The sequence below is a fragment of the Mesoplodon mirus genome, assembly GCF_964341445.2.
Source record: "Mesoplodon mirus genome assembly, chromosome: 18".
Taxonomy (NCBI): Eukaryota; Metazoa; Chordata; class Mammalia; order Artiodactyla; family Ziphiidae; genus Mesoplodon; species Mesoplodon mirus.
The window spans coordinates 41,808,565-42,058,889 of record NC_138994.1 but is presented as its reverse complement, the minus strand read 5'-3'; the positions used below and the strand labels follow the sequence as shown (position 1 = coordinate 42,058,889).

The 250,325-nt window shown below is 41.5% G+C and overlaps 1 long non-coding RNA gene and 2 pseudogenes across 3 annotated transcripts; 2 read left to right on the top strand and 1 right to left on the bottom strand.

Moving 5' to 3' along the window:
- Positions 1–8,773: 8,773 nt before the first annotated feature.
- On the top strand, positions 8,774–14,652 carry LOC309793431 (uncharacterized protein C3orf38 homolog; annotated as a pseudogene). The gene is made up of 3 exons: positions 8,774–8,922; positions 9,894–9,897; positions 13,614–14,652. The product of its transcript is annotated as an uncharacterized protein C3orf38 homolog (transcript).
- Positions 14,653–29,083: 14,431 nt separating this feature from the next.
- Positions 29,084–200,322, bottom strand: LOC309793971. The gene is made up of 3 exons (XR_014291963.1): positions 199,539–200,322; positions 30,880–30,985; positions 29,084–29,171 (listed from the first exon to the last, which is right to left on the bottom strand). It is a non-coding gene; the product is annotated as an uncharacterized lncRNA (long non-coding RNA).
- A 36,737-nt stretch (positions 200,323–237,059) lies between these two features.
- On the top strand, positions 237,060–237,660 carry LOC309793719 (small ribosomal subunit protein eS27-like; annotated as a pseudogene). Its single transcript has one exon. The product of its transcript is annotated as a small ribosomal subunit protein eS27-like (transcript).
- The last annotated feature ends 12,665 nt before the right edge of the window (positions 237,661–250,325 follow it).

Sequence of the window (250,325 nt, the reverse complement as noted above, 5' to 3'; positions counted from 1 at the left end):
GGGCCCGCGCCGAGCCGTCCGACCCTCTTGGTGCGCGCCCGGCCGCTCCGGCGGCTCTCGGGCCCCACCTGGGAGCGGCGTGGCCGAGCCGGTCTGCGCGGGACCTGTCAGCAGCCGTGGCCACTGCGCTCGCCGCCTCCCGGGCCGTCGCTGCCGCCACACGTGGGGCTCCGAGGGCAGCAAACTTGGAGGTGACGTCAACGGCCAGGGCCGGACCGGCCCCCGGACGAGCGCAGCGGGGAGGGCGGGGTGCGACGGGGAAAAGGTGGCGCGGACCCCGAGGCGGCCGCCCAATGACATCGGAGAGGGCGGGGGCGACAGGGGCGACGCCCCTTCCCCACTCCGCCCACCCCTCCCCGCCAACCCCAGCCGGCGGCCTCGCCCCCTCGGAGCGCTGCCGGGTCTACGGCGGCTCCTGGGGCGTCTGACTGACAGCCAGGGTGGCCGGATCCCCGGGGGCCTGACTTCCACCCAGCCAGCCGCTCGCTGGATCAGGGGTTCCCAAACCTCTGCGACGCCGCTCTGCCCTTCGCAGCCCAGACCCCTCCGAGGGCCCTGGTTCCCTCCCTCCGGAGTCGCTACATCCTTCCCCCGCTCCGCCCCGCCCCCCGCCACCTCCGCGAACCTTTAGAAGTTTTGTTGGCGGAGGTTCCCGGGACCAAGCCGCACGCCACGCCCCCATTTGTCCTGTACGAACTGAATTCCTCCGCTGCGGCTTCGCCTTCCACCTACTCTGCTGTCCACTGCCGGCTCCGGAGCAAAGCCTTTTCTCCCCGCAGCAGCTTTTGTTGTTTTTTGTTTTTTCATTTGATTGTTTTCCTTTGTATTCGTTTAGGATGATCAGAGTTCCCCAGGACGTGGAAAGGAGCAACCTCTTAGGAAATGAGCCAATAAATAAGGGGAGAAATGAAGATTAAAAAAATTGTATCAGCTACAATTCCAAATCCATATGCCCAGTTTTTGAGGAAGGGCTTTTTTTAGTGTTGCTTGCACTAGTGTGTGTGTGTGTGTGTGTGTGTGTGTGCGCGCGCGCGCGCGCGCACGCGCGCTCTCCACGCTAAAAGAGTTATATGTGCTTTCCTAAGCGGTTTCCTCTTTCTCTTGCCTCCCCTGACCCTATATCCTCTCCCTGCGCTCCTCGGAGAGCAGGTCAGGAAGGGATACAAATCGCCTTGCTGTTTAATGGAGGGAGGTGGCCCGTGGAACCTGCATGAGGTGGTTTTTAATTCCAGTCCGATTTGTTCCTGATTTCTTGGCTTCCTCGCCTCGGCAGGATGCCCCGCAATGTGGGTGGTAGCCTGACCTCCTCGTACCCACCCTTGCAAGCTGCGCAGGCTGCTTTCGGGGCGCACTGCGGGTGCTGACCAGGGCTGGCAGCGGCAGCAGAGCTAGGGTTGCAGGAAACTCACAGGGGAAACTTCTGCTTCCTGTGCTCTATCTGACGTGGAATTGAAGTCCTTTTTAACCTTCCAAAGGGGACCTGGTGGTTCTGACTCGGTGCCTGGGTGGAATCGCTGTGTTTGTGCCGGTTGGATAAATACCCAGGACTGGACGTGGTTTTCTGTTTATGAAGTGCCAGTCCCAACCTATTCTGTAAACTAGTGAAGAGCTTGTTAGGTTCCACTGCCATAAAGCAATGGGCTTTTTACAAGGATGAACAGTAAGTCCTGCCAAGCTTTAATGCCTCTTTGTGTCCTAAAATTGGACATCAACAATCTAGTTGAGGTTTAATACTAACTTGAGCTTTAATATATTCTAGTTTGTCTCTTAGTATTTCAGTTTGACTTGCAAAAGTGAGACCAAAAAAAAAAAAAGGCAGTTTTAAAGTTATTCTGAAAGTATATGCAATCCCATAAATGTTTACAAACATGCTTGGGTTTTCCCATCTGGAAAATGGTGGTGGCCAAGTTCCCTTCTAGCTCCAACATGGTAGGATATTATGCGTTTTGCTTTCACATTCCCAGCACAGGTATTTCCTTTATGTGGGTATTAAACACCCACACTATGTAGGAGACAGGGTTCTAAGGACCACTCACACCATATCTAGCTCTAGGGCAGCTCTGTGCATTAGAAATAAAATATAAGCCATGAACACAAGCCTCATAGGTCATTTAAAATGTCTAGTAGCCACCTTAACAATGGTAAAAAGCAGGTGAAATTAATTTCACTAATATAGCCAACATACCTAAAAATGTGATTTTACCATGTAGTCAATATAAAAATTACTGAGGTCATTTATGTTCTTTCTTTTCATACCAAGTCTTCAAAATCCAGTATGTGTTTTACACTTTCAGCACTGCTTTATAGGGACGAGCCACATGTCAAATGTTCAGTAACCACAAGAGCTAGTGGCTTCCATGTTGGACGGCACGAATGAGGATGTTGTTTTTGGTGAGAGGAGTGTCTGGTGTTGATGTGCATGGATTCATGAATGGTTCTCCTCAAAGAATTTTGGGTGCTTCACTGGACCTTTCATACTGCCACGCTTCCCCCAGAAGACTGACAAATCTCGGAAACAATGCTATGGCGCGCCACTGCCCCATTCCTTGTTTTAGGAGCATATGATCTTAATGAGACAAAACATACACACACTCTTTAGAAATGCAAAATCACATTGTGTTCAACTGAACACAGGTGTGCTGCCCACTCACCAGATTCACATCCAGCTCCAGGATGTGCCCTGTCCCTTTCTGTCCCAAAGCACATGGTGTTTCGACCTAGAATGTACACCCTCTTCATCCCTCAGATGTCAGCTGTACTCATCTTTAAGGATGCCTTCCCTCTGCATCCCCTGTCCCTGGTTTGATCATGTCTCCTGGTACAGATTCTCAAAGTTCCTGGCAGTTTCCTTACAGACTTGATGAGGGTTTGCAATGTTACAGGTGTGTGGTTATGTCTGTGTTTCCCCGTTAGAGGCTGTACTCCAAGGAGCCGGGAACCACTCCTCAGTAGCACACCTGGAATATCTAGCATATTACTTGGTGCAAGGAGATGCCTGGTGAAGATCTGTTGATGAACTAATGAACCTAGAGGATTGGGGGCTGGGCATCCCAGTCTGAGAGAAGCACCACATAGAAGCCAAGAGACGGGAGGGAGCATAGTGCAGTGTAAACCGCTTGTGTTTCAGTGTGAACCAAGTGTGGGCTGGCCTGGGGAAGGCACTGGGGGGACTAGAATTAGCACAAAAACAAGACTAGAGAAGAAAGCAGGAGTCTTGATAATTAGCTAGAAATAAGGAAGGAGATTTGGTGGAGGTGCTGGATTTCAACATGGGTCTTAAGGAATTGACTGGGGTGGGGGGACATGATATTTTAGGTCACAAGGAATAAGCACTAAGGTGTCTGCTGCAAGACACAGACAATAAATGTTGAGTAATGCCCTGTGACCAAATCTTCATTTATACTTATTGTAGACCTAAGGAAGTGTTTCAGTGCTCTCTCTTTTAACTTAAGAGACAAAAATGTTAGGGTCTGCGATCTTCAGACTTCAAATTCAAGTGGCTGATTTCTTGTGCTCAGTCCAGGAATAGTGAAGGTAACATTTTAGAAAATTACTCTGCGAGCTGAATGCTGGATTGGTTAGAAAAGCTTGGATGTAGACAACCCAGTGGAGAGTCCAGAGTTAGATATAAGCCATGAAATCATAAAATCCCAAACTGTAACATTAGCAGAGGGTACAAATAGAGAAAATCTAAAATATCTTACAAAGAAACATAAAATCTGTGATAGGGCAAATGTCGCAGATGAAAGAAAACTCAGAAGCCATTCCAAGTATCGCCACTGAATGGGTCCTTCTCCAGTTGGCCTGGTGTGTGTTTGCTAGTCAGTTTTTTCATCTACCTTTGCAGTTGGGCATGCTGGTGAATACTCTAAATTGACTTGGGGACCCACGAGTAGGACTGGAGAAATGGAGCTGAGTAGGTAGCAGTCAAATGGCCAAGTGGGAGTTGAAGATGGATCAAGTCACTATCAGAACTGAAGATACAGCGTTGGACACAAGACCGTTCTCACCAAAGGATGAAGCAGACTTGACAAGAGGTCCCAGTGACTATTTTGATCACTATGATCCTTACTCATCTCATGTGGGGGGCAATGTGGTTTTCTCAATCTCAGGTGACATGTTGATTAATATGTATTAATGGCTATCCTGTGAGTCATTAAGAGTTCCAATAAAATAGAAAGATCACCAAGAATTCCCAAAGTAAGTGGAATTTAAGAAGGACCTTGTAGAAGAAGGAGTAAGAGTTTTGCAGACGGAGATGAGCATGGTGGTAGTTCCAGACCGAGAAACAAAATAAACAGAATTATTACAAGACAATATTAAAAAGTGTTCTTACAACCATTGGTGACCAATATTAGTCTTTGTAGTTTCGACAAGAAAGGATGATGAGGGAGAGAGACTAGTGATATCCCCTGAAGGCCAGACATTGTGCTGGGTGCTGGAGCTGCTCCTACTAGGTCTTACTCTGAGTGGATGCTCAAGTCTTTGCTTGCCATTTCTAATGTTGGAAGAGGCCAGAGTTTCCCCAGATATAGCCCTAATCCTGGTAAGTGTTCCATAGCAAAGTATTCTGTGATAGAATAAATTTGAAAGACTACCCTCTCTTGGGCATTCCTGATAAACTTTAGCATGTTACAGTCTCTGAAATGACTTTTCAGTAAAGATACCAGTTAAATTTTGCTTAATCCAATGTTTTCCAAGGCTTTTGGACCATGGACTCCCATTACCCATGCCCTATCCAGTAATATTCCTTGTTCTCAGGAACATGTATCAAGAAATGTAATCCTAAACTTTACAAAGGCTTGCTGTTGTCAGGAACCTCAAAGGACAAATGTTTTCTGAATGTACAGGGGCCTCAACTACAAATAGTGAGGGTTTGGTTTACTTTGAGACCAGGTGGGGGACATTTCACCAAGTATCTGGACTTTTCTTTGTTCTATTATTTCTCCCGGGACCCACCTCCCCCGAGGGACAGGGCTTTAACTAAGGTCTTGACAAATGGTAATTTTCATGAATTACTGATTTAGCGAAAAATAACTGGAAAGCTTGATAATCACACAGAGATTTTCTCATGTGTCTTGCTTCTGTCCTGAGTCAATTCTTTCCAATTCTGTGACATATGAAAGAAATGGGTGCAGGTTTTGAAATACACCTTATTAAGAAGTGAATTAGCATGCAAAAGGATCAAGGGACATTTTCAGCAGACTGACCACTCATTTCTCAAAATCTCCAGGCTACAATATAAGTTAAGCAGGAAGAAATAAGAACTGTTAGTTAAAAAGCAGGACCTATCTAAATAAATAATAGAGCGCTAAAAGTTGATTCAAGAAGGGTTATACGGTTATTTTTTATTTATTCTCAGTTTCTCTTCTGAGAGGATGCTGAGTCCATAATTTTTTCTTTGGTTTATTATAATATTGGTATTTCTTTTGTTTAAAAGATATCACATACTTTTTATGGTAGTAGACCAAAACTGAGTTAATATTTTAGGTGAACTTTAGAATGATGTGGGGCATAAATAATAGACCTGAAGGATAAGGGGAGTCAGAGTGAGTGTCCTTGGTTCTCCACCTCTAGAGGAGATTTTTAAACTTTCCTTACATCATAGGAGAAGGAGGTATGAGTCGGAGGGAAAGCAGGTGAGCGACAGCCTGGTGCTTCCTATCTGTCCCCCTCCCAAGGCAGGAGCTGGAGGAGAGACATCGACCCCCTAAGTGAGCCAAGGGAATCTGAGAGCAAAGGAGCCTTGTGCCTCAGTCCCCAGGGAGGACCCAGGGAAGCGGCGAGCCTCAAAGAGATACCCCACCTCAGAGCAGCTTGAGAGCAGAAGAGGAGAAGGGCTGTGGATTCCTTAGCACCAGCAACAACTCCCTAGGGGCCCCTCAAGACTCCAGAGGCACGGAAGAAGAATCAATCAGCTGAGACGGAGCAGGGTCCGGAGAAGCCTGGGGATCAGGAACAAGGCATGATGCAACCATGATAGGCGTGGGCTGGTGACCAAGGACAGGAAGGACAAAGTACAGCTCATCAGATGCCCAGTGGGTGGGTAACAATGGCCAAAACCCAGATTCCCTATGATATCTTGGCATCTCTAAGACCAAACCAGAGATATGGAGTGAGAGCAGAAGGACTGGGGGCAGGAGGAGGGAGGGGGAGACCCTGAGGGTCCCCAGAATGTACTGAGATTACATTTCTGCCATTGTGGAAAACAGGCGCTAAAAAAGGAAATCCAGTTCAGTTTTCAGAAGCATGAGACAGTTACTTTGTGCACACCTGATTTCCAGTTTGAGATTTTTGTGCTAATTATACTCTCTGAAGTAGGTATAGACCCCCTAGGCTTAGTTAACTCATCAGAACATATAAGGCATGCCTTGACACACCCATGCATAGCACCTCTTTCAACAAATGTTTTTATTTTCCTTTTTAGTTCTGATTATTATTTCTACACAATCATATAGCTTTTCCAGACATATTAAGCAACTGAGTGCAAGACTGCAAGACTCATTACTGCGGATATTTTTCTGCATGTTGACTTGGTCATTTTATCCATCTGATCGCCCCTTCTCTTTAGCATTCTGCCCTTCAACTGCGGGCATAATATTAGCTGGGGCTGCAAAGATAATGCTTATCTTTACTAATTAAATACTAAAAGCCCAAGCTCACCTCTGAGCTTTTTACAGCTTAGCCTCTGACACGGCTCTTGCTCTTTTAAAGGATTTGGACTAATTCAAATCCCAGACTATATAGGAATGTGATTTTTATAGACCCATTTGCCCAGGAAAAAAATAACGTTTTTAGACATGGATATATATTGATTTTAAAAAATAGTTCCTTCTCTGTATATGATTAGGTCTCTTTTTTTCCTTTATAAACAGGGGAATTCAATCCAGTGTACTAAACATCTCAAAAGATTATGAATGAGACCAGGGAAAGTTACCAAGAAAGGGATATTCTGAGTACATTTCTTACCTAAACAATTTCTCTATGTGTTGTAAGGTAACCATTCAACGTTTCCCCACCCCCACCCCAAATGATGAACTAGTTTACCTAATACCTATGCTTTCCTTGCTGACTTGAAATGACATGTTTCTCTTATATTTAGCTTAAAACGTACTTGAATCTGTCCTGGGACATTTTATTTTGTTCTATTCATCTGTTACTTTCAGGACCACACTATCATTATAGTACTTACTATGTATGTACTATCACTTTAAGACTCCAAACCCTAAACTACCATTCCAAAGTGTCTTGACTATTCTCACACTTTATTTTCCTAGAAATTTAAGTTTATTAGATCAATTACCCCAAAAAATATGCTGTTTATATTTTTACTGGACTTTAATTTCATTTACTGATTTCTTGAGGTATATATAATATAATACAATATAATCCCTTCCAAGAACACGGTATGCCTTATTCTATATCATCACCATTATTCTGTTCTATTGAATTATATTGCATGACCACAGGAAGAATTTTTCATTGTCTTCATAAAATTCCTGCATCTTTTGTTATGGTTATTCCTGTATGAGTTAAATGTATGATTGTTTTGTAAATGAATCTTTCCGCAAGATATTTCTCATGATTTTTCCTTGATATATAAGCAAGTTATTACCTTTTCCACATATATTCAATAACTGGCACCCATAATGGATACTCTTACTTACTAGTTTCAATGTTTTTCAGTTAGACAATTATTTAATCTCTAGTTGACAAGAATTTTAAATCCTCTTTCCAAAAAGTCTAACTCATTTATTTTTCTTGCCACATTGCATTGGCTAGAACTATAAAAATAATGCAAAAATGATGATAAAATATCGGATGTCCTTCTTCTGTTTATGTTATTTATGGAATAATTCTGAATTTGACCTTTAAGTATGACATTTGTTCTTTTTTCCACTATGGAGTCTTCATCTTATTAAAGAATTAGCTAACTTCATTTCTAATATAAAAATACACTTTAATTATAAGTGAGATTTTGTTTAAGGCCTTTTACAGATACTGAGATACCTGTTCTTTTTGGTTTGTTTTCTGTGATGTAATATATTATGTTACGTCAATTTGTGTTAATGTTGAAGTGTACTCATATTCACCTCCTTGGTAATGTTGTATTGTTATTATTATTTTATTTTGCCATTGTATGTGTTTTGCTAAGATTTTATTTGGGATGCTTGTATCTATATTCATTCAAAAGGCTAAACTTTTATTGTATTCAATTTTGGTCAGGTGTTTTTATTATGATTAAGCTGGCTTTCTAAAAGGACACGAGAAATTCTACATTTTTTCCGTGCTCTGCAAGAGTATAAATAATTTATATGAGAGTAATATAAAAATTATCCATAAAGCAATTCAGATCTGGAGCCCTAATGGGGAAGGATATTCATCAATAATTTTTAAAAATCATGGTTGTTATATTCAGATTTTCTAACATTTCTTGAGTCAGTAATTATTCCTTAAAATCATTCATGAGAATTTAGATCAATATAGTAAAGTGAGCATGATCATTACCTTATGGGGAGGAAAATAAAGGAAAAAGTGTAACAAGTGTAACAAGTAGACCAGAAATGTTGCAGAATGCATGAAAGCAAGACAGAAGAATAGATTCAGGGAACCAAGTGCTACCCAACATGCTGTAGGGCAGTGGTCTCCAACCTTTTTGGCACCAGGGACTGGTTTTGTGGAAGACAATTTTTCCACCAACCGGTGGGTGGGGGGGTGGGGGGGCGGTGGCGGGCAGAGGGGAGTGGCTGGGGGGGGCAGCGGTTGGGAGGAGATGGGTTCAGGCGGTAATGGGAGCGATGGGGAGCCGCAGATGAAGCTTCATTTGCATGGCCTAGGGCAGGGGTTGGGGACCCCTGCTGTAGGAGACGCTGTCGCAGAGATGAGCGTGGTCCCATGTAGTCTCAATGCCATAGTCAACAGGTGGGTATGAAAAGTGGAGGAGTAGTTCCTCAGGGTGATGAAATGGGAAGCAGTGCTCAACCTCCTCCCTCTGCCCCTCCAGCTTGCAGTGTGGCCAGGCAGTGGGAAGCCCTCAGAGGTTCTGGTTCACAAGGGGCCAGCCCACCCCACCCGGTAACCCTATCGGTGACCAAACTACATAGAAAAGCATAGGCAGAGAAACAGAGGGTCTTACGAGACTTGCAAAATATGAATTCACTGTTTTTATAGGTTACAAAATAGTCAAACATCAGTAATAACATTTGGTTAACCTGCTTTGAACCACCAGGAAAGATCAATACTTAATTGCATTAAAAGAAGGAACAATATCCACAGGTAAAATTGCAAAGACAAGAAGCAAAAACACTTTTCAATAAGTAAAATTAATATTGTCAGTGATGATCAAGAGACCACTGCATTCACAGAAAAGAATCAACTCTACTTCTGCCTTAAGACTGAAATTTCTTCACAGAAAATCTCTTTGCCAATACCTAAAGAAATGAGTAAAAATTAAGAAACAAGCTACCTCTCTCCCATTACAAAATGTATCAGGAAAGAAGGAAGGAAGGGAGGGAGGGAGGAAAGAAAAAGAGAGGAGACCTAATCCAATTTGAGCAGAGCTGGGGATAAACTTGATTCTGCTCCTATGTCTGTTTCAATCCCTAGAAACCATTCTAGGTGAAGAGACATAAACCTGAGAAATTTTACTAATATTCCCAAGTCTGGAGAGATGAAAACTGAGGAGGGAGCTTTATCTTTTGACTCTTCTGATCAATAAGTAATAGAAATTACTGCTGGGGAGCAGTGAAAGCATGAGATATATTGCTGGGTGGTCTCATCCAACTGCCAGAGTAAAAACACTGATGATAGAAAAGATTTTCAAGAATAAGCAAAAATAAAAATAAAAAAATCTAAAAGAGTAATGCAAAAAGTATATTGGTGTTGACTTTTAGGAAGGTGAGTTTCCACTCTCTATCAAACTAGAAATGATAAATCCTTCCAGAAATTTATGCTAAAGAAATACTTGCACTTGTGCCCAAAGATGCAGAGATGCTCAATTTCCATGTTGTTGATAAAAGCAAAGTTACTAACATCCTAAATGTCCAACAGAGACGTGGTTAAGTAATTTAAAAGGCTACCTTCCCAAGGAACATGCTGAAGCTGTAAAATTGGATGAGGTAGATCCACATGTCAACACTAGATTTACCATCAACTCATTTGCTTAAGTGAAAAAGGAAGTTCCAGAGCAGCATGGATAATATTATCTCACACGCAGATTTTCCCATATGACACCAAAGACATAAATACACACATATGTATAGGCCTCAGTGGGGGAAAACAATGAACACTCAACTCTTTTTTTTTTTTTTTTTTGCGGTACGCGGGCCTCTCACTGTTGTGGCCTCTCCCGTTGCGGAGCAACAGGTTCCAGACACGCAGGCTCAGCAGCCATGGCTCACGGGCCCAGCCGCTCCGCAGCACGTGGGATCTTCCCGGACCGGGGCACGAGCCCGTGTCCCCTGCATCGGCAGGCGGACTCTCAACCACTGCGCCGCCAGGGAAGCCCAACACTCAACTCTTGATGTTGGTTATCTTTAAGAAGAGGAGTTCAAGAGATATGGAAAAGGGGATTTCTTGGTTTTGCTGTACTTAATTGTTTGATTTCTTTCTATGACAATATGCTCGTGTTTCACTTGTATAATATTTGCTTAATAAACATAAAACATGCTAAAATCTTTCTATTCATCAGTGTTCAAATTGTGTACAGTATTCAATTATGATTTTTAAAATATTGTATCTGTTTACTTCATGATTCTAATTCTTATTTAGTACACTTGTGTTTTAGCCTCCCCTATATTTTTTTAATTAAGCTTGCCAGAGTTATGTACGTTTATTTATTTTGTTCAAAAACAAAAAACTGAGAAGTAAAACTACCATTTTCTATTTTCTGATTCATTGATTTTTGCTGTAAGTTTCCTTAGATGCATTTTATTGCTCTGTTCTGGAATCTTGAGCAAGAATAGAGATCATATTTTATTTATTTTCATTTTTTGGTTGTTCAGTGATGGAAGTTTTTAGGGTTATAGATTTTATCTAAGTAGAACTTTGTCTACATCCCAAAGCTTTTCTATGTGCTGTTTGTATCGAGCTAATGCTTACTTGCTATGGGTTGGGCATTGTGTTATGAACCTCATATACAAGGTAGAAACACTCTGTCTCATTTTACATGGGCGAGCCAAAACATCTCTTTGGGGAGTGAGCACTCCCTCATTCTTAGCCCATGTGGCCTGGGAAGCATGGATCCAGCCTGATTTACAGGCGTGGGCACAAAAGCCAGAACTTGGCCATGGTGATTTGTTCACAACCATGCCAATGACCCAAACCCAGTTAATTAAAACCTTTCATGAGACTTTTACTAAGTCTTAGAAAAAAAATACACTATCACAGAATCTTTAGCTACAAAACAAAATGAAAACAAGTGTCTTTGCCTCCTTGTGGATAGAGTCTGCCTGAGACTGAAAACAAACACAAGGGTGTGAAACTGTACTGTCTAAGAGCAGGAGAGTGAATTTATCCAGAAATGTAGCACAGCAGCCCACTTGGCACTTGTGGCCATGAACTTAAAGTACAACAAATCAGCACAGTTGTATTGTCTTGAGTCATGTGCAGTTTGTTGCATGGGTCCAGGCTGAAATACATCAAGATTAGGGACGAATCAAGGTGGAGTGTGTCAAACAAATACTCTGAAGTCAAAGAAGAAAACGGAGTTAAGGGAGGGATTGTATGAAAACCATAGAACCTAAGCTGAGTGGGAGAAAAGGGAAGGTGTGAGTGTGTATCAAACAGTGAGAAATGGTAAAACCAGTGGATCTGAGGTGAGTGACTAGAGAAATAAGATGTGATGTTACAAGGCTTTTGGAGATAGTGCAATTACTGGTCATGATAAGACCTAAGGCAGTACTTTTAAAACTGTTTTTGACCTTGACCTAGAGTAAAAAATACATTTTTTATCACAACCCAATACACATATACATACATGCATCTCTACCTGCAACTCTCTCCATATATTTTATTTATTTATTTATTTGTTTATTGGCATTGGTTCATATGATCATAGAGGCTGGCAAGTCCAAAATACTAGCTTTATGCTAGATGTTTTATCTGTATCAAGTCTAAACCTTACAGCTCTCCTACAGGATCTTAGATGCTGGGCCAGGCTCAGAAAGCTGAACAGGTGTCAGCAGGGATGCACTGCCGATCTGCCTGGCTGTGATCTTTCCACTCCACTGCACTTGCAGTGATCTGGGGGCCAACGGTGTGCCCCAGAAGGCTTGTTAGCAAATGTTTTCTATCAATTTGGCCAACACACATGACTTCACAGGATAGCAAGCATTTGCCACCAGCCCCGCTGGTCCTTTTGTAGAACTAACCTTGCCAGGTGTACCTCTAGCATCCTTGGATCAAGTACCAATTATAACTGAAGTGCAATGTCATTAGTCACACAATTTTGAGCAGCTGCAGTTTAACTTCATTAAATTTACATCACCAAACTGACATAATGAAGGATTGCTGACAGAAGGAAAATAGGTATAAATCACACCTTCATGTACATTTGAATCATGGTGGAGTCACATCTAATACTCAACCACTAAGTGTAGACACTAGTAATTCAGTAAAATTTATCATTAAAAGATCCTTGGAATTTATACACAGATGAATTTCTGATCATATACCCATTACAGAAATAAACTGGGATACATCAGATCAAACCTAACATCCCCATTTTACAGACAAGGGACTGAGGGATTATATGAAAGAGTAACTAACATTTATATTGTGCTGAGTTCTGGAGTTGAAATATCTGGGTTTAACCCTGACTCCACCATCTGTCAGCTGCCTGATCTTGGACAAGTTACCTCATCTCTCCTAGCTTCAGTTTCCTTTTCTGTGCCATGGAGATAACAGTAATGTGATTGTCTATCATGACTGAGTTGATGTGAGCAATAAATGAATTAATACATATAAAAGGCTTTACAGAGTGCCTGACTCATAGAAAGTGCTCAAAAAATGGTAAATATGTAATTGCTATTATTCCCTTTTACTTATTTTTAGACATGACAATGGGAACATCTTGCAGCCAAACTTATGGGATGGGTGCTTTATATCTTGTTTTCGAGGGTATCTCCACAGCAGGAATAAAGGACTTTAAAACATGTAATTCTCTTTGAGGAAATAGTGGTTTCTTACCGGAGAAAACTGGAAGATTGTGAGCTCCATGACAGTGAAAATAAATCTGCCTTGAACACATTTCGCCAGCACATGGTGGGTGTTCAGCAGGTCTTTTCCGACTGATATACTAACTAACCATCTAGTTAGAACAGAAGGCAGGCACTCGAAAAGCTCATTAACAATAAAAGGAAGAAAATAAGTGCCCATCAAAGAAACAGAATTTGGCCAAAGGAATGCCAAAATGGAATTTATAATGTTCATGGATCTAATGAAAATGTATAATTGAACTGATATTTAATGATACAAACGACATGCAGTCAAATGCAAACTGTGCAATAAAGATCACGCAGGATTAGGGTATCTGTTGCCAAGGTGCCAGCCTGGTGGGCCTAAGGGGGCGACGTTATTGGCATCCTCTCCCCCCCTTTCTGGGGGTTGAGAAGTTGGGGCTCAGCTACCCAGAGATGGAGGGCTGTCGTAACCTGCTCGGCCTATTGGACAACGACGAACGAGATCATGGCCCTATGCGACACCATCACCAACTGCCTGGTGCAGCCTGAGGACCACCAAGATGCCATTTGTGCAATATTAGTGTACAGTCAAAGTGCAGAAGAACTTTTGAGGTGCAAAAAAGTCCACCAAGAAATCATATTTAAGTACTTGCAACACAGGTGGTTATTATACCTCCAGCTACTGAAAAACACAATCTTATTCAGCATGTGAAGGATTACTAGAAAAAGCAGTCAAAACTGAAATTGAAGGAAATGCCAGAGCCAGTTAAGACAGAGGACATGAGACTCTTTGAACAGCAGGAGAAAGAAGATAAAAAAGCTGAAAAGTTTGATTTTCGTTGATTAGGTGAAGAATTCTGTCACTGGTTCTTTGAACTTCTTAATTCTCAGAATGCTATTCTGGGACCACGTCAAGAAGAATGGGGGCCACAGCACTTCTGGCATGATGTCAAGCTTAGGTTCTATTACAACATATCTGAAACAAAATGTGATAGACTACCATGGAGCAGAAATTGTGAGCCTTCGTCTGCTGTCACTAGTGAATGAAGAATATATTTTTCTCAGTCCCAACCTAAATTCCCATGGACTGAAATGCACTTCTTCTCCCCATGGTCTCATTATGGTTGGAGTTTGCTGGGACCGTCCACCAAGGGAACACCTGTTTGGGCATTTTTGAACAGATTTTTGGACTCATCCACTGCCCTTTTGTGGAGAATACTGGGAAAATCAAATTTATCAACCTGAGAATTATTGGAGAGAGTTCCCTTGCTCCTGGGACATTAATGACACCAGCTATTACACTTGAACCAAGTGATCTAGAAGCCTTTTATAATGTAAACACTTTATGTGGTCCAGTGAAATACGACTCAATGTAAGGCAGGCACTGGACAGTGGGATTGGAGACCAAACTTTATCTAGTGGAAAGGAGACACTGTTGAACAAAAGAGAATTAATTTTTCCTAGCCCTTGAAGCACTGAGTACTACGTCAGTCTGAAAAATCTTGTATACAGAAATTCTTCCAGATACTACAATAGTAATGTTTAAGTGATTTCAGATTCGGGGATTGACATATTTTAGCTGAAATGTCTTTCTTGACTACAGGTTAACATATTATGTGAACACTTGCCTCCTTCTACTTGAGTTGCAGCAAATGTTCTGAAAGCTTCATGCAATTCATCAAATAAATCCCACTTTAAACATTGTAAAAAAAAATGATCATGCAGGATTAGAAATTCAGAAAAGAAGTTGCTCACTGAAGGCTGAAAGAATCAGAAGCCTGAGGAGAGGATTCCTTTTTTTAACGCTTAGAGTTTGGGTAGGTGGAAGGAAAGGAGAGAACTTCCAGGCAAGGGGAACGGCATGAGTCACAGCATCGAGGTGGCAATAAACGTGGGCTGAGATGATGAAATGAACCGGGAAGAAATGACGACTCTTTTTAAAGGTGTGGCGCGTGGTACCTTGGCCGAGTTGCCCACAGTAGCCCGTGCAGTTTGCGACACCGTTTTTTGAGATCTTCCTTGCGTTCAGGAAAGAGGAGGCCTCTTTATCTATATATGGATGCTTGGGGTCACCTAAACAGGTGCCTCATCACAGCCTCTAATTTGGATGAGCCCAGTAGCCCTACGAGAAATAACTGGACCTCACCCATAGGTAGGGCTATTTACAAATACGTTTGAGAATTTTGGAAAGGGTGTGCATGTGCATGTGTGTGTGTTATCTAGTTTACAGGTATGGAAAAGAGGGTGGTTAGTGACAGAAGCAACGACAACTCAGGGACAGGGCAGTCACGAGGTGATGGCCCTGACATCAGTGTCACGTTGTGATCAAATTAGCCCCTTCTCAGGGTCTCTCTGGGTGGCAAAACTGAAAAGAGCTGTTTCACCAGGATCCCAAGCTGCACTCCTGGCGGTGAGCCGAATCTGAAGGGACTTAATCACCCAGTGTCCCTGTGGCCGTCCTCCTACACAGGGAGCCACCTACAGGAGAGAGAACCGAGTACCAGGTTCCAGGAGACAAGTAGCCAAGGACTCCAGGTAATGGCAGTAAAGTGAAACAAGCCTGCCAAGTTGTTAAAGGTCGAAGGTGGTCCCCGAAACACCTGAACGGCAAAGGTGGACCGCATCACCAGAGAAGGGCAGAAGGCATGCAGCTCGGGTTACACGTGAGACCCCAGCTCACACCAGAACTGTCACAAACACACTCTTTGGGGCAATGCGACCCAGTTTTCTGCTGGCCAGACTCACCTGGGACCCTTGTTAGTGTGCTAGAACCCCTGCCTGCCCTCACTACTAAATAAGGATATCTAGTGGAGGGCCCAGAAAGTTCTCTGAATAACAAACATTGACCCCGAGGGAAGGCGTTATTCTCACCACTGAGGAAGTCTGGACAACTCTAATTTCAGAGACTTCTTGAAAGGTGCGAACGTGGAAGGTGGCAGCCTGGTCACTTAGCCCATAGAGGCTACTGATATGGCAGAACTGCTAAAGTGAGTGACGCTAGCTGGTAGCACGGAGAGGACATCTGGGTGACAGGTGTAAACAACTTCGAGTTGGCATGCTTTGCCGATGTCGGCCTGTGTCTGTGGCATGCATTAAATAGGCCACAAATCCTGGGCAAGAGGGACAGTCCACCATCAGCAAATGTATCATAAGTCTTCCTCCATAAGAATTTTCCTGATGACAGTGTAGGAAACAAATCTAGATATTCCACTGAATCAATGCTGTCATTAACAGATTTACAATGTAATCAATAATATAGGCACTTTAGTCAAATGAACCACATAGGAATAACAGTATTAAATGCCTGACAGCTTTAGAAGTTATTTATCTTTCCCTCGCTCTATAAATCTATATGTATTTTTCTATCAATAGAGAAAAAAGGAAATGCATATAGAAATACAGACATATTCCTTTGAACAACTACTAGCTTCCCCTTAAACTTATCTCAATTTTCAAACGGCATGCTAACTATAAAATAAAGTGTGCCATAAGTTTGTCAAGCACATCTTTAGGAGCTGGAATAAAGTTTCCATGCCCCAGAAGATAAAGCTTTTGCACAAGACAGAGAGAAAAAGACTCATGGGAGCTTACTGGGGAGAACCTTCTATGCCTTTCTGCCCTTGCATCCTATAAATATTGTCTACTTTGCAAGTTGGAGGTATCTCACCACTTTAATATTAATTTGCATTTCCTGTCTTATATTGATTTGGCTGGAGTTTGCATAAGCTGTGGTGCTTTGCCCACCAAGAGAGAAAGTCATTCAAGTAAACTTTCCTTTCTTTCTGGAATTCACCCCAGTCCCCTCCTTTTCTCTCTCCCCCTTCACCTTCACCCCTCTCTCAGCCCAGCTCTGCCCTTCCCTTTTAAAAAAGTTGCATTAGTTCTTTACAAGTGAGCAAGAACAGAACCAAATGTTTCACATCTGCTCTCCGAGTTCACGGATTAGCATGAGAATGAGTGGCCAGTGTTTCAATGATGCACAGTCCAGTGGATGAGAATGGGGGCTCAAGCCCGCTATCAGAGGGCTCTCTGGCTCCTGCCAGATGTCCTAGGCCCAGGACACAAAAGCAGTGAACCCAGGGCTTTAACAAATCACCTTTCTCTGGGGCTAATCACTCAAGAAAAGGTTTTGTTGTGGGTTTGGAGAGGGTCAGGTTGGTCTTTCTCCAGTGATCTGTAGCTTTGCCCAGCCCCTCCAAGCCTTCACCCCGGGGGCTTTCTAAAGAGACCCCTTATTTCTCTCCCCCAAATGCAGGGCTCTGAGGGCAAAAGCTGCATGCCAGGGTCTCCCGAAGGCTCAAGGGCTGCAGGGGGCTCATTAATCAACGGTGGCAACGTCGCTGGTCTGGCACTCACTCTCCCTGTCTGCACAATAAAGACTTTAGCAAGAATAAAATGGCTCAATGGGCATGTACAAGGTCAGGCCTAGTGGCAAGATGGTTCCTGTGTGATTACAGTCGGAGGAATCCTGCACCTCCTGGACGGAAGGCCCATAAACTGGAAAGCGGTGGTTCTCAAAGTGTGGTCCCTGGACTAGCATCATCAGCATCACCTGGGAACTTGCCAGGAATGCAGATTCTCCACTCTACCCTGACATCCTGAGCAGAAACTCTGGGGTGGGCTCAGTAATGTGTTTTTTAACACACCTGCCAGGGGATTGTCATCTCTAGAAAGTCCCCTTAGTTCCAAAGAAAAGAAACTCTAGGAAAATTTTTAGTTTTTTACAGTAATTTTACACCCGTACCCCTTTTTATGCTTATCTTAGAAAGATAGGGTGACCAACCATCCTGATTTGTCCGAGACTGTGGGGTTTCCCAGGAAGTGGGACTTTCAATTCTAAAACTGAGAAAGTCCCCGGGAAAACTGGGACAAGTTGGTCACCCTATCTGAGGAGCAGGGCCAGTCTGATTATTCCCGGACTGACCTGCATTCCTTTCCACCTGTCTGTTGCTGCCCTGCTGCTCCATCACCTTCTGGGTTGGAGGGGACAAGGAAAAAGAGATTAGCCAGAGAGCCATCAGCCAAAGGAGAGAGTTCTCATAATGCAAGAACAACAGAGGGCTCAAAAAACAACGAAAGGAAACCAGCAACTAGGCAGAGGCCATGGATCTTGTATGAAAAATGTCTCCTTTGACAAATAAGTGCTGCCTTTAGAGAAAAGGCTCGGAAGCTTCTTCCTGCACTCAGGATGACAGGGTATATATTCTTGGTCACCTTTCCATAATCTTAGCAGAAAAATCATTAAACCAGTTAATTCTTTATACTCCCCATTATACATTCTATATATTTCAGTTAGGATGATGTCCTATTTCATCCTGATTTATCTCCTCTGCTGCTCTTTAGGAAGTTATGTATCTGGACCCCGAGGTTAAAGGTGAGATTTAAACCAGAGATGGAATTTGAGGGAGCTCCCTGCACTCAAGAGTGTATATGGAAAGGGAAGAGCTGCCTTTGAAAGTCAGGGATCTGTTAATTGATGGGATGCCAGACACAGGTGGAAGGAAGGATTACAGGTGGTCACTCTGGACTGGAGGGGGTACTTATGGGATAGGTATGCAAAGGTCACAGCACCGCCATGCTACTTGACCTAGAAGTCTTACACCACAGGAAGTGATGTGATCCAGCAGCTGTGCAGGGCCAGAGAGGTAGTATTTGGTCCCTAAGATAAGAAGAAAAGGTCTGGTAGTGACGGTGAGGAATATGCTCATTTGCAAAGATGGCAATGCATTATCAAACTCCTGATCAAATTTGGGAATGTTTCGTTTAAAAATTATAGAAAAAAAGAGAAAGGGAAAAATTAAAGTGCAGTAAAAGGGGCATAGGTTTTGGAGCTCAACAACGTCGAGTTCAAATCTTGCCCTTTTACTTACTTATTATGGGACCTTGGGCAAGTTACTTAAGCCTCCTTTTACTAGAAATCTGGACAAATAACATCTGTCTCCAAAGGGTTCTTTGAGGATTAAATAAGGTAATAACATCCTTTGCAGGGTACCTGGTACACAGCAGGTGCTCCATAAATGCCGAGGAGCAATGTGATATAGTAGCAAGTGTTTGGATTTTTGCTTCAATAGAGACTTAGGTTCCAACTTCTAACTCTGACCCTTTTGAGTATGCGTCTTTAGTCATTTAAGCTCCATCTGTGAAATTAACTGTGTTTGTCTCTGAGAATGCTTTAAGGATGAAATGCGCTTTCATACACAAAGTGCTCAGCACTTGGCTGCGTGTCACCCCCCCCTTCCCCAAACTGTGTTAACCAAACCCTTCTCGGAATTCCCACATAGCTCTCTTAAACTCCTCCCGACCCCCGTGCATGGTCATTGGGTACCTTCCACGCTTCTCCTCTCTAAGTTCTCCGTGTGCATCTGTGTGTCTCTAGCACCTGGCAATGAACACTGAGATGAATTGAGCCTTAGAGAATGGACATCTGGTAACTACGAGGACCAGTTTAAACTGACCCCTGGATCTGGGAAAAGCAGGTGGGAGAATGCCTACAGGTTCACTGATTTCTCTGGGGCAGAGCCTGGGCACCAAGGGGTGAGGGGCAGGGCTTGGACTCAGGACTTTGCCCCCTGTGAATGCTCCTCCTACAGGCAGGTCCTCTTTTTTTTTTTTTAATTGAAGTACAGTTGATTTACTATGTTGTGTTAATTTCTGCTGTACAGCAAAGTGATTCAGTTATACATATATATATATTCTTTTTCATATTCTTTTCCATCATGGTTTATCACAGGGTATTGAATATAGTTCAATACTGTATACTGAATACAGTAGGACCTTGTTGTTTATCCATTCTATATATAATAGTTTGCATCTCCTAACCCCAAACTCCCAATCCATTCCTCCCCCCTCCCCCTCCCCCTTGGCAACCACAAGTCTGTTCTCTCTGCCTGTGAGTCCACTTCTGTTTCATAGATAAGTTTTTGTGTCATATTTTAGATTCCACATATAAGTGGAATATCATATGGTATTTGTCTTCCTCTTTCTGACTTACTTTTTTTTTAATTAATTTATTTAATTTATTTATTTTTGGCTGCGCTGACTTCCTCTAGTTGCAGCGAGCAGGGGCTTCACTTCATTGCGGTGCACGGGCTTCTCACTGCGGTGGCTTCTCTTATTGCAGAGCACAGGCTCTAGGTGCGCAGGCTTCAGTAGTTGTGGCACGTGGGCTCAGTAGTTGTGGCTCTGGGGCTCTAGAGCACAGGCTCAGTAGTTGTGGCGCACGGGCTTAGTTGCTCCGAAGCATGGGGGATCTTCCCGGACAAGGGCTCGAACCCGTGTCCCCTGCATTGGCAGGTGGATTCTTAACCAGTGCACCACCAGGGAAGCCCCTGACTTACTTCACTTAGTATGATAACCTCTAGTCCCATCCACATTGCTGCAAATGGCATGATTTCATTCTTTTATGGCTGAGTAATATTCCATTGTGTCTATGTACCACATCTTCTTTACCCTTTCATCTGTGGATGGACATTTAGGTTGTTTCCATGTCTGGGCTGTTGTGAATAGTGCTGCTCTGAACATAGGGGTGCATGGATCTTTTTGAACTACAGTTTTGTCTGGATCTATGCCCAGGGGTGGGATTGCTGGATCACATGGTAGCTCTATCTTTAGCTTCTTGAGGCACCTCCATGCTGTTTCCCACAGTGGCTGCACCGACTTACGTAGGCAGGCCTGCTTCTTGCTGCCCCGACTGCTGTGACCCTCCTGGGCTCTGAGGGTCTGGGAACCATGTCAGGTGGAGTCCAGGTTGGACTTCACCAGACCTCTGGTTGGGTTTTGTTTCTGTGCTTCTGCTCTCCAGGCAGTGAGCAGCCCGCAAAAGAATCCTGGAGTTGGAGTCGGCCTTTGGGTCAGACCTCCAGGCTCCACCGCTTCAGGTTGCATAAACCTGGGCAAGAACTGTGGCCCCATCACCATCCAGGGGGCACTCACCAGGCCCAGCCCTCCCGGGTGGTCTTCCCTGCACCTAGTGAGGCAGGCAGGAGGCAAGACCCAGGTGTGGGATCAGACCCAGATGTGACTTGGAGATCACTAAGCTGCCTGATGTCACCGGCTGGCTGGCAGCCCACTTAGGACTCTGGGAAGCCTCTCTGATTCAGGCTGCCCTACTACACAGCCTCCTCCAAACCCGCCTCTTCACCCCCAGTTCCTTCCTCTGCAAAATGAAGGAGTTCGATGCAAGGAGCTCTAGAAGGGTGAGCCCAGGACAGACCATCTAGTCCTAGGACTCTCCACCTCCTTAGCTCTGACTGGTGGAGGCTGCTGGGGGTAAGACCACACGCTGCGAGCTAGTCAGGCAGCCTTAGGATCCCATGTGACCTTGGGTAGGCACGTCCACAGGCCTCAGCCTCCTCAGAGAAATGGAGATAATGATACAAACAGTTACAACGTCCTAGGTTTCTGGTGACATCTGCAAGGAGTCAATATATGTGAGCCACGTGGAGCTACACCAAGCACTGAGGGCCACCACGTGTTAGCCGAGGTCCCCTTGTCACGGAGTGGATCCACCTCGCAGTGATTTCAGTGGGGGGCCTGGAAAACAAGGACTGGCTTTAAGCCCAACTCTGGGGCTCTGTCTCCTGTATCTGCTTGATCCCCCGCTTCCAGCCTGGCTCACCCATTGTGGTCAGAGTGGACCCCCCCGCCTGCTGATGATAACTAACATTTCCTGCTTTTGCTATGTGCGTACCCTTTAATACATCCTTCATAGTGCACACAACAGATGCAGTGCGAGGATGAGGAAACGGAGGCACAAGGATGCTGAGTAAGTTGCCCGTGGTGGTGAGTAAGTGGCCAAGTCTGATGTGAGACCCTGGAGGTAGGGCAAGCAGGGGTTTTGCCGAGCAAACTTTCTAGAAGGCATTGATGGAAGGGGAGGCCACTTGACCTTGAGCTGGTTTTCCAGCAGAGTCCCTGCTCCCCAGGGCTGCTTGCAGCGCCTTTGTCCTGGAAGAAGAGAAAGGCAAGGGGTGGACTGAAGGCTGACCTCTCAGCAGCTGTTGCTTCATAACAATTTCCACTGGTTTATAAATCATAAGCGGAAGTTGATGTGTTTGTAACCCCAGCAGGGTCATCTGTGGGCTTGTCCCTGGCTCTGCCTCGGGTTTGGGATGATGCTGGCGAGCTCATGTGAAGCCTCTTTGGCTCGCTGGGTCCATTTCCAGTGCAGAGTGGACCAAGCAGCATCGCTGAGGGAGACAAAACCAGGCTCCTTGTTGTGTTTTTGTTGCAGTGTTGCAAGCAGATGGCAGCATGAGTCCTGGTGTGACCCAGTTCAGTGGAGCAAGTACCACCACCAGATCACCAGGGGCTCCCTCTGCACTGGAAATCAGGGCAAAAAGCAGCCCAGGGCCCCAGTCAGCTGAATAAGGGAGGCCCCATCACCCATCTAATTGCCCCCAAGCACAGGACCAAGAGGAGGTGGAACAAAAGGCAGGCTCCTTGCAGAATGAGCCCCGAAGAAGAGCAGCCCAGGCTGACTTCCACTGGCCTCTAAACCTTGAACCGGGATTCAAGTGCTATTTAGCACTGGTGAATTGGGACTTGAAGCAGAATTAATTGCCTCCAAATTGTATCTTTCCTCCCAGCCATCCATCAGTTGTTCTGGCAGAAGGATAATGACACTTCAGGAAATACAGCCGCAGAATCGAGCCTTGTTCATCGCATCCCTGGAATGAGTTCAAAAAAGTAAAAACTTTCCAATAATATATTTTCCCCCAGGGTGAGAGTGAATAGGTCACCATTCCTTTCTCTTAAAAGAAAAGCATATTTGTTTGTTTTCAAATAATGAAATTTTGGAACCTTTCGGATTTTACGGTAGAGGGCTGTTTTTGTTTTAAATTGTAGTAAAAGTGTCTGATCTTTATTTCTGGGGTGGTTTGTTTTACCCAAGGTGCATCTCCTTCCTGGTGAATCTTACTGCCCAGAGAGAGGGAACTGGACATGACTGAGGTCAAGATGGTGCTGCGACATGGTTCCCCTTCAAGAGTCTTTTCAGTCATTTTGGGAAATTGGTGCTGATGTCAAAGATGAAAGCCAGATCCAGTAGAGACTGAGAGTGACACTGATGAAGCCACTGGCTCCGTTACAGAAAGGGTGATGCCCACATCATTTTAAATCCTTTTGAAGGCATTTAGTGTTCAGAAGTAGTAGGAAGATGTCAATGAGGAATTTAATGCCTATATTCCAACCAGCGCCGGACTAGAAGCTGAAATACCCCAGGATCAGTGACGCCCCAGCTGCAGATCAAGAGGGGCTGAGAGGATCTAACCAGTAGTGCGTGTGTTATATATGTATGAGTTCTGCTGTGGCCAGGTCCAGTGGAACAAGTACCAGCATCAGCTGATAGTGAAGAAATATAATTTAAAAGTTGTTTTTTATTTCAGGGCATGTTGTATTTGTAAACAGAAAATAATACTAATTCGTGTCATTGTTTAAATCAGGGCCCCCAAATCAACTGTCCACGGAGGAGACAAGTGATGTGAACAAGTGAAGCAGTGGAGGACAGAAAGCAAGTTAATCCAACTCAAGCCTGTCGTTGCCAAGTCACAATGCACACCCAGTATTGCCATATATATTCACTTTTCAGGAGACCCTGGAAGCTCTGGTTTCTTCAATGTGAAACTTTTTTTAAAAATTGGCTTAATTGTTAAAACACATATACCTACGATCCCATCTATGGGCCTCATCCAGCCCACAGGCTTCCAGTTTGAAACCTCTGGTCTAAATCAATGCTTTTGCCTGAAGAAAAGATGAAGCAAGTGCTTCGCTGATATTCACAGTCTCATTACTGGTGCCTGGAGCCAGTGGAAACAGGGGGAGCAAGGGGGAGCTAACACGGGCTGCTTGGAAGGAATTAAATCCCTTTTCAAAATTGGTCCTAAACCCGCAAGCCCTGAAGTGTCACCCTAATGTCAATATTTTTTCTCCTCCCCTCTGTTCTCCACACCTGCCCTGCCCCTCCTGCCACCAAGCTTATGTTGTTTTAATGTCTGGCTGGTTGGCTGTTCATAATTCAATAGAGGAAATGAATAAGAAACACATAAGTCTTCTTCTTACTTGTCGAGTCAACAGTAAAGCAGTCTCACAGCTGAAACCCCTGTGGGTTCTTTAGATTAGGATTGACATATATACACTACCATGTGTAAAATGGATAGCTAGTGGGAACCTGCTGTATAGCACAGGGAGCTCAGCTTGGTGCTCTGTGATGACCTAGATGGGTGGGATTGGGGGCTGAGGTGGGAGGGAGGTCCAAGGGGGAGGGGATATAGGTATACATATGGCTGATTCACTTCATTGTACAGCAGAAACTAACATAACATTGTAAAGCAACTATACTCCAATGAAACAAGAAAACAAAGAAAAAAAAATAGGCCTTGGGTTTTCCAGGAAGCTGTGAGATGTGGGAAGGGTCTGTGAACAGGAGGGCAGGAGTCCTGGGATCAAATCCCGGCCCTGCCACTAACTAGGTGTATGCCCCAGGTGAGTCTCATGTGCTTCCTCAGCAATGATGGGGAGACTCTGGTTGGGCTATGATGTCCAAGGCTTCTCCCAGTTCTGACCAATCGTCTGCGATATTTACTCTTCTTGTCTTTTCTTTCTTTGGATGGAGGGCAGAGGCTGAACTTGAGCACAAATTGAATTCACCTGAGCTTGGTATCAGACTGGGTGTAAAGAGGAGAACACGCAATTGAGTAAAAGCCTAAAATCCCATAACTAAAATTACAGTGAGATACTATCTTGAGGTATTATTCCATGTTTGCACACTTTCTCCTTTATTTTCTTTTTTCCCCTTCCTCCAAGTTACGTAAGTAGCTGGTTCTGCCTTCATTGCTACTAGCAAAGGATTCAATAGAACATTCTAGAAAAAAATGATAATGTCTTCATATTCTTGGAGAAGGCAGAGGTTTCTTAAACAGGATATTAAAAATAACGGTAAAAGAAGATTTTCTAAAAATAAATTAAAGTTATTTATAAATGGATAAATTGGACTTCATTAAATTTAAGCACTTTCATTCATTAAAATATTCTGTTAAGAGAGTAAAAGACAAGCCACAGACTGGGACAAAATATTTGCAATGCACATAACCAGTTAAGGACCTGTATCCAAAATATGTGAGCAACTCCTACAAATAGATAGTTTTAAAAAGAAAGAAAACCCAGTTGAAAAGTGAGCAGGATACTTAAATGTGCACTGCACAAAAGGGACTATCCAAATGGCAATAAATATATTAATATGTGCTCTACATCACGTTCATCAGGGGAATGCAAACTGAAACCACAGCAGGATCTTACTATATGCCCACCTGAATGAATAAAATTGAGAAGATTGAAAATATCAAGTGCTGCTGAGGATGCATAACAATCAGAACTCTAACGCATTGTGGGTGTGTGTGTAAATCGGTACTACCACCGTGGAAAAAGATGTTTGGCAAGATCTTCTCAGGCTGAGCACACACCTAAACTATGTTCCAGAAATTCTACTCCTGCAATGGTGGTCCAAAAGCAGTTCTACTCCATTACAGACGGATGCCTGTGTCCCCAAAGACATACACAGAACTTATCATAGTGACTTTACTGTTAGCCCCAAATTGGAAACAGTCTGATGGATAAATAAAGTATAGCTGATTCAAACAATGGGCTAGTACATAGCATTAAGAAAGAACTGCTGATGCAAGCAGCAACATGGATGAATCTCACAGACTTTTGCGTGTAAAAAAAGAGAAAACACACAAGAGTTCATACAATATCATTCCATTTAACTAACAGCAAAGGAAACCATTGACAAAACGAAAAGACAACCTACAGGATGGGAGAAGATTTTTGCGTATGATATGATTAATAAGGGCTTCATATCCAACATATATAAAGAGCTCACACAACTGAATGTCAAAAAAACAAACAACCTGATTAAAAAATGGGCAAGAGAACTGAATAGCCATTCTTCCAAAGAAGAAATACAGATGGCCAACAGGCACATGAAAAGATGCTTATCATCACTAATCACCAGGGAAATGCAAATCAAAACCACAATGAGATATCACCTCACACCTGTCAGGTAGCTATCATCAAAAAGAACACAAATAACAAACTTTGGAGAGGGTGTGGAGAAAAGGGCATCCTAGTGTACTGTTGGTGGGGATATAAATTGGTGCAGCTACTGTGGAAAACAGTATGGAGTATGGAGATTCCTCAAAAAACTAAAAATAGAACTACCTACCATATGACCCAGCAATTCCACTCCTGGATATATATCCGGAAAAAAACCACACTAATTCAAAAAGTTACATGCATCCCAATGTCCATAGCAACCAAAGTGTCCATTAACAGATGAATGGATAAAGAAGATGTGGTGTATATATACAATGTAATACCACTCAGTCATAAAAAAAGAAGGAAATTTTGCCATTTGCAGCAACATGGATGGACTTGGAGGACATTATGCTAAGTGAAGTAAGTCAGACAGAGGAAGACAAATACTGTATGATATCACATATATGTGGAATCTAAAGAATACAATAAACTAGTGAATATAGCGAAAAAGAAGCAGACTCACAGATATAGAAAACAAACTAGTGGTTACCAGTGGGGAGAGGGAAAGGGGAAGGGGAAACATAGAGGTAGGGAAAAAATAGTGTACGTTAATTATATCTCAATAAAACTGGAATAAAAGAACAAGCAAAACTGACTTTTAGTGATAGAAGTCAGAGTAGGGACTGCCTTTGAGAGGGGTCATTGATTGGGAGGGGCACACAGGAGCCTTCTGTGTTGTAAATGCACTGTTTTGATCTGGACAGTGAATACACGGGTGTAGAAGTTTATTGAGCTGTACAGTTAAGATTTATGCACTTTACCTAGAAGTCTCTCTGGCTTTTGTGTTTGAAAAACATAAGAAGTGGCTTTAAAGCCCCATATTCAAGGACACTTTTAAAAATTACTGTTGGCTGGATCTTCTCCAGATCAAATCAGAACCTATGGGAAGGGGATGGGGGTGGAGCATCAATTTTGATGGAGTAGTAATGGCTGTTGGAATATTACACACACGCACATGCACACACACTCCTCAGGTAATTATAATTAACAGCCAGCATTGAAAACCAATGCCTAAGGGGAATTTCGAGTAATTGTAAGTAAGAGAAAGAATTCTGGCGCAATAGACAATCATGTTTTTTAGAAGCAGCAGGAAATGGGAGCCCTTCCTACAAGTCCTGCAGTAGCCTGAAAAGAGATGCCTCTGGGCACGAGGAGGAGAGAATAGTAGGGCAGCTCACACAGGACCCAGATAGGAAGTGGCGCGAAGCTGTGCCCTGAGCAGGAGCCAGGCTCCAAGGCGGCCCCTAATGACACATGCTTCCTGGCATCCATACTGTTGTGTGATTCAGAGATGCCCCATGTGACCAACAGGAGAGGTGGCAGGGACAGGGAGTCATTTCCGAGACTAGTCATCACAGACATTACAACTTCCGCCTTCACTCTTTTGTAACTAGTTGTCATGCTGTGAAGATGCTCAAGCCGCCCCGTGGAGGGGCCCACGTGGATAGGAGCTGAGGCTCCTTCATCCATAATACCCCATCCGCCTACTCCTCTGTCCTGTGCTTCTGAAACCAAGCAAGACCCTGTGGGGCTCCTGGGCACAAAAGCCTTTCTGTGTCCCCCCTTTCTTGTTTATAGGAAATAGGCTTCATTCAGCCTCCATGACCTTCCCTAAGTTCCAAAGGGCAGGTTCAAACAGTTGCTAATCAGGGAAGTGGGGATGCAGAGACAAGGGAGGAGCAATCAAGAAACAATGGTGCAGCCTTGGGGCAGCGTCCTGGTTCCCCCTCAAGGGATACACATAACAGTATATTTGAGCTGCTTTGCAGATACTGAAATCCCCACCAGGTGAGAGAAGTTAACTGTATGCTGCCCACAAGCAGTAGACCCCGGACTGGTTGGAAGCAGAAGGTTGATGATGCTCACTCCCACTTACCTCCCCACCAACCCATCAGAACAATGTCCACGAGCTGATCACGCCCTCCTCTTTGAACCATTCCTATAAAACTCCTCACTACCCCCTCCAGATTGGCACACACAGTTTTGAGGGCATTAGCGCACCGTGACCCCCCCTAGCCTGGCAAAGCAATAAAGCTATTCTTTTCTACTTCACTCAAAACTCTGTCTCCAAGATTCAGTTCGGTACCCGTGTACAGAAGTCGCGTTTCAGCTACAGTTCTGCTGTTCTTTGTGGGTATTGATGTGCCCATTAGCACATCCAGAGGTACATGCAGAGAGCTTTGATGAGCAGACAGAGCTCTGTGACTTATAACCATCACAGAGCAGGTATCACAGTGAACTGTCAGAAAGAAGAATGGTTCAAATCAGGCTATTACCTTCTACCATTTTTTACTACCCATTTGGCATGATTTATGTTATGGAGAGCTCTTAAGATGACACTCAAGAGATCTTGTCTAGATAAGTGATGCAGAAATCACAAAATGAAAGAATTTCCCCCCAAAGAACCATGATTCCAAAATCAACCAACGGAACTCGATCATTTAGTTACACAAATTATTCCTTCTTTTTAAAAAATGTTTCATATATTCTGCATGTGAAAAGTCTATTTCCTTATGCTCAGTTCATTTAAAAATGTAAATAGAAATATATATTAATATTATGTGTTAAAAATAAATATGTTAGCAGTGCTGCATGGTATATTTGGACTTATAGCCCTTATGAAGCAGGCATAGGTTTTTGAATCACCATTATCAGTTACTGACTATCCTTAAACTGGAAATTCTTATTTACTGAAATGCTTTCTGTTTTAGCTTGTGCTATCATAAAAAAAATACCTTCAACCAGGTGGCTTAAGTAACAGAAGTTAATTTCTTACAGTTCTGGAGGCTGGAAGTCCAGGATCAAGGTGCCACCATGATTCAGTTTCTGATGAAATTTCTCTTCTTGGCTTGAAGATGGTTGCCTTCGTGCTGTGTCCTCAAATGGCCTTCCCTTCACCTGTGCAAGTGTGTGGAGAAAGAAAGAGAGCTCCAATCTTGCTTCCTCTTCTTATAAAGACAATAACCCTATCAGATCACGGTCCTACACTTATGATCTTCTTTAACCTTAATTAATTTCAGAAAGGCCCTAGCTGGAAACACCATAACCCTGGGGGGTTAAGACTTATGAATTTGGTGGGAGGACACAATTCAGTCCATAGCACCTTCTACTAACAAATGATCTGGGTAGGAAAAGCTTTTAAAATACTAACATGCAAGCTATCTATGGAAACCTCTTCTCCATGGTGGTTGTTTGCATGATTCTCTTGTCAAAAATATAAACAATGAGGTTTTTTTTCCCTTAAACCTATATCGCATGAATGAAGTAATTCCCACACTACTCCCATCAAATTAATAATGTCATTTTAAGGCCAAACTCAACATGATGTAAAAAAAAATACACTGAGATATATGGAAAGGAATGCATTTAGAGTTATTTAAAATGTGTTTTCACGTGTAAACTCTCACATATTGAGGAACTGACTATTCAGGGTGTTGTTCCAAACTGATGGTGAATAAACTTTTAAGAATTTGTAAGTTATACTTTGTTCAAAACACAGCACAAGATAGAAATTTGTGTAATCAATGCTTCTGCTGGTCCCTAGAGAAATACAATAAAACTGATTTTTTTTTTAAACAAAGGGAATTTCTAAAAGCCTCAGAAAAGAGAAGACAAAGTTTCCTTCAGTAAATTGGAAGAGAAAGCAGAGAAGTGAGGACAGATAATAGGGCCTGCGTTGTAGGCTTTGGAGGCTTTCTGTGCAATGAGGATCATCACCCGGTCTCTTTAGTACATTCGGATTTTACCTTATGACCGGAGGAAGGCAAAGGGATGAACTGTCTAGGAACCAGGTGCTGAATTCAAGCAATTAATTTTTGTGTGTATGCATTAAAATATATACAACATAAAATTTACCATTTTTAGTGTATAATTAATTCAGTGGCATGAATTGTTTTACCATCACCACCCTCCATCTCCGGAACTTCTTCATCATCCCAAACAGAAACAGCCCAAACAGTAGCCGTGAAACCATAATCCCCACTCTCCCATCCCCCATCCCCTGGTCATCTCTATTCTGCTATTTCTATTAATTTGGCTATTTTGGTATCTCATATAAATGCAATTATACAGTATTTATCTTCTTGTGACTAGCTGATTTCACTTAGCATGTTTTCGAGGTTCATCCATGCCATAGCATATATCAGAATTTTTTTCCTTTTTAAGGCTGGATTATATTCCATTGTATGTGTGGACCACATTTTGTTTATCCATCCATTGTTGATGGACACTTGGGTTGCTTCCACCCTTTGGCTGTTGTGAATAGTGCTGCTGCGAACATGGGTGCACCTGTGTCTCTGCCTTCACTACTTTTGAGTACACCCTCAAGTGGAATTGGTGCATCACATGGTCGTTTAAAGTTTAATTTTCTGAAGAATCACTGTACTGTTTTCCACAGCAGCTGCACCATTTTGCATTCCTCCTAATGATGCATAAGAGTAAAATCTTATAATACACTTTTATTATTCTTTCTTTAAACAGTCATTGGTCCTTTAAATACATATATCTCTTTATATATAACTTTAAATAAAGTATATACATATACTATTTATGTGGACTATATAACTATGACTATTAAATGCTGTTTCATATTTGCATACATACTTACCCTCTCTGGTCCTTTTCAAGTCTCTTTTCCAGCAACTCAGGCTTCCATCTCGTGGTGTTTTCTTTCTCCCTTTCTTTCTTCCTTTAGCATTTCTTGTGGTACAGATCTACTGGGGATAAATTTTCTCAGGTTCAGATTTTCTGAAAGAGTATTTCCTCTTCATGTTTGATGAATATTTTTTCTGGGCAAAAAATTCTAAGATACTTCCTTTTTTTTCTGACCTCCATTGCTTCTTCAGATGAAATATTAGCTACTACATTTTATTGTTTTCCCGTTTCTAATGTTCCACTTTTCTCTGGATGCTTTTAAGATTCCCCCACTGTGTGTGTGTGTGTGCGTGTGCATGCGTGCGCCTCTCTATCTCTGTTTCTTAGCAGTTTAGCCATGATGTACCTACATGTATATTTATCCTGAACATGGTTTGCTGGACTTTTTGAATCTGTAGGTTAATGTGTTTGGGGAAGGCTTTCATTTGTGTTCAGATGCTTAAAAAGTTCTTAGCATTCGCTGCTTACAGAGGACCAACCCAATTTGCCATCCCAAATGAACTATCGGAAATAGTGGGGATAAAAGGGTTTGCTCTGCAGAGCATCTGAGCTGTAGAGCCTCACTGTGACTCCATCCGACCCTTCTCTCTCTGGAGCCCTCCTGGCCCACTACTGGAATATCCCAGTCTTAATTAGCAGTGGGGTGTCCTGGAAAGGAGCTACATTTGTATTTGATGTCTGAAAGCTGCTAATTATGTGACCCTTTGCAAGTGACTTAAATTTTCTGAGCCTCAGGTCTATCACATGGGCCCCTATCTAGCAATACTGTAGCCAAAATTGAGATCGTATATAGAAAAGACGAGCACGGTGTTTTGAGGCATGCTTAGACCGTGCAGTCTCCTTCTGTTCAAAGCAAATATACTCAGGGTTTCTTCACCCCGTGACCAAAACTGGTCTCCGCTGATTCTCACTGATTTCTCTGCTCAAAATTTTCTTACCACTAAGCTCATTCCCACTTAAAATCTCACTTGACTCCCAAGGCCATCCCAGACTGCTTCCTTGACCCTGCAGTTCCCAAGGGGCACTTCTCTGAATCTGGCCTTCACATGCCCGGCCTCTTTCCCGTCTGGGTCCACTGAGCCATGTCTTCTTATATCCTAGGATGGTTTCCCTTGATCCAGGTACTCAGCAAACCTTCATTTGACAGGTTTCACAAGACTTTCCAAGACTGTGAAAGCCTCTTTATTTACAACTAAAATTTTAGACTCCTCAGCAAATATGTCAGCATGCCTAATGGGTGAATGAGTTGCACTTGGAATTCCACATGTTTTTTGATGAAGAATCACTTTATTTTTTCTAAAGCTCTGTGGCCTGCCTCAAATGCTCTTGTAGACTCTCCTGAGTGTCATTATGGGGGGATTCCAGACTATCTGACCCCATGTTGCATTTTCAAGTCCTTGCACACATGCAACACATATTTGTTGAATAAACAAATGAGAGAGGATGGGAAGAAAGGCATCACCTAGCCTCCCCTCCACACTCAGTAACCTCAAAATCCTTGGCAACTTAAAGCAGCAATAAAATCTGCCAAGTCGGGAATTTCTTCCTAGCACCAGATCTCATACCAAACTTAGATGTCAATCAGAGGATAACACGGATGGCTGTTATAGTCATAAAAATGCCTGAGGATGCCACACACATGCCTCCCCAGGTCATATAATTTTTTAGAGCCTGGATTCTCTTATAAAAGTCACATTCTTCCATGTATTAATGCAGTGATATAGCCATTTTTGCATTTTCATGCTTGCTTATTTGTATTCTCATGTCCTTTTTACATCGATTTTATATTCATCTGTACTATAAGATATACCAGATACACACCAGATAATTATGCATTATATTTTGATTATAGAGATCCAGAGTGTGGGTAAAACTGAGCACTATACCAGTAGATCAATAATCTGCCCTCGAGTCCTGTGTCCGCCAGTAGCTTACTTTACGTCCCCGGGGAGGGGTTCTTAGCTCCTACTCCTGTGTAAGCTGAGGGGATGTGAGCTCAAACCAGAGGCCCCACTGCAGCTCCAGGACTCTCTGTCCACAGCTCTGCTGGCTAGCTCATTACTATACACACATCTCAGGACACACTACGCTCTATAATGCGTCACTTTCACTTTGCACTGACGCTGTCGTTAATACTGCCAATACCTGTGGCATTTCAGGCACCCTGAGAATGAGCACTTCCTTCTGAAGGTCAGAGACCATGTGGGTCACCGTCACCCCGTCTCTGGACCATCTGTCTGCTGACGATACAATACTAATATCCACACTCGGTGGAAATTAAGGATCCAAAAGAGGCAATGTCAAAATAACTCATATAATCCAAATCTGATCCTACAGAGAGCAGCTGGCTGGGGGAAGCTGAGGGAGGAGAAGACCTTCGGCCTATACGCATGATGGGATTGTCCCTTTGATGGTGGAGCGAGCAGTTTCTTGAAGTGTGATTTAAGAAGGTAAAGGGACACAGGCAAAGTGTGGGGGGATTTCTCTGAATTCTGGACAATCCTGGGTGTGAAGGAGGCAGTGGCCACCTAAGAAGGAAGCAAGCACAGCCTTTCCTTAGTCTCATGGCGATAATGACATGGCAAGGAGAAAACCCTGGAGACTTTTGTCTGGATAACACATAAGGATGTAGGGCCCAGGCACAATGCAGTTACCGATCCCAGGAAAAGTGGTACAGTTCTCAGAGGGCCTTACTCTTTTGTCCTCACAAATCAGAACAGGTCACGGTGAGCCCTCCTATAGGAACTGCAGGACATGTAAATTTCTTTTTTTTTTTTTTGGCTGCACCGCGAGGCATGTGGGCTCTTAGTTCCCTGACCAGGGATCGAACCCACACCCCCTGCATTGGAAGTGTGGAGTCTTAACCACTGGACCGCCAGGGAAGTCCCAGGACATGTAAACTTCTGAATTAGGGCTTTGACTTTGAAAGCAATATGAGCTGCATTTTAAATTTTTTACGTATTTTGAAGTTGTTTAGAGTTAAATTATTCTCTGTGAGGTGAAAAAAAAAAAAAGAGTGGAATTCTCTCCAGTTCTTCTTCTTTTCTCTAGTCCTCACTTGCCATCTCGACCTGAACACTCATGCCATTTCAGACTTAGTTTCTGTTGTTAGCTCCTTCACCTATTGCTGGAATTTGGGCTGTTCATATCCTGAAGATAAAACCTTTGGCATCCAAGGTGGGAGGGGGGGGAGAGGGACAGATCAGGAAGTTGGGGTTAGCAGATGCACACTAGTGAACAGAGGATGGATAGACAACAAGGTCCTACTGTAGAGCACAGGGAGCTATATTCAATCTCCTGTGATAAACCATAGTGGAAAAGAGAATATGAAAAAGAATATATGTATCTGAATCACTTTTCTGTACAGCAGAAATGAACACAAGCTTGTAAATCAACTATACTTCAATAAAATTAAAAAAAAAAAAAGGCCAGGCATTCCAAGTGTTGACCCCACATTCATGTTGTAGAAGCAACGTTTCCTTAAAAAACAAAACAAAACAAAGCAAAACCACGAACAACAAAAAACCTTTGGCATGAATTGGTAGTTTCCAGGCAGCACTTAAAGCAAGGATCCCTGCCAAGAGGCCTGGACCTGGCAAGACAGTTGATAGAAAGAAAACCTAGATCATGGGAGACAAGGCTGGCATATGGAGGCTCTAGGGGAGGCTGCAAGAGCTCAGACCTACACCATTTCTAAGGGTACCGTGGAGATCAGGATAATAAGCTCTAGGAGATGGGCTAGTTTGGGTCATTCCTTCCTTAGGAGGTTGACCAGGATTTGGAATAATGAGAGAACGTGTTAAACCAGCTCTGCTACTATAGAAAGAGTTGACTTAGTGAACCAGACCTAAAAGGCAAATATCCCGATGGACCAAAGACATAACAGCTACCTTGAGCATAACACATCTTCGTGAACTTGGAATTGACGATGATGATATAACATCTTGATCTTCCAGGAAGGTCTAGGAATAAAAAATTATTAGATTCTAGTCCTGGTTCTGAAACTTGAGGTCAATCACTTCCCCACAGTGATGGCGTTTATTTGTAAAGTTGTTTCCCGGGATGAACGTTTATTGACAAAAGATAGTCCTAGTTGAAAGGTTCCAACTAGAGATAGAGGATTTTGACGAACACACAAGTCTAGCTTCTCTGCGTGGAGCTGATCTCAGGGCTTGCTGTGCTGGAGCTCCCTCCTTATCCCATGGCCACAAGCCTCATGACACTGGCTTCTGTCCTTTTTCCTTGCTCCTACTTCCAAAGGGCTCCACCTCTGTAGGGTGGAGAAGGTTTAGAGACCCTTGTTACCATCTCAGTAAGATTTCCTGAGTGTATGAACATGGAAAACAGAAAACCAGGTTTTCAGGACACCCACAAAACTGGGCATCCTTTACAGTATTTTCTGGGGAAGAATTTTCATTCCCTTAAGAATTAATGTCTATTGTTGAAACCCTAACACACTTTTCTTCCACTGAATGGTTCCACTTTTCTGGGAAGATGTCTGCCAGTAATTTCCCCACTAAGTTAGATCTAGAATAGCCAATATTTGGAATTTTCTTGAACTTATTTATGGACATTAGATTTGGAGGATTTCTTGAAAAATGTTTTTTTTAAAAAGCCCAGTCAATTGGAAGTCAGTGTGTCCAGCTCTGTTGCTACAGATGTGGGGGGATTTTGAGCCAGTGACTTGACTTCTTTGGGGACTCAGTTTATACATTTGTAAAATGAGAGTGTTGACCTAAAATAACACTTGAGGTTTCCCAGCTCTAGTGTTCAATGCTTCTATGTTTTCAGTATTTATTGATGTTTTAAATAATGTTACTTCATTCCCAGAGGCCCCTGGATCTGCCATACCTCTCTCCAGATTCCTCCACAGATAAATAGTTCCAGGTGGAATTCATTTAGATTTATTATTATTATTTTAATAGCTACCATATATCCAGTGCTTACTATGTGCAGAATATATATTATCTGACATAATCCATGTGTAACCCAAATACTAGGCTTACCTTCCTCCATATTTTGGGAAAGGGGAATTTGTCTTAAAACTGTTTCTTGCTCCTACTGGCAGCTGCTTCTCTGGGCTGCATCCTCCCTGCCGCTGCTCTAGGTTACCTCTTGGACAATACTCCCTGTGCTGCGAGCCACTACCTGAAACCCTGACACTGTGATCTTCCTTCAGGTGATCCTGCTGTTGCTGTGCTGGCATCAGGGGATTGGGAAATATGGAGTGGTACTTCCCTTCCCTTTTGTAACTCTTAATTCCTCCATCCCAACCATACATGTCTTTGTGGGGTTTGTGTTTTTGTTTTGTTTTGTTTTGTTTTTTGGCCATGAGGCTTGCAGGGTCTTAGTTCCCTGACCAGGCATTGAACCCAGGCCCCGGTAGTGAAAGCACCGAGTCCTAACCACTGGATCACCAGGGAATTCCCGATTCTTTGTGTTTATAACAGATGTTATTATATTATAGAGTTGAAGATAACTACTCCTATCCAACAGAGAAAACAATAATGCATAGCGGGATGTGAAATATGATTGTGTCCAGAGCCCCAAATAAGACAATGAATGAAGACAGATGGATGCATGGATGGATGGATGGGTGGGTGGATGACGACAGGAAGCTCTTCACCATATCCTTTAGGAAGTAGCTCTCAGTTCATATTCTTGTTCTCTGTCTCCAGAGCCTGCCTTCCTTCCCTCTGAGAGAGGTACATTCTTTTATTCTTATTTCAAACCTCTACTTGTCTTTCAGAACCCACACCTGCAGTCCACAAGGGTTGATCTTAGCTTAGATTTCATCACCTTCCTCCTCCAGGGCAAACCATAGGTCATACCAACCACAGCAATGTATTTCCCAAAAGTCTGAGTTACTAAGCAGAGAATCACATCACAGGTTGTTTCATCCGAGCAGTTCAGTTATGAGTCTCCAAAACACATTAGACAAGTTCAGGGTGAGTTTTGACCCTTTAAGTCCCTTCTTATTCAAACCTCTCCTCTCACGTGAGGTCTAGGTAAGCTTCCCCATTCTTTTTTTGTTTTGGCCGTGCCATGAAGCATGTGGGATCTTAGTTCCCCGACCAGGGATTGAGCCCATGTCCCCTGCAGTGGAGGCGTGGAGTCTTAACCACCGGACCGCCAGGGAAGTCCCAAGCCTTCCCCATTCTTCCTACAGTTTTCTTAACTATAAGACTGAAGATTTACACACACCTTCCAACATAAACAAACACTAATTTTTTTATAGAACATATAGTGTATAGAAAATATGAAACCCTTTTTTTCCTAAATGCAGCATAATCTGCACAGACTCCTTGGCCCACCATAGAGGTGGTGCTGGACATTATTCCAATAGCAGTTCTTCATTGTCTTTTTGGCAATCATGCCCAGAAGAGATGGGTGTGAACAAAATAGTGCTTACTTTCTGTTTCTTCAAACCACAAAACCATCTATATCAAGTAGTTGCTTGCAAGTACACAAATACTCTAAATAATGAAAATACAGGGAGTAGCAGCCTGTAGATATCATTGAGGCCATGATGGTTAATTGTACTGTTCAACTCTTCTATATCCTTTACTGTTACTCTTCCATTATTGAGAGAAAAATGTTAAGCTAAGCATGAGTTAAAACTGATGTCCCCAACTCTAATCCATTACCGCATTAATCATTCCAATCTCCTCTCCTTGTTAATAAGTAATCTCCCACTTCAACAGTGAAAACTTGGCTCCCACCATCAGCCATCAATTTACTTAACTGTTCAATTCCAGGATTCATGCACGATTTTTTTCAGAATCATTAACTCATACTGCTGTAGGAATAACTTTATCAACTAGAGTACAGTTCAACATACAATTCATTTTGCCTTTAGTCTTGTAGATTTCATTCATATCAAAAGTCATTAATCTTGGGATATGATCCTTCTTTTTTTTGAATTTTTGAATTTTATTTTATTTATTTTTTTATACATCAGGTTCTTATTAGTTATCCATTTTATACATATTAGTATATATATGTCAATCCCAATCTCCCGATTCGTGATCCTTATTTCTAACGTGTGGCCCTTTTCAAATTTCACTAAAAAGCTCATGGTATTCACCAGTTCCCTCTACTTGGCAGGAATTCAACTCCGAACTCTCCTTCCAACACCAGACAGTTGCTAAAATATCTACCAAGTTATTTATTTAGCTTTCTAACTGCTACTCTCTGATGGGTTCCTTGGGGTTATTGTCCTGAATAGGAATAGTTTAGAAGTCGGTGAGGGGAATTTTTGTTTTAATTGGGGTATAGCTGTTTTACAGTGTTGTGTTAGTCTCTACGGTACAGTGAAGTGGAACTCCCTGTGCTATACAGCAGGTTCTCATTAGTTATCTATTTTATACATACTAGCATATATACGTCAATCCCAGCCTCCCAATTCATCCCACCACCTCCCCTCCCTTTGGTGTCCATACGTTTGTTCTCTACATCTGTGTCGCTATTTCTGCCTTGCAAGCCGGTTCATCTGTACCATTTTTCTAGATTCCACACATACGCGTTAATACACGATATTTGTTTTTCTCTTTCTGACTTACTTCACTCTGTATGACAGACTCTAGGTCCATCCACATCTCTACAAATGACCCCGTTTCATTGCTTTTTATGGCTGAGTAATATTCCATTGTATATATGTTCGGTGAGGGGAATTTTTAGGCAAATGTTAGGGCTCCTGGCTCTGTATCTCTCATCTTTAGAGACTTCCCCTTCCATTTACAAGAGCTGTGTCAGCCCTGAACTCTGGATTCTGTTTTTTGTTGTTGATGTTTGTTTGTTTTCCAGTTCAGTTACATTACCATTTTCTCCTTGTATTCTATTTCTGTGTGCAGATGAGAAGTGGGAAGTGCCCTTAGGAGAAAGAGCATCTTGATATAAGCTCACTTAGTTTTCTTCTCCACTTTCACATTCCATTTCCCTTCCAGTTTCTGCCATCTTTGGAACCCTTTCACACAGTTTATGCTTATATTTTGTACAACATTTATCATTGTTATTGGCGGGAGGTCAGTCTCATAAAATAGTTCTTAAACAGAGCAGGTAGGGTATTTATTCCAGTGAGATCATATAGGTTGGCACGAACTACCTGATAAATATGCCCCCATCTAAGTTGTGGGTCTCTTCTTGGTAGATTCAGAAACCTGATTATGTCAGGAGGATCTGTTTATATTAACCAATCACAAGACTAACATGTAAAATCAGAAAGCCATTTTATTAATTTCCAAAGATAAATAAGACTTGGACCAGAATCCTCATAGCTGCATGACCAGCAACTTTCCTTTCCTGTAGGCAAACCCAAAAGGAAGTCAAATTACAACTACGTATTTGTTTGTTGAGCATGAAATCAGAAAAAGAGAAGCAGGTTGGGTGTTTGATGGAGTCAAGCTAATATAGCCTCAGGTGTATATCCCCACAAAATGGAAAACCTGGCGATGGACCAAGCCTCCTCCAAATTCATTAACTGAGTTTCTTCTTTTTCTCTGACAGCTCTTGTTTATCTCTGTGTCCCTCTTTTTTCTGGATTTCCATGGCTGATCTGTACCTTTATCCAAGGACACTGTTCTTTATTAAGAACGTCAATAACATTAACACGACTCATATTGTACTGGTCTAAACACTAGTCTACCACCTTTTTCTTGTGACTTTTCATAATTCTACTTGAGTCCTGTATTTATTCATTAAAAGTTTAACTCTAAGAGAAAATCTTATTTCGTCAAAGTTAAAATCGTAGAGAAGATGTCCCAAACAGGGACTACAGTATCTACCTCTTTGAGTTTAAAGATACAATGGGATAACATAGGTAATGCTTCTGCACCTACTTGATATGCATTAAAGAATTCTTTTGTTTCCTTCCCCTTATTTAATGAAAACAGGTGTTGAAGAAAACACATCGATTTTTTTTCTTGTATGTTCCCCACATGAAAATCATTTTCTTACATTTTTGCTGCAGAAAAACAAGGGTCCTGAAAGCATTTTTCAATCACAAGCCTGGATGGAGATTTAAAGGCAAAACAAAACAAAAACATTAAGGCTTTCAATGACCAATTCTCCTTCACAAGACACTGGTAAATCAGAACCTGACTCCCCCAAATAAATATCAGTATTGGAACATCGTGTGTCCCGATTTCCATCAGTCAGGAAGAGATCTAAGCCAAGAGTCTCGGGCTTTATCTTGGTGGTGAATTCAGAGACAGCGATGCCATCCCCATCAGCAGCAGAGTTAAATTATATGTATGATAATTAGATACACTGTAACACATCTCTGTTTTCATCCCTTGATATTTATCGTAAGAGTTAACTGTCTGCTATGTGGAAAACACTAAGGTGATATCTCTAACTGTTATTTCATGTAATCCTCACAGCTCCAATAGCTAGGGTTTGTTCTCATTTCCAAATAAGGAAACTGGTACAGAGTGGACTCCACATAAGTGTTTGAATGAACGTGTGTGAGCAGGCTTAGTGACTTGCTCAAAATCACGGGTCCAGCAAGCACCAGGGTTGGAATGTAAACCACCCACGTCTAGTTCTAAGGCCTGCGTTCTTTCTAACACCTCACGATTCCTCTTAATAACATAGTTCATCCTAGTCAAGGCTTGTGGAGATCACAATTAAAGAAACGATTCTGATAGTGAAGATGTGGAGACCTGGAACAGAGTCAGAAAGATGTATTTGGAAAGACAAAAGTTTCGGGGGCTGCCCGTCGAAGACAAAAGCCAAATCTCATTGATCCTACTCCTGTACCAGCAGAGATACATTGTCATGAACCTGTGTCATTTCCAAATGAATGCAATTACTATTTATACCAAGAAAAGTTTTCCTTTTTTTAGAAAAGTATTTTGTTAAATGGAAAGAGCATGGCAGAGGGAGTCGGGAATCCTTGAGAGAGTCAGAGAGCCCTCTTGGCCTCGGTTTCCTCATCAATCAAAGAAGGGCATCAGCCCAGATGATCTTTAGAGTCTAAGAGTTCAAGGTGCCTCGCCTCAGTCACATCCATTCTTTTCTCCTGACCCACTTTCCCAGCTGCATGCTCGTGGAACAGATTGACAACAGCAATCACAGAGTCAAATTCCCATTTAAAACACAAGTCTTGTTATTTTGGTACCAATTACAAGGTTATGGATCCTGCTTAAAGGTGTTTAATATGCTGTAATGTTTAGACACACTTGGCTCCAACATTTATGGGAGCTGTTTGTAGCAACAAGCAGCATGCTCTCACTCTCTAAGTATGCAAGACTGCTGTAAAAACAGTACAGATGGGCCGGAAAGAAAGAGTCTCCAACGAGCTACAAAGGAGGATAGCAAGTGTTTCTGGCTGCGCTGCGGGTTTACCTACTGACTAATCTCTCATCACCCACAGCCTGCTTTTATAGGTGTGTATTTTGTTGTTGCTTCTTACTTTGTTTCAATGCCTGATGTAGAGTATTTGTAAAAAGTGGTATGAGGGATTTTTACGGCCTTGTACGGCCATGTTGTGCTAGGAGTCATATATTGTTTTAATGAGACCATAGTTCTGAGACTGTGTTCCCTGTTTATCCCTTCTCACCACATCAAGGTGACAGGTGGCTACTTCTCAGGTGATGTGAAAGTGTCCAAAAATGTGAGGTGATGCAATAATAACAGGAAATAGCATGGTTGTCTTTAAGCCCCAAAACTGTAGTTGTGTTTGAGTCCTAGAGGGATTGTATGTCTGAGGTAAATCCAGTATATCTCCATTTTAAAAACTCTATTCAAATATGCTTTTAAAACTGAGAAGGAAGTGAAATGTATAATCCATTTAAGAACCAGATTCCTGGCTGAAACCAAGTTTTACAACTTGGGGTTGGGGGAGCCTTCACAAAGAAATCCCTCTCAGCACTCATTAGCTCATGAGCACGGGCCATGCCAAAATAACCTTTTCCATGTTGAAAACAGGCAGCCATGTGCATGCTTCTATAATCTTTCTCGAAAAAAAAAAAAAAAGAGAAAAACCTCACTGACTTTGCTGCAGAGCCTTGAATTGAAGGTACCATGTTGATGAAGGAGCAGCTGAACTTGAAGGAATTCGTTTAACAAAGTGAAACATATAAAGTGGCAAAAAGTTATGGGAGGTGAGAAAGATTCAAGGAAGCAGAATAATTTAGGAAAAGTCAGCCTTAACAAACAGCGTTCTACATTTTGAGCATCCTTGCAGGGAAGGTGCCTACACTGGGATGCAAAGCAAAACAAGATATGACCTCCATCCTGAAGAAGTTTCCCTCTAGAGCAAGTGTCAGCAGACTATAGCCAGTGGGGCCAAATGCCCTGTTTTTGTACTGCCAGTGAACTAAAAATGGGTTTTCCTATTTTAAAACGTTAAAAGCAACTAAGAAAAATAAAATACAAGAGTTAAAATGAAAAAGAGCATGCCAAACCACCAGTGACCCACAAACTCTAAAATATTTACTATTGGTCTTTTACAGAGAAAGTTTCCATGGGGAAAGTCAGATCATTGAATTACAATCAAAATCACAAGGGCTAGGGTGGGGTAAATGTGTGGTTTGCCAGGTCCAACAGAGAGGTGTGTAACACAGGTTTGAGAAATCAGTGCAGACTTCTAGGAGAAAGTGGCAACTCCCCTGGGATCTACAGAATGGGTAGAAATTAGATAAAGATACTGGAGTGATGATTGAACATTCAAAGCAGAAGGAACACCATGGTGTAGGAATGGAAAGAAGTTGTGTTGCAGAAACTTAGGTGGAAAGTGAGTCGGAAGAGATAAGGCTGGTTACCCAGGTGTAAACGGGGGTTGTCCCCCTTCCCAGGTCCAGATTGTTTCTACCGTAAGTCCAGCCTGTTCTTTGAGGGCTTAACCCCTACTCACAGACTGGTAGCTATCAATAGGGGAGCACCAAAGGCAGCAAAACAGCTGACCTCGAGGAGGGGTCTGTAGATTTGGGTGGAGTGTGCCCTCCAGGCTGGGACAGCCCTCCTGCGGCAGGTGCTCTCCATGTACTAGTCCACCACCCCGGCTGCAAGCCTGCCAAAGTCCTGCATCATCATGGGTCTCATTTCCCACCACCTCCCAAACTCAAAACCTCAACTATCCTCCTGGGGACCCAAGAACCTCTCCTTTTAACCTCCCAAAACACAGATTTCTGATAAAACCCTGTTTTGTGGACAAAGGAGCTCCCCACTGCATTGTTTATCATCAGCCAGATGAAGCTTGGACTTCTGAGATGCCGTTGGAAATACTTAAAAGGTGAACACACTTGGAAGATTTATAGCAAATTCACATTCCATCGTGGCTGACTTCATTGTTCAAGAAAATGTGACTTGTTTTCTATAATTCAACTGGACATGTGATTCCCGGCCCAGTTTGCCAATTTATGGTAGCCATTTACAAGGAAACTAAGGCATTTCTGGAACTATGTGAGGTCACTTTTTTTTTTTGGCTTTGTTGGGTCTTTGTTGCTGCACGTGGGCTTTCTCTGGTTGTGGCGAGAGGGGGCTACTCTTGGTTGTGGTGCGCGGGCTTCTCATTGCAGTGGCTTCTCTTGTTGCGGAGCACAGGCTCTACTAGCACGGGCTTCAGTAGTTGTGGCTTGCAGGCTCAGTAGTTGTGGCTTGCGGGCTCTAGAGCACAGGCTCAGTAGTTGTGGCTCAAGGGCTCAGTTGCTCTGCAGCATGTGGGATCTTCCCGGACCAGGGCTCGAATCCGTGTGCCCTGCGTTGGCAGGCGGATTCTTAACCACTGCGCCACCAGGGAAGCCCCCACATGAGGTCACTTTATGAATTAACTGTGGTCAATTCTGTATTTAACATGCTCGACTGAGATCCCTCTGCCTCCACTCTTCCCGGGGACGATGATCTAAGTTCTGAGGGCTTCCAGAGCGTGAGAAAGGAGACAAGCTCGCGGTCATCAGCATTCATCAGCCGGCCTCTGCTGAGACGTCCAACCCTCGTTCCTCTTTGATTATTGCTACTTATTCCTGCACATCCATGGCTGAACTAGCATATTCCTCGCTTCATCCTGAAATCCAGTCCAGGAAGGTCTCTCTCTTCCTGACCACAAAGGCCTGCCCTCAGCCAGTTCTGAGCCACATTTAGGACACAAAAATGTTTACTGTCCTCCTTGGTCTCACAGGAATGTCTCAGGCCCACTCTGCCTAGAGACATCTGACTAGGATTTTTTGTTTCTTTTTTTAATTGAGGTACAATTTCCATAACATAAATTTAACCATTGACCATTTTAAAGAGTACAGATTCAGTGGCATTTAATACATGTTTGAGGTTGTGCAACCATCACCTCTGTCTAGTTCCAAGACATTTTTCTCTCCCCAAAAGGAAACCAGATACCTAAGAGGCAGTCACTCCCCATTCCCCCTCCCCTAGTCCCTTGCAAGCCCCAATCTTCATTCTGTCTCTACAAATTAAACTTCTCGGTATGTTTCCTATAAATGGAATCATGCATATGATACTTTGTGTCTGGCTTTGTTCACTCAGCACGGGGTGTTAGAGGTTCATCTACCTTGTAGCAGGTTATCAATAATTTATTCCTTTTTAATGGATGAATACTATGTAATTGTATGGATATACTCTATTTCATTTGACTGACATTTGTGTTGTTTCCATCTTTTGGCTATTATGAATTGTGTTGCTATGAACACTCATGTACATGCATTTGTTTGAGCACCAGTTTTCAATTCTTTGGGGTGTACACCAAGGAGGGGAATTGCTGGGTTGTACGCTAACCCTATGTTTAACTTTTTGAAGAACTGCTAAACTGTTTTCCACTTCAGTGTTCAAGAAAATGTGACTTGTTTTCTATAATTCAACTGGACATGTGACTCCCAGCCCAGTCTGCCAATTTAGGGTAGCCATTTGCAAGGAAACTAAGGCATTTCTGGTAATGACTAGAAATCAGAAAAAAAGAAGAAAAAAAAAAAAAAGGACTGGTTGGTGGAAAGACCTGGAGTTCAGTTTTATATATTTGGTTTAATGTTCAAGGGAGACAAGAATTTGAAGATGTTTGTAGAGAGTGTTTGAAGTGATATATTGTAGAACCTAAAATGAAAGAAAGTGAAAATGCAAAGGGTAAATATTTAGGAAAAAACTAGAAAATTCAAAGAACTAAATGAGACTGAAAAACGTTGTAGACTTTTACTGCCAGGATTAGATTGGAACCAGTCCTCTTCTGCGGACAACCAGAAAAGCTGGATAAAATTAAAGAAAAAATTCTGCTTGAAATCAATGGAGAGATGACAAGAGAGTGAAGCATTGTTGGGCCAGGGTTACAGTAGGATGAACTCAGAATTTGGAGCCACTTTTCACCTGAGGATGTTTGTTGACTCCCAAGAAGGCAACTCAGAGGCTGAGTCGCTAGGCAGTGGTTTTGACAGCCTTGTGGGACTAAGGAGACAGAAAGTGGCATTCCAGGCCTGCCAAAATGGTCTTACTACTGAAGCCCTTCATTTTGGTTTAGATCCAAATTGGCTTTATCCATAGAGGAGGCATGAGCCAGAAATAGACAAGCCCTCTCAAGAGCTTCTCCACAACTTCATGTCAGTCCTTGAAACTAGACCAGGGTAATCCATGATTGACAGCACTCCCCGTCAGCTGGCAAACACAATTCTTCAGAAGAAGATAACATCATCCAATGCCTCATATTACTTCTACAAACTATTTTGCAAATGCAACACCCAGTGCACACACATGTATACATGCACAAACAAGCACAAAAGGAAACAAGGCTACTTGTTAAAGGTATTTTATTTTCCATTGATTAAGAAAATATTGTACAGTTGGTTCAAGACAGCAAAGTAGAAGGACGTGCTCTCACTCCCTCTTGCGAGAGCACCAGAATCACAACTAACTGCTGAACAATCATTGACAGGAAGACACTGGAACTCACCAAAAAAGATACCCCACATCCAAAGACAAAGGAGAAGCCACAGTGAGACGGTAGGAGGGGCACAATCACAACAAAATCAAATCCCATAACTGCTGGGTGGGTGGCTCACAAACTGGAGAACACTTATACCACAGAAGTCCACCCACTGGAGTGAAGGTTCTGAGCCCCACGTCAGGCTTCCCAACTTGGGGGTCCGGCAACAGGACGAGGAATTCCTAGAGAATCAGACTTTGAAGGCTACCGGGATTTGGCTGCAGGACTTCAACAGGACTGGGGGAAACAGAGACTCCACTCTTGGAGGGCATACACGAAGTACTGTGCAAATTGGGACCCAGGGGAAGGAGCAGTGACCCCACAGGAGACTGAGCCAGACCTACCTGCTAGTGTTGGAGGGTCTCCTGCAGAGGCAGGGGGTGGCTATGGATGACCATGATGACAAGGACACTGGCATCAGGAGTTCTGGGAAGTACTCCTGGGCGTGAGCCCTCCCAAAGTCCGCCATTAGCCCCACCAAAGAGCCAGGTAGGTTCCATTGCTGGGTCACCTCCAGCCAAACAAGCAACAGGGAGGGAACCCAGCCCCACCCATCAGCAGTCAAGCGGATTAAAGTTTTCTGAGCTCTGCCCACCAGAGCAACAGCCAACTCTACCCACCACCAGTCCCTCCCATCAGGAAACTTGCACAAGCCTCTTAGATAGCCTCATCCACCAGAGGGCAGACAGCAGAAAGAAGAACTATAATCCTGCAGCCTGTGGAACAAAAACCACATTCACAGAAAGGTAGACAAGATGAAAAGGCAGAGGGCTATGTAGCAGATGAAGGAACAAGATAAAACCCCAGGAAAACAACTAAATGAAATGGAGATAGGCAAGCTTCCAGAAAAATAATTCAGAATAATGATGGTAAAGGTGATCCAGGACCTTGGAAAAAGAATGGAGGCAAAGATCAAGAAGATGCAAGGAATGTTTAACAAAGACCTAGAAGAATTAAAGAACAAACAAACAGAGATGAACAATACAATAACTGAAATGAAAAATACACTAGAAGGAATCAATAGCAGAATAACTGAGGCAGAAGAACAGATAAGTGACCTGGAAGACACAATGGTGGGATTCACTGCCAGGGAAAAGAATAAAGAAAAAAGAATGAAAAGAAATGCAGACAGCCTAAGAGACCTCTGGGACAACATTAAACACACCAATGTTCACATTAGAGGGGTCCCTGAAGGATAAGAGAGAAAGTTCCCGAGAAAATATTTGAAGAGATTATAGTAAAAAACTTCCCTAACACGGGAAAGGAAACAGCCACCCAAGTCCAGGAACAGCACAGAGTCCCAGGCAGGATAAACTCAAGGAGAAACACGCTGAGACACACAGTAATCAAACTGACAAAAATTAAAGACAAAGAAAAATTACTGAAAGCAATGAGGGAAAAATAACAATTAACATACAAGGGAACTCCCATAACGTTAACAGCTGATTTCTCAGCAGAAACTCTACAAGCCAGAAGGGAGTGGCATGATATATTAAAAGTGATGAAAGGGAAGAACCTACAACCAAGATTACTCTACCCAGCAAGAATCTCATTCAGATTCAAGGGAGAAATCAAAAGCTTTACAGACAAGCAAAAGCTGAGAGAGTTCAGCACCACCAAACCAGCTCTACAACAAATGCTAAAGGAACTTCTCTAAGTGGGAAACACAAGAGGAGAAAAGGACCTACAAAAACAAACCCATAACAATTAATAAAATGGTAATAGGAACATACATATTGATAATTACCTTAAACGTGAATGGATTAAATGCTCCAACCAAAAGGCACAGGCTCACTGAATGGATACAAAAACAACACCCATATATATGCTGTCTACAAGAGACTCACTTCAGACTGAGGGACACATTCAGACTGAAAGTGAGGGGATGGAAAAAGATATTCCATGAAAATGGAAATCAAAAGAAAGCTGGAGTAGCAATACTCATATCAGATAAAATAGACTTCAAAATAAAGAATGTTACAAGAGACAAGGAAGAACACTACATAATGATCAAAAAGAAGATATAACAATTATAAATATATATGCACCCAACACAGGAGCACCTCAATACATAAGGCAACTGCTAACAGCTGTAAAAGAGGAAATTGACAGGAACACAATAATAGTGGGGGACCTTAACACCTCACTTACACCAATGGACAGATCATCAAAACAGAAAATTAATAAGGAAACACAAGCTTTAAATGACACAACAGACCAGATAGATTTAATTGATATTTATAGGACATTCCATCCAAAAGCAGCAGATTACACTTGCTTCTCAAGTGCACATGGAACATTCTCCAGGATAGATCACATCTTGGGTCACAAATCAAGCCTCAGTAAATTTAAGAAAATTGAAATCATATCAAGCATCTTTTCTGACCACAGCACTATGAGATTACAAATCAATTACAGGGAGAAAAACGTAAAAAACAAAAACACATGGAGGTTAAACAACACGCTACTAAATAACCAAGAGATCACTGAAGAAATCAAGAGGAAATCAAAAAACACCTAGAGACAAATGACAATGAAAACACGACGATCCAGAACCTATGGGATGCAGGAAAAGCAGTTCTAAGAGGGAAGTTTATAGCAATACAAGCCTACCTCAAGAAACAAGAAAAATCTCAAATAAACAATCTAACCTTACACCTAAAGGAACTAGAGAAAGAAGAACAAACAAAACCCAAAGTTAGCAGAAGGAAAGAAATCATAAAGATCAGAGCAGAAATAAGTGAAATAGATACAAAGAAAACAATAGCAAAGATCAATAAAACTAAAAGCTGGTTCTTTGAGAAGTTAAACAAAATTCATAAACCATTAGCCAGACTCATCAAGAAAAAGAGGGAGAGGACTCAAATCAGTAAAATTAGAAATGAAAAATGAGAAGTTACAATGGACACCACAGAAATACAAAGCATCCTAAGAGTCTACTACAAGCAACTCTATGCCAATAAAATGAACAACCTGGAAGAAATGGACAAATTCTTAGAAAGGTATAACCTTCCAAGACTGAACCAGGAAAAAATAGAAAATATGAACAGACCAATCACAAGTAATGAAATTAAAACTGTGATTAAAAATCTTCCAACAAACAAAAGTCCATGACCAGATGGCTTCACAGGTGGATTCGATCAAACATTTAGAGAAGAGCTAACACCCATCCTTCTCAAACTCTTCCAAAAACTTGTGGAGGAAGGAACACTCCCAAACTCATTGTATGAGGCCATCATCACCCTGATACCAAAACCAGACAAAGATACCACAAAAAAAGAAAATTACAGACCAATATCCTGGATGAATATAGATGCAAAACTCCTCAACTAAATACTAGCAAACAGAATCCAACAACACATTAAAAGGATCATACACCATGATCAAGTGGGATTTATCTCAGGGATTCAAGGATTCTTCAATATACATAAATCAATCAATGTGATACACCATATTAACAAATTGAAGAAGAAAAACCATATGATGATCTCAGTAGATGCAGAAAAAGCTTTTGACAAAATCCAACACCGTTTATGATAAAAACTCTACAGAAAGTGGGCATTTAGGGAACCTACCTCAACATAATAAAGGCCATATATGACAAACCCACAGCAAACATCATTCTCAATGGTGAAAAACTGAAAGCATTTCCTGTAAGATCAGGAATAAGACAAGGATGTGCACTCTTGCCACTATTATTCAACATAGTTTTGGAACTCCTAGCCATGGCAATCAGAGAAGAAAAAGAAATAAAAGGAATACAAATTGGAAAAGAAGAAGTAAAACTGTCACTGTTTGTAGATGGCATGATACTATATGTAGAGAATCCTAAAAATGCTACCAGAAAACTACTAGAGCGAATCAATGAATTTGGCAAAGTTGCAGGATACAAAATTAACACACAGAAATCTCTTGCATTCCTATATACTAATGATGAAAAATCTGAAAGAGAAATTAAGGAAACACTCCCATTTACCATTGCAACAAAGAGAATAAAACACCTAGGAATAAACCTACCTAGGGAGACAAAAGACCTGTACTCAGAGAACTATAAGACACTGATGAAAGAAATTAAAGATGATACAAATAGATGGAGAGATATACCATGTTCTTGGATTGGAAGAATTAACATTGTGAAAATGACTATACTACACAAAGCAACCTACAGATTCAATGCAGTCCCTAGAAAATTACCAATGGCATTTTTTACAGAACTAGAACAAAAATCTTAAAATTTGTATGGAGACACAAAAGACCCCGAATAGCCAAAGCAGTCTTGCAGGAAAAAAGTGGAGCTGGAGGAATCAGACTCACTGACTTCAGACTATACTACAAAGCCACAGTAATCAAGACAATATGGTACTGGCACAAAAACAGAAATATAGATACATGGAACAGGATAGAAAGGCCAGAGATAAACCCACACACCTATGGTCAACTAATCTATGACAAAGGAGGCAAGGATATACAACGGAGAAAAGACAGTCTCTTCAATAAGTGGTGCTGGGAAAACTGGAGTGCTACATGTAAAAGAATGAGATTAGAACACTCCCTAACACCATACACAAAAATAAACTCAAAATCGATTACAGACCTAAATGTAAGACTGGACACTATAAAAGTCTTAGAGGAAAACATAGGAAGAACACTCATTGACATAAATCACAGCAAGATCTTTTTTGATCCACCTCCTAGAGTAATGGAAATAAAAAAAAAAAAAAAAAACAAATGTGACCGAGTGAAACTTCAAAGCTTTTGCATCGCAAAGGAAACCATAAAGAAGACAAAAAGACAACCCTCAGAACAGGAGAAAATATTTGCAAATGAATCAACTGACAAAGGATTAATCTCCAAAATATATAAACAGTTCACGCAACTCAGTATTAAAAAAACAAACAACCCAGTCAATAAATGGGCAGAAGACCAAAAAAGACATTTCTCCAAAGAAGACATACAGATGGCCAAGAAGCACATGAAAAGCTGCTCAACATCACTAATTATTAGAGAAATGAGAATCAAAACTACAATGAGGTATCACCTCACACCAGTCAGAATGGGCATCATCAGAAAATCTACAAACAACAAATGCTGGAGAGGGTGTGGAGAAAAGGGAACCCTCTTGCACTATTGGTGGGAATGTAAATTGATACAGCCACTATGGAGAACAGTATGGAGGTTCCTTAAAAAACTAAAAATAGGGGCTTCCCTGGTGGCGCAGTGGTTGAGAGTCCGCCTGCCGATGCAGGGGACACAGGTTCGTGCCCCGATCCCGGAAGATCCCACATGCCGCGGAGCGGCTGGGCCCGCGAGCCATGGCCGCGGAGCCTGTGTGTCCGGAGCCTGTGCTCCGCAACGGGAGAGGCCGCAACGGTGAGAGGCCCGCGTACAGCAAAAAAAAAAAAAAAAAAAAACTAAAAATAGAATTACCATATGACCCAGCAATCCCACTCCTGGGCATATACCCAGAGAAAACCATAATTCAAAAAGACACATGCACCCCAATGTTCATTGCAACACTCTTTACAATAGCCAGGTCAAGGAACCACCCTAAATGCCCATCGACAGACAAATGGATAAAGAAGATGTGGTACATATATACAATGGAATACTACTCAGCCATAAAAAAGGAACGAAATTGGGTTATTTGTAGAGACGTGGATGGATCTAGAGACTGTCATACAGAGTGAAGTAAGTCAGAAAGAGGAAAACAAATATTGTGTATTAACGCATATATGTGGAACCTGGAAAAATGGTACAGATGAACCGGTTTGCAGAGCAGAAATAAAGACACAGATTTAGAGAACGTATGGACACCAAGGGGGGGGACGTGGCGGGGGGTTGATGCTGGTGTGATAAATTGGGAGATCGGGATTGACATATATACACTAATATGTATAAAATGGATATCTAATAAGAACCTGCTATATAAAAAAATAAATTAAATTCAAAAATTCAAAAAAAGAAAATATTGTAAATATTGTGTGTGTTTGTGTGTGTATACACACACAATGCTAGGATACTATTCTGGGATACTTGTACTATATATACTATGCTAAGATACTATTCTGGAATAGTGGTAATTTCTGTTTCTTGATCAGCATTCTGGTTACATATGTGTGTTCACTTCGTGAAAATTCAAGAAAAAATAACATTACTTGTTGACAATAAAAATTCAAAGAGTGCATAATGGGCATATGGTAAAAAGTATATCTCTTCAGTCCTCCTTTTCTTCACAAGAGGCAAATACTGTTACCAGTTTTTAGATATTTTTACAGATATTATTTATATAGACATTATATGTGCATGTACAAATGCAGATATATGAATGTAGCTGTATAATGAAAGGGTCAAATGCTATACACATTTTTTTGTAATATAAAATACATACAGAAAAGTATAAAAATTGTAAGTGTATAATAAGTGTATAATTCTGATGAACACATCCATGAGAATATAAACAACATCCCTTCATGTTTAAACCTCCCAATATACACCCAAAAAAAACAACAACAAAATCCTGGGATTCTAATTGGGATTGCATCTAATTCTTACATCAATTTGGGGAGAATTGATGTATCTGATATATTCACAATAGTGTGCCTTCTAATCCATGAACATAGTACACCCTCCCTTTAGTTTCAACTTAATTTATTTCAGCAATGTTATATATAGCATTGTCCAGTAGAAATACAATGCAAACCACAAACGCAACTGACTGAACTAGCCACATTTCAAGGGTTCAATAGATATATGTGATAAGTGACTACTGTATTGGACAGTGTGGTTCTACAGTTCTCAGCATAGAGAAAATTATACATATATGGTAGATTGACTCCAAGATGGTTCATGTCTTTTTGACACTCTTGTAAATTATATCAGAACTTTTCTTCTATTTTTTACTTGTTTGTTGATGACATATAGAAATAGACTAGATTTTTGTATATTGCCCTTGTATCTAGTAATTTGATAAATTTGCTTATTAATTTCAATAGTTTGTAGATTATTTCTTCTATTATAAGCACTTTATCATGGCAGTTCATCTCTCTTTTTATTTAAACATGTTTCCAGTTTATATGATGTTAGACTAACCATACCCTTTTTCAGTGGGATGAGAAGTTATGGTCTCAGGGATTCTGGTGCAAAATGGCCCCCAAGTTGTTTCTTAAGAAGAATGACATTTCTCTGGATTGGGTTGTGCCCTTAAAAATGTGGAATATGTTAACTCAGCATTTTCCAATTGTATGATCATGGATTTTGTCTTCTCCCCTATATGAAATATTTTTTCCTATAATCTTGCCCTTATTTTATAATTTAAAAGCAAATTTCCAATAAACATTTTTGGGAAAGCTGTGGGAAATACAACAGTATTACCCATTAGAAATTAAGACCATAAGCTCACAGTCATTTATCAAGGCACATGCTTTTTTTTTTGTTTTTGCTTTTGGACACGCCACATGGCTCGCAGGGATCTTAGTTCCCTGACCACAGATGGAACCCTGGGCCTGGCAGTGAAAGCGCCAAAATCTAACCACTGGACCGCCAGGGAATTCCCAAGGCACATGCTTTTGAATAGCTTCTTCCACCAACGTGTTGAAGTGAGATAAGCAAGTCCAAGTCTTATCTTCATAAGTCATATCCTTTGTAATTAATGGTAAAAATTGTTGTCTTATTTATTCGATATCATTGGGCAGGAAGACACTGTACATAAGTCAGCTTTCCAGACAATTAAAGTGTACTGCTTTGTACAAGTTTTTTTTTAATTACACTTTTATAAAATATTTTTAATGCATTACATAATTTTAGAATGCCCTTGACAGACCATATTAAACTTCATTTGACCTTTTATTGATGATTCATGTCACTCTTATGAATTACAATAATTGTTCTGTGCTGTAAATCAGGTTTGCTCTCAGGGGAAATTGGAATGTATAAACCTGTTTATTCTTTTGTTAAATTAATGCAGGCTGCTGTTATTTTTTTAATTCTTGTTTCCAGATTGTTTTTTAAAATCATAATGTCTTGTTTTAAACTGGTCAAAACCACATCTTCTTACTTCTATCCCATGTCCATCCCAGTACCTTCAAAAATACTCTCTGAGTCAAGAAAGAACAGGAAGGTAGAAAGTTAATGGTGGGGATAATCTAGAGATCTAGGAATGGTGCTTTTCTAATTTCTAGCTTCCATTTCAGGCCTAGAAATTGAGATGGTTAAAATAAAAAGGTGACTCAGTGATATGCAAAGGGGCATAAAAGGGGTCTAAGATCAGGCTTCATAAGTGCTCTAAGAAAAGACCAAGAGCTCTCCCTCCAGAGTGCTGTGATGGCTATTTTGGATACACTGAAGCTGTGCTAACCCATCATATGCCAGCTAGTTGAGGCTGCTGGACATTTGTCATCTAAATAGTGAGTTGTCACTCTATTTCCAAGATGAATGGACACATTACGGAATAAAAACTATAGCTAAAATGGAATTTATTAATTGGCCCATGTCAAACTGGATTTCCTTAGCACAAGACCTATAAGCAGAATCTATAATTGCAATTTCAGTTCCACCAATTACTTTGGACACGTCATTTCATTTCTGTCATACAGACTATACGCTTTAACAGGGTAACATTTTGAAAGGTTTGCAGATATTTGCACTATTATTTCCATCTTTTACTTTCTCCCATTTCAAGTAAATCTGCCATTATGTGTTTATTCTCAGAGAAGGCATATAAGAGAAGCAACCGAACAAATAAGAATTTCCTGCAGTAACAGTGTTTCAAAACACACATGTTCTTAAAGGAATAGAAAGGATTTGTGATAAGGACAAGATATTTAGGAGAAAATCTCATAGTCTTTCCTGTTTCCCCCCTCCTTTCAAATTAGAAAATGATGCCCTGGATTTTGAGGTGAGGCATGAGGGAAGGACACTGGGAGCTCCCAACCACAGAGACATATGGAAGTCCCAGTTAAAGTTAACCAAACTCAAGGAAGGAGGCGAAATATCAAACAGGTGTGTGGCGTACAAGGGCAGAGCAGGGGAGCCACAGCAGGACATCAGGGTCGCAGGGGAGAGTGAAGGTAGACTGTGCCTAAGGAGCCTCACAGTGATCTTCTACCCCAGCAGGGGGCCTGGGATCAGAGTGGATCTTGCTCACCCCCGACTTGCATGGAGATGCCAGAGAGGAGATGAAGGACCAGAGACAATCTCCAGACATCTGGTGATGGACACCAGACAGGGAGCTGGTCATCTGAGAGGAAGCCATGGTGCCAAGCCCACAAACTTTAACTCATTTAATCCTCATTTTAAAAAAACAGAAAATAGATGTTGTTACTGTTATCTCTATTTTATAGAGAAGGAAACTGCAGCTTAGAGAAAGTAAATAATTTATCAAAAGCCATGCAGTGATGGAGACAGGGTTTGAGTCCAAATCTGCCTGCATTCAGAAACAATACTCTCGAAGCAAGCTGCAATGCCTTAGACATTTGACTTTTGATCCTGAACCCCTGTATAGCATGCATTATTGCACACTTTAGCTTCTTCGTTATATATGGCAAAAATACTAATCATCTGTACAATCTAAGAAACCTGTATTAAGTAACTTTCTTGAAAGAGAATAAAATTCATCTAATGCCTTTAGAGTACTATTATGTAAACCATGTGATAGACTTGGTTTTATGGTTTCTTAATTATTACTGTCTCTGCTAATAAATGCCTACTTTATAAAACCGTAAGTGGAATCTGCTAGCCCATACAGCTGTAAACATTTCACTAAAGCCTTTCCCATACATCACACCATACTCCAGACCATCTCCTCACCAACAGCAGAATCACACACGAGTTAATTAGGATGAGAGATGACTGTAACGTATAAACTTAATACAACAGTGGCTTAAACAAGATAAAAATTTTGTTTTCACATAAAAGCCCAGAGGTATGTAACTCAGGGATGGGAGGGCAGCCCTGTTTCACAAAGTCCTCAGGGACCCAGGCTGCTTTCCAGGCAACAGATGCATGGAGGAAAAAAGACAAAGGTACCAACTGATTGTTTCCTAAAGAGGCTCTCAGAAACTGAGTGTCACATGACACTTCAAGTTTTGTCCTGTTGGCTAGAATTTGGCCACACGAACACACCTAGCTTCAAGCTAAGCTGGGAAGTATACTCTATTCTGGGCAGTCATTGGCTTAGCCAGAAATTTTATTGTTATGGAAAAAAAGAGGAAAACAAATATTGGAGGAGAGCTCACAGTCTTTGGTATCACACACTACTGTGTGCACCCATCCCACCTCAAACCCTGGTCCCCACCCCCATGAGTCTGCTTCCCTAAGGAATTAGCGATCTGTGGCCTGAATCTTTAAAACTGATTCCATAAGAACTGCTCAGTCCTCACCTGATCTCAGTGTCTGTCTCTGTCTTAGATATTGCTTAATTAATCATGTAATAGGAAACAAGATATAAGGATTAGACTGTGCAGCTAAAGAATGAACATTATGTGTGTATATATACACACACATAATGTTTATGTCCATCTATATCATATGTTCATGTAATGTCTATATATTATATAACCTTGTATATAATATATAAATGCCTATACATTATATATCTATATAGGTATCTATACTTTATTTAAATTCTTGAGATTGTTAATATATAGCATAACACATTGAATTATTCCAGGTAGGTATGTATGTAGTTTAATGAATTATCATAAAATGAACACCCATGTACCCATCACCCAAATCAAGAAATAGAACAGTGCCAGCCCTAGGAGCTCCCACTTGCCCCCTTACCCATAAGACCCCTCTCCTCCATAGAGATAACCTTAAAGGTAACCACAAATCTGACTTTTATGATAACCATTAAAATGTGATATTTTGCGATAGAAGACTTGGATCCTAATCCCATTTTTGTGTGATCCTGAGCAAACTACTTCCAGGGAATCTTCCAGGTATGTACATATGGAGTTGGAATTTTTCATTTTACATAATATATATATATATATATATATTTTTTTTTTTTTTTTTTTTTTTTTTTTTTTGCGGTACGCGGGCCTCTCACTGTTGCGGCCTCTCCCGTTGCGGAGCACAGGCTCCGGACGTGCAGGCTCAGCGGCCATGGCTCACGGGCCCAGCCGCTCCGCCGCATGTGGGATCTTCCCAGACCGGGGCACGAACCCATGTCCCCTGCATCGGCAGGCGGACTCTCAACCACTGCGCCACCAGGGAAGCCCAATAATGTTACTCTTAAGTGATGATTTTTTTTTTTTTTAATGCTCAATGCTCCAGAAAGAGATCATCTGACTTCTAAGGGTTTTTTGAGATCTGCTAACTTAACTAAATTCCTGGTGTCAAAGCTCCATTAAAGTGGTCAGGCAGAAAAGATACCTGGTTTGTTGCACTAGGTAATTAAACTGTGTCAAGAGCATACTTGGCTCAATGAAGTAGTGTCAATGCTTTTTACCTCTTACCCTGAAGAAACTAACTTTAATTGCTGTCTTCTCAGAATAACTTGGAATTTTCAACAAAGAACTTTCTGCAGAGAAGGCTTTATGATTTTAAGAACCAGAGTCAGAATGCTACCAATAATAATGAATACGGGCTGATATTTTGTGTGAGCATAGTAAAGGGGGAGAGACAGGGAGAAAAGAAGGTTTCAGGAAGAGGTAAGTATGGAAATCAGTAGAAAGGGAGGCAAAGAAAAGGAGATGGAGGATGAAAGAAGAAACTTGATGGGAAATAGAGAGATGGAAAGGGGGTTTCCTACACCTAGAAACGAATTCGTTAATGGTAACAATGCTAGTACACAGGGCTCACCTCTGGACAATGGCAAGCGGAGTAAACAACCTCTTTCATGATTGTCCCGTGAACTGTCATCAGCAGTTATTCCCTGAGAAGGCTCTTAAAACCTCCTCATTTACGACGGAACCATCACACAGTTGACTTTACCTGGTACAAATCCAATTCTCTCTGCCCACTGACACATACACACTACTATATATAAAACAGATAACTAATAAGGACCTACCATATAGCACAGGGAACTCTACTCAATACTCTGTAATGGCCTAGATGGGAAAAGAATCTAAAAAAGAATGGATATATGTATATGTATATCTGATTCACTTTGCTGTACACCTGAAACTAACACAACATTGTAAATCAACTATACTACAATAAAAATTTTAAAAAGAGGAAGAGAAGAAGAAACTATGGTTTCGAGAGGGGGATGATTGCACCCACATTCCACCCAGAAAGCTATGTCCAGAAGCCAGGGTGAGGCGGGAACTGTCCTCTCTGGGTGAGCATCTCACCACCAGGAGTGGGAACCCGGTGCTTAAAGGTGCAGATTTGTATGCATCAAAAGCTTCTTTTGCAAAGGGTTCTCTACTGAAGAACTAACACTCCATTCCAGAACAGATGGAGGAGACCGGCTGTGCTGGGCTTACCATATCGCCACGTGGGTCTCCATCATGCACCTTCCTATAGAATTTTCAAGGACAATTTGCATACGTACTTACTTCAGACTTAACTTTTGTTTAAGGTAGGACATCACTGTTTTATTGAAATGAACACCTACTGTGTCTGGAATTTTGAAACTTTCTGCAAAATAAAACAACCTAGAGTTATAGAATTTAACATTTGGAATGGCTTTTTGGGTTCCATAAATGCTATCTATGTCATCTGCCTTACCCAAGGGTAGCCAAACCTTTGCTCTAAGCTTGAATATGAAAGACATTAGGAAGTGTTTACATTTCTTTTTGTCTCTGTGCCATTGGTTTTTAAAATAAAAATTTCAGTAAAGATTTATATGTTAAATTACCATTTGAGGCACATTTTCATGTTTTTCACTTCATTGTACCCTTGAATAGAAGTAGAGCTGATACTGGTCAAGGTTAAAGGTCCTATGGCACCATGGTACTGGAGAATGTGGCTTTTAATTTGATGAGCAGAGATCCTAAAGGAGCTGTCATCCTACTGGAGGTGTCTCTTTTTAACTTTGTTACTGAAGTTTTGTCTTTGTTATTTTTTACCCACACTGTTTGTCACTGCTTAGTTACTTGTTTGGGATGCTTCTATATTGGGATCTTACTCTTTGGAAAGTCTGTTATACTATTGTTGTAAGATGAAACTAGGGTAACTCCCCCTGGGTAGGTGTTCTTTCCCTTAGAATAATAAAAATAGCAATAATAATAGCAACAAAACAACAGTGAATATAATTATTAAAGTGTTTGTCATGTATCAGGCCTCATGCTAAATGCCTTATATACATTTATTTAATACTCACAATAATTCCTTAAAGCAAGTCTTTTCTCCACATTTTACAGAAAGAGAAACTGAGAATTAGAGAAAGGAAGTAATTAATGTTGCCAAAGCCATAGAAATTGGGTCCAGGATCCCCAAAGAGAAGCCTTCCCTGTTAGTCGCTGCCTCCTGTGAGTTCTCGTGGCATCTTGTACAACATGCTGCTCTGTAATAACTCTGCATGTCATTGGACTTATAGATTATGAACTCCATAAATCAGAAGCCAAGAGTTTTCATCATTACTACCTCATGACTTATTGCAGCCTCTGGCATACAGTAAGTACTCAATAAATATGCATCCAATGTTTACGTGAATGATTCAAGGAGCACTTTACTAACAGTATGGAATTGACTGTGTAGGAAAGGTGCTTTCTGACCCCCATCCTTTTTTCTTTATTTCCTCCCATTTGCTCATCTCTGTTGGGATAGCTGAACCTGCCCAGACTCATCCTTTCTAGAAACAATCTACTTGGCCTGGTCATGAATACTCTCTCTGTGGTATTTTGCAACAGCAGACATGGAACTGAAGCCGGTGTAAGCAAGGACTCTACGAAGGTGACACAATTCCACCTGACTCCTCCTTGAGACAGACACCCGGTGTCAGGGGCAGAAGCCACATTGCATCTACTTCAGGGTCTTTGAGACTAGACACTGTAAGACAGCTGGGGTCCATAGCTTCTTCACAGAATCCTTGGACTGGCAATAACCCAAAACAACCCAAATCCCAGGGGCTTCGGCTGAAACAATCTGCAAGGGGAAGGTAATACTCCAAATAGTTTTCAGTTAGTTCTGGTTTCCATTTATCTTTCTTTCTTGGCAGGTAGGGCAAGGGTGAGAGGAAAATGGGACAGGTGGAGAGTGGAATTTGATTGAATTACCTGCCAGGACTTCAGAAACCCACACAAAAGAAACTCACAACTCAACTTGGCATCTCTTTAGGAACCGTTCCTGAAAGGATGCTGATGGAGATGCTGCTTCTCCGGAAAGCATTAGGCTGCTCTCAGATAACTCACATCAGGAGAAGAATGTTTTTTTTCTTGCTGAAGGTGTAAAGAGCCTGCTGAGATCGAGAAGCAGATAGGAGACTTTCCCCAGCCTACCCTCAGCCTGTTGGCATTATTTACACCTTTGCTTCCCATGTCACTGAACAACTATGCCACCAGTGTACTGTCCTCGGAAGGTTTGGATTCACAGTTCCCATGCAATATTTATTCCTCTCCTTTTTTTTTTTTTCTTTTTTTTTTATTAGTTTCTGCTTTATAACAAAGTGAATCAGTCATACATATACATCTGTTCCCACATCCCTTCCCTCATGCATCTCCCTCCCTCCCACCCTCCCCATCCCACCCCTCCAGGCGGTCACAAAGCACCGAGCTGATCTCCCTGTGCTCTGCAGCTGCTTCCCACTATCTATCTACCTTACGTTTGGTAGTGTATATATGTCCATGCCTCTCTTTCGCTTTGTCACAGCTTACCCTTCCCCTCCCCATATCCTCAAGTCCATTCTCAAGTAGGTCTGTGTCTTTATTCCCGTTTTACCCCTAGGTTCTTCATGACATTTTTTTTTTAATTCCGTATATATGTGTTAGCATACGGTATTTGTCTTTCTCTTTCTGACTTACTTCACTCTGTATGACAGACTCTAGGTCTATCCACCTCATTACAAATAGCTCAGTTTCATTTCTTTTTATGGCTGAGTAATATTCCATTGTATATACGTGCCACATCTTCTTTATCCATTCATCCGATGATGGACACTTAGGTTGTTTCCATCTCCGGGCTATTGTGAATAGAGCTGCAATGAATATTTTGGTACATGTCTCTTTTTGAATTATGGTTTTCTCAGGGTATATGCCCAGTAGTGGGATTGCTGGGTCATATGGTAGTTCTATTTGTAGTTTTTTAAGGAACCTCCATACCGTCTCCATAGTGGCTGTACCAATTCACATTCCCACCAGCAGTGCAAGAGTGTTCCCTTTTCTCCACACCCTCTCCAGCATTTATTGTTTCTAGATTTCTTGATGATGGCCATTCTGACTGGTGTGAGATGATATCTCATTGTAGTTTTGATTTGCATTTCTCTAATGATTAATGATGTTGAGCATTCTTTCATGTGTTTGTTGGCAGTCTGTATATCTTCTTTGGAGAAATGCCTATTTAAGTCTTCTGGCCATTTTTGGATTGGGTTGTTTGTTTTTTTGCTATTGAGCTGCATGAGCTCTTTATAAATTTTGGAGATTAATTCTTTGTCAGTTGCTTCATTGGCAAATATTTTCTCCCATTCTGAGGGTTGTCTTTTGGTCTTGTTTATGGTTTCCTTTGCTGTGCAAAAGCTTTGAAGTTTCATTAGGTCCCATTTGTTTATCTGTGTTTTTATTTCCATTTCTATAGGAGGTGGGTCCAAAAGGATCTTGCTGTGATTTATGTCATAGAGTGTTCTACCTATGTTTTCCTCTAAGAGTTTGATAGTTTTTGGCCTTACATTTAAGTCTTTAATCCATTTTGAGCTTATTTTTGTGTATGGTGTTAGGGAATGATCTAATCTCAAACTTTTACATGTCCCTGTCCAGTTTTCCCAGCACCACTTATTGAAGAGGCTGTCCTTTCTCCACTGTACATTCCTGCCTCCTTTATCAAAGATAAGTTGGCCATATGTGCGTGGGTTTATCTCTGGGCTTTCTATCCTGATCCACTGATCTATCTTTCTGTTTTTATGCCAGTACCACACTGTCTTAATTACTGTAGCTTTGTAGTATAGTCTGAAGTCAGGGAGCCTGATTCCTCCAGCTCCGTTTTTCGTTCTCAAGATTGCTTTGGCTATTCGGGGTCTTTTGTTTTTCCAAACAAATTGTGAAATTTTTTGTTCTAGTTCTGTGAAAAATGCCAGTGGTAGTTTGATAGGGATTGCATTGAATCTGTAGATTGCTTTGGGTAGTAGAGTCATTTTCACAATATTGATTCTTCCAATCCAGGAGCATGGTATATCTCTCCATCTATTTGTATCATCTTTAATTTCTTTCATCAGTGTCTTATAATTTTCTGCATACAGGTCTTTTGTCTCCTTAGGTAGGTTTATTCCTAGATATTTTATTCTTTTTGTTGCAATGGTAAATGGGAGTGTTTTCTTGATTTCATTTTCAGATTTTTCATCATTAGTGTACAGGAATGCCAGAGATTTCTGTACATTAATTTTGTATCCTGCTACTTTACCAAATTCATTGATTAGCTCTAGTAGTTTTCTGGTAGCATCTTTCGGATTCTCTATGTATAGTATCATGTCATCTGCAAACAATGACAGCTTTACTTCTTCTTTTCCAATTTGGATTCCTTTTATTTCCTTTTCTTCTCTGATTGCTGTGGCTAAAACTTCCAAAACTATGTTGAATAAAAGTGGTGAGAGTGGGCAACCTTGTCTTGTTCCTGATCTTAGTGGAAATGGTTTCAGTTTTTCACCATTGAGGACAATGTTGGCTGTGGGTTTGTCATATATGGCCTTTATTATGTTGAGGAAAGATCCCTCTATGCCTACTTTCTGCAGGGTTTTTATCATAAATGGGTGTTGAATTTTGTCGAAAGCTTTCTCTGCATCTATTGAGATGATCATATGGTTTTTCTCCTTCAACTTGTTAATATGGTGTATCACGTTGATTGATTTGCGTATATTGAAGAATCCTTGCATTCCTGGAATAAACCCCACTTGATCATGGTGTATGATCCTTTTAATGTGCTGTTGGATTCTGTTTGCTAGTATTTTGTTGAGGATTTTTGCATCTATGTTCATCAGTGATATTGGCCTGTAGTTTTCTTTCTTTGTGACATCCTTGCCTGGTTTTGGTATCAAGGTGATGGTGGCCTCGTAGAATGAGTTTGGGAGTGTTCCTCCCTCTGCTATATTTGGAAGAGTTTGAGAAGGATAGGTGTTAGCTCTTCTCTAAATGCTTGATAGAATTCACCTGTGAAGCCATCTGGTCCTGGGCTTTTGTTTGTTGGAAGATTTTTTATCACAGTTTCAATTTCAGTGCTTGTGATTGGTCTGTTCATATTTTCTATTTCTTCCTGATTCAGTCTTGGCAGGTTGTGCGTTTCTAAGAATTTGTCCATTTCTTCCAGGTTGTCCATTTTATTGGCATAGAGTTGCTTATAGTAATCTCTCATGATCTTTTGTATTTCTGCAGTGTCAGTTGTTACTTCTCCTTTTTCATTTCTAATTCTATTGATTTGAGTCTTCTCCCTTCTTTTCTTGATGAGTCTGGCTAATGGTTTGTCAATTTTGTTTATCTTCTCAAAGAACCAGCTTTTAGTTTTATTGATCTTTGCTATCGTTTCCTTCATTTCTTTTTCATTTATTTCTGATCTGATCTTTATGATTTCTTTCCTTCTGCTAGCTTTGGGGGGTTTTTGTTCTTCTTTCTCTAATTGCTTTAGGTGCAGGGTCAGGGTGTTTACTCGAAATGTTTCTTGTTTCTTAAGGTGAGATTGTATTGCTATAAATTTCCCCCTTAGAACTGCTTTTACTGCATCCCATAGGTTTTGGGTCGTCGTGTCTCCATTGTCATTTGTTTCTAGGTATTTTTTAATTTCCTCTTTGATTTCTTCAGTGATCACTTCGTTATGAAGTAGTGTATTGTTTAGCCTCCATGTGTTTGTATTTTTTACAGATCTTTTCCTGTAATTGATGTCTAGTCTCATAGCATTGTGGTCGGAAAAGATACTTGATACAATTTCAATTTTCTTAAATTTACCAAGGCTTGATTTGTGACCCAAGATATGATCTATCCTGGAGAATGTTCCATGAGCACTTGAGAAAAATGTGTATTCTGTTGTTTTTGGATGGAATGTCCTATAAATATCAACTAAGTCCATCTTGTTTAATGTATCATTTAAAGCTTGTGTTTCCTTATTTATTTTCATTTTGGATGATCTGTCCATTGGTGAAAGTGGGGTGTTAAAGTCCCCTACTATGAGTGTGTTACTGTCGATTTCTCCTTTTATGGCTGTTAGTATTTGCCTTATGTATTGAGGTGCTCCTATGTTTGGTGCATAAATATTTACAATTGTTATATCTTCTTCTTGGATCGATCCCTTTATTATTATGTAGTGTCCTTCTTTGTCTCTTCTAATAGTCTTTATTTTAAAGTCTATTTTGTCTGATATAAGAATTGCTACTCCAGCTTTCTTTTGATTTCCATTTGCATGGAATATCTTTTTCCATCCCCTTACTTTCAATCTGTATGTGTCTCTAGGTCTGAAGTGGGTCTCTTGTAGACAGCATATATATGGGTCTTGTTTTTGTATCCATTCAGCCACTCTGTGTCTTTTGGTGGGAGCATTTAGTCCATTTACATTTAAGGTAATTATTGATATGTATGTTCCTATTCCCATTTCCTTAATTGCTTTGGGTTCGTTATTGTAGGTATATTCCTTCTGTTGTGCTTCTTGCCTAGAGGAGTTCCTCTCCTCTCTTTAACATTGAACTTTCTTATCTCTGCCACTGATGATTTGTTACCATTCCCCCGTTCCATTTGATATTTATGAGCACACTTTCTACATCATTTAGTGGCGGAGGCCATTCTCTACTGCATAAAATATACAGATATCACTTACAAAAGAATATTTCACAGTTATTTCAATAAGATTAGAGCTTCAAAACAGGTCAGTTTATTTCTTCCATCTTCTGGAATCTTGGAGCATTTATTACTTCTAACACACACCTGACATTTATTCATTCAATCGTCCATCCACCACCCATTAATTTGCAGATCTTTATGGAGCAACTGCACCAGGACTGGCAGGGAAAGCCAAGTCCATATCTCAGCCATAACATTGTCATTTGTGGTACCAGCCAGCACCTGCACATCTCACACATCCTGCTACAGTGGAAATTTTTGAGTCAATGACTGGGCCTCTTTGTATCACTATGTGTATCTCAGTACTGGGAACACTGTAGACACACAACAAATTTTTCTAAAAAATCGATCCTGACTTCCCCCAATCTTTTCACATCCTGGATAAAGATGGGTCATAGTATCAGTGGCTAATCCAAATAACTGCACTGTTTCTTGGACCCAGCTTCAGAATCAAGACCTCCAGCCTTCTATCCTCCATGTTTTTCTGAGAGTCTCCAGGAAATGTCTCACAGGACCTCAAAAAAGAAGTTCTGTTTCCGCTGTTCTGCTGGACCCTGTAGCTCCCACCAGAATATTGCTCATAGTCTACCGTCTATCACCTGATGCCTCCTGGCTCTCTTCCTATGTTCTCGCCAGGCTCCAGAGACCCTCCCTGCCTCCCCCGTGCCCACCAAGTGACAATGCTACCCTACAGCCCTCACGATCCCAATGCTGTGTGTGGGCTCTGCAGGCCATTTGAGGGATCACAGAGTCTTATTTCCTTCCTACTGCATCTAGTAAAGCAGCTCTTTTTCAGTTAAACACAGGCGGCATGAGTGGAGTCCAGAACAAGTTCGAGATAACATCCACTACATTGTTCTCATAACTATCATTTCTCTCTGACGATTATAGTTTGATATTCTTTTCCATCGGTTTTCTTAAACATTCCTAGATATGTCTGAATCCCTGAATGAGCACAAGTTGTGGCTCAGACTTTAATCCATGTTATATTTTGCAATTTCTTATTATAAACGTAATACATATTCACTGTAGAAGAAAATAAAAGAACATAAAAATCACTTGTAATCTCGCCACCCAGACAACATTTTGGCCTATGTTCTTTTAGTCTTTCTTCCTATTCATTTCATATCAACTAGAGGAAAATGATATTGATCAAAATTCCTCTTATGTTTGTTTAGAGATATACTTTGAGGATAAGACCCCATTAGGAGGCTTAGTAGCAAAAGGTCTCTGTTATTGCTCAGAGAAAAATACACAGTTAGAGCTTCCCTGGGGAAAAACTGGGAAGAAGAATAAAATATGGTGTGGCTGGGAACCATTCTGGAATGGCAGAATAGTAGCAGGAGCAAACTGAGAGTTTAGATAGAGGCTGTTGAATCATGGGCTACGTGCAGGAGACTGTGATCTTCATTAGTGTGAAGTGATCTTAGAGAAAAACAAAAGAGATGCAGAATCCAACAGAATGTCATTGAAATATATATAAGAATTTTAACCAAGCCAGACAGAAAGGCTATGAAACAAAACTCAAAATAAACATCAAGCAGGAGATAAATGACTTGAATCATCCCATCAGGTGCTAAAGCAACCTAGGTTTGTGAAGGATGGTGGAGAAGAAGGTGGTGGCAAGGGCAGGAGACACTCTAAAATCAAACAGAAGAATTAGATAACACTGTATCTTGAACCCAAGGACATGGGTTGTGAGATCCCCCAGCACTTAGAGGGAATGAACTTGCAAAAAGGCTAACTAGTGATGAGTGTTTTGGAAACCCCTGGATTTCACATCCTGGCTTGACCTCTCTGACCTGCATGCAGTCTCAGGCCATTGATATGGCAACCCTGACTATTGTTGTACAGTTTCCTTAGTGGGTGTGTCTTAACAGTCTGGAAAGTGAGAGAGAAGGGATAAATCAGTTCCATGATATGCACTGGATTTAGGAATAATCTGTACGTATGTGATACTTCAAGTATTTCTAAGAGAGACTGGCATATTTATTCATCTGACAAAAATCTCGTGATCCCAATTTAAATCCCACAACTGAGTAATTTATTTTAGACATGTAATATTTGGTTGAAAGATATAAAAGGATTTCACTACATTTGTGTACAAAATTGGAAGATTTCAGAAAAGATTTTCTGTAGTTATGTTTAATTTATTGGATTTGCTGTACTGGGGAAGTTTTGCTTGTTAGAGGCATTGATTAAATTAGGAAGTTGATGTTGAATGTTCACTTATTGTGAGTGACAATGAATATGAGCCACACCTACCCTAATGTGTGTTATTGTCTCCAGCAATGTTCAGCTGCTCAACTGAAGACATGTAATTGGTTAGATTTTCTAAGGTTATGGTTTTGCCAAGGAATTAAAATGAGAAGAAGAAAAGAGCTAGAAAATTGAGGGTATTTGTGAGGTAATAATTGTAATAATGTCTCTTAGCTTGATAAGGTATATAAGCAATGGCCAGATCAACAGAAGAAAGGTGCTATTAAAGGGAAAAAACTGTTACAAGGGGGATTGAACAAGTTGCAAGGTATTCCTATAATTAATGGTTTAACATTTACATTTCATTATAAATATTTCAGATATTTTTACAAGTTTGAAAAAAACTAGAAAGTTGAATATATTTAATTTATAAGTGCAGTTTAAAATACTTAATGGAAGTTAACAAACTACTTCATTACATGTTAATCAAAGGCATATTTCAAGATGCTTGTTAAAATTTACTAGGTTTTTATGAAAAGGATAATAAGATTTGTAAGTTGCATTTAAATGTTCAAGGAAAAAAACTGATATTTAAATCTGTCATTATAATTTATTTGTTTATTCAAAAATTTTACTGGGTGTCCTCAATAAATATTCTAAGTGCTGAGGAGAGGGCAGTGACTTGAACTTAAAGAACTTACATTCTATTAGGGTGACAAACATGAACAAACAAATGGTGAAATACGTAGCATGGCCGAAGATGAAAAGTTCAGTGGTGAAAAATAAACCAGGGCAGCGGGATAGGACCTGCTGGGTGGCTAATCTGGGGTGAGGGTGGGGCTTGCTCTTTTTCTATACAGGGTTTTGAGATCACCTCATTGACTGGATAACATTTGAGGAGAGTACTCTAGGAACTGAGGAAAGGAACTGTGCCCATATCCAAGAGAAGAGCTTTTCCAGGCAAAACACCTCTCGGGACTGCAGGCGCTCCAGGCTGGGAGTCCCTCACAAGGGGCCTGTTCGTCGGACAGCCATGCTGATTACAATTAGTGCTCCATATCCGCGAATTCGACATCCACGGATTCAACGAACCACATTTGAATACTGTTTAGAATCCGCGGTTGGTTGAATCTGCAAATTCAGAACCCGTGGGTACAAATGAGGGACTTGAGCATTGGCGGACTTTGGTATCCAAGGGGGTCCTGCAACCAGTACCCCGCGGATACCAAGGGACGACTATACATCCTTAGGTCATGTGCTCATTCAGCACGACCAGAAGGGGACAGAACCAGACTAGGACCCCTATCTACTGCCTTCCAGTTACTAGTCTTGTTCTGGCCCCCCATACACGAAGTCTCCAGATACCTAAGACCTTGGCTCCTTCCAACCTCCTTCCAGTGTAGCTTTTCCTGAAAAACCTGACTCCTATTTCTATTCTTTGCCCTTCTAAAGCAGGTTCTACATTATCCTTACTTTATTATTCTTACATGTGTAAACTCAGCCTCCCAAATGTGTCATAAGCAACCTGCAAAAGGATTAGCTCTTAAGTCGCTAAACATAGAGGACTGGATAGAACTAGCCATTCAGTAACACTTGCAAGAGGATGGGGCTGGTACTACTGAAGGTGCAGGTGGGCCTGAAACTTGCTCTTTGCTTTACTCTAAGACAATCAGGAAGATCCATTCATCGTTTATTCAGTGAATACAAATACTGATACTGGCTATGCATTACTCCAGGCTTTAAAACTGGTTTATCAACAGCTGCATTAAAGGCCAGGTCACTTTGTTACGTAAATTAACTACACACAGAGACTTCCTTCAAGAATGTGCACATATATACAATGGAATATTACTCAGCCATAAAAAGAAACGAAATTGAGTTATTTGTAGTGAGGTGGATGGACCTAGAGTCTGTCATACAGAGTGAAGTAAGTCAGAAAGAGAAAAACAAATACCATATGCTAACACATATATATGGAATCTAAGAAAAAAAATAATAAAGGTCATGAAGAACCTAGGGGTAAGACGGGAATAAAGATGCAGACCTACTTGAGAATGGACTTGAGGATATGGGGTGGGGGGAAGGGTAAGCTGTGACAAAGTGAGAGAGTGGCATGGACATATATACACTACCAAACGTAAAATAGATAGCTAGTGGGAAGCAGCCGCATAGCACAGGGAGATCAGCTCGGTGCTTTGTGACCACCTAGAGGGGTGGGATAGGGAGGGAGATGCAAGAGGGAAGAGATATGGAGATATATGTATATGTATAACTGATTCACTTTGTTATAGAGCAGAAACTAACACACCATTGTAAAGCAATTATACTCCAATAAAGAATGTTAAAAAAAAAAAAAAAAGAATGTTGCTGGCAAAGCATTCCCGAAAACCTGCACAGACTCAACTCTCGCTGTTGCTTCTTTCTGACCACTGCCAACAGCCTCCTGCACTGCTCGGAGTGTTCCATAAGCTCCTCTCGCTCTTGTACTCAGCCACGTGAGGACACATCTAAATACTATTTGTTGCTAGAGAATACTGTTTCCTAGGCCCGACAGCAACAATTTTTTCGTTTACTGCCCACGATAATTTAACGACCCGAACAATAACTTAGAACTTGTAATTTCGGCAGGCTCCGCGCCCACCTTTGTACCTCAGATGCCCCCAAATCCTCATCAGTTACGGAGCTTTCTCAAATTGCCCTGACCCCATTTTTTTCCCCCTTTAGTTAGAGCTTTTGCAAAATGAAACAAATTGCTTTCTAAAGAGGATACTCGGAGATACAGAAAAGTAAGCAAGATGTGTCGCCACATTATAAATTGAAACGAACGTCAGAGCTCTGGCTGGCATCTCAGTTTGCTGCAGGGACATAATATCCCTTAACAGAAGTGGGAAGTGAGTTCAGAATGACTAACCTTTGCCATGTGTCACTAATGAGGAAGGTCACAGCTGATTGCATCCCCATTAAGTTATGTCATAGCGGCATTCCATGATCATTAACTATATATGTTAAAGGTTGTTTCCCTGTAACTTGGTTTGAAGTTACAGGAGACAAGGTTGCTTCTCTGGGGGGTAATTAAGTAGTATCTAACGATATAAAGTTGCCTGGTACTTGCTCAGTGGATGTTTGTTGAGAAAAATGAAATCAGGAAATGCCCTCTAGATGGAAAAGATGGCAAAAAGGAGCCACTTTCTATTACCCCTTGTTTTGGTTTTCTCCAGCTTTTTCTGGGTGTATACTTGAATTACAATAGCAAGTATTGCCCATTAAGTTATCTGTATACCTTTTTTAAAAATTGAAGTATAGCTGATTGACAATGTTGTGTTAGTTTCAGGTGTACAGCAAAGTGATTCAGTGATATATTCTTTTTCAGATTCTTTTCCCTTATAGGCTATTACAAAGTATTGAGTATAGTTCCCTGTGCTCTACAGTAGTAGGTCCTTTGTTTATCTATTTAATATATAGTAGTGTGAATATGTTGATCCCAAACTCCTAATTTATCCCCACCCCTGTCCTCTTTGGTAACCATGAGTTTGTTTTCTATGTCTGTGAGTCTATGTGACTCTATTTCTGTTCTGTAAATAAGTTCATCTGTATCTTTTTTTTCTAAGATTTCACATATAAGTGATATCAAATGATATTTGTCTTTCTTTGCTTGGCTTACTTCACTTAGTATGACAATCTCTAAGTCCATCCCTGTTGCTGCAAATGGCATTATTTCATTCTTTTTTATGACTGAGTAGTATTCCATTGTATATATAATCTGTACACCTTTTTGGTTGAACCGATCAGAGTAACAAATAACTAGTAACTCAATATATCTAAACATGTACTTTATACTAGAATGTTTTGGGGGAATTAGTGTCCCTTTCTACAGACTAAGCATTTTAAAGTGATTCTTTATAACATTAACTTAATATCACTTTTTTTTAATGGGAAAAGTTGAGATCCCAGGGAGTAGGATATCTGATTAATCTGATTACATGTCTTTTCTGCCCTTTCCCAATGTCAATCCAACTATAAGTGACATTCCTGAGTTTGCAGTTGTTGGACCAGAGGCAGGGTGCTCCTGGAGGGTGTGTGCAGAGTGGGGGCCTCTGCCTCACTGCCCATGTAGGGACAGGGTTTGCTGTATGTGGGTATAGGGAGTTGGCACAAGACAGCACTCCCTGGACTTGAAAAGTATTGGGGGACTGACAGAGGGAAAAGATTTAAATATCAAGGTGTTTGCTAGTAAGAGCATCACCTGAGAAGATCCATATATCCTGTAGTGGGTTGAATGGTGGTCCCCCCAAAATGTCCACATCCGGTTCCTGGACTCTGTGAATGTTGTCTCATTTGAAAAAAGGATCTTTGTAGATATGATCAAATTAAGGATCTTGAGATAAGATCATGCTGGATTACTCAGGTGGCCCTTAAATCCAAAGACAAGAAGAGACTGAAGAAGAGAGTCACAGACACCCAGAGGAGATGGGGCTGTGAAGACAGAGCAGAAACTGGAGTGATGCAGCCACAAGCCAAGAAAACCAAGGAGTATCCACAGCCACCAAAAGCTGGAAAGATTCTCCCCTAGAACCTCCAGAGGATATGAGACCCGGTCAACTCCTTGATTTTGGACTTCTGGCCTCCAGAACTATGAAGAATAAATTTCAGTTTTATTAAGCCACCCAGTTTGTGGGAATTTGTGATGGTGGCCCTAGGAAGCTAATATATATACCCAAGGAGGGCAACCCAAGAGACCTGTGGCCACAGAGGAACTGCAAAGAACTGGCAGGTCTAGCAGGTAAGTTCCTCCCTAAATCCAGACCTCTGCAGCGGAGGAGACTAGGGAATAGAGAGGGTTCTCCTCGGGGCCCAGAGGGAACTGGCAATTTAACAGCTGGTCCACCAGCTGTCCAATGGGGGAGAAACTGATGTTCCTTCTACCACTGTCTGGTCCCCCCAACTCAAGGAACTTTAAGTTCCTTGACGCACTGTGTCCCAAGGGAAATACAGTGATGAATAAGTGTCTTCAATTGAATTCTCTGGAAACAGATGAAGATGGGGGGTTGCATGCAGAAGGTTTATTGGGGAGAGCTCTTGGGAAACACAGCTAGGAGGAAGGAAGGAGGACCTCAAATGGCAGAGAGAAAATCTGATCCTCAGCGTGGTTTCAGCAAATCCTACAGAAGCCTGAAGCTGAAATGGCCGCTCAGAGTTGTCCCAGATGAAGGCAAGGGGGCTGGATCTTCCTTACAACTGTGAGCTATCAGCCATGATTTCCCCTGGTAAGAGGCCATGATTTTGGTGAAAGCAGTTCCTTGCTGTTGCATGTAACTCCATGAAGGACGTAACTGGGAGCTGAAAGAGACATGCCACAAAGGGAAGCTTAAATGTAGTCTGGTCCTGGAAATACTGAGCTGTCTTCTAAACCTGGAAGTTGGTGAGGGAAGGTGGGGTGTGGCATGGAGAAGGAAGTAAAACTAGTCTAAAGTTTCCTGTTTGGGACTAAACAGATACAGACACCACAGGGGAAGTGAGAACCCAGAGGAGTAAATAGTTGGAAGTTTGTTTTCATATAGTGGTAAGTGTGTTAGCTATGGGAAGGTAATAATCAATGGGAAGGAAATGTATAACAGATTTCCAACTGAACAAGGAGAAAAAATTGGAGTGAATATTAATTTGATCAAACAGAGAAAAATGAGAAAAAAGCAAAAAAAAAAGCCCACAATGGATGAAAATAACCAGACGATGTATCAATAAAATAATATGGAAAGAATAATATTAAGTAAATCAGTTGTTAAACTAAAGGTGAAAGAGCTAATTTCTGCTATAAAAAAGGCAGAGATTGTTGAAAGGCGTTAAACACATACCCAAGGCAGTTACATGAAGTTTATGAGAAACACACTGAGTGGGGTATCTTTTATTTGTCCTCACAGATTCACCCTACCCCTTTCTTCACCTTGCAGTCTTCTCTGAGGGGCTGACCTATAGAGACTACATCCCTTATCTCCTGGTTTCCAGTTATTTTTCAGCCAATGTGGAGCACTGAAGGAGAGATCAGAGTGAGATGAGGAGGGCCTGGGCCAGCTGTGTCCCTTGAGGAAAATCTCTGCTTCTTCCAAGGTAACTACTCAATTTTCTCTCCTTCCAAATTCCAGTAACCTGTCTCCCACTCATCCCTTTAGGCCTAGGGGTGTAATAGCTCAGCTTCTACTAGTTCCAGGTAACCATACTATCCTTGTGATACTCTTATACCCACACCTAATAAAGACTGTGCTATCTGTTTTCCTATTTGGAATTGTCCAATTTTAAGTGTGCCATCTATTTTCTGTTGGGGCTTAGCAAATAACTGGTTCCAAAAATGGCCCTAAGAAAGAGGCTCTCAAAATGAGATTCTGGAATTGGGTTGGTCATATATGCAAGAAGTGCAGGAATAACTTCCTTGCTGAATGAAAACAGAAGATGAGTACCCTATGGTCTTCAATAACAGGGTAAAATGCAAAAAGGAGAGGGAGAGGCACTGGGGGAACTCGAGGCTCTGGCAATGGTTTCCTGAGGCAAATAAGAGTAATAAAGGTTATGGAGACCCCAAGCTTCTTCTTAGGCCTTAGAGACTGTACACAGAGAAAAGGAGGATTTGAAAACCATGGATGCACAATTGTGGACAAGCATGGAAAACTAGAAGGTCTCCAGGAGTCTGAAAGGATTGCTTGGTGCCCTGTGGTCCTAGGAGAAAAGTGGCTGAGTGTAGGGGGTTAGAGGTGCAGCACTTACTAAATGCTCAATCTCACCAAGCTTCTTTGGCTCTGGTAAGGACACTAATGGGGGAAACTTAGACCCTGAGACCTAGGATGAGAACATTTGGGCAAACATGGACAAAACTGAAAACAGAACATCCAAATTCCTTTGAACCTCCATGGGGAGAGGCAGTTTCACTCCTGCCCCAGTCTAAGGTAACTAGCCCTTGCCTGCATAAAAGCCTCTCAGTGACTGCACCTGGGGCAGGTACCTCCCAAGATGATGCCTACTCACTCAGGACCCACACCAGGGTGACCAACTTGTCCCCGTTTGCCTGAGACTTTCTTGATTTTTAGCACTGGAAGTCCCATGTGTGAGGAACTCCCTCGATTCCAGGAAAACTGGGACAACTGGTCACCTTACCATATCCAACACCTGTCATTGCTTCAAGGTCCACAGGGTGAGTTAGGGCTCAACACAGCCCACATGCAGAGGCACAAGCTTTGCTCCACGAAAAGACAGTTTATATTCGAAGTCAGTAACTATACCTTGCTAAGGTGTATCAGCTGAAACCTAGGGAATGTGTTGGGGGTGGATTCCAAGGGTGTTAGGCCAATGGGGAAGAAAACTGGATTGGGATCTAATGGAATTCCCCAATACAGATGCTCTCATGCAGATTTTGGGACTTAGTGTGTTAGCTCAAACACCCTGCAAATGCATTAATAGTCTGTTAGGTTGCCTAATGAATCCCCGAACTTAACGAAGATTTTAAAACATCATTGCATTCCTGACATACAGTAGGGAGGTGTCTGGAGGCTTAGCAAAGTGGGTTTGTACATACAACTTGCTCAGCCACCCACCCACAGCCATACCCCTAGGAGGGCCTATAGAAATGTTAGCTATCTCGGGACTTCCCTGGCGGTACAGTGATTAAGGCTCCATGCTGCCAATGCAGGGGGCATGGGTTCGATCCCTGGTCAGGGAACTAAGATCCTGCATGCTGAGTGGTGCAGCCAAAAGATAAAACAACAACAACAACCACACACACACACACACAAATGGAACAAATTGGGAAGAAATATTTGTAACATATATAATAAAAAAATTTTTTAAAGTTAGTTATTTCAAGTTTCCTTGAAGCCTAATTTGTACTGTTTTGACTATTTATAGAGAGCATGTACTTTATAACCAGAACAAAATGTGTCACTAAGTTAATTTTTTAAACAGAATAGATACATGAGTGCAGAAGATCAGAAGAGCCATGTAAAGTATCTCCAACATTGTTGGGTGAGTTTTAAGATGATGTGGTTTTTATAAGTGGCGATTCAAGGATTCCCTGAGAAGAAATGTGGGAGGAATTTATGGAGGTAGTGGAAGAGGTAGAGGAAAGGGAGAGGAGGACAAGATGGCAACAGATGGGATCCAGGTCTGGGAAGATGTTGGGTCGACAGAAGGACACCCCCATGGGAATTACCCAGTTCTAGAAGGAGGGGGATGGTGTGCACAGTGGATACTTTTGACAACCTAAGAATTCACTGACACTGTATCTTTCAATATTTAGGGGAAGGGTGGGAAGAAAAACACATGAAAGAAAAATCTAGAATCTTGTGTTAGAAACACAAAAATCTGGACCAAAGAGAAAGGAGAAAAGCAAGAAAAGGAGGTCCTCAGAGTGAGTCAACCATTTAGCCCTGCGTGTGGTCCAGAAGGAAAGGGACAAATTTAGAAGCCGGTAAAACCGTCAAAAACTTGGTTGAAGCACTGAAAATGAAATGCCCATTGTATCTCTTGGTTGCAGAATTTTCCTGATATTTCTGAGCCTGGAGGATTTAAAGGCTGAGGGAGGACAAGTTCGGTGGAACGTGTAGCAGAAACCACGTCGGTCCACACTGGGGCACTGACAACACAGATGTTTAAAACATCAACAGTTTCCGTTCAAAATGTATTGAGAGGGATGGTCCTGTCAGAAACAAACCTAAGGCTCAGGGCAAAGCGCTCCTAGGAAACTGTTTTCACAAGGCTTGAAAAATTCCAAAGCAAAGACTAACGCTGGGAGACGCAGAGTGCAGAGCCCATGGCCTCGCGACCTGGCTGGGGAGACAGAGAGAAAGGAGAAGAGATCAGAATAGTAAAGAAGCAACTCTAGGAAGGCTTCCATGTGCCCACCACAGGTGTGAGGAATACTCTTCTCAAGAAGAATTGAGAGCTCTGTCACCATCTAGAGTTAAATTCAGCTGAAGATTGAGGCACTGGGAAAAATACTCAAAGGGAAACAGAAATCACAAGGTTTGCACTGTACATGATGGAGCTTTGGGGGGAAAAGGACAGCCCAAGTAAGATACTGTGACTTGAGACTTAGAGAACAAACTTATGGTTACCAGGGAGAAAGGTTTGGGGGGGAGGGATAGTTAGGCAGTTTGGGATTGACACGTACACACTGCTATATTTAAAATAGATAACCAACAAGGACCTACTGTATAGCACTGGGAATTCTGCTCAATATTATATAACAACCTAAATGGGAAAAGAATTTGAAAAAGAAGAGATACATGTATATATGTATAACTGAAAATACACCAGAAGCTAACACAACACTGTTAATCAATGATACTCCAATGTGAAATAAAAAGTTAAAAAAAAAAAAAAGACACTGTCACTCGAACACTGACACCATTGCAAATTTTGGAAGAAAGAAATATCTCTAATATTACCCCCTCAAAAATATAGTACAATACAAATGGCTCAAGGATTACTTGATGGGAGATTTCTCAGAAACTACTCTAAGTTCCCAGGTTTATGGACCGTGACCATCGGCCCAAGAATCTGCCTGGCATCCTGGAGCCCGAGGTCTTAACAATTTTTTTCTTTTCTCTCACATGTTCTCTGTCTATACTCTTTTTCCAATTTATCATTAAGTCTCTGCTGGAACCATGCACTGAGTTTTGGAAACATATTTTTATTATGAGTAGTTGCTGGAGGGCAAGGGGAATTATTGTTTATTTCCCAGAATATTACAGGTGGGCCAGATTCTGGGATACTTTACAAATCCTATCAACCCTCAAACACTATGAAAGTGTAGAACACATCAAAGTGTTTGGGTTGTTTTCCTTTAGATTACTTACTTTTTTTACTCAAGTAGGTGGAAGACGGGCAGTGCTACAACTTGAAAAGTAATCTTGACTTAAACCAGACATTTTTAAAAGGCAGCAGCATGAGAATGAGCAGAATACTAAATTTCAGAGGACAAACACCTCCATTTATTTCTGCGATATTTAATTTGAAATTTCAATTTCTCTTCAGAGAATGAATAATTGGAAGGTGGTCATATTCAAAGTGGGTTTTTTTTTTCCTGCCATTAAATTGTTTGGATATATTTGGTGTCTTTTGGTACCCATTTCATAAACTTCTCAGGCGATGCAGGTTTACTATATTGAACAACATGCCTAAAAAGAATGGGTTCCTTAAGCATGGAATAATCAGCTTTGTGGTCTGTACTGCTTGTTCTCATTTGGTATCATTCAGTTCCACCTTCGGGGTTCACTCACTTTTTATCCGTACATTGTGTTTTCCCTACTATACTCTTTAGGGCAGGAACATAGTTTTTCTGTAACCCTAACAATGAACACAGTGCCGTCCACTAAACAGCAAAACGAGCTCACCCAGCAGGTGAGAGGGAGCCGCTGGGATGCTCAGCGCAAGGCTTGGCACAGAGAGACCCTTCCCCACGGTGGGTCGGACGTGTGTGCTGTCAATGACCAAGCGGACGAGCAGCAGTGACAGTGGGGACAGACAAAGCTGGGAAAACAGCCAAGGGACCAGTCAGCTAGAGACACAGACACACTGTTTGCTTGTGGTGGAACGGTATTCCCAGTCTCTGATGGGGAAAGTTACCTCACTCTTTACACAGCTTCTCTTTTCCATCATTTATTACACAGGAGTCATGGACTTTGGATTTCCCTGCCCTTCCCTGCCATGCTTCACTCACTTGAATGCCAGGGTGAGGCCCCAGCGTTGTGTTCTATCCCTAGACAAATAGAGACCTGGGGGAGGAGGGAGGGGATTTTGGCAGAATTTTACTTAAATATGTGCAGAGTGCTTTATAATATTTTTCTTGGCCCTGCCACTCAGTAGTTACTTTTAAATTTACTTTGTGTGAAACCAGAGAAAACTCACCCTGAATAACCATTTCAGGTGGAGTTTAGGCTCACAGACTTTGGATTACCTGGTCGGCCTGCCCACTGACCCTCGCCAAAACTATTGGTCACACTGCCACCTGTACTTCTGACCCCTTGAATTCTCTCTTTTTTCCTCCCCGCTAAGCATATGCCTAATAAATACGTTACACACACACACACACACACACACACACACACACACAGAGTGTCTATCTCTGAATACAAGGTGATTCTCCATTTTCCCAATGAAATCATGGAAGAAAATAAAATGTTGGTCAATTAAAATGTTAGTGATGTAGATGAAGAAATAAAGCCTCTATGCCTGATAATTAATTAATGAGGGACATATGATATTGAAAAGTACATGCTATATAAAATAATCCTTTAACTTAGAAATAGTGCTTTCACATTCACATAAAATGAAGAATGCTACTCAAACTTATCCCATGCAGCTTTGAAATCAGTATCTTTCTCGTCATTAAACCACTTTCCTTGAGTCATCAAACACAGTTTCCTCCAAACCAGCATCCCTGCTTCCTTTCTGAGATAAAATACTCTTTGAACCTCCATATAAGTATGACCCTGAAATTTCTGTCCCAGGCCACAAGTTCCATTTACATAACCTAAGCAGAGTTTTTTGTTTGTTTGTTTCCCCGTTCACCTTTGAGGGGTTTATGTGTGACTTCTGCCACATATACACTTACTCTCTGACTTTTTAAGATAATATTTAAATAGTTTGATTTTTAAAAAATCTGACAGCCCCACAAAATCTGGATCTCTTTACATTTCTTTGTCTTCTTTTTTTTTTTAATAGATCACGTCAGGTGCCCACTATAAAGATCCAAAATCAGCATCGACTGACGCTGTTTCAGGCGAATGCGTCTTTCCCAAATACTATGTAGTTGTTCAAATTAAAGTAATTGAGAAAGCAGACACAATGTTAGAGAATTTATAAGCATTCAAAAATATCACGACACTATCTTTTCTAACTGATCATTGTTGGGGGGGAAGGAAGAATATGGGCTTTATATACATATATATATATGTAGATTTTGTTTCTTACCTAGAGCCTGAGTTTTAGCTACCACAAGGGAATTAGCTCCTATTTAGTCAGGGCTCCTGGCTTGAAAGACAGAAACTTAACTCAGACCAACAAAACAGAGAGAGAGACCTAGTGGGTCATCATATGAGGGGACAGAGATCAAATGAGTTTGGGACTGACGGAATCTGAGAGCTGGAAGAATGTGGAATTTGCTGCGAGTCCCCCTCACCCTCAGGCAATCTTTTCGTCAACCCAAATTTCTCATCTCTACTTGTCTATGTGTTGGGATCGCTTTCCTCTTCCTCCATGAAGTTCTTCTCACATGGAAAACACAGGGACCAGGCCGCTGCAGCCTGACACCATCCTGAGTTAGCAACTGCAGGCAAAGGAGAAACAAAACTGCTTCTCCTCGTTCTGCACATAAAGTCCAAAAGAGAAGGATCAGAGGTTCCTTGTCCATTTTTTTTATTCTTGACCATGTCTGAGCTAGTGAGTTGTTTTAATTTTCCTGCCCTAGACCATGCATCTGCCCTGAGACCACTGCTGCTGTGTGCCCACCAACTCCTCTAGGAGGAGGGGGTAGGGGCCCCTAAAGGAAGAGGTAGGATGCTTGCTCAGAAAGAGTGCAAAGGGGATTCAGGGCATACCAGAGCCACACTTCATTGCAGACCTTTTATAGTCACTTAATAGTTAACTAATTCTAAGAAAATTTCCTTTAAATAGAATATTCAGAAATTGCTTTATTTTTAAAATAATCGATAAACCACTTGATGCACATTTCTTGCTGTGAGTCTGCATTATAATTGTGTTGACTGAATGCCCAAACTATCGTCGGGAACCAATTTAGAAATATGATTAAATTAATCATATTGTACGTCTGTATCTAAGCTTGCATAGTAGGAAAGATCAAGCAATAAATTCATTCACTTTGCTCCTGTTTAACTATTTTTGCTATCATTATGTGGGATTTCTATTTAATTTTTCTACCGTCCTATTATTCTTTAGTGCCCGTAAGAGAAGTAAAACCTACATGGTCTTAGAATTCAGAGCAGGAACTAAGTCCTCATCAATGTTTTATCAAACCTGTAATCAAAGCTTTGGGTCTTCCTTAAGCTACGGACAGCTACACTTCCCAGTGAAATATAATTCTGTCCCCCCTGCTCTTTGAGAAAAACTTCTAATGGTCTCCTCCATCCACCTTAAACTGCTTTTCCCAGCTGCAGGGGATTAAATAAGTTATGAGATTTTCCTAGCAGTAAACTTTCTGAACAAATAGAACAGCTTTTCATTGTGGTGTTTGGGTATTTTTCAGTGCTTTCACTTTTTTAGTTCTTTTCCATTAGGTTTTAATTTGCAAAATTTTATAAGCAGAATTAACCAGGAGAGTCAGATTTTGATTTACAAAAAGTTTCCAATTAGGAAGACTTAATCAAACAACAGGGCTTTGGCCTTCCCACCTTTTCTTTCCGTGGTTTGCAAGCGGGGATTGGGAAGGGCTCAAAAATCGGAATGAGATTTCACACTTCAACATACGTGACAGTGCTAATGGTGTGAAATGGGTGTAGCGTGAACTCTTATGAGTTCCAAATTCCATTATGATCTGGTCAAATGGGACTTAGGTGAGTGACACTGTTGTATCTGAAAGTTACAAAAGAAAACAATCTTTGCTACAAGTATAAGATCTAAGGAAAACACTGTCTACTGCAAAGTCTTCAGAGAAAAGAGCTGGAGTTTGGAGCTACTTTGAAAATCTTGGGGCGGGGGAAGAGATAAACTAGGAGTTTTGGATTAACATATATACACACTACTGTATATAAAAGAGATAAACAACAAGGACCTACTGTATAGCACAGGGAACTATATTCAATACGTTATAATAGCACACAATGAAAAAGAATCTGAAAAAGAATAGGTATATATATATATATATATATATATATATATATATATATATATATAACTGAATCACTTTGCTGTACACCTAAAACTAACACAATATTGCAAATCAACTATATTTCAATTAAGAAAAAAATAAATAAATATAGTCAAAAATATATAAATAGTTCCTGGAGAAAAAAAACTGCCCAACTGCTGACTCTCTCAGGAAGAGTAAAAGTCCATGTCTCACAATGACTCCAAGATCACATAGGATCTGTTCCCACCTAGAATTGCCAGATTTGTCAAATAACTGTGCCGGGCACCCAGTTACACGTGAATTTCAGATAAACAGCAGATAACCTGTTAGTGTAATAAACTGCACAAGTGTGCCCCGGGTTTTCTCTGGCTGCCCGCCTTCATTTCCACCCCTCCCATTCCCTCCCGTGCTCACTCCGCTCAGGCGCATCTCTGTTTTCCCCAAACACACCGGGCACTACTGCTCCTCACTCTGCCTAGAATTCTGCTCTCCAGGCACCCACAGAGCCAAGCCTGCCAGCAAAGAAAGATAACAGAGAAAAATATGAGATGCCCAGTTATATTTGAATTTCAGATAAACAACAAATACATGCATAGTAAAAACTTATTTGTTGTATATCTGATTTTCAAATATAATTGGACATCTGTATTAGTTTCCTGGGGCTACCATAACAGAAGAGCCACAGTGGGATCTAGAGAGGGCAGGTTGGCCCTCCCCTGTGGGGTGAACTACCTGGGGCCAGTGCCTGCAGGAGGGGCCACGAGAGGTCATCTGATGGGGAAAGTCCCTGATGGCAGACCCTGACCACAGGCTGTTAGGGGCCTCTGCCTGAGCGTGCTTAGGGCTTGAAGGCCAGGCAGGGAGCTGTGGATGGACAGGAGGGAGTTGTGAGGGATGCAGACGTTTCCCAGATGTCGATGCTCTGGTCTGCCTCACTCCGCACCAGGAGGTCCACACCTTGGGCTTCAGTTTATTCTCATGAAACAGTGTCTTGCCTGCTGAGTTGCTGGATGCCGTGTTATCACATCTCACCTGGAGTAAGACCTGAGCCCTCCTCCTCACGCACACCAACACGGCTTTGCTAATTTCTCTGGATTTCACATAACATCTCTGCTTCACCCCATCCGTTAGCTTTTCTTCCTGTCTCAGGTCTGTCTGCCCCCATACATCTGGCATCTTGACATGGACTATCTTCTGGAGAGTTCTTTTGTCTCCAATCAGATAACTGAGCTCAGGAGTGACAAAGAGAGATTCAGTTCTGATTGAGACTAACCTAGTGGGAATAGATTTCATAAAACTGTAGGCGAGAGTTGTATTTCCCCAGCAAATGCAAACACTGTCCATTGCCTCCTGTCCACATTCAAGCGTGGACCATTTGTTTCTTTTAAAGTTTCAAATTATGCTTTTATTTATTTATTTTTTTTTTTGCGGTACGCAGGCCTCTCACTGTTGTGGCCTCTCCCGTTGCGGAGCACGGGCTCCGGAAGCGCAGGTCCAGCGGCCACGGCCCACGGGCCCACAGACCCAGCCGCTCCGCGGCATGTGGGATCTTCCCGGACCGGGGCACGAACCCGTGTCCCCTGCACCGGCAGGAGGACCCTCAACCACTGCGCCACCAGGGAAGCCCCCCATGCTTTTATTTTAATAGATGTTTTGTCGCTTTTCAAAAAGAATTTATATCAGCTCTGTAATCACTTTTGCGGTACATGTCATTTTTCGTAAAAAAAACAAAAATTATTTTTAAAGTCAGAAAATACCAGTGTCTCTTTAATCTCATCCTAGATTTTTCTGCTGTCAGCTGGATCCACTGTAAACAGTGAGGGATGCATTTCTGAAACCCATTCCAGATATCTGAAAGTAGAAGACATGATTCCATATGTAATAATAAAAGCACAATCTAAAGGGTATTATATCACTCTGAACACACAGCTGTTTCCTCCTGACCGAGGGCAAATATTAGGAGAAAGTCAACATATTTACAAACAAGATTTAATAGAGTTTGCCCCCAAACAGGAAAACTACACATTGTTTTGTTTCAAAAGGTTACAAATTCAGTGCCTGAAAAATCCAGCAGGTCTAATACGGTCTGGCTGTGGAAATACTATATTTTTCTCTCACCTAAAATCAACACTAATATTTTAAACTTAATGTTTAAAATTGTTTCCTGTGATATTTATTGTCACTTTGTTAGGCTGGTACTAGATTAAGCATATAACTTCCTAAAGCAAGTTTTCCTTTTAAATTAGCAATTCAGATTTCATGTATGTTATACAGTGACCAATTAAAGAAAATTCCAGAAAAATATTCCAAATTATGTGAAGAGACAGTCCCACTTTATACATGGTACACGGTAAATGATCAAGAAATATTTGTTAAACTAATACAATGAAGGAAATTAAAGTACGGGGTAGTTAGCCACCCAGCCGCCAGAATGCTTTACGATTTGGAGTTAGTCATTTAACTTCTTTGAACATGGGTTATTTCTCTCACAATTGTAAAAATCAAGTGTTGTAAATAAGCAGAAAACGCTGTGAAAACATTATATTGCAAATACAATTAGTGGTTTGTTTTGTTTGCTTGTTTGTCTTGCAGAAACAGATTAATGCTTTCACCTGGGCTAAGGCTGGCCTTGACAACTGCACCTCATCCTGGGCCGTACCACTCAGTGGGAAATGGCCGTTTGAGACAGAGATGCAATTCTGTCCACCAAAGGATCCCTTCTTCTGATGTCAAAACTCCCATTTCAAACAACAACAACAACAACAAACAACAACTCCCATTTCTGTTACCTCCTCATGAGCTTATTCATCTGGATCAAGGCAGGAAGCATGCCCTAACTGCAATCTGTGTGCACCAGAAAAGACAGGCAGCTTTCCGCCTCTTTTCTGCCTCTGAACAGCAAGCTGGAAAGCCCCCGACCTGAGGTCTCTGCGATCACATGAGGCTGAACACACCGTTCCTGTGTTTCCTATTATGAGCATGCTGTGATGGAATGCTGAAACACTTCTCCAGGGCATGTTCAGCCATTCAACCATGCACACACAATTAGCCCCTGCATGACATGCTTCTCACTTTTTTTAAAAAAAATATGCCTTTTCCTATGTATTCAGATTCCATTTTCAGTTCTCAGTGGTGATCTATAAATCCGCATGTAATGTGACTGCAAGCTTTAAAGGATGAATAATAGAAAGAGAAAGGCTGTTGGAAGGTTGGCCGGGAAGAGAGGCACCAAAGGGAACAATGGGGGAGAAAAAGCAGAGATGAGGAGTCACTTTCCCTTGCTGTATCAGTTAGCTACTGCTGAATAACAAACCACCTCAAGACCCAGTGACTTAAAACAGTAAGCATTTAATACTGCTCACTACTCAGTCACCTGGATGGACCTGCTGATTTGTGATTTGCATCAGGCTGATTCAGCTGATCATCAAGGGGCAGGTTTAGGTCATCAAGGGGCAGATTTAGATCATCAAGGGGCAGGTTTAGGATGGCCTCACTCACTTGCTTGTGGTTGGTTTTTGGTTCCTAGGACAATGGGTTGACTGAGCGATGTATCTCCCATGCAGGGTAGCCTGGCTTTATACATATGATGCTGCAGTTCTCTAAGTGAGTAGAAGCACATGAGGCCTCTAGAGGCTTAGGCTGGGGCCTGGCACGCCACCACTTCTGCTGTATGCTACTGGCCAAAGTCACAAGGTCAAGCCAAATTCAAGGGGTGAGGAATAAATTCCACCTCTTCATTGGAGGAGCTCTGAAGTCAAGTTGTATTGGATATGGATTCAGGGAGGGGTGAAGGATTGTTTTCATATCTGCAGTCAATGTGCTATTCTTGCCTTTCATAAAACTTGCAAAGTTTCCACATAGGGATAGACATGATTTTTGTAAAATGCATGAAGCTGGAGGTATGGGTTCCCCTTGTCACTCTTGGATTCCCAAAAGGCACGTGAAGCCGATTGTGGCAGATGACTCTGGGTGATCCTCAAAATATTTTTTTAATAACCAATCTGGTAAAACCTTCTCTCCTTCATGATTAGGCTTAGTGTCCAAATGTCAGGCAGCAGGTATGTTTTGAGTATTCACCTATGTGTCTGACCCTGACCCTGGGGGTATAGCAGTGAACCACACAGATGGAGTTCCTGACTTTGGGCTGACAAGGAGGACAGAACGGAAATGATTACATGTGCTAAGTAAGGCAAAAGGGCCTGCTTTTCCTCCAGTGCCAACCCTTGGCATTTCCCTCGCAAATCATAGACGTACTTTGTTAAAGAATAAAAAATTCAGCAACACTTGTTGAAGATGCTAATGCAGGACCATCACAGTAGGCATAGGGACCACTGCAAAGAGATTCATGGTGGGGGAGAGATTAGGCTCAGCTCCAGAAAGAGCCCAGGCAAGTGGGGATTTATCGCCAAGGAGCAGGGTGGGGGTCAGTGGAGATGGAAAATTACTAAGAGGACACATCAGGGGTCAGGGGAGCTCTGGCTAAATTAACAACAGGACTCTTGCTGAAGGTGGCCAGGGTGATCGGACGTCACCTCGGGGATGTGGAAGATGAGGGACCCGGTCAGTTATCCATGCTGGGGGTGCTGGTCAAACTGACTTTGCAGGGTTCTTGCTAAAGCTGGATTTTACAAAGAAGTGCACAGATAGGCCTAGGAGAAGGTTCAGGAGCCTGACTACAGTTTGGTCAAGCAAAGAATCTCTGTCAACTTGCATTTCCCCAAGTTCTCCCTGTCTTGCATGTCCCCCCTCTGCACTCTAGTACCACCGGGCTCTCTCCCATCACAGCATGGCTTGCACTATCTTGTTACTCCCTGTAACCTCACCACTCTCTCCCAGGAAGTTCTTGAAGGGGCTCTGAATAAGTCACAGTGGCATAAGGATTATTTTGAGCTGAAGACATTTGAGAATCAACAGCTGAAGAAGAGAATTTTTCTGAATTCCCTTTATCTGCCTGACAGGAAACCATCCCCAAAGAGTTCAACTGCCATTGATGGGGTTCAGGTCATACTACCCCAAATATAGCACCTTGGCATACTGAATAGTTTAAGCTGAAGAAGTATGAGATGGGAAAAACAAGACAATAAGCCCCAAATGGAGTCACTTATGCTAAACCCCACATCATCAAACTGAGGCTTGCCTCTCCCAGAAATGGAACCTTAAACCAGGGAATCAGGAATCCCCTGATCAGCATCAGTGAGGTCACCTGCCGGGTGGACCCCTGCATCCCCTAAAGGGAAGTGACCTTGCAGTATCCAACCTGCTTTTCTGCCAAGTACAACTTCCTTGCTCCTGCTCCTTCTGCCTGTAAAAGTCTCTCATTTTGTACAGCTCCTCAGAGCTCCTTCCTATTCGCTAGGTGGGATGGATTGTTGAATAAAGCCAATAAGATCTTTAACCTTTACTCAGTTGAATTTTGTTTTTTAACTGAGAAAACTACAGAAGGAAGACCACCTTGACCTTCTCTCCCATCCCCACCCTTCTCCCCTGAAACAGGTCATACAAAACCCTCATGTGAGAGATGCCCTCCCTACACCCAGAGGAAAGGAACATCCTTATCTCTGAAGACCAAGGGGTGCTGAGAAGAGTTTCTCAAACAAGCCTTTCTTAGTTTCCCCCAGTCTACTACACTTAACTCGTATTTCCATACAACTGCCCACTTTTCATCAAACCTGGCATAAAAATACTCAGGCTTAATTGTTTCTTTGGGTCTTCATTGTCTTACGAAGGCTTCTGTGTCATGTAATACTTACATTAAATAAATGTGTATGCCTTTCTCCTGTTAAGCTGTCTTTGTTGGTTTAACTTTCAAACCAAACCAGGGTCCCTAACATGGCTGAGGAAAATGTTTTCCTCCCTTACAAGTTCTTGAGGCAGGGTTAAAATCTCCAGTGTCTGTTTACAACAGCCAAGACATGGAAGCAACCCAAATGTCCATCGGCAGAGGAATGGATAAAGAGGATGTGGTACATATATACAATGGAATACTACTCAGCCATAAAAAGAATGAAATAAAGCCTTTTGCAGCAACAGGGTGGACCTAGAGGTTATCATACTAAATGAAGGAAGTCAGAAAGAGAAAGACAAATACAGTATGATATCACTTACATGTGGAACCTAAAATAATGACGCAAATGAACCCATTTACAAAACAGAAACAGGCTCACAGACAGAGATAACAAACCTATTGTTACCAAAGGGGAAATGAGGGGGTAAGGGATATATTAGATGTTTAGGATTAGATGTTTAGGATACAAGCTAATATACATAAAACATATAAACAACAAGGTCCTACTGTATAGCACAGGGAACTATATTCAATACCCTATAATAAACTATAATGGAAAAGAATATGAAAAAGAATACATACATGTATAAGTGAATCATCTTGCTGTACACCAGAAACTAGCACAACACTGTCAATCAACTATACTTCGGTAGAAAAATAAATAAATAAGAACTTCCAGTGCCTACAGGAAGGTCGGGGCAGGGTGGGCGGGTTGGGAACTTGAGTGAACAAGGCAGGTAGGGTGTAGGAAAAGTCAGCTGTTCCCCTTAGTTGTCTTGATGTACCCCTCTTTCTATGGAGACAGGGATCCAGGAAAATATTCCTCTACTAGAAGAAAAAGAAAGCAGTTAAAGGGCAATGCTAGTGGTGAGTCACACTGAGGCAGGAGACAGATGGGCCCCCAGGGCAAACGGTTTGAGTTTGTTCCTTGTGGACCGATACTCCGAGACAGAAATAACAGGACAGTTGAGAGAGGAGGCTGGGCCCTGCCCAGATAGAAGATAAGAGACCATATATTCCTCGTTCTTGAAGTCAGGAGACCTCCCCGACTAAACATGCTCAGAAAGGCTCCTTGGAGGTCAAAAGGGGAGTGATGCTAAGTGGCTAAGTCTACCCATAGGCCTCTTTGGTAGAATCCATCTTGGCTAAGAGATGCGCGCGCATGCATGGGAAAATCCTGATATACCAAACACAGACTTTGAACCAGGCAAATCAAAATGATTGGTCAAAGGAAACATGGAAAAAATGCCACATATAAGTGATTTAAACTGCCACAAAGGCGTGGCTCCCTCTCTGAGCCTGCCCGTGTGTCTATCCACACGTACTATACTCTTTTTTTGTCTTAATAAATACTTTGTTTCACTACTTTCCGTCTTTGTGAGAACTCTTTTTCTGCAAAGCCATAGGGCCAGGACCTTGTCACTGACCACTGGTCTAGTGGCTAGGATTTGGTCCTCTCACTGCCACGACCTGACCTCAATCACTGGCCAGGAACTGAAACCCTGCTTCAAGCCGCTGCAGGCTGAGGCCACCCAAGATCAACACAGTCTCAGGAGAGGGAGGCACTGAGAGCCCAGGAGGAATGGGGAACACTGCCCTTTCCAAAGAGGGTGACTGCTCCTAGGACCCCCATCACTACCATGTGGGAAAGCAGGGCCAGTTTTATCACATCTTCCCAGTTTCCAAGATAAGCTGAAAATGTGTATCTTTCTGTAAAATATCTGTTTTTATTTTAAACGTTGGTTTGAGCTTTTTAAGAATCATAATGTTGGGTAAAGAGACCACAACTGTGGCCACATTGAGGCCACGAGCACCAGTTTAAGAACTTCGTTGTTGAGGCTCCATCATAAAGGAGATTATTATCTACAAAGCAGTGTATTTAGAACATTATTTACAATGATTTCAACAATACAAAATTTTCTAGCAGAAATACTAGCCACTTGGGCTTGGCGATCTCTGGCATGTCTACCCATGGGGAAAGGGGTCAGCTTTGAAGTGACTTCACTGGCTGGCTCCATCTGATGCTATAGAGACTGAAAAAGTTGTCCTTGATGTCTTTACTCTGCAAAACCTTCTCCTGGCTGGGCCTTCATTTCGAAAGGAGCCTGGCCTGAATCTTCTTTTTGGTCCCAGCTGGATGTCTGCTAATCATATCCAAAGACATTAGCAGATAGTGGCTTCATGTCTTACATTTCTAAGAGGTATTTAAATTTTAAATGATGATGCAAAGATGTAAATTTCACCTTCTTTCTTTACCATCCTCAGCATTATTAAATGACAGAGCATGTAAGGGAATGAAGGCCCTCGATAGATCATGGGTGATACCATATGGTCTTTGATTTCAAGCAGATCGATTAATTTAATAATAATCTAGCTTTGTTCTAGTTTTGGAGATTATCAGGAAACCCTCCTAGTACTCTTTATGACATCCTAGCATTCTTAAGGAAATAAAGCTAATTAATGGGGGTAAAATATAAAATTTCAAAAGAAGAATAATTTCTTTTTTTCTTTCTTTCCTTTTTTTTTTTAACTAGGAATCCATTTACTGGAAAGATTCTATTTTAATGTTGGCCACACACAGATGAAGTTGATTAGGAAGAGAAGAAATTGTTTGCTTCATTAGGCTTTAATTATAGAGATGAATTATTATGGTTGAAAGGAGGGAGCCAAAAAATTATGGAGATTGAATTCCACTTCAACAAACAACTTCAAATATCTTTCCTGGAGACATAAGCTAGTCATGTTCTTTTTTTTCCCAATTTAATTTGATGTCCGTTGACAAATGATGTTAGAATGTCCCTGGAAAAATCTTAATATCTACTGTGTGTTGCTGGTTATCATTTAAATGATACTTTTTCCCCCTAATTATATTTTCTGATGATGGTGTGGAGATAGATAGGGCTTACTTCTGCTTCAATTTATTTTATGTAATAATGACAGTATGTTACATTCCTGTTTTGCCGTTATCCATGAAGCTAAATTGCATTTATAATAGCTCAAAGGCCTTCAAGGGCTCCCCACTGCACGCAAAGCTGTAAACCGAGTTTGATATTGAAGCACTTGCTGAATCAGATCCAACATAAATATCTAATATTATTATTCAGTATTTTGTTGTAAAGGTATAAAACTTCTGCTGTGGCAAAACTTCTCTTCACCATCGCGTCAATAGGTCTGGTATATTTTGCTTCTGAGATTTTAGTCACATCCCAACTCCGTATTTGCCCTTTTAAATTTTACCTGTCTGAATCCTAACTGTCAAGGCCCTGTTCAAATTATACCCCCTTCCTCTTCTTTCCTGGGCATAGTATTCTGTGTTGATCCTGCTGTCTGATGTATTACATATATGTGATGTATTACATATATGTAATGTATGAAAAACAGTATCTATAACATTCTTCTTTACACCTCTTACGTTATTGGTACCTTTCATTCTGGTCCTTCAACTAGATTTTAAACCCCAAATATACTATATCTCACATTTCTTAATACTTTAAAATAATGGTTCTATCAAAATATCGTGAACAATAATAACACGTATGTGGCAATTGAAAATTTGAAAACTGCATACGTCGACTACAAATTGGCACTTGCCACTGGCACTTGCCATCTACCTCTACCAGGTTAAATCATGTGCTCTGCAGCTGCTGACTTTCAACACCCCCTGAAAGGAGCTCAGGGTGGAGATCAGGAATGAGGCCTCTGTGCTCTGGGAAAAACTGGCAGAACAGGTCTTCAGAGAGTTAAATATTTTCAGGAGTCGATTTTATGAGCCCAGTTCTTGTATCTCCTCATATCTAGAAAAGCACTAAAATCCTTCATGGTGACGACTGCTCCTCGTGACTAGCAGAAACCTGCTGCAAAATAATATGTGCTCGATTGCATGTACTCCCCCTTCACCAAAATCACCTCTATCCTGACCTTCCCCCCTGCCTCTTTGGAGCAGTTTCTCAGAGCTATCTGAGATCCTGTCTCCTGGGCTATAGTCCTCATTTTGCCCCAAATAAAACTTAACTCACAACTGTCACATTGTGCATTTTTTTAAGTCGACACATATTTGAGACTACCAGAGAAGTACTGTGTGTTTTTTACGTGTTACACTATTATGGTGGTTATGGGGTTATGGTTTTTAAAAAGAGTATTTTATTTTTTACAGGAATTTTATAAATGGTTATGCATGAAATAATGTAATGTCTAGGATTTGCATCAGATTAATATGGGAGAGAGATGAAATGTTTGAGGATAATGTCAAAATTGACCAACCATCACTGATAGTTGTTAAATTTGGGTACCTGGGATTCACATACTTATCTATCTATTTTTATCTGTGCTTAAAATTTTCCATTGTGAAAAAGCTTTGAATTTTTCACAAATAAAATTAAAAAATAAAAGTAAAGATCTTAGGGGCAGCATCAGAACACTCGAAGTGGGTACTGTTCTCACCATGGAATGGCCCCTGGGTCTTTGGTAAGTCACGTAGCCTGGCTGACACTTCTATCCATTCTCTCGAGACAGAGAGAACGGTATACACCCGGCCTCAGCCTCTTCCTGCTCTGCAGCTTGGTGAATGTAGGTGCTTAGGAATCAAAGACGGATTTTTGAAAAGTGGAAGATTATATAAACTCTCTAGAGTGATCACTTTAACACCAATGAAGTAGAACCCCTCTTGGGAGTGAAATGAAACACACACAACCTCTACAGGGCAGAAGCAGGAAGAGGTCAGCCGCCAGGAGAGCATCACAGCTGGGGGTGGACGGACAGTCATCAGGCAAAGGGCTTCCAGTCCAGAGTTTGTTTTGAGAGCAGTGATTTGGCGAGAAAATGTCCTCTCTCCCACAAGCAGGAAGCTTTAAAGACCCAGAGGGACTTGGAATTTCAGCCAAAGTTCAGCCCAGGTCAGGTGGGACAAAATCACTCTGGACACAGGGTCCTTTGGAATTGGGGAATCAAAAGAAATATTAGATCAGAGTGGAAAGAGACCAAGCGAAGTAAGTCAGGCAGGTAAAGGCCACTCCAACCCTGGAGTGCATCCAGCATACTGAAGACTGAAAATTTTCCTTTCCATGCCAGGCCATGTCTCTTTGGTGAGCCCTCTGTGGATCCAGAGAATGAAAAAATGTGTCAGCTTCACAACTGTCAAAAGCCCTTCATATCACAGAAGGCAGAGAACACGTTATCTTAAGCCTTGCCGTGCTTAACTAGCCTCTTCAAGAAAGGCCAATTCACACAGATATACTTTAGGGGGGGAAGAAAAAACCAAACAAGAAAAGCACGTAAGCTTCTCTGTGTGGTCAGAGTGGAGGTATTTGGGTTTAAGCACAAATGTAAGACATCTGGAGGGCAATGATGTTCACTATCCTTGCTAATGTGGTTGAATGTTATAGATCACCACAATCTGTTCCTTTAATATGTTAGTGTTACTCCAGAGTGCTACTGAAGCTCAGAATGCTGGATATCATATACTAAGGTTATTGGAAAACAAAGTAAAATAAAATCTATTATTCTAACTTGGGATATGTCAACAGCTAATAGTAGGAAGAATAACTATAATTTGTAGAATACCTGCAATGTGGCAGAAGCCTTCGAAAGATTATCTGTACTATAATCACCTAAATGAAAAGATATTCCCTGGAGAACAGGTGAGGAGATGCCAATGGCAGAGCTGAGATTTCAAAGCACATGACAGATGACACCCCAGGCCCCTTCCGCTATCAGGAGTTTCTCAATCTTGTCTGCACATTAGAATCATCTGGAGAGCTTCAAAGCATGCCCAGGCCCTATTCCTTTGAGATCTGCATTTAATTTGTCTCGGGTGGGGCATGAGTATTTTTATTTTATTTTATGGATTGCCCAGTACAAGTTGAGAGACTTATCTGTCAGCAGGAAGCTGCTTCCTCCTCCTTCTCCTTCCTTGATCTGTAAAATGAGGGGACTGGCCTGGAATCTCTCCAAGGTGAAGAGGCATTTCTGTGGAAAAGCACACAGGCTCCAGAAGCTGCCTGCCAGGATTCAAATCCCCACCCTACCCCGTACTAGCCCTCCGGGTCTCAGTTACCCGCCTACACGACAGGATACAACCAGTGCCTTGTGTACAGTTGCGTTGGGGGTAGAAGTGAGTGAGGGGTTCAGAAGTGTGGTCAGTGCTCATCCCATGTCCGTGCTATTATCAGGGCTTGACCCCCACCTGAACGTGAGTCAGGCTGAGGCCAAGGGCAGAGCACAACCTCACAAAGTTTCTCTCCGTCCTCGACAAGGAGGGCATTTAGGTCCTGACACTCGCTGTCCTCCCAGTTCTCAGTTTACTCTCTCACCTCCTGATTCTCCAGCCCTCACGGATTTGCACGTTTCCTGACGATAGTCTTTGTCCTAAACATTGGTTCAGTATTCTATTGTATTTACTTTTCATCTGTTTTAAATTTTCCATAAAAAGACCTAAAAAATTTTTAACTAAAACAAATTAATAGAATGAGCCTGAAGCTATCTGTCCTATCAAATGCATATACCATCTGGTTTCTAAACTCTTTTCCAGTGGTTTGAGTCTCATGTTTATTATTACGTGTTATTACTGAACAAATCTATTATGAACCCTCATTATAATACTTATTCACCTGGACGTAACCATTTAATCGTTCAATAGTGAGTTGAGGACTTCCGGGTAAGATGGCGGAAGAGTAAGACGCGGAGATCACCTTCCTCCCCACGGATACACCAGAAATACAGCTACACGTGGAACAACTCCTACAGAACACCTACTGAACGCTGGCAGAAGACCCCAGACCTCCCAAAAGGCAAGAAACTGCCCACATACCTGGGTAGGGCAAAGCAGAGAGATTCCCGCACAGAGGAGCGGTGCCGAGCGGCACTCACCAGCCCGAGAGGCTTGTCTGCTCACCCGCCGGGGCAGGCGGCGCTGGAAGCTGAGGCTCGGGCTTCGGTCAGAGCGCAGGGAGAGGACTGGGGCTGGCGGCGAGAACTCAGCCTGAAGGGGGCTAATGTGCCACAGCTAGCCGGCAGGGAGTCCGGGAAAACTCTGGAGCTGCCGAAGAGGCAAGAGACTTTTTCTTCCCTCTTGGTTTCCTGGTGCGCGAGGAGAGGGGATTAAGAGTGCTGCTTAAAGGGGCTCCACAGACGGGCGCGAGTCACGACTGAAAGCGCGGAGCCCAGTGATGGGCGTGGGACGCTGGGGCTGCTGCTGCCGCCGCCAAGAAGCCTGTGTGCGAGCGCAGGTCACTGTCCACACCGCCCTTCCGGGAGCCCGTGCAGCCTGCCACTGCCGGGGTCCCGGGATCCAGGGGCGGCTTCCCTGGGAGAACGCACGGCGCGCCTCGGGCTGGTGCAACGTCACGCCGACCTCTGCCGCTGCAGGCTCGCCCCGCACTCTGTGCCCCTCCCTCCCGCCCGGCCTGAGTGAGCCAGAGTCCCCGAAGAGGCTGCTCCTTTAACCCTGTCCTGTCTGAGCGAAGAACAGACGCCCTCCGGCCACCTACACGCAGAGGCGGGGCCCAATCCAAAGCTGAGACCCAGGAGCTGTGAGAACAAAGAAGAGAAAGGGAAACCTCTCCCAGCAGCCTCAGAAGCAGCGGATTAAAGCTCCACAATCAACTTGATGTACCCTGCATCTGTGGAATACATGAATAGACAACAAATCATCCCAAATTGAGGAGCCAGGAGTCAGTGCTGTGCCTCTGAGGTGGGAGAGCCAACTTCAGGACACTGGTCCACAAGAGACCTCCCAGCTCCACATAATATCAAACGGCGAAAATCTTCCAGAGATCTCCATCTCAACACCAGCACCCAGCTTCACTCAACGACCAGCAAGCTACAGTGCTGGACACCCTATGCCAAACAACTAGCAAGACAGGAACACAACGCCACCCATTAGCAGAGAGGTGGCCTAAAATCATAAAAAGTCTGCAGACACCCCAAAACACACCACCAGACGTGGATCTGCCCACCAGAAAGATCCAGCCTCATCCACCAGAACACAGGCACTAGTCCCCTCCACCAGGAAGCCTACACAACCCACTAAACCAACCTTAGACACTGGGGACAGACACCAAAAACAACGGGAACTACAAACCTGCAGCCTGCAAAAAGGAGACCCCAAACACAGTAAGATAAGCAAAATGAGAAGACAGAAAAACACACAGCAGGAGAAGGAGCAAGATAAAAACCCACCAGACCTAATAAATGAAGAGGTAATAGGCAGTCTACCTGAAAAAGAATTCAGAATAATGATGGTAAAGATGATCCAAGATTCTATTTCCCAGATCCAAAATCTTGGAAATAGAATAGACAAAATGCAAGAAACAGTTAACAAGGACCTAGAAGAACTAAAGATCAATCAAGCATCGATTAAAAACACAATAAATGAAATAAAAAATACTCTAGATGGGATCAATAGCAGAATAACTGAGGCAGAAGAACGGATAAGTGAGGTGGAAGATAAAATAGTGGAAATAACTGCTGCAGAGCAAAATAAAAAAGAATGAAAAGAACAGAGGAAAGTCTCAGAGACCTCTGGGACAACATTAAACGCACCAACATTCGAATTATTGGGGTTCCAGAAGAAGAAGAGAAAAAGAAAGGGACTGAGAAAATATTTGAAGAGATTATAGTTGAAAACTTCCCTAATATGGGAAAGGAAATAGTTAATCAAGTCCAAGAGGCACAGAGAGTGCCATACAGAATAAATCCAAGGAGAAATACGCCAAGACACATATTAATCAAACTGTCAAAAATTAAACACAAAGAAATCATATTAAAAGCAGCAAGGCAAAAAGAACAAATGACACACAAGGGAATCCCCATCAGGATAACAGCTGATCTCTCAGCAGAAACTCTACAAGCCAGAAGGGAGTGGCAGGACATAATTAAAGTGATGAAGGAGAAAAACCTGCAACCAAGATTACTCTACCCAGCAAGGATCTCATTCAGATTTGATGGAGAAATTAAAACGTTTACAGACAAGCAAAAGCTGAGAGAGTTCAGCACCACCAAACCAGCTTTACAACAAATGCTAAAGGAACTTCTCTAGGCAAGAAACACAACAGAAGGAAAAGACCTACCATAACGAACCCAAAACAATTAAGAAAATGGGAATAGGAACATACATATCGATAATTACCTTAAATGTAAATGGACTAAATGCTCCCACCAAAAGACACAGAGTGGCTGAATGGATACAAAAACAAGACCCATATATATGCTGTCTACAAGAGACCCACTTCAGACCTAGCGACACATACAGACTGAAAGTAAGGGGATGGAAAAAGATATTCCATGCAAATGGAAACCAAAAGAAAGCTGGAGTAGCAATTCTCATATCAGACAAAATAGACTTTAAAATAAAGACTACTAGAAGAGACAAAGAAGGACACTACATAATGATCAAGGGATCGATCCAAGAAGAAGATATAACAATTGTAAATATTTATGCACCAAACATAGGAGCACCTCAATACATAAGGCAAATACTAACAGCCATAAAAGGAGAAATCGACAGTAACACAATCATAGTAGGGGACTTTAACACCCCACTTTCACCAATGGACAGATCATCCAAAATGAAAATAAATAAGGAAACACAAGCTTTAAATGATACATTAAACAAAATGGACTTAATTGATATTTATAGGACATTCCATCCAAAAACAACAGAATACACATTTTTCTCAGGTGCTCATGGAACATTCTCCAGGATAGATCATATCTTGGGCCACAAATCAAGCCTTGGTAAATGTAAGAAAATTGAAATTGTATCAAGTATCTTTTCCGACCACAATGCTATGAGACTAGATATCAATTACAGGAAAAGAGCTGTAAAAAATACAAACACATGGAGGCTAAACAATACACTACTTAATAACAAAGTGATCACTGAAGAAATCAAAGAGGAAATTAAAAAATACCTAGAAACAAATGACAATGGAGACACGACGACCCAAAACCTATGGGATGCAGCAAAAGCAGTTCTAAGAGGGAAATTTATAGCAATACAATCCCACCTTAAGAAACAGGAAACATCTCGAATAAACAACCTAACCTTGCACCTAAAGCAATTAGAGAAAGAAGAACAAAAACATCCCAAAGTTAGCAGAAGGAAAGAAATCATAAAGATCAGATCAGAAATAAATGAAAAAGAAATGAAGGAAACAATAGCAAAGATCAATCAAACTAAAAGCTGGTTCTTTGAGAAGATAAACAAAATTGATAAACCGTTAGCCAGACTCATCAAGAAAAGAAGGGAGAAGACTCAAATCAATAGAATTAGAAATGAAAAAGGAGAAGTAACAACTGACACTGTAGAAATACAAAAGATCATGAGAGATTACTACAAGCAACTCTATGCCAATAAAATGGACAACCTGGAAGAAATGGACAAATTCTTAGAAATGCACAACCTGCCAAGACTGAACCAGGAAGAAATAGAAAATATGAACAGACCAATCACAAGCACTGAAATTGAAACTGTGATAAAAAATCTTCCAACAAACAAAAGCCCAGGACCAGATGGCTTCACAGGTGAATTCTATCAAGCATTTAGGGAAGAGCTAACACCTATCCTTCTCAAACTCTTCCAAAATATAGCAGAGGGAGGAACACTCCCAAACTCATTCTACGAGGCCACCATCACCTTGATACCAAAACCAGGCAAGGATGTCACAAAGAAAGAAAACTACAGGCCAATATCACTGATGAACATAGATGCAAAAATCCTCAACAAAATACTAGCAAACAGAATCCAACAGCACATTAAAAGGATCATACACCATGATCAAGTGGGGTTTATTCCAGGAATGCAAGGATTCTTCAATATATGCAAATCAATCAACGTGATACACCATATTAACAAGTTGAAGGAGAAAAACCATATGATCATCTCAATAGATGCAGAGAAAGCTTTCGACAAAATTCAACACCCATTTATGATAAAAACCCTGCAGAAAGTAGGCATAGAGGGATCTTTCCTCAACATAATATAGGCCATATATGACAAACCCACAGCCAGCATCGTCCTCAATGGTGAAAAACTGAAACCATTTCCACTAAGATCAGGAACAAGACAAGGTTGCCCACTCTCACCACTCTTATTCAACCTAGTTTTGGAAGTTTTAGCCACAGCAATCAGAGAAGAAAAGGAAATAAAAGGAATCCAAATCGGAAAAGAAGAAGTAAAGCTGTCACTGTTTGCAGATGACATGATACTATACATAGAGAATCCTAAAGATGCTACCAGAAAACTACTAGAGCTAATCAATGAATTTGGTCAAGTTGCAGGATACAAAATTAATGCACAGAAATCTCTGGCATTCCTATATACTAATGATGAAAAATCTGAAAGGGAAATCAAGGAAACACTCCCATTTACCATTGCAACAAAAAGAATAAAATATCTAGGAATAAACCTACCTAAGGAGACAAAAGACCTGTATGCAGAAAATTATAAGACACTGATGAAAGAAATTACAGATGATACAAATAGATGGAGAGATGTACCATGTTCTTGGATTGGAAGAATCAACATTGTGAAAATGACTCTACTACCCAAAGCAATCTACAGATTCAATGCAATCCCTATCAAACTACCACTGGCATTTTTCACAGAACTAGAGCAAAAAATTTCACAATTTGTATGGAAACACAAAAGACCCCGAATAGCCAAAGCAATCTTGAGAACGAAAAATGGAGCTGGAGGAATCAGGCTCCCTGACTTCAGACTATACTACAAAGCTACAGTAATCAAGACAGTATGGTACTGGCACAAAAACAGAAAGATAGATCAATGGAACAGGATAGAAAGCCCAGAGATAAACCCACGTACATATGGTCACCTTATCTTTGATAAAGGAGGCAGGAATGTACAGTGGAGAAAGGACAGTCTCTTCAATAAGTGGTGCTGGGAAAACTGGATAGGGACATGTAAAAGTATGAGATTAGATCACTCCCTAACACCATACACAAAAATAAGCTCAAAATGGATTAAAGACCTAAATGTAAGGCCAGAAACTATCAAACTCTTAGAGGAAAACATAGGCAGAACACTCTATGACATAAATCACAGCAAGATCCTTTTTGACCCACCTCCTAGAGAAATGGAAATAAAGACAAAAATAAACACATGGGACCTAATCAAACTTAAAAGCTTTTGCACAGCAAAGGAAACCATAAACAAGACCAAAAGACAACCCTCAGAATGGGAGAAAATATTTGCCAATGAAGCAAGTGACAAAGGATTAATCTCCAAAATTTATAAACAGCTCATGCAGCTCAATAGCAAAAAAAAAAACAACCCAATCCAAAAATGGGCAGAAGACCTAAATAGACATTTCTCCACAGAAGATATACAGACTGCCAACAAACACATGAAAGGATGCTCAACATCTTTACTCATTAGAGAAATGCAAATCAAAACTACAATGAGATATCATCTCACACCAGTCAGAATGGCCATCATCAAAAACTCTAGAAACAATAAATGCTGGAGAGGGTGTGGAAAAAAGGGAACACTCTTGCACTGCTGGTGGGAATGTGAACTGGTACAGCCACTATGGAGAACGGTATGGAGGTTCCTCAAAAAACTACAAATAGAACTACCATATGACCCAGCAATCCCACTACTGGGCATATACCCTGAGAAAACCATAATTCAAAAAGAGACATGTACCAAAATGTTCATAGCAGCCCTATTTACAATAGCCCGGAGATGGAAACAACCTAAGTGTCCATCATCGGATGAATGGGTAAAGAAGATGTGGCACATATATAAATGGAATATTACTCAGCCATAAAAAGAAATGAAATTGAGCTATTTGTAATGAGGTGGATGGACCTAGAGTCTGTCATACAGAGTGAAGTAAGTCAGAAAGAGAAAGACAAATACTGTATGCTGACACATATATATGGAATTTAAGAAAAAAAAATGTCATGAAGAACATAGGGGTAAGACAGGAATAAAGACACAGACCTACTAGAGAATGAACTTGAGGATATGGGGAGGGGGAAGGGTAAGCTGTGACAAAGTGAGAGAGTGACATGGACATATATACACTACCAAACGTAAGGTAGATAGCTAGTGGGAAGCAGCCGCATAGCACAGGGAGATCAGCTCAGTGCTTTGTGACCGCCTGGAGTGGTGGGATAGGGAGGGTGGGAGGGAGACTCAAAAGGGAGGGGATATGGGAACATATGTATATGTATAACTGATTAAATTTGTTATAAAGCAAAAAATAAAAAAATTAAAAAAAAATAAAATAAAAAAAAAATTAAAATTAAAATTAAAAAAAAAAATAGTGAGTTGAGGATAACCCATGCAGGGAACTTGTCACCTTTAGCCGCGTTAATACACTATCTGGAGTGTGTGTCTCAAGAATGCAGATGGATAAGCCTGGATGTGTATTTTTTGTGATGTATCACTTTCCCTGTCCTCAGATAGTGATGTCACAGGCATTTGGGGCTAAGGGTCTTGTTATCTACAAGGCTTCCATGGTTCATTGTGCTGCTATCTTCAGGAGTATTATCAGACCCCCTTATCCTTTGAATGCCTTAAAATAACATGCCTCATGAGAGCAGTGGTCCATATTTAGGGTTTAGAGTAACAGCACTGACAGTTCATAGCCCTATAGTATTAGCTCTAAAGGGATGCTGGAGATCTCCTAGGTCAACAACTCATTTTGCAGATATAGAAATGGAGGCACAGAAAGTGGCTGTGTTTGCCCAAAGTCCCACAGCTATTAAGCAGTGCAAAGCATCTCTTTCCTACTTGCAGGTGCCTTTCATGGCTTCAACCGTGATCAAGAAGGGTGTGACCAGAGCAGGAGGAACGAGGCGGGGATAATGGGACCATCGAAGAATTGCGTTCACAAAGTGTGAGTACTGACTGGCTGAGCTTCCAGAGATTTCCTAGACCAGTGGTTCTCAAACTTGAGCGTAAGTCAGAATTACCAGGAGGGCTTGTTAATACTCGGATCCCTGGGCCCTCTCCCCGAAGTTTCTGATTCTGATACTGCTGGAGCCTGAGGATCTGCATTTCTAACAGTGGGGCTGCTCTCTGAGAACCAGAGTCTCAGGTAAGCACGTTGAGCACATTTCCCTGACTCCCAATTATTCCTGATGCTAATGATAATAATTTGGGTGGGTTTTTGTTTTCATTTATTTATTGTTTAATGAAGTGTAGTTGATTTACAATGTTGTGTTAGTTTCAGGTGTACAGCAAAGTGATTCAGTCATACATATATGACTGAATATATATACGTATTTTTTCTTTCAGATTCTCTTCCATATAGGTTATTACAAAATACTGAGTATCATTCCATGTGCTGTACAGTAGGTCTTTGTTGGTGATCTATTTTATATATTGTAATATATATCTGTTAATCCCAAACTCCTAATTTATCCCTCTCCCCCACCTTTCCCCTTTGGTAACTGTAAGTTTTCACGTCTGTAAGTCTGTTTTTGTTTTGTAAATAAGTTCCTTTGTATCATATTTTAGATTTCACATATGTGATAATATACAGTATTTGTCTTTCTCTGAGTTATTTCACTTAGCATAATGCCCTCCAAGCCCACCCATGTTGCTGCAAATGGCATTATTTCATTCTTTTTTATGGCTGAGTAGTATTCCATCATATATATGTACATCTTCTTTATCCATTCCTCTGTCGATGGACATTTAGGTTGCTTCCATGTCTTGGCTATTGTAAATAGTGCTGCAATGAAAATTGGGGTGCATGGATCTTTTCTAATTATGGTTTTCTCCAGATATATGCCCAGGAGTGGGATTGCAGGATCATTATTAATTATGATTAATAGATTCTCAAGTTCAGTGCTCTTCCCAACACACTGCTGGGCTGCCATGCAAGGTGGTTTTAGGGCATTCTCTAATCAGGTTTTCTCCCTCCCTCTTCATTCTGTTTTTCACTATTATCCTTTTCTCTGTATCACTATGGAGGTGTCTATCATGTGTCTAGTTATAAATGGTGCTCTGGTCGGGACTCACCACGTCAGCGTGGTCACCCTATATTATGCATGATGGGTGGTAGTAATCTCAGTGGGGCCATTTCAGCTCTGCGATGTGGTGGGAGAGGTTAGCTATTGTTTGTGTTTACAATCCCTGAGCAAGAGGGGCCATAAGAATGGTTTCACACTCTTTTGGTAAGTTATGTATTCTGTTTAACTCATAAATCCTCAGTTGTGGCTCAAGATTAAAAGCTAGCCAAGGCGAAATGTTACCTAGAAGCATGGCTTACCCACGGTTGTTAGGACGTTAACAAGACTGTTTTCCCTTGGTGACAGCATCCTGACCCCTTTCTCCTATAGGGCAATGACCCAGCTGGAGATGCCACCCTACCTGATATGCCTGTTGATTTTATGTAGCATAAGAAGATCCAGGTTGAAAACCAGAGGCACCTTGCCTTCAACATTATATATGGTAATGCACGTGGGATTGTGTTTCCATTAACAGTGAATCATGTATTTTAATCCTAGCAAGTATTTTATGATGTGTGTCCATAGGAAATATGATGGACACATTCCAGAAGTCGTGAAAAGACCTTTTCTTATTTTTTTCCCCAGTGCTACAGAAATCATTGCAAAAACACATTCACAGTAGATGAGAAAGGCACAAATTCAATCTCCTGGGGAAAAAACATGCTGTATTGATAAGAAAAATGTCAGCTGCTAAGCCATAAATACTTAAGCATCAGAATACCTGGATAATCTGATTTTTCTATAGCACCTTGACTTCTAAATATTCCCTACTGATGAATTTTTTTTCATTGATTCTCTTGTCCTTCAACAAAATTGCACTTTACCAAGACTTTGCACTTGTGTCATCACACTTGAACACACGAGAGACCGCAGGTAAAATGTACTCAGCTGTGGGGTCTGAAATGACAGGCTCCCCGTGACAGCAAGAGGGTTCATTCTCAGAACAGAGGTGCCTCCCAAGCCAGCACTTTCAGTATGTGTCACATCGTACCACTCTGTCATTTTTCAGTCTAATTTTTTCCAGCTGTGAGCCAATCAGATCACTGACACCCCATCCATGTGTATTGCAGCGTTATCTGGGGATTCATTATTTAAGAAGCCATTTCTCCTGTGTGCACGTGTGTGTGTGTGTGCGCACCCAGAGAATAAGTTTCCTCTTGTGCTGTGGGTATGATGTCAGGGGCAGTCTCACTCTCGTCTACAAAGATTTCCTTCTTCTGATGCAGCAATTAGTCGACTATTAATAAAAAGACATTAGGTTATGCTTATTTATTTTTAAGGAATGACATCATTCCCTGCCTTAATGTCTAGCAATGGAGCAATTCACAGGTCTTTCCATTTATGACATCATGGAAGTCAACTGAACTTGGCAATCACCTTGCTGTTTTCACAACAGTGTTGAAAGGGGAGCTGAAAAGAGGGGTTGGTTGCAAGGGTCAGAATAAACATCTATAGGACTGTGTCCTCTTATTTTGTTAAGTGAATTTGTACTTGCAGAGCCCAGTTCAAAGTGCAGACATCCCTACTTTATTCCAGAGCAAAGCAGCAACTCTCAGTCTGAGAGGTCAGAGTAGACTTCGTAATATCCACAATTAGTTGGCCAGCCATCAGGGACCATCCAATAATGAAGGTCGCTAACTGAAAGCCACAAACCTCTAGTTTGTAAGTTACGCCATTACAGGAGCACATTTGCTAAAACACACTCTCAGCTTCAAAGAATTTTGGAAACGGAAAGGACTCAATTTTAGACATGGGGGAATTGAACCCTAAATTACTGGAAAGATTGGTTTTATTTCCACTCTGTGATAATACCTTGTTCTTAAACATGCCACCTCTCTAGACTAAAAGAGATTATCTTCCCAGTGGTGGAGCTTATAACATTACTTGAATTTATCTGTCTCTTTGTACTGATTGAAAAAACAAACAAACAAACAAACAGTTTCTCATTGCTGAAGTACTCAAATCATGAAGGCACTTCTCACACTCAATAACTTTGTACCTGTTATTCAAACTCCAGTAACAGGACTGTTCAAGGCTTTGGTGTGAGTGGACTATTGAAATGGAATCATGTCACCTCCCTGCTTCCCCAAAGACTCCATATTTTACGGTCACAGATTAGTCTTCACCAAAAGGATCAATCTTTTTTTTTTCTTCTACTCTTAGTATGGTCGAGCACAAAGCAGTGACTTTATCAGTAAAGGGTCTGATTATGTCGGTCATTAAGAAGATAATCAGATCTATTGCTTGGTGATGAAACTGCCAAAGGTCTAACTAACTGACTATATAAAGTCATGGCCTTTGACCGGAGCCAGTCAAGGGAAACTTCTTTTTCACAATCACAGCTTCTGCTTATAACCCAGACACTGACCATCGACTTTACCAAAGTGTACATGTCTCTAGAATCAAGACTCAGATTTAAAACTTAGATGGAACTATTTACACAAGATTGCAAATGGATGGGGAGGAAAAAGTTTTTCTCGACACTCTAGGGTCCCCGGTTGAGTCTGAAAGTTAAACTGACAAAGACAGATAAACAGAAGAAAAGCATAAACATTTTACTGAATTTTCACATGTCCATGGTAGCCTCCACAAGAGAATGAAGACCCAAAGAAGTGTCCAGAGCACTTTTATACCCTTTAGACAAAGAAACAATACATCTGTGAAGAATGGACAAGACAAAGGGGGTGAACTAGGGGTAGTAAATGGTGTAGTAAATGGTGAAGAAGTAACTAGAAGGCTACGGCTGAGTTTAACAAGGTTTCTTTACACAGCCTTCTCAGCCCCACATTCCTCACCTCTGGCTATAAGAATGTCTTCTTTCCTCCCAGTACAGGGAAGGGACCTTCCACATGGGAGTTTTATGACCTGTTTCAGGGCAGAAGGGTTAGGGAGAAGGTCACAGTGAGCTTCCTGATTTTCTCAAACTCCTTCGGCTTAAGGTTTTCAATGTACCAAGGTGCAGTGTGTCCTGAACTCCTTCACAAACAATGATGTACCAAGAATATTCCTAGAAGATTGTCCTCCAGCTCAGAAACCTATCCATTTTAAAGGTTTGAACAGCTTTGAGTACTTTGGTTTGTTTTAGGAGATAGAGGAGATGACAATCTACACCAAAATACACTTTTTTTCACACAATATTTCTATTCTTGCTTTAGAGTGATTTTCCCATCCAGAGAAGAGCAAACATCACCTCACACGAAGTAGACCCTTCTGTATTTATGAATGAATATGTCAAGAAAATTCAACTGGATTGTATTACTCAGCCTCAAACCCCAGGCAGAAATTGTGTCTGTAACAAAATATAATTAGTTGGAACAAGACAGTGGAGACCAGGACACAAGCTCTCGACAACCCACCAGCACCACCATATACCTCACTATCGAATCCCAAAGGTTTCTACACTGTAAACTCGGCCAATGACACACTGTGCTATGGACTGAATGTTTCCGTCCCTCCGTAATTCATATGTTGAAACCCAACCCCCAAGGTGATGGCATTAGGAGATGGAGCCTTTGGGAGGTGATGAGGTCGTGCGGGCAGAGCCCCCATGAATGGGATTTGTGCTCTTATAAAAGAGACCCCACAGAGCTCCCTAGCTCCTTCTGCCAGGCAAAGATACAGTAAGTCTGTGACCTGGAAAAGGGCTCCCACCTGACCATGCTGGCAGCCTGATCTTGGACTTCCAGGTTCCAGAACTGTGAGAAATAAGTTTCTGATGTTCATAAGCTACCCAGTTGCATTGTGTTACTGCAGCCGAATGGACCGAGAAACCGGGCATGGTATCATCTGTGGATCCACTAGAACTCTGTTGCTCAAAGAGAGGTCTGAGGAGACCCTGCATCAACATCTCTGAGAGCTTATTAAAGAAACAGAATCTTGGGCTCCAACCAAGATCAACGGAATCAGCATCTGCATTTTAAGAACCTCTGCAGGTGATTCATAGGCAAGTTGAAGTTTGAGAAGTAGTGTTTTAGAGGAGTGATTCTGAAACTTGGACAACTGTTGGAATCATGGAGAGTTTTAGAAAAGACTGGTGCCTGATTCCCATCCCCCAGTATTTAATTTAATTGTTATGAGGGTGCAGCCTGGGCTTTGGGATTCTAACCTGTAGCTGTGTCTTCATTCTCTGCTCTAGGGCAGTGTTTCTCAAGCATCCTTGATAAAAAAACATCTGCATGTACTTGTTAAAAATTAAAATTCTCAAACTTCATCCTGGATTCAGTATTTCATTATCTCCAATGACCAAGTCTTGTAGGCTGTATGTTTACAGGTGGCCCAGAAGATTCTGATCCTCAGAAACCTTTGGCAAATGCTTTAGAGCAGCTTGGGTACATACAGCACAAGAAGGAAGTAATCTCTCTCAAAACAACGTGCTTCTGGGATCTTCTCAGCCAAAGCATTAGTTTATTTGTCCTCATTAGACAGCCACTTGTGAGGCACAGTTATGAATTTATTGTGTTTGGTTCACTAATGGATAGTTTTGACTATCAGCTTCTATATTTTAGAGCAGGATCTTTAAATCCATCATTTATTCATTCGATGAATATTTACGAAAGGCTGTATTTACCAGATAATGTTACAAACACGGAGGATATAATTGCAGAACAAAACCAAGTCCCTACTCGCATGACATTTTTGTTCTAAGGTGGAAACAGATCATGAAAAAATAGTAAACAGAAAATCTTTAGTGATAAGGGCTGTGAAGAAATAAAATGCATGAATGTAATAGAAAGTGGCTTGAGGGTGAACAGCATCTGTTCTAGATAGGTTAGCGGTGAGGTTGAGGTGAGATTCAAACTGAGATTTGAAAGATAAGAACCTCAAAAAATAGCCAAGAAGAGTGTGCTCTGGACAGAGGAAATAGTAAGTACAAAAGGCCTGAGCTGGACCAGGCCCAGCGTGTTCCAAGAACAGGTCAATGTGTCTGTACCATAGTGAATAAACCAATGGTTCAAGGTGAGATTGCAGAAACAGTCATGGAACCACATCCGAAAGGGGTTAGGTTTTATTCTAAGAACAATGGAAAGTCATTAGAAGATTTTCACAGGGAGGTGATATGATTTGGAGGCTCTTTGGAGAAAGGATTGTGGTGGCAAAAGTGGGAACTGGAAGTCTAATTCAGCAGCTGCTGTAGTTGTCGAGGTAAGAGATGACGGTGGCTTGAACTGCAGGAGCAGCTATGGAAAAAAGTGCACCAGTCCCCCTGTGCATGCTCCACTGACATAGTTCTATGATTTGATGTACTTCCCATTTTTTAAAAAAACCTGATTTGTTCCTGCAGTGTTTATGTTTTATTCGTTTAGTAGAAGCCTGTGTTTGTCTTTGCATATCCAGCCCAAAGAAATGAATTCAAGTGTGAGACCAAGGAAGGACTGTCCACTCATTCCTGATAAGCCTTTCACTCTGGTTTAGTTAAAGATTTTCATTCATAAATCTCTGGAGTATTTGCTTTTCCCAATATTTTTTTTTTCTAGCTTTGGTTTTGAAGCCCTTCTAACGCTCTTTGTCAATTGTGCAATGCTTTCCATGTGAGTGGAAGGAGAGCTCATACCATTTTGAGAGGTTAAGTGCCTTTAAATGATTTAAAATGCTGGGAAGATATTTAACTCTATGGCAAGGGGATTTGGAGAGCATGTTATTTCCAGCTGTGGGTTAGATCCATATTTGGAAGGAGAAATTCTTAGCATCAAGAATATCATAGAATACATCCAGGTGTTTTTAAAAACTGCAAAAATATTGCCACTAAGAAGAACCTTTCACTATTCCTTCAAGATGCCATGCTTCTTCCTTAGTGAAAATGGGTACCATGCACTGCACTTCTGAAAGGACTCTTGGAATTGGTCCAGTCAGCTAGGATGAAAAGCGGGCTTTTGAGAACATTAAAAGCAGGAAACTGGAGCAAGAGAATGTGGGCATTTGAAAAGGTGCTAAAGATGAACAGGACTTAACTTTGTAAAGAAAGAAGTCTGGGGTAGGTGGTAGAAAATTCCATTCTGGAAGATGGAGAGTTATAAAGAATGGGTGTTGGGAGTAGGGCTCAAGAAGTAACAAACCATTACATTGACGGTGCTGGGTTAAGAAGAGGGGAAAAAAAAAAGCAAGACTGTCATTATGACTCAAGCAAAATAGTTGCTCTGGGGACCTGCACAAGTTATCGACTCACAAGTGGTTATACTCAGTATTCCTCTAACTGGGTCATTAGAGCACACGCCTGGGTTTTAAGGTTAGCCTCCAGGAGGACAATCCAACAACGCATCCTTTGTGTAGCTTTCAGAGAAAGGACATGGGGTGATGGGCTCATGGACCATTTCAGACTGAAGACCGAATTACGTCTGCTGGGCTGTGATCCAATTAATAGCAAAGCAATTCAACATAATTGACCCCAAAAGAGTTGATTCGGTGACACGTGGATAGAGCTTTGACAGCGTAGCAGTGAGATCAGGGAAGGAAATTAATATGTGATTTAAGTAAATTCAGGCACCTGGTAGTTTAATAGATTTAGACACTTTCATCTTTTGTTATTGGATTGACTCCGGCCCAGTTGGGAGTTACTGAGAAACTGATCGCAATAAACTGGGCTCTGCAACATGCCACTTTGGGGCTCAAAGTTCCTTCCTGGATCACCAAAGGGAAATGATGCCACAAGGGCACTGGCATACACTTGCGTGTTTAACTTGCACAGACCAACCTTGTGTTTCTTCCTAGAAGGGTGGCTGAAAAGCATGATAAATGACAGAAAGTTTTGGAACCAAAGGTAAGACTTAAAAATGTCAGAAAGACCTGGGCTGGAAACAGTGCAAGCAATACACTTTTAATTAAACTAAGAAGTCGGTCACAAGCTGGTTTCCTCTAGATTCTGGTCTTACATTTGATCCGGTATTTTCATGGCTGCTTTACGGACTTGGGCTACTGGCTTAGTTCTACCTTAAAATACCTATTCATCCTTTGGTTTTAGAGTCTGTGCTGTTTTTTGTGCTTTGCCTTCCATTGCTCTGTAGGCATGTAGGTGGTATATGTGTCCTGATGCGATATGTGTGAAAAGAGAGGGTCTAAATTTTTCATTAGCTTTTTAAAATGTAGAAGTAATCCACGAGTATGAAATTTCAAGCACTATGGAAGTAAATGAAGTAAAAAGGAAAAGAATATTTCTAGTTTAAACAGGCATTACCCAATTGCCTTCCAAAAATTCTGTACCAATTTATACTCACACAAACGGTCTATGAGAGGGTCTTTTCTTTTTCTTATCTTTGCCAAGAGTTGGTATAACTGTTTATTGTGTCTGACGCTAAACTTCGGGGTACTGACTATGGATTTGGGGTTGTTTTTGTTTGTTTGTTTTACAAAAGGGGATCACTCGCTGTTCTCCAGACCCACTTGTCTCTTTTCTGTTCCTTCCAAACAGCAAGTTCTCAGGCGGTGCTCAGACTTTCTTGGCCTGGAACACTTCCTCAGGTCTTCCCAACTGTCATTCTCACTGAGACTTAGCTCAAATGAAGCTTCTCCTGGCAGAATTTCCCTCTCCACTGTGTTAAAGGAGAAACCAAATTCACTCTGGCATGACTGTCTATCATATTTCTCTACTTATTTCCCTCAAAGAATGTATCCTAACGTACAATACCCTTTTTGATGTACTTGTTTTCTATCTTTCTCCACCAGCGCCTTGATAGCACAGACTGACCTGTGTGTCTTTCACTGTCCTCTTTCTCCAGCCTGACCCAGTGATCGGCAAATAATAATGATGCCTTTGTTGAATTTATGGATGAATAGTTTCTCCATCTTTTTCTTGGAGGCCACGGATGCAGGGGAGGGAGGGCAATAGATGCGGTATCTAGGATGACTCCTCCTTCATATCCCCCATAAAATCAGTGCACTTCAAAGGAATGAGAGAGAGCTTCTCTCTTCATCGTCTCCTTTTATGATGAAATTGGAAAATGCAATTTCTCATTTTGAAACTCTTGTTTATTTTTCCTATTAGGTTCAATGCATCTTCCAAATTATAATTTGCACCACAGACACAAAGATAATTTACTTGTGTTTAGTGGGAAAGAAGTATATTAATTTATCTGACTTGTGCATTTTTTCTAACTCCTAGGAAAAACATGGGAAGTTTATGGCAACTTGATATGAGAGGGATATTTCATGTTGGTGGTGGTTGTTTTATTTTGCTTTTCCTGATCTCATGCTCACTGTACATTTAGACAATTCTAAAGAGTATAAAGAAGGAAACGTAATCCATACATCACCTTTTATTACTAAAATATACGTTTTGTCTTAAGCCGAATTCCTCTAAAGGCAGATGCTGAGGTAGCATTAGAATGTAAGTCCTTTATTTTGGAAGTAACCTAAGAAAGCAGCTGTAGGAGATAGGAGAAGTAAGGGGGGAGGGAAGGAAGTCCATACAGGCTGTGATAAAGAGCAGGTCACCACCATGAGCAGCTGGGGCTCAGTCCTGCTGGAGGCACCTGTCAGACCAGGTAACAACCCTTTCAGTTGTCCCACCTGAGAGACATTTCCAGTCCATGACTAGACGAGGGCTGCTTCTAGAGGTGTTAGCTCCCCGGCCCCTCACTCCCATCCGCTGAGTCCTGCCCCAAGCACAGGCTGGGCAAGTGACCATGGCCAGAGAAAGCCCTTAGGCAGACACTTACAATATGAAGCCAACATGTGCCAGACAGTGTGTGCCAAGGAGACATGGGCAGGGTACTGCCAGCACCTGTTACACAATCATCAGAGACAAGCTCAGGTGGAGCCATTCTGGCACCAAGTCCTACCCTCCTCCCAAACAGCCAGCGCTGAACAAACAGACTACTCCTGGACACACGAGTTAGAGAAATCAAATTCAAGGCCGAGCATACAAACAAAAATCTCTGTTAGTAGATGGGGCAGGGAGTCAAGGCTTCAGACATGCTTGCCCTGATTGGCTTGGTCTCTTGTCTTCCCACAACCTACCATGAGGAGAACATGCACCCAGGTAGCAGTTGGTCCAAGAGGACTGTGAAGTGGGTCAGACCTGAATCCAAACTGAATTCAGGAGCCCAGCCCAGCTCAAAGTCATTTAAAGTAGAGCCACCCTAGTCTGAAGACCTCTGAACAAGAAAAATAAATGCTCATTATTGTAACTACTGCTTTTCAGAGTTACATGTTACACAGCATTATCACAACTGCAGCCGACAGATGCAGTACTCAAGGGGACAGATTTAATGTAGCAATGAGGACAATAGTTTAAAGAACATTATTACAATCCTCAAGGATGTGGAGTGGATATTACAGAGCATTTAAAAAGGGAGAGAGAATCAGCTAGAGAGCTTGTGAATTATAAATGTTACTGCTAAAATTAAAAGCTCTCTTATATGGACTAAACAGCAGCAGGGAAACAGATAAAGAACAAATTCATTAGTTAACAAACTGTGCCAAAAACTTGATCTGATATTCAACACAAAGAAAAAAAAATTATGAAATAAAAATCAAAACATGATGGATAGATCCAGGAATGGAAGAAAGGGCATATGGAAAGTAGTGATAGAAAAACAAATCCCATAACAAAGAACCCGTCAAATGTTGAGCAGGACTGAATGAAAAAGGGTCATCATCTAGATACACATGGCAAAATTTCATTAGAATAAGAATTTTAGGTGGGGGGGGGCGGAGAGAGAGAGAGAGAGAGATCTACAAGGAACAAAAAATGGATTAATACGAATGCTGTCATCAGCAACATTGGATTTAAAAATTAAACTAAAAAAGGAAAAAGCTTTGGTAAACTAGGAATAGAGGACAAAGCTGTTAACTCACTAAAAGTTATTCCTAGAAACCTTTAGCAACCCACCTACTGAATGGTGACAAACTTCAATTATTCCTCCAGTAGTTTTTGTCAACCTTAATTTTCAATTTCAAATATATGTGTTCGTACTAAACTGATATATATCTATATGAACATTTTGAACGGTTGCATAGTATTTCACTGTATGATGAACATCGTCTAACTTATTTAATCAGCCCCTCTTTAATGGGGATTGTTTGTTTCTAGTCTATAATCTATAAAGTATGCTTCAATGAACATTCTACTTGAAATTTCCCACATCTTCTGTAATGCCGATTGGATATTATCAACATTTTTAATATGGACTAAATTAATGATTGAAAAGTAAATCTTGTGGGTTTTAAAATTTTTTTTCTTTTAAAAACACTGGTGAAGCAAAAGACCATCCTGTGTTCATTCATTCAACAAAGAGCGCCTACAACCCACCAGAGCTGTTCTATGCGCTCAGCACATACACATCACTGAACCAAACAGACACAATGCACTGCCCTCACATGTTCCAAGTATTTCTTCTTTTGTGAGCTACTCATTAATCTACTGAGCAGCTCATCTTTTCCCCATTGCATTTTAGAAACTATCTGTGCATTCAGATTTTTAATTATTTAGTTAAATTATTATTTAATTATTGCCATAATTACAAAACCTTTTTATTTCTGTTTATATTGTAGCTTTTATGGTTCTTTTCTGGCAGCTCAGGCAAGTTTTGATTTTATGTAGGCACATCTTTCAATGTTACCCTATATTTTTCTACCTACTTATCCTAAGATTATAGAAAGAGTTATCCACATTTTCCTCTAATATTTTTTATAGTGATTAAGTTTTAACTTAAAAACGTACCAAATCATATACAAAACAGATCTATTCACTGGCTGGGCCTGACCTGAGAATCACCACGTGTACCATGAATAATGTTGGGTAAACTGCTTGGTTATGAAAGAGTGCTTTTCCCTATTAAGGTGTATATTTTACTCCTGCGTCAGACTCTCCCTGTGTTAAAACATGGAGATGTCAACAGAACGACATCAAACCACCTAAGTCAAAATGCTCTTGGAAGCAGAGTTACTGCCTTTAAAAGAAGGTCTAAAGTCCCTAGAGACTCACTGGCCCTGCCCCACTGAGCTGCAGCTCCCTGAAAATGATACATCCTCCCTGTCGCCCGTGGTGTCACGCCGCCCGCGGGAGCTGGATCTCTACCCCACGCTCACTTGGTTGACTTCTACTCATCCGCCAGACCTCAGCTTCAGTGTCGTCTCCTCCAGGGGAAGCAGGCAGTCAGGTCATGAATATTTACTGGACCTCCCTTCTTTTTTTTTTTTTTTTTTTTTTTTTTTTTTTTTTTTTTTTTTTTCTTTTTGCGGTATGCGGGCCTCTCACTGTTGTGGCCTCTCCCGTTGCGGAGCACAGGCTCCGGATGCGCAGGCCCAGCGGCCATGGCTCACGGGCCCAGCCGCTCCGCGGCATATGGGATCCTCCCAGACCGGGGCACGAACCCGTATCCCCTGCATCGGCAGGCGGACTCTCAACCACTGCGCCACCAGGGAGGCCCCGGACCTCCCTTCTTTGTCCACACTGTTCTCCCCACTTCCCAGCCAAGGCTGGTGAGGCGTCACTCCTACATGTGGCCATATCACCCATCGCACAAAATCACAACAGCCTCGTTCCTGGACTGTAACAACTATAGGTAGTAAGCCCCTTGTCTCCTTCACTAGGGTATCCCCAGCCAGACATATAAATCAACGTGAATACAGACGAAACAGTAAACCAGTAGGAACCAGGAGGAAAGTGTGTGACATTTCATTTCCTGGAAAGTGAACAGAAATGGTGCCCATCCTTCAGAGACCTGTGCTGTAGGTGCATGTGAAAGAACTCTGGCTTTGACGTCAGAGGAACTTGTTTCAGCTCGTGGCCCTGTCGGGTTCTACCTCTGTGACCTTGGACGAATAAACTTTCTCAAATCTGGTTTCCCGTCTATACGCGGCATAAGGCCTATATTCCCCAAATCTCAGGGTAACATTTCTTGAGCTCTTATTCTATGTGCCACACATTGAGATGATTTCATTAATGATATTAAGCTCTTATTCTATGTGCCATACATTGAGATCATTTCATTAATGATATTAAGCTCTTATTCTATGTGCCATACATTGAGATCATTTCATTAATGATATTACCTAGTTTAATCTTCATGCCCTATTGTGGAGATACTATTAATATTATCTTCATCAATAAATTGGAGAATCTAAGGACTTCAAGCCCAGATGAGGAAATTGAAGGGGATCACTTAGGGTAGCAGGAGTACTGGGGGTTATGTACTCAGTCTAAAACGTAGAGAGGTTATGTGATTTGCCCACATTCACACAGAGTGAAAATAGCAGAGCCGGGATTCTGACCCAGGACCGTCACTTAGTCATTGAGAACATCACCTAATCAGTGTTCCAAGGCTTATTCAAGTTGGGACAAGGGAGTTATAAGTGGACGGGCTTTGTAAACTGTCAAGCCAGGGCAAAAACTGGAGATGGGGGGCAACCCACCCGGAGGACAAAGAAAGCAGCTGCAGTATCCGGATGCTTGTTTGCCTTTAGGGAGGAATGTATGCCTGGGATTTCAGATCTGATCCAAGTTCAATGTGTCTGGCCCAAGGTTATTTTTGATTCAAGGCCTCTGTGCCCTGGTTTCTGTCAACACTGAAATAAACACCACTTTGCAATCTGCACCTTTTATTAATGGTGTGACTCACTTAATGAGGGCTTTGCTGACTCACATCAATCTTCCTTTGAGAAGAGGCCCATCATGGAACTGTAGACAGCTGCCAGCCTGGATCCTCTCTGCATCAGCAGCTGGCAGGTCCAGCCACCCTGCAAGCTCCCTGTCCCTCCAGAGGAGGGAAGAAAGCAAAACCTCAAGCCTCAAGGGCAGCCCTAAAACAGACACAAGGTTTAAAGGCTACTTTATTGGCCTTCTCTGGACATTGTTCTTTATTTCTTTATCTTGTTTTCGTTTCAGGCAAACAGCCATGCATGGATTCCCTTAAAACCTAACCATAAAATATTCTCCAAATGGGCAAAGGCACCAATCAAAACTGTGAAAAAAAAAAAGGCTGGAGTAAGGAAAGAATTAAATGAGACGTGGGGGATTTTTCATTGCAAAGTTTCTCTAATTCAGCATCCCAGGCTGACTCATAAAGGGAGAAAATATTCTGCCATGATGACAATGCGTGATTTAGCGTCGTCTGCGTTACAAAAGGGTGGCGGTGTGACGGGGACGGCTTGGTGTCCCCAGAGTTTGGAATGGAATCTGCATTTCTGTCTACATACAATCACACACTGTTCATTTTTAATTCCTTCTCCATCCACTAGTTCTTAGGTCTAGTTATTGCCACCGTCTACACTGAGCTCTTGGAAAGCAGTTGAGGACAAACCCAAGTTAGTTGTGGATTTCTTTTAGAATAACCCAGGCTCCTTGTTTTACACAGAAGAGGGCTCGCCGTGTGGTTCCCTCCCTGCCTTCCCTAGAGTAACAGGTTTAGAGTGGAAGCATCCAGATGAGGATGTACCGTCTTGAGGACTGGCTTCCTTCCCCTTCTCACCACTGCAGTCCTGACTGTTTTAAGGAAGCCTAAAAACAGGGACGAAGTCTTTCTAAGCAACACCATCACGGAGGGTGCTGTTTCTTGTGAGAATCTAAACTAGATACGACGTGAAGGTAGAGGTAAAGACAGCCTGGGTGGCATCGTAGCACATCTTCCTCAGCAGGCAGTTTGGTTCTCCTGAGAAACATGTAGGGGAAAGCCTTGTTGCCCGCTCATCATTTCTGTTGTTTCTGGGCTGGGGGAGTCTGGAAGTGGAGGAAGGCTGAGAGGCTCAAAGGGGATGCTTCCTTTAGAGGATTCTCCTTGGCTACTCTCAGTGGGTGAAATGGCAGGGCTTCCAGTTCAGAGTGGAGGGGGTGTCCACAAAGCAGCCATGTCCAACTCCCGCATGATGGGTGGTGGAATCTGGGAAGAGGTCATGTGACTCCCCACTAAACTGCAGTGATTAGCTCTGTGTGTATGGTGAAATTATGGGCAGTTGGCTTTCCTTTATGCTTTTCTGTATGTTTTAATTGTTCTGTGCTTATTATTTTCATAATAGGAATATACGTTGCTTTAAGTATTAAACTAATAAGAAATATTAAAGAAGGGACAGGTTTAGGTGATTAAGATAATTCATTTTGGAACATGTAGAAAACCTTTATCTTGATTTTAAGAGCTGTATAAAATCTTAAAGAACATTTTAAATCCTTATCTTGGCACCAACAAGCCAAAAAGCTTGGAATTGCCCTAAACCGCACTCTTGCCCTTGTACCTCCAAATCTCCTCAAGCACACATTTAGTCTGTTTACCTTCTCTTAAATCTGATATCCTTCTCTCCATCCCTCATTATATAATGAACTGATTTGGGGTTGGAAATAACTCTTATGTAATGCTTTCTCTTCCTATCACTCCTTAGAAGATGCCTTCTGACTTACATGCTGAAGTTGCTACTGATGGACATTTTATATCTGGTCTCTCACTCCAGTTGTGTCACAGTAGTTGGTCAAATCACAGAGCCACAGAATTTTAGAACTGAAAGGAACACGAAAGTTATCTTGCCCTGTCCTTAAATTTTACCAAAAGAAGAAACTGAAGGTCAGAGATGTAAAGTGACTGCCCAGTATCACAGAGCTACGTCACGGGGAAGCGGTGACCTGACCCTGGGGCTCCCAGGTCCTGAGCCTGTGTGTCTCCGCACAGTTCTCTCCACCTCCAGCTTCAAAACATCCATTCAAAACGGTTATTCTTAGTCGATGCCGGGCCTCCTTTTCTGCCCTTCTGCAGCTCTAACGATAAAGGGGTTTGCAGAATAAAAACCCTGGCAGGGGTATGGGGTACAAACGCTGGCTTTTAGCTGAACTTGCTACGGGGCTGCAGCTGAGCCATAAAGCTGCCCCTTCTTTTAATTCAAATTTGCAAAGTTAAAGTAATAAAGCATAACAGAAGCTTCCTTTGATTTAAGGCTGCTGGGGGAGAGCCTTGAGTTAGATCTGAGCTGTTTATTTAAATCAATGAATGGAACTTCAGCAGAACAGCTAATAAACAACCCTCCACAAGGTCAGGCCAAGCTCCCTGGGACCCGAGGTGTTGGGTCTGAAATCCAGCCAGAGAGACCAAGGCTCACATTGGCCTCACAGAAGTCTCCAGTGGTCTAGGGTCCCCCCTGGGGCCTCGGGTTTGGAATGCCTTCTGAGAAGGCAGGCCAGGGACGATGGCAGGAAGACAAGCTTTATTTTGTCTACCTTAGAAGGAGAGATGGTCAAGGGACACTGCCCCTGGGGAAGCCAGCGCCACCCCCCCAGCACCGAGGCACCCAAGCCGCTTTGCTGAGACCACAGACCTCTCCTCTGTGGAATCCAACTGAAAAATAGTAAGACTTCAGACACAGTCCAGCTGACATTTACACCTGAATTTTTGAAGCCTTTACACTTGATTTATAATTACATTCACATATCGATGTACTAGTAGCAAGCTGCCCTTAGAATGACTCCCAGCCCCATCAGAGAGTTTCCTCCCTGAGGCCTCTGTTTCTGCTGCACCTTCTATGCAGAACCACCTTCCTTCTCCTCTCTTCCCCTCCCCTCCGCCTCCCGTATTTCAAGATTAAGTTCTGAAGCTGCAGCGTTCACGTTTTCTTCTCTTAACAACTCGGGAGAGAGTGAACTTCCTCTCTTCTGCATTCCTGGGGAACTTGGGTGGACCACTGCAATGTGTTTTCTAATCTTATGCAGCTCTGGGTACCATTTTCCTTTCCCTGCACACTCTGCCCATAACAAATGTCCAACAGAAGGATGTGAGATGCGGAGGATGAGAGCGGGTCTCGTGCGGAGAACACGAGGGAGGGCCAGAGCGGGCCCACTGCGGTTCCATTAGCATCCATCACCACTCACAGAGCAGCTGAGGATATTATTTTGTTTCGTGTTTGGCAGGATAGGTGCACCTCAGGGCTTCATTCCACTGTGCTTGCCTTTTAAAACGAGGTGGGAAGCCCTGGCTGAGGTAACAATTGCTCATGACTTTCCCTCGAGGTCTTTTTACTAAAGCAGTTTTACTAATAGGCTGTTTACAGTCATTTCCTTTTCACAGCTGGCCACAGAGTGAAGTGAAAACAAAAGATACCCAGGGGTTTATCAATTTTTCTCCCTTATAAACTGTTAGTGCCTCTCAGCAGGAACGGTTCACAATCCCCAATTTATAACCCCTTTCAGCAGGATTTGTCTGCCCAGAATGACTCACTACATGGAAGGAACTCAGATCCCTCTGGCAGAGGCGGGTGCCCCATGCTGAGCCTGGCAACATCACAGCCGGGTCTGTGACATGGTTGGGGGCGGCAGCTCGCGGACCACTGGAGCCATGTAGGGAGGAACCAGGACACCGTCCCAAATCGGCTTTATGGGAATTCCAAAGAGCAGGGGATTGTTCACCTTGCACGTATTTCTTAAGTTTCTTTTTTTAAATTTTTCCAAGCTAAGACCTCTAGCATGATATTTAGTATACAGGAAGTAGAAGACAGACTGTCAGCTGCACCTTAAGTTCCAAGCCGGAGCAAAGAAAGTGAAAGGGCAGAGGCACAAACAGGAAAGGAAAACACGAGGCAGAAAGCAAAGACAGCAAGTCAGATTTGACCCTGATCAAAAGGGGAAGGTCACAGCCAAACCTCGTCAGGGTGGCATGTGGAATGAACTACCCAGATTAGCCATTACCTCAGCTATGATGAGTGACAGGAAGGAGTCTGTGCAAAGGGGGCTTTTCAGCCTTCACAGGTGTGCTTTGTTAAATAATACAAGACTAAGCTTGTGACTTACTTTAATGATACATTTTTCCATTCATTTAATATTTCATTCACTTATTCATTCATTCATTCATTCAAAATAAGCATCAGCTACAAGCTGGGAAAACAAGAAAACAATCACAGAGCTTTCTGCCTAGTGATAGACATGTGTTTAAATGAATTACTCCACTAGTTAGCTATTAGGGGAATCAAATCTAGACTTGGTTTACACAGCACTGGTAAGGAGGACAGCCAGAAAAAGAAGTAAGTGAAAAAACAACTGCTAAGTGGAGAAAGGAATAAAAGCAGCTTACTGAGTCTGAGAAACAGAAACAAGGCCAATACAGTTAGAACATAGAAGCAAAGGAGAAAGTGGCTTAGGATGAGTCTGCAGGACCTGACAGGGGATGGACCATTCAGTGTCCTGCAGCTCGTGCTGAGATAAGGACTGTCATCCACAGGGTGGGGGGAAGCTGTTGGAAAGTTTCGAGGGATGACAAGACATGACCAGACAAGTATATTCTGAATATTGCTCCATCCGATGGAAAATGGACCAAAAGGAGAAAAGGCCAGTAGGAGGTTAGCATGCTGGTCTAAGTGAGGATACTGGTGGTTTATTCTAGGATGCTAGCTTGGGCTAAGGTGATAGTGATAGAGTTGGAGAGAGTGGACATTCAAGATCTATTCTGGGAGTAGAGTTGACAAGACTTGCCAATGGATGGGATATGCAACAGGCTTCTGGCATGAGCAACTGAGAAGATGAGGCTTTTGCTTCTCCGACTGAGTACTTCCTACTTCCCCCCAATCAGAGAGAACTGAAGGAAGACATCAGCCTTGTCTCTCTCCCGTTTCACCTTCAACTGCCATCCATCTCTCTACCATTGATTTTTAATCCCTGCCTCTCCACCTGCCAGCTGTGGGTCTTTGTCAAGATATTTAGTTCCCTTAAGCTTCAGAGCCCTTAGCTAAAGTGGGAGAGTTGAGAGAATTAAATGAAATCCTACCTAAAGAGCTCCTGGACCACAGAAGGAACTCAATAAACGGATGTTTATTTCCTCCCTCCTTTTCCTTCTTAGCTCCGCCGTCTGAGATCTTGAGTTCGGTGCCTCCTCTTCTCAGACACTCTTCTGTCCCTGCTCTCTCTCTCTTCCCGCCTCCCACACAAATGTGATCTTCCGCTCCACCCAGATAAACGTCCACCTCTTGCCTCCATCATTCCAGTGAAGGCTACTAGGCTTCCAAGTCCGTGCTCCCCAGCTCTCAGTGCCCATTTCTGACCTTGTGATTATTTATGACCTGCATTTACAAGGACCTCTTGTTCCCTGGTGGGAGAAGCAGTAAAGTGGCTGAACTTGAGGACAGAGGTGCAGTGCTTGAGAAATAAAGAGATGTTGCAGGTCAAAGGCAGGGCAGACAGGGGCACTGTCTGGGGTTGGAGCCGATTCAGAAGCAAAAAGCCAGAGCCAGGCAAGCTGTGAGGTGGCAGAAGGGGAAGACCCACCCTGTCAGAGATAAGGGCTTTTGAAACAAAAGCAAAACTTGCCTCGGACAGGAAATCTCTCATCCCCTCCTCTGTCACTACTGTGACTGGAACCAGTGGCTACCTTCCCCCCCAGATCTGCAAACCCACCGCCTTCAGCCACTGCCACATTAACAGACCAGACAGCAGATCTTATGCAGCCTTGCAGTCTGCCTTCTAATAGAGATATCAGACCTGCACTTGGGTGCCTCTCAACATTTAAAATACCTTTAAATTAAGGAGGAAGTTTAAACCAGTTCATCTCTGCGACGCCTTCCAGCTCTAGGAGATTTTGTGTTCAATGGAATGACCTTAATTTTGCTTTGTTTTAAACTTGTTTATTAGGTGCATAATAAACGCATACACTAAAATGAAATTAAACAACATAAAAGGGTACATGCCAAATGCCTTTACTTGCCTTTCTCAGAGGCAATCACTATAACAAATTTTGTGGGTGTGTGTATATAAAATTTTCCATCAACATTCCACTGTGAATAACTGAGTATGAAAAGCTGGGCGCCTTTTCCCACCACTCACTTATCTTCAGTCACGAAGCTCCATCTTTACCCTCATTTACAGAATCAGTCCCTTTATTTTGTGTCTTCAGTGTGCTAAGTACAGACTCCTACCCCTGTGTCTATAATATTTTCTTGCTATGTATGTCTCACTCCCCATATTAAAAAATGATGAACAAAATAATAAAATAAACCCAAAGAAAGTAAAGGAAGAAAGGGTAGCAGCAGGAATTAATAATATAGAAAACAGTCACCAAAAAATAAGCTATAGCTGATTTGTAAAACCAAAGTCCATTCTTTGTAAAGACTAATGAACTAGATAAATCTTTGGCAAGTCTAATTAAGGGGGAAAAATGAAGACAAAGGTAAGCAATATTGAAAGCAAGAAACGTGGCAGGATGATAGCTGTAGAGGAGGCTTTTAAATTATGAGAATATTTTGTAACAATGTCAACAAATTTGAAAATCTAGATGAAATGGATGCTTTCTTAGAAAAATAGAAATTACTCAAGAATGAGTACAAAATCTAAATGTATTAATAACCATACAAGAAACTGAAAAAGTAGTCAGAGATTACTGTTAAAACTCTTGGGCCAAGGGTTTTATAGGCAAATTCTACCAAGCCTTCAAGAAGCAGATAATCTTTGTGTCATTAAACTTATTCGATAGCATAATAAAAGATAAGAAATGTATTAACTCATTCTGCAAAAATAGGGGCTTCCCTGGTGGCGCAGTGGTTGAGAGTCTGCCTGCTGATGCAGGGGACACAGGTTCGTGCCCCGGTCCGGAAAGATCCCACATGCCGCGGAGCGGCTGGGCCCGTGAGCCATGGCCGCTGAGCCTGCGCATCCGGAGCCTGTGCTCCACAACAGGAGAGGCCACAGCAGTGAGAGGCCCGTGTACCGCAAACCGCAAACAAACAAACAAATAAATAAATAAATGTGTTTTTAAAAGGAAAAAATTTTTAAAGTAGAAAATGAAATATTACTTTAAAAATAAGAGTAGAGGAAAGGGAAAAGTCTTTAGGCCAAATAATGCATTTAAGCACAATGAAATAGTTATATCTGTTTGTATAAAGGAATGAGTATCTAGGGGAGAAAAGAGTTTGGAAATGTCCATTCCTCTGACCACGTCCATTCATACTTAATAAGATGAGGGAGAAACAAATTCTGCCCTATTTTACCCTCACACAGAATAATGTGAGGTACCCTGAAAAGGCAAAGAATTTGCCGTGTCATAAAAAAAGCTGGATAGTATATGTTTCATCCTGGGAAACAAGATTAATAAGAACTGTTTAATAAGAGTTGCTTTTGAGAATGGTATTAGATTTGTTGCAGCCCTCCTCTAGAGAAGTGATTCAATGCACTTTCTCAGAAGGCAATGGAAAGTATAAGTCTCTGTGCTGTGTTGAGGGGAGAGCCTGCTGTGCTGGAAGACTCGTCAGTTTAAACACCATCCCACCCATGGCTGGTAAAAAGAGCTGGGAGGATGCTCCCTCCACCCCCCACCCCCCACTTCAGTAAGAGCAGCTGCAGGGCAGGAGGCAGAGTTAGTGTTCAGGAGGGGGCAATGACAGCAGTAAAAGAAAAAAAGAAAAAAGAAAAAAAGGCAGAGTCCAAGAAACAAGCAATATTGCTTATTTTTAATTAATCAGACTCTGGAAACATTTGCCTGAGAATGGATGTTGGCTCCACCACTCAAAAGCTCTGTGACATCAGGCAAACTGTGCAATTCCTCTCATCCTCAGTTTACTGACCTTTAAAATGGTGATACAACAGTTTTCTCACAGGTTGGTCGTGAGAAATCAATGAAAGAATCTTGCAAAGCTCTTAGCACAGTGTCCAGAATATACTAAGTATTCAACATAGATTAGGCATTATTAATAATAATGTTATGGCCACTTTAGGGACATGGGAAACAGAAACCACAGCCCTTTAGGAATTTGATGTCTACCTGTGGTTGTTTTTGCTCTTTGGCAGAGCACATTCCAGGGCTCACGGAGAAGTAAGTGGTTATTGGTGAGGGTGGGGGGCTGCTGGAGATGCTGTCAGCTAGGACACAGGCTAGAGCCGCACTGTCCACTGTGATAGCCTGGTTTGCTCAAAGTAAGATGCACCATAATCACAAAATAATACTCTGGATTTGAAGATATAACATGGGAAAAAAGTAAAATATCTCATTAATAATTTTATATTGACTACTTGTTAGATATATTGGGTTAAATAAAATAATTTATTAAAATGACTTTCATCTGTTTCATTTTACTTTCTTTTTTTTCTTTTTTTTTTCTTTTTTTTTTTTTTTTGCGGTACGCAGGCCTCTCACTGTTGTGGCCTCTCCCACTGCGGAGCACAGGCTCCGGACGCGCAGGCTCAGCGGCCATGGCTCACGGGCCCAGCCGCTCCGCGGCATGCAGGATCCTCCCAGACCGGGGCACGAACCAGCGTCCCCTGCATCAGCAGGCGGACTCTCAACCACTGCGCCACCAGGGAAGCCCCATTTTACTTTCTTTAGGTGGCTACAAAAAAATGATACAAATGAACTTATTTACAAAACAGAAACAGTCTCATAGACTTAGAGAACAAACTCATGGTTACCAGGGGGGAAGGATGGGGAAAGGAATAGATTGGGAGTTTGGGATTGACATGTACACACTGCTATATTTAAAAGAGATAACCAACAAGGACCTACTGTATAGCACAGGGAACTCTGCTCAATGTTCTGTACTAACCTAAATGGGAAAAGAATTTGAAAAAGAATAGATACATGTATATGTATAACTGAATCACTTTGCTGTACACCTGAAACACAACACTGTTAATCAATGACACTCCAATATAAAATAAAATTTTTTTAAAAAGAAAGTTTTAAATTACATTTCTATTGGACAGTCCTGGGCTATAATCTACTTGTCCTATTAAGTGTATCTTTCGCATTTACACATGCATTTCTTTAAGTTTCTGGGAAGGTAGGTGAGAAGGAATTCTTCTCTGTTACTTAGAGAAACTGAGAATTGAAGTGATTTGCCCAAGGACTTTCTCAACGTAACATGTACCCATGTAGAAGGAAAGAAATTCAAAGAGAACAGAAGACCTCATAATAAAAGACAGCAGCCTTCCACCTCCTTACAGTTCTCTGAGGCAAACACCATGTTTCCTGGTGCATCACCGTGCCTTCACCAGAACAATGCACGGTCCATAAAAGAGGTAGCAATCCTTAGACTCACTCAAATACCTAAGCACAATCTGTGGCTCGTAACAAGAACTTAGGGTTCTTCCAAAGAGAGGGAAGAATAAGTCTTGAGGAAGCAAGGGGTGTTTTGAGTTCAGTCATCTTTTTCCATAATTGGATCTGGGCACAGTGGCTGCCCTGGTTTGCAGCACAGGATAACGGAAATATGAGTATCGCTCCCTGTAACAGGATTCTCTCAACTTTTTGAACCAGGGATTCTTCTCAGAAGAGAACATGGTCTTCCCATAGTCTGACATCAATTTATCAAAAATAAAGAGATCTAAAGGTCAAGCTGAGCCTACAATATCATGAGAAAGATTAACTCCTACCCTGGCAAGGTTTTTTCTGTAAAGGACCAGGTACTAAATATTTTAGGCTTTGGGGACTATGTGGTCTCTGTTGCAACTAATCACCTCTGCCTGTGGTTGCACAAAGGCAGTGGTAAACAATATATAAATGAATGGGGATGGCTGTTTTCCAATACAACTTTATTTATAAAAACAGGCAGAGGGCAGCCACAGTTTTGCCAAACGGCTGTAGTTTGCCAACCCCTGAATTAAGGTTTCTAGTTGAAACCACATCCAAGTCACAAAGAGCCAACAAAATTGGCACAAGAAGAGGAAATACAGATTAACGCTGAGTGGCATTACCCATAAACAACAGCAATTAGAGGACTACCTGAGGAAAAGGAATGCAGGCTAAACCAAGATGGTGAGAAGATGCCTAGATTTTTATGAAGCAATGTTGATAGTGGAATGGCAGCCCTGGCAAGGGGTATCCTGAGGGCTCACCTTGAGATGCTGGGAGGAGAAAGGAAAGGAAAAGTAGTCAGAAGGGGCTGTTAAGGCTGGCAGAGGTTTTCTCCACAATGGGAAAGCTGTGCACACCTTTGTGAAAAGAGGTTAGTCAAGAGGAGTGATTAAGTCATTTGGGAAAACAGGAGGACTTGGTATCATGAAGGGCTGAAAAGGTCTGTCTGGATGAGAAGGAGCAGCACTTCTTATTTTAATAAAGGAGTGAGAATTGAGTTGGCCTCGGGCTCCTGATTACAGTCTGTTTCTGTTTTCCGTGCTTTCATGATCCATTGATCTGCACCCCTTCCTCCCACATCACCTCCCTTTCATCATCACAGCTTAGTGTGATATTGGCCTTTCTTTCTAGAGAAAGAGGAATCCACGTCAATCATCTTCCCATCTTCGTATTTCCTCACTTGATGCACTCCTAAGAGAAGGTGACCAATACTCATCTCACTAGAACACGAGACCAGAGACACGGAAGCATATGTGTCCCAGAATATATAACAGGGCCACAGGGCTGCTTTATCTCCAAGCGTCAGTTTTAGATTGAAGAGATCACCTGGCAAAAGGTTGGTCTCCCACGTGAGTGGATGAGCATGAAATATGGCTGGTGGCAGTTATCCTCTCTGAGCGTCTGCAGTCACAGGATAAATGGAGATGACTGATTTCCCTGAATAAAGCTGGGTTTGCATTCAAGATAAATGGCCAGGCAAGGTGAGGTTGGATGATGAATGAACTGGGATTAGCATTGCAAGTGTGATGGAGAAAGGCTTTCTATTCCTGACACTTAAAATCATTACTCTTGGTAAACATCTGCCACAATTAATCACTCCACCCCTATGTTTGCTCTGAGTACTTTGTTTGGATCTCAATTTGAGTGCTGATTTTAGACTACCTTCTATTACCCATAGTGTATAAAAGCCTGTCTTTCCACTGGACTGTGATTCCTTTGAGAGCAGGGACTATTTTAACTAAGTTTCTATCACAGTGGAATTTCTGTATAATGGTGGTTTCGGGGACAGCAATCTAAGACAGCATAAGGAAAGACTCTGTGGGCTGGGTTTGCATTGCAGACTCATTTTCTTTTAGATTTTACAGTTCCCTAGGTAGCTTTAGGTGGTGGGTGATGGAGGAATAGTAAATCTCTGATAAGCCAGAGATCCTTGGCACCCAAAGTGTCCCCAGAATGTCTTGTACATACGTGGTTGAATTGAATATGTTGACATTTTACCTGAATTTCTTTAAACGTTAAGGGAATGAAGGAAATGTTTTCCACCCAACATATCCTTCTCATGTGAAGAGTTGCTTCATATGATAGGAAGATGTATTTTGATGAGGTCTGATGACCATGTCCTTCTAACGCCAATGGAATCTGTCTGCAGGGGCTGGCCTTTAGAGTTGCCGAGTGTAGGTATGTGATCTAGGGTTGGGAACTCAGACAAGGCTGAGTCACTCACTACAATAGAGATAAGGGGCATGAAGGGATAGGAGTGACAGCTTGAGGAAAGCCAAGCTGAACCAGCCAGCATGGGCAATACATCGAAAAGCAGAGAAAGAATTCCCACACCCCTCTAAACACACACACACACACACACACCCTCCTCTAATGACACAACTGAAAATGGATTTTGAAGAGTACAAATATCTGAAGAGCATTTGTATCTATTTCCTGAGATGTCTACAAGGTAATCCCTCTGCTGCAGGCATAGTGACCTAAACTACAAAGATTTGTGCTCCCCAGTGTGAAAGGACTGAGTTAATGCAGAAAAGTAACTACCCAGACAGGGACTCCATATGGCTAGTTCTTGCCAAGAGAATGTGGGTGAACTGGGATGTGACCTTCTGGGATGAGATGGTTAAATCTTGGGTGCTCAGACCTCTACATCAGAAGTTGGCAATTTTTTTGGTAAAGGGCAGTAGTTTTTTCAGTCTACACAGTCTCTACTACAACTACTCAACTCTGCCATCTTAGCAAAAAAGCAGCTGTAGAAACATATGGGCACAGCTGTGTGCCAACAAAACTTATGGACACTGAAATTTGAATTTCATATAATTTTCACGTCATGAACTATCATGCTTCTTTTAATATTTTTTTTCGACCACTGAAGAAATGTGAAAACCATCCTTAGTTTGCAGGCCATACAGAAACTGGTGGTGGGCTGGATTTGGACTGTGAGCCTTAGGTTGCCACCCTGCTCTAGGTGTTTTCTCTCAGCCCACATGACTCACGTTCCTGGGATACAGGAGTCTGAGGTCCCAGGGAGCAGTGGAATGACAGGATGGAAGTGGAATCGCCCAGCTAGCTGCTCAAGACACCTCCCCAAGTAGGAATGCCTTCGGGTGAGCAAGAAGCAAACCTTTATTTTGACAAGCCATTGAGATTTGGGGGTTGTTTGTTACAGGAGCTAGCGTTGCTTCTTTTAACAACCTCCCTCCCCCATCTCTTGCCTCAATGAAAGGCAATAATTTCTACATTGCTCAAAGCATTGTTTATAAAGCTTTCTCTTTTATTTTATTATTTATTTGTTTTTTCTTTTTTTCTCTTCTATTTTAAATAATCTCCAAGGAATATACACTAACACCGCATTTATCTGCACAGTTGTCCCATCTCCCTGACTACCTGCTGCATTTCTTAAGAGTAGTTGTTTGGAACTTACTCCACGTTCTCTCAAACCATCAGAGCCAACTTTCTCTCTCCCTCTATTTTCTACAAATCCAGGTCCATCTTCCCTAATAAATTCCTCTCTTCATCTGTCACCAGTGTCCTCGTTTCCTTAAAATGCCTTTGAATCCGTATTAATTCTTCCTCTTTCAAAGGAGGCCCCTTACCCTTGGACAAGGGTGTCTCTCTCTCTTCCTCTCCCCTCTCTCTCTGTCTGTCAACAGTATCTTCATCCTCTCTGCTTCTACTCGATTCTTTCCTTCTGCCTTCAGATGCTATAATCTTTCTTATCCTTTGAAGTAAAAACAGAGAAATACTGTTTCTTTGAACCCTACTAACTTCTCAAGCTTATGACTTCTCTCTCTCTTTTAAAAATAGACTACATTTTAGAGTAGTTTTAGGTTCATAGCAAAATTGAGCAGAAGGCACAGATTGCCTATATGTCTCCTGTGCCAACATGTGTGCAGCCTCCCCCATTATCAAGGCCCCCCCCAAGAGTGATGCATTTGTTACAACTGATGAACCTACGCTGACACATCATAATCACCCAGAGTCCATGGTTTACATTCAGGTTCACTCTTGGTCTTGTACATTCTATGGGTTTGCACAAATGGATACTGACACGTATGTACCATTAGAGTATCATACTGAATAATTTCACTGCCCTAAAATCCTGTGTGCTCCACCTGTTCATCCCTCCCTTCCCTCTGATTCTTGGAAACTGCTGATCTTTTCACTATCTCCATAGTTCTACCTTTTCCAGAATGTCCTATATTCAGAATCATACCATTAGTCTTCTCAGACTGGCTTCTTCCCCTTAGGGATTTGCATTTAAGTTCCTCCATATCTTTTCATGGTTTGATAGCTCATGTCTTTTTGGAGCTGAATAATATTCCATTATCAGGGTTAGGGTTAGGGTTAAGGTACCACAGTTTATTTATCCATTCACTGAAGGACATCTTGTGGCTATGACTTCTCTTGACAAACAGTAAGATTTCTGAGCTAATGCTTGCTATACAGCCTCTTGTTCTCTTTTGCACTAAAAGGGGCGATTGGGACTAACACACATACACTATTGATACTATGTATAAAACAGATAACTAATGAGAACATACTGTATAGCACAAGGAACTCTACTCAGTGCTCTGTGGTGACCTAAAGGGGAAGGAAATACAAAAAAGAGGGGATATATGTATATGTATAGCTGATTCACTTTGCTGTACAGCAGAAACTAACGCCACATTGTAAAGCAACTATACTCCAATAAAAATTAGAAAAAAAGAAGAATCAGTCTTGTTCCACTGTAACAGCTCTTGAGGTCACTGATGATTTCTAGGCTGATGTATCAGTGGTCCTTCCTGTCTTTATTCATCACAATTTCTGCAGCCCTCAATGCTTTACAATACTAAGTAGTCTAGGTCAGGGGTGGTCCAGCTTGTTATACATCATCTTGACCTGTATGAAGTTAGTTATTTGTTAGCCATTGGTTCTGTGTATTTACAGGTTCAGCAGAGGAAAGCTAGATTAGACATGAACTTGAGTGTTGATTCAGGCGAGAGAGAAGTCTACGCCAATTGCTAGAGATGTCATCCATGCACAAGTGTGCTCTTGTCAATTAAAGTGACTGTGATATTTAATCAACTCTGACAAAGCCAACTGCTTCAGGAAACAGAGGAAAAAAATGGATGAAAGCAGAAGTGCCGGAAGTATAAGGAAAAAGAAAAGAGTACTTAACAATATACCTCTATCACAGTATTAATATATTATTAGATTGAATCAAATGAAATCACCAATATTCAACATTTTGACCTACAAAAACGTCATATGGTTCAATCTATTGTGAAGTATCTGTTTTTTCCAACAGCCTGCATTTAAAGGTCTGAAACTTATTTATATTATATCTCTAAAGCTTGGCATGTCATGGGGTCTATGTGTGTTGAGCTGAATCAGAATTCAGTTGAAGGCAATGACTGTATGTCAGGAAATCTGTAGTCACGTCTTAGCTCCGCCACAACTATCCATGTCAACTTAGATAAGATGCCCTTGGTCTGAGTCAGTGTTCTTTTACGGTAAAATGGGATGCTTCCTGTAATATCTCCCTCAAACTGTTCTTGTGAGGATCAAATAATATTGCAATACAGTAGCATTTTGTCAACTATAAAAAAGTTGCTACATTGGTACAACCACTAGGGAGAACAGTATGGAGGTTCCTTAAAAAACTAAAAATAGAACTACCATATGATCCACCAATCCCACTCCTAGGCATATATCTAGAGAAAACCATAATTTGAAAAGATACATGCACACCAATGTTCATAGCAGCACTATTCAAAATAGCCAAGACATGGAAGCAACCTAAATGTCCATCGGCAGAGGAACGGATAAAGAAGATATGGTACATATATACAATGGAATATTACTCAGCCATAAAAAAGAATGAAATAATGCCATTTACAGCAACATGGATGGACCTAGAGATCATCATACTAAGTGAAATAAGACAGACAGAGAAAGACAAATATAATATGGTATTCCTTATATGTGGAATCTAAAAAAAATGATACAAATGAACTTATTTACAAAACAGAAACAGACTCACAGAAATAGAGAACTTATGGTTACCAATGGGGAAAGGTCGGGAGGGGGATAAATTAGGGGTTTGGGATCAACATATACACACTACTATATAAAAAATAGATAAACAACAAGAACCTATTGTATAGCAGAGGAAACTCTATTCCATATTCTGTAATAACCTATATGGGAAAAGAATCTGAAAAAGAATGAAGATATAGATAGATAGAGAGACAGATAGATAAAACTGTGTCACTTTGCTGTACACCTGAAACTAACAAAATATTGTAAATCAACTATACTCATATAATATAAAAATTAAATTAAAAAATAAAATGATAATCTTGGAGCTTCTGGGATGGTGAACGCTTTTTTTTTGAATTTGTGAATTTTATTTTATTTATTTTTTTATGCAGCAGGATCTTATTAGTTATCCATTTTATACATATTGGTGTATATATGTCAATCCCAATCTCTCAATTCATCAAAATGAATCATCCAAAATGAAAATAAATAAGGAAACACAAGCTTTAAATGACATATTAAACAATATGGACTTAATTGATATTTATAGGACATTCCATCCCAAAGCAACAGAATACACTTTCTTCTCAGGTGCTCATGGAACATTCTCCAGGATGAATCATATCTTGCATCACAAATCAAGCCTTGGTAAATTTAAGAAAATTGATATTGTATCAAGTATCTTTTCCGACCCTAACACTATGAGACTAGGTATCAATTACAGGAAAAACTGGAAAAAAATACAAACACATGGAGGCTAAACAATACACTACTAAATAACCAAGAGATCACTTAAGAAATCAAAGGGGAAATCAAAAAATACCTAGAAACAAAAGACAATGAAAACACGATGACCCAAAACCTATGGGATGCAGCAAAAGCAGTTCTAAGAGGGAAGTTTATAGCAATATAATCCTACCTCAAGAAACAAGAAACATCTCAAATTAACAGCCTAACCTTACACCTAAAGCAATTAGAGAAAGAAGAACAAAAAAACCCCAAAGTTAGCAGAAGGAAAGAAATCATAAAGATCAGATCAGAAATAAATGATGGAAACAATAGCAAAGATCAATAAAACTAAAAGCTGGTTCTTTGAGAAGATAAACAAAACTGATAAACCATCAGCCAGACTCATCAAGAAAAAAAGGGAGAAGACTCAAATCAATAGAATTAGAAATGAAAAAGGAGAAGTAACAACTGACACTGCAGAAATACAAAGGATCATGAGAGATTACTACAGGTAACTATATGCCAATAAAATGGACAATCTGGAAGAAATGAACAAATTCTTAGAAAAGCACAACCTTCTGAGACTGAACCAGGAATAGAAAATATAAACAGATCAATCACAAGCACTGAAATTGAAACTGTGATTAAAAATCTTCCAACAAACAAAAGCCCAGGACTAGATGGCTTCACAGGTGAATTCGATCAAACATTTAGAGAAGAGCTAATACCTATCTTTCTCAAACTCTCCCAAAATACAGCAGAGGGAGGAACACTCCCAAACTCATTGTATGAGGCCACCATTACGCTGATACCAAAACCAGACAGAGATGTCACAAAAAAAGAAAACTACAGGCCAGTATCACTGATGAACATAGATGCAAAAATCCTCAACAAAATACTAGCAAACAGAATCCAACAGCACATTAAAAGGATCATACACCATAATCAAGTGGGGTTTATCCCAGGAATGCAAGGATTCTTCAGTATGCATATATCAATCAATGTGATACACCATATTAAAAAACTGAAGAAAAACCATATGATCATCTCAATAGATGCAGAAAAAGCTTTTGACAAAATTCAACATCCACTTATGATAAAAACCCTCCAGAAAGTAGGCATAGAGGGAACCTACCTCAACATAATGAAGGCCACATATGACAAGCCCACAACCAACATCATTCTCAATGGTGAAAAACTGAAACCACTTCCACTAATATCAGGAACAAGACAAGGTTGCCCACTCTCACCACTATTATTCAACATAGTTTTGGAAGTTTTAGCCACAGCAATCACAGATGAAAAAGAAATAAAAGGAATCCAAATCAGAAAAGAAGAAGTTAAACTGTCACTGTTTGCAGATGACATGATACTATAAATAGAGAATCCTAAAGATGCTACCAGAAAACTATTAGAGCTAATCAATGAATTTGGTAAAGTAGCATGATACAAAATTAACGCACAGAAATCTCCTGCATTTCTGTACACTAATGATGAAAAATCTCAAAGAGAAATTAAGGAAACACTCCCATTTACCACTGTAACAAAAAGAATAAAATACCTAGGAACAAGCCTACCTAAGGAGACAAATGACCTGTATGCAGAAAACTATAAGACACTGATGAAAGAAATTAAAGACGATGCAAACAGGTGGAGAGATATACCATGTTCTTGGATTGGAAGAATCAGCATTGTGAAAATGACTATACTACCCAAAGCAATCTACAGATTCAATGCAATCCCTATCAAACTACCACTGGCATTTTTCACAGAACTAGAACAAAAAATTTCACAATTTGTATGGAAACACAAAAGACCCCGAATAGCCAAAGCAATCTTGAGGGAAAAAATCGGAGCTTGAGGAATCAGGCTCCCAGACTTCAGACTATACTACAAAGCTACAGTAATCAAGACAGTATGGTACTGGCACAAAAACAGAAATATAGCTCAACAGAACAGGATAGAAAGCCCAGAGGTAAACCCACGCACATGTGGTCACTTTCTCTTTGACAAAGGAAGCAAGAATATACAATGGAGAAAAGACAGCCTCTTCAATAAGTGGTGCTGGGAAAACTGGATAGCTACATGTAGAAGAATGAAATTAGAACACTCCCTAACACCATACACAAAAATAAACTCAAAATGGATTAAAGACCTAACTGTAAGTCCAGACACTATCAAACTCTCAGAGGAAAACATAGGCAGAACACTCTATGACATACATCACAGCATGATCCTTTTTGACCCACCTCATAGGGAAATAGAAATAAAAACAAAAATAAACAAATGGGACCTAATGAAACTTAAAAGCTTTTGCACAGCAGAAGAAACCATAAACAACCCTCAGAATGGGAGAAAATATTTGCAAACGAAGCAACTGACAAAGGATTAATCTCCAAAACTTACAAGCAGCTCATGCAGCTCAATATCCAAAAGAGAAACAACCCTATCCAAAAATGGGCAGAAGACCTAAAAAGACATTTCTCCAAAGAAGATATACAGATTGCCAACAAACAGAGGAAAGGATACTCAACATCACTAATCATTACGGAAATGCAAATCAAAACTACAATGACCTCACACTGGTCAAAATGGCCATCAACAAAAAATCTACAAACAATAAATGCTGGAGAGGGTGTGGAGAAAAGGGAACCCTCTTGCACTGTTGGTGGGAATGTAAAGTGATACCGCCACTATGGAGAACAATATGGAGGTTCCTTAAAAAACTAAAAATAGAACTACCATACGACCCAGCAATCTCCCTACTGGGTATATACCCTGAGAAAACCATAATTCAAAAAGAGTCATGCACCACAAAGTTCACTGCAGCATTATTTACAATAGCCAGGACATGGAAGCAACCCAAGTGTCCATCGACAAATGAATGGATAAAGAAGATGTGGCACATATATACAATGGAATATTACTCAGCCATAAAAAGAAATGAAGTTGAGTTATTTGTAGTGAGGCGGACGGACCCAGAGTCTGTCATATAGAGTGAAGTAAATCAGAACGAGAAAAATAAATACCATATGCTAACACATATATATGGAATTTAAAAAAATGGTTCTGCAGAACCTAGGGGCATGAGAGGAATAAAGATGTAGAGAATGGACTTGAGGTCATGGGGTGGGGGAAGGGTAAGCTGGGACGACGTGAGAGAGTGGCATTGACATATATACACTACCAAATGTAAAATAGATAGCTAGTGGGAAGCAGCTGCATAGCACAGGGAGATCAGCTTGGTGCTTTGTGACCATCTAGAGGGGTGGGATAGGGAGGGTGGGAGGGAGACGCAAGAGGGAGGGGATATGGGGATATATGTGTATGTACGTACAGCTGATTCATTTTGTTATACAGCAGAAACTAATGCAACATTGTAAAGCAATTATACTCCAATAAAGATGTTAAAAAAGAAATAAGGGGCTTCCCTGGTGGCGCAGTGGTTGAGAGTCCGCCTGCCGATGCAGGGGACACGGGTTCGTGCCCCGATCCGGGAAGATCCCACATGCCGTGGAGCGGCTGGGCCCATGAGCCATGGCCACTGAGCCTGTGCGTCTGGAGCCTGTGCTCCCCAACTGGAGAGGCCACAACAGCGAGAGGCCCACGTACCACAAAAAAAAAAAAAAAAAAAAAAAGAAATAAAACATGATAATCTTTTAAAAAGCTATTGCTCTTTATGGATTTTTATATAATTTATAGCCAGGATTCATTCATTATAGATACTGATGAACTAACATGGAAATGAGAAAATACTCCCATTGTGACCAAGCCACATTTTCCTATTTCACAGATAAGTAAAATGAGACTGGGGAGGGGCATAATGCAGGTCACATACTTGGATCTAAAATCTGGATCTTCTGCTTATACCCTTTTCCTTCCTGAATCACCTAGACCCACTGAGCTACAAATTGCACTCTACTTTATTAGGTAGGGCTTGCTTTTTTTTTTTTTTTTTTTTTTTTGCAGTACGTGGGCCTCTCACTGTTGTGGCCTCTCCCATTGCAGGGCACAGGCTCCGGACGCACAGGTTCAGCAGCCATGGCTCACGGGCCCACCCGCTCCGCGACATGAGGGATCTCCCCAGACCGGGGCACGAACCCGCGTCCCCTGCATCGGCAGGTGGACTCTCAACCACTGCGCCACCAGGGAAGCCCTAGGTAGGGCTTTTTAAAAAAATTACACTATTTTTACACCTAACTGAAAACTGTTTGACCCTGAGAAGCTTAAAAGTAAGATTTTCAACACAGAAATATCCCATCATCAGCTCCTTTAGGCTAAGGATTCTTCCAGATGCCACCTGGAGATTTGCTCACGCCTTCCAGCCAAGCCCATCCAAGCACAGATTGACCCCAGCGCCTCCAGTTTGCAAAAGATCTCCTGGATCCTCTCTGCTGCCTAATTGAAAGCTTCTTGACTCATTTCCAAGGAATCCTTTTCACCTCCATTTTATTAAAATCATTGTATCATATTACAACCTTTCAAGAAGACGTGGACTGCAACAGAGAAATAGAGCCAATCTATTTTGTATCATCAAAGTCCTTAAATGATGAAGATGTGAAATACCAATTTCTCTTTTTTCCCCCCATTCATCATTGTGCAGGAGGATTACTGAGGCTAATTGAAGCCTGTTACATTTTTCTGCTATTGATGTGGGTTTTAGCTGAAGTGGAATGAAACATATCATATATGAAGGGAGATTACTGTTACAAATTAAACCAATGTATCTTACTGAGTTCTATTTCCAGAAATGTGACCTTATTACATTTCATAATTAAAAATGAGAGCAATAAAGGCATGCTAGCCAACATGACTTCTAGTAACGCCTGCTGGATTTGAATTAAGTTTGGTCTTGACCATTAAAACATCACAAGGTACCCTGTGGGGACCATGATGAAAAGCTCCTGTTGTATCCATCGTTCCTGGCTGTTCCAGACAAGATAGCAGCCTGCCTGGTCCTTAGTAAATAAAATGCTCTCGAGTATTTTATAAAATTTTTAGTTTATAGTTATGAAAGGAGGAAAATGGGGTTCTCAGTATGGCTGCCTCTCAGATGAGAGAGAAGGAAAGGAAGAGATAAGGGGAGAAGGAGAGAAAGGCAGGCAGGCTTGGAATCCAGTTCATTTTGAAGAGAGGGAACCACTGGGAAAGCAGGAAACGAGAACCTGAAGGCAAGAATTTAGGAGGGCGGGAGCTGGGAGAGGCTACCTGACAGAAGGTGGAGGGTTGAGAGGATCACGGATGATCGGGGTTGGGGAACGAGGGGCTGTGCATGCAGTTCTAGGAAGATAAATCGGAAATGTTTAGAGCATCATGAAAGAGGCTGCATCTAGGAATGGAAGGACTTGGGGGGATAAGCCAAACGACTCAATGAAAAAAAAAGTATAAAGTTGTTCACACCCCTATGTTCATAGCAGCACTATTCACAGTTGCCAAGACATGGAAACAATGTAAATGGCCATCGACAGATGAATGGATAAAGAAGATGTGGTACATATATATATATACAATGGAATGTTACTCAGCCATAAAAAAGAATGAAATAATGCCATTTGCAGCAACATGGATGGAACTAGAGATTATCATACTAAGTGAAGTAAGTCAGAAAGAGAAAGACAAATACCATATGACATCACTTATATGTGGAATCTGAAATATGACACAAATGAAATTATCTATGAAACAGAAACAGACTCACAGACATGGAGAACTGACTGGTGGTTGCCAAGGAAGGGGAAGGGGGTGGGGGAGGGATGGATTGGGAGTTTGGGGTTAGCGGGTGCAAAATGGTATATATAGCATGGATAAACAACAAGGTCCTACTGTACAACACAGGGAACTATATTCAATACCCTGTGATAAAACATAATGGAAAAGAATATTTTAAAAAGAATGTGTGTGTGTGTGTGTGTGTGTGTGTGTATAACTGAACCACTTTGCTGTACAGCAGAAATTAACATAATATTGTAAATCAACTATACTTCAATTTAAAAAAAAAAAGTATAAGGTTGTTCACATTTGCCAGGTAAGCAGAATAATGCAAAACTCTTAAGCCTGTGGTTTCTCCTGGAATGGCTTCCCCTTCCTACTGTAATATTTAATAGCTGATGCATTCAGGACAGCAGGTCTCAGACTATTGTTAACAGACTTAAAGCTATGGAAGGACATAAATAGGGGAACTAAAGGAGAAAACACTGAGACTGCAAATCAAGTCTCCATGCAGAGACCCACTGGAACACTCTCTCCAGTCCACAGTTGCTCTCCATTTATGGTTTCCCATGGCAGGGGTAGTTAAAATGCTTTTAGTGCTCGGTGTCCAGCTGACCTCAATCTTAGACAAAGTAAATTTCAAATACTTCTAGAGTCTCAGAAACAAACCTGCACTTGAGAATCCCACATCTCCAGCACCTTCCTTGTATTGCTCTGCAGTGCAGGATGCATTGGCCATATTTTTAAACACCAAATGGCCGCAGACGATCTGTGATCTGGGAGATGGATGAGATTTCAAGTTTTACCTTGTCCAGTCTCAAACAACCTGACGCACTAAGGTGTGTTGCCCTCAACGGCAGACAAGTTGTCAAGTTAGAACACAGTGGGGGCTAAGCCTCAGGTTGCCAACATTCCTATCCCGCTTACAGGCTTTGTCAGCTCAAGAAGTTTCTGTGAACAGTTCCTCACCTGTAAAATATGAATTTTGACAGTATCTACTTTATAGATGTGTGGTGAGAATTAGATGAAATAATCCATGGAAAATATGCTGAGCTCTAGGTCTGACAAATAGCAAATATTTAACGATTGGTCGATGTTACCACCGTTGCTATATTTGTTATTACTACTGCTACTTTTTTTTTTTTTTTTTTTTTACAACTTCTATTCTCATCATTAGACTGCTTTCCCAGCATCTCTTCCCTGGGCATGGCCCCCTTCTTGACCATTTATCTGATTGTGATTGGAGTAACTGTGTTTATACAATGGTGCTTGCCTTCTATAACCACCTGCACCCTCCACTATAGTTTATGTCCCAGGAGTTGTGTGTTCATCCAAGCTCCATCAGTGGGTCCCTTCTGAGTAAATTTTAATTTCAAAACAGTCAATTCAGACTTCTCTTTGTGGCTGAATCCATGGCATGTAAGAGACGGGCGATGTCACTGGCTATTTTCTATTATGCAGGAAACAGAGAAATGTGGTCCACGACAGGGTTCTCAACCCTTATCCAACACCAGAATCACCAGGAGGGCTTGTTAAAACACATGTTGCTGGCCCCTACCCTTGTTTCTGATTCTGGGACAGAGTCTGAGAATATGCATTTGTAACAAGTTTCCTGATAATGTGGACACTTTGGAAACCACTGATCCATAGCAAGAGAGAAGAATAAAACCAATACGTTGAACAAATCAAAGATAGATAGATAGATAGATAGATAGATAGATAAAGATAGATAATAGATGGAAAGAAAGATGGAAGGAAGGGAGGGAGGGAAAGAAGAAAGAAAATATTCTGGTTTATTCAAAGAGATTCAATCTGTTCCTGAGGCTCAGATGCTTCTGTCTTTTGACTTCATGAAATACCCCAGGAGCATTCCAATAAATTTCTGGCCTAAGTTAGCTTGGTGTTTTTGCAACCTGAAACATCGTGAAAGAGGTTTTGGTGGGCAATGCAGTCTCCTGTACTTGAAAAGCAATTCCTCATGTTTCACTTCAAACTTCCAGATCATATCTACATCCACACCCTGTGCGGACCAGAAGGAGCCTAATCTTCAGAACAAGATGAAAGCTTCAGAATGAAGCTGAGGAGGTCTCCCTTCAGGAAGACATCATAACCAAGCTATGTGATGCCCGTGTGACTCCCTATGAATCCAGGGTAAGGACCGTTGCGCTGGCCCATCAGGAAGTGAGGCTCCTAAGGTGATTCCCATCCAAGGCCCATGTGTGCGGGGCCTCATGGCAGCCTGGCACATGGGATGGGCCTGGGCATTGGCCCTGAGACAGACTTAGACTTGACCTCCAGCTTTGCCATTACTAGCTGTGTGACCTTGGGGAAGTTACTCAACATTTCTGAGGTTCAGTTACCTCAACTGTTAAGTGAATTAAATAACAGTGGCACTTCATAGATTTATAATCCTGCTGATTGATAAGCTATGGAAAGCACCCCCTGTTATTTCTGGAGCATTTGTGGAAGGTACAGAAGCATCCTAATCATCATCATTAGGGAGGATGGAGGAAGAGGGCAGCAAGAGTATAAGAAGTTACATAGAAAACAGAACGGGGGACTTCTCTGGCGGTCCAGTGGTAAAGACTCCACGCTTCCGGGCTTCCCTGGTGGCGCAGTGGTTGAGAGTCCGCCTGCCGATGCAGGGGACATGGGTTTGTGCCCCGGTCCGGGAAGATCCCACATGCCGTGGAGCGGCTGGGCTCGTGAGCCATGGCCGCTGAGACTGCGCGTCCGGAGCCTGTGCTCCTCAACGGGAGAGGCCATAACAGTGAGAGGCCCGCGTACCGCAAAAAAAAAAAAAAGACTCCATGCTTCCACTGCAGGGGGCACGGGTTAGACCCCTGGTCGGGGAACTAAGATCCCACAGGCCACACGACATGGCCAAAAGAAAAAAAAATAACAAACAAAAAAACCCAGAACGTTTACAGTTGTGTGTTGGGTCATCAATGAGGCCAGAGGGTTCATCTGGGCTTTTTCAATGCCCCCTCCCTTCCCCCAACCACATCAAACTCTACTGCTTGGAGAAGCAACTGCAGGACCCCAGCTCTTACTTATAATTATTACTATATTTCCGAACCCTGGCCTTTGTTTATTTCATTGCACTCAGTGACTCCAATTCTTGGTCAGAGCACAGGGTAACCAGAGCCTTCTCTGCCTGGGCACAAACAGATCACCTCCAGAGAAGCCCTGGATGCTTCGGTTTCCTTGTCAGGTCCCTGATACAGACACCCCTGGAATGTGGCTGATTCACCAGCTCTGTGCCCTTCAGCATGGGGAGCAGACAGCAGAGGGTCCCCAGTCAGGAGTATCCCCTGCTGCCTTCCCTGTTTTCTCATCCTTGTGGGAAGTTTCCTGAGCCTAATCGGCTGTGTCACACCAGCTGAGACCTACCAGGTATAACGCAAAAGTAATCAGGCTGGTTTTTAAAGAATAAACATTCCAGAACCTTGACATCCTGATGTGTGCTGCCCTCAAGGTGTTGTCCTGGATAGAATCCCTTCACGCCCCCAAAGCCACAGCATGTCCCCTAAATATTGTTATTGGTGGCAAGTCCTCATTTGCTCAGAGTGGATTTTATTTTGGCAACTAGGTTAAAGGAGGGTGATCAAGCAGGGTGATCGCACTTTGGGTAATAAACAAGCATGACTTTGAAACTGATTTTTCTGGGCACGTATCATAAACCGATTCTGAGAGAAATCAGAAACACAGGCACATGAGCTTTCCCAAATATGCTTCCTTCCTGAGTGAATGAGGAGTGACTAATAAAAAGATACATATAATCTTTCAGTACATATGCTCACAACTAGACTGTATGACCAACATCTGGGGAAGAGAAAACAGACTCCCAGAGCACAAAGCTATCCAGCCTCGTGGAGGTCGTGTGTGTGGCAGAGTCAGGGTCAGACTTCCCTGGCTGCAGATGCCCCGGCGCTGGGATGAACCCAGCAGGCCTTGCGCTCGGCCAGGATGCGTGACGACCCCTTTCTCAGCTGCCCTTCCCCCTCCTCATCCCCTGCATCCCTCTCTTCTCTGAAGCTCAGCTTCCTACCTATCACCTTCCACCTCCTAAAAACACGGAGTCAGGGTAACTTTGCCTAACGAAATAAAACTTTCAGACAAGCCCTCATGAAAAGAGAGTTTTCACAGTGTTAAATGCAAGACACAGCAACTGCCCCAGTTTTTCTCAGAAATCACCCAAAGCAACAAGCAAACAACTGAAAATCAAGCAAGCCTGTCTGAAGCTCCGTCTTTGATGTCTGCGTGAGACATCAGTAACTTAAAATTATAATACAGTCGGTTCTTGTTATTTACAGATGTAATGTTCTATAAGGTCACCGAGAACACTGGATTAGCAAATACTGAACCACTGCTCCTAAGAGAAGCACAGGGTGAGGGTCCTGCAAGCTTCTGGTCACATTTTCATCCACTGGTCAATACATAACCTTGTTTTATGCATGTCTCTGTTGAAAATCTCCTTATTTCATATATATCGTTGATTCACCAACATTAAACTCATAGCCAACAGCTATGTGACTCCTGCCTGGTTAAAGCTCATCTCACACACACAGTTCCTCCATGAGGGCCCATCACAGCCTTCTTGCCCTTAGAGACACTCAACAACACTTCAGCTCTGTGCTTCGGGGCCATTTTATTTTATTTTATTTTATTTTATTATGTTTGGCCACACTGCGTGGCTCGCAGGATCCTAGTTCCCCAACCAGGGATTGAACCCGGGCCCTCAGGGGTGAAACCGTAGCGTCCTAACCACTGGACCGCCAGGGAAGTTCCCCCTTTAAAAAAAAATTTTTTTCAGGGCATTTTAAACAGCAAAGTCACCAAAAAGAAGCTCAAAAATGCAAAAAACACGGTACTCAAGAGACCATTTAAACAGACACTTTACAGGAAGGTTGAATGTTCTTCAACCTCAGCTGGGAGCGTGTGTCAGGTGATTTAAAATTTTTACCAGCCTGAGCATGTCCATGGCTGACCACAAAAGTGCCACAAGTATTGATTTGGGGGTTATAAATAAATTTTAGTGAGAAGGCAAATTCACAACTAAAGAATCTGTGAATAGGGAGGATCAACTGGATGTAAGGAAGTGAGATGAAGGTCAATCAGACTTGGGAGAAGGGTCAGAGAGGGGATCCAAAGCAACACATCTCACATAAAGCTGGGAGAGCACAACTCTCCAATAGAAGCAGGGTGGTGGGGACAAAACCAAGAGTGTTTTGTTTGGAAGAAAGGGGACAAGTGAGCAGGCTGGTAGGGGAAGCTTCTTTCAACTTGGTCAGGTAGTAGGTAGAAACAGTTAGATGGGGCGGGATGACGCATGGCACGGACAAGTCGCTCTGCAGGCAGTGGCCGGCGGATGGCCAGGGAAGAGGAGCAAGACCTGTGCACGAGCAGCAGCCTTTCGCTGCCAGCCCTGGCTGGCTGGAGAGAAGCACGTGCTAGAAGAGCTCGCTCACCCTGAAAACCCATCATCGTGAGGAGAACTCCTGAAGCCTGGGGGTCTACCCCTCCTCCCCCACCTAACCCCGGGAACTCTTGCAGGGAGTTCTGCCCAGGGGCTGAAGATGTAACTTAGTAGTTATTTGGTCTCTTGATAACATGTAAAACCATGGAGGTGAGCGCACAGAAAGGTCACCTGCAGAGTCTAATTCCCCTTGTCTGGGGCCCCAGCATCACGGCATGTAGAAACCTTCCCAGATGGTGCTGATGGGCAGGCAGAGTTGAGAACAACCAGTCCAGGGAAGAAAAGAGGAATCTCAACCAAACTCGGAGGCAGTCCACACTAGACATCGGTTTGAGAAGTAGAGGCCACTGAAGAAAAGGAAAGGCAGGGATGAAAGGGTTTTGAGAGGAGGCGAGGTTGATGGGACCGCCTGCCACTGAGCGAATCGGGTGAGGTTAGAGCGGCAGCAAAGGGTTTGCAATAGGAGGCAGCTTGCAACCTTGACACGAGTGACAGGGACAGAAGCCAGACTGGAGTGAGCTGAAGTGGAAACAGCACCATAGTGACAGTTTTGAGTTCTGCTCTGAATAGATGAGCATAAATGATGCAGCAGCTGCTGAAGGGGGTCGGGGGAAGGGAGAGCTTTTGACTACACTGATGGGAATGGCTTGATAGAAAAGAAAAATTCCACGATTAAGGATAAAAGTGTGATAGCTGTAGCAGTGATGTCCCTGAGAAAGCAAGAGGAGACATAGCCCAGATGTGGAGTGACCGTCCTTTGATGGGGGCCTTGGAACCATCACGGAAGATGCAGGGTAGCCCAACTAATCAAGGCAGCTCTGTAAATCTGGTGATGGGGACGTGAGGGAGTCCTCATCTGATGTCTTCTATAAATGTTTACTTATATCAATAAGATCATACAGGGCTTCCCTGGTGGCACAGTGGTTGAGAGTCCGCCTGCTGATGCAGGGGACACGGGTTCGTGCCCCAGTCCAGAGGCCACAACAGTGAGAGGCCTGCGTACCAAAAAAAAAAAAAAAAAAAAAAAAAAGATCATACAGTAAGGAGATAATATTTTGAAGTCTGCTTTGGTCACCCCATTGGCTGTTTCATGGACATATTTTCATGTCAGTAAATGGGTATCTCAGACTATCCTTTTAAAATTACTGCAGAGTATTCCTTTGTGTAATTGACCATAATTGATTCAATCAATACTCTTGCAGGAGTGAGTTGATTTTTTTCTCCATCTTTTGATATTCTTTTTGCTTTGTTTGTTTTTAACCTTCTCTCTCTCTGATAATAAACATTTTTACACATTTTTAAAAATTATTTTCCTCAGGATAAATTTCTAAGGATGGGATTTCTATAAAAATCATCCTTTGTTATTTTATTTTATTATTATTATTATTATTTTGCGGTATGCGGGCCTCCCACTGCCGCGGTCTCTCCCGCCGCGGAGCACAGGCTCCGGACGCGCAGGCCCAGCGGCCATGGCTCACGGCCCCAGCCGCTCCACGGCATGTGGGATCCTCCCGGATCGGGGCACAAACCCGCGTCCTCTGCATCGGCAGGCGGACTCCCAACCACTGCGCCACCAGGGAAGCCCAATCCTTTGTTATTAATCAACTTTCCTGTCTCCAATATTTTCATTGCTCCTCTGGGCAACAAGGATTGTACTTTATACAACACAAAGGATATAATCACCACTTTCTTTAAACTTTTTATGCTAGTTAAAAATGTCTGCAGTTGATGGGACTTTACAGGCCTCTTTTAATACACTGTGGTCTCACAGATTGCTTGGACTTCATGTGAACTTTCTTACTAATTGTTGACTTGAAAAAACAGTTTCTCGTTTTTCTGCTAACACAACTGTCAACAAGGAGCTGATTGACCCACCTTGAAAAATACTAGTTCTGGAAGTTGAAAGGCATTACGGTTTAAATTTGCAAGGACAACTTCTCTCCTTTGCATGTGCCCCAACACACACACACTTCTTGTTGTCTTCATTCCTGTTCCCTTGTGTTAGTCTCACATGTGAAATTCTTGACTCTCCAAAACTGACCCTAAGTCCTCTGAAGATAAGACTTGTGCCAAACTTGATTCAAACGCTCCTGACCCCCACCCACAAGCATTTTTCAGTTCTTGAAGTAACAATGAATCTGTGAATTCTCCCCTCACCCTCATTACGCTTGAAAGCTACTCTGCAGAAGGACTCTCCACTATTTCTTTTGAGTCCTTTACATTGTCTGGGATAGAAGCACAAGCTGATTGCCTCTTGGTCTAAAACTCTTAGCAGCCAAGGATGCCACGTGAGCTTGTATCTGTTCCTAATGCCACAGATGAGCGAGCTTTGCAAAAGGCCCATCTGATCAGCTCCCAGTACTGCCTAGAGCCCTGCAAAGACTGCCCATTGCTCTTGGAATAAAGATAGTCCTCCCTACGAGGACCTACAATGACCCTCCTGCTCTCTGGTCCTGGATCTCTCCACATCATCCCTTGCTCTCTGAAAACCATTTGTATAGGTCTTATTTCAGTTTCCTGAGTAAGCCTTGTACTCTTCTCCTCAAAGGTGGTTCCCTTTATAGTGAATTCTGTTGACGTCTGTCTTGCCTGGTTAGCTATGTCTCATCCTTCCGATCTCCGCATAAGTGTTACTTCTACAAGGAAGCCTCTGCTATCCCAGATGAGGCTGAATCTCCCCATTATAGTCCCCATAGTGCCATGTGATTCCCTTGTAGTCCTTACTGACGACTGAAATTTTATATATATTTCTGTGCTTGTTTGATCAATCTCTGTGTCCCTTACCAGAGTGTAATTTTCATGAAAACCAGGAGGGCATCTGTTTCCTTCACTATTATGTATCTATTATCAAGTACAGCATCCAAGAGATGTTTGTTGAATGAACAAATGAATGAATGGCTAAAACGGAGAGTCACAGCCTATGAGAGCTAGAGATGGGTAGTTGAAGAACTGACCTTGCAGCGGTGGTGTAGGGAAAACAGGGACCAAGGATCATCTAGTCAAAACCTTCTTAACAAGGGTGCATCAAAAGGCTGCAGAGAATCAAACAATGTGCTGTCACTGTGTAAAATTTTGTTCATACACTTTTTTTGTGGCAACAGAGTCCACTGCATTCATTATTCAAGTGGGTCCTGACTCTCCAAAAAGATGAAAAACCATTAGTCTAATCCAGTTTTTTTTAAATAAATGTATTTATTTAGTTATTTATGGCTGTGTTGTGTCTTCGTTGCTGCGTGCAGGCTTTCTCTAGTTGAGGCGAGTGGGGGCTACTCTTCATTGTGGTGCACGGGCTTCTCATTGTGGTGGCCTCTCTTGTTGCAGAGCACAGGCTCTAGGCATGCGGACTTCAGTAGTTGTGGCACATGGGCTCAGTAGTTGTGACTCACGGGCTCTAGAGCGCAGGCTCAGTAGCTGTGGCACATGGGCTTAGTTGCTCTGCGGCATGTGGGTTCCTGGACCAGGGCTCGAACCCGTGTCCCCTGCATTGGCAGGCGGATTCTTAACCACTGCACCACCAGGAAGGTCCCTCTAATCCAGTTTTTAAACAAGAACTAGATATATGTCCAGAACTGGAATTGGGTCCCTTGAAATCCCAGCTAGTGCCCTATCCATTGCCTTTTGACCAAACAGTAGTCATCATCATCATCATCTGAAACATCTGTTTCTGTGGGCTCCTGATTCTTTGAAGATCCACTGAGCAAAGTTAAGATCCACTGAGATCCACTGAGCTCTTTGTAGCTCTGGGCTGCCCTAGCGTCTGGTAAGGTGAGAGCTGGCTGGCTGTCCTCGGCTGTCCAGCCTCTCTCCTCTCCGTGAATCCTCACCAGCAGAGAGTGTGCAGCCTGGGGCTTTTCACCCTGCATTGGCCTCTTGTTCCTAACTAATGAAGCCTCGTGCCCTTGTTGGGCCTTGTTTCTACAAGGCTGGACACCTTCTTTTAACAGAACGTACTTGAAAAACAAGATATTTTTCTTTGTACCAGAAACAAATGGTGATTAATGTGCTCGTTGTAATTAATCTGCTGTGACAGATTAGTGGTGTCGCAGCAGTTTCTTTGCTGCTGTGGGAGCCTTCCTGGATAGGACAGCTGGTGAGAGGGGACACCAAATTCAATTTGTTCCTCATTTGCATACATATGACAACCATCTGTGCTAATAGCCCTGCAATGTCTCCATTAGGCCCTATGGTAGCGTCAGCCTCTCCGGCGTGCTCCCGTTAGACCTGGAAGTGGGGGAGCTCAGAGCGTAAATATTTGCAGAGGAAACGGGTGGGCTTGATGGAGCACAATCAACCGTGTCCCCTTTCATCAGAGGTTAAGCATTAAACACGGGCTGAAATTCCTCTCACCCATAGGAGGGGATCTTCTTTTGAGAACTTCTGCTTTCATCCAGAGCTTCAGGGCTCTATTCTCAAAGATCCCATTGAATTGCTGACAGTCTATTCCCTAACATCCAGTCACTCGCACCAGCTTCATTTTGGTAGAGACCATTTTTTTTTTTTTAAACTGGCCCATTTACTCAAAAACTGTTCATGGTAGTGTGTATATATACTACTATATATAAAACAGATAACTAATAAGGACCTACTGTATAGCACAGGGAACTCTACTCAATACTCTGTAATGGCCTATATGGGAAAAGAAGCTAAAAAAGAGTAGATATATGTATAACTGATTCACTTTGCTGTACAGCAGAAACTAACATAACATTGTAAATCAACTATACTCCGATAAAAATTAATTTTAAGAAGCACAAAACTAAAACATATTCATGGAATATCTACAAAGTTTGGGCACTCTTCTAGGTGGAAGAGAAACAGGGCTCACAGGAGAGAAAAGGTTTTTGGTTTATGGCGTTTACATGCAGGAGTGAACCCTGACAACAGACAAACAAACAAGAAAAGTTACATGCAGTGTTTTGTTCTAAGCAGAGAATTGAAACAGGGTGCAAGATGGCGTGGAAAAGATAGTAGGTGTTGACAATGTTAGATTTGGTGGTCCAAGGAGTTCTGGCAAGGAGGTGAGATAAAAGCTGCTGTTGGCATGGCGAGAAGAAGTCAGCCTGTGACATCAATGGAAAACACGTTGCTCCAAAGCCAGGGAACTGTGAGCTTGGCACGCTGAGGAAGAGAAAGATGACCAGCATGGCTGAGGCAAGTCAGAGAGGAGGTTAGAACGGTGAGTCTGTCTTAGTTTCCTAGAGCTGGAGTAACAAAGTGGCGCAGACGGGGGTGGGGGGGGCACTTAAAACAACAGAAATTTATTGTCTACAATTCTGGAGGCTAGCAGTCAAGACATCAAGCTTCCATGGTGGCCCTGAAAATTGTAGGGTAGAACGTTTCCTTCCCTCTTCCAGCTTCTGGTGTTGCACAAATCCTTGGCTTTTCCTTGCTTGTCAGTTGCATCATTCCAATCTCTGCCTCTGTCTTCACGTGGCCATGTTCTCCCTGTCTGTTTTTGTGCCTCTTCTCTTCTTATAAGGACACCAGTTATCTTAGATTAACCAGCTGAAGCACATGGGAATTCGAAAGCCAGATAAGATGCACTGGTCATAGTGTAAGAGCAATGGATGACCTTCAAAGGCTTATTACAATGAGATGATGTGATCCAGCTTCCATATGGGTGTCATAGGTAAACTGGAGGCAAGAGAGAAGGATGAACTTGGGAAGTTGTCCCATTCATCTTTGGAACCTACATGTCATGGTGGCCTGAACTAGGAAAGTGACAGAGGAAATGGAGTATGGAAGGAGGTTCTGAGATATATTTAGAAGCTAGAATCCATACACCTTACACCAGACTGGATATAGGTATTTGGAAAATGAAAGGAAACACATTTTTGTCCTGAACAGTTGGCAGGATGGTGTAATATTTGCTGGAAGAGGGGCTATTTGGGGGACAGGGAACAAGTTTGGGAGAGAAAAATCAAGTGTACCATTTCGGACATGCTGTATCGCAGATATTTATGAGACATCTACGTGGAAATATAAAATCAGCCATTTGGGTGTGTATGTCAGAATGTCAGAGAAGACTGATTTTGAGGTAGCAGTTTGGGAGTCATCTACTTCAAGAGATTATTTAAAGTCTGTGGTGCTGGATAAGCTCTCTCTCTACAGAGAGAGGAAAATAGGGGGAAAAAGTTGAAAGAGAAAGGAAAGAAGGAAAGAAGGAAAGGAAGGAAAGGAAGGAAAGGAAGGAAGGAAGGAAGGAAGGGGGGAGGGAGGGAAGGACCCAGCCCCAAACCCAGAGAAACTCCATGGCTGTCTTTTCCTCTTCTGTCTGTGCCTTTGCTAGGGGTCCTCATGTGCCATGGGTAAGTGCCCTTCCCTATGAGGGATGACTTTATAAAACACGGTGTGTGGTGATGCACCAAGGCTTGGCTGATGCCCCTCTGCTTCACCCTCATTCTATCCATATTTCATTCCTATTCCCCTCTGTCCTTGTTCCCCTCCATAAAGATATGGTCCATGTCCAACATGTCTTTATATCCACACAACAGGGTTTCTCAGCCTCAGAACTACTGACATTTGGGGCTGGAAAACTCTTCACTATGGAAGACTGTCTTATGTACTGTAAAATGTTTAGCAGCATCCCTGGCCTCCACCCACTAGGTGCCAGTAGCACCCCCACCATTTGTGACAATTAAAAAATGTCTCCAGATATTGTCAAATGTTGTCTGGGACGGGGTGGAAGCAAAATGACCTCCAGTTAAGAATCACTGCCATAGATGTACCACAAGGCTCTCTATACAGGGGGCCACGCATTAAATATTTGCTATTGACGGTGACAGCACTTATATCTTGACACATAGCTTCTGTCTGCCTTCCTCTACCCACTAAAGGAAAGAGATTACTTAAAAACCTTGTACGAAGCAGGCCTCCAGACTCCAGACTCCTTCTTCAGCGTTGAAGGCAAATGTGTGAGAAATCAGAATGAGGTGTGAGAGGGAGTTATTCATTCAGCCAGTCAACAAATGGCAAAGTTAAACAATTGAATTAACAGTGCCTTTCTGCGACCAAAGCCTGGTTTGATAAGATAGGGGAGGTTATTACCTAAGAAAAATTGCTGCCACACATTCCAATGACTCTGCATCCTAAGTAAAAAGTCATCTTTAGCACAACAGATGTCCTTTTAAATTTTATCAACCAGAAAAACAGATGGGGGGGGGGAGCATGTAAACCAGACCATGAAAATGTAATGTAGAGTCTACAAATTAATAAGATCGTGGCATGATCAGATTGAAATGGCATGAAATCAAATGATAGGTAGCTGTCCTTATGGTGCATCGTAGCTTCTGGAGTCTTAGAGATTGAGTACAAATGTGTGGCATGCTTACAGCATGGTGAACATAGCAATCTGTCTTGGTGGCTCCCAATTCGGCCTCAGAAGCTTTGCTAACACTGCATCCTAGAAGCCAGTAACAGTCACTCTGCAGAGTGTTGTAGATAAAACGGATTTGCTCAAGCAGCCCCCTTGGAGGCCTTCCAACGGGTTCACACCTAATCATGATCCCCAAACTAAACCACTTTTGTTGTCAAGTAGAACATAGAAAATTGAAACCATGCTGCACTGACAAGGGCATATATATTGTAGAAAACCATCAAGAGCCATTTTCATCTAATCAAGTTTTTAATAAACCCCATTTCCACTCCATCTTCTGACATTTACTTAAAGCGTGAGTAAATAGTTGACTTTATTTTTTAAAATACCTGCTTCGTACAGCTAGTACAAAAATTAAAGGACAGAATAAAATTACCTTTCCAATAGTCAATGCTCAAAAATGTTAGAAAATGATGACGAAGATTAAAATAGCCAAACACAATCAGTGATGTATTAGGTGCTTAATAAATGACAGCTAATATCATTGATAAAAGAAACTCTTTTAGAGGAAGGAATGTAAAGGGGTAGGATGCAATCCATTTGAATGGGGAGAGGAATGTAAGGGCTAGGGGGGTTGGGGCCAGGGGAAGAGTGATGCTCTCTGTGCCTCAAGAAGCAGCTGACAGAGCTCTCTTTAATACCAAATTATCAGAGACAGTTTTGGAATTTTCACTGGCAAAGATGTGTCTCTCCCCTGAGCCCCAGAATAAATACTTAGAAGGTTAAAGTTTAGTTCATTAATCTCCTCATTTGTCTGTTTGTTTGGACACACAGATGCTCCATTGCGAAGGCAATTCGAGGAAGGGTGAACGACACTGAGACCAGGAAAAAAAAAATACGGACACTTCAATACAATCACATGGTGGGAAGGGGGGTGTGCAAGAGAAAAAATACGTTTTACATTTAATTCTCTGCTTTAAAAAACTGTAATCAAAATTGGAAGCTCATGACTTGGTTCTTTCCAGGGTTTGTTTATGCAGCTGGCCTTCTACGTGACATCTGATTAACTTTTCTTTTCCAAGTAAATTTTTAGTTGGTTCAGTTAGGCAAAACCTGACAAGCAGGGCTTCCCTGGTGGCGCAGTGGTTGAGAGTCCGCCTGCCGATGCAGGGGACACAGGTTCGTGCCCCGGTCTGGGAACATCCCACATGCCGCGGAGCAGCTAGGCCCGTGAGCCATGGCCGCTGAGCCTGTGCGTCCGGAGCCTGTGCTCCGCAACGGGAGAGGCCAAAGCAGTGAGAGGCCCGCGTACCGCAAAAAAAAAAAAAAAACCTGACAAGCAAGAGCCATGTAAGTTCTTCCCCGCTTTCTTTGTACCAATGCTACCCTCCTGCTTGGCACTAATTCAACACATCTTCAAGTTTCTGTGAGGGGCCTTGGAAAAGCCTCATTCTGAGATGTTGAGACAAAAGCAAAGAAAAGATTTACACCTTCTAATGAAGTGGAATGAGGGAAATTTTGACTAAAGTTATCCTCATTAAATTCAGCATCATTTTTAGTAATAGTCAAGTTATCTCTCCATTTGGCTCCAAATAACCTGAAAACAGTCAGCTGTCCTAGAGCCCTTCCAGAGAAAAAGCTTTAAGGAAGAGAAATGTTTTGCTAAATGTCACTGCTATACACAAGAAGGCAGATCCTGTGTGTTTATCCTCTATCTCTTTGGATGCTATGGTAGGCAGACTTCAAGGCAACCGCCCCAATGATCCCTGACTCTTGGTATTCACATTTTTGTATAATCCCTTCTCCTTGACTTAGAAGTAGGTTCTAATCAATAGAACATAGCAAAAGTCATGGGATGTCCCTCCCATGATTATGAAATATTATATAACATCCATCTCACTAGCAGGTTTACTCTGGAGGCTGTCCTTGCTGGCTTGATGAAGGAAGTGGCCATGCTGTGAGACAGAGTGTAGAACGGTGGGTGATCCCTGAGAGCCACAGGAGGCCTCTAGGAACTACAGGTAGCACTAGGAGCTGAGGGCAGTCTCCAGCCAAGCAAGAAGCTAGAGCCCTCAGTCCTCCAACCACAAGGAAATGAATGCCACCAACAATAAGAAAGAGCTCAGAAATGGACTCTTCCACAGTCGAGCCTTCAGGTGAGATTACAGGTTGACTGACACCTTCATTACACCTTTGTGAGACACTAGGCAGAGGAACCAGCTAAGCTGTGCCTGGACTCCTCCTGACAGTGACTGTGAGATAATATATGTGTGTTGTTTAAATCACCTAGTGTGTAGTAACATGTTACACAGAGATAGAAAATGAACACAGAGGTCCTCTGCTAGGTAACAACAAATCTCAAGCATCCTACTTTGGTTTTCCATGAAGGCATCTCTGATTACGTAGAGGAAAATTCTACGTACCCTCTACGTAAGGGTTTTTCCTGGTACTTTCTCATCTAACCTTAAAATTCCTGAATATTGGGGCTATTTTTTTATGTTTATAAGGCTTAAAAGAAACACTGCCCATCCCCCAGGAGAAGACTGGATAAGGAATGTAGGACAGTGGTTCTGTGTCCATGACATGGTACACACTGACTCAATCGTGAAGCAGCTTGTCGTTTGTGCTGACTCTCTATTACTGTATAACCAACCAGCCCAGAATGTATGGCTTAAAACAACCACCATTTATATAGCTCGTGATTTCATGGGTCAGCTGAGTGGTTCTTACGGTCTGGTCCAGCTCAGCTACCCCCTGCTGGCCTCACTCAGCATCCGTGGTAAATTGGCAGGTGGGCTGGAGACTGCATGATCTAGGATGGTGCGGTGGGCAGAACACGGGCTCCAAAGACATCCACACCCTAATCCTCAGAACCTATGAAGATGTTACCTTACATGGTAAAAGCAACTTTGCAGGTGTGATTAAGGGTACAGACACTGAAATAAAAGATTCTGAATTATCCCAGTGGGCCCAATTTAATCACATGAGTCCTTAAATGCAGACAACCTTTCCCAGCGGGCTGTGAGAGATCAGAAAGAAGAATGAGGAGGAGAGATTTGAAGCATGAGAGGGATCTGACCCACAGTGCTGGCTTTGAAGATAGAAGAAAGTGGCCTCATGTCAAGGAATGTGAGTGGATTCTTAAAGCTGGGAATGGCCCTCAGCTGACAGCCAGCAACAAAACAAGGATCTCAGTCCTACAACCCCAAGGAACTAATTTCTCCCCAAAATCCAATAAGCGAGGAATACCCGTCCTCACCTGGACTGGGGACAGATGTATTGGGATGAGTTCTTTCCAAGACTGAGTCCTTACTCAGATCTTTCTCCCTCAGATGTAGGGAAAAGGGGATTTCAATAATGCAGTGGTTTACAGCATGGGCTTTGTGGTAGGCAGAATGATGGCCCCTCCAAAATGTTCAAGTCCTAATCCCTGGAACCTATAACTTAAATGCCATTTAAGTTAAATGGCAAAGGAGAAGTAAGGTTGGAGATGGAATTTAGGTTTCTAATCAGCTGACCCTAACACAGAGAGATTATCCTGGGGTGTCCAATATAATCAGCAGTGTCTTTAAGTGTGGAAGTGAGAGGCAGAAGCTTCAGTGTCAGAGTGATGCAGCATGAGAAGGATGTGACCAGCCACTGATGGCTTTGAGGATGGAGGAAGGGGCCATGGACCATCCCCATGGGCCAACTACCAGCCCCTCGATCCCTCACGGTGTCCATGGAGACCACGCAGGGACCTGAATTCTACCCCACCCAGCAGTAAAGAGGAGTCCACCCCATCCTTCACCTGGACCTGATCGAGGCTGGGGGGAACTTGGGCTTTCAGCTCCATCTGGGAGGAACAAGGTGATGACCCCCTTCCCGTGCAGGAGCAGTGCCAGAATAACCTGGTTAAAACAGGTTTAAATAAGATCCAGAGTCTCATAGCATAGTACCAAAATATCCTGGTTTCAGTACAAAATCATTCACTGGACCAAGAACCAGAAAGATCTCACACTGAGTGAAAAAGACAACACTGAGGTATGAGAGATGTTAGAATAATTGAAGATTTTAAAGCAGCCATGACAAAAACGCTTCTGTGAACAGTTACAAGCATGCCTAAAACGGGTGCGAAAACAGAAATCCTTGGCAAAGACACAGAACCAAATGGATGTTTTAAAACTGGAAAATACAATTAATATAAAAAGTAAAGAGAGAAACTACAGAAAAATAAAGAAATAAAAACCTCAGTGGATGGGCTCAACAGAATAGAAGGGAGAGAGGAATGACTCAGTGAACTGGAAGATAGAATGACAGACATTAATCTGAGCAACTGAGAGAGAACAGAATGAAAAAAAAAAATGAACAGAGCCTCCGGGACCTGTGGGACTATAACAAAATATCCCCCATCCATTGACATTCCAGGAGGAGAGCAGACAATGTACTTGAAAAAATAATGATGCGAAGCTTCCCAAACTTGACAAGAGATATAAACATACAATTCAAGATGCTGAACAAACTCCTTCCTAAAGATGGGCAGGTGACCTTTCCAGACGGATAAGAGCCTAGAGATTACTGATGGATCTTACAATTGCATTTAATAAGCATCTGTAGGGCTTCCCTGGTGGCGCAGTGGTTGAGAGTCTGCCTGCCGAGGCAGGGGACGCGGGTTCGTGCCCCGGTCTGGGAAGATCCCACATGCCGCGGAGCGGCTGGCCCGTGAGCCATGGCCGCTGAGCCTGTGCGTCCGGAGCCTGTGCTCCGCAACGGGAGAGGCCACAACAGTGAGAGGCCCGCGTACTGGGAAAAAAAAAAAAAAAAAAAAAAGCATCTGTAGTTGAACTCACTCAGGAATCAAGCAGAGAGCTGTTGGAAGGGGGCACCTCTAATCTCCCTCAGTCACCCCCAAGACATTCCTCATAAACACACAGTCTATGTTACGGTTGGTGTCTGCATGCAAACCCAACTCTAAGACAGGTCCTGTAACTCAGTCCTCAAAGTGAGATTCGAGGACATGCATATCGGCATCACCTGGGAGCTTCCTAGAGCCCCATTATAGACTTGATATTCCTGCACCCACAAGAGCCTCAGATCCATATTCAAGTTTGCGAAGCACGTCTCTGGTGCTTACTCCTTTCCTGCACTCCTCTTACGTGAAAATTCTAGAATTCCTTATGAACTGCAGGCTAGAAGCCAACCAAAAGAGCATCAAAGTTACAAACTAGGAAGAGTACTGGGCAAAGACACTGGAGTTTTGTTCTCCATCTTAAACTTTTGTATCTGCAAATCACCTAAACTGCCAGCAGTCTGTGTTTGCAAGATTGCTGTTTTTTATGTTTATTTGTTTTCCTTATGAATTTAGTGCTGAAGACAAACTAGAAAATCAGAGGCTTCTTCCTATTCGAATATCCTATGATTCCATTACATGAGAATCAGATTACCCATTACTACATAGGCAAAACCTGTGTATAAAGAAGTTAATTATAAGATCCTAAACCATGCCTAGTATATGATTATAGCAGGAATATTTTTTAATCTAACTGTAATTCTATATAGAAATTTTGATGACTTGAGCTTTGTGCCTGTAGCTTATAATATCACCAGAAACCCTTCACAGAATCGTAATCTCGTAAGTCAGTTACCTGTTGATGCTCAAATATATGCGTATGTAATTTTAACAGTGCCCGTTACACACAGACTTCCATTATAACACTGTTTCCACTCGGTCATGATTTATGAAAAATTCCCCTATTGGCTAAAATTTTCCAGGCTTAATCACACTCTCAAGGTGAATTTTTTCAACTAAACTCCACTTAAGTCAATTTTGAGCTCTCTGAATGAAGGAAAAATATAGATGCCAGATTCTTTAAAATAACCGTCAAGGAGGTTCCTTTTTTAAATGTTTAACACACTAACATTCACACTCCACAAGAGGACTGAACCTGCGTGGCTCATAATTTCCAGATAATGGAGGGCAGAGGTGCTTTTTTGCTTAGAAATCCCCAGTAAATCTCTCAATTATCTCCTCTGCCTTGAAGAATTATAGAGATTCTGTAAAGCAGGTACTTTGTTTTAAACTTGTGAGACTCCCTAGCATCTACGAAGCTGAATTCAGTTCATACACATCAACTCTCCTCCTTATGAGTCTGGCAAAGTTTTCCATGTTGGGACTAAGGAGTAGAAAGTCATTTGGATTACTGATCCAGTGTGAGTCATACAGAATGGGGGAAGGATGCGCCATTACCACTATTTTGAATCGCCTCCATTTACTGTTTCTAAACTTTACTCTGGGACTTGCAGGCTTTGACTGTATTATTTCTATGGGGAAAACAACCTCTGATTTATCTCTCAGAACAACTGGCAGGCACTGTCTCCTGGGTTTGGGTCATGTCTCTGATCCATTGGTTTTCTTTACTTGGCAAATGTTTTGTATCCACTCTGTACATCTTCATTTGGTTGACTGGGAGCGGGAAGCCTGCCAGGACACACACAGCCATCCTCTGTGGCACGACCAGCCAAGGGGAGGACACGAAAGAATTCTTTGCTGGATTCCTCATGTCCAGGCCTTGGTGCCAACTGACAACTGATGGAGACAGTCTTCTCAATTCCTAAGAGGTCTCTTGGCACAGCTATATAGAGAGAATTTTTTTTTTAACAAAAACCCTAATGGATTTAGTTGCCCCATCTCCAAGCTAAAGCTTTCACATGTTGCTTAAGAAGGAACCACGTCCAAGGAGCTCCTCCTGGGTGGGAACAGTCTTCTGCAATCGGCTGAGGTGCTTTGGCCCGCCGACTTCTTTTATGCAACTGATCACAGTGGCACCTCCCTCCTTTGCAGAGAAGTCATCCCTGCCTTCTTCGAGTAGGTCCCTATACTCTCTGTACAACATTGCTCTTTGAGTTCTGGAATATGCAATCCTATCTCCTACCACAGGACCTTTGCACATGCCATTCTCTGCCTAGAACACTCTCACACGCCTCTTCTCCTAGTGAACTTCTGTTCATCATTTAGATCCTAGCTTGTGACTTCTTCAGGGAAGCACCCACTAACTTTGCTAATTAGGTCAACCCCACACCTATGTCTGTCCTCACACCACCAGTACTTCCCCTTGGTGGTACCTGTCACTGCTACCTTCTTAGATTCACTTCTGTTCTTTTTCTTTTATTAGTAACTTGACCCCACCAGCTCCATGAGAGTCCTGACCACGTGTACCCTCAACTCCTGGCCTAGGCCTTCACACAAAGTAGGTGCTCAGTAATTATTTGTGAGATAGATGGATGAATGAATGAATTCACTTTAGAAATTTCCAGGAGGGAGTCACAGAGCCTAAGCCAGCACTGCTAAATGCCTTGGCATCAGAAGAATTTGTCTGGTTTGTTTTATGGTGTTGTTCTAACCTTGATGTGTAAGACCTATGAAATGAGAAGGTGGACAGAGAGGAAGTAGCGCAGAAGAGGACCTGGGAAAAAACCCTCAACTGAGGCCTACATAAAACACTTCCTGAGCCATAATATTATAAACCTACAAATGGACCTTGGAGATCGTTTCTGGGATTTTACAGATGAAGAAAAACTTCCACTGTAGTTACTGGCAGACCCCACCCCTTCTAATTCTTCATCTGTTCCTGGTCCACTGCTCCCACAAGGAGACAGCCCTTAACAGATATTTAAAAAAACAAAATTCAATGGAGGACACAACTTAACAGGAGCTGAAGCCCTGAGCTGGGAAAACCATAGGAGAGGAACGAAGTGATGAAATCATATGTAAACCATAGGGTCCCCAAGGGCTATGGTTAGAACAAGAATTGAATTTCTTTCCTCTCCTCTTAGACCCAACATAGGGAGTTTCACTAGGAAGTCCCCAAAGGAACAATTCCCTCTCTTCTGTAATCCCTAATTAATTCTTATTCTCTAATCTGTAAAGACAAAGGGGGCCAGGCAGAAGAAGCTACCCAAATATCATCACTCATCTAAGTGGCTTAGGATGTGGGTTCTGCACCAGATTCCTGAGTATAAGCCCCACGAATTGTGTGACTTTGGTTGAGCTGCTTAACTACTCTGTCTTAGTTTTCTCCTCTGTGGGAATAACTGAACCCAACTTTTAGGGTTGTTGTGAGGATGAAGTATAATATGATTTGTAAAGTACCTGTGCATGACACACAGGAAACTCTTGGTACAACCTAGTATCATTTCAACATTCAACAGATGGGTGTTGAGTGCTTACCATGTGCCCACATGGAACAAGGTCGTGGTGGGGGGTGGAGGGGACTTATAATGGGGGAAGAAAGACACATTTAAGAAACAGGAAATTTAAAGATTAAGCTCAGCTCTGAAAATTTTTTCACAGAAGAACTAGAACAGGAATGGGGAGTTGGCTGCCTTTATACAGACTTCATCAGAAGAATGTCTGTGAGGACACGACATTCAAACCGAAGGATCCAGTCGTGTGAAGAGCTGAGGAGAGAGTGTTCTAACCCAGCAAGTATCAGAAACAGAAGGGCAAGGCCTTGAAGGGGGAACGTCCCTATTCCCAGGGCAGTGAGAGAAGCCTGTGGAAGTTTCTCAGCAAAGTGAGACAGAATCTTGAGTTGTGTTTTCAAAAATTCCCCCAGTCCAAACCCATAGGATGTACAACACAGAGAGTGAACCAAGAAATGTAAACTGTGGACTCTGGGTGGTAATGATGTGTCCACGTAGGTTCATCAGTTGTAACAAATGTACCAGCTGGTGGGAGATATACTGATAACCCGGAAGGAGGCTGTGCATGGTCTTTGGGAAATCGCTGTACCTTCCACTCAGTTTTCCTGTGAACCTAAAACTGCTCTAAAAACATAAAATCTTCACTAAAAAATTAAACTACTGAATTGAAAAAAAAAAATTCCCTCTGGTTCCTGTACAGAGAATGGGTTTCAGTGGGACAAGAGTGAAGGCAGCGAGACCAGTTAGGGAGCTAGTGGAGAAGCGAAGGTGAGAGATGGAGGGATGGTGGCTTGGAGTGGAAATGGATGGGAGAGGAGCCGACACAGTCGAGATGAATTTTACAGACGGAAGCAACAGGGTGAGTGATGGGGAAGGGGCAGAATCGGGGATGAGCCCTAGGGTTTTTGTCTTGAACAACTGGGTATAGTGATGCCTTTTATCGAGATGGAGAGAAAATCAAAAGAGGGGACCCTGGAGCTTATGGCGTTTGCTTTGGTTTTACAATGAGAGGCAGATCTGGGATTCGAGGCAGATTACAGATTCTCTGTGTTGTTGAATAAAAGATTCCCCACCCCCCACCCCCGAAGAGTTCTAAGAACAAAGAAAGTACTAGTTTACTTGGAATGGTGACAAGTAAAGCTCTTTGGGAGAAAGGAAATGAATTGGTTCCCTTCTAGCAACGCTGTCCACTCTTTAGGAAGCGGGGTTACTTCCTTCTGGTGACAGAGTCCTCTTAAATGGTACGATACCATTTTCTCCCATTTTTCTTAAGGTAGAGAAATAAACAATGATGTCAAGTGACATAGTTCTTTGTTTCCCAGGAATGCCATTTAACTATTACTTTTTCTTTTCCTTTCTTTTTTTGCATTTTTTGATGTTTAAAGGCAGAAAAAAATTCTCAAAAACTGCACAGAGCACCCTAGTACATGCCTTCTTTCAGATAATTTAGCAATGTAAGGGTCACCCTCTGTTTAGGAAAAATCTGAGAGTTTAAAGGAGTAATTTCCAAGGTTTTTAAGAGTATTATTTTCTTGCAACAGGTGATAAAATCTGAACAAGTTGATGCCACTTTTATGTAAGCTTTTTCTTTTAATACAAACACAATGAAAAGAACACTAGACCAGGAGTCTTAAAAAAGATGTCACCCCCACTCAGTCACTGGAAGTCACCTGCACTCTCCGGGCTGTCGCTGGTTTACCTGGAAAGAAAGAGGAGCTGGGTATCGCGTCCTTTCCAGATTCCACGGTCCATCAAATATTGGCCAGAGTGAGAGAAACTTTTTCACACTAATCAAGGCGATGAATGTCGTTCGTCTGCATTTTGTGGTTTGTTATTTCCCAGATGCTCTGAATGCAGCTCGTCTCTTTGATAGTCTGTCAGCTTGACCGCTCTTTTTGTAAACTCATCAAAATCGACAATGAATTTTGGATAAAAGAAACATTCTTCGTGTTTCAGAATCAACCCTCAGCATAAACTTCGTCTGGGGGCCACATGTCCTGGAGTGAAGTCGTTTTTGACTGAGTCCCTCAAGTGACAAGTCTTTCCAGTTTTGATTCACTTTGGGTGGCTCCCTGGAGTGTCTGACTCCATGGAACCCCACTACAAGAGATTGTACTAAGCATAACACGATGTAATCAGCCTTGTAAACTTACTTTATACCAAATGCATGGCTTTGATTTGAAACAAATGCAAAAACCACAGCTACAAAGTGATGGCCAAAGGATGGTGAAGTGCAGGAACAGCTAACTAGAAGCCGAGTCTTTGTTCTCTTCCCACCTCTGTCACCATCTAGCGTGTGTCCTTGGGCAACTCATCCTGTGGGACTCAGTCTCCTCATCTGGAAGATGCTGGTTGGACCATTATGGTTGGACCACAGTCTCTCAGGTCTCAGCTTGGAGATTCCATGAGCAGTTGTGGAACCTCACTGATGGCTGTGGGCACAGGACAAGTGAGCAGTATCATTTGGCCCAATTACTGGACTTGATATAATACCTCTCATTCATGCTGATAAAGAAATCTCAGGAAAGCAGTAAAGGAGCAGGGACTAAGGCTCACAGAGGTACTAATGAAGGATTTCACCTTCCCTAAAGGTTTCCACTAGTGTCTTTGAGTGGGAGCCAGGGCAGGTGGCAGCTGGAGGGGAGTGGTGATTAGTAAAGTGTGATCAGGTGGCACCTGCAGGGGAAGGGATTCACTTCGTCCTTCTCTGTAGCAGGAGAATGAACAGATGGAGCCCTACACCTCCACAAACACTATTAACTTAACCTTGAATGTGCAGAGAGGCAGAAGCCTAACCCCTGTAACCAAAAACATCATTTATTATTGATTCTCTGAATTTAAAAAAGGTAAATTCCACATTATTTCCCTGCATTGATAATCCCCATATTCTCTTAAAACATACAACTAGAGCTGGAGAATGGGATTCAGAGAGGCAGCTTTTCCTCTTGGGCTTTTTAAAACAGAGATTAATGACCAGGATTTGCTCAATGAAACATTTCTCACCATGAAGTTCATAATTATTTGATCATTATGATTTTAATTATTCTTAACAGCGTCAGCAACTACCAGTGTCCTGAAAGTGTTTCAGGTAGAAGATGGTAGTTTTACTGGGAGTTTTATGTCCTAAACTAGGGCATGGACTAGCTGTTCCCTCTTGAATTCTCCTATTTTTTTCCACTCATTTAATCAACAAATATCTACTGAGTAGAAGTTCTGTGCCACGCATTCAGCCATGCACTGGGTTAAGACACTAAGTCTCATCTCTCTTCTGCCTTTATGTAAATTTGGATTTTTTCCCTATTTTTTAAGTTCCCCTATATAATTTTTTAACGTCTTTATTGGAGTATAATTGCTTTACAATGGTGTGTTAATTTCTGCTTTATAACAAAGTGAATCAGCTGTACATATACATATATCCCCACCTCTCCTCCCTCGTGTCTCCCTCTCTCCCACCCTCCCTATCCCACCCCTCTAAGTGGTCACAAAGCACAGAGCTGATCTCCCTGTGTTATGTGGCTGCTTCCCACTAGCTAGCTATTTTACACTTGGTAGTGTATATAAGTCCATGCCACTCCCTCACTTCGTCCCAGCTTACCCTTGCCCCTCCCCGTGTCCTCAAGTCCATTCTCTAACTTCTGCGTCTTTATTCCTGTCCTGCCCCTAGGTTCTTCAGAACTGTTTTTTTTTTTTTTTTTGGATTCCATATATATGTGTTAGCATACGGTATTGATTTTTCTCTTTCTGACTTACTTCACTCTGTTAAGCTCCCCTACATTGTGGCTCTAGTGTATCAACCCAAACTCTTTCCCACTATTCATTGATGTGAATGTTCCATCCTGCTCTGCTGTTTGTCCACATGCAGATACATACACCCCCACCAGCATGTAGACAAATACAACGTTCACCTCCCCATCTCTTCATTTTCTCATGTCTGTCTATGCTAGCAATAACTCTACCCTCCTCCCATTCACTTCTCTAAATCCTACCCAGCTTTCAAGGTTCAGCACAAATCTCCCTTCTCTGGGAGGTGCTGGGCTAACACAGGCGTCCAACCCAACACCTCTGCTCTTCAGTGTTCTAGACCACATATGAAATCAGTCTTTTTCTGGCACCCAAGTTTCTCCTTCTCTTTTTGTGTGCACTGATTTGATCACCACGTGTAAATTCTAAAACCCCTAGAAAGGTGAACCATATTTTATATCTTCAGTACCCCCCCCCAATATTTGAACAGTATGAGTCTCAAAGTAAGTTTTCAAGCATTTGCTTGGCTGGATTTATACATTTTGTCTGCAATCAAGATAAGCTCTTCTAGAGATAGTAGAACCTCAACCTTACAACAGGTATTTAGAAAAACATGCTTTAATCAACTACATTTATTTGAACCTTGAAATCTCAGACCTTTCCCTTGACTTTATCACTATTAAAACCACAAAGCATCAAAGGATATCATACTTTAAAATGACACATATCTAAATATCTAAGTACAACTTACTACCTTTCTAATTTCAATTACTACACTTAAAACAAAATTAAGGTATTTTTAAGGACTGTCCCTTCTCTACTGCTCTGCAATTCACACTCATAAATTGTATGACTGTGTATATGTGTCTATTTCTGAACTTTCGTTCATTCCACTGGTCTATTTGTCTGCCCTTGTGTCTATACTGCCTGGTCTTCATTTCCGTACCTTTATAATGAATCTTGGTATCCAGTAGAATACATCTTCCTAGATTATTTTTCTTTAAGGATGACTTGATGATTTTTGGTCTTATGCATTTCCAAATAAATTTAGAGATCAGGTTGCCCATTCCCGCAAAGAAACCTGCTGGCGTTTCGATTGGGATTGCACTAAATATATAGATTAATTTGGAGATAGTCAATATTTTTACAATATTGAGTCATCTTGCATGAATACAATACATCCTGCTATTTAGAAATATAACAGTCATACGGAAAAAAATAAAATATGATTCCCCACCTCACACCATACACACAAATCAGTTCCAGATATACTGAAGTTCTAAATCTGAAAGATAATATAGTTTCTAGAAAATAATATAAAAGAATATTTTCATGCTCAGGGAGTAGTGAAGGAAAGAAAAAGCTAAGTATTACAGAAATAAACAATAAATTGGACAGCACTGAAATTAAAAACAATAAAAAGACACCAGGAAAGACTGATAAATGCAAGCTACAGAGTGGAAGAAATATTTGTGAAAATCCAAAGAGGGACTGTACCTGGACTACATAATATACTCTTACAACTCAATAAGACAAGACAGAAAACCCAAAAGAAAACAGGCAGAACCTTGAAGAGGAATTTGACAAAAGGGCATTCAAATAGCTAATAAACATAAATAAAGAATGGCTCAATGACATTCTTCATCAGGAAAATTAAAATTAAAACTAAAATGAGACACAATGTCACACCCACCATAAAGACTAGTATTCCCAAGTTTGGGTAGTAATGTGAAATAATAGAAACTTTCATACACAGCTGGTGGAAAAGCTAAGTTAGTACAAATACTTTAGGGTATTATTTGATATTAACTACAAAAGTTGAATATCTGTATGATCCATGACTTAAAATTCTACTCCTAGTTATATGCCCCACATATACCAAAGACTTGTGCACAAAAATATATGCACCAAGAAGAGCAGCGTTATTTTTAATAGTAGAAATAACCTTAATCCATCAAACTCCATCAACAATAATCTAGATAAATAAATTAGCTTGTTCATTCCTTAGAAAACCAGGCAACCATGAAAATAAGTGATTTACTTCTTCATAGAACACAGATGAAACTCACAAAAAATGTTGAGCAACCAAAATAACTGATGTTCTCAAAAACGGCCTGGATATTCTTTTCTTATTGGGATTTTGGTTGGGATTGTATTAAATCTGAAGATTCATTTTGGAGGAATTGACATCTTTACAATATTGAATCTTTGTGCCCAAGAATGGGATAAGACTCTTCACTTGCTCATGTCTTTATTATTCTGAATAATGTTTATGGATTTCACGAAAAAATATAAACTAAGAGTTAGGTGTGTGCTGCTATTTCCTACTTATTTATATTTGTTATTATAATGTAAGGATGTTTAATTATAACTGGCCACCCTGGTGAATTTTCATAATAGTTCAAGTAGCTTTGAATTGAGCCTTTTGATTTTCCCACGTAGAAATTTTTTTTAATTGGGGTATAGTTGTTTTACAATGTTGTGTTACTTTCTACTGTACAGCGAAGTGAAGTAGCATTCCTTGTGCTGTACAGCAGGTTCTTATTACTTATACATTTTATACATATTAGTGTATATACGTCAATCCCAACCTCCCGATTCGTCCCACCCCGCCCCCTGCTTTCCCACCTTGGTGTCCAAACATTTGTTCATCTCATGTAGAAAATTAATAGTGCCAAATAACGGTAATTTCCTCTATTTCTTCCTACTAATCAAATCTCTTATTTACATTTTATATCTTATTGTGTTGGACAGAAATTCCAGAATAAGGTTGATAATATCTATGAATGTGGATTTTTTTTTCTCTTGTTATTTGTCAGAGGTCAGCAAGCTTTTTCTCTAGAGTCAGATATTAAATATTTTTAGCTTTGGGAGCCACGCTATCTCTGTCAGAACCATTCAACTCTAACACTGTGGCGTGAAAACAGCCATGGACAATAAACAAGAAATGAGCATAGCTGGATTTGGCCCATACACCATGGTTTACTGAACTCTGTTCTACGTTAATGACAAGGCTTTTAATGTTCTGCCATTACTATGATTTTGGTTTTTGGTTTCTTTGTCATTTTAGGGAATAAATCCTTCAATTATAGATTGCCGAAGTTTGGGGGTTTTGTTGTTCTTTTAGTTTTGTGGAGTTTTTTGCAATTCCTTTCCTTTTTGACATCTACCAACATCATCACATTTTAAAAATCTTTTATATATAAATTACATCTAAAATGTTCTACATATTCTCTAATGTTGAACCATTCTTATATCCCTATAATAAGCTTAGTCATAATAAATTATTTTTATTTACCCCTGGATTTTATTAATTACGTATTAATTGGATACCCATAATGTATCAGGCACTCTTCCTGAACCAGTGGGTAGTGGAGGCTTCAGTCAACAAAATAGACAAAGTCCCAGCTTTCATGGAGCTTACATTCTAGTGGAAGGACACAGATAATAATAAAGACACACAAATACGTCAGGCGAAGGTTAATAAAGCAGAGTTGGAGAGTGAGAGTGTAGGATGCTCTTTCAGAAATGGATTGACACATAACACTATTATATATAAAACAGATAACTAACAGCACAGGGAACTCTACTCAATACTCTGTAATGGCCTATACAGGAAACGAATCTAAAGAAGAGTGGATACATGTATATGTGTAACTGATTCACTTTGCTGTACACCTGAAACTAACACAACAGAGTAAATCAACTCTACTCCAATAAAAATTTTTTTAAAAATGGTGTTCAGGGAAAGCTTCTCTGATCAGGTGTCATTTAAGCAGAGCCTTTAAGGAAGCGAGGGCACAGCCTAGACAACTAACTAAGCAAACGGAAGTAGTGGACCGAAGCGTGAGGATAGGGAGTGGCCAGGAGCTGTGGGAGCACACGGCAGGAACCCCTAACACAATCTCGGGATGCGGTCCGCAAGGCCTCCTGGGAGGAAGCAACGTGCCATCTGAGACCGTGCAGAAAAGCTACAGGACTGCGATGCTGAATTTTTGTTGTCACCTTGCTTGGGCCACAGGGTGCCAAGACATTTGGTCTAACACTGTTCTGGATGTGTCTGTGTGGGTGTTTCTGTGTGAGATAAACCTCTGATTGAGTCAGGAGACTGAGTAAAGCAGCTGATTGAGTCAGGAGACTGAGTAAAGCAGATGGCCCTCCCCAGTGAGGGTGGGCCTCATCCAATCAGGTAAAGACCTGAACAGAACAGAAAGACTGAGTGAGCAGGAACTCCTCCTGCCTGCCTTGAACTGGGACACTGGTCTTTTCCTGCCTTTGGACTTGAAATGAAACATGGGTTTTCTTGGGTCTCGAGCCTGCTGGCCATCTAACTGGACTTTATGCCATCAGCTGTCCTGGTTCTCAGGCCTTCCAACTCACACTGGAACGACATGTTGGTTTTCCTGGGTCCCCATCTTGCTGATTTCAGATCCTGGGACATCTCAGGCTCTGTAATCCCATGAGCCTAATCTTTATCATTAACTCTCTGTATATATACACACATGCACACACATTCTGTTGGTTCTATTCTTCTGAAGGACGCTACTGAATAGAATGAATAGAAAAGAGTCTTCCATAACAATAGGACAGAGTCCCAAAATTAGAAGAAAAGGGCAGTTTCAAGCAAATTAATGATGTTCAGTAGGGCTGAAGCATGTAAAAATACATGAACCGGAGCCAGTGAAGTTGGGCAACGCAGAGTCACTGAACTGGATTTCATCACTACTGGACCACAAAAAAAAACTTACACGGATTTTAAGAAGGAGAAATTGTTTGGGCTACATTATCTGGCTTAAAGCAAAAAGAAATTAAAACATAATAAAAGGGTGGTCCAGAAAATATATAACCACATAGGGAAATTTAAAAATGCTTTTTAAAAATTAGTGTTGGGCCAAAAGATACGTGAAAACTGCATTAAAAACTATTTAGAGGGCTTCCCTGGTGGCGCAGTGGTTGAGAATCTGCCTGCCAATGCAGGGGACACAGGTTTGATCCCTGGTCCGGGAAGATCCCACATGCCACGGAGCAACTAAACCGTGTGCCACAACTACTGAAGCCCACACGCCTAAAGCCCGTGCTCCGCAACAAGAGAAGCCACCGCAATGAGAAGCCCACTCACCGCAAGGAAGAGTAGCCCCCACTCACCACAACTAGAGAAAGCCCGCACGCAGCAACGAAAACCCAACGCAGCCAAAAAATAAATAAATAAATTTACTTTAAAAAAGAACTATTTAGAAATCAAATAAAGGACAAGAGAAAGACAATACACAGACCAAAAAACATGGCCTTAAGTTCATTAAAAAACAAGAAATACTGACAATAAACTATTAATTCAAGAAATTTAAGAAAAGTTGAGGAAAAACTGGACACAAATAGGGAGCCTCTATTCTGTCTATATTCTCTGCCTAGAGCTCTTTTTCTCTCCTATCTTCATGCCTCAGGCCCTCACTTCCTTCAGGGGACTTCTGCTCAAATGTCACCTGATCAGAGAGGTTTCCCCTGAAGCTTTTTTTTTTTTTTAGTTGAAGTATAGTTGATTTACAATGTTGTGTTAGTTTCTGGTGTACAGCAAAGTGATTCAGATAGATAGATAGATAGATAACTTTTTCAGATTATTTTCCATTATAGGTTATTACAAGATATTGAATATAGCTCCCTGTGCTATACAGTAGGTCCTTGTTGGTTATCTATTTTATATATAGTAGTGTGTATATTTTTATCCCAAACTCCTAATTTATCCCTCCCCACCCCCTTTCCCCTTTGGTAACCATAAGTTTGTTTTCTCTGTGAGTCTGTTTCTGTTTTGTAAATAAATTCATTTGTATCATTTTTTAGATTCCACATATAAGTGATATCATATGGTATTTGTCTTTCTCTGCCTGACTTACTGAAGCTCACTTCTAAAATAGTATCCTATCCTGTCTCCAACCCTGCTTATTACCCACCCTTCCCCTGATAGATTCCATGTGTCTTTGCTGGTATCTGTGTTCTCTCACTGGAATATAAGCTCCATGAGAGCAGGGACCCTTGCCTATTTTGTCCCTTGTTGCATCCCCTACTTCAGGAAGAGTACCGAGCACCTGAGCTGAGACTGGCCTGTTTCCGCTTCATCCTCTACTCAGCGTAAGGTCTGGCGTTTGGCAGACACGTAATAAATATTTATTGAATTTATGTGACAATGTTTCGCTGGACATTTGAAAAAAATCAATATTCTTTTTGGAGTACAAACATCTACATACATAGTTATTAAATAAAATGCAATAAACTATTCTGCTCACCTATATCATTCTGTCTAACCATCAAATTCTGAAAGTCACATTTTGTTAAAGTACGAAGCCCAGGTTTTATCAACGGCTCCTCATCTTTCAGTTCCACTCTTCATATCTCAGTATTATATATTTTTTGGTACATAAGGCTTCACAACTCTTAATTTTCTTGTTTTGAAAATTTTATTAATACCAAATAACCCTTTTATCCCACTTAATGCTTTCAGTATTAAATTCCATTTTGTGTGATATTAATATTAAGCTCTGAGTTTTTGTTTCATTTTCCCGAGATACTGTTTCCCATCCCATTATTTTTAACTTTTCTGTGTAATTTTGTCTCTCCTATAGAAAGGATACAGATGAAATCTGCCTTGTCACCAATCTAAGAATTCTATCTTTTGCTCCCAAGTTCAACCCGTTTGCATCCTTTTTTTTTTTTGGCGGTATGCGGTCCTCCCACCACCGCGGCCTCTCCCGTCACAGAGAACAGGCCCCGGACGCGCAGGCCCAGCAGCCACGGCTCACAGGCCCAGCTGCTCCGCGGCACGAGGGACCCTCCCGGACCGGGGCACGAACCCGTGCCCCCCGCATCGGCAGGCGGACTCCCAACCACTGCGCCACCAGGGAAGCCCTGCATTCTTAATGTGACAACCACAACCACAGGACAACTGGTCCTATCTTCACGATTGTATTATCTGGTTTATCTACGCTCCTCCTTTCAGGAGGCCAAGGTGTCTGCTTTGCAAAGAGAGAGCAGCTAAGAGTCTGTGACAGAGAGAAAACCAGGTCTGTCCTGGCTCTTCCTCTGGCTGACTTGCTCCTGCATCCCCATCACAGATGCTTCTGGAAGCCGTGGATCCCGGCAGTGAAAGGGGTCTGAGGAGTGATGTCCATCCCTCACAGCCCTCTGTCCACACTGCACACCCGCAAAGCCTCACAACCTCACACCTCCAGATCCAGGTAGCGGCTATTTCTAGCCACACTTACACCCATCTCCCACAATACTCAGCAGGGTGATGCAGCTGACTTGGGCAGGCTGGCAAGAGCCAAATCTGCGCACTGCTCCCCGCCTCTGCTTTGGCTGGCTGAACTTGGCCACAGCAGGAGTAGCTACACCGCACAGCAAAGCAGGGCTTGCTATTTCCAGAGAGCTGGTAAACCACTCTCCACTGCCAACCCTCACGTTTTCTAAACGAGGGGAACTGTGACTTCATATCCTTTGTCACTTTCTCTGTACTGTCTCAGAAATACTTTACACTTGGAACATGTTGATGGAACTCTTTCTTCATTTCTCGTGCTGATGAGGTATTTCCCTGATTTTTATGTCCCTTCGGTAGTTTCACTTGGTCCCCGAGTATAGGGTGGGGATGTGTGACTGAGCTCATTACTGTCTATTGCAGAAGTCCTTGTGACATGTCTTCATCCCATTATCCATGCAGAACATGGACTGAGTTACGCAGGTCCCTGTTTGCTGCTTTAATTATCACTGCCCAGCCAAATAGCACTCGCTCTGCTGCTAATGATTCTAATCTAAACTGGAATTGATGTTGACAAAACACAAGCTGTTTAGTTTTTGCAAAGGCTGATCAAATCTGCTATGGAAAAAAAAAAAAAGAGGTTTTGGTAGATATCCAGAATCAAAGCTCCATTGACTGGGGAAAATTCCAGCTAGTAGGCAGGGAGGCAGATAATCAAAATCCCCGAGAACGTAGGAGGGGGTTTTCAAGATCATGAAAATATAGTTGTGGTGATGCCACTGAAGTAGAATCTGAGCAAGTTATCAGGTTGCTCCTTGTGAAAATATGACAAAATGAGAGCTAACTGTCCATGCCCTGGGGATGGCTCATTGTTAAAATAACACCGCATTTAGGGCAGCTTGTCAAGTGAACTGAGTGTGTTTTAGAGCTTAGAAAGGAATACAGGACTTCCGGGTAAGATGGCGGAAGAGTAAGACGCGGAGATCACCTTCCTCCCCACGGATACACCAGAAATACAGCTACGTGTGGAGCAGCTCCTACAGAACACCTACTGAACGCTGGCATAAGACCCCAGACCTCCCAAAAGGCAAGAAACTCCCCACATACCTGGGTAGGGCAAAGCGGAGAGATCCCCACACGGAGGATCGGTGCCGAGCGGCACTCACCAGCCCGAGAGGCTTGTCTGCTCGCCCGCCGGGGCGCGCAGCGCTGGAAGCTGAGGCTCGGGCTTCGGTCAGAGCGCAGAGAGAGGACTGGGGCTGGCGGCGAGAACTCAGCGTGGGAGGGGCTAATGTGCCACAGCTAGCCGGCAGGGAGTCCGGGAGAGCTCTGGAGCTGCCGAAGAGGCAAGAGACTTTTTCTTCCCTCTTGGTTTCCTGGTGCGCGAGGAGAGGGGATTAAGAGCGCTGCTTAAAGGGGCTCCACAGACGGGCGCGAGTCGCGACTGAAAGCGCGGAGTCCAGTGACGGGCGTGGGACGCTGGGGCTGCTGCTGCTGCCGCCAAGAAGCCTGTGTGCGAGCGCAGGTCACTGCCCACACCGCCCTCCCGGGAGCCTGTGCAGCCCGCCACTGCCGGGGTCCCGGGATCCAGGGGCGGCTTCCCTGGGAGAACGCACGGCGCGCCTTGGGCTGGTGCAACGTCACGCCGACCTCTGCCGCTGCAGGCTCGCCCCACACTCCATGCCCCTCCCTCCCGCCCGGCCTGAGTGAGCAAGAGTCCCCGAAGCGGTTGCTCCTTTAACCCTGTCCTGTCTGAGCAAAGAACAGACGCCCTCCGGTGACCTACACGCAGAGGCGGGGCCAAATCCAAAGCTGAGACCCAGGAGCTGTGAGAACAAAGAAGAGAAAGGGAAACCTCTCCCAGCAGCCTCAGAAGCAGCGGATTAAAGCTCCACAATCAACTTGATGTACCCTGCATCTGTGGAATACATGAATAGACAACACATCATCCCAAATTGAGGAGCCCGGAGTCAGTGCTGTGCCTCTGAGGTGGGAGAGCCAACTTCAGGACACTGGTCCACAAGAGACCTCCCAGCTCCACATAATATCAAACGGCGAAAATCTTCCAGAGATCTCCATCTCAACACCAGCACCCAGCTTCACTCAACGACCAGCAAGCTACAGTGCTGGACACCCTATGCCAAACAACTAGCAAGACAGGAACACAACGCCACCCATTAGCAGAGAGGTGGCCTAAAATCATAAAAAGTCCGCAGACACCCCAAAACACACCACCAGACGTGGACCTGCCCACCAGAAAGACAAGATCCAGCCTCATCCACCAGAACACAGGCACTAGTCCCCTCCACCAGGAAGCCTACACAACCCACTAAACCAACCTTAGCCACTGGGGACAGACACCAAAAACAACGGGAACTACGAACCTGCAGCCTGCAAAAAGGAGACCCCAAACACAGTAGCATAAGCAAAATGAGAAGACAGAAAAACACACAGCAGGAGAAGGAGCAAGATAAAAACCCACCAGATCTAACAAATGAAGAGGTAATAGGCAGTCTACCTGAAAATGAATTCAGAATAATGATGGTAAAGATGATCCAAGATTCTATTTCCCAGATCCAAAATCTTGGAAATAGAATAGACAAAATGCAAGAAACAGTTAACAAGGACCTAGAAGAACTAAAGATGAATCAAGCATTGATTAAAAACACAATACATGAAATAAAAAATACTCTAGACGGGATCAATAGCAGAATAACTGAGGCAGAAGAACGGATAAGTGAGGTGGAAGATAAAATAGTGGAAATAACTGCTGCAGAGCAAAATAAAGAAAAAAGAATGAAAAGAACAGAGGACAGTCTCAGAGACCTCTGGGACAACATTAAACGCACCAACATTCGAATTATAGGGGTTCCAGAAGAAGAAGAGAAAAAGAAAGGGACTGAGAAAATATTTGAAGAGATTATAGTTGAAAACTTCCCTAATATGGGAAAGGAAATAGTTAATCAAGTCCAGGAGGCACAGAGAGTCCCATACAGAATAAATCCAAGGAGAAATACGCCAAGACACATATTAATCAAACTGTCAAAAATTAAACACAAAGAAATCATATTAAAAGCAGCAAGGCAAAAACAACATATAACACACAAGGGAATCCCCATCAGGATAACAGCTGATCTCTCAGCAGAAACTCTACAAGCCAGAAGGGAGTGGCAGGACATAATTAAAGTGATGAAGGAGAAAAACCTGCAACCAAGATTACTCTACCCAGCAAGGATCTCATTCAGATTTGATGGAGAAATTAAAACGTTTACAGACAAGCAAAAGCTGAGAGAGTTCAGCACCACCAAACCAGCTTTACAACAAATGCTAAAGGAACTTCTCTAGGCAAGAAACACAACAGAAGTAAAAGACCTACAATAACGAACCCAAAACAATTAAGAAAATGGGAATAGGAACATACATATCGAAAATTACCTTAAATGTAAATGGACTAAATGCTCCCACCAAAAGACACAGAGTGGCTGAATGGATACAAAAACAAGACCCATATATATGCTGTCTACAAGAGACCCACTTCAGACCTAGAGACACATACAGACTGAAAGTAAGGGGATGGAAAAAGATATTCCATGCAAATGGAAATCAAAAGAAAGCTGGAGTAGCAATTCTCATATCAGACAAAATAGACTTTAAAATAAAGACTACTAGAAGAGACAAAGAAGGACACTACCTAATGATCAAGGGATCGATCCAAGAAGAAGATATAACAATTGTAAATATTTATGCACCCAACATAGGAGCACCTCAATACATAAGGCAAATACTAACAGCCATAAAAGGAGAAATCGACAGTAACACAATCATAGTAGGGGACTTTAACACCCCACTTTCACCAATGGACAGATCATCCAAAATGAAAATAAATAAGGAAACACAAGCTTTAAATGATACATTAAACAAGATGGACTTAATTGATATTTATAGGACATTCCATCCAAAAACAACAGAATACACATTTTTCTCAAGTGCTCATGGAACATTCTCCAGGATAGATCATATCTTGGGTCACAAATCAAGCCTTGGTAAATTTAAGAAAATTGAAATTGTATCAAGTATCTTTTCCGACCACAATGCTATGAGACTAGATATCAATTACAGGAAAAGAGCTGTAAAAAATACAAACACATGGAGGCTAAACAATACACTACTGAATAACGAAGTGATCACTGAGGAAATCAAAGAGGAAATTAAAAAATACCTAGAAACAAATGACAATGGAGACACGACGACCCAAAACCTATGGGATGCAGCAAAAGCAGTTCTAAGAGGGAAGTTTATAGCAATACAATCCCACCTTAAGAAACAGAAAACATCTCAAATAAACAAGCTAACCTTGCACCTAAAGCAATTAGAGAAAGAAGAACAAAAACATCCCAAAGTTAGCAGAAGGAAAGAAATCATAAAAATCAGATCAGAAATAAATGAAAAAGAAATGAAGGAAACAATAGCAAAGATCAATAAAACTAAAAGCTGGTTCTTTGAGAAGATAAACAAAATTGATAAACCATTAGCCAGACTCATCAAGAAAAAAAGGGAGAAGACTCAAATCAATAGAATTAGAAATGAAAAAGGAGAAGTAACAACTGACACTGCAGAAATACAAAAGATCATGAGAGATTACTATAAGCAACTCTATGCCAATAAAATGGACAACCTGGAAGAAATGGACAAATTCTTAGAAATGCACAACCTGCCGAGACTGAACCAGGAAGAAATAGAAAATATGAACAGACCAATCACAAGCACTGAAATTGAAACTGTGATAAAAAATCTTCCAACAAACAAAAGCCCAGGACCAGATGGCTTCACAGGCGAATTCTATCAAGCATTTAGAGAAGAGCTAACACCTATCCTTCTGAAACTCTTCCAAAATATAGCAGAGGGAGGAACACTCCCAAACTCATTCTACGAGGCCACCATCACCTTGATACCAAAACCAGACAAGGATGTCACAAAGAAAGAAAACTACAGGCCAATATCACTGATGAACATAGATGCAAAAATCCTCAACAAAATACTAGCAAACAGAATCCAACAGCACATTAAAAGGATCATACACCATGATCAAGTGGGGTTTATTCCAGGAATGCAAGCATTCTTCAAATACGCAAATCAATCAACGTGATACACCATATTAACAAATTGAAGGAGAAAAACCATATGATCATCTCAATAGATGCAGAGAAAGCTTTCGACAAAATTCAACACCCATTTATGATAAAAACCCTGCAGAAAGTAGGCATAGAGGGAACTTTCCTCAACATAATAAAGGCCATATATGACAAACCCACAGCCAGCATCGTCCTCAATGGTGAAAAACTGAAACCATTTCCACTAAGATCAGGAACAAGACAAGGTTGCCCACTCTCACCACTCTTATTCAACCTAGTTTTGGAAGTTTTAGCCACAGCAATCAGAGAAGAAAAGGAAATAAAAGGAATCCAAATTGGAAAAGAAGAAGTAAAGCTGTCACTGTTTGCAGATGACATGATACTATACATAGAGAATCCGAAAGATGCTACCAGAAAACTACTAGAGCTAATCAATGAATTTGGTCAAGTTGCAGGATACAAAATTAATGCACAGAAATCTCTGGCATTCCTATATACTAATGATGAAAAATCTGAAAGTGAAATCAAGGAAACACTCCCATTTACCATTGCAACAAAAAGAATAAAATATCTAGGAATAAACCTACCTAAGGAGACAAAAGACCTGTATGCAGAAAATTATAAGACACTGATGAAAGAAATTAAAGATGATACAAATAGATGGAGAGATGTACCATGTTCTTGGATTGGAAGAATCAACATTGTGAAAATGACTCTACTACCCAAAGCAATCTACAGATTCAATGCAATCCCTATCAAACTACCACTGGCATTTTTCAGAGAACTAGAACAAAAAATTTCACAATTTGTATGGAAACACAAAAGACCCCGAATAGCCAAAGCAATCTTGAGAACGAAAAATGGAGCTGGAGGAATCAGGCTCCCTGACTTCAGACTATACTACAAAGCTACAGTAATCAAGACAGTATGGTACTGGCACAAAAACAGAAAGATAGATCAATGGAACAGGATAGAAAGCCCAGAGATAAACCCACGGACATATGGTCACCTTATCTTTGATAAAGGAGGCAGGAATGTACAGTGGAGAAAGGACAGTCTCTTCAATAAGTGGTGCTGGGAAAACTGGATAGGGACATGTAAAAGTATGAGATTAGATCACTCCCTAACACCATATACAAAAATAAGCTCAAAATGGATTAAAGACCTAAATGTAAGGCCAGACACTATCAAACTCTTAGAGGAAAACATAGGCAGAACACTCTATGACATAAATCACAGCAAGATCCTTTTTGACCCACCTCCTAGAGAAATGGAAATAAAGACAAAAATAAACACATGGGACCTAATCAAACTTAAAAGCTTTTGCACAGCAAAGGAAACCATAAACAAGACCAAAAGACAACCCTCAGAATGGGAGAAAATATTTGCAAATGAAGCAACTGACAAAGGATTAATCTCCAAAATTTATAAGCAGCTCATGCAGCTCAATAGCAAAAAAACAAACAACCCAATCCAAAAATGGGCAGAAGACCTAAACAGACATTTCTCCACAGAAGATATACAGACTGCCAACAAACACATGAAAGGATGCTCAACATCTTTACTCATTAGAGAAATGCAAATCAAAACTACAATGAGATATCATCTCACACCAGTCAGAATGGCCATCATCAAAAAATCTAGAAACAATAAATGCTGGAGAGGGTGTGGAGAAAAGGGAACACTCTTGCACTGCTGGTGGGAATGTGAATTGGTACAGCCGCTATGGAGAACGGTATGGAGGTTCCTTAAAAAACTACAAATAGAACTACCATATGACCCAGCAATCCCACTACTAGGCATATACCCTGAGAAAACCATAATTCAAAAAGAGACATGTACCAAAATGTTCATAGCAGCCCTATTTACAATAGCCCGGAGATGGAAACAACCTAAGTGTCCATCATCGGATGAATGGGTAAAGAAGATGTGGCACATATATACAATGGAATATTACTCAGCCATAAAAAGAAATGAAATTGAGCTATTTGTAATGAGGTGGATAGACCTAGAGTCTGTCATTCAGAGTGAAGTAAGTCAGAAAGAGAAAGACAAATACTATATGCTAACACATATATATGGAATTTAAGAAAAAAAAATGTCATGAAGAACATAGGGGTAAGACAGGAATAAAGACACAGACCTACTAGAGAATGGACTTGAGGATATGGGGAGGGGGAAGGGTAAGCTGTGACAAAGTGAAAGAGCGGCATGGACATATATACACTACCAAACGTAAGGTAGATAGCTAGTGGGAAGCAGCTGCATAGCACAGGGAGATCAGCTCGGTGCTTTGTGACCCCCTGGAGGGGTGGGATAGGGAGGGTGGGAGGGAGACGCAAAAGGGAGGGGATATGGACACATATGTATATGTATAACTGATTAAATTTGTTATAAAGCAAAAAATTCAAAAAATAAAAATAAAGACCTTGAGGAAGAAAAAAAAAAAAAAAAAAGAAAGGAATACAGTTGGCATGTGAGGTAAAACCAGCGAGATTATGGCAATTTTGTAAATCAACAAGACTTTATAGTAGGAAATAGGGAGCCATTGAAGGTTTTTATGCAGGAAAACAATGCAATAAAAGTTGTAATTAAGGAAGATTAGTCTGGCACTGTTAGCACAAGATCTTAAGACACTAATATGGAAACAGAGATAGAATCAGTAATGAGTTAAAATTTTAAAAAAAGAGAAGAAAAAAATCATTAAATCTCTTCTATTTTTAGTAGGCAGTTAAGGTAACTCACAGGCTGGGAAGAACTCAAGGAGCCTTGCAAGGCGTTCTCAGTTCATTAAGATAAATTACTCAGTGTTCATGGATGCCCAAACTAGTCCTGTGGCACAGGGCAGCTCCGAGCAGCCCAGGGACCTCTTGAAGACTTCTTTTCACATCGCTTCCTTGTTTTGGGAAATGAGCACTGTTAGTCAATAGCCTTCATACAGCGTGAGCCTCCACTGTCCTCTTTCCGGGAACCACTGAAACCTCATCCATTCTTATGGGAATAAAAGGAATAGGAACCCAAACCCCTTAACTCTCACTCAAGTGATTAGATTAAAATCTAGTGATTAGCGATAAGAATTCGACCAAGGATCCCAAGATGACGCGGGGCTCTTGCAGGCTCGCCACGTGAAAGAGATGGACTGTGCCACATGTAATGGTCAGTGTTCATCCTTGGGTCAGACAGGACCTACAACGCCCCAGCCAAACTGATGACTGTCTAAAGCCGATGCTCCTGCCTGGAACTTATGTCCCACTTTTCCGCATTATATGATTCCTAGTCAAGATCCCACGGAAGGCTGCGCTCCTTGATGAACCCTTCTCAGCTCCTCCAGCTCACAGCAGTCCTTGACTTAAATTGTAATAGATTCTGCCTGGACCACAAAATGGCATTTAGCTTGCTTCCTGGGTGGCTATTCATCCTTTCATGTCCGAATTTTCTCTCCAAGTAGATTATCAACTCCTTGAAGGTGAGAACCATGATTTATAACTCACCCGCATTGGGTGCACAGGAAGAAGACGAAGATGCTGAGGTTAAGCTCACCCACAACAATCCTTTATTCCAATCCTTTATTCCAAATCGGGCTTACTTTGCTGAGCTGTTTTTTTTTGTCTCCCAAGCCCCAAACCCAACCATGCATACTTCCCTCTCAACAGTTGTCCACGATTCCTCTTCTAAAAAGATAGAGGTCACGTAAATTAAGTTCCCACAACTTCCTATCCCTCCACTCCATTAGTTTTATTGATACTTTCTTCCCCTGCATTTTCAGAAGGACTGTCCTCATTGGCAAACCTGATAACTTCCCTTTGGAATTTGCTCTAAGAGTTAGCCTGTCTCTTACCCCAACATTTTTAATCCACCCTCCTTTTGCTACAAACATCACAAATCTCCCCTGGCTTTATGATTTCTTAGTGTTAATGTTCTCACTATTTCTCCTAAAAATACTTTTTCCCCAAACCACTTCTAAAAAAATAGTATGTACCTACTGCTTCCTCTGTCCAATCATTTATGAATTCCTTGACTTTTTTCCAATCTTGGTTTCTCTTATTGACAGTTAATTGAAGTTGTTCTCTGAGGACTTCCAGCTCAAGCTCAGGACTGGAGTTCTGTGGACACAGAAAGACCAAGGACAAGCAATACCCAGACCCTCATCAAGGAGGGTTTCCTCCAGATGCGAGATGTGCGATCAGCAGGCCCCTTCAGGGCTGGCTTAGCTGAACCACCTCCTCTAAGACCACACCCTCCTCAGGTGCCCACATCTAGGGTTGCAGATAAAATACATGACACCCAGTTAAATTTGACTTCCAGGTAAACAATGGATAGTTTTTTTTTAAATGTAAGTACGTTCCAAGGGGAAATTGGGGAAATACTCATATTTTTAAAGTATTCATTTTTTATCTGAAATTTAATTAGGCATCTTGGATTTTTATTTGCTAAACCTGGAGACAATACCCACCTTATGAGGTGAGAGAGTATGAGGGCCAGGACTTTCTGGCCCAGGGCGACAGGGCAATCACGGAGGCAGCACCCCCTCCAGAGCTCCACGAAGGGTTGCCGGGTGTGTGCTGGGCCCGAACCTCAACCTCAGCTTGCCTTTTCCCCCTGAGCGGTGCTGCCGCCTGCTCCTTCCCCCTTGGCAGGGCTAAGCCACTGACACGTCCTTCACGCCATTCTCTCTGTCAGCACCCTTCAGAGAACCCTCCCTGAAACATCTCTCCATTCCAAGCTTCTTTTTAAATGTGCTAAAAAATAGAAAACGAGGGCGAACATAATTTCAACCCTGGAAAACAGGGAAGACAGACTGAAATGAGGAAATGACCAAGAGCTTCTCTGCTCCGCATGCATGAAGGACAGTGTCCTGGGCAACAAGTGGACAGTATCCCTCAAAGACCAAGCCACACTAAGTAGGAGGACTGCAGAGGAAGTGAAAGAAGTGTACAAAGAGGAAATACAATGTCCCATATACATACGAAAAAACTTAGCGTAATTAGGAATCAAAGAAAAGCAAATACAAGCACCACTAGACTACCATTTTTTCCCTGACAAATTGATAAAGATACCAAAGGAATATTTCCAGTATTGTTGAGCATGTGAAGAAGTAACCAATTGTATATTTTGCTAGTAAAAATTCTATGCCTAGAAATTTAACCTAAGGAAATAAACACATGTACAAGCACGCATGAATAAAAATGTTTAAAATGTCAAAAAATTAGAAGCTGCTAATGAGGAAGTGATTAAATAAATTATAGTAGCTCTATTACAACCAGAATATCTTGCAGCCATTTAAAATTAGTATTTGTGTATATTCACTGACATGGAAAGATATTCATGCCATATTGTTTTATGAAAAAAACAGATTTCATACTACTAGGTAAATAATGTCCTATTTTTGTTTACCAAAAAATACATATACGTGGGAAAAAATGATAAATATTAAGTGTTTATCTTTGAGTTGTGGGACTGTGGGTGATTGGTTTTCGTATTGATCATTATAATTTAAAATTTTGTCTACAATGAACAATACTCTTTGTGTCATTTTAGAAACAATACTTTTCTCTACCCCATATGCACGAATGCCTTTAGGTTTTCTTCTCCTTAGACCTCATCTATTTTTTTTTAAACCTTTCTGCAGAATTTCATATAGTTGACTGCACGGACTTCTTTTCTATCTTCTTGTCTTTGCGCTATCTTGTTCTCCTCCATCTGTAACGCTCTTCCCCAGTTCTTTTTCCTTTTCTTTTTCCCTCCTTATTGACATCCCCCAGTATTGTATCATCTGCCCTTTTTCCTCTTCTACCTAAATGACTTACATTATTGCCTATATACAGATAACATCTGAATCTTAAAAATACCGACCTACCTCAGAAGCATGTAAAACCCTAGTTCCAAATGCCTGGTGGATGGACCTCCAGATTCCAATGTTTATTCTGCACCTGTTAGTTTCAGAAAGCAGTACCTGGAGATGACACCACATGACAAAGAGAGCTCACCTTCAAGAAGCATCCAATCTCCACTTGGATTTGCTAATTTCCATATATTTAGTGACAAACGTGTCTCCTCACCTCTTCCCACATCAGCTCTTCTTCCTGACCTTTCATTCTGTTACGAGCACAGCTATCATTACCCAGCCCTGCCGGCTGCAGTAGTTAATTGATAAGTTTGCTTAACACGTGAGGGACCTGCTAAGGTAGTAACATTCAGCCTCAACTACATGTTGGACTCATCTAGGAAGCTTTAAAAAATACTGATGCTTAAGACCAGAATTCAAGATAAGTCAATTATGAGTGTTCAGAGGAAGAGAAGTTTTGGAAAGACAGGGAATACATCAGGAAGCAGCTAGAAGTGCAAGAAAAAACATTTCATAAATGAAGTTTAGACTTTGAGGAAAATAAGACTGAGAAAACATGATAGACAAGGTCCTAACAGAAAGAGCAGACCCAAAAAGAGGGAAAAAAAACTAGAGAAAAAGACAAAAGTAATTCTGGAGAATACATTTTCTAGAATTGTATTTTTTGTCACAAATTTTGTAATCAGGCAAATACTAATGCATGCTATGAGAAGCCATAAGTGTTGTTTTTGCTGGTGAAGAGGGAGTGACTAATAAGGTGTTTGTAATGTTGTATTTTTGACCCATTCATGTTCACTTTGTGATAATTTATTGATACGCCAATCATGATTTGTGCACTTTTCTGTCAGTGTGTTTTGTTTCCATAGGAAAGTGAACTGTTTTCTCATGGATGTGAAAAAAATACGGATGCTTGTTTTCCACCCCCCGAGATTTTGCCACCAAAATTTAGGAATTTAATATCTCTCCAGCTGATTCTAATATCCAGCTGGGGTTGAAAGTCCCTGTACTAGAGAAACAGCAGGACTTCATTACCGATTTCATGATGAAAGAAGAAAGGTGAATGAAACCTGTTACTATTATCACTACTATTATTTACTAACAATGTCATCCGAGTTGGATACCTTTCCCCCGGATGGTAGAAGCTGGATTGGCTTTCCCAGTCCAGCCACCTCTTTATCCAACTCAACTCCAGTTTTTACACCATTTCCAGGATGTATGGGGAGAAGTCATCCCACCATTCAGACACCTCCATGCTCTGACCCAAACGGTCTTCTCAGCGCTATTACAAACACACATCAGTTAAACAGGACTGCCCACTGCTCCCCAGACATGGCCTCTGTCCTGACCCTGCGTTTGCCCCTACTAGCCCTTCCACCGTTAGCACCCTTCACGCCCAGCTGTCCCTCACAATTCCACCTGTCCCTTAGCTCCGAGGACTGATAATACACCAGTCTTGAAAGCATGCCCCTCCACACCCCAGGAGCAATTCCTCATTTCCCTAAACTCCCAAGCACCTCTTATTGTACTTAATAAACCCTGGCTTATGGAAAAGTTACATGTGCACATATCACATAATTCTAATCAGATTTAAAGCTCCCCGAGGGCAGAAGCTAAAATCCTTTCATCTCTTTACAGAGAAAAGAAGAGGCTAAATATGAGGACCGCAGTCACCTTGCCTGGGTTTATATCTAAACTCCGCCACTTACTCACAGTGCAAGCTACATTTAGGGAAGCAACTTACCTTTCTGAATGTCAGTTTCCTTCTCCACTGAATGAAAACAACAATGTGACTTCTCAAGACTGTTAAAAAGGTAAGATGGGGAAATGTATATGAACACTGAGCACAATAATTGCTCCAAATGGCGTCAGTGATGATGGTGATCAGCATTTGGGAGACTAAAGCACATCAAGAAAGATATTTAGTTGTGAGGTCAGCAGCATCTCTGTGCAGCAAACAGATGGAAAAGAGAAGCTCTTGGATTTGGAAAATGTTTATTACATTTCCTAACATTACTCCTTGGGACAACTCATGTTATGACCACGGTTTTCAATTATTCCAGACAGCTAGTCCTGCTTCCTGATAGTATGTAAATTTCTCAGCTTGGTGCCATGGCTAAGATTCTAAATTTCATTTTGCAATGACAGCTTTTCTGAAAACTCTGCCACTCAGAGACCCTTGTGTCCTAAATGCTGTTTCTTTGTGGAATACAATTTTAATCGAGTAAAAAACAGTGATGGAGAGCATGTCAGATACCCATGCAGGATATAATCATTTGTGAAACATGAAATCCTGCTGTTAAGATGCCAGTGAACCAAGACAGCAACAAGCTATTTCTATCTAGCAGGCTGAGAGCATTACGGCCTCTGGATCTAAAATGAGATCTATTTCAAATGTAATTCATTTTCTGAAGGATAAATAACAAAAGCCTCTTTCATATGCAACTGAGCCAGAACACCAAATGCCGTGCAGACAGTCGGGTAAGCAAGGGTGAAGACTCAGACTGCAGCTTTCTTAGGGTCTCTGGCTGCCATCTCTCCAGGCAAAATGGCCGCACTGCCCACTTGAAGAAGCAGAGACTTAATAAAGAGTGATTCACCATGAGTGCAGGATGTACGTGTGATTTCTTTTCTCTCCTTCATCATCAGCCTTTCTTTCCTGGTGGGAACCTTCCATCAGCATTTACACCTGTTCAAGCCCCTCTTACCCTTAAAAGTAAGAATACCTCCCTTGGTCCCACTTCCTCCTCCAGCTACCAGTCTATTTCCTCCTTCCCTTCAACAGCTTTGAACTTCCCGTCCACACATCTCAGGCGTCATGCATTCCTCATACCATCCCAAGAAGGCTTCCCAATCCTGACCCTCCAACTTCATGGAAATAAACTTGAGGTCACTACTGACTTCCAGGGACCTAAATCCGTTCCTCAGCTTGTGTGACACAATTCACCAAAACCTCCCTCTAAGGACACTCTTTTCTTAGTTTTTCCAAGTCCTCCTTCCCTAAGCCTTCCTCCACCTCCTCAACCTCTCCTTCTCCACATCCTTTCCAGCAGGCCTGCCCTCCCCGACCCGGCCACTGAAAGGGGCTGTGCCCCGAGGCTGGGCCTCAGGGCATTTGCTCTCCCTCAGCCCGCTTCCCAGGAGACCTCCAGCACATCCGTGAGCTCAGCCACCGAGGGCTGCCAGCCGTGGTCTTCCGCGCACCCTGACCTCCCCTCTGCGTATCCAAACGTTTACTGATGTCCTCTATATGGACTTTCAAAAGCTCTGCAAAAACAACATAGTCCAGACCTGCTGTCACCTCCGCCACCTAAGTGATCACATCAGAAACCCAAGAGACATCCCCTCGCCCTGGTCCACCCATATATCTGCAAGGCCCTTGTCGAGACTTAGCTAAGCTACTATGGAGTCATGGTATTGCTGCCTTGGCATCCACTATGTCTCCAAGCAGCCTGTAGGGACCTTAAACTGATACAAGCCGCTCAGGCAAGTGCAGGCCCTAGACAGCTGCCCACAGAGTCACAGGTAAAGGTGAGCTCCTGATATGAATCCCCAAAAGCCCCTGTGATCAACAGGCCTCCCAGTTATGTGCCCCTTAGATAAGACTCCCGTGAGGCTTATCAGAACTCCACTCTTTGCAGTTTGCATTGACCCATCCAGCTTTATCTGGGGAACCCCAAAACATGCTACCCACAGACCCTAATAAAGGCATGTGCCCAGGTCCTGCCTCCGTCTTTCTGCACCCTGCCTTGATTTCCTTGTGCAGCCCCGCAAGGCACGTGTGCACTTCCTCCAGGACCTGTGAGTAATCAACTTCTCTAGTTCAATTTCTCTTTGGTCTTGTTGGACCCCAGCTCACCATCTGGCATCCTGTGCACTACTTAACAAATGTTAATTTAACAAAGTCACAACAGCCCAGAATAAGGGTAAAAATGGAGCTCATGTGCATATGTATAATTTTTATGTTTATGTAAAGAATCAGTATTGTACCTAGTTCATGTTTGGTCCATACCAGAATAATAAGAGTTGTTTATTATAGCCAAAAACTCCTCAGACACCATGTGCAACTATCACAAAGACCACACAAATTTATGAATCTTCCAGAACAAAGCAAAAGAAGATGGATGCTGAGTACTATTGAGAAATGTATTTGTTATGACAAACTCACTTCATTCATGCTATAGATTAGACAAAAATGTTGACAAGTTAATTATCTTGTCTTTTACTTCAGCGTTCCCTTTGCTCAAATCCTCCCTGCACTGGGAAGCAGTGTTGGCAATAGCAAAAGCCAAGAGCCTTCATGGCATTTAGACACTTCCATTTACAGGTCTCAAAGGGATGGAGAGAAGCATCTCCCTAAGGCCTGAAATTGGATGCTTAGAGGTATGGTCAAAAGATTTGCCTGGGTTGAGGGGGACCCACCCTTAGGCTTGGGCAAACGGTCACCTACCCTGGACCTTACTTACACTTTAGACCAGGGGTTGGCAAACTCCAGCCCATGGGCCAGGACCAGACCCTGTCCTGTTTTTGGGGGTTTTTTTTAAATAAAGTTTTACTGAAACACTGCTACACTCATTCTTTTATGTATCATCTGTGCCTACTTTGGTGCTACAATGGCAGAATTGAGCAGATGTGACAGAGGCTGTCTGGACCACAAACTCTAAAATATTTACTATCTAGCCTCTCACAGAAAAAAAAAGAGCCAACCCATGCTTTCGAAGATCCCACATATCACAAACATCTTGCTCCAGGGCTTCCTGCTCACAGGGGCCAGTGCCCCAGCATGAGCTCGAATCTACCTGATTCCAGAGTCCATGCTCTTGGGTCTGGGTCACACCATCTCCTAAACTAAATGCCTAGTTAGGTCCTGACCTAGGCTCTGAACATACAAAGATGAACAGGATGGTGTTCCTGTTAAGAACTCATTCTAGTGAGTTTAGGGAGCTGGTTTCTCTCTCTGTTTCCAGATGAGGGACAGCTTGCCCAGTAACAGCCCCATTCCTCCTCCTGGCACCCCACACCACCCCTAATTCCTGTAACTCCTTCTCATGACTTGGGGTGCTCTTGGCAATGAATGAGATCGGCATCATCTCTGTAGAGCTTGCATTTTTACTAAGTCATGATGCAACCACTTACTTAATTCAACTGCTATAAAGGGCTAAGAAGAAAGCAGTTGGGCAGACTCAGCGAAAGCCCAGGAAGTTCCCTCTTCAGCAGAGCCCCGAGCAAGAGGGAAGGATTTACTGGCTGGAGAGGAGCATCCTGCAGGAAGAGGAGCAAGAACACTGAAGGGAGAAATGGGGGCATTTGAGGACGGGACGGAGAACCACTGAGGTATGATATGAGGTCTTTGCTGAGGCTGGTTAGGGGTCTCCAGTTCCTCTTAAAAACTGCAGCTTTTATCTGAAGGGAAATGGGAAGGTCTGGGAAGCCTGGACGTAGGGAAGTTCCATGATCAGGTTTGCACATCAGAAGGATCACCTTAGCTGCAGAGGCAGGTGGGAGATTGAGAGTAAGAGTGAAGTGAGAGGTCTGTTAAGAGACGTCCAAAATGCAGCCCGGGTGGAAAATAAAAGCAACTCTGAGCAGGGTGGTGATGGTGACACGTTCGGAAGTGGATGGATTTGGACTCATTCCAATTACAGAGCCTTGAAAGAGTTCTGTGTAGAGCTACCATATGATCCAGCAATCCCACTCCTGGGCATATACCTGGAAAAGAACTTGGTCCGAAAGGACACATGCACCCCAGTGTTCATTGCAGCACTGTTTACAATAGCCAAGACATGGAAGCAACCTAAGTGTCCATCAACAGACGAATGGATAAAGAAGATGGGGTATATATATACACAATGGAATATTACTCAGCCATAAAAGAATGAAATAATGCCATTTGCAGCAACATGGATGAACCTAGAGATAATTATACTAAGTGAAGTGAATCAGACGGAGAAAGACAAACCTCATATGATATCCCTTATATGCGGGATCTAAAGAAAATGATATACATGAACTCATCTACAAAACAGAAACAGACTCACAGACTTAGAGAATGAACTTATGGTTACCTGGGGGAAGGGTGGGGGTGAGGGACAGACTGGGGGTTTAGGATTGACAGGTGCACACGCTATATTTAAAATAGATATTCAACAAGGACCTACTATACAGCACAGGGAACTCTGCTCAATATTATGTAACAACCTAAATAGGAAAAGAATTTGAAAAAGAACAGAAAAAATAAAATAAAAATTAAAAAGTTAAAAAAAGAAGTGAATGGATTTGAAATATATTTCAGGGTGTAAAACAGAACATACTAATTTATTAGAAATAGAGGGCAACGGCAGACAGCACCCGACCCCCTGCGCGCCTCGCCCCTCCTCACACATCAGCCCGGCCACCAAGCACGCAAGGTGGGTGAGGAGTGCTGCTCGCATATCGAAGGCCCCTCCTGAGGAGCTGTAATATGGCAGAGCTCTTATCCCTGACGCTGGGCCATTTTTCTCAAAGTGGGCTCTTCTAAGCACCCCCCCCCAGATTCACCAGTTTTGGGTATTTTAAGCTTAAATGCAGGTGCAGAGCTCCCCGCAAACCCACGGCATCTGATCACCTGCAGGTGAGCCTCTCCAGCCTGCATTTTAGCAGGCTCCCCGGGGACGTGGGCAGGCGCTGCACTTTGGGCACAGGCTCTGATTTAGGGTCTGAAGGGTGGCTGTGCGCCCACTCAACCAGCCCACCCAGCTTCTGCTGAAGGAGGAAGTTGGGGTGAGAAGCGTCTGCTCAGAAGAGCCGACAATGGCTTGAAACCCAGTAAACACCGTTAGAAAGACAGGCACCCGCGCCCGCAAAGCCCTCTGGAGACCTGCCAGAGCCCCTGTTGGCCGGGGAGGAGCACTGCCCTCACCATGGACCACAGACGGACCGTGAGCTTCTCTCGAACGAGGCCATGCAGGCTGCACGCACTGGTAATGGCCTTGTTGTTTCCATAAAGCTCAGGCAGCCAAGGTTACTGTGCAAAACACAGAGACACCCCTGCCTTTCTTGATCTTCATGGGGCCGTGGTCTTTATGGAGAGGCAGTGATGCAAAAGAGCAATGCCAGGAAGGGCTCAAAAGCATAAAAACAACATTTTTTAGCAGAGGTTTCCTGAAATGATACAATTCCTTTGCCATTTTTTTTTTTGGTTCACGATAGAATTGGTAATGGGAAAATCTACCTTTATCAGGAGGCTGAGCTTTTAAAGCTGCCCTTGTGAAAAATGTCCACTTTCAAAGGTGAGACTGCACAGCAGTGAGGTTAATACCATTGTTATTTCTCCACCGTCTTGGAATAGATAACTGACTGCCTCTTAAGCTTCCAAGAAGGCTGTTGGAGGGGAAGAAATGAATGCTGTTGAATTTTCTAACTCCGCTGAACAAAGGAGAGCTAGTCTCGAAGCAAGAAGGTCGGGCTTTAAATCTCTTCAGATATGGACACACCTAAGCATTAGTATCTACGCAGGGTCAGCTGATTCGCTCAGAGCTCAGAGGAAATAGGTCATCATCCTAGCAGCCCCTAAATCTGGTTTTTCAAAGCCCGGATGTTTTCCTATTCATCGGGAAGTTGGGCACAGTGGCATCTGACTTGACGGTTTAATGGTTTGGGGGGTGTTTGCTGATGGCAGTGAGAAGCAGAGTAGGCAACAAGGTGGGTCTCTTAAAGAGGTCCATTTTCAACAACTTTGAGGTGACATGTCGACATGACAGTTGTAAGAGTATGGCAATAAAACATCACGGAGCAGCAACGTGAGAGGGAGGTTTGCATGTTTGAATCATTTGGGTCGGACAAGGAGACAGAGAGGTGAGTATAGCTGAGGCTTTGAGAATGACTCACTCCCAGCCAACCCCCGCACAAGCCCAGGGGTCATCCCCACCCTCAGGAGCTAAGAGTGACACCTTTCTACGAGGTCTTGCAACTCCTGGTATAAAAGCCTCCTTTGACTGCTGGCTGGGGATGTGGGTAAAGACAAGTAAGAGGAAGGAGAGGTCAAATATTCTCCAGATAATTAAGCTCCCTGTCATAAAATTTAAGCGGAAGATGAAAAAATATTTTAGATGGCTGCAACAGAAAAGAACTCCTGCCCGCAGTGGAAAATTCAAAGGTGTTTACACTGGACACTTCACCAGCTCCCTGCATATTTAGAACTCTGTCTACACTGGTAAGTGCCCCTAGACCCATCCCTCCTTCTTGTATGCTCCACTCTGATTGCATGCTGGTCTCCATCCTTCCCCACATGACATGGCGTAATTCCTGAATGGACTGTTCACACAAGCATGGCAATCTTATTCCCTTTTCCAACAGGGTTAGCTTAGAAAGGGGCGTGTGATTCAGTTCCGGCCAGAGAGAGAGAAAAGCAAGTCTTCTGGGGTCTTCTGAGAATGATTCCCTCCATCCGAAATACAAAAATGCAGGAAGGGGGCTTCCCTGGTGGTGCAGTGGTTGAGAGTCCGCCTGCCGATGCAGGGGACGCGGGTTCGTGCCCCGGTCTGGGAAGATCCCACATGTCGCAGAGCGGCTGGGCCTATGAGCCATGGCTGCTGAGCCTGCGTGTCCAGAGCCTGTGCTCTGCAACAGGAGAGGCCACAGCAGTGAGAGGCCCGCGTACTGGAAAAAAAAAAAAATGCAGGAAGGGGTCTCTTCCTCTTCTAGACACTGTGGATGTGACATGTGGAACGGCTGAAGAAATCATGAGATCGTGAAGGAGCTGTAACACCAGCACAAGGAAAATGCAAAGTAGGAGCGATGGAAAACCTGCCCAGCCACTGAATTAACCAGCTTTAGAGAGACCTTATCCCAAGCCTTCATGTTAAATGACATATAAGTTTTCCCTGTTGCTTACAACAAATTGAATTGGGGGCAGGGAGGGTGGCTATTCCCTACAGCTTAAGGTATAGTAACTGATGCAAACACTAACATTCTCAAGTTGATGGTCTGACTTTTCACTCTGAATTTGCCCATTTCAATATGTAGTTCCATTATTCAGAGAACACACACACATTACACCAAGTGGGAGCTATGTAAGAAGGATGGAGTGACAATCCTTAAGACTCACTTGGAAAGCACAGCTTTATCCTCACCCAGTCGTACCAAATAGAATAAAAATAACACAAGCTAACATTTACTACTATGTGAGTTCCAGGCACAGTAATAGGCATTTTACGTTAATTCTCTTTTTTTCAGTCCTAACTTTCTAGCTACTTACTTATGCTGCTGTTTTGAAGACAATAAATTACCTGGGAAATGCTGATAGTATTTCTTCTTAGTCACAGAGAACGGTACCTTTCATTTGGATGCTGGATGCACAGTATGTGCAATCCATTCTGACATTTGATTCTCCCAACTTTCCAGTACATGAAAGTGAAATCGGAGAGCACACCACTGATGAACAGCAGAAACACTAACAGGCCTCACCCTAGCCCACGATCTTTTCACTCTCTCTTATGTCCCATACACTGCCATTAACAGTCTATCATTAATATTATTATTTTTTTAAGTTGGAGTAAAACTTCTCTCATTGTGGTCTAAAGCCTTGCTATTCAAAGTGGGGTCTGTAGACCAAAATCACCCGAGAGCTTGTGAGAAACGCAAGATCTCAGGTCCCACCCTAGACCTGGTGAATCAGAACTGCATTTGAACAAGATTTCCAGGTGATTCAAAGGAACATTAAAGTGTGAGATGCCCTGGACTAGAAGATGCAGCCCTCAGAGGAGAGGAAGGCAATGGTGATAACTTAACGTCAGTCAGAGAACTGAAAAAGACCACGGAAGTGACAGCAAGGGGCTGATGGAGGTCTACAAAGGATGTCTGAGCAGTGTTTACATGAGTTTAGTGGCGAGTCTGCAGCACAGGTAAACTGGATGCTTTGGGTTCCAAATAACAGAAGACTCATGTTGGCTTAAATGTTAGTCATTACACTGAAAAGCTGAGAGGCACGCTTCTGAATATAAACACAAAGTAAACCAGGAGTAAATAAAATTCAGTGCCTGGATTCAACCTGCAGCCTGGAGCCATGCCAGCCCAGCCTGGCTTAGGGCAACCCACCCCTGGCTCATCTGCAAAGCAGCTTGGAGTATGCGCCTTGCTGGGTGATGGTGAGTTTGGGACGACAAGCTGACTAATGGACCAACTTACCATTGTTCTCAAAGAGCTGACCAATGCAACCAGAAGAAAAAACAGAGTAAGAATTGTACATATTGGAAAGGAAGAGAAAGAACTATTAGAAACAATAAGATTATCACTCTGGAAAACTCAAGAGAAGCATATGAATAATTATTAGAAAAATGAGAGAGAATATTAATTTAAAATATATACTAATGTTTCTATATAACAGCAATAAAACAATTAGAATAGAAGAAAGGTTAATATATAAATATAAAATACTTAGGAATTTCAAGATAACTGAATAATATAGATGAAGTTAACTGAATAAATGAAGAGGTATACTGTGGCCTTGATTGGAATACTCAGCATGGAAAATACGCTGATTCTCAAATTATGCTCTGAGCTAATGCAATACCAATAAAAATGGCAGAGGATTTTTTACAAATTAATAATTCTAGAATTTATTCTAAAAATATAAAAACACAAAACAGACCAAAAAAAATCTCACATGGGAAGGCAAAGATTACCAGAGTGTATATTAATTTGTATATTTACCACACATTAGTGTATATTACATAATGTTACATATAATTTTACAATGCATTGAATGTTGCATTGTATTTTATATAAAATATATCAACATATTTACATAAGCTACAACAATTTAAATAGTGGTGTAGGATATGGATCAATGGACAAGAGTTGAGTAAATCTCATTTGAACTTCAGCTTCCTTATTTTAAAAATGGGATGGTAACAGTACCTCCTTGAATGTGTTGTCATGAGGATTTAATGAAAAAAGAAAGTAAAATGCTGTCACAGTGCCTGGGATACTGTAAATTTATATGTAACAAACCTCACTGGAAACAAGAAGGGCCACTAGAGCCTGTCATCTTCCAAGACACTGCCTGAGATGCAATGGAAAGTCTAGACCCAGGAGGTGGAGAGTGCCCTGTACAGATCATTTAATAAGATCTCAGGAAACAGAGTCAGGTCCAAGTACCCTACTAAGGTTGAAATTCTCCCCATCTGAGTCTTTCCTTTCTCTCACACCCAAAAAAAGCAGGCCACAGAGAGATGGATGAAAACAAATACAGCCTTCAAAATGTAGCTCAAAGGAGGAAGAAGGGGTAAAATTTAAAAATCCCAGATCAGACATGAACAAGATAAATGGAAATGTCATGCTCATTCTGTATATAACATAAAGAGGAGATGAAACAGATGGAATGAACAAATGATCAACAACAACAAAAAAGATACCACAAAAAAGCAGGCAAAGGAACTCATCTGGAGAAAAACACAACCCAAAGAACCCAAGTGCATTGACTTATAGAATACAAATTCAATAAAACTGTAATTGAGTGACAAGATGATAAAAGAGATGGTTGTGATGAAAAGAAAGAAAAAAGAAAACAAGCTTTGGACCATAACAACATTTAGAAAGAGCAAGAAATATGATAGATAAGGTTAAATATTATACTAATGGCACAGAGGAAGAACTTGGGCTATGTTCAATGAATAAAAATGACAAAGGAGTTAAAGCCGTTATAGAGGGATGATTAGAATAAGAGACAAAGAAGATCCAACTTAACTCCAAGTGGTGTCCCAACAATTAAGAACCCAGAAAGGGGAAAGAAAAAATATTCAGAAATATCATACAGGAAAATTTCTTTCCAGAACCAAAACTGAATGTACAGATTGAATGCATACAACATATATGGAGAAAAACTGAGAAAATTATTGATATCAAGACATAGCCTCATTGGTGCAGCCACTATGGAGAACAGTATGGAGGTTCCTTAAAAAACTAAAAACAGAGTTACCATATGATCCAGGAATCCCACTCCTGGACATATATCCGGAGATAACTCTAATCTGAAAAGATGCATGCACCTCAATGTTCACTGCAGCTCTACTTACAATAGCCAAGACACAGAAGCAACCTAAATGTCCATCAACAGATGAACAGATAAAGAAGATGGGGTATATACATGCAATGAATGAAATAATGTCCTTTGAAGCAACATGGATGGGCTGAGATTATCATACTAAGTGAAGTAAGTCAGAAAGAGAAAGACAAATACCATATGATATCACTTATATGTGGAGTCTAAAAAAAAATACAAATAAACTTATTTACAAAACAGAAATAGACTCACAGACATAGAGGACAAACTTATGGGTACCAAAGGAGAAAGGGAGGGGAGGGATAAATTACGAGTCTGGCACTAGCAGATACAAACTACTGTAAATAAAACAGATAAACAACAAAGTACTACTATATAGAAGGGAACTATATTTAATCTTGTAATAAACCATAATGAAAGAGAATCTGAAAAAGAATATATATTATATATATAAAACTGAATCACTTTGCAGTACACCAGAAACTAACACCACATTGTAAATCAACTATACTTCAGTTAAAAAAAAATTTTTTTTAAGACACAGCCTCATTAATTTATTTAATTTCAAGGATAACAACAGAATCTTCAGCCCTGACAAGAAATAATCATTTACTGCTAGATAAAAAGTCAGGCTGGCCTCAGATTTAACCACAATAAAATCCAATGCCAGAAGACCATGGAACAATATCTAAAAAGTTCTAAGGGGAATAAAGCATGACTATATCTAGCCAAGTTAATTTTCAAAGACAAAAGCAACTGAAGAACTCCTGTAATATACGCCACTCTTGAGCCACTGGGTGGGGGTGGGAGGGAGCTACTCTATTCTTCTGACAGACTCTAAAATCTTTTTTTTTTAACCTTGAAAGAATGTATTAAGATTTAAAGTTTTGTGTGGTGAAAATTTCGACAGACTTGTTGCATATTCTCTTTCTTCAGTTAAATGAAAGTTAATACTTGTTATTACAAAATAAAAACAGTAAGAGAATTTTATGCCACCTAAAAGTTGGCAGGATTACCACTAGACAGGACCTTTTTTACTCAGCAAATGCAAAGCAAATACAGCACGTCTCACACATACACACATACGCATTGTCGTATATGATGTCGTGGACCAGAGTCCATGATCCCACCAGACAGCACATGCTTCAGCCTATGATCAGATATTCTGTTTGGTAAGATAAGCAGAGTCTGGCTTTTAGCAGGTCTATGCTACACTTTTCCTTTGGACAGTGGACTGCAACAGGATTGCATATTAGAATCACCTGAAAAGATTTAAATTTTTTTATAATATAGATGCCTTGGCTGGTATTCTTTGTAGCACTGTTTCTGTTCCTGGATTTACAGAAAAGTTTCTTTCTTACATAGGAATTTACACTCCCCTCTCCGTCCACGCGCCTGCTGGTTCTTGCCAAGTGGAGTGTGTTCTCGTTTACTTAGAGGTTAAAAGGCAGCCAGGGGAAGGCCGCAGAGCAAGGTGAGCCCAGACTCCTTTTTCCCTTTGAAAAAGCAGGAAAGAAATGGAAGTGGCTGAGATGGTCCTGACTGAATATCCCAGGTCTTAGGAAACGCACTTACACCCTCCCACCACATCCCTGGGGAGTGATATCTTTGGGAGGATGAAAGGGAAAGGCCACCCTCTGTATGCGGAAGTGGAGTTTCTGCCAAAGGACATGGGCTGTCAGTCATCTTTTAAAGGAGATCAATCCTGGCTTAACAGGGAACTTCCTTGTCCATTTGGGGGCCTTTCAGCAGTTGTCTGAACTGAAAGCATGGAATTGCCTGGAGCTTCTCGGGGAGGAGGAAAGAGTAGAGGGTATGTGACTAAGGGGCTCTGGAGTCTGGAAGCTTGGATTCAGACTCTACTCTGTATTTGCTGTGTGCCCTTGGGCAGGTTACTGAATCCCTGTGTGTCTCAGTTTCCCCATCTGTAAGATGGGGATAAGAGCACACATCTCATAGAGTTGTTGTGGAGATTAATGGGGTAATACACACAAAGTGCTTAGAACAGCACCTAGCATCTAAGAAGCACCAAATAACTGTTAGCTGTTGCTTTTATAGCATGGGGCAAACTGGGAGCCAACCAGAAGAGAATTTTGTAAAGAAAGAACACTCCTGAATTGGCATGGATGAATCACGAATCAATCTAAGTCCCGTCTTTGTATAATTAGGAGGAAAGACCTTTCTCCACCACCGGACACCCATCCCTCACCCCACCTCAAGGCCAGGTGGTGGCAGTGTGGTTACCAGCAGCAGGTAGCTATGACCTCGAGGTTGCCCAGCAGCAGACCTGTGGATGCCACAGCACGATGCGGTACCTGGCATCTTGTCAAAACGTCTAGGGCGCACTTTCAGGAGGCCTGATTTCCTGTAGTCAAAGTGGGGAGACTTCACCATTTGGATCATTGTAGTGCAGTTATCCCGACAGCACAGGTACTCCAGACAGGGTAGCAGTGGCTAACAGCAGGGATCTAACACCTGGGCATCCCTGTTCTGTGGTTCTGTGGCTGCAGGGATGCAGGGCTCTGCCCACCTTCCTGCTTGCCTCCCATCTGTGGAGGTGTGAAACACCTACAGACCAGATGCCAGCAGCACTGAGATGCCTTCGATTGGTCTCTGAGGACAATCACGGTCTCAGGACAAATGATGATGTGAGCGGAAAGGGTGATTATTCATCACTGAAACTTTGGAATACTCTCCAGCCAGTGCTAAAATCATGAAACAACAGCAGAAAGAATTTCCTTTCCGCTGGACAAGCCCCCAGTAACCTTTGCCACTGAACTAAAAGCTTTCAAAGGGTGAACAGAAGTGCCATAAATCTCAGAGGCGACATTAAATATTTGTCACTGAAACACTTAAGACTTGTTTCAAACCCATTCCTTTCTGAAAGTTTATAACAAATAACTGAGTGGCTTAACCTCTACAAGAGCATCTCCTTTTTCACTACAAATGGAAACAAATGGGCTGTAAAGAGCAGGACCCTCCTGATGGGCAATTCTCAGCCACTGTGTGGTCTCCCAGCCCTGCCCAAATGGGTGAGCCGCCCTTTTTGTTTAGATTAAACTGGCTCTTGCTTCCATGACATTAGGGCGGCAGAGGTTTTAACTGGACTTCCTTTTAATCTGCCCATTAATCTTCCCTCCCCTCTCCCTGCTCAATGAATGAGTAAATTATTTACATTCTGATGTTGCAAGAACTCTCCCTACATTAAGCCTTGATTTGAGCCTCAAATATATCTTTAGATGGTGTTTACCTTACACACCTTTATCAGCACAGCCTAGCTTCTCCAGAGAGATCACCTGTTGGACTAAAACATGACACAGATACAGATCTCTTCCCCACTACCTGTGTGAGCCCGAAGCCACACATCAGAAACTCAACTGCTTTCAACCAAGTTCCAATTTTACCAAACTCCAAATGCATACAAGCATCTTGGTGCCCAGCATTCTAGTGTTAGTTTGCTCTTCAATATTCTAAAATCAATGATCCGCTTTCCTGGAGGAAAATGAAAGCAGGTCAGGCACTTTTCAAAAGCTATCCATTATGCTTCTTGTCAGAGTGAGAGGTAAAGGCCTTTGTTGGAAAGAATGATGTTAGTCTCTGTATCAGCTCTCCCTTGGCCCAGATGGACAAGCAGCCACCTACAGGGTGGGCTTTCAAGCACAGGGCTGGGAGATGGCTGGGTAGAAGGGCAAACACCTGCACTGATTCAACCCTGAAATCTCACTTCTTTTGTGTGAGGGAGAGAAATAGCAAAATACATTTTTTCAAGGTATCAAAGGAGAAGGACCCAGGAAAGGCTACAGAAGAAGAATCAATATAGCACAATGAAAGCAAGAGAAAAGATTCAGAAGGACGACACTTCGCAGGTGCCAGGAAAACCCTAATGCCTGCCGTCTGAATAAAGATTTCCTATTAAGTTAAAATTAATAAAGCAACTTTTAATTGGGGAAGATAAATCAAGCAATATCTATCAGGACAAACATGAGTTTATGAAGCATCTGTTCTTTCCCTCTTTAGTATGCTGCCTCATTAATTTCTCCAGGCTTTTATTTCTTTCTGCCTTCTTTACACATTCTTAGCTTTACCCAACAAGCAAATGGCATTTAAACTCAACACCTATATGAGTCATATTTGCTGACTCTTGCTCAAACTTTGCCACTAATGGAAGGCATTCATTCCCTGAAAATCACCCCCAACCATCAATTATTTCAGGATGCTCCAGGTGAATAATGTTAATTCTGGCCTTGCAGCTGAATGGTGACTGCCCTTTTCCTCCCCTGATACTTAGGCTCCAGTGATGTTCTAAGGCATCATGGTCCCCTCTGAGGATTGCCCTTGACTTCCCTTGGGAATTTCCATCTCCCACCCTGAACCACAAATAAGGTACAATGCCTGTTCTCCTTGTAAAATTCTCCCCTCTTTTGTATTTCACACTGTCATGTGAACAACAAAGAAAGCTGCTTGTGTTTCAATGTCTCATGGTTATTAGCCAAATCTTTCAGTTTTTGCTCAAAGACCCCTTCCTTGCTGGTTCCCAGACTAGCAGACAGGGTCAGGATACATGTCTGAGAGCAAACCACTGTCTGGAATTCAGTCCCACCCCTGCCTTCTGCTGCACATGGATGTGGTACTTGACCAAGCTTGTCCACGTGGCCCTTTATGCCAATCACCTTCTGGTGGCCTGTCCTACCAGTTAAATTCCAGCAGTAGACACAGCTGAGAATCAAGATGGGGACCCTCACACACTCATATTACTTAGCTCATACTAAAAGCTATCACACTTCAGCTACATCTTTTGTACTCCCCATACTTCTTTAATCCTGGAGAAAGTCCGATATGCTGGCTATAGACCAGGAGCATCCAGAGTACCCACATCACTGGTTAAAAATACAGATTCTGACCCCCATTCAGTACTTCTAAATCAAAAGCTCTTTGTTAAGATCCAAGGTTTGTTTGTTTGGTTATTTCAGGCAAGTAGGTTTGGGAAGAGTTGTTTCAGAGCCCCAGTCTAATCTCAGCCCTGTCTGACTATACCTTCCTCTCACTGAATTTCATTTCTAGAATATCGTTCTCTCTGACTCTCTCTTCCTCAGACTCTCATAATCCAGGCATGTCACGGCCCTTCCCCACATCTGCTGTTTCTAATCGACTCTCTGAAGCTGTGTCTGAGCAAATGCCTCAGCTGCTCATTCAAACACTCTTGGAGCTAAGGAGGAGGGGGTGTGGGTAATTCAGATACTAGACTCACCCCAGATGCAGAGGTGGGGTCCAGGAGTCCTGAGTTTGTTTCTTTGGAGAACTCCCCAGGTTTGGGAAACTTAGCAGGATTTAGCAGGATGTTTTGTTTTGCTTTGTTTTGTTTTTGATGGATGAATATGTGTTAGAAATCAGTATGTGTTAGTAATCTCATCATACAACCAAAAGTTTTCTCTGTGATAAATACTCAAATTTTAAAAATCCTCTAGCTTTAAAAATGCACGAGAAAATAAGGTGGATTGGTAGATGGTAGCAGGATGGATATATGAATAAATATATAATAAAAGAAATCTATATGTCTTTTATTTATATAATAAAAATTTTATATAATTTTATATAATTTAAATATTTTATATAATTTTCATTAATTATTTATATAATAAATAAATTATATAATAATTTTTATAATTTATTTATTATATAAATATAATATTTATATATTATAAATATATATAAATATATATAGATAGATATAAATATATATATAAATATATATAGATTTCTTTATATAAAAAAAGAAATCCAGTAAAATGTTAATTATAGAATCTATGCAGTAGGTATAGGGACCTTTGCTGTAAAATTCTTGCAACCTTTTTGTACATTGAAAACTTTTCATAATAAAATGGAGAAAAAGATGCTAGAATTGAATTTTTCTCAAAACATACTTTATATCCCAACTTAATAAAATGCTTAATTCAATTGACCTATCATTATAACTCCAGTGCCCCCCCTAAATATTTTGTGTGCTATTTCTGAAGTAATGTACTATCTATGTCTATCAATAACATTATCTTGTTCAAGTGGAATTTTTAAAAACAAGTTAAGTGCTGATGTTTTCCCTTGATAAAATGTAAAATCTCTTCCCTTTCGCATTCTCTTCCCCTCTTTATTTGCTTATGCATTTCTAGTCCTCAAGTTATTTAAATCACAGAAATAAAAAAATACATGAAGATCATTCGTAATAAAAGGTACTCATGTTATTATGAAAGTGAAAAAACAGAACAAGACAAAATGATAACTTCCGGGAAAGTTATTAATGGAGAACATTATCGCATTCTGAGCTGGTAACTTTGAAAAGCTTACATTCAAAGTTGAACATTTTCTGCTGAGGAAGTTGAGTCTGGAGAAATTAAAGACATTTGAGATCACAGAACTAGTAGCCAAATGAGAAAGAGAATATAAATGCCCTGATGTTGTTACAGTAATAAATTCTCTGTCAAAATTTACTCAGTAACACAGAGATAAAATGACATTAAATTTCTGGGGGTAAAAATTACCATTCTTAAAATGTTTTTTTATTAGTCAATAAATGGTTTGGGGATATTAATAAAGTTACACTTCTAACTCAGTCTTCTAAACAACTTGGCTCCCTCTAAAAGGGAAGATTTTAAAATGAAACATAAGACAAGACATAGACTGGGAGAAAATATTTGCAAGTAACATCTGATAAAGGATTTGTATCCATAATACATAAAGAACACTCAAAACTCAAGAATATGAAAACAGAAACCCAATTTTTCTAAAATGGGTAAAAATTCTGAACAGACATTTCCCCAAAGAAGACATACAGATGACAAGTAAGCATACAGAAAGATGCTCAACATCGTTAGCCATTAGGAAAGTGCTAATTAAAACCACAATGAGATACCACCATCCATGCATTAGAATGACTAAAAATAAATCCATAACCAAACAACTTACAATACCAAGTGCTGGCAAGAATGTAGAACAATTGGAACCCTCACAGATTTTTGGTGGGAATGTCAAATGGTACAGCCACTCTGAGAAATAATTTGGCAGTTTCTTATAAAATTAAATATACCCTTACCAAATGACCAAGTAACATCACTTCTTTATCCAAGTGAATTGAGAATTCTTGTTCCCACAAAAAGCTGTGCATCAATGCTTATAGAAGCTTTGTTTGTAATTGCCCAAAACTGGAAACAACCTAGACTGTCAATACATAAATGGATAAACAAACTATAGTACAGCCGTACAATGGAATACTGTCAGCAATAAAAAGGAATAAACTGATTTCTGCTTCTGACCAAGGTGTAGTAACAGAAATGGAATTTGCCCTCCCACCTGAAACAAACTAAAAAACCAATAAAATATATGAAACAACAGTTTGCAAGACACAATCTTAAGCGATGAAGAACCATGATCCCTGAAAGGCAGGATATGAAGGAGGTGAGCCCTAAGGTTTTCTTAACATGCAGCTTGAGTTTCCAGGACACAGCACAGGGAACCTGGGGGAGCCCAGTGGACTCCCTGAGTTGAACAGACAGAGCTGAGGATTCAGGGAAGCCAACATGGCTAGTGTTCCCAAGACAGAGTGGACTGGGAAAGAGGGCTACAGAGAGACAGAACTGCAGAGACCTGCAGAGGAGTCTCACCTAGGATTCAGGTGAGCACTGATCAGAGAACAGCTGTGAAGAAACTACCTGGAAGAACGACCTGAGGAAAGAACCACCAGAAAGGATTACAAGGAACATTGCTGTGCTCATACAGGACCGTTTACACTTAATGTGTCTTTGATAACTTTAGGTCTGAATCTATCATCTTGCTATTAGTTTTCTCTTTGTCCATATTTTCTTTTTCTCTTTTTCCTCATTTTCTACCTTGTTTTAGATGAGTTGACTATATTTATCAATGTCAATATGGATATCCATATCAATAAATGTTGATATTAATCAATAGCAATACTGAGGGCTTCCCTGGTGGCGCAGTGGTTGAGAATCTGCCTGCCAATGCGGGGGACATGGGTTCGAGCCCTGGTCTGGGAAGATCCCACATGCTGTGGAGTGGCTGGGCCCGTGAGCCACAACTACTGAGCCTGCGCGTCTGGAGCTTGTGCTCCGCAGCAAGAGAGGCTGCAACGGTGAGAGGCCCGCGCACCATGATGAGGAGTGGCCCTTGCTCGCCCCAACTGGAGAAAGCCCTCGCACAGAAACGAAGACCCAACACAGCCATAAATAAATAAATAAATAAATAAATAAAATAGCAATACTGATATCCATATCAATATTTTAACAACTTTGGTGGCTTATTAGGTATAATTCTTTGTGGTTTTATTTTAGTGGTTGCCTTAAGGTTTACGTTACATTTTTTTAACCTATCACAGTCTAGCTTCAAGTGGTACTGCACTACTTTAGGTATAGATAGGAACTTTCCATTTCTTCCCTCCAACTTCCTGCTATTAGCTGCATTCATTTTATGTTCATAGTACGTTATAAACCTCAACCACACAAGTTTTTTTTTGTCACTTAAATAATTACCTTTTAAAAGGATTTAAACAGTAAGAAATTACCTTATATATTTAGTGTAGTTATCATTTCCTGTGTTCTTCATTCCTTTGTGTCGATCCATATTTCCATCTGGTAGCATTTTTCTTCTGCCTGAAGGACTTCCTTTAATTTTTCTTACAGCGTGGGTTGGCTGGCAATGAATTATTCCAGCTTCTGAATGCCTGAAAACATTTTTATTTCATCATTATTTTTCAAAGGCATTTTTGCTGGGTGTAGAATTCTGGATGGACAGTTTTCTGTTCCATTGTCTTTTTGCTTGCATACTAATAAACTAAAAAAAAAACCTCAATAGACACAGAAAAAGCATTTGACAAAATTCACTCAGGATTTAAAAAAAAAAGAAAAACTCTCAGCAAACTAGGAATAGAAGGGAAATTTCTCTAACTAATAAACAATATTAACAAAAGAAACCTACAGGGGGCTTCCCTGGTGGCGCAGTGGTTGAGAGTCCGCCTGCTGATGCAGGGGACATGGGTTCGTGCCCCGGTCCAGGAAGGTCCCACATGCCGCGGAGCGGCTAGGCCCATGAGCCATGGCCGCTGAGCCTGCACATCCAGAGCCTGTGCTCCGCAACGGCAGAGGCCACGACAGTGAGAGGCCCGCGCACCACAAAAAAAAAAAAAAAAAGAAAAGAAACCTACAGCTAACAAACTTAATGGTGAAAAACTAAAAAGTTACTTTCTTTGAAATGAGGAGCAATACAAGGATATCTATTCTCACCGTTTCTATTCAACATCGTACCGGAGATTCTAACCAGTACAATATGGCAAGTACAGGAAATTAAAGGCACCCAGTTTTGAAAAGAATACATAAAGCTGTCTTTATTTACATATAACATGATCTTCTATGTAGATAATTTAATATAATCACAAAAAAATCTACTAGGAATAAGTGAGTTTAGCAAGATTACAGGATATAAGACCAATGTAAAAATCAATTGTATTTCTATATACTAGCACCAATCAGAAATAGAAATTTAACCAAAATTGTAATTTATAATAACATCAAAAATATGAAATAGGGATAAAGATGTGAAAAACTTGTGAAAACCATAAATTTTTTTCAGAGAACATAAAGAAGGTATAATAAATGGAGATACTTATGTTTATTGGTTGAAGAATCAATGTTGTTAAGATGCAAATTCTCCCACAAAGGATCTAAAGATTCATGAAATCCCAATAAAAATCTCTATGTTTTTATAAAAATTGACAAACTGACTCTAAAAATCATATGGAAATATGAAAGACTCAGAAAAGGCAAAACAATTTTGCAAAAGAAAAACAAAGTTGGAGGACTAAACACTACCTGATTTCAGTAGTTATTATAAAATTACAATAAGAGAGTACGGTATTTGGTGTAAGGATAAGTAGGCCAATTAAACAAATAGAGAATCCAGAATAGACCCACCCATATACTGACAACTGATTTTTGACAAAAGTACAAAAGCAGTTCAGTGAAGAAAGATAGTGCTTTTCAACAAACGATGCTGAAACAATTGAATATAAGCAAAAATAATATTTGTGTCTTGTATCATAAAGAAAAATTGACTTTAAATTAATTGAAAAGTGTTCTCATAAACCTAAATATAAAACCTAAAACTATAAAACATCCAGAAGAAAACATGGGAAAACCTTTGTGATCTTGAGTTAGGCAAAGAGTTCTTCCATACTATATCAAAAACATTATTCACAAAAGAAGAAATTGATAAATTGGAATTCAACAGAATTTTAGAAGTTCTCCTTTTCAAAAGATCTGTTAAGAAAATGAAAAGACAAGAGCCACAGACTAGGAGAAAATATCTGCAAGTCATATATCTGATAACAGACTTTAACACATAACAGACAGTTAAATATATTCAATATACACTTTAAAATCTCAAAATTCAACAGACAAAAACAGATTTTTAAGAAATAAACATAAAATTCAAGCAGACATTTTACTAGAGAAGATGGCAAATAAATTCATGAAAAGATACCCAACATCATTAGTCATTAGGGAAATGCAAATTGCACGCAATAAATACCACTGCACACAAGTTCGAATGGCTACAACTGAAAAAAATTGACATACCAACTGTTGGCCACAGTATGAAGAAACCAGAACCCTCATGCATTGCTGATAGGAATGTAAAATGGGGCAACCACTTTGCAAGACTTTGGCTGTTTCTTTTAAAGGCCAGCATACACCTGCCATCTGATCCAGCCATTCAAATTCTAGGTGTCTGTCCAAGAGAAATGAAAGCAGATATCCACGCAAAAAGACTAGTGCAAGAATAATCATCGTCACTTTATTTGTAATAGCCCAAAACTGGAAATAATCCAAATGTCCATCAAGTGCATGGATAAATAAACTGAGTTATATCCATACAACAGAATACTTCTCTGCAATAAAAAGGAATGAACTAGCAAAATATACTACTACACCATGGTTGAATCTCAAAATAATTTTGCTGAGTGAAAGATGAAAAGGAGTAGATATTGTATAATTCCATTCATGTAAAATTTTAGAAAATGCAAACTTATTTATAGTGACAGAAAGCAGACCAGTGGCTGCTTACAGATGGAAGACGTGGAGGTGGACGTGACAGGTGATTACAAAGGGGGACAAGGAAACTTTTGGTAGCGATGGATCCATTTATTATCTTGATTTTAGTGAAGATTTTATGGGGAGGTACCTATGTCAAAACTTCTCCAATTGAACATTTTAAATGTGTGCAGTTTATTACATGTCAATTATAATTCCATAAATGTTATTATTTTTTTTTTTTTCCGTACGCGGGCCTCTCACTGCTGTGGCCTCTCCTGCTGCGGAGCACAGGCTCCGGACGCGCAGGCCCAGCGGCCATGGCTCACGGGCCCAGCCGCTCCGCGGCATATGGGATCCTCCCAGACCGGGGCACGAACCCGTATCCCCTGCATCGGCAGGCGGACTCTCAACCACTGCGCCACCAGGGAGGCCCCATAAATGTTATTTTTAAAAAGAATGCTCTATTACTCCACTCCACACATGGATTAATCTTAAATGTATTTTGCTAAGTGAAAGAAGCCAGAATCAAAAAGCTATATACCAATTGATTCCATCTGTATGACATTCTTGAAAAGACAAAACTATAGGGATAAAAAACCAAGCAGTGATTGTCCGAGTCTGGGACTGGGTGAGGAGTTAATTACAAAGGGGTCAGCACAAGGAAATGTTGGGTTTTCTATAGTTCTCTATAGTCCTATAGTGATCACACACAACTCTCTGTATTTGTGAAAATCCTTAAGACTGCACGCCACAAAGGATGAATTTTATTATAGGCAAATTTTTAAAAACCAAGGTTGCTAGGGCAACCCAAGATGCATCACAGACTGTGACAAATGCATATAACTGTATTAAAACTGAATAACACAATCACACTGAAAGGAGTGGGTAAAAAAAGGAGATGATACGCATGAACAAGAGTGTTTTGACTGAGTCCAGAATAACGACAACATGAGCTGTACAGAGACGCTGCACTCCAGTCGGTATATTTATTTCTCGCAGAGTTATGGTTAGCAATTCTGAAAGTACATGAATATTAGGGTTGAACACATGAGTAAAAATTTACAGATAATCACAAGTTTCTCACTGTTGGAGAAAGAAGTTACAAATAAGCAAAGGAGAAATTCCAGAATTTGGTGCTGGATTGAAGTCTGAGTTATCTGTACAAACTTATGTGTTTCTTTCATATATATATATACATATATATATGTATATATATATTTGAATATGTATATTGAAGTAAATAAATAGAAATAGTGTACATGCATACTAATACATACATATATTTCTTCAAAGTATTTCCCTCCAAATATTTATTAATAATACAGGGGAAAATAGTAACTCTACAGTGGAGAAGCCTGGCAGACACCACTTTAACCAAGTGATCAAATTTAACATTACCAGTTATAAGGCATATCAATATATGTATCCCTGATATCATGTGCTGAGAAGGGCACACCAGCTTTGTGATATTCTTCTCAACAATTCACAACCTTAATAAGGAAACATCAGACAAAGCTAAATAGATGGACATTCTACCAAATATTTGACCAGTATGCTTCAAAAATGTCAAGGTCACAAAAGACAAAAATGAAGGAACTGTCAAGAGTGGAGAATATTAAAGACACATGACAACTAAACAAAATGTGGAATCCTGGACTAGTACCTGAACAGAAAAAGGACATTAGTGGGAACACTGTGGAAATCCTATTAAAGCCTGTAGTTTCATTAACAGTGTCGTACCAATGTTAATACCAGAGTTTTGCTAATGGTACCACGGTTCTATAGAATGTTAACACGGGACAAAGCCGGATGACGCCTACATGGAAAGTCTCTTTACTATGTTTACAACTATTCTGTAAGTCTAAAATGATTTCAAAATAAACATTTTTTAAATGACACTAACAGTACTAAAATAGATCATGGAAACTTTTTAAATCATCTCACAGTTGGAAAATCATAAATATGAGCCAAGACTGAAAAGGAATCAAAGAAGTTCTACTACATAAGTTTAAAATTTGTTATTTCAAAAATAAATAAATAAATAAACTCCAAACTCAAACAAATTGAGGAAAGTGTTTGCATATTATGCACAAAGGGATACTTTACTTTACTTTTTTTCTTTAACATCTTTATTGGAGTATAATTGCTTTACAATGTTGTGTTAGTTTCTGCTGTATAACGAAGTGATATATGTATACATATATCCCCATATCCCCTCCCTCTTGCATCTCCCTCCCACCCTCCCTATCCCACCCCTCTAGGCGGTCACACAGCACTTTTCTTAATATGCAATGAGCTCTTACAAATCATAAGAAAAAGATAAATAATGATCAACATACATGATTAGAGAGTTCAACCTTTTAAAAGAATTACAAATGACTTAAAACCATGTAAAGATGCTCAGCCTCACTGATAATAAAATAAATGAAAAGTAAAATTCCAATTAACATTTTCAGTATAAAATTGACAAAGGTCAAATTTTTCACTAGGAGTGAAAATTGGAACAACTACCGAGGAGGATAATTTAAAATATCTCAAAATTATTAATATTCATTCCTGGAGGCCCAGCAGTTCTAGTTCTAGGAGTTTATCCTAGAAATATGTCTAAATGAGAAATAAGCATATTCACTGAAGCATTGTTTGTAATAGCGAACAGTGAGGAACTATTTAGATGTCTATAAATAGTAGCTTGACTAAATTTTTAAAAAGCATATTCACAGTAGAATACCATGCAGCCTTAAAAAAGCAGAGGCGTGATAGAGAACTATACCCAAGACATATATACGGTGGAGAATAAGGTGTATCATGTGCTAACATTTATGATATTTTTAAAAGAAAAGAAAAACTGGCATATGTTTGTAACTGCACAGAACATCTTTGAAATGATGCACAAGGAATTGGTTAATAGTGTTTGCCACTGGCAAGAGAAACTGGGTGTTTGGGGTCAGGGGTGGGAGAGAAATTTATTTCTCACCATTACCCTTGCTGTACCTTTTAAAATCTTGTACCAACAGCATCTATTAATTATTCAAAAAATTGATCGAATGCTTAAACATTCTCTCCCGGATTAAAAGCACAGATAAAGAATATTTTGGGGCTTCCCTGGTGGCGCAGTGGTTGAGAGTCCGCCTGCTGATGTAGGGGACATGGATTCGTGCCCCGGTCCGGGAAGATCCCACATGCCGTGGAGCGGCTGGGCCTGTGAGCCATGGCCGCTGAGCCTGCGCACCTGGAGCCTGTGCTCCGCAGCGAGAGAGACCACAACAGTGAGAGGCCCACGTACCACCAAAAAAAAAAAAAAAAAGAATATTTTGTAGGAACAAACTCAAACAATAGGACGAGTATGTGATACATGTATCTGAGTTACCCCGACAGGAGCCATAGCAGAAATGATGGAGAAGCAAAGTTAGAAGGCAAGGATTTGAGGGTATCTTTGAAGTCTGCAGCCGAGCCCCAGACTGAAGCAGCGAGTTGCATCTGTTAACAGAATTCCTGTCTCAAAAGTGCCGTGCTGCCATCCAACTGGCACTTGGAGCCTGGCTTTATTGATAGATGAATAAGACTGAACGTGACACCTGTGTCTAGTGAATCCCCTGGAACCATTTAACTAACACTTAGAGCAGCTGCTTTTGAAAAATTACCTTCAGACTGGGCCCACCCTAGCAGAACAAAATCATCACCTAAAGTACTTTTCCAGTTCCCAATACATGAGGATTCTTGCCCTGCAAGAGGAGAACTGAGCTATATTTTATTTGAAGTCACATCGGTCGCTTTCTTTTTATGTCCTCCGCTGTCTACCTTAGATCACAATCCCTGTGTTATCACAATATCCTTCCAGGGGATCCAAGGGAACCCCCTCTTTGGAGACCTTCGATGGCTGCTCCTTGCCCACGGTATAAAGTCCATGCTCAGTTGTACTGATATTCCCAAGGCCCTTCACAATCTGCTTCCAAAATACCATTTCTGTCTGCTCTCACCTATTCCCAAGCATCTACACAAAACTACTGGACTTTCTCCAACCCCATCAGCATAGTCTTCTGAATCTCCAAACCTTCACTCATGCTTCTCTCTTCATTACCTTCTTAATGACCCACCACTAATTTATCAACACTGGGATCCAATGTCACCTCCTAGTGAAGGATTCCCCAGCCTTACCAGACCAAACTGACAGATACCTTCTTCTTGCTTCCAGAGCAAAGACGCAGCTTGTACAAGACGCTACTGTACCATTTCTCACAATGCCTTATTATTATATAACTTACTCACCTCTCCCCAATATTTGTGGTCTCTGGAGGAGGAGGAACGATGACTACTCACAGTGCCCAGGTAACACGGTTTCCAGCACATACTGAAAGCTCAATAATTATATTTTTAATGAATACACAGTTCCTAAATGTCTAATTCAACTCTCACATTCTTCCTAACTCTCCGACATTTAGCCTGTTGCTCCCAACATTGCCTGCGCCCTGCCCACACCTGGAGGATAACGTGTATGGCTTGTCGCAGGCTAACTCCTCCTGAAATGCACAGTTCCATTTCTCATCTACAGAGACTTTTCACCCCAGGTAAGCTGCCCTAAATATGGCTTCTTCTTCCCCACTTCCAGACTCAAGTTTACCCTATTTTCCTAGACAACATTTTTCCACCCGGACATGTTAAAATCATGATGCAATACCGCTACACACTCACCAGAATGGTTAAAATGAAAAAGAGAGCTTGATTCTGTATGTTGACAAGGACATGGAGCTGGTTCTCATGTAAACTGGCATAACCACTTTGGACATCTGTTGGGCTAAATACAAACACTCATGACCTACAGATTCTACCCTAGGTATAAACCCAACAGTACGTACAGGACATGTACAGTATAAGAATGCTCACAACAGTACCCAAATTGGAAACCACCCTATGTGCATCCCAAGGAGGCTGGGTAAAGTGTGGCTTATTCACACAATGAAATACTACACAGCGATGAGAACAAACCGCTGCTCTACCACACAAAGCAGATGGATCTCACAATGTGGGATGTAAGAAATCAGACACAAAAGACATGAGAAGAGTGCATGCTCTATGATGTATTTTATGTAAAGTTCGAAACCAGGCAAAACTAACCTGTGGTGAAAGAAAGTCGGATTGTTGGGGGCTCAGTAACTGGGAGGGGGATTAAGGAGCCATCTGTGTCACTGGTAAATGTTTTATTTCTTGATCTGAGTTGTGGTTACATGTCTCACTTTTTAGAGATTCGTCAAACTATATACTTGTGGTTTGTGTTATACTTGAACAAAATTAAATGTAAACTCTCCATAGCACTTTGTCTATTGCTTTACATAGGGGCAGTTCTCTTAGATGGTAGATGATCAATTAACTAGTGGAAGCCTACTGTCCTTTAGGTGCCCAAATGCCTTTGGGGGGCGGGCTCAAAGGTTCTGGAATACACTGAGGCCATCGACATGTTTACTTTGTCCTCAAAAAGTTAAATATAGAATTATTATATGACCCAGCAATTCAACTCCACCCAAGAGAACTGAAAACATACCCACACAAAAACTTGTAAACAAATATCTATAGCAACATTATTCATCATAGCCAGTAAGTAGAAACAATCCAAATGTCCATCCCCTAACAAATGTGGTATATCTGGACAATGGAATATTTTTATTTGTCAATAAAAAGGAATAAAGTACCAATACTCAGTACAACATGGAGGAAGCTTAAAGCATGCTAAGTGAAAGAAGCCAGTCACCAAAGATTTCATATTATTTGATTTTACTTACATGAAATACCCAGAACAGGAAAATCTATAAGGACAGAAAATAGATTAGTGGTTGCCTAGGGCCAGGGGGGTTGGTGGACAATGGGTAGTGACTGCTAATGGGTACCAGAGTGATGGACATGTTCAAAAGTTAACTGTGATGACAGCTGCACAACTCTGAATACACTAAAAACCACTGAATAGTGTGCTTTGAATGGGTGAATTATATGGTATATGAATTATATCTTAACAAAGCTATTAAACTTTCTGTAATTAAAAAAGTAGATCTACTTAAAGAAAAATACTGAGTAGATAATATTACAGGGAATCTGCAGACATTGCAGAAAAATTATGAAGTTGTTACCCAAATGACTGAAATGGGAATAAAACCCAATCTTTAACCTGGCCTTCAAAGTCCTGCACATCTTAGTTCTACCTTCTTAGTCTTGTCTCTCCTCCCACACTGTTCCCAGATCATGCAAATTATTTTACCTTTATTTTACTGCAATAGTGGTAACTGGAATTTATGGAAAGTAAATTCTACTCTTAATGTGGGGAACCATTCAGGACCTTGACATCTATTATCTTATGTGATCTTCACAATACCCTATATAATAGGTGCTTTTATCCACATGACCCTAGAGAAAATAGAATACTGAGAAAAAGTTCCATAGTTAATCTCAAGATTGCAAGGCTCTGGCTTTTGAATCCTATGAAGAAAGCAAGCTTGGGTTTTAGGGTGGGTTCTTGGTACTTCTCCCTCTCAACACTGAATGCATCAAACTTTAGAAGAAGCTATTTTGCTTGGTCTCTTTTCAGTGATAAGCACAGTTTGACTGATGTTTGCCAGGTCATACAAAATGTCTCCACAGCCTGCTAATGTCCCAAATTAGTTTCCAGTGAATTTCTTTAATAAGATAGAGGAACCATTAAGTACAAGGCACTGTGTTCCTGCTTTGTTGTTTAATCCATCTAACAATTTTATGAAGCAAATATGATTATTGTCTTTCCTAGAGAAAGAAACTGTCAGGAGAATGAAAAGACAAGCCATAGTCTGGGAGAAAAAAAATAGCAAAGGACGTATCTGATATAGGATTGTTCACCAAAATAAACAAAGAATTCTTAAAACTCAATGATAAAAAAAAAACAATCAAAAAATGGGCCAAAGACTTTAACCTCATCAAAAAAGATATACATTTTAAAAGATGCTCAACATCATATGTAATTAGGGAAACGCAAATATTAAAACAACAATGAGACACCACTACACACCTATTAGAATGGCTAAAACACTGATGATATCAAGTGCTGGTGAGGATGCGGATCAAAAGGAACTCTCACACGTTGCTGGTGGAAGTGCAAAATGGTACAATCACTTTGGAAGACAGTTTGGTGGTTTCTTACAAAACTAAAAATACTCTTACCATATGATCCAGCAACTGTGTGCCTTGGTATTTACCCAAAGGAGTTGAAAACTTATGTCCACATAAAAACGTGAACACAGATATTTATGGCAGCTCTATTTATAATTACCAGAACTTGAAAGCAACCAAGATATCCTTCAGCAGATGAAAGGATAAGCTGTGGTCCATCCAGACAATGGAATATTATTCAGCACTGAAAATAAATGAGCTATCAACCCATGAAAAGACACAGGGGAATCTTAAATGCATATCACTAAGTAAAAGCAGCCAATCTGAATAGATTACATACTGTATAATTCCAACTATATGACATTCTTGAAAAGGCAAAATTATAGAGAAAATAAAAAGATCAATGGTTGCTAGGGGTTGGTGGGGGGAGGGAGGGATGGACAGATGGAGCACAGAGGATTTTTAGGGCAGTGAAATTACTCATGAAGGTGGATACATGTCCTTATACATTCCTCCAAACCCCAGAATGCAGAGCACCAAGAGTGAACCATGATGCAAATGATGAACTCTAGGTGATAATGATGTGTCAGTGGAGGTCATCAGCTGTAACAAATGGACCATCTGGTGTCGGATCGTGATAAAGGGGGAAGGCTGTGTACGTGTGGGCACAGGGTGTACATGGGAAATCTCCATGCTTCCTGCTCAGTTTTGCTGTGAACCTAAAACTTCTCTAAAAACTAAAGTCTATTTTAAAAAGAAAGAATAAAAGAAGGAAGGGGTGGGGGAGGGAGGGAAGGACGAAGAAAGAAAGAGAGGATCCCAGAAATTAAACAGTGACTAGGATGCAAGTGGAGTGTTATAACTGGCTTGCACCAGCTGGTAAGAGTTGAGTGTGCACATTTCTTCCCAAATCCACATTTAGTGATGTCCAGTTACTGGCTCAGAATCAGCCATCATGAGAATATTTACACTATGGAAATTAGCCAGTGTTACAAACTAGGGCATGTGTTTGTTTGTTCTGGTTTGGTTTTTTTGAGAGCCAGCTGTTGAACTTTTTATACCACTGAGAATAGTATTAAAAACTAGTCTTTCAGACATAGAATTAAGTGCCTCTTTTGAGGCTGACCCAGAGCCTCTAACAGACTGAGACTCTACCTCACCGCTTTGTCATCCAGCTAGTATTTTACCGTCCTTCCAAAATGACTTCTCTGAATACTTATTTATATTATGGCTCTGTTCCCAAGTTTGTTCAGCTTCATTCCCTTCACAATTGATGCCAAGACACATACCACCTGTACTACTAGGTATTTAATAGTTTTCTTTAAATCGCCTATTTTTTTTTACATACATAAAGATGTTTTCAAAAGGAAACTAATGGATAAGGCAAGGAAAAAGTGCAAAAAGGAGGAAGGGTTATGACCCCAGAGAGAATACATTCACTCTGAGTTAGAGGACGAAGCCTAGAATAGCAAGGATATGCGGAGAGAGGTGGTCTGATGTTCATCATCTTAAGGGTTTTAGAAGATGAGTTAAGGGAGGAGAGTGGGGTGTCCTGAAGGACAACCAGCCTGGAAAGAAAGGAGGAAAATACTGATCTTGGGATAAGAGATATGAGAATATTGTGCAGATCAGTGAAGCTACTTGGAGGATGAAGCAGTAGGGACCGAGGGAAGGATGAAGCCTGCGGGCTGGAGAGTTGTTGAGCAACTGGAGGGACTAAAGGCAAAACTGATGTAGGAGCTGAGGTCGTGAAGGGCGGTCACTTAAGAGAGACTGGGCTGAAGGGAAGGACATGGCAGGGAAAAGGCTCAGGAGGGGGTACTTGGAAAGTTAAGAGTAGGAAGGCAAAGGGCAGAGATGAGCTGACAGATGCAAGAGAGGCTGCACAGGAGCCCCGGTGGTATCAGAGGGACCACAGAAGAGCACATGTGTTTCACAGTCAGATACAGAACTTTGCTAAGGATCTCTACCAAGATTAACATTTAAAGACGCCCTGTGTCTTTTCTGTTCCCTTAAATTGAGATCATCTGAGCTTTACTGATTGCTGTTACACACACACACACACACACACACACACACACACACACACACACACACACACACACACACACACACACACACACACACACACACACACACACACACACACCCCACCCCCACCACCTGAGAAGGGAATACACAAGAAGGAATTAGGACTTCAAAACATTAAAGAAGAGAGAGGTGAGAGGCAAGCAAAGAGAAAGGGACTGGAGAAAAAGAATCACCAACAAAGATCAGATCATAGCTCAACTGATTCGGTTACTATAACAAATGGTGACAGTTAGGATGGATCAATCCCTGCTTTATGCCAGCTCCTCTGCACCCACTTTTTCCAGTCCTGGCAACAGTGACTACTACGTATTATCTTCATCTTGAAGACCAGACAACTGAAGTTCCAGACGGTGAATGATGGAGGGCTCACATTCAGTAAATGGCAGATTGGGCTTCAAATCCAGGCACACCACGCTGCCTCCTTGGTCCCACTATCCTATGAGCTCTGCTAAATCTTACGCTGGAAAAGCCTCATGTCTCAGAAAAATACGAGTCTTTTTCCAGTGACGCTCTGTAATAGTCTTCTGAACCATCTACTCTCAGAACAGCTTGGAAAGTGTAGTGGATACCACTGGTTGCTACCTAGCACCCATTCTCTTTTCTTTCTTCTCAAGAAAACGTCACTTCCATTTAGGTCTATATGACACATACCACGGGGCTCCGGAGAATCTGGTGCCACCTTCCGCTCCAGGTGGTCTGACTTGACTGGAGCCATCCTCCTTGCCAGTGACAGGTTCAGGAATGAGCATGTGACCTAATTCTGGACAAGGAGACTCCTGCCAGAGACTTTTGGAAAACTTCTTTTTGTTCTGAAGAGAACCCCAGGAAGTCACTTTCTCTCCCAAAGGATGTGAGCAAGCAACTTGTAAGCTTGATTGCTGCTGGCAACCATCCTAAAGCCACAAAGGGAGCCAGTCGTAGGATGAAGCCCAAACTGTGGCTGGCATAGCAGAGACACAGAAGTGAAGCAGCACGTGAGTCCTTGAAAACATCATCAGGCCACTGGTCAAGCAAAACTGAAGGCCACCCAACACCTGAACCTCACCTTTGTGGGCTAGGAAATTGTGTTTATTAAATACAAATCTATTGAAGAACTTCTTCAGCCAATCCAAGTTTGCTTTTCTGTTGTTTACAGCCCCAAACACCCTAATTGGATACTGACAATAACAGAGCCAATAATGGTAGGTCCATGGTGGGAAAAGGAGGCACAAGTTGGGCAAGAAAGAAAGCTAGGAGCCCAGCTGCAGGAAGTGGGGGACAGGAGGCCCTCCAGATGAAGGATGGAATCTCCCTGGGGCACAAAACAATCAGCAGACCTTCAGCACCACCTGTGTTCATTAACCTTAATCAGTGGCCCTGGAGCTGTTGTTCTGGGACCAGCAGCATCGGCACCACCTGGGAACTTATTAGAAATGCAAATTCATGGGCCTCACCCCAGCCCTAGCAAATCAGAAACTCTGGGGATGGCAGTCCAGCCATGTGTGTTTTAATAAGCCCTCCAGGGGATTCTGATGCTCAAGTGTGAGAACCACATCCCTACACGTATTCAATACCGCAAGGTGAATTTGCTGGAGCACTTCTCAGAATCCACGATTAGCAACTGATCTGAAGTGGAGCGTGGAACCGGCCATCTTTAGCTCAGAATCTACATGTGCGTGGGGCAGGGGGCAGTCACAGATCCTCATGTGTTCAGGGTCTTGAGTCATGAGTTGCACTTCTGGCAAACCGAATCCTATATGTGTTAACCTGAAGCCAATTTGGGGTTGATGAGGATTCCCTTTGCTACTGTGAAGAAACCAAATTTTAAAAAGCGCTGGTCCACCCAGCAGAGTAAATAAACAGTTTTATTTGGTACGAGAGGCACCTAGAGAAGTGTGGTAGTTTCGGACTCTCTAAGTTGCCACTTGTGGAGCATTTCAAGTGTAGTTCTGGGCCGGCTAAGAATAGATTTTTAATTAGTGTATTTTTTTCTTGCTAAGTAATTTTACAGCTTGGAAAAAAAAATTCCTTACTATGCAATTGGGGGGGTTTAATGCTCTGTGCTCCATGAATATATCTGTAGAGCAGCCTGCTCAGAGACAGTTATTTTAGCACTGTTGTGGGAGTGATGAGTATCATTAACACAGTGTGACTGTGTTAAAGGGAAAGTGTCTTTACCCAAGGAATCTAACATGAGGTTAGTGTCTCGATAATTAACCCACTGCCCTTGAAAAAGAAGGTAATTAGAAGCAAAGGCAATTAACTCCTTCCAGGTGATTTCCCTTGGATCCCACTTCCATACTAGAAAGGAGATTCCAGAAGGATCTGAAGGAAACAAGAAGACAGAAGCAGACAGACTGTATCAAGAGTGCTAATGGGGCTGCAGTGCCAGAGAGGGTTGGATGGTTCAGCGCAGTGTGGGGAGGTCCTCTCTCCCATGACTGTGTCCTGTCCCTTTGACACCTCAGAAACATCAAGAGCCACAGCTTTCAGGTCACCGTCTAAGGCTAGACAGGAAACTCTACCAGGCATTCATCCTGAGGGACTCCCCATTTCATCATCTGTAAAATGGTGATAAGCATGCCCTCCTCAGAGGCTGTTGTCGGGACTGAATGCAGTAACTGTAAGAGGGAAAGATTTATAAACTTATATTATGAGACTCATATAAGAGATTCTGATTCTTCTTGGTAATCACCCCTCTGATGGCTTCTTTTGGTTGTTTCTCTTTCTTCCATCCAGAGCATCAAAAACATGTATGGTATATCTCTCTGTACAGAAATGATAATGATAAAGATAATAAAGGTAATGAAAGAGACTGAAAGCTTGTTACATAGTTTCAGGTCTAAATGGAGTCACATTAAGTTCCTAAAAATTGCAATTCCAATTGATACAATTGATACAATTCCAAGTGAAGAGAGAAGTATGCTCTGAGTGCAGGTAGACGGTCTCATGAAGACAAGTGTAAAGGTGTCAGGGAATGATTTCCAGAGGGTATGAAATGAGCGAAGAATTGGGCAATGTTGACAGTTATCCAAGTAAAGGAGGAGGGGGGAACATGCATTCTCTCAGAGCCAACAGCATGTGCAAAGAACTGGAAAGCACAGCCCACTTGGGGGAATTCAAATAGTGTAGATTAGTTGGCGTATAGAATGTATTGGTTGAGGAGATGGAGTAGAGAACGTCAAAAAGGAAAACTTAGTGATGGCGATGGAGCCTGCTTTGACTAGCCTTGTTTGCACCTAATTTTAAGGGTCTACGATACACTCACACAATCACACACACACACTCACATACACAGACAGACATATACACACAAAACCATATGGACTGAATATAAACCAGAGGCAATGCCAGAAATAGCTAGATTAGATTTTTGCTTCATTATCTATTTTGACTTGGCTCTTCATTAAATTAAATCTCTCTTAGATGGAAATCCTTGGCTCTTGGGTTCATTGAGTCTGTTCTGCACCAGTCTTTGCCAAAGGTGATACCCACTTCACCACCTCCCATCCTACCCGTCCCCTTTCAATCTGCAAGGTCAGAATGAACTTGAGATTATATCTTGGTGGAAATAAGGAGACACTGAACAATTCTGCCTCAGATCTGCATGTCTTATGCCTCTGGAAGTTTTATGTAAAAAGACTGAAGGAGTCTGAGACAAGAGGCAGGTATATAGATTAGGAAGTGATTTTAATCCTGCAGAGAAAAACTCCCACCTTTTCCACTTAGGTAATTGGGTAGGTGGCCGTACTAGTTACTGAAACAGGTAATACTGAAGGGGAACACGGCATGGGGAGGGAAGTACCTGGTAAAAATTAATTGTTTTAAAGGTATTATATCTGAAAAGTCTAGAAAATATACAAGTGGGGAGGTCGATTAAAAGATTGAGATGGAGACAGAGATTTGGATGTCATCAGTATAATGGTGATATTCAATGACGTCAGGGTGAATGAAGTTTTTCACAAGTCCACATACCAAAGGAATGAAAGAAACTGGAAGAGAATTTGACTGATGGGGAACACCAATACTGAAGGGTTTAGTGGAGGAAGAGGGTTATGGAAACACTGAAAAGGAATCGCCAAAAAGTAGAAATAAATCCAAGATTCTGTACTATCTCAAAAGTCCAGGGAAGAGAGAATTTTCAAGAAGTAAACAATAGTGTTAAATACCAAAAAGAGGTCAGTTAAGATAAAAACTAGGAAATGTCTGTGGGATGTGGTCAGAAAGGATCACAGGTGGCCCTGACCAGAAGGATTTCAGCAGAGTAAGAAGGGCAGGAACGACTGAGAGACAAACAACAACGAAGACACAGAAGTGTCTAGAAACTTCTTTTGATATATCTCAAGAGGAAGTGATCCCTACATCTTCACCTCTGCACAATAACCATTCCCGTGTTTGGAGGTCCTGTCTTCAGTTAATTTTTTCTCATACTGCATGCTTACCAACATTTTCAGCATCCGTCCCTTCTCCTCTCCAGTTAATATGATAAAATAAAGAGACAGAAGCTGTCTTTGTGAATAATTTTCTGTGACAACCCAATACACCTTTGGCCTTCATTTTCCTGTCTGTAAAATAAGGAAGGGGATGAATGCACTGGTATATGAAAAAGTGATATTGGCAAACAGAGAAGGAAAGCATAGGTACAATTAGAACAAGGGTGGGAATTCCCCTGGTGGTCCAGTAGTTAGGACTCGGCAATTTCACTGCAGGTGAGATCCCTGGTCAGGGAACTTTAGATACTGCCAGCTGTGCAGCACAGCCAAAAAAACAAAAACAAACAAACAAACATTTTTAAAAACAAACAAAAAAACAACAACAAAAAACAAGGATTATTCCTCAAAGGGCTGAGTCTTGAATGGAATTAGAATGCAGTCCTCCCCAGCCTCTCCCAGTGAAGATATCAAACACCTAACAATTTTATGCAGATAAATAATGGTTAAAATGAATATTAAAACTGTTCTCAACCATGCACCTTGACTACAAATATCAGAGGAAAATGAGTTAATCCCTAAAGAAGTTATTTTATATGTGGGGAATAATTGCTTCCTGCAGAGGGAAGATAAAAGGAATCCTTTTGAAATATGCCAGAGCATTTTGTTCTTTTTAACAAGGCCTGACCTCAGGAGAAACTATTTTACCAGAGCCTAACCTGCTAGGGTTTATTAGAGCCTAACTGACTTAGGGGAAGGGAAGCACACAACTGCAGCCCCTCCAGCCATTCTTTCCCACCTAAACGGGGCAAAAACCTGAGAAGAACGAGTGAAGTTCACAGTTCAGGGGCACTCGTTCACCAAAACACTGACAGCTAATGCATCCCCTTCTCACACACCTTAGCAATATATTACTAAAGAACTATTCACCACAGTTCCTTTTACCCAGTATATCATGTCTGCCTTTCAGGAGAAAATTACAAGGCACACTAAAAGGCAAAATATAGTTTGAAGAGACTAAACAAGCACCAGAACCAGAGTCAGATATAGCAGGAATGTTGGACCAGGAATTTAAAAACACTACGATTAATATGCTAAGAACTTTAATGGAAAAAGTAGACAAGTGGATACATAAAAAGATGAAAATTCTAAGAAGGAATTGAAAACAAATGCTAGAGATCAAAAACAACGTAACCAAAATAAAGAATGCTTTTGATAGGCTCATTATCAGACTGGACACTGCTGAGGAAAGACTCTCTTAGCTTGAGGATATGACAATGGAAACTTCCAAAACTGAACAGACTGAATAAAAAAAAAAAAAGAACAGAATATCCAAGAAATGTGGGACAACTTCAAAAGGTGTAATGTAAGCATAATGGGAATAACAGGAGGAGAAGAAAGAAAGGAACAGCAATATCGGAAGCAATAATGACTGAGAATGTCCCCAAATTAATGTCAGACTCCTTCCTGATCCAGGAATCTCAGAGAACACCAAGCAGGTAAATGTTAACAAACAAAAACACAAACAAGAAAACTACACACAGGCATATCATTTTCAAACTATAGAAAATCAAAGGTTAAACAAACAAATAAACTCCTGAAAGAAGCAAGAGGAAATAATGCCTTACCAACAGAGCATGAAAGGCAAGAATTATATCTGACAGCTCCTCATAAAGCATTCAAACAGGAAGAGAGTGGTGTAAAATATTTAGCATTGATAGAAAGAAACCCACCAACCTAGAATTCTATACTCTGAATTTATCCTTCAAAATTGAAGGAGAAATAAAGACTTTCTCAGACAAATAAATATTGAGAATCTGTTGCCAGTAGCTTTGGAAGAAATGTTAAAAGAAGTTCTTCAGAGAGAAGGAAAATGATACAGGTCAGAAACGTGGATCTACATAAAGAAAAGAAGAGGATCAGAGAATGAATAAGTGAAGGTAAAATAAAATATTTTGTTTTCTTATTCTTAACTGATGTAACAGATAACAGTTTGTTTAAAGTAATAACAATTTATTATCTATATATCTATATCTGTATCTATAGATCTATGCTTATGTATAATTGAAATAATGACAGTAATAGTACAAGGGGCAGGAGGAAGGAGTCAGGAATATTTTGTTATTACAAGGTACTTGTACTACCTGTGAAGTGGTATGGTGTTATTTGAAAAAAAAGTGAAGAGAGAGCAACAGAAATGGTAAACATTTGCATAAACATAATAGACTATCCTTCCCTTAAATCTTTATACTTGGCTGAAACAGAAAACCATACCGTCATCTGATGTATGTAGACATAATACCTAAGAAGAGACAAAGGGAAGAGAGTGAAGAGACCTGCATAGTGATAAGGTGGCTACATTCCATGTGAAACAGTAAAATATGTATTCTAAGTAGACCGTGAAAATATATGTATGAATATTATAATCACTATAGCTTCAACTAAAAAAAAAATACCAAGAGACACAGTGAAAAAGACAATAAAAGAATTAAAATAGAATACAAAAAAAATTCAAATAACTCAAAATAAAGCAAGAAAGGGAAACAAAGGAATGAAAAAGTGGGCACAAACAGAAAACGTAATCAAATGGCAGACTAAAATTCAAGCATACCAGTATTTTCTTTAAATATATATCCATTAAATACACCAGTTAAAAGGCAGAGATTTTCAGAATAGACACATGATCTAGCTTTATGTTGTCCCAAAACACCCAATATAAATATAAAGATATAGTTAAAAGCAAACATCTAGAAAAAGGTATACCATGTAAACAGTAAATGAAAGAAATCAGTAGTGGATATATCAGGCTATGTAAACTTCAGAACAAAGAAAATTACCAAGGATAAAGAATGAGATTACATAATGACAAAAGGGTCAATTCATCAAAAGACATAACAATCCTAAATATATATGCACATAACTACCGAACGCAAAGCAAAAATTGACAGAACTAAAAAAAAAGACAAATCCACAATGTAGCTGGAGACACTTCTAAGTAACTGACAGACCTGATAGATAAAAAATCAGCAAGGACATAGAAGGAATGAATAACAGCATCAGTTAACTGTGTCTAATTGACATTCAGCTCCACCCAACAGCTGAATATACATTCTTTTCAAGTGCACATGAAACATGTCTCCACGATAGACCATATCTGTATTCATAAAACAAACCTGAACAAATTTAAAGGAATTAAAATCACACAAAGTATGTTCTCTGCTAATAACAGAATTAACCTAGAAATCAATAACAGAAATATAAAAGGGAAATCTCTAAATACTTGGAAAAAAGCAATACACCTCTAAATAATCAATGTGTCAAAGAGGAAGTTTCAAAGGAAATTAGAAAATATTTTTAAACAATATGAACACACAAAAGTAGAAAGTTACAGGTTGTAGCTCAACAGTGCTTAGAGAAAACTTTCATAGAATTAAATGTGCATGCTGAAAAAGAAGAAAAGTCTCACATCTATCATCAAATCTTCCTCCTCAAGAAACTAGAAAGAAAAAAAAGCAAAATTGGTATAACTAAAGGAAGGAATTGAAAACAGAAAAAACAATAGAGAAAATGAATAGAATCAAATGCTGGTTCTTTGAAGAGATTGATAAAAATCAATATAGTAAGACTGACAAGGAAGAAAAGAGAGAACATATACACTACCAATGTCAGGAATGAAAGAAGGGATCTTCCAATGGCCACAGAGTTCACAAGTTTGGTAACTTTGGACAAAGCATTTAAACCCCCAGCTGCAGCACAGGATCAAAACAATCCGAACTGACACGTTTTCAGAGTACATACTATATTAAGTAAAGTTAATCCAGCTGTGAGAAATATTCAAAACTCAATGGAGCATTGTTTGAGAAAGGGGGATGCCCATAGTGGATGATGCTCTGTTGTATCAGTCACTGGCTCCTTACTTTTTGCTGTTCTACTATTCACAGCTTCCATTCTTGAGACTACCTCACAGTTCAAGATGACTGCTGGAGTGAATCACTAAATATCCATTCCAGCCCACAGGAAGAAAGACACTAGAACGAGAGGCAGGAATCATACCTTGAAGGGTCCCCTCCCCAGAATCTGGGCCCTCTCCAACCCATCGGCCAAAGCTTAGTCACACAGTCACACCTATTTGCAAAGGACCCTGGAAACATGACCTTCATCCCAGACGCCCATGATTCCAGGTAAAATAATCATGGAAGAAGCACATTAGGAAGAGTGGTACAATTAGCAGTATTTGCCACGTATGCTATAAAAGTTCCTCCAGATGTCATCAGAACAGTTTGTACCTCTTTCAAAAACTGCAGTTCCAAAAAAAAAAAAAAAAGGAGGGGGGACTTCCCAGGTGGTCCAGTGATTAAGACTCTGTGTTTCCACTGCAGGGGGCATGAGTCCAATCCCTGGTCAGGGAACTAAGATCTTGTACACCATGCTGCAGGGCCAACCCGCCCCCCCCACAAAAAAACTGCAGTTCCTCTGCTCCCCCCCAAAAAATTGTTGCCCTGTGGGACCAAACGGTAACCTCTACTTTCAAATCAAAATCCCATCCTGGACTAAGCTGCTGTGGACAGCTGATGTCTGTTAAACTACTAGTCTAAAGTCTTGCATTTTTTTCCCCATAAAATGAGGTCTCCACATTTACTCAGAAACATGCCCACCCACAGACTGTAATCTCTCCTTCTTTCAGGGGCACATCAGCTCCGATGTAATTCTAATTTAAAAGCAAGACACTATCCACCTGGATGAAGCTCAAAATGGGCAATTCAGGGGCTCAAGATTCCAAAAGGCTGAGGGGTCCTGCCCTGCTCCAAGGCCCCTCCCTTACTTCTCCTGCCTCTTTTTCCTCATAACCTTCACTTAATCCACCGACAATCCTTTCGAGTGAACCTTCAAAATAAACCCTGAATTCTACCACTTCTCGCTGCCTTGACTCTAGACCTTGGTTCACACTATCCTCTTTTGACACATCTTTATTTTTTATCTCTAAAACAGGACGTAACCCTCTCTAGACCAAGGGTTGGCAGTGTTTTCTCTAAAGAGCCAGACAGTAAAAATTTTAGACTTTGCGAACCATACAGGCTCTATTGCAACTACTCAGCTCTGCTGTAGCACAAAAGTAGTCACAGACAATACGTAAACAAATGGTCATGGCTGTGTGCCAATAAAACTTTATTTACAAAAACCTGCTGTGGGCCAGATTTGTCCCCCAGGCTGTAGTTTGCCAACCCCAGCCTAGAATCCTACTGTGGGGAGTCCCTGCAGCATGTTTCATGTTTCCTAAAAAATAATTTTCAATCTTCATCTTTACTCATTATAAGCCAAGCCACTTTTTTAGGTCATTATTTTACATTATATACCATTTTATTCTTTTTGTCTTGTATTTTATTTATACCATTTTAAAAATATGGTCATGTATGTTCTTTCACTTGGCCACAGATCTGGAAACATGCATCACTGAGGCTTTTTCTACCCAGGGCTGAAGTGGAATTATCCTAAACACCTGAAATCAGTATTTCTTCATGTCTGACCTTTCTAGATTATGATCTATGTGACAGAATTGCTCCAAATATACTCATTTTATCCAGGAAAACTCAACACTCTAATTAATGAATCCACTAATTAAACCTTTTCCTTCACCCTGAACTTTAGCTAAAAATACAAAGATACAGAAGTTGAAGATGAATCAAGCTTGCATTTTTCTTTCTGCTGGAGAGCATGTAAGGACTCACAGTGCAGCTTCTTCCCAGTAGTTCTCCAGGATAGCAAGGAGTCATTTACACTTTCACATAGCAGGTGTGGGATATATTCATGGGAAAAAGAAGGAATGAACTGGAGATAAGACAGATGGTACAACCCAATGGTCCATAGGCTAAATCCAGCCCAGACACATGTTGCTTGGAATTCAATGTGGTTTTAAACAATTTGAGCCACCACTAAAAAGATCAGAATATTTTACATTAAAAAATTCAGATCTCCACCTGTCTTTTAAATAAATAGTTATTTCTGGCAAGGTGGTGACCAAACTATTCAGGGCAGTAACAAACTAGAGCTGAATAGAGGCCAATTACTTGTATATAGAGAGTATTCCCTAGTTTTCCACAATCTCCACCACTCCCTCTTGTATGCCTAATATTGAAGCAAAATGTCAGGTGCCAATTGTTATCGTCTTCACATTATTATTTTATAGTAAAGAAATATTTTTCTGTGACCCATTTCCAATCAAACCAGGGAAATAAAGGATTGGGAAGGCCATGTAATTTAAGAAAAATGGGATCAAGAACTCATTTGTGCTGCCTGTCCGTTTACTGTAGGCACCTGAGCAGGAGAAAGAGCTTAGTCAGAAAGCTGGATTCAGGTGCTAGTCTTAATTCTAATTTAGTGCCAGGGGACTTCTAAATGAGGTACAGACCTGGTCTTGGCCTCATTTTTTTTCTCTATCAAATAAAAGTTTTTGTATAAGTGAGGGTATTTTGATTATAAAAAATAAGTAATTAATTAGGATATCAGATGTCATGGAATTGATTTGAAAGCTGGAGATCCAGGTTCAAGAAATGATAAGGAATCAAAGCACTGCAAGGGGCTTGGCAACAGCAACTGAAGGAAGTATATATATAATAGAGCAAACTAGGGCAATGATGCTGGCATAGATGCATCCCAGCTGTTTCACTGGCCTTTGCATTCCTGTTCATTATGCACAGTTCTAGCAGGTGATTGGCCACACTTAGGGTAGGTGGCCTTTTCGCTGGTTGCACAGGCCAGAAAGCAGGCAGATCTGGGAGAAGGAGACTCTGAGACCCCTTTTATCTCCCACTGCAGAATAGACATCTGGATGTATAGTCCCACCAAGACTAGAAATAGTGTGGGAGAGGTAATTCCTCAAAAGGAAACTGGCTACTATTGGGAAAGGATAATATATGCTATCCAAGCCAAGAAACCAAAATAAATATTCCCTATTGGATTGCACAAAACTTTACACAGAACCTAAATAAAAAAGACAGGAAAGGGCAGCAGTTCTGTTTGAAGCATAGCAAGAAGCCAGGAGTCCTCCCTCCTCTCTGACCCCTCACTTTGCATTGAAGGACTTCTGCCCACCCAAGATCTCCCTGAAGCCCAGAGTAAGAACCACAGGGCAAGATAATCTGTAAAATCCCTTGAAGCTGCAGGTCTGTGATGTCAATGACAGAAAAATTAGTTGAGTTTCCACTGACTCACTCAGCTCAGAGACTAAGCAGACGACATCTGCAAGATAAATCTTGACAGCCCACCAAGCCAAGAGAACAGCCCCCCTGGGAAGTGCAAGGGCACCAGTAAATCATTCTCACTGCCCGCTGATGAGAGGGACTGGCTTCCGGGTTACCACCATCCGAGGCGGAATCGGAAACAGTGGCCTCAGTGTTAACAGCTCAAGGGCTGATCATCGACCCCTGCACCACTGCATCCTCAACACGTATGGATGCCTCTGCTACTGAGTTCCCGAGAACATCTCTGTGACTCACCTCTCTCCTGTACCTTCATGTCTTCACCCCTTATTTAGCTCAAGAATGTGAGAGTAGAGGAGAGCAGGCCCTCATGGCCTCTTAGCATGAGCAATCAGCAGGAAGAATTGGGGAATGTGAGAAAAAAATATATTTACCAAAGATTTGTTTTAAATAACCAGCCACTTGGGGTAGCGAGCAGCTGGAAGCACGTTATAAAACTATTACAGTATTGAAACAGAGCTGTGCTAATAGCATACACAGCAGTGCAGAAAGCCCCAGGTGCAAACATCAGGAACTCTTTGGAGACTGCAGAATAATTTTTTTTCCACTCTGGAAATATCCCAACCTCACACCATTCTGTTTACTAAGCCTCTCGAGGCTTAATGGGTGTTTACACGGAAGGACATGGGAAGCTCAGTTGACAGATCAGAGTTTTCTCCTTGCAAAAGGGTCTTGTTTATTGCCTCATCTTAACTTGTTCTTCTTCATATGTGACTGTGCCTCACTCTTCTGATGAATTATCAGTAAGATACTTCATCATTTCAGAGGGAACTGAGCCAGTGGAAGAGCTCAGAGGTGATGTTACAAGAAGCGCTATCTCAAATTACAAGTAGAAATATTTATATATCTGGAAGCTTTTACATACCTCCATTGGTTCTTGATAGATCAAAAACGAAAAAAAATTCTACAGATATAGCAAACTTCGACCACAAAGTCAACAAGCTTGAACCAAAGAACAAATATGGAATCCTGCACAGAAGTTAATTAGCTATTGTAAGACTCTAAACAATCTGAAATTGTTCCTTGGAATCATACATCAGGTGGAGAGTCTGGTCAAATGACCTCTAAGATCCTAACTAACTGTGGGATTGTTTAGTCTAGTTTCAATAAATATTTTGCTCAAAGGTTTAAAAAAAAAAGGGAGCACTGTCTTTTACCCAAAGAGGTGAAGTCCCCTGGGAGACACACTCCAATCCTCTCAATCTCCTCATATGTCAGGGACTCCCGGCCTCACAGTCAGTAAGGAGTACTGAATAACCACCTCCAGAGGACAGGTCACTGGGACTGGTTCTAGGAATCATAGCAAGACATCAAACCTTTCTTCATGTGGCTTCCAGTCTGCTCTTCCCAGTAAGATGTGTCATCAAATAGGAGAGCCTAAGAGCAAAAGTAGCTGGACAGCCCATCCAGGAATAGAGCCTTCAGACACCTGACCTGATGCCCTCAGGCCCTACATGCCAGCCCCATAGCCATAAGGACAATAAAATGCCAAGCATGAATGATGGCCCAGGCACTGGAGACACATCAAGATCTGGATGCAAGTCCCAGCTCTGGCATGCATAAGGTGATCCTGACATTTACTCCATTTTTTCATTTGTAAAGTGGGAATAAAAACTCGTTGGGCACACGGAGGATGAAAGGAGATGATATATGTTGTTGGGGTCCCCTCATAGTGTTTCAGGCATCGTATACACTCAATAAATGGTCACTTTCATTATCATCGACCTCACGCCATGTAGGTTGAGGACATTAAAAATTAGCCTAGTCGGGCCTCCCTGGTGGCGCAGTGGTTGAGAGTCCGCCTGCCGATGCAGGGGATACGGGTTCGTGCCCCGGTCTGGGAGGATCCCATATGCCGCGGAGCGGCTGGGCCCGTGAGCCATGGCCGCTGGGCCTGCGCATCCGGAGCCTGTGCTCCGCAACGGGGGAGGCCACAACAGTGAGAGGCCCGCATACCGCAAAAAAAAAAAAAAAAAAAAAAAAAAATTAGCCTAGTGGTTCTCAAAGCTGAATGTGCAGTAGAATCACTTGGGGCGGTATTTTCGATCACCTATAGAAAATGTTCTGTACTCTACCCTAAACCAGCTGTGTCAAGTGACTGGGGATGGGATGAAAGAGTGTGTGTGTGTGTGTGTGTGTGTGTGTGTGTGTGTGTGTGTTTTCATTAAGCTTTCCAAGTGACTCTGATACAATTCATCTCTAAACTACAATTTGGGATGCACCGTGTATAACTGGAGAAATATATATATGTACATATGAATGTAGTTAAGGCCAATGCCACAGTCACATGACCCAACATGCTACAAGAGAGGTAGGGAGCAGAGAAGCAGAAAGGGGGATACACAGAGTGAACACAGGGTAACCACTCCAAAACTGTCCATCCTCGTTTCCACTGAAGATGCTTCTACTAAGGCCCAACTTGTGAATCTCCCATGATTAAAAGGCTTAGCAGAAAGTGTTGAAACTGCATAGCTAACGCTTGCAGAAAATAAAAGATTCCTTTACTAAATGTCAGCTAAGTGACCATGTCACCATCTTTCCCACATTCTTTGTCCTTTCAGGAAGGAGTCTCCATCAGCACTCATTTGTAAAAATTACACTCTGGCTGCATTTGCCACCTGACATTGGAGAAATCATTCCAAGGGTGACTTTTTATCAAATTTGTCAGTGTGCTCTGTGAACCAGAAATCATCTTGTAGTAGGCAGTGTGGATGATTGCCTACTAGTGTAGAAAAACTGGGAACAGCATCCAGACCCCTTTTTCTTGTTTTCTAATGCAGAAATTATCTTCAAAGAATTAATGCTGAGATTGACATATACACACTACTATATATGAAATAGATAACTAGTAAGGACCTACTGTATAGCACAGGGAACTCTACTCAATACTCTGTAATGATGCATATGGGGAAAGAATCTAAAAAAAGAGTTGATATATGTATAACTGATTCCCTTTGCTGTACAGCAGAAACTAACACAACATTGTAAATCAACTATACTCCCAATACAAGTTTAAAAATAAATTAATAAAATTTAAAAAAATAAAAAGAATTAACGCTTTTGCTCCATGCTTTTCAATCCTGGCCATACACGGAAGTCTCCTAGGGAGGCTTGAAACATTCTAAGCCCCCAGCTCAGATATTCTGATGCAGTACATATAAGGCAGGGCCCAGTATTTTTTGTTTTAAGTATTTTTTAAACTCCTTGGAAGATTCCGGTGTGCAGGCAAAGTTGATAACCACTGCTTCAGTTGAACCAAGGCCAGTTCAAATCTTGTCTAACAAAAAACAACAGCAACAAAAACTCACATTAAGTAGTATTTTAAGCTATTAAGAACTTCTTATACTTCAGTGTTTCAATGGTTTTTTCTGAGAAGTGCTAAGGCATGATTCCAGATGAAATATAAGATGCCCACCCAGTTACATTTAAGTTTCAGATAAACAACAACCTTGGGACATACACCGAAAAATTATTTGTTACTTATTAGAAATTCAAATTTACCTAGATGGCCTGTATTTTGCTAAATATGTCAATCCTATCCTGAGGTCCTCAGGGAAAGTGGAGGGAAACTTCGAGTAGAATCAGGACTGAAAAGGAACCGTGGGCATCTGCTGGGTCTGCCTGCCATCCATCCACCATCTTCTTGTAAGCACACTTTAGTTGGCCTTAAGGAACACCCCTCCACACCCTCTGCCCATGTGGTTTGGGTGGACCCAGGAGCAAGACCATCAGAGGTGTCCGTCTCCCTGGCCTCAGTGATTAGCACAGGTGTGGTGGGCATTTAAACCAAGCCAACCAAAGAAACACCATTTCAGAACTTTCGTGTGACTGTGGGGGAAGAGGTACCCTTTCACTAAGGTTGTTGAGAAGGCAGACCATAGCCCTGAGTCACCGGTGCAGTGGTCTCCTTATCACCATATGTGAAGGATCTCCGTGAAAAAGCCAGCAAGAGGAGAGACCAAGCCCTAACGAGACCTCAGACCCAGTCACGCTTGAAATCTGCATCTTGCACTTTTTGTGATGCCAATGCATGGATTCCTTTTTTTTAGCTTACACGAAGCTGAGTTCGTTTTCTGCCATTAGCCCCCAAAAGAGTCCTGAATATAAGGGTACAGATTGAAAAGCTGGAGTCCAAAGATAAGCTTTCACCTGCCTCACCATATTTTTTTAGTCCTAAGAAAGTTCTTCCAAATGCACCCGTGTTTAATCTCTCAACAGCTGTCAGTGACCCTCACTGTTCTTATTTCAACACTCCCTTCTCTATACCCTGATAGCTTGTACTTTCTATCACAGCACTTTCTTGTACATAATGGTTATCTATATATATAGCTCTCCCAGAAGTTTTATTTGTCTTTGTATTCCTAGGCAGAGTCCAGCACAGAATAGGTGCTGAAGTATTGTTTGTCAAATTATCCTTTTTTTTTGGCCACAATGCGTGGCATGCGGGAGCTTAGTTCCCTGACCAGGGATCGAACCCAGTCCATGGTAGTGAAAGCACCAAATCCTAACCACTGGACCACTAGGGAATTCCCTGTTTGTCAAAGTAAATCAACATGGAGACAGGCTGTGATGATGATGATGATGATATATTCAAAAGCTACGTTGGGGGCTTCCCTGGTGGCGCAGTGGTTGAGAGTCCGCCTGCCATTGCAGGGGACGTGGGTTCGTGCCCCAGTCCGGGAGGATCCCACATGCCACGGAGCGGCTGGGCCCGTGAGCCATGGCCGCTGAGCCTGCACGTCCGGAGCCTGTGCTCCGCAACGGGAGAGGCCACAACAGTGAGAAGCCCACATACCGCAAAAAAAAAAAAAAAAGCTACGTCGGCCTTTTCCAGAAGGAAAGGGAGGCTGTGGAGGAGAGAGCTGACCTGATTGCAGGGACCATTGCTTCCACCCACCATCCCCGCACGTGAAGAATGGGGATTAAGCTTCGGGCTTTGTGTTTAAACCCAAAGCATCAGATTTTGTTGGAACAAATTAATGTGCGCCACGTACACTATTCAAGTTATACTTACATTCTAAAGTTCAGAAACAATTAGCCGTTTCCAGGTTATTTTCTTGCTTTGGTGTGATTCTCAGAAATGTAAGAAAAGATGTAACTGGTGCTTTTCTTCCCCCATACAGATGATCCTCAATTACTGACCTCCACCATAGGAAGAAACAAAGAGATTTATATACAGATGCCACGGGATAGGGTGGAATCTGGTACTGAATGGGTTGAAAACCATGACAACCCTAAAGGGACCCAGTGTTGTTCAGAGTATGAAGAATCAAGCAGCCCTGGATCGCCCATCCCCTAACTGAAGGGTCCTGAGTCCGTTTTATGGCTGTGTCTGCAATGGCAAGGATAAAAGGCAAATGTCAGTCATGCAGAAGAGTTCTGAACACTGTGATTCGTATCTTCCCATTCAGATTAGATGCCATGAGGACACTGTCTCCTGAAAGCGTGATATCCGACTCTGTCTCAGTGAGCATCTTTGTAGACTGGCACAGAAATTTCCTTTGAACTCCCCTGTGCTTCATTCAACTATGATGAAAACTGCCCCCCCTCTCAAATTAAGCGGACTACGAGCACCGCACACTCTGCAGGGGGTCTCACCCCTGGCCGTTAAGGATGCCACACTGTTCGCTCCTGTGAAAGTGGCTTCCAGTAATCAACCTGGCTGTTGATCCAGCAAAACAGGCTGGTGGCTCTCAGAGTCATCAATTAACAATGATGGAAGCCTTAATCTGGCAGGGACCTCTGTCCATCACACAAACCAGCACTTTGAAGTGGCACAGGGGTGCCGAGGAGCTCACGTTCAGAGGCTTCCCTTTGAGCTGGTAACCTCTCATCTTGGTAAGACATTCCAGGCAGCATCAGGGCTGTCGGAGGATCATGACTAGGAGCTGCCGTCGCTGCAGCTCCGAGATAAAGAGCCTCCTCAGTCCTCTTTAGAAATGCCCATCATGCATTTTCCCTGCAAGCTTTGCTCCCCTGTTAGTAAAACCGTCCCGAGCAGCAGTGACAGGGGGTAATTACAGCGGGAGAGCGCTCCTGACACAATGTTTTTAAATAAAGAAGGGGGAAAACAGGGAGAAGAAAGATTGCTTCAGAGGTTTGACTTCAAATAGTGTTCAAGGAGGATGCCTTTAATTCCTTGTGTGAGTTTATTTAGTGTCCATCTCCTGGTCTAAAGGAGTTATCAGGATTAGCTAAATCCCTGGGAGATAGCCACGTCTGACTGCTGCAATTCCATGAACCCGGGACAGATTCCAGGGAATCCGAAGGCCTAGTGGAAGAGGAGAGCATGGGCTTTGGGCTTCCCTTTTCTTCCTTAAGTGCCAGGAACTCATTCAAGGCCAATGAGTGCAATCTTCTTCCCAGCCCGATACAGCTTGTCACCTACTCTTGCTTTAACCTTAATATGTTCAGTGATGGGGAGCTCTGTGTGCTCTATGCCAGCATGATCTTTTTTGAGCAGCTCAATCTGCTGAAAAGCTGGTCCTGGAATAATGTAAAGTCATCCTTCAACTAGAGACGGCTGCTGTGTTATCAGTTCCCTAGGATAAACAGCCTCAATACCTCCAATTTTTCCTTACATTGGTTGCTTTCCAAACTGTTCTTCATCATGATGACTCTCCCCTGAACAGACTACAGCAAGCATCTGTGGCAAGTCCCTTTCTTAACCTCAAGAGGAGAGTTATTTGGAGTCCTGCATCTCCCTGGGCTTTGCGAACTTTGTACAAGTATTATTCATTGTGCACAGGTACTGTTATCATAAAGGACAGTGACCAACTTGGTTCCTTATCCAATAAACTTCAAGAAATAAGGCAGGGGCAAGAGAGTTAAAAGAAAGAGCAAGAAACACCTCCCAGAATATTTGGCCATTCCTTTATTCGTGCCAACAGAAATTACTCATTTAGTTAAAAAATCCACATTGTTTGGAGAAACTGGAAGCTATCTGGCACCATGCTGGGTGTTGCTGGCTGTTCTTGGGAATTCTGCCATTTCCCTCAAATGATGCAAAAGCATCCTAGGAAGTCCCAAGGCACAGGGACTTCCAAGCAGCATGGCTCATCTGCAGCTTTCTCGTTTCACATTGTGTAGCAGCACAAATGCTGCTCTCCCCCAGGGCTCTGGGTGGGCCTTAAAGGTCCATCTGTGTTTCCACGCCCAAGACCTGCCTCAAGAGGCACCCACTGCCTACATTTCCAGGCCCAGTGGGTTCAACTCTCTGAAACTGAGTTGACTTGCCCAAGAGGTTAAAAATCAGTCAAATCGGTGTTGACATGGTCTTTGATTCTCTTCCCTCCAAAGACTAATTTGACCAGCTAGATTTCTATTATCCACCCCCCCACCTTTGCCAATATTGACACTGGGGGACAAACAGTGTCTTGGGAATAGATCTGCCCATTTGTCTGGAGCCTGGAGCCCCAGGTCAGTCATGTTAAAGCCAGAGACACCAGCAGAGGTTAAAAGATAAGCCCCCGATGTATCGAGCTGTGTTTATTGTTGTGACAAAGTAGAGAGTATAGGATGCCGAGGACAGTTCATTTCTCCTGCCAGTGTCCCTGCAGAAGACATGTTTTCGGGAACAAGCGCCAGAGAAACAAGAACCTTGACACAAGGCCAAACCTTCCTGTCCACCTCAGCAAGTAAGAGACTCGACCCCCAGCACTCATGCTGCCGAGGCTGACAGATGAGGGGCTGCCATCAGAAATGCAGAGCATCAGGACTGCTGGCCCCCAGCCTGGTCTCCATGAAGCACCAAAGTCAGCCATCCTGTGATTCATCCAAACACAAGGCTGGGCACTCAGCAAGTCTGTGACCCAGCACAACGTGTGGCTTGGGGGTTACAGTGGGAGAATTAACCAGGACCGTCTCACTGGTGTTTTGATCTCATTTGATCATAAGAGGACTGTTTCACAGCATCCTTTTGAGAAATGGGCCCGGACATAGTACTGCCCTGTGGATTCAGCCTAGGTGAGTTATGCCAACTGTGTCTTGAGGACATCACCGATTTTCTTGCATTGTGTCTCTTCTGTGCCATGCACTAGCTTGGAACAATTTCAGTTTCCAGAGAAGGAGGAAAACAAGTGTCAAGTTCCCACATGGATATTTAACACTTTAAAATTTATATATATGTGCATATATATATTTAAAATCATATACATATGTGTCTTATTTTTATAGTATATAGATAACATACTTTATATTAGTATGTACCAGAGTTTGCTTTGTATTAAAATGATTCATGAATGTCATTCTCTTCCCTATTTATCATCAGCATCTCAGGGGCAGGGACTGTGTCTTGCCCACCTTGGAATCCCCTGAGTACTCCAGGATGCCTTCTCACACACTGTAGATGTTCCATGAGTGTTAGCTGAGTTGTCACTTCAGTTCAATGGGTCCATCCGCACCACTGCTCTGTGCAGTGTCCTTATAGCACCGTTTACTACACCTAATTTCCTGCCTGTTGTCTGGGTTAGCCTGTTTGTCTTCCTTACCCCATCTCTTTCATCCCCTTATCCCAGGAGAGAAGGGCAATTCTCTTCTTCCCCATAGCATCCCCTTCCCACAAAGAGGGACCTGTAGCTACCTCTATGTCAGCACTGGCTCCACAGCACTCCAGGAAATTACTTTAAACATCATCTGCCAAATACTCCCCTTTTGCGGGTTGAAAGTGGTCATTCGGTTTTATGAACAAGGGATGCAATTTGCTTCCTTCCCTCCCTAAAACTTTAAACAGTAGAGATTAACTGATAGCAAACTGCAGATTTCCTATGAGCTTGGCAGGCTCAGAATTTCATATCCAAATGCGAATCTTCTCTGAACTATTCACCACTGCACTGAGTCTGTACTTTTTGCCAATTCGGTTTATTTCTCTCCTTTGTTATGACTAATAGAGAAGAAATGTCTCTCCTATCTCTGCCCACTCCTTCTCTAGTTACTGCTGATGCCCAGCTGGAGGAATGCTGTGATACGTAGCCAGTAAATATCTTCTTTAGAGTAACTCACCAAAGATGCATTCCTCCATGAAATGGATGCTCTTATAAATACTGACAACTTGTACTTTGAGTTTCTAGATCCTTCTGCCTATTAAAATTTTTAAATGCTTAACTGACATGCACAGTATCCTGCACTAGTACATACTAAATATTTGTTGGTTTAATAAATGAATAATCTATTTTAAGTGTCCTTCATCATGCAATCCAGCCCGACATCCACCAGTTTGTCAATGTTTCTTCTTGCTACCAGAGTAGAGTGTCCCTGGGGGTGTCTTTAAAACAACTGTAATTAGGTTTTTGCTTGTTTATTAATTTGACAAATATTTAATTCCTATTCTGTATGGCTCTTAGTAGATACTCGATAAACAAATGGTTTGCTGAATGAATAAATGGCAGACTGTGGAGAGATCTAAACACCATGTCCCGTAAGAGACACTTGAAGGGACAGCAAGATTTTAGTCCAGAAATAGAGGCTCTCAGCAAGTAAGGACACCTGTCTAAAAGCAACTGAAGGATTGTCATGGATCCTGTCTGAATTCAAAAATTTGATGTTGTGTTTGTCATAGTTTTTTCTGCACTATTTTGGTTTTTTAAACACTGCATTAAAATATTATCTTGATTATTGAGTGTTTCGGCACCCTCTGGGATTTTGCACGAGGCAAATGCCCCAGGTTCTTCCCCTTAGTCTCAGCCATGAAGGTAACATTGACTCCGCGGGCTCAGCTGCTTTCCACCACCTCCATGTACTCGAATCACAGCACCTTTCAAAGGCGACATCAGTGTTTGGGGAGGGGGGAGGTGCAAAGACAGGTGGTACTTGGACAGTGGAACCAGCTACACATAAGTCACTTCTGCATCACAGAGGGCTCCACAGAGAGATGCACAAAGAGCAATGACAGGTAGGAGCTCAAAGTACCACTTTATTCTGAGCTTCTGGGAAACCAGACTGGGACACCAGCTTAGATTCAAGCTCTAAATAGGACTTTGTTATGGGATAAATTGTGCCCCTGAAAACTTCATGTGCTGAAGTCCTAACTCATCAGAATGTGACTGTATTTGGAGGCAGAGTCTTCAAAGAGGTAATGGAGTTAAAATGAGGTTGCCAGAGTGGGCCCTAACCCAACATAAGTGCTATCCTTGTAAGAAGAGGAAATTTGGCCACAGACATGGACAGAGGGAAGATGACGTGAAGACACAAGGAGAAGACAACCATCTACAAGCCAAAGATGAAACCAACCCTTCAGGCACCTTGAGCTCACAATTCCAGCCTCCAGGACTATAAGAAAGCAGGTTTCTGTTGTTTAAGCCACCCAGTCTGCAGTACTTCGTTATGGTGGCCCTAAAGAACTGATACAGAGTTTTACTTTGCTTTAGGACCATGGTTGGATTTTACCATAGGTCAGTCAATGTGAAATGAGGAGGTGGTGAGCAGGAAGCAGAGATTCTTGAGAGGAAGAGACTATCAAGAAATACGGCAGCCTGGTGGAGGAATAAATTGAGAGTTTGGAATTAGAATAAGCACACTACTATATATGGAGTGGATGACCAACAGGGACCTGCTGTGTAGCACAGGGAACTTTACTCATTATCTTGTAATAACCTATAATGGAAGAGAATGTAAAAAAATTATTTATTTATGTATGTATGTATGTATGTATGTATGTATGTATGTATAACTGATTCAATTTGCTATGCACCTGAAACTAACACAACATGGTAAATCAACTATATTTCAATAAAAATTTTAAAAATATATGGCATCCTCTGAGGAACATTATCCATTCAGCCTACGCACCTTTTGGAGTCAGGATAAGATAGAGGTGAAGGAGAATAAGATGTCCAGACTCACAGAATCTCAGATAGATGAAAGCAGGAAAGGATGGAGAATGCCGCTTCATGCACTTGACCTACTTTAGTGTTCTGGGACCAGACCCACCAGGAAATGTGAGACAATCCATGACCCATGGTCAGCATCTGATCGAATCTGCATCCCTTCCCCTCAGAAGAAAGAAAAAGATCGTGGAAAAAGCGAGCACAGACTTCCTCTTCCCTAGACCTCAGTTCAAATGTTGCTTCTCGAAAAAAAATCTTCAGATTTACACCTGCACTCTCTCCCAAAGCTGGAAGTGAGTGCTTCATTCTCTAAGCTCCCACACAAATTACGGTTTCTTTTCCTATGAAACAGCACATTTTTACAACTACCATTTTTTTTTCAGCAGTTTATCGATCAAATGAGGATTGAGGAACGGACACTCTAATGTACACGCCAGTAGAATTACTAATTAGTAGTAAAAGAACAAATGAACAAACAAAAAACTAAAAAATAATTGCAATACAGGTAGCTTAAAAATTGAGCAATTGGGCTTCCCTGGTGGCACAGTGGTTAAGAATCCGCCTGCCAATACAGGGGACACGGGTTCGATCCCTGGTCCGGGAAGACCCCACATGCCGCAGAGCAACTAAGCCCGTGCGCCACAACTGCTGAGCCTGCGCTCTAGAGCCCGCAAGCCACAACTACTGAGCCTGCAAGCCACAATTACCGAAGCCCGTGCGCCTAGAGCCTGTGTTCCGCAACAAGAGAAGCCACTGCAATGAGAAGCCCGTGCACCACAACGAAGAGTAGCCCCCGCTCAACACAACTAAAAGAAAGCCGGTGCATAGCAACGAAGACCCAAGGCAGCCAAAAATAAATAAATTTATTTTTTAAAATCAAGCAATTGCTTACTAGACTGTGCTAGTGATTTTTTTCCCTGTTATATTATTTACAACTACCATTTATTGAGCCAGATGATGGCAGTTTATACATGGTGTGCCACTGAATCTTAAAAACAACCCTATGGGTTAGTATCCCCAATACAATTTAATACGTATTAAAGCAATTTATTTCAACAAACATGTACAGAGAACCTAATACGCTGTCTAGCTCTATCAAGAATGCAAAGGTTGTTGCCTTCAAGAAGGTCTTTGTTTAGTGAGGGAAACATATACAAATAAAGTATTAGATTCTGATTAAGTCAAATTATTTTCATTATTTACAATATCCAAGATATGAAGCAACCTAAGTGTCCATCAACAGATGAATGGATAAAGAAGGTGTGGTATATGTATAGGTATTATAATATACATATAATGGAATATTGTTCAGCCATAAAAAAAGAATGAAATTCTGCCATTTATAACAATGTGGATGGACCTAGAGAGTATTATGCTTAGTGAAGTAAGTCAGACAGAGAAAGACAAATACTCTATACTATCACTTATATGTGGAATCTAAAAAATAAAACAGGGGGCTTCCCTGGTGGCGCAGTGGTTGAGAGTCCGCCTGCCAATGCAGGAGACACGGGTTCGTGCCCCGGTCCAGGAAGATCCCACATGCCGCAGAGCGGCTAGGCCCGTGAGCCATGGCTGCTGAGCCTGAGCGTCTGGAGCCTGTGCTCCGCAACGGGAGAGGCCACAACAGTGAGAGGCCCGCGTACCACAAAGAAAACAAAACAAAACAAAAGAACAAAAAAATAAAAAATAAATAAAACAAATGAATGTATACAACAAAACAGAAACAGGCTCACAGATACAGAGAACAAACTAGCAGTTACCAGTGGGTAGAGTGAAGGGTGAAGGGGCAAGATAGCGGTAGGGGATTAAGAGGTACAAAACAGTACGTACGAAATAAATAAGCAACAAGTATATATTATACAGCACAGGGAAATATAGCCTATGTTGTAATAACTTTAAATGGGATATAATCTATAAATATACTGGGTCACTATTTTTTACACCTGAAACTAATATAATATTGTAAATCAACTATACTTCAATAAAAATTTTTTAATTGAAATAAATAAATGGAAAAAAGGTCTTAGTTTAATGAGGGAAACATACAAATAAGGAATTAGAGTCTAAGTCAGTTTCTTCATTTAACAAATATTTATTGATTATCTACTCTGTGCTGGCACTGTTCTAGGTACTTCAAATGTATCAGAGAACAAAACAGACATAATGTAATAGAATAGAATAGAGTGAAAGTGATCAATGCAATGAAGAAAAGTACAAGGCAACAACATCGAGGTGCTGGGGAAATGGGAGCTGGGTGGCAGTTTTGAAGTGTGTGATCAGGATGGGCCTCATTAAGGAGGTGATATTTAACCCAAGACTTCAGGTAAGTCCACCAAATGAATATCCAGGGGAACAGAATTCCTGGGGGAGGGAATAGATGCTAAAATCGTCAAGGCAAGAAGGAGCCTGGTGTGTTTAAGAAATCAACACAGCCAGCGCAGTTAGAACAAAGTGAACAGGTGTGGAGCTGCAGGAGCTGAGATCAGCAAGAAAGGCATCAGCAGGTCACGGGGCCTTGTGACCTGCCACAAGGACTGTGGGATTCGTTCTGAGTGAGGAAGAAAGCCATTAGAAAGTCCTGAGCAAGGGAGTTTTTGGATTGTCTGAGAAGCAGAGGCCAGGATGGAATCAGACATTCAGGGAGGTTTATTAGAGAAAACACCTGGGCAGGATAAAGGGGGAGAAGGCTTGCTAGGGAGACAGAGTAGGTTAGGACAGACCTGAAAACACGATATGAGTCTGGCACCTGCGAAAGGAGGAAGGGGAGGAAAGAAGATTGGTCAAACTGGAATATAGCTCTGGGAAATTCCAAAGCATCACACGTCTGAGTCAGCGACAGCCCAGCTCTGATGCCCTGGCTGTGCTCCATCATCAGCCCAGAGCAGCCTGGGAACAGTGTAGCTGAGAAGAGCTTGGATGCGGGCAGATCCCAGGGTGTGGCAGTCGATGTTATCCCCCAGACACCCTTCTCTCATCCTGCCCCCTGAGGGCACATCACCATGGCCACCAACAAGAGTGAAATCATCCCAATGGTTTTTTTAAAAGATCATTCTCGGGACTTCCCTGGTGGTCCAGTGGTTAAGACTTTGCCTTCCAGTGCAGGGGGTGGGGGTTTGATCCCTGGTCGGGGAGCTAAGATCCCACATGCCTTGCAGCCAAAAAACCAAAACATAAAAGAGAAGCAATATTGTAACAAATTCAATAAAGACTTTAAAAATGGTCCACATCAAAAAAAATTGTATATAAAAAAAGATGATTCTCCTTTGCAGGGGTGATGACCTCCCCATGAGAACATGCCTCTCACAAAGGATCTCCTTCATCCCTCTCCAGAAGAGAAGAGGAAGCACCAGAAGAAGCGTCTGGTGTAGAGCCCCAATGCCTATTTCGTGGATGTGAAATGCCCAGGATGCTATAAAATCACCACTGTCTTTAGCCATGCACAAACAGTAGTTTTATGTGTTGGCTGTTCTATTGTCCTCTGCCAGCCTCTACAGTAGAAAAAGCAAGGCCTACAGAAGGATGCTCCTTCAGACAGAAGCTGCATTAAAAGCATGCTGAATCAAGACTAATGGGAAACCATCCCAATAAACACATTTTGGATTTAAAAAAAAAAAAAAGATCACTCTGGCTACTGGGTAGAATACATGAGACCAAGAGAGACAGTAAGGAAGCCAGCTGTAAGGCCACTGCGATCACCCAGGTGAAAGATGGGGTTGCTGGGGGTGGAGCAGCAGCTCTCACTTGGAAGTGATTCTGCCCCAGGGGACCTGTTGTCAGTGTCTGGAGATACTCTTGATCGTCACAACTGGAGGGGAAGGAATGTGTCATCCAGTGGGCAGAGGCCAGAGATGCTGCTAAACGTCCTACAATGCACAGAACCAGCCTCCTCAACAAAGAATTATCCAACCCCAAACGTCAACGATGCCGAGATGGAGAAAATCTAGAATAGGGCAAAAGCGTGTAAGCAAATGTTTTCCCCCTAATATTTTTTTGAAGGTAGAACAGACAGAATTTGATGATGGATTAAACATGAGTTGTGTCAGAAAGGGAAAGGTGTGTCAAATTCCTTGAATGATGGCCAGCACCTAGGAAGATGGTTCCAGCCTTGTTTGTTTTACTTTGTTTTTGTTTTCTCTTTAAATGGAGATGATAAAGGCTCAGAAAGAAGTGGTTTTAGGGATGAGTACAAAAAAAAAAAGAATTTTATTTCAGGTATGCTCAGTTTGTATGACTATGAGATATTCACTGATGTCAGATAGGCAATACGGAGATTTTCGAGTTTAGGAGAGACTGGAAATATAAATTAGGGAGTCATGGATAGAGCTGGTATTTAAAGCCATGGGACAGAGTGAGGTCACCTAACGTATGAGACTACAAGAGATCTAAGTGTGAGTTCTGAAGCAGTTCCGCATGTGAGGTGGAAAGATGATAGGGATCTAGTCAGTAGAGAAAGAAACATCCAGTGGGTCTGGAGGAAAATGAAGAGAGGGTGGTGGTTGTTTTCAAAGCAAGAGGGGGAATGCTGCTGATGGTTTAAGTAAGATGAGGGATGAGAAAGGGCCGGTGAACTCCTAAGTGTGGAGGACACTGATGGCCTTGACGAAGAGCATGACAAGGGATGGTGGAGCTGTGCCTCACTGCCATCTTGGGCTCACAGAAATGGGACGGGGAAGGCAGCAGGTTGAGGATGGGAGGGCTCACGGAGGAGACAGCCCAGAAAAGGCTGTGTCCTCACATCTGGATCAAGCCCTTTACAGATGCTGTCAGGAAGGGCTTTCACAGGATCAGAGCCTGACAATATGAATGCCTTCAACAAGAGTCAAGTACCATTTACGGAGGATGCTGGAAAGGCCATGTTTACCATGAAAGTGGCTGAATCTTTGACTTTTACAAAATTATAACAAGATATTGGACTCTGTGATCAGCACCCAGAGGGTGAAACCCCTTCCACACATTTTCTATTTCCATCAAGAGACAGACCAGAGGCTATTGTCGTTTTAATTGAAAAGTTCTACTGACTTGATGAAGGCTTTCTGTTGGCTGCACTTGGGAACTCTTTCGTTTCTTCAGTTAAAAAAAATGCTGTAGCAAACTATTATATATAGGATGGATAAACAACAAGGTCTTACTGTAGAGCACCGGGAACTATATTCAATATCCTGTGATAAACCATAATGGAAAAGAACATGAAAAAGGATATATATATATATATATATATATATATATATAACTGAATCACTTTGCTGTACAGCAGAAATTAACACAACACTGTAAATCAATTATCCTTCAATACAGTTTTTTTTAAATTCTGTATAATACTGAGGTACCTGGCTGTCCCAAATGAAGACTTAGGGAAATCAATAAGAGCAGGCTCTGCCCACCAGCCCTTCTCATCCCGCAACCCCTCAACACACAAACATACACTAACCAGCCACCAGCCATCCTGCTTTCGCTTTTAAAACTGTTTTTTATTTTTATTTTTTGCAGTACACGGGCCTCTCACTGCCGTGGCCTCTCCCGTTGCGGAGCACAGGCTCCGGACGCACAGGCCCAGTGGCCATGGCTCACGGGCCCAGCTGCTCTGTGGCATGTGGGATCCTCCCAGACCAGGGCACGAACCCATGTCCATGTCCCCTGCATCGGCAGGCGGACTCTCAACCACTGCGCCATCAGGGAAGCCCTGGTTTTTTTCTTTTCATTTATTGAAAGTTTTGCTTGGAAGTCTGAGATATAAATTGATACTTCTATCTAGAAGGGTTCTTCTGGACTGTCAAAATACTATTTCCAGTGCTAAATCTCCTACAGATGAAATGTCACAGCACTTTTCACATAACTCAAAAACACTTAGAAAATAGTAAAGGAAGTACACTGAAAACTCTTTCTCTGTTTTGGCCACTTACAGAATAGACCAAGAGCAGACAATGTTTTTAAAACCCCAATTGGCTGGATTGAGGCTCTACTAATGTAATTCGGGGACTAAATTGGCTAAAAATACTTTCTTTAAAATATAATATGCTTGATGATGAACAATAGCCAGAATTTTCAACTAGTTGATTTTTTTTAATTCTTCAGCATTTACAATTAAAAATTTTTAAATCTTCTAGCAAGAAACTCAGTTTTAAGATATGTATCAGTCATGGAAGTAAAATTAAATAGGTCTCCCATCTCCTCTCTGGGCCAGTTGCCAGAATTAGTCACTTTATTAAGCAGCTGTTTTCACAGTGCTTCTGGTTGACTTCTTTTTTCAGGGTATAGGAATGTGATGTTGTTATGACAGGGGTTAAGATCAAGGCTCTGGATTCAGACTGCCCAAGTTCAAATCCCGGCTTTGCCTCTGACTAGCTGTGTGATTTTAAGCAAGTTGCTTAACTTCTCTGTGCTTCAGCACTTCTGTTTAAAAAGAACTAATTACAGCAACAACCTCACAGAAGTCTAGAAAGAATTACACAAGATCATGCTATATACAAGAAATCTCTCTCTCTCCCTCCCTATCTTCCCCTAACCCTTTTTGATTTTCCATGTGTGTGCATGAGTGTTTGTCACCTTCTGCATGCCTGTTATTTCTAGGGAAATAACCCCAGAGCCCAAGGAGAAGTGAAAAAGTAAGAAACAGAAAATGTGGGTTCTGGCAGCCTCTTTCTCTCAGTAATCAGGACCTCGTGAGTCTTTCTGTTGCCCATTTGGAAAATAGAGAATGTCTGCTAAGTCAGATGAGATCTTCCCTATGGTTTCTTCTCTTACAGAAATATCACATCAATTTGTTGCTGAAGTTCATATCTATGGGGGGGGTTAAAATACAACTTTAAGTAGTGTGGCTGAGCCTGGATATTAAGTACAACTATCAGAATAATCCTAGAGCCAGGGAAAAAATCTGATTCCAGGTTTGAAAGGCTTTTCTAAAACCCCAACTTTCATTAATTTAGTAAAAAATCAACTTTCCCTATGTATATATTTATCAAAAACCATTCTAACGACCAATTCATTACAATGTATCAACTGAAAATTGTATATTCTATTAAAAGCAAAAAAAAAACCAAAAGCCAAGGCAATTAAAATAAGGCTTTGTCAGCCCGTACAGTATTGTAAGGGTAAACGCATAATTTTCCTGACAATTTTAATGTACATAAAGTATAGTTCGGAGAGCTTACCACCACTGTGCACCTCTTGAGATTAGGGAACCCCAAGTTGAGAGCCATTTACCTATAAAAACCCCGAGTCAGTGCTGATAAAACAATACTAGGCTGGCCCACAAATGTATAAGCAATAATGATGTTGCTAATCATTTATAGCAGCCCACGAGGGACTTCGGAAATAACCTCCAAGCCACTAACTAATGACCTACCTTTGATAATATCTCCAGCTTTGAAAGCTGAAGGTTAGAGTTCATATGCCAAACTGACGCTGGGACAGTGACTCGGCTAGGCAGCCAGCTCTCTTCCTCAACAAGGCACAGTGCTCCTACCTGCTCATCTCCCTCTGAGTGCACTTCAGAAGATGGTAATCTTTATAGCCTTTTGACATGTTTGTAACACCTTTTTTTCTTTTTAATTAAAACTACTGCTCAAAGCAGAACACTTGGAAACTACACAGAAAGGCACCAAGACAAGATGTTATCCACAATCCCATCATCCATTACTTTTTAACATTTCTCTGTTTGTCTCTTCCATTTTTCTACATATCGATGTATGATATTTGACTTGAAAATCAGCAAAACTTTAACACCATTGTTTCACCTGTCTTCTTTAATCACAACCTGTCATAAGCATGTTTCTGTAACAATAGATATTTTTATACGGTTGTATGTTCTTTATTTAACTAATTCCTTTCTGTTGGATGTTTAGACAGTTCTAAATGTTTCATTAATATACATAAAACTGGGATTCTGTTACTTCATTCATTTAGTAACATCTTTTGATAGGCGTCCTTTCACAGACAAAAAGTCTCTTCCCTCTTACATGCTTAACATTGACAGGATGAAATTTTAGAAGGGAAATCAACATCAATGCCATAAGACATGTTTTGAAGCATATTAGATATTTCCCTCCAAACTTTGTTTTAATTTTTGTTCTCTCTGGAAGTATACTTGAGAATGCTATCCTCAATCCAAGGTTTACCAGTTTTAATAATACTTCAAACCCAGACATGGACAAAAACATCTCATAGGATTTTCACTTACATTTCGTTGACTATTGATCAAGTTGCACATTTTTCACATGGTAATTGGTGATTTGTACTTACATTTTATTGAATTGCTATATATGTCCTTTGAACAATTTTCTACCAAGATATTAACCTTTTCCTTATTGATTTCCTGATCAATTTCCTTATTGACTTATTTTATTGTCATTTTATCGTGGTCATCTCTACAAGGTAGTACTTACAAAGCTAACTCATCTTTTGTAAAGACTGTGCTAAAAAATGTTTTATGTGTATACACCAAACGGACACATTTACATAAACTGAACCTTCCCATGCATGATGGGATTTATAATACAGTCTTTGCTTTCTCTGGCCTCCCCTCTGACTCTTGCCTGCATCACCACATCTTCACCAGCACTTCCCACAATAACCCATGTTAATAACTTACTTTATATATTTTTTTCCTCCATTTTTTCATAAGTATATTATAACATATATACAGATGTAAAAACCCATACAGCATTTTTTCCATTGATGGTTTCATTAAAATGAGATCATATTAAACATTTTCTGCATCTTATTTTTGTCACTCAAGAAGGATACCTCACAAAAATCCTGCCAAGGTAATTGGTATAATTCTAATTCATCCTTCTTAATAGCTACATAAGATTCCCAGGGGTGGATGGGCTATAATTTCTTCAACCATTCCCCTATTACTGATATGCCCTTTGTTTCTAGGTTTTTGCCACTATGAAGGAGGCTGCCATAAACATCTTTGAACAGATATGCTTACTTATACAGGTGCTTTTATTTAGATGGGATAGGTTTCCCAGGAAGAATACTGCTGAGTCAAGAATTACGTTCAATTTATTTTTATTTTTATGGGTGCTGGCAAGTTTGTTTCCTGAAAAGGTGGTAACAATTCACAGTTCCACTAGCAATGTGTAAGAATTTCCCCATACCTGTATTAGCAATAGGTATTATGGCTCTTTCCAATTTCTATAAGTCTGAAGACTAAAACATAGCCCTGACCACTCACGAATTCAAATGACAAATGATTTTACTTCTGGATTTCACTTCTCTGAATTACAGCTAATCCCTTGGTCCACTCTTTCATTTTTTCAGGTCAATTGTATAATTCATATATACTACAGATTTTAATATTTTGTCAGCTGCATTGCAAATAACTTCTTTCCAGAGCTCATACACGTACATGTACTTTGTTTTTGGCAGTGCATCTCAAAGTCTCTGTGGCAAAGCACCAGTATTTTACAATTTCAAATCCATAGCAGATCGATGTTTCATACAATACAAAATCACACATTTGGATGTCATGGCAGTGCTAAACTGCTGCATAAGTTTATAAATGCTTATTCTCAGCCTGTGCACTTACCAAGACATTGGTTGGTAGCGCACTATAGATTGGCTCTGGTCCGCCCCCCACATTAGGAATAACAATGGCTTGTGCTATCTTTTTTTGCAATTAACATTTCACTTTTATGTAGTCAGAATATTTCCTTCTACAGTTTCTGGACTTTCTCTCTTGCTTAAGGAGGTAGTTTAGGATGTACTTATAAGAATTCCATTGCTAAGTTTATTCCATTTAAGTCTCTGGTCCTCGTGGATTTTTTTCAAATTTTATTATATCCTCCTTTTTTTTTTTTTTTTTTTTTTTTTTTTTTTTTTTTTTTTTGCGGTATGCGGGCCTCTCACTGTTGTGGCCTCTCCCGTTGCGGAGCACAGGCTCCGGATGCGCAGGCCCAGCGGCCATGGCTCACGGGCCCAGCCGCTCCGCGGCATATGGGATCCTCCCAGACCGGGGCACGAACCCGTATCCCCTGCATCGGCAGGCGGACTCTCAACCACTGCGCCACCAGGGAGGCCCTATATCCTCCTTTTTTTGTCTGGATCTTTTAGTGTTCTGGGATAGGGGTCCAAGGCTATTTTCTTCCTGATGTGCTGTCACACTGCCTTTGTCATCGTGGAAGATAACTATGGTGTGGCTTTACCTTCTTATAGTTATAGAGTCTGGAAGGCTAAAATCCTACATTCTCAGATCAGTTGTCCTAAGGCTCCATAAGTGATGTGCATTCCACTGGGCAGACACACCCAAGCCAGTCTTGGAGCTGACAGGATAGCACAATATTGAGCTGCACACAGGAGACCTTATTTCCCTGGTAAGCAAAGGAGAGCAGGTATTTTGTTATCCTGGAGTGACTGTGAAAGGCTTCTCAAGTTCTTACATTGTAAACACCAAGCAGTAAGATTAGTAGCAGTGACACTTCTGCTTGAAAAGTCTGGGGTATGATTGGACCTTCTTCCTTGCTGCATAGCATCCAACCATTGTTCTTTCATCTTCCCAGATAGTTTCTAGAAGCTTCCTTTCACTTAAACTACCTAGAGTGAATTCTGTTGTCTGCAACAAAAAGCCCTGACAAAACACTCATATATTAAATTATCGTACATACTGAGATCCTTTACTATATTCACTCTTTGGATTCACTGATCCATTTTAAATGGATCACTATCAATACACTCATGCCAATTTCATGCTGCTCTTATCACAGTGGATTTATAGTGAGTTCTGAGATCTGTTTGTTTTTGCTCTTATCAGAAATTTATACTTCCATTTGAACTTTAAGATACTTCTATCACCTTAAGTCAACAAATAGAATAAGAAACAGAAACACATTTAAGTAAAACTATGAGACGTCCCTGAACCCTAAACCAAGATATATGAAGACTGAGACTGAATGAAGACATAGAAAATGACTTTAAAAAGATGAGACACTCAAACTAAGAGGCTCACAGAGTATTTGTCAATCATCATCCTGAAGAACCTTTTAGGAAATAATAAAGTGGTGGTACCAGAGCCTATGAGAGATTGTGGGGGAGTGCTGAAAGCATGAGGCTTGCATAAAAGCACGGACAAGAAGAAATCAAACTCCTAGATATCCATTCTCACTCCTTTCTCACAGTTAAGCAACCATCTTTTCTCTTCCCCTTTAGGAAGTAGGAGGTATAGTCTCCAGAGAATATGAACTACAGAAGCTTTGGACACCAGACATAGAGAGATGGAGATGAAGGTTGAAGACAGGAGTCAGCAAATTTTTTCCTGTAAGTATCCAGATAGTAAATATTTTAGGTTTCACAAGCCATATGCTCTCTGTTACAACTACTCAACTCTGACATCGTAGCACAAAAGCAGCCATAGATAATATTTACACCAATGGGTGGGGCTGTGTGCCAATAAAACTTTATTTATAAAAACAAGCAGTGGGCTGGATTTGACCAATTGTTTATAATTTAAAGCCCTTCTCGTCTAGGGTGATACCATGGGGATTAAGTAAAAAGTCTACATGCTGAACAGGGAGCCTCCTCTCCCTCTTCCTCTGACCAATAATTATTCACCACCCCATACTTTCTCCAAGTAGGTTAGTAAATGAAGATATTGTCCTTTCAAGAAACTCAAACCCCTAATAGCAAATATCTACAGCTACTAGTATTTAGTGTCACTGATTAAAAAATCCACTGGTCCAGCAGTGAAGCTCACCACTTGTCAAGCCTTGTGAGCCGGACCCAGTGAAGCTGGGTGGGGAGGAAACCCCAGCAGGCCTCATTCTAGGGTCAAGGAACCAACCTCACTTTCAAATACAAACAGACAGGCAAAAGATCTGACATTTTAAGAAAACTTCCAGCATGAGACTAAAACAATCAAACACAAAATAGACAGTAACTGGGAGCAAAAGACAACTTCAGAGGACTCTAGATAATATCTGTAGAGAGGCCAATTTATGTATTAAACACATGTTTTTTTGAGTGTGAATAGTGTGTCAAACGTTTTTCTACATGCAGGCAATATAATAGCGGCCAAAATTAATAAAAATCACCGACTTCACAAAGCTTTCTTCTAAGGTGAAGACAAAAGAAAATAAAACAAGAACATTATTTTTTAAAACAATAATTGTAAAACAATAAAGATTTATTGATGATTAAAAATTAGGCAGGTAAATTTTTTATAGTTAGTAAAAGGGTTGGAAGATAAAATGGAAATCTTCCTGAGAAATGGGAGAAAGAAAGAAAGTAGAAGGAAAATAGGATAGAACAGAATATTAGACGGTAGACCCAATAGGTCCAACAACCAACAGATAGGAATTCTAAGAAGAGAAAACAGAGAATAGGAAAAGGACAAAATTATCACATCAATAATACACAAAATTCCCCAGAGCTGAAAGTCAGAAGTCACCAAACGAAGAAGGCCCCCAAAGTACCAACATGATAAGTGCAAATTACCCACATTTCTGTGGAATTTCAGCATTCCAGAGAAGATCTTGTTCTCGAAGAGGGAGAAAAGGTCTCAATTGAAGATCAGGGGATAAAAATCACATCAGATACCTCAAAAGCAATAATGAAACAATATTTTCAATTTTTTTAATTGAAAATTATTTTCAACTTAGAATTCCATACTCGGCTAACATATCAGCCAAGTATAAGGGTAGAACACAGGCATTTTCAGACACTCAAAATCTAAAAAAATAAACATTTTCTCTTGTGCCATGTCTAAGGAAACTTCTGGAAGATATACCACACCAAAAGTGAAGAAGGTGGGAAAGAGAGGGTCCTATACTCAAAAGAGAGATGAAGGCAAATCCCAAGACATTGATGAAAGAAAGTTGCAGATCAGTATGTTGGCAAATTAGTAAGCAATCTCCATCCACAATGGAGCATGGATGGCTCCAGGAGCAATGTCCTCAGGAAATGTCCTCAGGTAAATGATATACTATTGAACAGATTTTTAATGTGGAAATTTATGTTAAGAAACATTTTGAAGAACTTTAGAAAATGGTGGAAGACATTCATTATGCTGAGGGAAAACATCACAAATTGAAAAAAGCAATTACTAACTACATGCAGAACAAAAATGTACATAAAAAAGGAAATACGGTAATAGCAAAATACCCAGCTTAAAAGTAAACAATATTAACATAGTTATAACTGATAACTAATTTAGTTTGTAATAACTAAAACATTGAATATGTGTTTTATCATCTTTACTGAGGTAGAATTTTTGTGCAATAAATTGCACCCATTTAAATTGTATGATTTGATGAATTTTAACAGATAATTCCACCCATGAAATTATTTTCACAATAAAAGTACAGAATTTTACCACTACCACCAAAAGTCTCCTTATACCCCTTTGTAATCCACCCCTCTATCTGCTCCCAAACCTAGGCAATTGCTTATCTGTTTGTGTCGATATACTTAAGTTTGCATTTCCTAGAATTTTACACAAATGGAATTATACAGTATGTACTCTCTCAACTCAGCCATTCCACTCCTAGATACATAAGAAAAATAAAAACATATGTCCACACAAAGATTTGTATACAATATTCATAGTAGCTTTATTCACAATAACAACAAAAATAAAATGGAAGCAATCTAAGTATCCACCAACAGAAGCATGAATGAATAAAATTTGTTGTGTCCATATAATGAAATACTGTTCATCAATAATAGCAAAAACGAAATATGATGGCTCAACTTTAACCACTTTTCCAATCTCATTTATTGGTCTTATTTATTTCTTGCAAAAGTCTCTTGTGGTTTCTAGGTGTGTAATCATTTTATCAGCAAAAATATGTATTTATGTATTCTCTTTTCTAAGTTTATACCATTTATTTCATTCTTTTACTGAATTCACCTGAACATTCTAAACAATGTTGAATAATAATGCTGATAACAAGCATCCCTGCCTAGTTCCTGATTTTAACTGAAATGCTATTATTTCTCTATTTAATTAAAATGGTTTAATATTTGCTGTTGGCTTGGGGAATGTGGTATTATATTTATTATATTCAAGTCCCTTTCTTCTATCTATATTTTAGAGTTTTATTATAAATGGATCCTAAACGTCTTTTCAGAATCTACTATGCCCAATGCTACTTCCTCTTTAATTTGTTCATTTAGTATAGTATATTGATGAATTTCCAAATATGTATACATTTCCAAGGAATAAACTTTACTTGATCATTCTTTTGATTGCAAGGTCCTATTTCTCATACATATTTTAACATTTTTGCATCTATATTCACTAGTGACGTTAAGTTTAAGCTTCTTTCCGGTGCTATCATCTTTTCAGGTCTTTATATTATATTTATTCTGGCTGCATGCAATGAATTGAGGTGGTTTCTACCACTTTCTAGGATCTGGAATTGTTTAACTACTGGTGTAACTACCTCTTCTTTAGAGGTGAGGCAGAATTCAACTATGTTATATTCTTTTCTCAATGCCTTTTCCAATGGTGCCTCTTTAACCACTTTTCCAATCTCATTTATTGGAAGTTTTCTCCTATTCAAATTTTCTACTTCTTGAGTCAAATTTGATGAATTATATTATTATTGGGTTGGCCAACAGATGTGACAGAAAAACCCGAACGAACTTTTTGGCCAATCCAGTATAACAGGAAATCATCCCTCATCCTAGGGTTTTAAATGTTCTACCATAGGAGTTGGATGTAGAAATTTTTATGAACCTTTTCATTTCTTCTGTATCTATGATAACTCCTTTCTTATTTCTAATCTTAGGTGTCTTTATTCTTTCTCTTTTTTTTTTATTCAGGCTCAAAAGGAGTTGATTATTTTGTTGGTCTTTTCAAAGATCCAGCTTTTGAATGTATTTATCTTTCATGCTATTTGTTTCTAATTCAATATGTATTTGTTGAGCACATGAATGGCAGTTATCAGCACATAGGTGGGTTGAAGACCATTGGGGAGAAAATGTGTTGAGTGAGAAAGGTGAAGGCTTCTTAACAACACCAATATCTTAAGGGCTGAACAGAAAAAAAAAAAAAAACCCACACAAGATTTCAAAGATGCAATCTGATCAGTAGGTGAAAAACCAGGGAAGTACAATGTCATAGAAGCCAAGATAAAAGTGTTTCACAGTGGAGAACCTTGTCAACAGTTCCGAATGTGGCCCAGGGGGATCTCTTGCCAAAGGCCTTAAAAGTGTCCACTGACACTGCCTACACGTAGGCAGTGGATGGCCCTAGCAGTTTTGTGGTTTTATGGGCCGACAAGAGAAAAAGTCAGATTTCAGTGGACAAAAGAGTAAGAGAAAACTGAGAAAATGAAGGCAACAGTCACAGATAACTTTTAAAAGACCTCTAGCTGAGTGTCTGAGCAGAGAGGGGACAGGAAATGGAAGAAGGTAAGGGGTAGAAAGACATTTTTATACAGGGGTGAAAGGCTCAAGCACACTTAAATGTTGACAGGAAGCAGCCAGTAAAGGGTTGGGTGGGAGATACAGGGAAGAAATGCAATGCAGAGCACAGACACAGTATTAAACTCATATAGGAGAGGGTCACATTTTCCTGTATTCCAAGGCAAGAGGATAGGATGTCTGTGGGTGAATGTGGGTAAACCCACCTTTGTAGACTTGATGGAAGGAAACTGGAAACTGGATGGACTCTATTTCCTCTATGAAATACCTGGCAGGGTCTTTTGCTGAGAGTAGGAAGGAAAGTGGTAGGGTTGGAGGCATCCGGAAGTAGAGAAACATTGACACAGCAGCAGTAAGTCTTGGGAGAAAGACCTAGCTTGGGAACCGTAGACACATTTTCGGTCAAGAGCCTAGTTAAGTTGGATGCCACACAGTGTGGAGGCACCATGCATAGGAATGAAGGCAAGCAGATGGGTGGGCCCAGGGATACCTGTGGGTGGGACAGTACTAGGTGATAACTAGTGTTTGCAGGACAGTCACCCAGCTCTTCCAGCTCCTCCCCACATCACTCAGGCAGCCCCACCTCCAAAGCCTCCTCTTCTACCCTTGCTATGGGAGGAAAGGAAATAAGCCTGTGTTGGACTTCCTGGAACAAACTCTCTTTCCATCTTTCAGAGCCTACTTCCACATTGGAGACTATAAGAGTGAATAAGCCTGGGGTCTGTTTCCTCTTACTCAGGAGCAAGTCCTCCCAGACAGCACAGAGATAAGCAGCTGCTATCAGAGCTACCTAGACGGGCAAATTACAGATAAGAGAGACAATGGAAAGATGTGGGTCTTACGACAGGAGAACCATGTTCTACTTTTTGATTCCAACTAAGAGAGTCAAAGCAGAATAAACTCAGACATTCTAGTTGTTTAAAGAGTATCTCAAATACATGCAGCCCTATGTCCATAGCAGCACTATTTACAATAGCCAAGATATGGACACAACCTAAATGTCCATCAACAGAGGAATGGATAAAGAAGATGTGGTATATAACACAATGGACTATTACTCAACCATAAAAAAGAATGAAATAATGCCATTTGCAGCAACATGGATGGACCTAGAGATTGTCATACTAAGTGAACTAAGTCAGAAAGAGAAAGACAAATACTATAGGATATCACTTGTATGTGGAATCTAAAAT